The sequence below is a fragment of the Dermacentor albipictus genome, chromosome 1 (assembly GCF_038994185.2).
Source record: "Dermacentor albipictus isolate Rhodes 1998 colony chromosome 1, USDA_Dalb.pri_finalv2, whole genome shotgun sequence".
Lineage (NCBI taxonomy): Eukaryota > Metazoa > Arthropoda > Arachnida > Ixodida > Ixodidae > Dermacentor > Dermacentor albipictus.
This window is the reverse complement of record NC_091821.1, coordinates 183,244,077-183,503,758: the sequence shown is the minus strand read 5'-3', so window position 1 is coordinate 183,503,758 and position 259,682 is coordinate 183,244,077. Positions and strand designations below refer to the sequence as shown.

Genomic DNA, 259,682 nt, shown 5'->3' with positions numbered 1-259,682 from the left:
CGTCATGTTACCTTGCCCGACTGCCACGCAATCTAATGGGGACGCTCCCGAGTAAGCCGCGGTGATTTTTACGTCACCGCTTTCGTCACGCCAGGTTTGGAAATAAACATTTCCGTCCAAATAACATGATTTCATTACGCAGGGGACATGCCCGCTATCTATAGGAGGCGCTGGTTTAGCGCGGTGGGTGCGACACTCGGTTTTTGAGTGCCCCGATTTTGATCGGCAAAATCTGCTTAGAAAGATGACTGCGGAACATGAACGAATATCTACGAGTGGCTATAGGTTACTTATGTACCTCTATAAGAAAAAATGTTGAATCACAACGGAAAAAAAAAACACTCACTACTACCAACGTTTTTGCTTTCGAATTTATTCTGATTTTTTTTGTACATTAATTTCTTTATAGCGATTACTGAGGCCAAGTTAGAACGCAGGCTTGCGCGGACAAGGAAAGCGCGGATAACACAGGCTTCCGAGAGCGATGGCGACGTCGCGGCGATGCCCTCTATATGCCTGCTTCAACACCTGGCGATGCAGCTGTTCCCTTTCGCCCGTTTCGCTCTGTCGAGGCGCGCGCGTGACGTGGCGTCGCAGCCAAATGACAACTTGGGTGCCGTTTCGCTGCTACATACACCAGCTTTTTCGATCAATGGGCCATTTGATGCCTTCGCATAAAAAAAAAATGTCGTCTATTAACGCATTCGGAAGAAAGGGTTGGCGTGGATATGCATCACGTGTGCATTGTTGTCATTCGATTGATCGTAGAGAGATAATGTCCGAAAGACGAGGCACGCCCGTGACCCGCCCCAGAATGTTGTGGCAAGCGGCTTACGCCTAGTGTGTAGATATCGAATGTATAGATATCGCAATTTCGTGATACAGTGACTGTCCTGTCTGGTCGGACAGTCACTGTATCGCAATATTGCATTCATAACAATTTCTGTTTGAAACGAGGAAGCGGCTTGCGTAAGGTGTGTTCATGTTGACATATGTGGCTTTATCTTGACATCTTATTGTCAGCTGCTTTCGCGCGTTCCGCGCTATTGTTGTTCACTGACTGCCGTTGAGCAACCTCAGGCGAGCAAGTAACCCGGAGCATCTTGCATAGCGAATAGATGGTTTTACGATAGTGCTAAGGACAGCTCGCCTCAGTTCGAAGCCAGGGTCCGTGTTCGCAAACATTTTGGTTCGTACACTCTTAAAAAAGCTCGCACCCTTTGGGTTTTATCTTGTCCCACAACAATAACCGTCATCTGCCGTGTTTGCGTTTCCTTTCTTGAAAACTCATCGCTCCCTACTTTCTTGTCGAGAATGCTATGTCACGCTGATAACGCGCATGCCGTTCGTGAACTGGAAGTATACCGGGTGCGCAGCGTTAATGAAAGGAAACGCAAACAAGGCAGATGACGATTATTGTCGTGGGACAAGCCCCAGAGGTGCAAGCTTTTAAGAATGTATTATATCCAGCTTTAGCATTGGCTGCAATTTTCTCTTACGTAGAATTGCAACGTAACAGCTTTTCGCGATTACTTTTCGTAGTATACGCTTTTCTCGGTACTCGGTATGATTACTATTTTCATTAAGTATGCTCTCAAAAAAGTTTGCAGCCTTTGGGCCTTAACTTGTCCCACAAGGATAATCATCATCTGCCTTGCTTGCGTTTCCTTTCTTGAAAACTCAGCGCTCTCTACTTTTTTGTTGAGAATGCTGCCTTACGCTGATAATGTACAATTCGTTCGTAACTTGGAAGTACCGAGCTCGCAGCGTTAGAGAAAGTAAATGCGGGAAAGATGATTATTGTTGTGGGACAAAGGGTGTAACTTTAAGATTGTAGCCCAAAATGTAAAGAATTTGGTATGTGTCTTCCTTTTTTAATACAGGGAATATTGTGTATATCAGGCACGTACCCAGGATTCTTTTTCGGGGGGGGGGGGCCACCACCTCCATCATCATCATAATCATCATCAAGTTTTATGTCCACTGCAGGATGAAGGCCTCTCCCTGCAATGCGATCTCCAATTACCCCTGTCCTGCGCCAACCGATTCCAACTAGCGCCCGCGAATTTCCTCATTTCATCGCTCCGTCTAGTCTTTTGTCGTCCTCGATTGCCTTTTCCTTCTCTTGGTAACCATTCTGTAATCCTAATGGTCCAACGGCTTGCTCTCAAGTCTCTTCCCCATATGTCAGCACTGGCAAAATGCACTGAATGCTCACCTTACTTTTCAATAATAATGGTAAGCTTCCAGTCAGGAGCTGGCAATGTCTGCCGTATGCGATCCAACCTATTTTTATTCTTCTGTGAATTTCCTTCTCATGATCAGGGTTGCCTGTGATTAATTGACCTAGGTAAACGTGCTCCTTCACAGTCTCTAGTGGCCGACTGGCGATCCTGATCTCTTGTTCCTTTGTTGTTGTTGTTGTTGTAGCCTGTGGCACGTGTGGCTCCTACCCACGATGGGGGATTGGCCAAGAAATGGGTGGATTATTCCAAAATAATATAGTGCATAAATTTCCTAATATATATGCGAATAGCATTGAATAGGGTTGAATTACCTGCTAAAATAAAATCAGGAAGGTGCTGTTGAATGAGGAATAATTAATTTAAAAGTAATAAAAAAATAGAATTTAGCAGGGCATTCGTTTAGATTCTGTAAGGAATGTTTGGACAGCGAATCATGCATCCCTGTGGCTGAATCCCAAAGTGGACGCCCCGAACGAAAGAATTGCGGGTTCTGTCAAGTCCAGGCCAATTCTTCGAAAAGGTATCTCCAACAATCTTTTTCTTTACGCAGCAAAGCGGCGGCAAGATAGAAGAAAGTGCTGTATCGTCTCCTCCTCCTCACAAAAAGAACAGAGGGGAGAGGGAACCAAACCCGACCTGTGTAAATAGAAATTTATGGAGGGAATGCGGCAGCGTAATTTGGTGAGACAGACCTCAAGCATCTTTGTGTAACAAGATTCGCTATGCCAGGGAAATGCCAGGTGTTTATACTCTGGAGAAGCTGTCAAATGTGGGTTTCTGTGTTTCTGTGGGTTTCAAATGTGGTTTCTGTCAAATAGGAGTTTCTGTATCCTGTTCATTACTGTTTCTAAGTGAGGTATCGTGACTCCTCTTGGTACTGTATACAGGTCAGCTTAGAATTTTTGCGCTGCTTTTACTATATCTTCGAGATTGCTGATGATATTCCCCTTTTTATCTTTTAGTGCATACATCATGGTTTGTCCTATTCCAGGTTTTCTTTTTACTGATTTCAGGCTGCGTTCATTTTTTCCGGCTTCTTCAGTGTTTCTCATGTTATAGTTTCGAATATCAGTTATTTTCGCCCTGTTGATCAGTTTTGACAGTTCCGCGAATTGAGTAACGCTGTGCGGCCGCCAGTCCCATACAACCGCGTAGAGCGCAGGACTCTGCGATTCTAGACGTACTGCGCTCACCGCGAAAGGTTAGAAAAACACCCACATAAGCACAGCAGAGAAGTGGCTACGTGAGGCGGTTCGACCGATAACTGTAGAAACGTCATTCAAAACAAGTAATTGTTCTCCACTTACGGCGGGGTTTTCTCTACTTCCTTTTTAAATAAAAAGATGTTGATCCATAAATAGTCTCATAAACAACGCTTAACTTTTTTATTATTCGCTTTGCTTGCAGTTTGGTTGTTGCCTTGGCTCTCTCCCTTAGTATATCGCTTAATTTCTCAACTCCTTGCAATTTTTGTTTCCAGTTGCCAATTTTGCACGAAAAGTGCTATACGGTTAGGGAAAAACAGACGAGGTAACGGGCGACAGTCATCTTGCTTATGGGTTTAAGGGTTATTGCAGGGTTTCATGATGGACGCTCTTTCACATGATTATATTTCCCACCTTATCTAACCCATATCACGTGTATATGGTTCCGGGCACCTGCCAGGGTCGCGGCGAGCCGTAACTCAAGAAAATAATGAAGCAAAGGGAAAAGTTAAACGCAATTGGCGTTTTCTCCGGCCGCAACTCGTTCCATGAGAGTACAGACCAGCTGAGTAACAGCCGCATCCCTCTCCTGGTCCCAGGATCAGCCTAAACAAAGAAGGTTGAACTAACAAAAGCAACAGCTATGCACGTGACGGTTGAATAGATGGTGACAACTGAACGCATCTCGAGTTAATCGCACGGGTGCGGAATCTATGAGAAACCTGTCCTTCACATTACAAGAGGTGCCGATAACTACCGCCGTCTAAAAGGCGTGAAAAAGGCAGCATAATGCTGACCGATGAACAGCTGTCAAGTCTCAACATTGATCTGGTGGCGCTTTGGGAATGTGTGAGGAGTGGTGGCGTGGGTGGGGAGGGGGGGGGGGGGGGTATGCCACTTGATTTCGGGGGGGGGGGGCCCGGGCCACCCCGGGCCCCCCCCTGGGTACGTGCCTGGTGTATATTTATGTGTTACTATATGCATTTACTGGTGCGTATGCGAATTCATATATATGCATATTGCGTACACGTGCGTGTGTATCTATGCGTATATTTTGTACTAATCGGCTGCATATTCAGGCACTAATTTGGTGTACAGCGCTCATACTTGCTTTCAAACACCACTATTGTCGGCATTTTCTTTCCGTTTCTTCTCGCTTTTTAATTTGCACCCGTCGAGACCCGCAACTGCCACTGCCTCTCAAACGCATTGTGGCTGTGGGCCCGCAATCGTATTTTGCTCAAGCACAAACGGTAGAGGTGACTATTACTATTATTACTACTACTATCATTAAACATAATAATCTCGGCAAAGCTGTAGATATTTGTCCAATTTTCTTATTAGCAGCAGCATTTCAGTAATAGCACTAAGCTGACGACGCTTGCACCAGGCGGCTAGCGGATATGACGTAATTCGCAGCACGCAGCCTCTGATCTTTCAGCGCGCCGGGCAGCCGCGGGCGCTGCTTAATTTCAGAGCTCACGCCGGCACCGCGCTATAGTTCTGTTTTGGGTCATGCATCAATTTCGCTGGCAACTGGTAATAGCGGCGTTGTTTTTCAGTTTGGGTGCCGAAAACGTATATTTTTGCGAGCTTTTCGTGACACATCAGCTCATATTCGAAACGTATAAAAGTTTGCACGGTTACTGCTCTAATCTGCACTACCTGAAAATATAGTTTTTTTACGCGGTCCAAAATTTCGTTGCAGCAGGCCTTTGGTATGCTATTTGACCAATTTCAGTGAATTGTGAACAATAGAATTTCAAACTTTGTTCCTGCGAAATGTGTAATGCGTAGTCCGCATCATTAATGGTTCACCAGAGAAATAATTACCGGTGTCCGAATAATAGTTTTTGAGACCGAATCGACTAAGAACCGAATAGTGCCAGAAGCGAATCGAGTCGAATACGAATCGAATAGTGCCAGAAAAGAATCGAGTCGTACATTAAGTACTCTTCGACTAGGCTGCGAATAATGTGCACTCTTCCCATCATTATTATGAATCAATTTTAACGTCGACATTCGCAACATTAGAAATGTTCTGCTTAAAAGCAGACGTTAAAGCATTGAAGAATTATAGGGTCATTAGCTTGCTTTCAGTATTGTATGAAATATTCACCAAAATAATTTACGATAGAATTTGGTCAACACTTCAATCAACCAAGAGAATAGGCTGGCTTCAGGAAGGGATATTCTACAATGGTTCCCATCCATGTCATCAATCATGCAATCGAGAAATCTGCGGAGTACAATCAGCCTCTCTATATGGCTTCCACATATTGCGAAAAAAATTTTGATTCAGTAGAGATACCAGCATTCATAGAGGCATTCCGTAATCAAGGAGTACAGGAGACATACGTGAATATCTTGGGAAATATCTACAAATATCCCACAGCTGCATTGGCTCTCTACAATAAATCACATTGGAAAGATACAATCTTTTCAATGCTATACACTGCATGCTTAGAAGCATTCTAGCTATAAGACTGGTAAGACTTAGGAGTGAAGATCGGCGGCGATTATCTCAGCAACCTTTGCTTTGCAGATGACATTCTCCTGTTCAGTAACCACGGGTATGGTATGGTATGAGGAACTTTATTTGGTCCTGAAGGTCAACCATAGGTTGACGCGGGCCGCTCCCACGTTGGGACTGTCAGGCCGAGCCCTTCAGCCACATCGCGGGCCTTCTGGACTGCCCGTAATTGGTCAGAGAGTGATTCGCTGTGTAGCATTTGCCGCCACCATTCTTCTTCCTTGTCACAGTCTGTGAAGACCGCGGGGCACTGCCAAAGCATGTGGTCAAGAGTAATGATGCCATTGCACTTATTACAGTTGATTTGAGTTTCCCTCTCAGGATAGATCCTGTTAATAAAATATGGACTTGGGTATGTTCTAGTCTGTAGCAAACGTAATGTGACCGCTTGGGCTCTGCAAAGCTTACCGTGTGGCAATGGGTACTCCCTTCTGCTTAAATAATAATGCTTCGTGATTTCGTTATATGTTAATAATCGATCCCTGTGTTCCCCGGGTGAAGTGTAAGTTGCTCGGTCTTGAAGAGCACGGCTAGAAAGTCCTCGTGCTGCTTCATTTGCCACCTCATTGAGGTTTCTCCGAGCTCCGTCCACTACCCCCAGATGTGCAGGAAACCAGCGGATTTCAATCCTCTCACTGTTGACCTTCTCTAGTAATTTTGTTGCTATCCGTGTCACATATCCGTTGGTAAAGTTGCGTATGGCTGTTCTGGAGTCGCTGTAAATATGTGTCCACCGATTAGCCCGAATGGCTAAGGCGATTGCTACTTGTTCTGCTACTGTTGGGTCCTTGGTATAGACGGTGATGGCATCCCGTATGTTACCTTGAGTGTCTACAACAACGGAGGTATACGCATCCTTATTTTTAACCCAGGCAGCGTCAACGAACACCGCCTGCTGCTTATGTTGATCTATGTCTTGAAGGAGTGCCTTCGCCCTTGCCTTTCGTCTCTCGAGGTTATGTGTCGGGTGCATGTTCCTAGGGAACGGGGTCGTCTTTATTGTTTCTCGTAGTCCCGCTTGCAATTGTGTTAGTAATTCTCCTTCGTTGGTGTGGTTGTTAATTTCTACGCCAATTTCTTCAAGTAGCGCCCTCCCAGGTTGTGTCCCCATTAGTCTCTCCTGGTGGGCCACCTGCTGAGCCTCAGCTATCTCTTCTATTGTGTTATGCAGCCCTAGGCGCAATAAGCTATCGTTAGCCGTGCTGATGGGAAGTCCTAGTGCAGTCTTTATAAGTCGTCTGATTAAAGCGTTTAGCTTGTTCTTGTCAGCCTGTGTCCACTGTAGCATGCCAGCCACGTACGAGAAGTGGCAAAAGGCGAATGCATGTACCAATCTTATGGCACTGTGTTCTCCTAGCCCCTTATGCCTGTTGGTAACTCTACGCAGAAGCCTAATGACTTCTTCTGACTTGTTAGAGATGTGTTGTATCATCCTGCAATTAGATCCATTCGCTTGCAGGAGAAGTCCTAGCACTCTAATAGTCTCCACCTGCCTAATTGGTTCTCCATTCTTCGCGTATATGTCAATGCGGGGTTCTTCCTCTGGGATATATCCGTTCGGTTTGCGCCCACGCTTACTGTTCCGTAGTACCAATAGTTCAGATTTCTTAGCAGAGCAGATCAGTCCCATACCCTCAAGTGTTGTTTCCACCACATAAATGCTTTCCTGTAGTTTGGTCTCTGTTTGTCCCATATTACCTTCGGCACTCCAGATTGTTACATCATCTGCATATATAGCAAAGTGGATACCCTCTATCTGCGCGAGACCTCGAGCCACTTTTGACATTGCCAAATTAAATAACATGGGAGATAGGACGGACCCTTGTGGTGTCCCACGATTCCCAAGTTCCAGAGTTGTCGATTGGAGTTCGCCTAACCTGAGACAAGCAGAACGGCCACCGAGAAAGGCTTTAACTATATTGTGCAATCGTTTACCCAATCCCATCTCCGAGAGGATATTCAATATGGCCCTGTGCTTGATGCGATCAAAGGCCTTTTCTACATCTAGGCCTAGAAGAGCTCTCGTATGCAGCGGGCTAGCAAGAATAAGGTGATGTTTGATTAAAAGCATTGCATCTTGAGTCGAAAGTCCAGGACGGAAACCGATCAGGTTATGCGGAAGAAGATTTCTGTTTTCTACATACTTAGTAAGTCTATTGAGTATGACATGCTCCATGGTTTTGCCCAGACATGATGTTAACGATATGGGTCTTAGGTTATCTAGATTTAGTTGCTTGCCTGGTTTGGGAATAAGAATTGTGTTAGCAATTCTCAATTCCTTTGGATAATCACCATTTTTCCAGAGTTCGTTGAAATACTCTGTTAAATATGTTATAGATTCATCGTCCAAATTTTTCAACAGCCTATTGGAAATGCCATCTGGACCGGCAGCAGATCTACTGTTGAGGTCGTACAGGGCTGCGCGAACTTCGCTTTCTGTGAAGTCTTGATCCATAGGCTCACAGTCTTCCCCTGTATATTCAGGCGGGTCTGTACTCTCATTGCTATCCTTAAGCGGTAAATACTTAGCTGCAAGCCGATCCAGAATGGCCTCCTCCGTTGTGTCCTGACTCTCACGATGGACGAGTCGTGCTACTGCTGTTCTCCTATTAGATTTCGTGTCGTTCTCATGAAGCAAATGTGTAAGTAAATTCCAATTTCCACCACGTCTGATTCGACCATCTATGGAATTGCAAAGCTCATCCCATTGTTGTTTCTGTAAATTTCTGGAGTGTTCTTCAATCTCCCTATTCAACAATGATATGCGCTTCCTGAGTCTCCTGTTCAGACGTTGCGTTTTCCATCTTTTTAACATAGATTGTTTGGCTTCAATCCACGGGTATGAATTACGACAAATGATCGAGGACCTTAACCGGAAAAGGGTAAGAGTGCGGTCGAATATTAGTGTGCAGAAGACAAAGGTAATGTTCAATAGCCAGGCAAGGGAGCAAGAATTCAGAATCACCAGTCTTTCAATTCAGAATTCGTCTTTGAAGAAAATGGTGAGGGACCGGTCGACTCATCGAGAAGCAGCTGCTGACGTCAGGCGACGTAGTTCTCGTCGCAGACGCTCATCAAGGAATTCTGCTCTCCGCACACAAAATACACGTGCAGCAAAGCCTCTTGCTGTCGAAGAAAGGAAAGGTGGTTCCAGTCCCAAAATCAGGCAATGCGCATGCTCCCGAGAACTACCGTCCCATTTCATTGACAAGCATCTCATGCAAACTTTTGGAACACATCATTTACTCTCATCTCGTTGAATTTTTGGAAACCAATTCATTTTTTCATTCCTGTCAACATGGCTTCAGAAAAATGTACTCGTGCGAAACCCAACTAACTTGCTTTACTAATGATCTTTTTGCTGCATCTGACAATAACTTTGACGTTGACTGTATTTTCTTGGACTATGCTAAGGCCTTTGATACCGCAACACACGATCTACTAAACCTTAAACTCGATCAGCTTAACATTGATCCTTTAGTATTAGCCTGGATTAAGGACTTCCTTTCCAATCGAACTCAGTACGTAACTGCCAATAACGCCTCCTCTGCTTTTTCATCAGTTACATCAGGGGTCCCGCAGGGATCCGTCCTCGGGCCTCTGCTCTTTCTAATTTATATTAACGATCTCCCCGATTGCGTGAAATCGTCTTCAATTAACCTATTTGCTGATGACTGCGTAATATATCATAGGATTAGTGACCCCGCCGATTCCACTAAACTACAAGAAGACCTTAACAATTTATCTAAATGGTGCAATGCGTGGAACATGAAACTAAACGTAAATAAATGTAAATATATGCGCATATCACGCCGCTCTAACAATACTGACACACGCATGTACTTTCTGAATAGCGCTCCTCTCAGTCAAGTTAATTTTTACAAGTATCTCGGCCTTTACATCACTCACGATCTATCATGGCACAAGCATGTTGAATTTATAACTTCTAACGCTAATCGCACACTAGGCTACCTACGCAGAAACTTTTACGCGGTTCCTTCATCTTTAAAACTGACGCTTTACAAAACACTCGTTCGATCAAAATTAGAGTATGCCTCGGCCATCTGGGATCCCCCTCAAATATCACTAACCCTCTCCCTCGAAGCCATTCAGAACCGCGCGTGCCGCTTTATTCTATCTGATTACTCTCGTCATGCTAGCGTAACACTCATGAAGCAAACCCTTAACATACCGGAACTTTCAGTACGTCGTGCATACAGTCGCCTCTGCCTTTTCCACAAGATTTACCACAACCCGGTATTAAAAGCAAAACTTCTTATTCGTCCTTCCTACTTTTCATCCCGCAGTGATCACCTTTATAAAGTTTTCGTGCCATCTTGTCGCACGAACGCGTACTATTACTCTTTTTTACCTCGCACCTGCAATGACTGGAACCACCTTCCCGCATCGGTCGCTACTATTATAGACTCATCGGGGTTCAAGACTGCTGTTCTCCAAGCCATCTAACAAATGTTTTATTCATTCATCTGCATTTTTTCTATGTATATGTACCACTCCTTTCTGTAGCGCCTACGGGCCTTGAAAGTATTTAAAATAAATAAATAAATAAATAAATAAATCCGCTCCACCACTCCTGCAGAATGTGTCCAAACCATGTAGCAGCTGCATAGGCGGAGCGTTTTCATTTTTCCGAAGGGGGGAGGGGGAGGGGGGAGGAGAGGCAACCAGCTTTCACATAAGCACGCTCTTTCACATAACTCCAAAGAAAGAAAACGAGTGGAGAGAGGTCAGGTGACCTAGCCGGCCAATTTACCGGCCCGTGCCTTCCAATCTATTGCGCGCCCAGCCAGTTTCGTGCTCGGCGGCTGCTGTGTGCGGGTGCCCCATCTTGCTGATACCACAGCAAGATGGATGGACGGGCAAGGTGGATGAGATTCTCATCAGGACTTCACTGAGAAACTCTTATACCACTCCAAGGATTTCGTTCACCTAACGCTGTCCAGTCACTGTGTGATCGTAGAAGATTGGACCGATTATAGCACCGGCGTAAATTCCACACCTTACATCGAACTACCACTGGTACCGGTGCCGATTGCACTTTACCCAGTGTGCATTGTAATCGCTACAATAGTGTTTATTATGCAAATTTACCTGGGCGTTTCTGTGAAAATTGGCTTCATCTGTGCACATGATGTTGCTCAAAAAGACGGGTGACTCATCGGCGTTTGTGAGGACCCAATTCGAGAGATCCAGACGATTCTACAGGTCCCTGGATACCTGGGCGGCCACGTCCCGCACGCTAGCATGGGCGTTTGAGGCAATAGATGATAGAACGTCCGTGCGTATGGGCTACGACTCAAAGATCGATTCCTCCGCCGCTGCTTCTTGAAGCTGCCGGAGGACTCCATTATGACAACCTCAAACTCAAACTCAAACTGATATGACAAATTTAAAGTGCTTTACTTGTAACCACGTCTATGTGCTTTGCACCGTCATGAAAGAGGAGTGGCTTCTTTTGAGTTATGTGCATAAAGACGTTTTCTTTTTTTTTCAAAATCAATAGTCATCTGCCACTTCTCAGACCACGATACGATTTCTTGGAGGTTCTAATTTAACCTGACTTGATCCTCAATTGAACTAACTGTGTCATAAATCACGCAGTCGTCCGCATATAGTTTAATATTAACAATAATGTAAGTAATGATGCTATTTATAAAAATCAGAAACAACAGAGGCCCAAGCACAGACCCCTGGGAAATACTAGAATCAACACCGACTCGATTTGAGGAAGAGCCGTTTAGGGAAACATAGCGATAGCGGTTCGAAACGTAAACTCTAATCCATGCTAGCAGTTTGTGATTTGTTATTCCAAAACCTAATTTATTATTTAATTTAATTTAATTTATAGTTTATTGTGAGAGACTTTGTCAAATGCCTTACTAAAATCCATGTATAACGTCTGTTTGTTTTTCTTTGTTTTTCCTGAGACGCTACGAAATCATGCGTAATTCCAATTAATTGTGTGCCAGTTGCGTAACCTCCTCTAAAGCCGTGTTGAGCATTTCGTAGCACTTTGGGTTGTTCAAGAAAATCAACTATATGTTTATAAATTATGTGCTCGAAAATTTTACAAGAAGTCGGTGTTAATGAAATGGGACATTTGATTTGTCACCGGATTTGTGCAATGGTTTCATTCTGGCAATACACCATACTAGAGCTCAGTAAAGTTTTCACTCACTCACTCACTCACTCACTCACTCACTCACTCACTCACTCACTCACTCACTCACTCACTCACTCACTCACTCACTCACTCACTCACTCACTCACTCACTCACTCACTCACTCACTCACTCACTCACTCACTCACTCACTCACCATCGTTTAGAGACTTATTAAACAATACAAACAAGCACTTAGGACACCATTCTGCATAACTTTTTAAAAAGCATTTGGGATATCATTTGGGCCGGGAGATTTTCTAACACCTAGTTTTAGCAAAAGGTTCAAAATGCCGTGCTCAGAAATTTCCACATCCGGCATGCGTGGTAAGGACATATTGAACATTACAAGGTTATCTGTCGTAGAAACAGATGATTTGAAGTGGTTATTGAAAGCTGTACAAACCGTAGGGTCATCACTCAGAAAGTGGCCATTAAATTAAAACGAAATGTTAGGGCATGAACTCGGCTTAATAGACCTCCAGAATTTTTCTTTTTTTTCTTTTTTAGTCGTCTATGGTTGCGCTGTAGCTGCAGTGTTTCTCGAGTAATCCAAGCATTGGCATACCTGTAGATTTTTTAGTTATTGCCACAAAGCCTACTATACATTCCTGAATAATATTCTTGTATAGCTAGCCATAGGTCATGTATACAAGTGCTATCTATAAAATAAGAATCCAGCCAATCAATGACTGATTCATCGTCGGCGCGTTTAAAGTTTGGGAACTGACTATTTTTAATGCGCTGATCATCAGTTAGGAGATGTTGAGAAACATCAGCTAAGGCTTCGTGATCAGATATACCAGGTGTGACGTAACACAAGATGGTTTTTCACAGTACCACTCACGAGAAACAGATCTAAGATTGAAATGGCGTTCTGAAGTCTGGTGGGCTCAGAACCAACCTGTAACAAATCGAAATTAAAAACAATGTTACATTTGATTTGTGACCAGTTTGTGCAATGGTTTCATTCTGGCAATACACCATCTTTCAGAGACTTACTAAACAACACAAACAAGCACTTCGGACACCATTCTACGAATGACATTTTAATGTCATTCATATCTGAGAACTGCGCGGAGAAAGAGTTCCAATTTATATTCGACAAATTAAAATCGTCAGCTAAAATTGATACATTGTCACGTGGTAGTGACGGTTGAGGACACAGCAAGAAAACTGTGAATGGCGAAACTAACTTTATTGGGCGAACCTGTGCCCAGAAAAACAGGCTGCAATCAAAGAACGGCGACAATGGCGAACACAGTCGGCGATCGTCGAAAATCTGATCAGCAGTCAAGCGCGTCGGCTTTTATAGATCAGTCGTCGAATGTGCCAGAGTAATCGCTGGGACCCGCGTGCCTTCCACAAAGTTCTACGCCATTCGCGTCGCGCATGCATGCAATCAGATTTTCGGCGACAACAGACAGCGGATAGAAGCATCGATAACATTCTAGAAACTGCCGATACATGTAGAGCGTCCTGCGCTGAGCGATAACATTTTTTAGACGGTTTAAGCGCTCACCCGTAAAAGATAAACGAGTTCACATGTCAATATCGTCGGGCTTTATATGAGAGATCATGTAATTCTCAAGACTTTCGAGGACAGAGGAGTTTCTGCATGCAGTACAAAAAATGCTTTCAATGTCTGAAGTGTCGGGCATTCAACACGCCTTGAATAGAATAGCAAACCCGTAAAGTTCCGTAAAGATCGAGACTTCTATCTCGATCTTTACGGAAGCACATGTAATTTTTTTGAACGAATTCGCTTATATATCCTTACATAGCCAAGTCTCTGTGAGCACAGCATTTTTTGGTTCATGAGTCAGAAACAAAGCTTCAAGCTGCACTGCGTTATTTACTACGCTACGGCAATTATTGTTTAAAATAGATAGTTTCTGGTTATTTGCTTTTGTTTTGGGGCGCCATTTGTTACCTTTAGAAATTCTACATCGCTTGCCCTTGGCCTCGTCCCAACCATACAAAACGCCGCCCACGCTGAGCTTATCAAATACAAGCTTGACTTTGCAAAAAAATTACGAACTTGAAAACCGCGGTTTTCTCTTGTGTTGCACTTTTCTACAGTGTTTTTTTCCAGTTTCCTTAATACTGGCAGAAAAATCCTCTGAAACTGAAGACCCCTTAAGCTTGACACACGCCTTCAGTTTAGAACTGTCTTCACGAAAGTCACAGGAGGACTTTTAGTTGCTTGTTTAGTCTATGGCATCGTTCTATGCCGTTAATTGTTACTCCTAGTTTTTTTTCTTTTTTTTTGTAGCAACAAGTCATCTTTAATGGCACTGGTAAGGCTTTCAAAGGTGCCCTCTCCAATGCAACAAATTTCTTCTGCTACGGCTTTCAAGTTTGTCATTTTTTTGCAAAGTAAGATTAAGCATGGTTTTTTTTTTCAAGCTGAGCCACTTAATTTTATTTCATCGACTTCCTTTTTAGTGACAGTAAGGAGGCTAGCTGATGGTCTAAACTTCCAAAACGCTCGTTCAAATTTATTATATCGCTTTCGATTTCTCCTTGCTTACTTAAAATATTTTTGATTGATACGGTCATGTCTGTCGGTCCTAAAAGTAAATGCGTCAGCATTTCCTGTCAAAAGGCTAACTTTGAAGGCACAAATATTGTCACAAAATTTCGAGCAATCAATGCGCATGGCGGCAGCAGCAACAACCGATTATCGCTTCTATAATAACTAGTAGGCAAGTATTTACTGACCTGTACGATAAAGCAGAAAGGGCTTAGCATCGTACTAGACGCGCCAGATGCGCTGCTGCCATGCACACTGATCGTCACCTGCGGCACTGGTCTTCTTATAGTGTCAGGCTTGTCCACGTGATAGCTGTTCCTGAGGAAGGAGCATGCGCCGATGCTAGTATGGGTGGTGAGATGATTTCACGGAAAGTGCGTAAAGTCGTGCTGAATGATGATCATGGTGCTGCCGCCGTGAAGTTGTTCGAAGGTCCATTTTGCTGTTGCGAAGCCGGACGGCACTGGCTAGCCACCACCTGTACTATCGTGAGCAATATGAGCGGGAACACTGGAAAGCGTGGCAAATAGCCTGGAAATCGACTTGGAGCGGTACGCGGATGGCGCTGCCGGAAACAGAGGGGAAAAAAATTATGGGGTTTTACGTGCCAAAACCACTTTCTGATTATGAGGCACGCCGTAGTGGAGGACTCCGGAAATTTTGACCACCTAGGGTTCTTTAACGTGCACCTAAATCTAAGTACACGGGTGTTTTCGCATTTCGCCCCCATCGAAATGCGGCCGCCATGGCTGGGATTAAAAAAAAAAAACAGAGGGGAAAGGGGGACGCTTTTCCGCTAACTGTTGGCACTCCCACCGCGCCTGCGTTCGTCGAAAACGGCAGCTTATGGTTTGTGTAAGCGAGCGAGCTGGCGAGCATTTAGCCGCTTACACCTTCTCTTGGGGATGAATGGGATATAGAGGCCTGTTTAAGCCCATATTTAAATCTACGAGACAAGAACGAATGACATTGCATTTATAGCATTATCTCTTTCTAAAAGTGAAATCAATATTAAAAAAATGAAAACGCAGTTCCCTTCCACATACACATCGAAGCTGTGTATGTGGGCCCCTTAATGGCGAACTGCATCACCGCCGTGGGTCGGCCCGGCATCACACAATCTTGGGTATCGGCCCACGTATAGGCTTAACGCCTGCTTCACCTCCACCATGGGTTGGCCCGGCATTACACTATCTTGGGTATCGGCCCACGTATGGGGAGTGCTTATAACGCCTGCGTAATCTTCTCCGTGGGTCGGTCCGGCACTGCACTATCTTCGGGATTTTGTTCTACACGCGGACACGATAGTGGGCAAAGTAGCCCTAAATGTCATCGCTGTAAAAAAAAAAGAAAGAAAAGAAAAAAAAACCCCTGCCTAAGCCATCAATATCGCCACCCCAGAACTCATCACAATGGCACCGTCCCCATCGGCACGGCTCCGTGAGCAGCTACCAAGCCAAGTTGTTTTCCTCGGCGGCAGCACACTGTCTTGATGCCAGCGACGTGCTAAATTTGCAGCACCATTGCATCATGAATCGCTTCTGCGACCAAGCAGGCGGCACACGTTCACTACTGTACTGACACTAAAACTATAAACTGCTTGCCTTCGAAAAAACAGCGTGAATAAAAATCGAAAGCGGACTGGCCACAAGGAACATGCTCACGGGGCCATACTATTGATGACAGCATCACAGAAGGCTAGGTGCGGTCAGGTTGACTGACGGGCTAGTTGGTTCATTAGTTAGTTAGTTTGGGTTTAATGGCACAAAGGCAACTGAGGCTATGCTGCGCCAGTCACAAGACAAAATAAAACGGAACGTTAGGGCAGGTAAACCTGCATTACATTATAGTTGGTGTAAACAACCAGTTTTTTCTAAAAAGTCGAAGAGGTTAGCAAATGGCACTAGGGGGTCATCTGCTAGTAATAGGGCAGGGTGTAATGGAATGTGCAAATTATACAGGCTGTGTAAAAACCTTCGTCTGAGTGTTTCGATGTGTGGACATGTTATTAGGATGTGCATGACTGTAAGAGCTTCATTGCATTTTTCGCAAGTTGGCGGGTTTTCTTTTCGGAGAAGGAAATTGTGCGTCAGATGTGTGTGTCCAATTCGAAGTCGACACAAGATCACCTCGTAGAATCGTTGCTGGTGACTGCATGATTTCCACTCGCCAATTACAGGTTGAATTAGATGAAGCTTGTTGCTTAAACAATTGTTCCAATCGCGTTGCCATTTTGACGTCAAGGCCTTCCGAATCGCATTGACACTGTCTTTATATGGAAGTGCTGTATTTTGAATGTTTTTGTACGCTGCCATTGATGCGCATCTACCCGCTGCTTCGTTACCCAATATTCCAACATGGCTTGGTACCCAGCAATACCTAATTGATCTGCCATATTTGTTTGGCGATAATGCGTTCAAAATATTGCCTAACAAGGGTTCACTTTGGGATTTCATGTGTAGAGCCTTCAGTACGCTTAATGAATCTGTGTATATGACAGTGTTTTCAAGTTTGTCAGCAATGATCTTTTGAACTACCGTCCATATTGCGTACACTTCGGCTGTGTAGACAGAGGCATGCTGAGGTAGTCGAATACTTGTTTCCCAATTTTCTGTTACGGCCACCACACCCACGTGTATTTTCGTTTTAGAGCCATCAGTATAAAATTCCATGTAGTTTATATACTTGTCTTGAAGAGCGCGGAATTCTTGTATAATGTGTTCATGTGGTGTGTCTCTTTTCTTTAAATGTGTTAGTGTCCAATCACATAACGCTAGGAAATCACACCACGGGGGTAAACGTTCTGGCTTTCTGGCAACCTGGAGGACTTTCCGAGGGATGTCATAATCCCGACAGTATTCCTCGTATCGCAGGATAAGCGGCCTAATCATGTTTGGTTTATTTGTATAATGTAAGCGTGAGCTGCATTGTGTGAGGATGTTGTAGCATATGTGTTGTGGTGAGGATCGGATTCTGATGATGTAGGAAAAAGTTAGTAGCGTTCTGCGCTGCTGTAAAGGAGGCTCATTACATTCATCATGTAAGCTCTGTATAGGTGATGTTCTGTAAGCACCGCATGCCAGTTGTAGTCCTAGGTTATGGACTGGATCAAGTCGTCGGACGTAAGATAGTCTGGCTGAACCATATGTAATGCTACGTAAGTCTAATATGCTACGTACCAAAGTGCGGTAGGTGCGTAGCAGGCATTTACGGTCAGAACCCCACCGTTTCCGGGAGAGGATATTTAAGATGTTAAGTGCATTGTTCGCCTTGATTTTAATACTATTTATGTGCGCGAGAAAGTTCAATTTTTTATCAAACAGAACAGCCAGAAACTTGAGTTCTTGTTTTACGGGTAGTGTGGCACCCTGTAGTTTAAGGATGGGATCTGGTTGTAGGCCTCTTTTTTGTGCAAAGACAACACTAATAGTTTTTTTTACTTGAGAAGCGAAAGCCGTTTTCAGATGCCCATTGCGTTAGTTTGTTTAACGTAATTTGAATTTGACGTTCACAGGTTGCCATGTTCGATGCACGACATGCAATTTGTAGATCATCCACATATAATGAATGCATAACGGAGGATGGAATTACACTATTGAGCGAGTTCATTTTCACGACAAACAATGTTGTGCTTAATACGCATCTCTGAAGTACTCCGTTTTCTTGAATAAATACATGGGACAGCACCGTTCCTAAACGCACTTCGAATGTTCGATCGGACATGAAATCAACTAGACATTTCAGCATTCTGCCGCGGATCCCTAAATCCGCCAAGTCCCTTAAAATTCCAAACCTCCATGTTGTGTCGTACGCCTTTTCTAGATCAAAGAAAACTGTGAGACAGTATTGCTATAGTGTAGAAAGGCCGCACGTATCTCGTGTTCTAGCCGAACTAGATGATATGTTGTAGAGGAGCCTTTCTTGTACCCACACTGATGATTATCGAGCAAGTTCTCAGTTTCGAGGACGTATGTCAATCTGATGTTTATAATGGAATCATAGGACTTGGCAAGACAGCTTGTGAGTGCTATCGGACGGTAGCTTGTAGCTGTTGTAGGATGCTTTGCAGCTTTCAAGAAAGAGATTATAATGGCCTTTTTCCACTCATTCGGCATTTTTCCTGTTTCCCAGATTATGTTGAAAAAGCGGAGCAATGTCTTAACTGCTTTTGGAGATAGGTGTGCAAGCATTTTGTAATGTATACTCTGTCCGGACCTGGCGCTGTTTTTTTGCCAGTAGTGAGTACTCTGCTGATTTCCGGAAGTGTTATGGGGGCATTATATGTTATTTCGGAACTTCCTGTTGTCGGAAGCTTTTGTTTTTCTGCTGATTGTTTATATTTTTGAAATTCAGTGGAATAGTTTATTGAGCTTGATATGTTATGGAAATGCTGCCCTAATATGTCTGCTTGTTCTTTTAAATTCGTTTGCGTACCTGGAGGTGAGAGTATGGGGATCGTATAAGAAGCGTACTCGCTTCTAAACTTACGAAGCTTATCCCACATTCTTTTGGATGTTATTGAGCTATTGATGTAGGATACATACGTTTGCCAAGACTGTCTGTCGGTTTGCCTACGTGTGTACCTGGCTTTCGCCTTTGCTTTTTTGAAATACAGGAGGTTATCTTGTGTTGGGGTATCGCCGAAAGATACCCCACGCTTTGTTTTGTGCTTTTTAAGTTTGAGTACATTCATTCGTCCACCAGGGTTTCAGTTTTTTCCTTAAGAAGCCGGAGGATTGCGGGATCGTCTCTTCTGCTGCAGCAAGTATGGAGGCAATACCCTTTTCATTCATTTCGTCTATCGTTTGATCATCTGATATGTCATCCAGACTGGCCTTCTCGCTGAAGAGAGGCCAGTCTGCTAGATGGAATTTCCAACGGGGTGGTCTTAATGGCACTGTAGGGAAAGGAGATGATGTTTTAATAATGCCGGGCATATGATCACTGCCATAGGGATTGTTAATAACACTCCGTTTAAAATCGATCAAGAGAGTTGGAGTGCACACTACCAGGTCTAGACAGCTCATAGCTCCTGTGCTTGGGGAGCAGTAGGTTGCAGCACCAGTGTTTAAAAGGCATATTTCGTTTGTCAGGATAAAATCTTCAAGTGTTTGTCCCCTGGTGTCAGTTGTTTTGCTACACCATAATATGTTATGAGCGTTAAAATCACCTGTTAATAAAAAAGGTTTAGGTAGCTGGCTTAAAATTAACTCCAAATGTCTTACAGTAAAATGTGAATGTGGTGTATTGTACATTGAACAAATGGTAATGGTTTTATGTGCTAAAACCATGACAGCAACGGCTTCTAAGTGAGTATTAATGGCAACTTCTTTAGCTGCAATGCCGCTCTGTAGAACAATAGCTACACCACCCGAAAGCCGGTTCGCCTGAGTACGGTCGCGCCGTACAACAGTGAAGACTCTTAAAATATTTTGTGCTTTCGCCTAAGTTTGTTTCTTGTAAGCACAAGGCCACAGGAGAGAAGTTACTTATAAGATGTCTTTGATGTCACCTAAGTTGTGTAAAAGCCCTCTACAATTCCAATGGATAAGAAAAGCCATCTTGAAATTGAAAGGTAAGAAATGGCACTACGGAAAGAATAAGAGGTGAGATGTTAGGTGACATGGATTTAAAAAGGCTAATACAAATGAGCGATAACCTTTAGGTGATCGCCGTCTTGTTTTGAGTAGTTATTGGGATTTTGTCCCTTTTATAGCTTTCTAGAGAGCTCTTGTCCTTCGGTGTCAATGACATTGGAGTTTTTGTGTCGACCTCCATCGCTCTCTCTGAGGCGCTGGAGGACCGAGAGTTAGGCGCCGAGACACGTGCCTCGGGCCTTGGAGTTCGCTTGATCTTAGGGCCCTGCGGGACTGTTGTTTGCAGGGCCTTGGAAGAGGATGGAGCAGCGTCGGCTGCTTCCATCACGGGGACGTGAGGAGTCACTACGGCACCACTGCTCGTGGGCTCGGAGGACTCCGGAGGCCTCTGTGACGCTGCCCCCGACTGCGTCACATCGGCGTAACTTCTTCGCGGAAGATACGATAGCTGCTTTCTGGCTTCAAAGAACGATACTTTTTCTTTCACAGTTGGAAACCCTCAAGGAGTTCCTCATCGCTCAGGCCAATGAAGTCTTCTTCTGATATCACACCCCGGCTTGTGTTCAGTGTTCTATGCGGTGAAATTGTCACTGTCGCGCCGCCAATACTGGTAAGTTCCGATAGCTTCTGCGCTTGATCTTTATCATTTAGTTCTAAGAGTAGGTTCCCGCTAGACATTTTTGAAGCTTTATATGTAGTTCCGATTTTGTCTTTGAGACACATGGCCACCAGAAAGGGAGATAGCTTTCTTATTGGTATGTTATTTTCACTGTGGACGACATAGTATTCGGGAAATGACGGGGCGTTGCTCCGAAAGGAGAACTGGAACGGTGCTTCGGTGCGGCATCTTTTCAGACGCCGATCATAGACAGAAGTTCGCGCTGCCATAAGAAAATTTGTTTGTTCGGCAACAGCGCCGACCGCCCACCACGGAGCCCAACGAGGGGACGTGGCAGAGCTTGTATACAAGCCTGCTAGACGCCAGCCGTACGCCATCACTATAACCAAATATGGTGTACCCAAGGTAGGATAGCCACACAAGGTTAACCCTTGCCGCCAAGGAGAAAGGAAGTAAACAGAAGAGAGAAGAAGATAGGAAAGACCATAAAGTGAGAGAGAAAGACGAAGATTCGAAGAGAAAGAGACGGGAAAAGGCGATTGCCGATTTCCCCCGGGTGGGTCAGTCCGGGGGTGCCGTCTACGTGAAGCAGAGGCCAAAGAGGTATGTTGCCTCCGCCGGGGGGCCTTAAAGGTCCAAACACCCAGCATCGGCTCAACCCCCAGGATCACCCTTTCCCCGGACACGGCTAAGCCGCGCACGGCTACACACGGGAGGGGCCAGCCCTCGTGTGCTCGGGTACGTGGTGTCGCAACACATTAAACGCCTGCTGACGCAGACGCCCCTGCGTGGGCTAGTTGGTTCATTATCACAGAAATAACAGCGCTTCAAGTTATTAGCGCAGTGTCTGTGTGGTTCCTCCTTTGTGTCCCGTCTTGAAGCGCTCTTCTGTGACTTTACAGATGTTCTTTTTCTGCTGCAGTTACGCTTTCCAAGAGCGTTTAATTGGAAAGTTTTAGTTCGCATACCTCTTGTATGTTTAATCAAGCATGTTTAATCAAAATCTCTTCAGTCGGCTAGATAATCTCGAGGACAAGCTCCAAACTGCTCATTTATTTAGTCACCTAAGATCAATTACTGAAAATTCAATTTCCGTAGCTTTGTTGATGGCGTACACAACTTCTCAACTTATTCCGCAGCCAGAGGCTACCATACTGATGGTGCTGTAAGCAAGTGTGAAAGCTTGGACAGGTTTTCTTGGCGCAAATCAAGTTCATGAGCTTAAGGACATGTGCCCAACCGTGCACTTCTGCCTTTATAACCGATTCTCCTACACTATACAGGAAGCACCTCAGCGATACATCACACAAGGAAGGTGTGCAAGTATATTTTGCGCGCTCCCGATTAGATTTCTGAGCGTTAGTGGCATCAGGCTCAGTTTCCTGGCATCATCAGGAATAAAAACAGTTGCCTGGGGAAAGGCAGTGGATACATTTTCGGTACTTTGTACATGGATCAGCGCGGACATCTACGGTAGAACGAAAAATACTGAAATATTAACATGAGGGTTTTGCTGCATATATTTTGGCTGTCTAATGTTAAGAGCTAAAGAAAAATACTGTGATTTTGTGACAATTAATGCTGACATACGTGAAATATGAGCTCCGACATAGTAGCCGTGATCGAACTGGTCCCTGGACTCTAGGGCTACATTAAACCACGAAATTCTGGTTTGATAAATACCAGTAGTTGGAAAGTATTTAGCTCTTGAATTTTTTGGTATGTCGGCGCCGCTATGCAGCCTTTTTATCACGAGCACTATGTTTCAGCTGATATTCAAAGCAACTGTACACTACTTTTCTTGGGGGGGGGGGGGAGATGAGCTTTCTTAAGCGTCTAACCACTGTTCCAAAGTTATTGGTTAGCTCAGGACGCGCCTGCATGTGTTTCTAATATGTTTCTAAGTGTTTTGTCACGGATTCAATAGCGAAAGAGCGCTAACTTATCACATTGCGCGCGTGAAGCGAATACTGGCGTACATTCTCCATCACATTTGAGTACCCGAGATTGCGTTGCAATGTACGAGCATTCCAATTTGATGAACCGCCGCCTTAATCCGTAGATCAGATTCAGAGGAAGCACTACTTTGCGCGCAGTCACCATTGTGCCTTGAGTGTCATTTTCTTTTCCAGCGCAAGCTCGCCTTTATAATTTGTTGTATTCGTGACTCACTCTTTTGGAACTGCCTTGTTCTTCACATCACTACAACGTGACAGTATGGACGTGCTGCGTCTGAACTAAGACTTTCTTTGCGTGTGCCTTTACACATTTAACGCAACAATTTATTTTTCATAACTTACTTTTTAATTTAGGAGGTTGTAAAAGACAGCAACCTTATATTAACAGGAGGTCTTAATAATACAGAAAATTTAAATGCTTATTAGTCGGCTTTCACCTCATGATAAGGAATTTCAATAAAGATATCCTTATGATAATTATTAAAAGCCTATGCGCTTGACAACGTTTCATCTGAGTTCCCCCTTTGCAAGCTGATACCGATTCGATGGTGGTTCGTATCGTGGGCCCTAGACATATGTCCAACCGACAAGCAAAGGGTTATTCCGAATGTTTCATTGCAGGAAGGCGTTTTCCATTCTACCTTTCACTCCCGTTCGCAAACATGCATAAGACGAAAGTGCTGCGTGAAGAGCGTCGTTAGTCCAAACCCACGAGCTACCGTAACTCATCTCGCCTGTAATCGCTGTGATTCAAGCTTAGATAACACATGTGTATTTTAAATCGACGCATCACGAATCCGAAAAGAGCTGCCCGCGACCAGCCCAGCTAGGTTTCTTTCATTCCGTACTTCGTCCTAGTGGCTAATAGTAGCTAACGGAGCAGAGTGCTTAGTGTGGAAGTGCCAGAGATGGTGCTCTATATATACTGTCTCGTCACCCACCGAACATTGCACGCCACGCTGCTGGCCATTTCTAGAAAACTGTATAAGCGACCCCCAGTCATTTGCAACACAACATTGTTTCGCGATGGGAGAGTCCAGGTGAGAGACAGGCTGGCTATGGAGATGAAGACACGCTGTTTTCTGCAGCACTTTAGGAATGAATGAATGAATGAATGTCTTCATTTATTGAGAAAAAGGAGGAGCAAACACCGGTGGATGCACGTCTAAGCACATTGGGAAAGGAGCGGGGGACAAAAAGAGGAAAAGCTGGAGTCCGGGTGGCTGGCGAAGTCGTAGTTTAGGGTCGAGAGAAAGTAAGCGACGTTTGGTGAAACCGGTTGAATTGTAGTGTAGGTGTGTGGTGTGGCGAGAAAATGATTGGAGTCACCGCCACGCATCCGTCCTTTGCGGTAGTGTAAGCACCCGCCGTTCTTGACAATAAACGTTTACTGAAAACCAATCTTGGCAATTAATTATTCATCGGCCATACCTCGCCGCGTATTCATTTGTGGTAGGGTCTGTGGATTACGTCTGCGCTGTCGCGAAAAGTTACGACCACACAGTGACGCTTGCGGTTACGGTTGCCATGCTCGTCACGCTTCCTATTGCGGGAATACTATAAACATGGGTTTACTGCACAAATTAGAGAACAGACAGTTTATAACAGCGTTCCTCGCCTTACATACGCTCAACGTAAGCACCATTGCAGCATGTTACGGTGCGCGTCCCTTCAAGACAGAGACGCGAACGCAAACATACGAACGCGTTAGAAGACAGGGTGCCCTCTTAGGCCTCGTGCCAAACATATCCAAGCCAACAATATGTAACGGGGATGTTGCGAGTATAGAAAGACTGTATTTACAATATATACACAAGCAGAGTCAGTGTACCTAAAAATGTCTGACCAGCAACAACACGCAGCAGCCAGCGTCCTCGCGATCTTCTTCCTTCCTCTTCTTTTATCCGTACGTAACAGGACCCCCGGGTGCTGAACCGCCGTCTCGGCGCATGATAGGCGAAGAATTGCGAACGAAGTATGGATTCATCCGCGAAACGTGCACGATGTCATCGGGCGTCGTACTTGAGAATGGATCAAAGCTTCTGGGAGAGGCCGACCCCACGACATGGTGACCAAAGGAGCACCCAAGCACCTGGGGCGAACTTAACGCGATGGCACCGTTCATATAACGCTCTTTTTGTATATGCTGCGAGGCTAATAAACGCAATCGGGCGACTTGAGGCGCCATGCGAGCGCGATCGATGATTTCATGAGCGTACTCAGTTGCAATAAGTGGCACAGAAGGGAAGATGGTGTCAGACGGCACTGTGGGGTCGCGATCATACAAAAGATAAAAGGGTGAATATCGTACGGTGTCATATCGGGACTAGTTATACGCGAATGTCACGTAGGCCAGCGTGTACATCGACAGCATCTCTGTGAGTGTTCGGTTGAGATGTTCCGTAAGACCATTCGTTTGTGGATGGTAGATGGTGGACAGCTTGTGCTCAGTGACACCAGCGCGGAGGAGTTCGTCGACAACCCGAGACAAGAACGAGCGGCCGTGATCTGTAAGTAACTGTCGCACCGTGGTAGAGAATGACGTATTGAAGGAGAAAATCGGCGACGTCTGCTGTGCAACTGGTAGGCAACGCCTTTGTGATCGCGTAGCGTATCCCCCATCCCTCACCTCCGGGCCTATCGATGTCGACTCCAAACTGAAAGACCTCTCCGACCACTTCGACAAAAAACTCAAAGATACTGAGGTTCAGCTCGAAAGCAAATTCAATGCCCTCATATCTGACCTCACTACGAAAGTAGAGGTGCACATGGAACGCTGCATGGAATCTATACGCCAGAAAATGGTCGACCTCCTCGAAGCACGCTTCACACAGCTCCCCCCGCTCTCTACCCGCCTTCTCCCCACAGCACAACTAACCGCCATGGAACCCCACATCCCAATAGACGCGAGACTAACTCCTCTTATCCATCCCTCTACGCTCCAATATGGCGGGACGGGGCGACAATAACTCCCTTCACATCATAACCTGGAACTGCTGCGGCTTCCGGGGCAAGCGCGTGCCCTTGCAGCTTCTACTTCCTACACTTACCCCAACGCCCCAAGTCCTTCTTCTCCAAGATACCGCCAATCAGGCCACACTCCCCAGTTACAACTCCACACACTCTGAAACCACAAACAGACACAGGGCGTCCACACTTGTGCACCGCACTCTAACACATAAGACACATTACATCACATCAGAGACGCCCTGCGTGATCACCGAAATTATCCCTCATACACATACACTCCCATCCATCTTTATTGCCAATATCTACCGCCCCCCCCCCCTCCCAACCGATGGCCTCGTTGGACTCCCTCCTCCGAGAGTTGTACCGCCTAGCAGGGAAGCACCCCTTACTAATCGGTGGGGATTTCAACAGCCAGCACACACTTACTGGGGATGTAAAACAACCACACGCAGAGGTCGCAGGCTCTGGCTGCTCATGCAGAACCTCCAACTTTCCGTCCACAACTTTCAGATGCTTACGCGAATCGGCAACAGTGTCAGCATGGACACTAGTCCGGATCTGGTGATCAGCCGCTCCCTCCGTGATGTGACCTGGACGAGAACACAACACACACTTGGCAGTGATCATTACATGATACAAGTCACTGTCCCATTCAAACCACCCCGCCACAACTACATGATACACAAACTCATTAACTGGGATGCTCTCCGCTCCGCGCGGACTGCCCTCCCTGACAATCCGATCGCCGACATCACCGACTGTGTAGACTCTCTTCAGACTGACATCCAACAACATACGCAGCAGACTTAAATGACCACAGACGCCCCAACACTAGACATCCGACTCGCCCACCTTTGGGAGGCCTACCACAGCCTCCTAGAAAGGTAGAAATGGGGTAAACAGCATAACAGTAAAAAAACGCTTAGCCTCTTTACAATCCCAAATTCAACTACATTCGGAGAAGCTCTGCTGCTCAAATTGGGGCAAGTATGCGACGGCATCGCCGGCAAACTGACCACCAAACGGGCGTGGCACCTCCTCCGACACCTCATCGATCCATCGAAAACAAAAAACACCACCCAGCTCCACGTCACCCGGCTCATACACACACACATGGATAACCCCGATTCTCTCTTGGGTACACTCCGCGACACATACACCTCGCCTGGCATACCATCTCCTTTCTCCTCATACACAGGACAGCCGAACCCCGAACTCGACACCGACATAACAGAGGCGGAGATCAGAGCAGCCCTCATGACTCTCCGCACCAATTCCGCGCCCGGCCCCGACCAGGTCACCAACACAACGCTTCGTCATCTGGACAATCAATCGATTACTCGCATCACGGAGTACATCAAACAGTGCTGGAAAGAGGGCACCCTCCCCCAGTCCTGGCGACGCGCAAAGGTAATCTTCATTCCGAGGCCCAGCAAACCACTTACATTCCAAAACCTTCGCCCAATCTCGCTAACCTCGTGTCTCGGAAAGTTTTTCGAGCATGTGGTATCAGCGAGGCTCACACAGCACATGACAGACATGACTTGTACCCTCACAGCATGGTGGGATTCCGCCCCCATTTGTCCACACAAGACGCCATGTTCCAAATCACCCGTGACATCTTCGATCCGCTTATTCCAAGCCACACCAAGGCAGTCCTGGCTTAGGATTTATCCAAAGCCTTTGATCGCGTCGAACATCACGCGATCATGACTGCACTCTCCCCACTGAATGTGGGCGCACGTACGTACACCTACCTTCAGGCATTTCTCACGGCACGCACGGCTGAGCTTCACTTCGGCCCGCTCACCTACCACACGTACTCTAAAAAGCGTAGGCACCGCGCAAGGCTCCGTCCTCTCACCTTTCTTACCTAATATCACTCTCATCCCCTTAGCACGACAATTGGCAACCGTTCCTCACCTGAAACATACTCTCAATGCTGACGACATTACGCTATGGACTACCCATGGCAGTGATGGCGTCATACAGGACACCATACAAGCAGCCACCAATCTGACCCAAAACTATGCATGCAGTTAGCGTAGGACTTTCTCGTTCCCTTCTGCAGAAAACTCCGAGCTGCTGTGCATTCGTCCCAAGAACCGCAACTCGCCCTGCTCCCCCATCGTCATCGAGCTGGACGGTAGACCGACACCAGAGGTCGAAACACTCAGGATACTTGTTATGCATATCCAGAGTGATGGGAAGCACACGACTACACTCCGGAGACTCAAGCAGATAGTAGGGACGATCTCGCACCTCATCCGCCGGATATCGGGCCACCACAAAGGCATGAGGGAGCGTGATATATGCCGCCTTGCTCACGCCTTTGTACTCAGCCGTGTACTAGACTACTCCACCCCCTATCTCAAGCTTCTCGCCGTGAAACTGACGCCATGGACGCTCTCATTCGCTGGGCATGCAAAGTCGCCCTCCACCTTCCCATAAGTACACCTACCGACCGACTCTTACAATTAGGCCTCCACAGCACAATCGGGGAAATTGTAGACGCGCACCGCCAAGAATACATTCGTCTCACACAAACCAACACTGGCCGGTACATCCTGCATTCCCTTGGAATCCTGACACCAGCCAACGATCCGACATTACGCCCCATATTAAAACCCTTACACCGCGAACTGCTCATTAAGCCACTCCCCCGTAACATGCACCCCGACCACCACGATAAGCGCCGCAGAGCTCCAGCTACAGCACTCCACCGTTATTATGGCTCCAGGGGCGTAGCCAGGGGGGGGGGGGCTTATGGGGCTTCAGCCCCCCCCGAAATTTTTTCGTGCTGTCCATGCACCGCCGACCAAAGCGACCACCGGCGCTGGAAATCACTCTGGATTTTGTCTAGAATGTCTTTTTGACGCTCGAAAAGACATTTAACCGCGAAGATTGCAAACTCGGGCTGGATTTCGTGGCAACGCCCATACACCGGGAGTCACATAACGCCAAGCAGGCCCATCCGAGCATAAAGTTTCAAGGGCGCTTTGATGGTGAGCGGGCTCGCCGCGGCATCTCACTGAGGCCACGGAATCTATGAAGCGCATGGATATCAATTGCGAAAATTTATGGGTGTAAATCTCATAAGCTCTTGATGTGAAAGGTGCATTGACACTTCCAAAGTTGTGCTTTAGATTTTCAATTGCGGAACTTTGTGGGTTTATTGTTGTTATAAACATTTGACGCCAAAGGTCTATTGACTTTTCCAAAGTCTTACATCGGAACATACAACGAGACAAGCCAAATCAACACACTAGCAGACGAGTTGACAAAGCAGGCAGCGAGGTCCAATGAGACAAAGCGTTGGGGTGGTTCATTTGTGCCGTCATGTCACATAAAAAAATATCAACATTTTTTTTAACCTACGCCAAAACATCCATGTCAAGACACTAAAGCCAGCCAAAGTAAATACGTTCTTATGTATTTTTTCTACTTTGACTTTTATTCGCGAGGACACATTGAGCCTCTTCAATTTTTTTTTTTTGTTCTCGCTACCCTACCCGCGGGCTGCCAGAGCCAACCAGAGCGCATACGTTTTTCTCGTATGGCCCCGACCACCGTGCGGTACACTTCGGTGCGCGTTCGGTTTGCTCTGGCCGAGTGTATTTTCACCGGACAGAGTTTTGGACGCTTTCTGGCTAGCAGACGAGAAGAAAAAAAAAACAATGGTCGCTCGCCGCCATCACTGTGGGGACTCGAAGGATTGCACCGCATTCCTTGAGCGGAACCTTTCCGGAAAGTCTTCTTTCGCCGCTGTAGGGTACTGAGCAGTATGCGTATGGTTCTCAGTGGACCAAGCGTCTCATGTTTTCTTCGGTATTCCTTCCGTAGCCCCATTAGGTGCCCGAAGTAGGAATTAGATTCTGGCCAAGATACTTTCCTATGCGTTTTTTTTTTCATTTCGGTGCCTCCACCTCACAGAAAAAAAATACATTGTTGCGGCGCAGCGAATTGTCGCATGGTGAAAGTTCGATTTTGATACTTCTTTTGCGGAAAGTGACGGGCGACGGGACGCTTCAGTTGCCGGATACGTTTATTATATTATTGCGAAAGCAATTATATGGACACTCCAGGCGCATTCCTGCCATCGCCCTCATGTTTCGTATAAAGTCCAAGGGTGATAACATCGTGACCACGCGCTGCATGCTGTATGTCCGAGTGAAAGCGTAGGAGGGGAGGTGGAATGGGTGAGCCGACGATGGTGGCTCAGTCTTGTGTGCGCAAAGGAGAAAAGCGGGGAGCAAGCGCGCCGCCTTCCGTCCCGCGCAATACATCGGGGGGAGTGGATGGAATGGGGGCGGAATCTAGGATTCTGTGAATCTATGATTGTGCAACATGTTTATTTGCCTTGTTTGACGCATTATATACAGTTACTTCTTTATTTTACAGTATTATATACGCATTATACAGTTATACAGTTATACATTGCATATATACAAGAATGTAAGCACGGGTCTTGAATGACAATGTTTCATTAAGATAGTTGTGCTCAACTTGTTCAGTTCATTGCCTTTTAATTTTTCATATTAGCGGCATGCACTGCTTTCCTGGTTTCGAACTGATTTAGTTCTAAAGTTCGTGTGATATTTTCTTTACTTAATAAATAGACAAAAAACATGGAAGCATTGACGTCAGTTATGTTGGGCACAATTTTTGGCACATACGAGTATAATATTTTATGAAAAAAATACATATTTTACTTGCGTTTACAGAGCGTAGCTTTCAAGAATTCGTTTGCAGCATCTATGGCAATGACAATGCAGTTATTATTCATGTATTTGATCTCTCGATAAATTGTTTAAGAGGAAGCTTTAGCTCGGGCCCAATCCGACGCGGCCTATTCAAATACTTGTAAAACGCAGAAACGCTTTTCTGAGATAATCCTGCTGATCACTTTTATTGAAATTGGTTGCATTTGAAAGATAAAGTTAAGTCCTAGTGTCTGTTGGAAACAGAACTTCGATTTAGGGCCTGAATTTTGATTAATATATTTTGAAAAATTCGAAAGTTTGAAAAAATAGAAGCACGGCGTTTACAAACTAATAGCTATGCATGAAGAACAGATATTGTGGTTCTGTAAACGGCATTTATTATAACAGTCAAAGCGGAGAAGCTTGCTGTGTCAATTTGTATCTTACGTGAATTGGTTACGTTGTGTACAAGGGTTCTGCAAAAGCCATATTTCTACAATACTAAATTTTTTTGAGATTCATGTGTAACATATCTATTTTGTCCGCTGTAGATGTATTATTATATGCAATTCACAGAATTGTGATATCATTTTTCATTGTTGAGTCACAGAGTTTTAAACTTGATAGTTTCGTTTCCTGCAAATTTTCAATTTCGGCCAATTTTTAATAAATAATTGACCTCCTAAATGAAAAATTTGAAGCCAGTAGTCACTAGAATTAAACTTTTTCTTTTAAATGCCACAAACCTCCTCAAATTTGGTGAAGTGGCTCCAGGGAAAAACGAATTCCCCTTCTACATGTACTTAAATAGGAGCACCCGAGCTAAAGCTTCCTCTTAAGGAGGAGGCTGAGCTGCAACGTGCAGCTACGCATATATATATATATATATATATATATATATATATATATATATATATATATATATATATATATATATTCTATACTTTCTTGGGTATTTATGTGTACTGGTAGAACCAGTTATATATATATATATATATATATATATATATATATATATATATATATATATATATATATATTGGGCCAGTGGTGTAGCCCCCCCCCGAACAAAATTTCTGGCTACGCCACTGTATGGCTCGGAACCGGACGCCGTATGAGTAGACGCAGCCTGCAAGGGTGATGAAGCAGTCGCTGCCGTGGTGGATCACACTCTCTCTCCGATCGGAACGCACACACTCCCCCCAGACATATCTGCCGAAGCTGCAGAGGAAGCCGCCATTGCCTTAGCTATCATCAACACAGCGCGGTATGTTTTATCAGACTCCAAAACTACAATCCTAAATTTCGCACGAGGCCAAGTCCACGTCCCTGCTTTTTGCATACTCGACTCGCCCGTTGCACCCCCGCCCCGTCATGTGGAGCTGATTTGGGTGCCCGCGCACTGCGGAAATCCTGGAAACGAGGCCGCCAACCTCGTAGCCCGAAGTTCTTTAAACGGGGCTCTTGCGGCCTCCCATCCTGGATTCACGAAGGAGCGCGCGCACACTTTCAACGAGCCGACGAATGCCTTCAAGGCGGCGCGTCAGCTGTACCCCGCACCGCACAAATCCCTTAGCAATAGACAAGCAACCCTTTGGCGCCAATTACAAACACACACTCTCCCATCATCACTATCACCCACTTTTCCTCACATCAGCCTGTACTCTCTGTCCCGAACCTCGCGTTTCTGCTCTCCACCTCCTTTCTCATTGCTCGGCGGATCCTCCCCCGTGGGGCCTAGAGCCCCTGAAGACCCGGGAGGACTGGGGGACCCTGCTGCGCTCTGGAGACCCGGTCGTGCAGACCATGGCTACTGATCGGGCTGCCACCATTATGGACAGAAGTAACATAAACGCTTAAGTGCAGTGGATCGTGCGGGGGCTCGGGAGTCTGCGTGCCCCTAACTCCTCAGTCTGTTCAATAAAGTTTTTATGATGATGATGATGGTGTCGGCCCATATTGGCAGCGACATGACCTCGAAATATAGCATCTTTATGCCATTTCTTAAATACCACTACTTGTGTAAATGAGCGTTCAAGTAGCTGATGACGAAGCTGTTGCTGCTTTCAAGTTAATGTTAGGAATGAGCGTTTTTGGTTTAAATCTAGAAAACTATATATATATATATATATATATATATATATATATATATATATATATATATATATATATATATATATATATATATATATATATATATATATATATATATATATATACAACAGCCTAAAATCAGTGAAGAAAATAGTCAAGAATCATATGTATGCGCTAAGAGACAAAGCCGGCAATATCATTATTAATATGGATAAGATAGTTCAAGTGGCTGCGGAGTTCTATAGATATTTATACAGTACCAGTGGCACTCACGACTATAATGGAAGAGGCAATAGTCTAGAGGAATTTGACATCCCACAAGTAACGCCGGAAGAAGTAAAGAAAGCCTTGGGAGCTACGCAAAGGGGAAGGTAGCTGTGGAGGATCAGGTTACTGCAGATTTGCTGAAGGATGGTGGGCAGATTGTTCTAGAAAAACTGGCCACCCTGTATACGCAATGCCTCATGACCTCGAGCGTACCGGAATCTTGGAAGAACGCCAGCATAATCTTAATCCATAAGAAAGGGGACGCCAAAAAATTGAAAAATTAGACCGATCAGCTTATTCAACTTAGCTCAGCAGTCATGCAGGCATTACGGAATCAGGGTGTAGACGAGCCGTGTGTAAAAATACTGAAAGGTATCTATAGCGGCTCCACAGCCACCATAGTCCTCCATAAAGAAAGCAACAAAATCCCAATAAAGAAGGGCGTCAGGCAGGGCGATACAATCTCTCCAATGCTATTCACAGCGTGTTTACAGGAGGTATTCAGAGACCTGGATTGGAAATAATTGGGGATGAGAGTTAATGTAGAATACTTTAGTAACTTGCGATTTGCTGATGATATTGCCTTGCTTAGTAACTCGGGGGACCGATTGCGATGCATGCTCACTGACCTAAACAGGCAAAACAGAAGGGTGGGTCTAAAACTTGATCTGCAGAAAACTAAAGTAATGTTTAACAGTCTCGGAAGAGAACAGCAGTTTACGATAGGTAGTGAGGCACTGGAAGTGGTAAGGGAATACATCTACTTAGGGCAGGTAGTGACCGCGGATCCGGATCATGATACTGAAATAATCAGAAGAATAAAAATGGGCTGGGGTGCGTTTGGCAGGCATTCTCAGATCATGAACAGCAGGTTGCCATTATCCCTCAAGAGAAAAGTGTATAACAACTGTGTCTTACCACTACTCACCTACGAGGCAGAAACCTGGAGGTTTACGAAAAGGGTTCTACTTAAATTGAGGACGACGCAACGAGCTATGGAAAGAATGATGGGTGTAACGTTAAGGGGGGAGGAGGAAGGGGGGGATAAGAAGAGAGCAGACGGAGTGAGGGAACAAACGCGCGTTACTGACATCTATAGTTGAAATCAAGAAAACGAAAAGGGCATGGGCAGGGCATGTAATGAGGAGGGAATATAACCGATGGTCATAAGGGTTACGGACTGGATTCCAAGAGAAGGGAAGCGTAGCAGGGGGTGGCAGAAAGTTAGGTGGGCGGATGAGATTAAGAAGTTTGCAAGGACAACATGGCCACAATTAGCACATGATCGTGGTAGTTGGAGAAGTATGGGAAGGCCTTTGCCCTGCAGTGGGCGTAACCAGGCTGATGATTATGATGATGATTACCCAATTGGTACAAACACCTGTCTACCCTACATATGAGGGATTGCAGCTAAAATAATCGTAATGAACAATGCCCATTCGACATGACTGCGAAATTGTTTGTGTGCATTACGTAACGCCCGTCAATACTGTTTCTGTATTGTAGGCTTACTTCATAAAATGAGACTTCAAAATTCTCTGAGACGCTGCATTTGAAAAGTCATCCAATTTTTCCTATGGATACTACGTGATCCTACCATTACCAATATTTGTATAGTGCCATTTTTTCTGCTGTGTACTTGTTATCTGCTTCTATGTGAAACCTGCAAGTGCACCCGAGATTTTTATATTTATATTGTTATATTTTCAGTTATCTGTTATATGATGTCAAACTGCACAGGGGAGCCGAGGCCTTCGTCAGGGGAGCCGAGGCCTTCAGCCCCGGCTTCCTCCTTTGCAACAAAAAGGAAAATAAGCTTCACTTCACTTCACAAATGATTCGAGAATTAAATATTGATTATATCTCTCTATTCTGTCTCTTCCTGTCTCCTTTTCATGTTCATTATTCACTCATTTGGCGTCATTCGTATGGTATTTCACGCGCAATTACATCGACCTTGTTCACTTTACGCCGACACCTGGTTGACCCTTTATTTTTTTAATTTATTATTTTATAATTTTCCGTTATTTTTATTATTTTATTTTTTTATCCTTTCTTACCGAGAGGTCAGGTGGGCTGATCCAGGAGATCGTGCAGCTTATGATGCAATGTGGTTGATTTTCGAGTACAGGGGCGCGAACAACGCCCGCACCGTTGATTTTACCTACTCTGCGACTCATTCTTGCTTCTTGTGGGCACAATCGAAGCTACCTTCCAGACACCATTGGCTCGCGCGAGCCCCGCTTAGTCCAAGCGAACTCGCCCCATTTCCCAGAAGAGTGCGGTAGGGCGGCTTTGCCTCAACATGTCTATATCAACGGCGGTGCACGCGTTACAGGGGTATAGTGCAAGGTGGTCAATTTTCGACTACATTGGCGCTAATTACGCCCGCACCGTTAATTTTACCTACTCTGTGACTAATTATCGCTTCTTTTATTGTTGAGCCTTCCATTTTGATGACTTTTGCAGTTTTCTACGATGCTGTGTAGGCGCGAAAGCGCTGTTTTTTATGCAAAGCATATTACGAGAGCTCAACCCAGCTCCTCAGGCGCGGCGGTGTCACCTTCAATACCACGTGACACCGTGACGTCACGACAGAGGCGAAACGGGGCTCCAACTCGCGCCGTCGCTCGCGGCGTCGCGGCGGTATATAAGCAGCTGCGCTTGCCTCTGCTAGACACTCACGAGGTGAGATGCCTCCTGGAGACAGAGCTGCTCGTTGGAATGAGAAGCGAAGGTTGCGGCGTGCTACAGATACTCATTTTCTAGGTGGCTTTGGCTCAACTCTTGCAAGATGGGCTGGGTGGGAATCGAACCAGGGTCTCCGGAGTGTGAGACGGAGACGCTACCACTGAGCCACGAGTACGATGCTTCACAGCGGTACAAAAGCGCCTCTAGTGAATGCGGTGTTGCCTTAGAAACGAGCTGTTTCTAAGGCTCAGGCGTGCGTCGCTTGCTCAGGCGCACATTTCGTTGCCGCGCCGAACGCTGCATTGCTCGACGCTCACCGCGTCCAATGCGGGGCGCGTAGTCGCTGCGCCGTAGCCCATTGTCTTACACCCCTTGGCGGGTCGACGGGAACGCTGTCGCGTTCCACTCTTGAAGGCGAAGCAGAGTAACGCATGAGTTGTTTCTTCGTCTAGCCGAACCAAATATAGCCAAGCAACAGCAGTTCACCAAACTAAACAGTGGTTCAACAACTAAAATAAAGGCTAGTATGCTTCGCATCCTGGGCTTAACCTTAGCTAAGCCACAGCAATTTTTTTTTCTGAAAGTGATTACAACATACTCAAATAAGCCAAACCCGGGAGAAGTCAGCTAAGATCCTGCCTTCAAAACTGCCTTTGGAAGTCTCTCAGATGTCTTGTATAGTCTGTCCGTGGACATCTGGGTCAGGCACTCAGAACACAATTTGCCGTTGCTTTAATCTAGTGCACGTGAGCTAAGAGATCAGCAACTCTGCAGCATTTAGTAGCAGCACTGCACTTGCATTTATTTGCGTCAAAGAAAGCGCACCAACGCATAGTAGTTCCATCTGAGTCCTCACCATGGTTGCACAAAAGCACATCCATTCCTTTCCCTTCCCGTTTGGTATTTCTAGAAATTATTCCACCAGTAGCTGTTTTCTGCAAAACAGCTTGGCTTGGATTTCTGTCTCATTCTAGCAAGGAAAGCCTCCACAGAAGTTCCTGCTGTCTTTTGACTCTCACTTTCAATTCAAGCATTTATGCTGTCATCTTCCAAGGTGGCAGGCTGTCTGGGTGCACAAACTCGAACTGACGCACTTCTTGAGCAAGATTTTGAAGATATTGCTTCTGACAAATAATTTCATTTTTCGTTTACGATATTTTATATCCTTCGGACAATTTTTACTTTTGAACTTACACTAAAGAAAATATTAAATTAAGCATTATTAGTATATTATGTTACATAAATGACAACAAATCCCCTTTTACCGTGAGAAGGCAGCTGGTTAAGGTAGAAAAGACACAAAACTAAAATAAAAATAAAAATGGCTCGTGAAACTGGTGAAGCTGACGCCCCATTTGGCGACCGCCCTGTCGGCCAGACTGTCTCGCACCTGCGGCGCTCGTGCTAAGTCAGTCGTGCCAGATCATAGCTTTCTCGCGCCTTTCGGTGATGTACCTTGAAGATAACATCAGAGCTGTTTCCGTGAGAGCAGTAGGGACCGTAGTATAGAGGCCGGGCAGCATATATTTGAAAATATAGAAGTCAGAGCGCCTTAGCAACCGCGGTTGAACGCAAGTGGCTGAAAGGCCGCCGGCGACGCTCGACGCCCCTGCAACCGCTATGAGAATACGTCCCGCTACCCTAACACCTCTTACGCTAGCCTAACCTAATCTAACGTTAACCTAAGCAACCGTGGCCGAGACGAAAAGACAAAATTCCGCACGGCGTAATTAACTGGTGTGAGAATACGCCGCGCCACCCTAACGCCTTTTACGTTAACCTAAGGTAAGCTAAACCTAACGTAAACCTAAGCTAACCTAACTTAACGTGGGCGAGACGCAAAGCCAATAATCCTCACGGCGTGACATCAGGCAGTGGCGTTCAACCGCAGTTCACTCAAAGGGTACCACTCAAAAATGCTCCTGAAGAGTCGCGGACAGCAGCATACGAAAAGCCTGCCAAGAGCGAAGATACTGCACCAGGAGAGCAGGCCAGACCTCTACTACGGCCCCTACCACTTCCCCGGAAAAAAATCAGTGATGTTTTTTTGAAGGTACAGCGCCGTAATGGGGCCAGAAAGGTTTAATCCGGCATGAGTGACTCAGCACCAGCGCCGCAGGCGCGAGAAAGTCTGCCCGACGTACCTTCAGACACAGCGATCACTAAATGGGGCGTCCATACCCACTGCCTCACCACGCGGGCAGCCAGCGTCGGAACGTAAACTCGACCCCACTCCGCAATGCCGGCATGCCTAGAGGACAAATGCATGCAACACGAGCACAGAAACTTCTCCTACGTAGTGCTTAGACAAAGACAGATATTCAAGGAGCGAAAGCCCCTAGATTTTCTCTCTCGCACCCGCTCGTACTCGCGCTTGCGCACAAACGTCGGGCGATTGCTCAAATGACCGTCTCGTCGGTTAGAGTGGCTATTATGGTTACCGGTGGTAACTGCCATATTAATTCTCAGTATACGACGTGCATGCGCAAAGATCCTAACATGTCACGTATCGCTGTACCGTATCATGTAGCGAACAAAAAAAAACACACTCTTTAGTGTAGCCAATAATCAGCCAGTTACGCCCGGAACTATACTGCTGCCCAAGGATATTGCCTGTGTACGCCTCGTACCTTCGGCAGTGCTGTGACCAGCTTGTGAGATGGAGTATACCACAACCGCCGCCGGCGCAAAGCCACGCGGCGAAGCCGGACTACAAGAGGCGCGAGCCATGTGGGGGAAATAATATCGAGGGACGCGTGAAAGTCGAGCGTCCCGACACGTACCCTTTATAAATTAGGTTCATATCCTGCTTTTTCGCCAAATACCTGGTATTTGTTTCTCCTGTATGATTTTTCCAGTGTCTTTTCTAGTGCGTCTTTGCTTTTTGCACCCAGTTTACTGATTAGCCTCAGCAGTATTCCATCTAGTCCTGTTGCCGTACAGCTTGGTATTTTGTCTTCCGCATTTAGAGTGCAGCTCTTAAGCGCCCGTCCCTGCGGCGGGCGTCGGCGGCGTAAACGAGATACCGAGCACAGCGAAAGATGAAACAGCGAACCCGGAGCGGGATATGAAAGACGCGCGCCGCGAACGGCGGAGACCAATGAGAGCGGCCCCTACGTGCGCGCGGGAAACTGGTGTCATGCGAACCCGCCCAACGGCTCGATGCGTACTCGCAACTGGTCTCAACTGGACCAACTGGACGGCTCATTTCATACTATCGTCTGCTCGCGTCAGCTCTCGCTAACGCTTCTTTGGTTTGCTTTCATTCGTCTCGTTAGCGCTTGTTTCGATTTTCATGGTTTGCGATTGTTTTGTAATCTGATTGTATGCGCGACGCAAATTGTGTAGTCCTTTCTGGAAGCAACGCGGCACCAGTGATTACACTGGAGCCTTTAACGAGTCGTGCATAAAAACCGACGCGCGCTTGACCAGCAGATGGTCGGTGAATATTTTCTTTCCAGTCGAGGTTGTTCTAAACCAATTTCCTTTTTGCATCAGCCTCTCTACTATGCGGATCCTGGTCTGCATTTCGTTACGACTCGCTACTTCAATAAAAGCAAAGTGTTGTGCGTGATTTACGTCTGGTATGTTTGGGCATGGCATATGGTGCTTGCCTGTCGACGCCAACTGCCACATCCTCATGTGTTTAGGCTCGTCCGAGAGAAAAAACTTCTGTCAAGCCACCGACAAGAGGATGCTCTCTGTGCAGTGATGTGATGTGGTGCCTGCTGACGGGCAAATGCTACACATTGTAGGTGCGTTTCCTGTGGTGCGAAATAATGCATATCTCACCTCGGGGAAGAAACCCTCTCGCCCACCAGAGACGCCTTACCTACCCGGAAAAAATGGGTGGCCCATTGGCCACAGACAAAGTATCCAATGAAAACACTTCAGCCCTAGGACATCCAAACCATGTCCCAACGTCCGTGCACCGTTTCGGAGACAAGACGTTCGCAGGACGTCCAATTTCGAATTTCCTTCCACGAACGTTCCAACAGCACCATACCCATGGGCGCCGCCAAATTTGCTCATATGACAGCGCCCGCCATTGAGCCCCTTCTGATCGGCGTTTGCTAGCTTGTTCACAATAGCCATGGCGGCCGCAGGCATGGCTCAGACAGCCGCTATTTCGGTCACAACGGTGAACAGTGAGTGAGTAGACATGGCCAAAGCTGCAGAGGCAGTGTAAATATACATTTAATTTACCCATTCTGTCTCCCCTGCAATCTCAATAGCTACAGTGAGCAAACTTACCGCCTGAAGGCGACGAATTCGTCATCCTAATGCTTGATATTACCCTTCATATTCTAGTCCTTACAGCGGTAAATTTGTAGGGCTGTAATTGCCTTGCGCCTACCATCGTCGATAACTGTATGTGCAACAACTTCGTTCGGGAACATGCGTTTGTGCGTGTGCAGAAAATGCCCGTTTGCGACCTGCTCCGACCACGGTGGTTGCTTCCGATCGCGTAATTCTTTTCGCCAACGCTGATAAAATAACTCGGGAGTAGTTCGCTGATTACTCACAGCGCAAACGGAAATGTATTCGCGTAGGCGTAGACAAAAATGTTGCAAGTGGCCGAGAGATCACTCGCCTGCTGTTTGATTCTCGATGCTGAAAAAAAAAAGAATAACAACCCCGCACTGCTCGTCCATTATTCCACGTTAACTTCGCCTTTGTGGAAAGCGAAGGTGCTCGAGTATGTCAGTCGCGCTTGCGTGGGGAGGACTTAGTGATGAGTTGCATGCTTATCGAAGTTCAAAATTCTGTGATATTTTGTACCAGCGGTGGCGGTAACGATTTGTCGTGCACGCCCTGCGGGAAGGCGTGCATGATGAATGGTCGTAAATACGGGCACTCCTTGTGCAGCTGAGGCGGATGAAGATCGCACATGTACGGTCTCGTCCCACACATTCAAGTCTCAGTCACAGTTCTTGACGTTGACGACGGAGCAAGTCCCCCCCCCCCCCCCCCCCCTTCTTCTTCTTCTCTTCAGATTTTAAATAAATAGTACTAAGAGATGCCCGCCCTCCCGGCGGTACGTTGCTGGAGCGGCGCGGCTGATGCCTGCTTGCTCTCGATTCAGAATGCGTTCAATGACGACGCGCCTGTGGCAGCATAGAGTTTCGTGGCAGCCCCTGGTGCGCGGCGCGCGTACTGCTCGCTGTAAAAGGTCTATAGCAAACACTATGCAAGTGCAAAAGTTTCTTACCTTATAATGGCAGCGCAGATGGGACGGCGACACATAGATGGTGATGCGCACCTACAGGACAAGCGCTGAACTGCAGAATTGGAAAAGCCGTTTACGCTGCCCTTATAGTGAACATCAACCGACTCTCCCACATTCACGTCCCACTGCAATTAATTTCTTGTTCAATGGGCTCTTTTGTTTGTCCAAACCACGACCTTTCCAGCTGTGTAGTTCACCGCTTGTCCTGTGTGCTTCTCTTCTCTGTGCCTCCGTCCCATTTGCCCTGCCGTTATAACAAACGTAAACCAATTACTGACGATTACGATACTCCCTAATGCGAAATTTGAGCGCAGCTCTATACGTGTTTTCATCTCGCGTGTCACTGTTTTGTGTTGATTATATAGGTACACGGTTTATATTAGGAAGAGAACACTGTGAGTAGCGTAGCTGGCGCGGACAAAATTTGTCTCGTGCTGCACATTGCAAGCGGAGCGAAGTGTGGCGCGAGTGCCTCGCTAATCGGGAGATCGCGAGAGGCAGCGCGTGGATGACGCATGGCCGCGATTCACAGCAGCGGCCACAGACAGACCACCGCTCATGCAGCGCTTCGTTTCCATACAGACGACGCGCGCTACTCTCGAGCCAAATCGTAGCCATCGTCGCCGCACAGCCCGTCTTGAGCGACACTACGCTTTTCTTCTCACGCTTTCGTTTCAACAACGACGGGAGCGGCCCTTAATTCGTCGCGGGGAAATCGTGCCACCATTGTCAACGGCGACAACACCCAAGGGAGCTTCACATCAAGTTTTACACGTAGCCGCTCGTCATCGCCCCTTGCAGGAGCAGTGAACCTCGATACGCACGCTGGTACGGACTGGCCTGCCTGGACTGGACTGGACTGACTGGACTGCCTCAGCAGCTGATGCCGCAGACGAGAGTAGCCCTTCCCACATCACGCTATCCTGGCCCCCCGTCGGAAGCGCAGATGAGATCGCCCTGCACAGGCCGTCTCCCCTCTGCTCCTCTTCCGCTTTCCGCCTCATGCTTTCACTGTAGCCTCTTCCTCCGCTTTCCTTCTCACGTTGTTCCGCGATAGCGAAGAGAGCTCTCGCGGAGGCGAGAGGTTACTTTTCCACGCCCCCGCTGCGCTCCGCCTTCGCTCTTTCATCTTTCGCTCTGCTCGTTCGCTCGGTTACGCTCACGACGCAGGAATGGGCTCTAAAACAGCTTGCACCGACGAGGTTGCTGCGCTACGCGTTTGCCAGAGATGGCGAGATGCTATTTTACGCAGGTGCTTTTTCGTGCAACTCCGATTCCCTTCTCAAACTGCTTGTATAGAAGAGTGCATAAAATAACTTATATGCCCCATTTTTCTTTGTTGAAGTGCATGTAACGGCATATTTGAGCTGATAACTAAATAATGGACACATTGGAATTATACTCTGTCAAACTGCAGCAAGTACTTTTTCTCAAAGACAAACAAAATGCGCTATTACAGCGTGCAAACAAACGCACAAGCGGCGTGGAATTGGCGGAAAGAAGATGCGGTGAAAAAGCTGCCGATTTAGGAGCTTCCTAGTTGCCTCACAAAACATAAGTATGGCAATGCATTAAGGTTTCCAGTCCCGGCGCACGCGGATTATTTTCGTCTTACACCTGCTTATACCGTAGTGCAAATTCAACTGATTTGTTTTACTAAAACATTTCCGACAACCGAGCGGCACGGCAGCTCATCACAGACAGCAGGAGCCCTCAAAAAGCGTGGCCGTTTGGGGCGGCGCGTTCAGGACGGAGGCTCCCCATGCCGCGCGTGCCAACGCGTATGCACGCAGCGGCAGCAGAAATGGCCTCGGGGAAATTTTTTTTCGTTACGGCTGATTTTCGGCACTTTTAAGTTCTAACATTTTATTACAAGACGTAGTAGTCGCATTGTATACTGCGATGCATAAAACTGTACTCAGATAGATCATTGGTGTTCTGAGTGGATATGTATAGCAGTATTAATTGTTCGGACCATTTTTGAGAATTCTTGTGTGAAACTTCAAAGGAACACATCAAGGAACATGAATAATTTGCTATTTTTAGTATAAGTACTGAGAGTTAAAGATCTGAAATATACAAAATATGCACCTGCTTCCTTGGTTCCCGAACTCTATGTCTGATCACGAAAAAATATTCACCCACGATTGCGACACTCCCTAATGCGAAATTTGAGCGCAGCTTCATACGTGTTTTCATTTCGCAATATATTTGCTGGCGCAGACAGTCTCGTGCGGCACGTTGCAAACGGAGCGAAGCGTCGCGCGGCTGCCTCTCTAGTCTGGAGATCGCAAGAGGGTGACGTGGGTGACGCGTGGGCGCGATTCAGAGCAGCCGCCGCAGACAAACCTCCCAGACGACGCGCACTACTCTGGTGCCAACTCGTAGCCATCATCGCCGCACTACGCTTTTCTTCTCAAGCTTTCGCCATACCCTCCCCGCGTCTTTCATCCTCGGCTGCGCTCCGCATCGCTCTTCCATCCTTCGGTGCGCTCGTTCGCTCGATTACGCCGACGCCGCTCAAGAATTTATTATGACGATTTGTTGGCGCCAACAATGGCCATAGTGCTGCCCAAGTTATGCGGAAAAACGGTAGCCTCGCAAATGTGAAAACGGTAAGTTCCATTGTACAGGGAGAATTTTTTACTCATTGCAGCAGGCACCTGGCATATTTGCCACTGCATTTATTAATCGCGCGAAGCAATGGTTGCCAAGTCGGGGAGCATGCAGAATCATTTCCATACTTAGATTAGCTTTTTCTGTGCAAGCAAGGTGGTCTAGCGTGCGTTCAGTTGGCGCTGGAGCCTCCAAATGCTTTGTTCAGTTCTTTACAGTGCTGTGCAGAAATGTGCGAGTGTTGCACAATATTGTACAGTAATGAATAAGGACCCTTGTACAGGTGGTGCTCAATATGCAAGAAACTAGGCAGCTAGTGAAGCTTTGGTTGAAGGCCGGTCTTAAATCAACTCTGTTCTCTAGTGCGACTGAAAAACCCACACGACGGGAAGGATTTCTCGTAATAATCTGTACATATTACGCGATACGCTGTAGAAATACTGATGGATAAAAGCAAGCCACGATGGCGAAATGAACTTGCACTTGATATTAGTCAAACACAATTATCAAAATAATGTGCACTCATGAGCATTCGATACATTGTTAAAACAGCGCATACGTCGGATCGGAAAAGTAACAACCCGAGAGAAGCTTGTGTCTTTGATCACTGCTGCTGTCATTAAAAAATTATGTTGCCGAATTCACCAAAGCTCAAATTTTGCGTCTTTTTATTGAAGAAGTGCTAGAACTAGTGGAGGCTAGTTACGACGATACCTCCAGTCGAATGTTTTATTCCAGACTCCCCAATTAGCCAAAAATTGTCAAATCTAACAAATAGTTAAAGTTCAGTCGTCATTTCAGACTTTGCATGATGTTACTAGCAGAATTCCAACGGAAATGCTTAACAATGCATCGAAGAAAACTGTCTAGCAAATTGATCCAATTCCAATAATTGCGTGGCAGCAATAGAGTTATTAAAGTACGCGCTTTCATTCTAACAAAAGAGAAAAATCAAACGTGTGCGTTGTCACACGACGGCGACAGACCAAAAGGAAGGAGGAGAGAGATAAAATAGAGGCGCGGGGACAGCAAAGTTCTAAGTGTGGCGCTATATTGTTCAATTAGGGAAATTAGGGGCCCACCCAAGAGCGCAGCTGGGAACACTATCTAGTCGCGCTCATCCGCCATAGCGAGTGTCAACACCTAACTGTTCTTACACCGTGGTTGCAAGAAATGCTGGAGTGGAAGCTCCCGCAGCTTCTAATTACTAGCAGAGGTAAAGCCAGCGTTTGCCCCTACTTCACCTCTGAAATACAGCCTTGTCGGGTGGTGTCCGCTTATCGAAGTGATTTGGCTCTGTTAATGTAAATTCTAGGCTTATTATAAAACAAAATCTGGTTGTTCATGAGAGTATCACCTTCGGCTGATTATTGATGGACATTATTTGAAACAAAATTTGTCAATAGGTTAAAGGCTCCATACTGAAACCAGTAGCACAAAGATACACATCGACCAGTATCTGTGCAGCAAAATAACCCATATTCAACTGGTAGGGAGTGTGAAGGACTTGTTTTCCTTCCCTAAAAGCCGCTTTATGCAGAAGCCACAACAGCCTTTTTTTTTTTTTATTCATATACCCTAAAGGCCCATTTCGGCATTACATAGGGGGTGGGGGGTGGGGGGGGGGGGGGTGAGGCTCCTAAGTTGGCGCATGGTTGGCGGCGGTCCGGCTTCACATTCGGGACATACGTACATTCCACTCCATCAAAACTGTCTTTAAACCTCCTTAGAGGTCGCCATCAGTCTAATTTTTATGCATCTTCTCTGGCTTATAGATCATGCCTCTTCGCACAGCAAGAGTGACTTTTTAGGCCGTGTAGAAGGCTAATCTACTGATACAGCTAAAACAGGGTTTCGACCAAGGTGACATTTCCAAATTCCCCTAGATTTCCAGGTTTTCCCTGAGTGCATTTGCAAAATTCCCTGAGTGACGCAGAACTGTGTTTTATCTCAAGACAGGCTGAAAACATATCGCCGATGCTGTCACCCTTTAGTAAGCATGTGAAAAAAAAAATGACTTAATCCAGTTTGAATACTAAGGAGTAGTGTTTACTTTATTCAAAAAGAGAATAGAAGGGAGGGGTTAGTAAAATGCACATCAAATAAAATGCCTTCGAAAAAAAATGCAAATCGAGTCGGACATTTTCAAATACGAATAAAAAAGGGGATTCATACAAAAGCAAATATTTTCGAATATGAGCTATTTCTATCAACTGATAGCAAGCTCAGTGGTATGAGGCCCGAACTTTGTCTCTCAACAGCTCGTAAGTCAACCTCAACTGTCCCGACATACTCTCAGCCCGCGCACGACGCCTCCGTGTTGTGTTTCACTGCTTTAAAGAGTTTATTTTGATTTGTATGCGGGACACTTGTATCTTGGAATCAGCCAACACTTTGTTTTTTGAGCTCGAGCTCCTTCAAAACTGCGGCCGCACGCATTCCTTTACCGTTCATTCCTCAATGCGCAGGTCTCTTCTGCTCTCGTCCTCCTTCCACCGCTCGTTCACCCCACGGACCATTTTAAGCATCTTCTTGGTCACTTGTACACTCAACGTCTGATTTTTCGAACTGCCTAGGGTTGCGAAAACGTCCGAAAAATCGCCCAGTTGTAAAAAAACGAATGCATGTTTTTACTGCCCTTCAGGGCTCAAACCGCCACAGGCACATTAGAAAAAGCTTTGAAGGCCTGTCGGTACACGTATTAGGCATATCGGTGCTTGTACTGCGACAGGAGATACCGGGTGCACGCATGTATAATTAAGGAATACATACTGTGTCCCGCGGCAATAGCCCCTTCTCACGCTTGTTATGCTTCAACAACATTTCTGTACAGAGGCGAAGCTGACTTTCGGGAACCGGCATTATGCAACGCGTTGTGCTTTCCGAGCTTCGAAGCCAATCGCGAGGACCACAAAGGCAGAGGCGGCGAATTCTTTAAATGAAGAACGAAGCAGCTAGGCCTAGTGTTGCCGCAGTGGTGGCTACCATGGCGGCTACTGCTGCCAGCGAATCTGCGTGCGAGAGCACCGGTTCGAGGCGGCGAGGTAATCAAAACAGCAGCGGTGGTGGCTTTGATTAATGCAGTTTCGGACCTGCGGTCACGGCAAAAAGTCCGGAAAATCGGACGGCGAAAAGCTCTTGCGTCCCAAATTTCAGACGTTCTGATATATTGACTCTTTGGGGTGGTGGTGCCGCGAAGCCGTCCGAATTATCGGGCATCCGGAAAGCCGGTTGTTGACTGCACACACTGGCAACTCCTCCAGCCGACGACAGGGCGTGAAATACAATTCGTTAAGATTCCGGTCTGTTACTCGAACCAGCATTACCGCGACTTTCGTTCCCTTTTAATAAAATTACAACTAATTTTCCCCAATAGAAGCACAAGTTCCCCGAGTTTTTTCAAACTACTCAATATCTCTGAATATCCCCGAGTCCTATTTGACATGCTCGGTGGTAGAAAAGTCAAAAGGATCCCTTTTTTCTTTTAGCAGCTCTTATAGCATGTATTTTGGCCTTTGTAGCAGGGCATTTAGGATGTGCAAACGACACAAAAACATTACAATGCAAGCTCTACATTTGAATCATTTTACAAAGCTATCCAGACGAGCTGTGGAAACTTCCATTTCAAAATAATTATAAAACATCATGCAATGAGTCACGAAGTTATGAAATGCACCATGTGGCTAACTGCAATAGCAAAATGACTGGAGGAGGAAGGTGGAATCTCATCCTGTATGCAATATTGTAGTTCTACTAACTTCAGACTCCGAACTTGCAAGTGCTTCAGAAATACTCTTCTGGCCCTCTTTCAGCAGTGTCTCATGTCAGTATATGGATATCAGAGAAAAATGTTGCCGTCAACCCTTTGCAAATTATAAGTTCAGCAATATTCAGCATCTTTTCTAGCTGATTTGATTTCATTCAGGAGAGTCTCTTCATTTACATTTTTTCTGCTCAGCATCTTTTCTTACCGACTTGAATTTATCCTGGTGATACTCTTCGGTTGCCTTTCTTCCAGGTACATCAGGATTGCCTAATTTTGTTTTAGTATTGCGCTTCCCACCAATCCCTCCACTTCTAGTTGCTGCTGTTGGTGCTTGCAATAGCAACGTTTATGGCTCTGAGCAGTAAAGATTGCCGCTGCAAGCAACAACAGCTTATAGTGGGATTGTAGCACTTACGAGGCCAGGGACAACACACCCTGCTTTGTTGCTCTCATGACTCAAGATCAGAGGCAGATTCATAACCAGAAACGCTGAATCGCCACCACACATGCAAAGCAGAAGTGCAAGTTCTGGTTTTGGTTTCAAAAAGACAGTTTCACCAGAAAGGCAGAGCACTGATTGCGATAGCAAATTCGCAAACAGCCATGCAAAGTAAGGATAGCACTTTTATCAGCAGTATGAACTTGTGAACATTTGCTTGCTAACTAAACAAGCGTGGTGTCAGTGTGCACTGCAAACGTGAACACATCATACTCGATGACAGTGGACACTCTCTGTCGGAATGATGGTATGAGCAAGTGTGGCAGCAGCAGCGAGCTAAGTGATCTTCATGCTGTCTCTTGCTCCAACGCAAGCTGAGCACCGAGAACACACAGCATGCACAAAGCTACGAGCCGTAGAGACCTATCCTCTGCCCCCACACAGATCACTCAAGATTAGACCACGCAGCCACGGGCAGCTGCCATACGCAGTTGCAGCTGAAGTACAACGCTGCCCCAACTCCGTCTGCTCCCCCCGGTCCCTTGCAACGTTGGGTGCCTCGCGCATGACGGAAGATGGTGCGCTTCCTCCCCGCTCCCCTCCCTTTTCGCGGGCTAGATTAAGCCACCGATCGTCGGCTCTTCTCGCACGCTTGCACTCGCACATACAGAGTAGGGTGCGCGGCGACGGTGTTATCGCCCTTGGGCGACTTTATACGGAACACCATGGCGATGCCGACAGGAGAAATTTTGTGGCAAAATGAGCCTTTTGTAGCAGCTTGCACAAATGTAGCAGCAATTCTACCTCTGCCCACTACTCCAAAGCCAGGAAAATGAATCATTGGACTGTTAAATAACAGTTTTTATTACTGCAGCACTAGCAGTTGCAGTACTCCTTTACAAAAGCTAAAGAAAAATGAAGTCGGACCAAGTCGCAGCTGCAATCTTTTATTTCATAAATAACGGCTTAATAAAAAACGCTTTTTTTTTTTCAATGAAGGGAGCAGAGTGAGAGGAGAGTGAAGGAGAAAGAGAGAGAGAGAGCGAAAGAGAGAAGAGTTGGGGCTTAAAATGATGCCTGTATATGTTGTGCCATGGGTGGTTGTAAATCAAATGTATATAACATGGGTAGTCCCCTTCATGGGGTGGAATGAGTCCCCCTGCTGAAATGCAGGGCAAAGGGGTAGGAAGAGAAGGCAGAGGGCGCCTACTATCGGACCAGCCTGAGGCACTTCTTGAGATTGTCGATGGTCACCTGTTGCTGTTGGCGCTCCTCGTCCAAACACTTCTTGCTCTGGTACAGCTCCTGCAGCAAGCACCATTGGCTATGATTAGTGACAGTGATAGCACTTGCACCAGCATGCCACATAATGGTGCCGACTTCAAAATTTGAGCAATTAAACATTCAGTGCAGAAAAATTATGTTGCCAAGATGGTACTATAGTCAGTATGTATCTGCAGTAGCAGCCAGAAGCTTTGCACTTGGGTAGACATACTACACAGCGTAACGAATAACTGTCTACTTTGCATAAAAACTTAATGCACTGTTATGGTCTTAGGAATTCTTTCCTATGCATTGGACACACACACTGTGCACATCAATGCATGTTGCACACACACAGGCAAGGTCAAAGTGTTCACAACACTTATATCAATTTGTAGTTTGTGTGCATTACCCATCTTACTGGTAGACACTGCAATGTCACTTGTTTGATTCATTCAACAACTCTACAGAAATTTTAGTTTATCCAAGGGATGCCCGGAAGATGCGAAACTTATATAAGAGGAATGAAAGGTAAATGAAACAAAGGACAGCAGCAACATCTTAACAAGAGGACTTACCCTTGTCAACACCATTACAAGACAAGTCCTCTCATTGAAATGTTAGTGCTTGACTGTCCTCCTTTTTAGTTCCCCAATTTGCATCAATTTCAGTGCAAATGTGGTTACAACATTTATCGTACTGAGACCGCTGCAAAAACCATACTGAGATGGACTTAAGAGGTTATGTGTATTGCAGGATGTACTCATGGTCTTGTGTAAAATTTTCTCAATGATGCATGCTGTGCAGGAGAGAATCACAATTGGCTTGTAGTTATAGCAGTCCTGCTATTTTGAAATGCGATCACGCATTTCAGCGACGTACGCTGCAAGCTTAGCCTACAGCTCCGGAAAGTGCCCAGACTTCAGCACGAGGGAAATTTCTCACGTGCTGTCACAGGGTGAAAATTTCGCTTCGCTGCAATCGCCGCTCTCGCACCACCCGTTTAGAAACGTCGAAATTGCGGCCCGCTGCGCAGTGATTTGTTTCTTCGGCGTAAAGGATGGCAGCCCTCTTGAACGCTGCTGTGAATGAGTGCCGAACGATTAGTAGGCCTGGAGCATGACGACTGGGGAAGCATAGAAGTAGCACGTAGCCGGCAGTCAAGTGGAACGTGTCAAAAAGTTGGTCAAACCAATACCATTGCCTTTAAAAGAGAAACCCGCGAGCGGTGTCTGCTCTTCCATGAACTACCGATACTCCCCGCAAGCGCCGCCGTTCTGAGGGTGCCGCCGCAAATGGGAACAGCGGCGCTTCCATCAACTATCGACACCCCCCCTCATGAGTGTTGCATGCACTCTAAGACTCTCAAAAATGTTAAAAAACCCTTCCGAAAAGCGAACAAACACGCGGTATAGTGAAAAGATACGGGAAGGGCCATAGAGCAAACATAAAATTGTAACTACCTTGTAGCTCCCGTTGGTATCGCTTTTTTTTTTGGCGGGGCCATGTTTTGGTTTCGATTGTAAGTTGACCCCCCAACTTCAGACTTTCAAATTTAAAAAAAGGGGTCGACTTACAATCGTGTAAATACGTTATATCCAATTAGAAAAAGAAGCCTTAGCTCTTGTGTTCGGCGTTAAAAAATTCCATTACTACGTGTATGCAAGGCATTTTGTTTTGATCACGGTCCACAAGCCTTTGGCTACAATTTTTGGTCCCAAGACTGGCATACCAGCAATTGCCGCCGCAAGACTACAACGATGGGCAGTTGGTTTGTCGGCCTATTCTTTTTCATTAAACTTCCGGCCTGCACAGAACGCTGATGCAGACTGCTTGTCTAGGCTGCCAATAAACAGCCGACGGTCGAAGAGCAGGAAAAATCTTTTTATGACCTACGTTTCGACACTATGCTGATGAACAGCAATGATATTGTTCGTGAAACTTGACGTGATGCTACTTTGTGTACTGTGAGGCATCATATGCTGTCAGGCTGGCCGCGTAGCGTCCCGGATGAAATCAAACAGTTCTTTCATAGAAGACTAGAACTGTCCGTACATTGAGGATGAATTATGCTGGGAATGCGCATACTTGTTCCCAAAAAAATTTTGCATGCTCATTTTTGATGAGTTGCACCAAGGTCATCCAGGTGTTGTTCGCACCAAAGAACTAGCAAGGAGCTACGTTTGGTGGCCTACAATCGATAGTGACATAAAGCGTTTCACTGCGTCTTGTACCACTTGCGTCTAATTGCAATATGCCGCCTAAAGCGCCCTTGCATCCTTGGCAACGTTTGCATGTCGATTTTGCTGGCCTGATAAACGGAGTGACGTACCTCGTGGTGGTTGATGCACATTCGAAATGGCCAGAAGTGTTTCCAATGCGGACAACCACCACTTAAGCAACCATTTCATGCCTACATGAACTGTTTTGCAGATTCGGATTTCCCGAGACTTTAGTGTCTGACAACGGCACTCAGTTCACTTCTGCAGATTTCCAGGAGTACCTGCAGCGAGTACGAACCAGACACATGAGAACAGCTCCATATCATCCCAGCAGCAACGGTCTGGCAGAACATTTCATCCAGACGCTGAAGGGTGCACTTCGGAAGTCCAGGCGACCCACATCACCGTCGGAGCTCGCAGACTTCTTTTCGTACCGCAACACTCCACAAGCAACTACTGTAGAGGCACCCTCTCTTTTGCTGTTGGGGAGGTGCCTCACGACTAGGCTAGACCTCGTCAGGGCCTCCGTTGAGGAGCGGGTCGCCCGCAAACAGTTTCAGAACACCAGTCGCCACAGTGAAGGAGACTTCGTGCTTGTCCACAATTTTCGTCGAGAACCAAGGTGGTTCAGTGCTACCGTTCTCGCTTGCACCGGTCCAGCGTCGTATCGTGTTAGTGTTCCTCTGGGGTGTGTGTGAGTGGGTTCGTCACCATAACCACATCGTACGTGCTCCGGACTGTGACGACACAGTGATCACAGCCACCGACTTCCACAATGAAGACTACGTCAAAGCTGGCACTAGCACTAGCAGCCCCACCGAGCCTGTGGAACAGCCGTCAACACATAGGGAAGCCGCCGAACGGGGTTGCCGCTACCCACTACGTCAGCACGGACCTACCAACCGCTACGGCACCTAATCCTACTACGGGACAGTAAATAAGTGCGGGGGAGATGATATGTTGCGCGCCTAGGCGACAAGGTGTCACAGCTAGGCATGCGCCGTGGTAGCAGCGCAAACGTTATCACTCTGTGGTTATGCTTAAAAGCGCCGGCATTCAAGCTGGCGCGCGCTTTCATTCCTGTAACACAGAAACGGGCAGTTTGCCCACCGTTGTTAAGTTGATGGCTAAATAAAGCCGTATTGTTTTCACTCCACCGTTGCGCTGTCCTTCTGTCAGACACGACACAACTATTTGACAACATCCATCCATGACAGTTTACATTTATTGCCTCGGTATTCCATCGCAGTGGCAGTGAAATTTCGTTACATTGAAATGGTGCATAAACACACTTTGTTATATTGAGGTTCAAAATACATGGTGTTCTATGGACAAGAAGTTAGTTATTACTTCTTTATATAAAGAATTTTGTTATGCTGAAGTTTTATTATATCCAGAATTAAAAGCAGTTATTTTTTACTTGTAAACGGGCCACACTCAAGAAGTTCAAAGTTAAATTGAAGAAGTGTGGCCTAACACAAGATCATAGGGTATAAAATTTTAATGTTTTTCACTGTTGGCAACATTGAATGCAATAAAATTTTGCTTTCCAGCAAAACTTTTTTTTTTGCTACTCCGATTGGTATTCGGATATTTTTGTAATCGCTCTTTAAATAGGTGTGCAATTGTATCAAAGTTCCAATACAGCAAGCTTAACCCCAATAGCAGCACTGAATAGCACATAAGTAATCATTGTTACTGTCCAACATTAGGAAAAGAAAGGGCCAACCAGTCGTCGACTTCAAAGACGAGAGAATCGACGTACACGGTGGTTCAAATGATTCAATCATTACATGTTGATTATATTTCTCTATTCTGTCTCTCTTTCGTGTTCATTATTCACTCATTTTATATGTTATTCGTATTGTATTTAATGCACAATTTCGTCGACCTTGTGTTCTTTAATCTAGACACTTGATCAATCTTTTTCTGTTTTGACCAAGAGGCCAGGCGGGCCAATCCTGGAGGTTGTGTCACCTATGGTACAATGTTGTAAATTTTTTTACTGTAGTGGGGATAGCCTGTACTGTTCATTTTATCTGCTCTACAACTGATTTTTGCTTGCCTCGTTGAGGCCTACATTTTTATATATGTTGTGACTGGCAACAATGCTCTGGAAGCATGAAAGGGTAGTTGTTTTTCTCGAATTGGTTACAAGGTACCCAGTTATGCAAAGCCCATGGCAGTCAGCAAAGAAGACCTTGTCTTCAAAAAAGAAAAAAATGTGGCAGGCGACTGTGATGAAGCCTCTGTTGGAATTGCTGCAAAGACTTACTGCCATTCGAATGCGCAGCCGCTGGGCCTCCTCTTGAAGCTGCTGCTGCTCAGCACGCAACTGCTGCTCTCTTTCAGTAAGTAGCACCCGTTCCATGTGGCGCTCTGCATTAAGGACCAGAGAGAGAATCATTACTATTTGCCGCCAGTGAATTCACATAAGAAATGTTATGGAAAAAAAAAAAAAACTAAGTGACCATAGAATGGAGCACACATTATAATCGACGAGACCACCGTAGAGAAATGAGTTGTTGTCTATTACAATCCATGCTATGCTGTGGAGCTTGTGTCTGAAGTTCATACACAAAAGGAAATAGGAAAAGAATTGAACATAGTGAAAGAAACAAAGCTAATATTTCGTTCCGGAAGCTCAGTCAAAACTGGCTGAATCTGTGCCAGCCTGATGTAGCATCACAAACCAGGCGACTTTAGCTGTTAAAGTTCCAACAATTTCGAATAAGGAAGAAATGAACCAGGCAGTAGAGTTAATAAGTCAATGAACTGCAAAGCAGGCAGTCAGACAATTTTCCAGCATGTTTACAAAAGCTCATTGGGAAGGCAAACTGTAATGCTTGCGTTTATATGCAGCACATCTTCATTAGCATTATTTCCTTCATTCTATTAGGAAAATATGCTAACCTGCAGGAGCTTCCACATAAAATATCACACAGAAGTTACAGTGAGTGTCCAACATATTCATCATTTAAAAAAGAAGGAAGAATCCAGTTTCGGAACAAGTTATATTAAATTTACAATTGGTAAATAGAGAAAAAATAGTGCTCCTTTGGCATTCGACTTGTGAAGAATGCGAAGCATGCATGCTGCATCCACGCAAGTCCATCACTCAGTGCTCTGTATGTGCTATTTTTTAATGCTTGTCATTGCACATGAACATCTTTTTCATCCATAAGCTTTTTTTTTTCTTAGCCCTTTTTCCCTATTTGGCACACCACTTTTACACCCTCTTTTGCACTCTTCTTGTGGCTGGAGTAGCAGCAATGTGCAGAAAAAATTTTTGTGCCAGAAGTACTTGCCTTAGGAAAGTTCAGGATAATGGGCTGTTTTATGAAGGATATATAAATGACATTTGGAAGGAAATTTGCATGTTCTCATGTAACAATATGTAATGAGCAATCTCACCCTGGTTGTAACGTGAGTAAGACTCCATTATGGCTTCAACACCAGGCCACTGAAAGAGGGCTGGCAAGGGCTCAGCAGGGTCCACGCCACCTTCTTCTCCAGGCTCCATTACCGCAGACTCTTGGACTGGGTTTGGTGCAGCCACTGGAGGCGCCCTTGTGTGGAATATCGAGTAACTCGGCCGATTACGGCGCTTCTCTGTTTCCCCAATAAAAAACAAAAGAGGTTGTTAGAGCATGATGTTTCAGTCTTGCAAGAGGCAACTCAAGACATATCAAAAGTCAGGACAGCTCACAATGAACAGAAGTAAAACATGAAAAGCGTGTGTGTGTGCATGCGCACACATGTGGGTGGGTGTGTAACTAGGCTATTTTTAACAGGTAGTGCCATTCTTATCCTTGTTCAAGTGTTCCCTAATGTTGGTGAATTTAAAATGAAATCTAAGCACTTGTCCTGCCTTGCCTTTTGAGCAGTTTCCCTCTAAGTTTACCTTTTAGGTCTTAATTGTCAACAAGAAATGCATGAAATGCTTATAAATCCAAGAAAGCAACCTACTGGTCCATGGCTTCATCTAACTAAGCGACAAACTGGAATAGCATTTCCTATGCCTCGTGTACAGTCCACTAAGGGCTTGCAACAATTTGTTAAGAGTGTAACATTTTGGAAGAATGGCCTTCTAGTTGAGAAAGTTCCTGTAGCTTAGAAGCTTACACACACAGAAGTTTATCTGCTTATGATCAAGTTAAAGGGGCACTAAAGAAGAGTGTACGAGCTGGATCTGTTCACACTGCTTGTACTGCTTCGACCTTTAAGGATAAGCTGAGACTGTCCACACCAAGAAAGCAATTACTGCTCACCTAAAGGTCATTGATTTCGTCACTGAAATTGTTTTGGTTTGCTTTGATAATTTGTCCACAGATGTTACAACCAAAGATAGCTACAGTAGACTCCCATTAAAACTTACTTGAAGGAACTGTGAAAATCTGTTCATCCAATTAAAAGTTCACCTTAGCAGAGGTGACCAACAAAACTAAAAATCCACTACAGTCGAACCCACTTATAAAAACATTCTGAAATGGAATTAACAATGAAAATTCCATTGTTATAACCAATAATTGTTATAACCGGGTTGCATGAAAAAAAAAATCAAAATGGGGGATGGCGTAGCTGTTCCGAGAAAACTATAATGGCGGGGAGGCCAGTCCTCCCCACCATCTTCCTCCATCTGGCTTCTGATTGTGTTGATGACTCGTTTACCTGCCGAATTTACTCGAATCTAGGCCGACTCCGATTCTAAGCCGACCCCCTAAAGTCCGAAGAAAAAAAAAAAAATACCTTGAATGTAGGCCGAACAAAAAAAGTGAGGACAGCGTTCACAAAATGCAAACAGCATTTATTGAATCTGAACGTGCTGAGCTCATTCAACGTCGTCGTCGCTGCTAGACTTGTCGCTGTTCCTTGTCACTGTCACCTTCAATCAGTGCACTATCTTCAGTACCATCAAGCGCATTAGATATGCTGAACTTTTTAAAGGCACGCACGATCAAAGTACCTGGGATGTCGTCCCACACAGCAGCTACCCAGTCCACCAGCTGCGATAGCGACGCAGGTTTGATGCGGCCCGTTGCCGTTAGCATGTGGTCTTTGTCAGTCAACCAGTCGGCGTAATACAGTGCAGTCCACTTATAACGATATCGAGAAAGACGAAAAATATGATCGTTATAACCGATGATCGCTATATCTGGACTGCAGTTATTAAAAAAAACTTTTTTTTTAAGTAAACGCGTGGAACATACTTTTGCAGCTCTGAACTCGAATTCGCTACTTGCTCTAAAGAATAGATGATGTAGAAAGTAGGCTGTGAAAAACAAACTTTATTTCTAGCATCCATGACCATGTCAAGGGTTAGGCGCGCCGAAATAGTCCGAAATCTGCACTTGCTTTTCTGGCAGCTTCAGCTTCACAACCGCGGTGTGCATGGATTCCAGCTGTGGCGCGAACGCAGGCGGCAATCCCTTAGCATGCATAAAATCAATTAAGGAGTCGATCGACGACAGTGCACTTTGCGTGGACATCGAGGTCGGGATCAAGGAGCCACTGTCAATCTCTTTGTCACTGTCGCTGCTGCCGTCGCCACCGTCGCCCAACTTTGCCATCTGCCAAGACAGCACATCTTCGGCGATCGCCTCGTCAGTGACCTCATCGCAGAATGACGTAGCACTGTCTGCAGTCAAAAACTCCTCCATCGACGCAACACCTGTGTCACCAGTAGGAACGAGCTCCCAGAGCTCAGTTATGTCAGCGGCTTCCACCGTGTTGGTCTCAGTGGGCTGGGGAAGTTCATCCTGACGCACAAAGCCTGCCTTTCTGAAGCAATTGTATATGGTTGACTGCTTTACTTCATACCATGCACCATAAACGAAGCGCACTGCTTTCAAAAGGCTGATTTTCAGGTCAGGGGGCCTGTCTGCATGACCCGACGTGCCAGGAGCTGCACGGCCAATGGCTAAAATTAGCCACTCCAGCATGCACCGCCTATACAGGACTTTAAAGTTGGCGATCATGCCGGCGTCCAACAGCTGCAGGCCTGCCGCAGTATTCAGAGGCAGAAACATCTATTCGACAGATGTTAGCTTCGGGTTAACACTGTGTGCGCTACAGTTGTCGAGTGAAGTAGAAACACTATATTTCTTCCTTGGCCTTCAATTATACTGTCGAACTCGAGCAGCCATTCTTCGAACAGGTCGCAGGTCACCCACGCCTTCTTATTGCTGCGATAGCGAACCGGGATGTGCTGATTCTTAAAGCACGTTGGCTTCTTTGATTGCCCGATCATGAAAGGCTTGAGACGATGGCTCCCGTCCATGCTAACGCACAGCAACACGGTCACCCTAATACCCGTGTCACACGGGCGTTTGGAAGGCCTTCCAACTGATAGTCAGTTGACTCAAAGGTCAAGTTCGAGCTGCCACACGGGCCGTTTCGAAGGCCGCCGAGTCAAAGGTCTATCGAGTCAACGGAGCACCTTACAACTCTATCGAAATCTCGGTGGCCTTTGAGCAACGGAAGCGGAAACAGAGCGAACATGCCTTCTCGTTCACATGGTGCTCGTACTCACGGTTAGAAAGAACAAATCAAACCAAATGCTCTTAAAATACTATATATGATTGTTATTCATTATTCAATAAACTGTTTTTGCCACTTTACATGTGCGAACACACACCAGAACGGCAGCCGCATCGAGCGGCGCAGACGTTGCCGCAGTTTCGCTACTCAACAACTTAAAAACTAAACATGTATGTATGGCAATGAATAAACAAATTTTTTTAAATGTATAAACAAATCTAAAAGAAAGTATAGTGCTTTTAAATGGTTTTAATGTTGTTTAACTTTTCGTGACATGAAAACGAAAATAAAGATCCGCAGCGAGAAACGCGAGAAACGCCTGAACCACTCAACGGCATTTCAAAAGTGCCGTGTAGCAGCGTGACAACTCCTTTGAGTCGATAGAGTTGTGGCGTTTCAAAGGCCGTTGACTGGAAGGCCTTCCAAAAGTGCCCATGTGACACAGGTATAAGTTTTGGTGCTTCCTGCCGGGGCATCGCTCTCCTTTAAGAGTGCGAGCCTTTGACGGCAAAATTTGAATAAACAGAGTAGTTTCATCGCGGTTACATATGTCCTTCTCCGCGTAGCACTCCAACACGCCGGGCAGATTTGTGTGCAGCCACTGCTGCTTTGCCTGCGTGTCCAAAGACGCCGCTTCCCCTACCACGTTTTTGTAAACGATTCCGTGCCACTCTTTAAAGCGCTGAATCCAGCCTCCCCCAGGCTCAAAATTTGGGCGTCCCAGAAGAAAAGCGAAGTTTTTCGCTTTGGTGGCAAGTATTGGCCCACTAATAGGCACATTATGCACGCGGATTGTGATGAACCACTGGTAAAGCGCCTTTTCAACATTGGCGTACAAAGGGTCTCTAACCCTTTTCCGCTGATTGGTATGGCCGCTGATAGCTCCTGCCTTCACAATCGCGGTGCTCCCGGTTTTCAAGATGGTTGATATCGTCGACTGGGCGAGCTCATACTTCTTCAGGAGGGTGCTCACCTTGAAGCTGCGTCGAGAGTCCTGAAAAATATCCATCTTCGTGTCAAGCAACACAGCTTTGCACTTTGTCGGCGCCATCTTCGAACTGAGTTGTACCGTTGGTTGCACACTGCTTTGGCGGCGTCAGCCTGCTATCGCGAGAGAGAGAGACTGAGGGTGGGACAGGCGCCACCGCGCCGCTTTGCTTGTCGCTTTTTTTTTCTTTCTCTCTCTTTCGGAGCGACTGTGGGTGATGCGCATGAAGCAACTAGCTCCATCTTGTGGCGCGCTGCGCCTACTCAGGTACTCTCCGGGGTGCGGGCGAAGCGGGACGCGCTGCGCGGTAATGGCGGCAGATACGAACTTACGGAGGTAAACATCGCCTCGTCTCGACATCGTTCGTTTCAGAGAACTAAGCAACGCAAATGTTACGATTATTTGGCACGGAAAACGCCGTCCAGACCGGGAAAATTTTGATCGTTATATCCGATATGCGGTGAATAACCTATTGTTATAAATGGTTTTTTCCCCCATAGACCTAATGCATAAAATGACACTCTCATGTCGACCCATCGTTAAAACCGATATATCGTTATATGTGGTATCATTATAAGTAGACTGCTCTGTATTTCCGCAGACGATCCTTGAAAGGTTTGTTGATGCAGACATCAAGTGCCTGCAACTGGCCTGTCATGCCGCCTGCTATGACAGCGAGGTCCGTGTTCGCTTCGGTGTGCGCAGCCTTCACATTGTCGGTCAAGCAGTGCTGAAAAGCTATCAGCTTTTCTTCTAAATCGCTTGGCAGCTTCTGGGTGATTGAAGTGCGACGTCGGAGGCTGAAGCCAAAGCGCTTCATGAATTTCTGAAGCCAGCCCCGGCTGGCTTTGAAACCCTTTGGCGTTAAGCTTCGCTCCCTCGAAAGTTCCCTAGCTTTCGCATGGAGCACTTCTGTTGTCATTGGAAGGGCAGCTGCTCTCTGTGTCCGAACAAAGTCGGCCGAAACTGTCTCCACTTCGTGGTGACGGCCTTTCTTTGGCCCGCTAAATGCCACCCTCGTTGCGGCGCATGCAAAAAGCTGCTGTCATTGTTCCCTCCAATGACGGACGTTTTTCTCGTCGATGCCGAAATCTCGTACGGCTTGAAGGTTCGGCGATACTTCTGCGGCTATCACAACTTTTCGCTTGAAAGCGGCACTGTAGTGGCATCTCCTGCTTGGTGCCATCGCGATAACACCACGCCGCACACCGATATGGCCGACAGGACACAGGTCAAAATGGCGACCTCGCTTGTGTAAGGTTGGATACTGGTACGGCTAGTAGCGGCTGCGATACTGACTTTTCTAGGTGGCGCTAGCTATGCACCATATTTAGCAGTTTCAAAGAAAAACTGGCACGTTTTTTAAAATCCTTGAATTAAGCTGACCCTAGGGTTTGGAATATGATTATTTGAAAAAAAAAAAAAAAGCTATCGGCCTAGATTCGAATAAATACGTACGGTGTTTACTTTGCTTCCTGTGCGCTCCGATCGCGTTTTATTAATAAACCGCGGCTGTTGGCGTTCAAGGATGGCAGTGCCATAACAACTGCAAAGAGGGGTCACGGGCGGCAAGTGACATAGGAGCTACGCCAAACAGCTTAGGTTGCCCCAAAAGGCGCCTGTAAGAAATGGGGGAAGGTTTCTGCGGCAGCATCTCAGCTTGAGAAAGCCAGATGTTATCACTACAAGCATCTCGTCAGGTACTTCTCACTGGCTTGCACGAGAAAACCACGTGTCTGTCAGCCTTGCTTGTTTTATACAGACCTTGCGGACATCTATCTCCATTGCATCCAGGTGCTCCACATAGTAAAGTGGATGGTCCTTCGCAAAAACAAGTCCATGAGGGACTGAATCATCTAATGGACCTCCCGCGGGGACAATGTTGAGGCAGCCTGCCCTACCGCATTAGCGTTGCCGTCGTGGCCGTCACTGTTGCTATCCGTTGCAAGCTCGTTTGCCATGATCACCTCATCGGTTAGAAGCATTTCGTTTCCAAATCTACAGCAGTACGTTTTCTTTTCACCGGTAACATCATGCATTGGCGATCATTAGTGGGCGAGTCAGCCAACTTCCGTTTCGGCAGCGAGTCAAACGAAGCTGAGAAACAACGTGGCCAGGAATGACTTCGGCGCAACAAACAAAGACAAGCACAAGCAACTTAATTAATCCGTTAGTAGAATTGCGCAGAATGAGGGCCATAGCATAGTGAAAGACACTGGCCATAGAATAAAGGCCCAACTATGAGGGCCGAGTGAGCAATGTGGGAACCGCACTGGCAGCGTTGTCAGTACAGTTGGCAGGGGACATTTGTGTTTTGGAGGGTGGTGCGGCGCAGAGCTATGCGCACAGCTCATTCATGTTTGGAAAGATGGAAGGGCAACGGGAGAGATGCACACGAGGCTGGCGGGCGATCGTGCAGCAGCTCGGTTTTTTTTTTCACTTTTTCTTTTTGCTTTTCAAGGATTTCGCATTTTATTAGTTTTCGGCACGGACACACAGCAGCCAGAATCCACTGTTATAACCGATAATGTGGCATGGGGACACTGTATTAAGCGGGTTATTTCCCTATATAAAACATACAAAAGTTGATGGTGCAGCAGCTTTTCATTGTTATAACCAATATATTGTTAAAACTGGTATCGTAATAAGTGGTTTCGACTGTATTTCTAGTGAATCCAAATATGAATCAGCAGCTGTATGCCAAGGAGGTCGCCAAAAGCCAGGTGGTTGCCCCAAGTCACTCACCAGCAAAGATATATTTTATTTTACAGCGAAGCTGTATATATATGGTTAGGATCCCGAGATTCTATCGCGTCTATTGACAGAAAACTATCATCATCAATCGCTCATACCCCGGTAAGTAAGCAGGCTACAAGCACTCAGCAAATTGAAGCGAGCAGTGCATACATTCTTTGGAATCGTGCCTACAACACACAGAACAGCATACGTATCAATAAAGAACAAGCTCAAAACAAGTATTCGAACTACATATATGATGATAAGCACTGGTGATAGCAATGCGAAGCATGTAGCACTCCCCACATATGTTTCCTGGTAAAGATTGCTGTTGTGCAAGCTGCTGTGGTGACGCCAGCTTGAGAAATAGGGTGTGATGTCCCAAGCTTTTGGTATATAAAATTACCAGCCAAGCAACTTATTTCTATGTAGTTGCAGCACCGCTATGGGTGGCGGTGTGCTGTAAAAATAACCATTACTCTAAAGCCATAAAGCAATGCATACCCCCTCAGCAGTTGTAGGGGAGGTTTTCAACAGCGGAATCCATTTTTACAGGGCCAGGATGGCGAGTTTTTTACAGAATTTAAAAAAAAAAAGAAGCCACTCACTGAGCTGGTGCAGGTGCTCCTGTTCTTGTTGCTGCTGGCTGTGCTGCAGCACCGATTCATGGAACTCATAGGCAAAGTCCCGGCCATATGGCTTGCCCTGGGAGGCTGTAGAATGGTGGAGAAAAACAGAGATGACCTTCTTTTCAGCTAGCCCTACTGTATACTTACATGTCTTGCATCACTTAGCTTAACACCGTTACACTGAGACTAAATCAAAGTTTTCATTTTTGCATCAAACTGCAAGCTTCGGTTGCCGACAAGCTGCTTAAACTTGTAAGGCCCAGATGAAGTGGTGTAAATGACACAGTCATAATAGAAGTCGAAAATGTCCCGTCTTACAATGAAGATATGTGGGTGACAAAGTTTGACATTGTGGGCCGCACTTTGCACTGCTTGTCCTAAAGTTAATGTTCAAGCATAATGAGCCAACAAAGGTTGTGTGAAGGCACGCATGCCAACTGTGACATCGTGGTCTAATTTTGGTGCTACGGCAGTCATCAGTTATCCAGCAGCGGCGTGACATAGCAGATGTGGTATGTGGGTCCACAAGTGATCAACTCGCAACAGGCACGAGTACCTATTCTCCACTAGTCTTGGTGAGCTTACTGGATGGCTTAAGATTGCATGCAGGCAGACATCTCCAGATACGATCATACTGAACTCATAAAACTTGATCTAAACTGCCACAGGTATTTGTTCAAGTTGCATGAATGACAAAGTGCGATGTCTTGGTGCACATCAGATTGCATGCTGGGCTTATATAAACATGCAAGAATTACCAAATTTCAAGTAGGTATTACCGCACCAAGGCACAATCTTTCTTTACCACTGACAAGTATACTTGTCACCGAAATTTGTATCAATACAACTGATGACACATATAGTCTTCATAAGGCCATGTTTCTAGAAATCTCTGGGAAATTCAGTCATTTTTTGCGGTATAGAATGGGCTAATAAGCTTCCAGGTGCCTAGCACTGCTAAAGACAATATATAAAATGTGTTTCATAAAAATTCATTTTTTCTGTTGCCTGATAATTTGTCTACATTATTGCCTAGTTCTCCAGCCTTTAAAGCAATCATATAAAATGATAATCAGTCAATGCAAATGCTAAACGAAGCAAACAATGTCAAAATTTGTTTGCATGCTGTAGTCAACTTCTTTAATTTGACCAAATTTTATTATCACCATGGTTCTAAAGTCTCAAAGAGCACCTAGACCCGTCCTTAAATTTGAATCAATTCTTAAGTGTGGCGAAGTTGCATTAATGCAATTCAAATGCACTACATTTAGCAGTGTTATATGATAATTCTTTAGTTTCCAGTGTGAGGAGCATTTGCAGTCATTCACCAGCCGGAAGCAAGCATTAATTTTTCATGTCACCTGAGATGAAGAAATGTCGGCTATCAACCAAACTTTTGCGCAAATATCCAAAACATTTCCAGTTAACTTGCAGCTTGTTTGATTATGCAGCAGTGTAATAGCCATTTTGACCTTTTGGCAATGACCTAGGCACAGGCAAAAGGTTGATTTGGTACAGCGATATATACGCTTCTTATGATTAGGTGCAGCGTTCACACACTTCTTCGGCGTGCGCTGGGCGCAATTTTCCACTCAAGTGAGGTTTTTGAGTAAGATAACAGGGAGGAATGCTCTAGACACACTTCGGCACAACTGGCGCAGCTATTCCAGCCTGAATATGTACATAAATACTCGTCATTTTTTCACAACTGCAGCGTGGCGTAGATGACTGCTTTCAGGTAAAAAACGTAATACAATAGCACTCTTAAAACCTTAAAAAACACGGGGAAAAGGTTTCTTTCATAGAAGTAGCAAATGTGCTATATTTCTGGATGCACAAGACACAAAAAAGATTGCAAAGACTACAATGCCAAATCATGCCACCTTGAATAGAAGGCGGCTTGCGGCTCGGCGATCCTTCAGCAGTTGCACAGACACCATTCTGGTGCGACTCCATGCTAGCAGCCAGCTGTCGCTTCAGCGCACGCCGCTGTAGGTACCCCGCTGATGTGATGGCTGGCAAAACACAAAGATAAAAATGAGCACTGTGAATCAAAAATAGACTTCGTTTTAGTGGCGACTTTGCACATTAGTTATAAAGACATGAAGAGAAAAATTATTTCTCGTGTACCAGTAACTTACTCTTCCACAATATCAAAACACCATTCTTGCTACGAGCTTATGCTTGGAAAGCCAGAAAGAAATGAACAACACAAAAGAAAGGTGGTGACTTCGCCTTAAAATTTCCGCATCTGCTCACCATGACATAATGGATTTTGACAGCGTCTGCTAGGGCCCAGTTAATTCTTTAATGGTAAAGATTGACTACATTGTGTTCTAAAGGAGCCAAAGGCTGAGGAGGAGGAGGAATAGACTTTATTTGTGCACAGCAGATTAGAGACCTAGGCCTCTACCTAAATGACGGCCTCGAGCCCTTGGGCCCTGGCGGCATCTTCGGCCTGCTGGATTGCCTTGCGTTGGTCTTCCGGTGCACAGCTGAGCAACGCGGTCTCCCACTGCTCTCTGGTTTTAATTATTTTATTCTGTATGGGTGTACGAGGACAAGCCCATACCATGTGTTGTAGGTCCGCCCTTTCTTCACAGAATCTACATCTATCCGTGTAAAGGTCCGGGTAGTAGCGGTGGTAGGCCACCGGGTTCGGATATGTATCTGTTTGTAAGAGGCGCCATGCCGTCGCTTGCCGTCTATTTAACGAGGAGTGTGCCGGGGGGAAGTGGGCCCTTCCCAATTTATAGTGTTTGGTGATCTCGTTAAAGCTGGTCATCCGGTCTCTCTCCGTTCCCAGTATTTGTTGCGTGTCACCTGCTCGGCCTGTCAGTTCTCGAGCCAGGTTGTGCGCTATTTCGTTCCCGGGAAGGGAGGAGTGTGCGGGTGCCCATATAATGTGAATGTCGCAATCTTCACGAAAGTTGTTTAAAATTCTGAGTGCTTCCGGCGAGATTCTTCCTTTTGCATAGTTCTTGACTGCTGTCTTGCAGTCGCTTACTACGATGTTGGCTTCCGTGGAGGCTATTGCCAGTGCTAAGGCAGCTTCCTCCGCCACCTCTGCCTTCCATGTTTTCACCGTCCCACTAACTCTGCAGTCACCCTCTAGACTCGTAGCAACTATCGACATACTCTGTCCATTTGCGTACTCCGCCGCGTCCACATAGACCACGTCCCTGGCATAACGGAATCTTTTGTGGAGAGCTCTCGCTCGTGCGTTTCTTCGATCTTGGTGAAACTCCGGGTGCATGTTTCTGGGGAGTGGGGCTGAATATGGAAAGTTTCGCGAACATTTACTGAGCCAACAGGGCCAAAATATGAAAAAATACTTAGAAATTCGTGATGTCACACTGACATACTGGCACTGGGGTTTCAGCGTGAAATTCAAAAATGAAGCTTTGAGCTTCATTTTCTCTTCTAATAATCAACTTATTATTGTGTAATTAATGACAACAGAGTTTTCTAAGAATAATTTATCGGTCTAAATTGATTTATTGTTTCGCTTTTGTGTCTCTTTAAGATATCATTGTTTTTCTCTCAAGCAATCATAGATGTGTTCGAATTGCCATAGACGTAATTAATCTGTCTAGGGGCCTAAATCTTCACCAACCCCTCCACCACCTATCTAGTACATTTATTCCAGGGTATTAGCATCCATTTGGACACAGGTGATGTTGTGCTCATTAACGGACGTCGACAACACTTGTCATCAACTGATGTTCGGCCGTGTTTGAAGCATATACAGTCGCCGACCGTTTATTCGGACCTCACAGGGACTGCGGAAATGTCCGAACAAACAGGTGTTCAAAAAAGCAGATTAAGAAAAAAAAATCCTTTATTTCCACGCACTTATTCGGGCTCGGCAGTAGGCTTGAAGAAATCGTGAATGCGCCGTTCTACGCTGTTCCGTTTACGCGCTATCAGATAAGCCTGAATCTCGGAGAGCGTTGTACGGTCACTATAGGCGGCTGAAAGCACATTCACTGGTTATACTATGATGAGCAATATGAAAGGAAACAGAGGAATGCGTAGAAAACACCCTCAGACCCAGCTATGGGTGATGCGCAGCGGCCGCCGTTGGAAACAAAGTGGAAAGGGGGACGCTGTTCTAACAATTGTTTGCACTCCCGTCGCGCGTCTGCAAAGTGCGGAACTTCGCATTGCCAGCAGACAGTGATAACACTGCTATATATTGTGTCACTGATAACATTATTGCGCCGAATCGTTACAAAAGCTAGCAATGTTCCTTACTTCGAGATTAATTTATGGTAAATCTGGTAAATCCGGAATGAATGGGCTGTAAGGCCGAGTTCAAAATATGTTTATTGGCACTTGCCCAAATGAAATAAGCAAATGAAATAAGGCAATAGCATCATCCCAGCTTATGATCGTCATTTGTTTTGTTCGCTGGTAGCCTAATAACGCGTCATGCCACCGCCGACACAAACAACAGCCTACATCTTTGCGGCAGAGACGCGTAGAGAGCCTCGATGAATGCGGTATCACGCTGAAGGCACTTCCACTCATGTTCTGTTGCTTCCCATAGTGGGTCGGAGTTCGCAAATTCTAGGGACCTCTTCGAAAGGTTCACTTTCATACGGCCCCAAACGTGCTCTATAATGTTCATATTGGCGCCCTTCGCATACCACTGAAGTTGCATTTCCCCTCGCTCTTCCAAAAGGCGCACCATGTTCTTCGATGTGTGAACAAAAAAAAGACAAGTCCTGCTGGAAGAAATCACACCAATCCAGGTGCGGCCCGTTCAACACATAGGGGATCATCTGGTGCTCGAGCAGAGTGCAATACGCAGCACTGGTGAACCTCCCATCAATTCTCAGCAGTGGGCCTAGGCCTTCGTGGGAAATCGCCCCCAAGACGTTCACAGACACGTGTCCTCTGGCGGCCACCTCCTGGATATTCTGCGGACTAAAGCGTGTGTTTTGGTCCACCACACTCTCTTTCGTTGGTCCAAGCGGCTCCATAACGTGGACTCAGAGAAAACCACATGCTTCCACTCGCTCTCACTTCAGCTGCGGTGTTCAGTAGCAAACCTGAGGCGAGCTGCTTTGTTGGATGCGGTGGGCAGAAGTTTCTGTGCGGCGATGCGACTTCGCAGTCCTGCTTCTCTAAGCCTTCGTAGTACCGTGCTGTCGCTCAAGTTGTCCAGGCCAAGAGCGCCTCGAACGTCCTTTGCACTTTGAAATGGTTTGTCGCCGACGGCAGCCACGATGCCGAGGTCCTGGTCGTTTATTGTTAATCGGGGTCATCTGCGGTGCCGCACATCGCTTATACGTCCTTCGTCTCAGTAAGCCTGGATAATCCAGTCGACCGTTTTCAATGGGCGGCCTGTCACGAGATCAATATTGCGCAACGTATAACTTCTTTTAGACATTTCTATTATATCTTCCTGCTGTTTAAGAGGCACTCGAGGCATCTTGAGGCTACAAAATCACAGTTGACTGCTCTGCGTGGGCCACTGCAGTGTGCTACGTGAATTTTTCCTAACGAACTTAGTGGAACAAAGTCGCATGAAAGACAGTTTAGCAATGTTTTTTTTTTCATTTTTTTTATTCTATTCAACTGTCGTCATTGGTTCAAGCACCGTCGCTGCTCGAGGTGCCACTGAAAACCAGGTGCGTCGATTGAAGTAAAGAATTGGTTTGAAATACAGATCAAGCTTGGTCTAAGAGTACTATCAAGCGGTTGCGCGAAGAAACGAAAATGAAAGAAAAGAAAATGAATTGGTGTAAGTTGCTGCGACGATTACCATCTTATCGGCTGTCGGACGATACCATATTATCGGCGAGATGACGTAAGCTGCTGCTTTGCAGAAATGCCAGCGTGGTGGGAGGGCCAACAGTTAGTGGAGGAGTGCCCTCCTTTCCCCCTTTGCTTTTCACAGCGCCATGCGCATATCGCTCCGAGTCTGTTTCGAGGCTGTATGCCACGCATTCCTGTGTTCCCTTTCATATTGCTCATGATAGTACATGCTCCGCATGTGACGGCAGCGTAGCACATGGTGCGTCATCTTTCGACTCTGAGTCATTGTCCGGCGGTACAGCAGAAACCTGACAAATGATCTCGCCATCGTCGAGTTCCGCGCATGTCAGTACAGCAGTGTCAGCACCTATGAAACTGTCAAATGGGACGGTGTCCGAAATCGCAATGCAACCACTGCGGAGGTCTCAGCAGAATATTTTCGGCGTCAGCAGGGAGCACATCGGAAGGTGACAAATCCTAGGCCTCCCGGCACCTGCTTGCCGGCATTCCCCAGTGCAGTCTGCACGGGCACAGTCGGTGCCATTAGACACTTGACGCTATGTTTCCGCATGCCGCGTTGGATCACCACAACCTCGACACAGCACACAAAGCAAACATCACCGCACCGACACCAGTCGCACAAACGAAAAACATCGCCTCCCGCAGCTCTGATGGTCACAATGTTTTGAGTCAGCTTGGGACATCCGCAGCTGTTCACCAGCGAGTTTCACTTACAGCCTTGAGCGGCCTCCTTACTTGTACGTGCTTATCTGCCAATATTATTGCACTACTTGAGAGCTGTACTGATTATCTTCAGCGTGCATACTTCGCTTGGTCATGATGTGCTGCCATCAGCATCAAAGAAACTTCCATTCACGCCAAGAAGGCCGTCCCGTAGTACACTCGGCCTAGCACTACGGAGCAGCGCAAGACAATTTACAACAGCATGGGACTTCTTCCTACTCTTCTTTACCGCAGAGGTGATAAAGACAATCTGCAAAAATGCAAACAGATATGCTTGGATGCATAATTCTGTAGTTGCCCAACTACGCTGAGAATGATCAGTCCTGGAAAGAGGTGCATGACTCCAGACAAACTGGTGAAGCACTGTGTTTACTCAATCGTACACAACTTTTTTTCATGATTTTCGTTGCCTCAACTCTACCTTTGCGTTACATTCAAATAACAGCAAAATTTATTATTTTAAAACAAGTATTCTAAATTCTGTGGATTTCAACGTTAGGTTGACAACCCCTAGGTTAAAATCTCAACTCAATCAATAAATTAAGTCGACTGAAATCAAAACCTTTTCGTTAGAATCGACTCAATTTTCGCTATGCTTGCGACTGGTATTATGGTTACGGTGCTGCATTACGCTGTGGCCTTTCGCGCTCTGACTACATTCATTCACAATGTTGTGGCGACGCAGAGCCTTCGGTATGACGGCCGCTTCGAGAGACGAGTAAATTTGATGGCCGAGGAGCTGGGAAACTCCGCCGTGGCTCGGCGGCTCGATGTCAATGGGTTGACGATTCTCGGATGATAGCATCAATGGGAGGCCGTTTGTAAATGTGGGGCCGATCGGAAGGGCCTCGTAGTGGCCTGGTACTGTCCCCGAATGAAATGGTTTTGTGGTCTTTTAAGAAGTACTTAATATCAAGCGAGCTCGACGGCACAGATAACTCGATTCTCAGGCAATAACTTTCAGAAATAGTTTCGCTCTCGCGAGACTTCACTAGTTTTTCCAACGAACCCCACGGTGTATATGGCAGACAGCACTCTTGGCACTGATAACGTGCTTGGCACAGTGCTAGAAACACTTGTCGGGGACGCTTTCGGTGCCGAGTCACATAAATTTTCGTGAAAGTGAGACTGTTTCCCAATGTGGTCACCCAAGAATACCACCCAAGGAAAGCTTCGTCTCCTTCTCAAACGACGATGACAAGTGAACTCGTGTCCAAATTGATTCTTTGAGAAAAAGGTACCATTTGTCTTTCCGTTCATCTCGCATTACATTTGCAGTTCTATTTTTTTCTATTTTGCGGACTGAAAAGTCGACCCTGGCATTACCCTAGTGGTGGCACTTCATTCGAGTAAATACAGTACATTCCTTGGACTTCCCATCGGACCATCCCTGGAAGATGCCGAAAAAGAGGAACTGCAAAATGTGTCTCGAGGACCACAAAGTTGAACAAAAACCAGGTGTTCTGTGGGAAAAGTGTGGAGTGCACCTATGCTTCACAAACCCCAGAAACTGCTTCACCGCCTGGCACAAGTGCTGAAGCTGTTCCTGGTCTTCATTTATTTTTTGTATGCGAAGAACAGCGGTATACTGAGCATTCATTTGTTCACACACTATTCTTGGGTTAGTTACCTTTGATATGTATATTCTTATTTCCTTTGATGTTAATGTTGTTCTAGATATCATTTTTATTGTTGTTTTTATCAACTGGCAGCAAAAATGGCACTTTTTAGAATTTTTATGTTACCTAAAAACTTTTTTGTTTTGCAACTTATCTTTTTGGAAAGAGCATTTCATTATGTACAATTTGGTATGCTGCAATGTGTGCTGGAATATTATTTGTAGTGGTAAATAATTTTTTTCCGAGGTCTATAAAAGACTATCATTTTCTTGCGGTAACGAAAGAGTTAAGAGGAGTGGAGTGATGGACACACACACACACACACACACACACACACACACACACACACACAAACAAAGCGTCAAGAACGAAGTTGGTGGATAATTATGGACACAGAGAGAGCATCTCGTCACTGCCCGATCACTTAACACCAGACAGCCGTGGCCAGTCACCTAGCTGAGGCTCACCTACCACGCAGTAACACGTGCTGCTTGCTGCGGAGAGCCCATTCTAACTACACGTCTCGGCAATTTTCAGAATACATGGGTGTCAGGAGACACAATGCTTTCAGATCTCTCGGAGCTACTGGCCTCTATTTTACTGCTAATAACGGATGCCGTAATTTTCACACAGGCTTTTAAACAGGAAGCAGCCCTGCTTTGAACTGTCTGCCTCATCAGTTCCCGAGTGTGATCAAATAAAAATATGCCTCGCGTGATGACTACAATACTATGATGACAAGTTACTTCCAAACATCTCTTCAAACAAGTCGGACAGCAGGTCACCAAAAGTGACTGCCCCCCACCATGCACCATATGATACCATCGAACTTCTAGCACAAAGATCCATTCCTTTATTTTTAAATCTAGAATAATATAGCATGCCCACAATGCCGAAAGTGCGATTGAGTAATAGGAAACTTGCAAAATAGTGCCCGCCCTCTCCTGTACGTAGCCATGGCCATATCGCTCACAGGAAGGTTTGGCTGGAAAACAAGGTTGATCTCCACTGTTACCTGGGCTGCAACAAGTCTGCCCCCTTAGCGCTGCTCGTTTATCCAAGTCATGTACCAGCTAGGTCATCAACATACATTATATATACATGCATCAATTTGTCAACAATTTTTTTTTAAGTTCATCATTTTTAAAAACAGCATAAGGATGATAGCATAATTTGATGTGAAAAAATGTGCATCCTCATTGTTAAAGCATTCTTGTCCGGGGAGTCTGTCATTGTCACAACCTCTCCCGCTCTCTCTAACACACACGCACGCACGCGCACACACACACACACACGCACGCACGCACGCACACGCACACACACACACACACACACACACATGGTCCTGAATATTTCACTGCAACTGTTCGAAACAAGATTTTGTGCTCCTCACTGCACTGTTCTTGGTAAAAATTTGCAGAACGATTGCATTTTGGCATCTACTTACTGTATTTACACGATTGTAAGTCAACCTCTTTAAAATTTGAAAATCTGAAGTGGGGGGGGGGGGTCGACTTACAATCAAAACCAAAACACTGTACCGAAAAAAAAAAAAAGCGAGACCAATGGGATATCAGGAGAGTTACAACATAGTTCCAATTTTATGTTAGCTCTACGGCCCCACCTGTAGCTTTTCGCTATCCCGCTGGTTTGTTTGCTTTTCGGAAGGGTTTACAACATTTTTGAGAGTTTTACAGCGCACACAGCACTCATGTGGGGGTGTCGATAGTTCATGGAAGTGCCGCTGTTCCATTTGCGGCAGCACCCTCAGAACAGTGGCGCTTGCGGGGAGTGTCGATAGTTCATGGAAGAGCAGACACCGATCGCGGCTCACGTGTTGCTCTTTCCCTGTAGCTCTTTGACTTTGATTTGACTGCTGGCCACGTGCGACTTCTGTGCTTCCTCAGTCATCATGAGTGCTCCGAGTCCACTAAACATTCGGCGCTCGTTCACAGTGGCATTGAAGAGGGCTGCCATCCTTTACGCTGAAGAAACAATAACTGCGTAGTGGGCCACAAGTTTGATGTTTCTTCTTAATAGGAGGTGAGAGAGTGGCGATGGCAGTGAAGCAAAATTTTCACTAGTGATGCCAAGCGAAGAGGTTTCCGTGGGCCGAAGTTGGGACGCTTTCTGGAGCTGAAGGCCAAGCTTGCGGCGTACGTCGCTGAAATGCGTGATCGGTCCCTGCCAGTGACGTGCGACATGGTCATGAGACAAGCCTGGATCTTTGCCTTTTAAGGACCTACTCCGCCGTGAGTACGAGTGGTTGGTGGCAGAAGACCGCGAACTTACGCCAACTGGACATTTCAAAAGAGCCTTCCTGACGGCTCTGTGAGGTTGGGTGCTTTCGCCGTGGACTTATGTATGTATGCAAATGCGGAATTTCGCTAGAGGGCAACGTACTTTGGGACTGTAGCAGCAATGACGATGGCAGCTCTAGTGACAAGGAGTAGTTCAGTGACTATGCCAGCTACTAATAAATTTTCGTTATGGAATGCGCCCGCGGGTATGCTCTCTCTTTTTTTTTTTTCCCTGTCACACGCGATATAGAGGGGTCGACTTACATTCGAGTCGACTTACAATCGTGTAACTATGGTACTTTAGTATAACGCTTGGCACAGTTAACTGCCTGGTTTTAAAGCAAAAAGTGCCAATTTGCCTGCGCTTATAGGGATGCGAGCTGCTGTCACAACGGTACAAGCATAAACTTGTGTCGCCGTGTGCAGTCAGCTGCAGAAAGCAGTGTTTCAGGGAGGGCTGCCGCCTGTTCTAGGAACGGGAAACACATATTCAAAATAGCTCAAGGTCATTCGGGTGTCATCGATGGCTTCTTTCACAGTGATTGGCATCCTGCAGAGGCTATTTGCAACACGTGGAGTGCCAGACACAGTCATCTCAGATAACAGAGCACAATTCACGTCCCTTAAAATGAAGAGTTTTCCGAGTGAAAATCTTATCCATCAGGTTACATCGGCACCATTCCACCCCACCACGAATGGACAGGCTGAACGAATGGTGCGAACAACCAAAGAAGCCCATCTTGAATCATCCACGGGAACTGGAAAAGGCGACTGGCTGATTTCATGCTACAGAAGCACGTAACCCCGCACATAGTCACATTGAGGCCGTTGGTTGTCAATTATGCTGGACCGGCTGCATCCGGACAGGGCTCCGGACAGGTCATCCTGGCTGACAGCACCTCAGCCCAACCTACAGATATTCGAGCCAGAAGATAATGTTTTCACACCTAGTATAGTGGGGGCCTGCCATGGAATGTAGCAGTCACCGTATTTTAGCAGTCACCGTAATATTCGTATCAACCGATGCGGGTCGAAAATTGATTCGTAATAACCGTTCTCTAGCACGTTGGAAAGTAATGGGGCTCGACCGGGACCACAGAAAAATTCTTATCATCCAGAAATTCGTATTAGCCGTGATCGTATCATCGAAATTCCACTGTATGCTCTTTTTTTTTTTTTTCCCCTGTCACGCGATATGGGGGGGTCGACTTACAGTCGTGTAAATATGGTATCTCGAGAGCCATGGGGCCGCTGTCATATGAGGTCCTGATATTGATTGGCCGAGTACTTCACCGCGATATGAACCAGCTCCGGCGTCAGATTCGCACGGCTACCACGACACCGGAACCAGCGAAGAATGGCAACTAGAGAGCGAGCCTGCCAAGTTCCCCGCAATCAATGGGCAGAGCAGTGGAACTTCCAAAAACGGTGAAGTTGTACAGCAGCAAGCAACCTGCAGAAGTTCAACTTCCACACGGCGCGTCTGCATATCAACCTGTGTTAACCGAAGACGTCGGGAAACCGGTCACGGAATCGAGGGAGCCATCGTGCACCATCGATCAGCCGTGCTTGTGTCGTTTACGGTGAGTTCGTAACGTTCCGCAGAATTTGAGAGACTATGTTTTAGCAATAGCGGATTGTTAATAATGTTCTGTCTAAGGGGGTAAGGGTTGTTATGTTTGCATGCTACAGCCACTTGCATCCCGTGACTGTAGTTGTATAATGTTGGCAACTTTGCAGGACTCTGACGATGACGCCAGAACAGTGAATAAAAGAGCGGCTGCAGCAAGCGGCTGCGCCTTCTTCAGTTGAATCGAACTACGTGTCAGAATGTCGTCGCTTCCGCAATACAACATCAGCATTCAGAAATTGTACTTAGTTCTTCAAAGGCCCCTGACTGGGCTTTATTGGAAATTTGGTTATATACAGAAGACACCAGAGGCCCCAAACTAGACGATATGAACCACCTCAAACAAAAAGTATAACTTGCTATTGCAAGTAACTACAATGCATACCTGGCCTATGACTAGTGTTGCCGAGGCAGCTCTCCTTGCAGACTGCACCATTGCGTTGGGATCGCTCCATTACTATAGCACGCCAGATTGTTTCTCGATCTGGAACAAAAGACAAGGCATTTTCATCAGCGGTTTTTTTAGAACTCTCATGTGAAACCTCAAGGTGTACCTCAAAAAGCATGAATGAAAGTAATAATTTGTTATTTTTAATATAAGTAGTGAGATTAAAATAAAAAAATCTGAGACAGAACCGCATGCGCCTTCCTCCCAATTCCCACACTTCTGTAAGTTAGACCACACAAGAAAATTCATATGCAGATTGGGTGGCTTGAATATTAGGCATAGTGATGTTCATACTATGCGAGTGAGCAGTGGCTTCACATATGTGGCAAAGGACCTTTGGTGCAGGGAACAATTGATTAGAAATGACTAAAAATGCTTAGTAATGACCAGTAATGACTAATAATGACTGAAATGATTTGTAATGACTACAATATGACCAATATGTCTAATGCAGAATTGTAACGACTACAACTGATTAGAAATGACTAAAAATGATTAGTAGTGAAGTGAAGTTTATTCTTTTCAAGGAACAGAGGGAACCGGGACAAAAGGCGGTAAGGCCTGACGAGGCACAGGTACCCATACAGTTGGCAGTAATAATATAAAGGCAAAAAATTATGTGCATAGAAGGCGCGACAAATATGTCAAAACAACGCTACAATGTGCACAGTGAAACTTAATTAGGGAAAAAGGCAAACATGTGCAAGGTAATATGCAAGCACTGAAAGTCATACACACACAAATACAATGCATACATGACTAGTGAATTAAGACACGAAAAAATTCAACTACAGTACTTGTCCGCAACAAAGATAGATGGAGAGAAACATATGTATAAACGAATGGTAGATTACATTTGTTGTATATTTGAATTTCACCTTGTCTAACATCGTTTCATGTTTTTCTTGAACATATTTATAGATAAAAAGAAATCATCAGTAAAGGGAAATATGTTGAGGGCGTTGGGTACTTGAAAATTTAGCTTTTTTCTACCATAATTCGTGCACGTTCATGGAACTCGTAGTTTTACCTCATGAAGGTTGTAATTTATAGTACTGTCAGTAACAGAGTACAAACGGTTTCGATGAATGTATTGCAACAGCCCTAGATAATACACTTGGTCAGCTTGTAGTATGCCATGTTCAACAAACAAGGGTTGCGTACGTAATTTTTGTGGTGCACCATAATAGCCCTCAATAGCATGCAAGGCTCTTTTTTTGTAGCAGTAGTAGTTTATGGTAATTTGAAGACGTAGTCGTACCCCATACAAGACTACAACATGACAGTTTTGAGAAAAACAGTGCGGTATACATTGACACTTAAAGGGACACAAAATGTTACTATGAAGTCAAGTTAAAGTAATAAAACAATGCTCTAGAATGTCTAAGGCGTCAATATAATCGTGAACAGAGCTTTAATAACCGAGAAATTGAGGTAAATGCATGACACGATTTGAGACCCCCCAGCGACATTCCGGTACTAGCCCAATGACGAAGGCACTCCTCATCATAATTTATGTCACTAGAACTCAACTACTCGTATTAAAAAGATAATTTCGTTAGGTTATAAGACGGAAGAAAATGCTACTTGTCTACTTCTGTTCGATTCTAAGAAAAAAATAACATTTTGACGTTACCCTTCAGTAGTATGGGTGGTCGAAAGGTTTCGTTTTCGCTCGACTCTGCGCCACGCGCAGTTTGGAATTTCAGTTGTTTCGTTATCGCGTCATGCTATGCTGGTTTTGCTGGCTTGCGAAACTTGTATTTGGAACAAGCAGCGAGAATGGCACGTCCATGTGATGTCGTGGGATGCGCGAATGGTACGCAGAACTTGGCCAAGGGCAGTTGCAGCGGCGAATCCAACGTTAGTTATCACTGTGTGCCAACGAGTGAACCTCTCCGTTCGAAGTGGTTAAGTGCCATACCTCTGCCACATCGCGTTAGCAAAGAGCCGAAAAATCGCATAGTGTGCTCGCTGCCCTTTCGTCCAGAGGATTACGAGTTCAACGCCGACTTACTGAAATCGTGTGGAGTGCCTTTCAAAGCAATGCTTTCCCGTAGTGCTGTTCCATCGGCCTTGCCTGCATTCTCCAAAGCGCAAGAACAACTGCAGGTCGAAGACGGGGCGTGAGTGCAGCATTTGGTTTTCACGAAGGAAAAGCTACAAATGTGCTAATATGTACAGCCATGACATACAGTTCCGTCGTAGTAGTACACAACGACGCCGGCAGCGCGAGCCCTCAGCAGCAGGTCACGTTCATCAGTGCTTAAATCGCTAAAGTCGAGCCCAGCATCGCGAGCCAATGTGTCGTCAGGGTCGTCCATTGCAATGAGCGTCAAAGTTGGCATCATAAAATAAAGAACCAGCTTATCATCGCGCGCCTTCCCTTCCGCTAGCCCCTATAGTTCCGCTTTCGCGCTGCTGTCGGCTCTGTCTTGGCTGTATGGATGTACGCAATCAAAGGCCTTGCGAAAGTCTAAAAATAGGCCAAGCGTATATTTTTTACAATCAATGCTAACTATTATTTTGTCTTTAACAACAGCTCTTGTTTCGTGGACCTATTTTTTATAAACCCATACTGTGAATCAGCAATGACATTGTATTTATGCAGAAAATTGGCTATCCTAGAATTAATAACGCTTTAAAAAATTTTTGATAGAACAGGTAATACCGAAATAGGTCGGTAATTAGACAGCTTATTTATGTCACCACCTTTGTATATTGGAACCACTCGAGCCAATTTTATTTTGTCCAGAAAAACACCTGTTGACAACATAAGGCTTGTAATGTATGACAGGACATCACATATAACGGTGCATACATACTTTAGGGGAATTACTTTTATATCATCATATCCAGCGGATACATCATTCTTTAAAGAGTAACGACCTGTAATGCCTAATAATGACTAAAATGACTTGTAATGACTACTGATGACTATGATATGACCAACATGTTTAACAACGGCTTTTAATGACTACAATTGATTACAAATGACTAAAAATGCTTAGTAGTGAGCAGTAATGACTAAAAGAAAGAAGATAAAAGAAAAAGAGGCGAATGATAAGAGGAGGAAGAGCAGGCTTTTGCCATTCACCTCTTCAGAGAGATCTTAAGAGATCCTGTAATTTTTTACTCATAATAGCAAGCCCATCGTCTCTTTTTTACTGCATTATTTATGGTCTCGAAGCAATGGTTGTCATTTTCGGGAGCATGCACAAGCCTACTCATACTTGACTATTGAGTTCAATCAGCTTTTCTGTACAAACAAGCTGGTCTAGTCATGTGCCACTTTGCTGAGCGCTTTACAGTACTGTACAGTATTGAACGAGGGCATTTGCACAGGCAGTGTTCAAAAAGTAAGAGATTATACTGCTAGTCAAGCTTCTGCTGAAGGTTGATGTGAAATCAATTGCGTGCTCTTGTGTGAGTGAAAACTCCACATGAGGGGATGGATTGCTTGCAATAAAGCTACACATTCAGTGTCAGAGCGCTGATGGTTAAAAGCAATCCATGGTGGGAAACAACAAAGTTGTACTTGAAACTAGTCGAATACAATCATCAAACCAACACGCAGTCTCGAGCATGACTGATGTTTGACACATCATTAAAACAGAGTAAATGTCACAATGGTACTGAGCACGTGCTGGTGGGCGAGTTGGTTATACATGATTACAACGAGGGCACCAAATAAAACAATGAACGAAGGAAGCACAGAAAAATAGCGCCTACGTGGTTGTCTCATGTCACCTTCGTTGGTCCGTTGTTCTATTTGGTGCCTTCATTGTAGTCGGAATGGTAACCCAACAGAAGCTCCTGAGTCTTCACTGCTGAATGTCCTTTAAAAATAATGTTGCCAATTGACGAAAGTGCAAATTTTGTGCTGTTTGTTTGGGAAAGTGCTAAGCACTGGCAACTAGTTTCGACGATACTTCCTGTCGAAGTTTTCTTTTTCCAGACTCCTCAATGTGCCAACTGTCAATATGATCAACAGTGAAAGTGAAGTGATTTTAAAAGGTGCATGGCATTGCTCGTTAAAAGAATGCCAATGGTGTTGTTTAACAATACATTAAAAAACTGTCAATCAAATTGATTGATTTCTTTGGGCCCCGTAAGGAAAGAGCGTCTCGGAGATCTGTGGTCGTTATTGACAGTTGTTTAGATGAATTCATGCAATATAGAGTTCATTCTATTTTCGAATGCGATATTGGTTTTCCAATATATTATCTGGCTATTTTTCTGTGCTTCCTATAGGTGGGAAAAGTAGGGTCTCTTGTGCGAGATTTGGGCTTCATACCAGGATTAGGAGATCATGTTAAAGTAGCCTGTATTGCTCCTTCTAAATAAGTAATCGCAAATAGGCTCAAAAATTATTCTCTGTTAGCTTTATTATTTAAAGAAAAAAGAAATGTCATCAAGACTACAGTTATCAAGAACATATATGATTGGTTTCTTAAGAAACATGACCATAAGTTTGGAAAGTGAAATAAAACCTAGATACTTGCATTCCACACATCCTTGCGCATGTGCATGCAAAATTTGGCCAAGACTGAGTCACATTAAGTACAAGAATTTTCGCACGCAAGAAGTAAGCACAGCATAAGATTGAAAAGAGAAAAACGAAGTTGAAAGCTTCTAAACATACTCATTACTGTTGCATGCAATCAATTTGCGTGAAATTTTGCCAGAATGCAGTACAATTTTTCTAGAAGTTGTGAAAAACTTTATTGGTTCTCTACCATAGCCCAGACCTATGCTTAAGTGTAGTCAACTGCCTCGATAACAAAGTACCCAGGACATACAAAATTATTGCTTATACAAGTCACTTTGTCCAGCCTCCTCAATTACTCTGCTGTTTTTGCAGCAGAGAAGTGGTTCTTCATCCTCCTGCTGCGTAGGTGGTACTCTCAGAACCCTTTGCAAGTTTCCTCCTCCAGCTGGGCTTTCTTGGCTACACTGCAGTGACAAGATTTAACTTCAGCTGTCTGTGTTCCAGAAATTATTTCAATTCTTCTCTGGTCAGTTGGGTTGCTCAATGCAATCAGCCCCCCAGTTGAAAGGATGCCAACCCTCCTTTTGTGGCCTCTGTTCAAGCACAGTTTGACTACAGGAGTGGCCAAATCCACGACAGTGCATCAAGTGGATCTTGTTTTGGGGTACAGCAAGCAAATCTTGAATACAGTGAAACAACAGTTTGTTACTTGTCAGCCTCTGATTTGCACAAAGCTTAGCCTTTGCCTGAGCACTGGTGAATGAGCTGGCGCCAATTCAGCCAGGGCTAGTGCTCGCTTGTTATTGCACTACGAAAGCTCACCGTCTGGGCAAAACTTGTAATTGAGAGTTCATCACAAGAGAGCATGAATGGAAAAATGAAACCGCTGCAGCTACCATGTTTGGATTAGAATCATTTTTTGCAGCCTTTTGGTTGGCAACACATCTTGGTCTTTTTGCATTATAAAAATAGAATGGTGAAGCCTAGTCTTGCAATAATAAAAAAAATATATTTTTTTATCCAATTTTTCAATCCAATCCAATTCAATTTTTATCCAATTATCCAATGTAGATTCAGTAATACTCATTTTGTTCTTACTGTCATGTAGTACACCTCCTATTACTATGTGATCCAGTCCGCACATTAATTGAAAGGCCGTGTTCATGTATGCAGGGAGGGAGCTATAAAGACCCCTCAGCAAAACGTTGATGGAGGTTTTAAAAGGCCAAATAAATTTGCAGTTTCTACCTCAGAAATTACAGAACTCTTGTCTTTGTGGCACATGATGTGAATTCAGTAGGGTGTGCAAATATAAAAAATGTTGAATACGTACAAATTGAATATGAATAACTTCAAATATTAAATCAAATATAGTGCCGTTACTGGCCCACGTCACTTTGGAGTAGCTTTTTAAGCAACCAAAAGTGCATTCCAGAGCAGGTTCATGAAAGTAATTGCAAATGGAGCTTTTAGAATAGGCAGGCCATGTGAAAGCAATAAGTAGTCACTAGTTCATAGCTTCAATTTAAATGTTAAAAACCACCGCTTCATCACTCCTCACTATGGTAGACGACAAAACAGTGGTGCCCAATGATGTGTTAGAAAAGTATTAAGTGGTTTAGAAAAATATGAAAACAGCTGAACGGGCAACATGCACATTTTGGAAGCGTTTGAGAGAGATCTTGTTGCTAAATAAATATAACCAATATCATGAAATACTCTGTGAAACGAAAAGAGATATTGGTTATACAGAAGAGGTTCGTGTAAGAGGCATAGTGTCCCCCCTTCACCTCCCTTAATGAAATTAAATGAAATTGGTCATTCTTTTTTTTCCCTTGTCATATGATCATCCCAACATTCTCACCTCAATATTACAGAAGTCTTTTAAAGATAAATTATCCATAATTTTGATAGAACTAATTTTAGCTATGCAGATAGTTGCTTGCATAGGTGATTTATGTGCTTTGGCAGATGCAGTTTTGGAAAAAATGTAGTCGGCATATAATAAAAATGATTTTTTTTTAATTTCCCGATTTACACTACATGGTGACATTGAAAATGAGTGATAATATTAAAAACATTTCTTGGCCAATCTTTCTATTGTGGGTATCTGCCATATCATGAAAATCATCATCATCAACATGCGGCAATCGCCTCAGAGGTAGTTGGCGTTGGCACGATATAAATATACATGCCATTGTGGCCTAATGGATAGAGCATCTGGCTGCTGAACTGGGGGCCAAGGTTCGATCTCGGCATCAAAGACGCAATTTTTAAAATTTTTTTTTGTGCGAGCTATTCGGCACGACAGCAGCAGCAGCCATAGGCCACAGTAAAAAAAGTCCAGGAGAATTTGCAAAGAAAGCTTCACTTTAATAAGTGCTCCGTACTTTTCTACATTTTATTGCGATAGCAATTAAATGGACACTCCAGGCGCATTTCTGCTGTTGCTGTCAGTGTCGCCGTAAGGTTCAATATAAAGTCCAAGGGCGATAAAATTGTTGCCGCGCGCTGTATGCCGCTGTATGTGCGAGTGAAAGCGTCCGAGGGTGAGCTGGCGATCGCGGCTCAATCTCGTGCACACAAGCAAGGAAAGCGAGGACGAAGCGTGCCGTCTTCCATCGCACGCAAGGATCTCGGGGGAGGGTATGGAGAGGAGCAGGGGGTTTCTACTCCGAGCAGCTCAGGCGCGCATGGGCACCCGAGCCGCTGTATTTTGAAAGCCATCTGCGATGGGAATAGAGTCTGCCGCACCCTGTGTTTTCGGAGCTTAGTTCATGCTGATGCGATATGTAGCACAAAGGTGAACTCACTAGCTTCTGCTGCCATGCTTCCTCACTCCAGCGTTGTGACTGCGAGTTTCTGCAGTCATCGAGTGAGATCTGTTCACGTTTGCTTGCGCACGCATGATGCCATGCTTGTTAATTTAGTTAGTATGCCTATGGTTACAAGTTTATATGGTCGATGAAACTACTATCCTTACTTCGAATAGCTAGCTGTCCACTAATTTGCTATGGCAATCGATGCTTCGCCTGTCAAGCAAAACTGCATCTTTTATTTCCTCAAAGCCACACGGTGGACACATTGCAATTCCACTCATGCTTGTAGCCTTCAGTGTGAAAGTTGCCAGCTCAGTACATGCACTAATGGTAAAAGCACACATCTGCCTGCACTTTCCTCCGGCAAATTTGCTCCCTTAATTCTGAACTGCTGTAACCAGCAACTTGAGACACAGGGAGATGAGCAGATGTGCTATACATGTAGCTGCTTTGCGCTTCGGAGAAAAGCGGAACGAAAGAAATGCAGAATAATGATGACAAGGAGGGAAGGAGGGGATACATATACAAATTGCACAATGGCCATACTAAAGCCATTTGACCAGTCCTGTGGCATGAAAAAATTCCAATAGAGCTCTTATTGTCTGCTTTGCAGTTGTAACATCAAGCCATGGGCCCAAAACAGTATCCCTTGACAGTGGCTGCCTGCTGATGTTGGGTGAGATGTCATACAGTGTCCATTGCTCCGATCTGCATGCTGGGCAACCAGGCAACAGTTACAAAAAAAAAAAAGTGCATGGCCTTGGTGGCTACAACCAGAGTCATGGCTGCCAATACTAACACCACAGAAAGAAGAGAGATGTGCTCCTTGCCTTCATTGGTCCCAGTGGATGAGAGCCCCAACAGAAGGAGGAACTGACGCTTAAGTTGCTGGTCCGGCTCCCGCATATTTTTGCGTGGTGACAGCTGATCAAACAGCCGCTGCTGCTGCTGCTGCAGCTGCTGCTGCAGCTGCTCACTGGATAGTGCTGGTGGCTCCTCCTGATCCACACACTTCAGAAGTGGGGGTGGTGTTGCACACAGTCGCTCCTCTCTCCCATAAAGACGGGTCCAATGCCGAATAAATTGTTCCAGTTCTAGTTCTAAAAAGAAAGGTGATCAGGAACAACTAAACAACACTGCCATAACAAAGCATGTCAAAAGGATGTACAATCATATCTTGCAATATATGACAGCAAAATACAAATACTTTTGTCACATGCAGTACTTTCCTTGCATTAAATGCACCTTGCGCTGCCGTGCGCACCAGTTCGTATCGCTGCAGCGCTGTCATTTGTTTGTACTGGCCGGATCATAACATTGATAATGACAGCGGGCTGTGTGGAGATGAGCAAATGGCACAATGCTTACGCATACTTGGACAACTCCCAGAGAAGTTCCTGCATGAATTTTTTTTCTTCATTCCGCCAGTGTGTTTGCAGTCATGGTGTTCAATGGTCTTTGCTGCGGCATGTCGTGTTTATGTTATCGAGAAGTCAACATTGTTATGTCCACGGAGCTCTCGGAGAGTGACATTGTTGCCGCAGACACACCTTGGCCATCTTCAAGCCAAAAGTGATGACGACGATGATGTGGAAGTGGTCCGTTGATTATCTGACACGGCATGTGCTTTGAGCATCACGCGAGGTTTCACAAAGAAGTGGGGCCTCGTGGACAAACTTGCTCACGGCATTAAAGACTTCGAAGATGTCGCGGCAAGGCCACCACAGCGGCAAGTGAAGATCACAGATTTTTTGCTGGCTAACCACAAATAAAGCCCGCCTGAATGTGTGTGTTTGAGAGCATCGTGACATAGTTCTTTTCCGGCTGGTAAGCAGCTTCTAAACTGGTACTGGCTGTTAATTCGTACATTGCTTAGCGCATACCTAAATGTCGTTCCCGGCCGACTACGTATTAACGAGGCCCGACTGTACAGAACACTGTGTGCCTATCTAATGTGTCACTGGATGGACGAGAATAAATACTCAACATTTCCGAATATTCGATTGAATACAGTCGACTCTCGTTACAACAGACCTTGATAATCCAACAAAAGACGTCCGTTTTATCTGAAGTCCATAGTATCCGAAACACCTAACTTCCGTAACTTTGGTTGCGAGGTCTAACAACGTTATTGCAAAGAGTTAGTGACTATCGTCCAAAGTAAAAGGCTAAAAAAAAAAGTTGCAATTTCGCCCGATTGGCGAAGCGTCGATTATGATAGCAAATTAAGCAAGATAAGTGTGGCAGCCGCAGCGAGTGAATTGACCTTTGTGCTGAAGCTCGCTTCAACGCGACCTAAACGTCAAAAGCAGAGCGCATATGTAGCCACCGGCACAGGGTGCACTTTGTCCACATCGCAGATCGCTTTCGAGATACGATGGACGACGATCGCGGCTCAATATTGCACTTGAGAGAGAAAGGAAGGCAGGGCGGAAATGCGTCATACAGTAAAACCTCGTTAAACCGTCCCCGCTTAAACAGTAGTTTTGTTTTAAAAGATGTAAGGTCAAATCCCCGACTCAGCAGCCACTTGAATTTGTTTTGTATCCACATTAACTGTACCAGCTTATTGCGTACGCATCGGTTAAAACGTAGCGTTTCCACTTTTCGTCGCGCAAACATCTCCATCCGGCGGCCCGGCAGAACAACAAGCCTCAGAGATCGGAAAAACGGCATCCAAGTGCCCTGTGCGTTTGTGCGTGAAGCCACATCAACATCAACATCATTTCGACGCCGTGCCAGAGAGCGTTGTGGTGTCGTTCAAGCGAGAACTCGCGTCATACCGAAGCTCGGATAAAAAAGATGCCGGGTGCTCAGCATAGAAGAAAATTAGACATCGTCCGTGCTATCAAACGTGACACGAAGAAGTCGGCGCTGGCATGCAACAGGGATCTGCTGTTGACTACAGTGTGTGGCATTTGGAATGCGAAGAAGTTGCTCGGCAGCGCTGCTGCGACCGCGAAGAGATGTTGGCTACAAGGTTCGACTTTTCGCCGTCGTTGCCTCTGTTGTTGCCGAAGTTTCGACTAGCAACAGTGATGAGGACGACACGGAAAGCGACAGTACGGGCAATCAGGCCCGACAGTGGCAGAAGCTGCGTGTTACGTCAGCCTCATGAATGCAATCGTCGCGACGAGAACAGGGGCGCGATAACGTAACTATTCCAAACGAAAAGTATTCCGAACTCCAGTAACCGGCAAAGAAAAAGGCGCCCCAGGACTTCTGCAGCAGTACTGCACGCGAGCACGGAGAATACGTAACGCCAATGAGGAATCTGCCATGCAAGTGTTTGCTGAGAAGAGGGGGCTGGCTGAAAAGCTGCAACGCAGCTTCAGTAAGTTTGAGGCCGCTGTCGTCGTGCTAGGCCGCCGCGGCATCAAACGAAAATAACACGTTTGTCGCGCAAAGTGAATAAATACTGCATGTTCTTTTCCCCTTTCAACGCAGTCTCTCCGAGTTCCGTTTTCGACACGTAAGTGGGCGAGCTCATGCTATTTCGGTTAAACAGTACTACTGTTTAGTACGTACTTTTTCCGAGCTCCGGCCAACTACGGTTTAACGAGGTTTCACTGTACACGCGTTTCCGCGCCTCCTTCCTCTCTCGCCCTCGCAGGCAATATAGAGGCGTGATCGTCGACTGACTCTCGCAAGTTAGTTGTCAGCCCGTGTCGACACGGCAAAAGTATGTTTTATACGTACATTCTGGGGGAAAAAAAAAGAAGAAAGATGCCTTTAATTACACTCGCTATAGCCAATAGTCCATTGTAGCGCGGTCCGTCAAAAGCAAACTTTGTTGCATTAGTAAAATCTGTATAAAAAAATACGTTAGAAATATGGTTCGTTATATTCTAAAGTCTGTTGTACTGGGTTCGTTGTAACGAGGGTAGACTGTATCATGGTATTTGATACGTGCTCCAGCTCACATTTCAGTACTCGAGTTTTCAAAGTATTCGAAATAAATGAATATACGCACGTTTTCGTGTATTAGTCGGAGCCAATTACAATAAACCTGGGGGAAAAAGACTGCACGCAAAACTCGCAGGAATAACCACAGACACATTCAGCAGATGCATGAATAGTCCACGTCGCATCTTCGGCCAGCAGCTCTATTCACCAATTCATCGGTAACACTGATGGCGGAGACCCTTTCCGTGAAGGTAATTTGCAGCACGTGCCACATAGCCGTGAAACTACACCTCGAGGTGAAATGTGTGCTGCTATGAAGCCACAAACAATTCCAAATTCGCATATAACTCACACCTAAACTTTAGGGTTAAATTCTTTTTTAATTTTCAACACGGCACTATGCAGTAACTTCAGTGGCCCACATCTGGCAAAACTGCGCTGATTAGACCTAACAGCCAAGGCAGGGAGAGGCGGACGTTAAACTGTCACAGGAAGCTTGCCGCCCATCAGTGAGTGGGCCGAAGATATGTGCAGGCAAGACTAAACACCGCAAAAGCAGCAAATGTGCCTACCAAGTTGGTATATGCGCTTACTAAAAGGAACGGGTTAAGCTCGCATGTTGACAGAAAGCCTCAAGCTGAATTTGTGCAACAAAGTCTGCATCATGTAGCCAAAGTCACACTTCACAGCATTGCGACGTAGGATGGGCAAACACAAAACGCTCCCTCATATACTCAACCACCACAAAATGTTAAGTAGACTTGAGCACAACAGTGAGCAAGAGCATGTAAACAAGTCTTCTGTGGAGTTGGAATTGTAACAAATGTTGAACTGATATTTTTGCATGAAAATCTCTGAATAATGGCAGTTCATGTATAAAATGACTTTCATAGATGAACCTGTTTACCTTCTGGCAAGAACACATTTTTTTTAGGATTTGTCAGCATCTAGCATTTGTGTCAATATCTAATGCAAATCGTACAACTATTAGACTACTATAAGCTTCCACTTTGCTTCGAACCAAAAAATTGATATTCGCACAAGCCTAGTAACAAAAGGTGTGCAGTGCACATTATACGCAGAAAACAATGAATAGATGAAGCATTTAGGTTTATGATTGATGCTTCTGTGTGCAACGTACTGCCATCATCACACCTGACACAGTGAGAAGCATGTGCTGAATGCTGGCCTGCATGTTCATGCACACTTCACACATGCACTCAATTGCCCTTCAAAACTTCATGGTTTCCAAGCCCCAGATGCAATAATTTTCAAAGCTACAGTCTACTAAAGCTGTAAATCATCGGAGATAGGTGGAGGCCTCAGTTAGCAGCTACAGTGACATAATTTTGTCCCAAATTATTGATGTGCCATGTTATCTCATTAGAATTCAATAGTATACCTAAGCTTGAGTGCAACTGGAGCTCTCAGCACCACTACTGCGATCACATTTACCCAAGACGTAAAACTCCCGGGATATGCAATACTTATCTTTGCACAGACACTTGCAATTTGCCTAATCAAGGAACTCCTCCTCAGCACTTCACAATAAAACCAAAGTATTCCTTTAGGATATCAATATCTTTACACTGACCCATCAGAAGCACTTTTAAGCTAAATTAGTTGAGCAACATAACTTGCTGCTTAAAACAATCTTCCGTCATTTAATTTAAACTTACCTCTTTTTTTCTGGTGACTTGTGAGCTCGAAATTGCTAAAAAACTGTAACTTCTGAAAATAATAATAATAAAAATAAATCAGTCACATTTCTAAACAACAGTAAACCATAAAAAAAATATGCAAAGAATGGATTGTATACGAACAGTTCAAGCTACTCCAATATCCCTGTAGTACAGATTTGATACACACTACAATATATGCCAATGCAGAGAAATAATAGTTTCAGCCTGTCTGCATTTATGAAATATCAGGTCAAGAGAGACATAGAAATAAGCAGCCAGGTTGGTGGTGCCATCTCGTGGTGTAGAGTGTAACCAGAGGGGCCATGGAGGTATTATTTCAATGCCCAATTGTAGTCTACTTAGCTTCTGATGTAAAGCAGTGGCAGCAACATAACCATTAACATGCAGTGCTTTTACAGGGTGTCTACCAAGTTGACATTCCCAAATTCCCTGAGTTTTCCAGGATTTCCTTAAGTGTTTTTGCAATATTCCCTGAGTGACAGAGAACTTTGTTTTATGTCAACACGGGCTCCCTACATCATGTCGCCCAATGGCGTGGCTCTCTAGTAAGCATGTTAGAAAATTTAAAAAAACACCTTAATCCACTTTGAATAGTAAGGGGTAGTGTTTATTTTATTCAATAAGAAAACAGAAGGGAGGGGCTAGTAAAATGCACAGCAATTAAATATCTCCGAAAGAAATAGTAAAACCCATTGCAAATTGAGTCAAACATTCTCAAATATGAATTCAAAGGAATGCATACACAATATTTTCGAATATGAGCTATTTCTATGAACTGATAGCAAGCTAATTGGTATGAAGCCTGAACTTTATCACAAGCGAGATTCTCTCGTAACAGCTGGTAAGTCAACCTCAACTGTCCTGACATACTCTCAGCCCGCGCACAACGCCTCAGTGTTGCGGTTCACTGTTTTAATGAGTTTTTTTGCTTGGATGAGGGACACCTGCTTCTCGGTGTCAGCCAACACTGCTTTTAGAGTTAAAGCGCCTTCAAAATAGCAGCGGCATGCTTCCATTCCCGTTCATTTCTCAATGCATATAGGTCCTTTGTCTTCTTGTTCTCCTTCGGCTGCACGTTCGCCACACTGACTATTTGAAGCATCCTCTTCGACAGTTGTGCAGTTAGCGTCCGATTTTTCAGACTCCCTAGGGGCTGCAAAAACGTCCAAAAAAATGAATGCATGTCTTTTACAGCCCTTAAAGGCTCAACTCGCCACAGGCACGCCTGAAAAAGCTCTGAAGGCCTGCCAGTATACTTATTAGGCATATCGGTGCTCGTGCTATGACAGGAGATGGAGGGTGCACGCGTGTATAATTAGTGTGTCCCGTGATAGTTGCTCCTTCCCACACTCGTTATGCTTCACAGCATAACATTTCTGTAGTGAGGTGAAGCTGACTTTCGGGAACCGGCATTGTGCAACGTGCCGTGCTTTCTGAACTTCGAAGCCAATTGCAATGACCACAAAGGCGGTGTAGGTGCCATTGCTGACAGGGGCGAATTCTTTCAATGAAAAACACGGTACAGAATGGCAAGAAGCTTAATACCGAACCTCGAAGCAGCCACACCTAGCACTGCCGCGATGGTGGCTACGGCTGCCAGCGGATCTGCACGCGAGTGGGCCGGTTCGAGACGGCGAGATTATCAAAATTGAGACTTGCGGTCATGGCAAAAAGTCCGGCAAATCGGATGGCAAAGGGTTCTTGCGTCCGAAAGTTCAGACGTTCTTATACATTGACCCTATCGGGTACATATGGTGCTGCGAAGCCGTCCGAATTATCTGGCGCCCGGAAAGTCGCTCGTTGACTTTACTCTGGCAACTCCTCCAGCCGACTACGCGGTGTCAAAGATAATTCGTTACAATTCCTCTCTGTTACTCGGGACAACATTACCCTGACTTTGGGTTCCCTTTCAATAAAATTACAGCTAATTTTCCCTGATAGAAGCACAAATTCCCCGAGTTTTCCCTGAGTTTTTCCAGACTACTGAAAATCCCTGAGAATTCCCTGTTTTCCCAGTTGGTAGACGCCCCGTTTTATCATTTTCCTTCGACAAGGTCCCTTCATGAAACAAAAAACCTTTTAGACTTGCACACAAAGATAGATACAGAAAAGGCACCCAGGTTCATAAATCAAGGCATCTAGGAAATCTCATTGAACATATTCCATGGCTTTTCCAGGTTTTGCATGACTTTTGCAGTGAAAAGGCAATGCCTATGCGTACATTAAAGGGACATTAAAGGCAAATACTAAGTCGACGTGGACTGTTGAAATGCCATTCCAGGAACCTCGCAACGCTTGTTTCGTGCCAAGAAAAGACTAAGCTTATGAGAAGATTGTATCTGAAGGGTCCGAATAGCTTTTTTGAAATTAAAATCTCCCGCCACCCAATCGGGGGAGTGATGACGTTGCATACGCCATCACCACCCTTTGCTGCAGTCGGCAAGTAAAGCGGCGCTTGACAGACGGCAGCACCGAGCCAAGACAGAGCGCCGGATTCACTGCTGCAGCTTCTTTTTGGTCAAGTGCCGTAGATCGTTCGGGTATCCCGCGTTATCACATGGAAGTTGAATTCTTTGCTACTTGCAGTTTGTGCGAATTTCGCGAGCCAGCAAAACTAGCGGAGCACTACGCGATCTGGAAACGACTGAAATGCGAAAGCGTGGGCAGCGCAGAATCGAGTGAAAATGAAACCTTTCGACCGCCCATGTTATTGTCAACGGTAATTTCAATTAGTTCTTTTTTCTAAACATGAAATGGAACTGGACAAGTAGCATTTTATTTCATCTTATGATACGAGAATTTTTTTGCAATGCAATGAGTAGTTGAGTACTAGTGACAGAATTTAACTGAGGAGTGCTTTCGTCATCGGGCAAGTGCTTCACGTCCCAAGGGAGTCTCTAATCATGTCCTGCATTTACCTCGATTTCTTGATTATTAAGGGCCTGTTCGCGATAATACAGTAAAACCTCGTTAATTCGAACTCGGTTTATTCAAAATCCCGCGTAATTCGAAGGTTTTCGGTGGTCCCAACAGTTTGCATGCAAATTTTGCCGGATAATTTGAACAGCCAGTGTGCCCATATTTGGATAATACGTCAATTTAAACCATGGCCTCCGCGATCCGCAACAAAAAAGTAAGTGTGCCAGTCTCTGAGGCCAGTATAGTTGCCGGAGTGGCAGCCAGGTGGCACTTTAAATCACCTTTCTGTGGTGCCTGTGCGTGACAGTCACGTACAAAGAGCCGTAATGGCTGCCAATGAGGCAATATGGAAAATGAGCCGAGAGAAAGGCTTCGAGGTTGTCGAAGTAAACAGGGAAGTGAGAAGTTGTGGTGGTTTTAAACGAGATGGGATCCACTTCAATTACAGGCTAGCACGAGAAGTGGGCTGGCGACTTGGGGGTCGCGCTGTTGCTTTTTTAGGGGGCCCGCGGGCGCTCAGGAGGTCAGAGTAGGTAGTAATAAAGAAGGTCCCCTAGGGGAACAGCAGAAGAGCATCGCCGTCGATAAGAGAAAAAGGAGGAAAGCAAGAACAAGAGCTCGCCATGCAATAGGCTACATAAACATGCAGGGCGGCAGAAGAAAGGAAAAGTGGGCAGAGATTGAGGAGCAGTTACATAGAGAACAAATAGGGGTGTATGCGGTTACAGAAACGCACCTTAGAGACTCAGAAGAGCCGCCAGTTATTGAGAATTATGTATGGGAAGGGTGCAACAGAACTAAGTCGGAAAGAAAGGGAGGGGGAGTCGGAATGCTCATCCATCAGGGAGCCAAATGGAAAAGAGTAAATTCACAATGTCAAGAGCATCTTTGGTTATCAGGTACATTGAGTGGGAAAGAAACTTGGCTTGGAGTTACGTATTTGTGGACCGGAATAAATTGCACAGAGAAGAATAAAGAGTTAGTGGAATGCATAAGCGCTGATATTAGGGGTTTCGGGAATGGTGCTGAGATAGTCCTATTAGGTGACATGAATGCCCACATACAGGATTTAGATGGCTATACCGACAATAACGGGAAGTCAATGCTAGACCTTTGCGAGCAACATAACCTCGTGACCGTGAATACAGGGCCTAAGTGTGAAGGACAGATCACGTGGGAAGTGGGAAACCGGCAATCGACCATTGATTACTGTCTGATGACAGAAGGAATTCATGATAAGTTGAGAGAAATGGTCATCGATGAGGAAGGGTTTAGCAGCATAGGGAGTGACCATAAACGCATCATTTTGAAAATGGGATATGTAGTTGGGAAAGAGAGCAACGAAAGCAAAATGGCCAGTCCAAATTTGAACGCTGAACAAATAGCAAATATAGTCACTAGAGTGGAGGAAGAAATTGGCAAGTCGCCAAGTAAGGGGTGGGAATATGGTGAGCTTCTAAGTGTAGTAACGACAGAAATACGGAAAGAGAAACAACATGTTCATTGGAAAGGAAAAAAGAAACCGAAAAGCTGGTGGAACAAGGAGATACGAGAAGCGATCGCCGAACGACAGAAAGCATCTCGAGAGCACAGGCAGGCAAAGAAGGCGCAGTTGCCACAGGATGAAGTAACCAGTAAATGGGAAATATACCGGGAGAAAAAGTCTATGGTTCAAATACTGGTGCCAGCAAAATTAAAAGGTGAAAGTGAAAGTTGGTTGTCAGAAATACGTGAGAAAAAGAAGGCCGCACCTAGAATATTTTGGAATCACATAAAATTATTAGGCAGGAAGTCAACAACAATACAACAACATATCCTAGACGAAGATGAAAACAGACTGGAAGGAGAAGCAGCAATAAATTACATCCAAAAAGTAACAGCCGAATCTTTCCAAGGCAAGGACGAGGTTGTATTTGCAGAAAAAAAGAGCATGAAAGAGACCCAAGGGGGAAAGGAGCTAGTGCTTACAAATTTAAACTGGAAGAAAGCGGAAGAAAGAATTCCTAAGCGCACAGCCACAGGGCTAGACGAGGTTCCCGTTAGGCTGATAAATGAACTGGGACCAAAAAGTAAGGAAGCTCTCGTGAAAGCAGTTGAAAAAACTTTAAAAGATAGACGAATACCAGACAGTTGGCGACAAAGTAGAATGAATTTAATTTATAAAGGTAAGGGGGAGAAAGACAGAATTCACTCATATAGACCGTTGACCATTACATCGGTAATATACAGGCTAGCAATGCAGGCAATCAAATTAAAGCTTCAAGCATGGGCAGAAAATAATGGCATTTTGGGAGAGCTTCAGAATGGCTTTAGAATAGGTAGGCGTTTGGATGATAACTTGTTTGTTCTTACTCAGTGTATTGAAATATCAAAAGCAGAAAGGAGACCGTTGTATGTGGCCTTTTTGGACATTACAGGAGCATACGACAACGTAGACCGCAGCATTTTGTGGGATATTCTGGAAGGGGAAGGCTTAGGTAACGATTGTATACAGCTTTTGAGAGAGATTTACCTAGAAAATACTGCTTGCGTTGAATGGGAAGGGATGAGGAGCGCGGAGAAAGTTCATATCAACAAGGGACTGAGGCAGGGGTGCCCGTTATCCCCGCTGCTGTTTATGATGTACATGGTGAGGATGGAGAGGGCGCTAGAAGGATCTGGATCGGGTTTGATCTCTCATACAAACAGGCAGGTACAGTAATAGAGCAGCAACTCCCAGGTTTATTTTATGCGGACGACATTGTGTTGCTCGCAAACAAGCAAAGTGATTCGCAACATCTGGCTAATATCTGTGGACAGGAAGGCAACAATTTAGGTTTGAAATTTAGTGTTAGAAAATCAGGTGTTATTGTATTCAATGAAAACAGTGAACAGACAGTGGAGATACAGGGCCAAGAAATACCTCGGGTAACAGAATATAAATACCTCGGTATATGGATAAACGAAGGCAACGGATATATGGAAACACAGGAAAAAAACATAACAGTCAAGGGGAAGAGAAATGCAGCCATAATGAAGCACAGAGCGCTATGGGGATACAATAGGTACGAGGTCCTCCGAGGTATGTGGAAAGGGGTAATGGTTCCAGGACTTACTTTTGGAAATGCGGTTGTTTGCTTTAAATCAGGGGTACAATCAGGACTCGACGGGAACCAAAGGTCAGTGGGTCGCCTCGCATTGGGCGCTCACGGGAAGACTACAAATGAAGCTGTGCAAGGGGATATGGGCTGGACTAGTTTTGAAGTGAGGGAAGCTCGCAGTAAAATTGAGTATGAAGAACGGCTGAGGAATATGGAGGAAAGTAAATGGGCTGGGAGAGTGTTCAGGTATCTGTACAGGCAAAACATTGATTCACAGTGGAGGAAAAGAACTAGGAAGCTTACCAGCAAGTATGCGGCCTGTGGGGTGGGCAACACAGCAACAAAGAAGGTCAAGCGGAAAGTCAGAGAGGCTGAATTAATCTCATGGGTGACGGCAATGGAAAAGAAACCTGCCATGAGTAACTACTTAAGGGGAAAAAACGAAATTAGGAAAGAAACCATTTATGATAACTCAAAGGGAAGCTCATTACTTTTCGAAGCGAGATCGGGATGCCTTAGAACACGCACCTATAAAGCGAGATATAAGAAGGAAGAAGAAGCATGTGCTTGCTGCGGTAAAGCTAGGGAAACGACGGAGCATATTTTATTAGAATGTGAAGACGTCTATCCAGCAGTTGATTTAGGCACCACTGGCCTCCTTGAAGCCCTTGGGTTCAGCGGGAGCAGTGGTAAAGCAAACAGGTCCGCAATAGACATCAGTAAGAGGCGATTGGAGGATTGGTGGAAGAAAAGTAGGGAAACGACAAAGGACGGAGACGTACAAAAGCACAGTTCGCAATAGGGTATCAGAAAATTTGGACGTGGTAGTTCATAGTGTTTTTTTTTTTTCATTGGTTAACCTAGGTAGGATATTAGACAGCATAGTAGCAAGAGCTTGGTGGCGCTAGCCACCGCCCCGTTCCAAAGGGGACGCTCATAACATCCATCCATCCATCCTGTTTCCGGCGAACGTTGTGCGCAGTTTTGTGGAACGTAGCTGCGGTAACAGTGAATTGCTGCGCACTGTCAATGGCTCCTTTACTAGATGCCTGCCGCGTTGTTCGGTAAACTCGGTTCTGTGCCCTCTCCCTTTTCTCGTCTCCGCGAAAAGGCAACGAGCGCCTCTCATGGCGAACTGCAACTCATATCACGTGCTGCGGCAAATTACCATGGCATCTGTCACCATCTCAGAGGCCCGTGATAACACTCGCTACGTTTACGTTATCGGCGTGCGGGCGAGTGTCGTTCGCGGTCAATCCCGCTACGTCGGTTGCGCTGCGCCAGCCGAGATGCTATCCCCTCATACTTGAACGCGCGCGCCTTTGGCTGCTATCTTCGGAGCATGCGCAGAACGTTCGCCAAGTCGCGCGCCGTCCGCAAAAGCCGCCTGCGGAGTTGTGTTGGCGCCTTTTTCTTCGCGCACAATGCATTGTGGTGCGAGAGTTCCGCCGACTCCGACGCGCGAATGGCTCAGGAGCTATATCGGCGCCGGGCCCGTCGGGGCGCGTCGGAATCCGCCGGTGCGCCCGACTACAGAGGTGACGTTTTCGCTGACGTGACGTAGCGTGCGTGCGCGCGAGCGTTACGTCGGACTATAAACGGCTCTTTAACAGACGCTCATGCACATAACGCGCCGGCGGAAGCATTCAGCAGCCACTGCCACATCCACCGGAAATTGAAAAGGCAACGAGCGCCGCCTCAGGGAATTGATGCTGACTAAGGGAAATGGCGCTACATTGGGAAAGCGAGCAACGCGGCGGGCATCTAGTAAGGGAGGCATCGGCACTGTAAACAGACTGGAGGACGCAGCCGACGGTGCGGCTAACTACCGCGCCAAGCAGTCACGCATAGATGACGTACTTAAAGTGACCGTTTTTCAGGCGAAATAAGAGTGCAGTGTTGATATAGCCACATTTTGTACGTTTATTTTTCGTTTTTATTCCATTTTTGATAATTCGAAAACCCGGTTAATTCGATAATTTTTCGCGGTCCGACGGACTTCGAATTAACGAGGTTCTACTGTATTGTTGCCTTAGAAATTCTCAAGCACTAATCTATCACTTTATTTTCACTTAGTATGTCCCTTTAGTGTCCCTTTAAAATTTGTATTCAGTTTAACATATCAGGTCATATTTACTTCAACAGCAACCACATGTAAAAATAAGGGGGGGGGGTAGGGGGGGGTCCAATTTGTTTTTGTTTTTTCTGAGTGGTGATGCTTTATTTTGACAAAAAGTGAACTATGCAGATAAGATTTCTTTTTTTTTATGCAAATGCCTTTCTGCATTTCATAGTAACCTATAAGTCATGGGGAAATAAGTCGGAATGTGTTACTTCTATATGAAGTTTGAGGGCTGGATCAATAAAAAAGACTTTAGAAAAGTTATGCCAGAGAGTTATCCCCTCATTCAGAAATGTGCCTTAACTTCAAACGCATATGTGACTTGGACAAAATAATGTCCGATAAGAACGCTTCAAGAGAAACACAATGAGCGTCTTGGCCACGTTCACTCCAGGCATCATACAGGTCAAGTCATGCCTGTGCTTCAATTGGAGATTAATTTCTGAGTACGGCGGTAAGTGCAGTGTTCGGTGCATCAGCAACTTACTACACTTCGTGCATATTGGAGTATTTTGCTTTAATACTTCACAGCAGTCTAAAGAAACTGCTAAGGATAATTTGCCATGCCTCTTTGCCTCCTTCTCCAACCCAAACACAGCTACAATGTACCTGACATGGAAGCCTATGATTTATCTTTTTTTTTTATTTCCGCAATGCATTACTTAGACTTTACAAAAGCATTGATAAAAAAACTTTAGCACTGCTTCTTGCTTGCAAGACTTCACACATAGAGGCAGTTACTATTAACTAGTTAATATTCTCCTAATACACTCATAAAAGGGATGGCTGCCCTCAATTTCTAAAATGTTTAAAATCAGGTGTGGTGTGCTAAGACCAAATACAAAAAGATGGAAGTCTCTCTCACTTTAGGGTTGAGATCAAGACACAACGGGGGACCAGACCAAATGATAGGCTTCTGCAGAGTGAGTTCCCAGTCATCATCTGCAAAAAAAAGCATGAACTTTTCATCATGGCCTTTCACACAAAACTACAAAGAGATGTTGCACACATTAACATAAAGCAGCTAGGTTAAGAAAGTCATAATAAAGTACCCTAAGAACCTTATACATCAAACCTGATAATTTCAACCTGAGAAAGCTAGCTGCTTTCTACTGTTCACATCAAGTACATATAACATTTCTAAATGGTGCTATAGAACCCTTAAGATAACAAGGTTCGTAGCACTTCTTGTGGAAAAAAAAACTTTCAAGGAAGTGACAAAATATTTTCAAGGATTAGAGCCGCCGATGCCTGGCAAGTCGAAAACACAGTTTTCACTGCATTCTATAAAAACCGAATGAGAAACAATTTTTTATTGCACATGAAACAAAAAAGTGCTCGCTAAGTCTTTTCCCCATAATTACAGTAGCTTAATATAAACCACCACCAGCCACCACAAACTAGGTGGCTTCCTACCACAATAAACATTGGCTTGACTCTGCTTGCAAAACCTCGTAGATAAATACACAAATAAAAGCCAGTAAGCTTAACCAAAAGGAACTTCAAGAACTTTTAAGCAATCCATGAAATGCGTGAGCTTTCAGGGCTATGAACAAGGCCATTTTACTTTGAATGGTTTTTCAATGGTTTCAAGGGCCATTACAAAACCCTGGTACAATCAGTAAGCTTACACTACAAAAGACAAGTACAAGCCGCACAAATGGTATGCTTGAAATTTTAAGTGCCAGCCACCAGATGTGCTGATCCTTTTTATTTTCATTGTGCATCAGATTCCTTTTTAGGCAATTAAGGGGCCGCAGGCCAATGCTTACAGCAAATACATTGCAAAACAGTACTTTCATGCATTCAAGTAGCGACAAAGGGTCTCTGATTTGTTATATTGAAGTTCAATTACATTTTCTTTGAGTATAGGCACCATATCCAACTCTACTCATCATGGATTCGCAATGTGCCTAACTATAAGAAAATGTGGTACAGTCAAACCCACTTATATTGATCCCAGATATAACAATCTCTCAGTTATAATGACAAAAGGATAGAAAGTTGGGCGAGTTCATACGATAACATACTTTTGGATTGCAGCATGAAGTGACACACACACAGATTAGAAGAAGACAGGACGAGCGTTACCTGTCAACAAAATCTTTCTTTACCTAAACTATCAACATATGTACCACAAAAACCCGCATATAAAATGAGGTTTTTTCCTATTATTAGCATCCCAAATTTTCGCCTCATACTATATGCGGATGCGAAAAACATTTCAGTCAGAAATTTGGGCTAGAAGTTTTGGTTTCGTTATTAATGCGAGGCTATGGCTTGACTTCGTTATAGCCGCATGGCTACGGCTTGGCTTCCTTATTACTGAGTGGCTACAGCATGGTATTGTTATTGCTGCGCGATTACAGCATCGTTTCTTTATTGTTGAGTGCGCACCTTGGCAGCACATGTGCAACCCATGCTTTGCGAAGTGCATCTTTCTTATTCCGCATTGAAGGACCAAGATGTCTGGACCACAAAAACAAAACAGCACTCAGCTGCTTTCAAGAGAAAGGTTATTTTAGCTGCACAGGGCATCGGTAACAGTGCGGCCGGGAGGCACTTTGGCATCAACGAGGGAAGCATTCGTAGATGGCATCGCAGGGTGTCTACCAAGTTGACATTTCCAAATTCCCTGAATTTTCCAGGTTTTCCCTGAGTGCCTTTGTGAAATTGCCTGAGTCATGCAGAACATATTCCATGTCAAGACAAGCTGAAACGATATCGCCTGATGCTGTCACTCTCTAGTAAGTATATGAAAAAGATTTTAAACAATGACTTAATCTAATTTGAATACTAAGGAGTAGCGTTTATTTTATTCAAAAAGTGAATAGAAGGGAGGGGTTAATAAAATGCACAGCAAATAAAATGTCTTCGAAAAAAATTGCAAATCGAGTCAGACATTTTCAAATACGAATAAAAAAGGGGATGCGTAAAAAAGCAAATATTTTCGAATATGAGCTATTTCTATCAACTGATAGCAAGCTCAGTGGTATAAGGCCCGAACTTTGTCACAATTGAGATTCTCTCTCAACAGCTCGTAAGTCAACCTCAACTGTCCTGACATACTCTCAGTCCGCGCACGACGCCTCAGTGTTGTGTTTCACTGCTTTAAAGAGTTTATTTTGGTTTGGAAGAGAGACACTTGCATCTCGACATCAGCCAACACTTCGTTTTCTTAGCTCAAGCTCCTTCAAAACGGCGGCAGCACGCTTCCTTTCCCCTCTCATCCCTCAACACGTAGGTCCTTTCTGTTCTTGTACTCTTTCCGCCACTCGTTTGCCCCACGGACCATTTGAAGCATCTTCTTGGTCAGTTGCACAGTCCACGTCTGAGTTTTCAAACTAAATAGGGGCCGCGAAAACGTTCGAAAAATTGGCCAGCTGGAAAAAATAAATGCATGTCATTTACTGCCCTTAAGGGCTTAAACCGCTACAGGCACATTCGAAAACGCTGTGAAGGCCTTTCGGTACAAGTATTAGGCATATCAGTGCTCGTACTGTGACAGGAAATACCGGGTGCATGCGTGTATCATTAAGGAATACATACTGTGTCCTGTGGGAATGGTCCCTTTCCACGCTTGTTATGCTTCACTGCAATACTTTTGCGTATGCTTCACCAAGTAACATTTCTGTACAGAGGCGAAGCTGACTTTCGGGAACTGGTATTATACATCGCATCATGCTTTCCAAGCTTTTAAGCCAATCGCGAGGACCACAAAGGCCGAGTCCGTACCACTGCTGACAGCAGCGAATGCTTTCAATAAAAACACGGCACCCGACGACAAGATGCTTCATAGCGAACGTCAAAGCAGCTAGGCCTAGCGTTGCCGCAGTGGTGGCTACAGCTGCCAGCGAAGTGGATCTGCGTGCGAGAGAGCGCCGGTTTGAGGTGGGGATGTAATCAAAATGGCAGCAGTGGTGGCTTTGATTCATGCCATTTGGGACCTGCAGTCACAACAAAACGTCCGGAAAATTGGACGGCGAAGAGTTCTTGCGTCTTAAATTTCAGGTGTTTTGATACATTGACTCTATGGGGTACGTGGTGGTGCCGCGAAGCAGTCCAAATTATTCGGAATCCGGAAAGTCGGTCGTTGAATGTGCACTGGCAACTCCTCCAGCCGACGACAGGACGTCAAAGACGATTCATTACGATTCCTGTCTGTTACTCGAGCCAGCATTACCGCGACTTTTGACCCTTTCAATAAAATTACAGCTCATTTTCCCTGATAGAGGCACAAATTTCCTGAGTTTTCCCTGAGTTTTTCCAGACTACTCAAAATCCCTGTGGAATACCAGTTTTCCCAGTGGGTAGACACCCTGCATCGACAAAAGGAAGCCCTTTTCGCGTGCAGTGGCGCGCGAATGAGCTTTTGTGGCCCAAGAGAAGAGGGGGACATTCCCGCAAATCGAACTCACCATGACGGAGTTCTTACGCCAACAGCGAGCTGCGCATATAGCTGTGAGCATGGAGCTTATGCAGGCAAAAGCTAAGGCGCTTGCAAGAGAAAAAGGGCTATCGAGCGCCGCCTTCAAAGCAAGCAAGCATTGGATTTATCGCTACATGTGCCGTGCTGGATTTTCCTTACGCCGCCGAACTTCGATTTCGCAAAAGCTGCCCGAATCGTTTCAAGAGCTGCTTGTGGCTTTCCAATGCCACATTATTTTGTTGCGAAATTGCAGGAACTTCCAGTTAAGGCAAATCAGCAAAGCTGACCCAACGCCAGTTTATCTGGACATGCCATCGCCCCTCACCGTGCACGAAAAGGGCTCTCAACAAGTTTACGTCTGGTCCACTGGCAATGAGAAAACGGGAGTTACCGTCATGTTATTGTGCAGGGCAGATGGACGCAAGCTCCCGCCGTGTGTTGCCGTCAAGCACAAGACAGTGCCTAGAGATAAGGAGCTGCCAAAAAATGTGGTCGTGCGATGCTATGATAAAGGCTGGATGAACGAAAATCTTGTGCTTGACTGGATAAAGTCCGTCTGGTGTAGGCGGCCCGGCGCACTGTTGTCGTTCCCGTCCATCCACGTCCTGAACGCATTTCGTTGCCATTTGGCCGACTGGCTGACTCAGTGAAGAGGCTGTTGCGTAAATCCGGCACTAAACTCGTTATCCTGGGTGGGATGACGTCTCAGCTGCAGCCTTTAAATGTTTACGTGAACAAGCCATTCAAGGACGTGGTCAAGCGGTGTTACACAAATTGGATGCGCTCAGGTGAGCGTGCAGTGACACCAACCAGGCGGCTGAGGCGGGCTTCACCAGCCACGCTATGCAAGTGAATTGTGGATGCATGGGCCAGCATACCAGAGAACCTTGTGCGTCGTGCATTCAAGAAGTGCGGAGTCTCAAACGCGCTCAATGGCACAGAGGATGAGTACCTCTGGAAAGATATGTCGGACAAGGAACTATCTTAAGAGAGCCCAGCTCAGGAAGACAGTGATTGAAGTGCGGAGTGCAATTTAAATTAATGTTTTCATCGAGTTTTCGCAATTCGTATTATACGCGGAAAAAGCTTTTTTTTCATTTCGCGACCTAAAAATTTTACCTCGTATTACAGTGCAGTCCACTTATAACGATACCACATATAATGATATATCGGTTATAACGATGGGTCGACATGAGAGTGTCATTTTATGCATTAGGTCTATGGGGGAAAAAACCATTTAAAACGATAGGTTATTCACCGCATATCTGATATAACGATCAAAGGCGTTTTCCGTGCCAAATAGTCATAACATTTGCGTTGCTTAGTTTCCTGAAATGAACGATGTCGAGACGGGGCAATGTTTACCTCCGTAAGTTCGTATCTGCCGCCATTACCGTGCAGCACGTCCTGCCCGCGCACCGGTAGGCGCAGCGCGCCACAAGATGGCGCTAGCTGCTTCATGCGCGTCGGCCACAGTCGCTCCGAAAGAGAGAGAGAAAAAAAAAGCGACAAGCAAAGCGGCGCGGTGGCGCGCGTCCCGCGTGTCTCTCTCTCGCGATAGCAGGCTGACGCCACCGAAGCAGCGTGCAACCAACGGTTCAACCCAGTTTGAAGATGGTGCCGACAAAGCGCAAAGCTGTGTCGCTTGACACGAAGATAGATATTTTGCAGGACTCTCGATGCGGCTTCAAGGTGAGCGCCCTTGTGAAGAAGTATGAGCTCGCCCAGTAAACGATATCAACCACCTTGAAAACAGGGAGCGCCGCGATTGTGAAGGCAGGAGCTACCAGCGGCCATGCCGATCAGCGGAAAAGGGTTAGAGACCCTTTGTACGCCGATGTTGAAAAGGCGTTTACCAGTGGTTCATCACCAATTGCTTCAAAAAGGCGGGCTTTGTGCGTAAGGACGAACTTCCCCAACCCACCGAGACCAATACGGTGGAAGCCACCGACATAACCGAGCTCTAGGAGCTCGTTCCTACTGGTGACACAGGTGGTGCGTCGAAGGAGGAGTTTTTGACTGCAGACAGTGCTGCCTCGTTCTGCGATGAGGTCACCGACGAGGTGATCGCCGAAGATGTGCTGTCTCAACAGACGGCAAAGTTGCGCGACGGTGGCGACGGCAGCAGTGACAGTGACAACGGGATTGACAGTGGCTCTTTGACCTCGACCTCGATGCCCACGCAAAGAGCGCAGTCGTCGATCGACTCCTTAATTGATTTTATGCATGCTAAAGGATTGCCACCAGTGTTCGCGCAGCAGCTGAAATCCATGCACACTACGGTTGTGAAGCTGAAGCTGCCGCAAAAGCAAGTGCAGATTTCGGACTATTTCGGCGCGCCTAACCCTTGACACGGTTAGTGGCGCTAGAAATTAAGTTTGTTTTTCACGGCCTACTTTCTACATCATCTATTCTTTAGAGCGAGTAGAGAATTTGAGTACGGAGCTGCAAAAGTAGATTTCGCGCTTTTTATTTAATTTTAATTTTTTAAACTGCAGTCCAGATATAGCGATCATCGGTTATAACGATCATATTTTTCATCTTTCTCGATATCGTTTGTGGGGATGCGCGACCCTCGCACCTCCCCTGATGTTTTTCCCGCATAGCGCGTCTCCTGTAATTCCGCTTCGCCGCGTGGCCTGTGTGACGTCCGCGCGGTCAATGTGGTTGAAGCGCAGTCCAAGAGATGGCGCTAGTGTTGCGCTGCTGCGGGGTTACTTGGGTGCGGGAGAGACAAGGCGCTCGCTCTTGGGTTCGAGACAGCAAGCGGGACGGACGTGCCGTGCCGCACGTGCAGCGACGCTCTTTCCCGGCAGGTCGGCGCACGGCGGGGACGTCTCCCGCGTGCGTGCCGACCCATGCTTCTGCGAGACCGCCTCGCGTGGCCGCCCTCGAACGCGCCACGATTCGCGTGACCATACACACGAACGACCAGGCGTTGGGATCCAGCATGGGGCGAACATATTCGCTCGCTTCCGGTCGCGGTGAGTCGAACTTCTAGATTTGTCGCGCGCCCATCAGCAGGTTGTGTGGATAGCAACTCGGCTAGCAGGCATTGATCTAAGAAAGGTGCAATAAATGCCCTTGTGATTGTTTGCACTACTGTGTTGTCGTTCCTTTGTCCCAAGAGTACGGTGTGAGAATCCCACATCAGACCCCACACGTTATAAGTGGACTGCACTGTGTATACAGATTCGTATTAAACGAGGGTTTTTGCGGTATAAGTAATTGCAAATACCGCAGCATACGAACATCACAAGGTCTAAGCAATATAACATAAACATATCAAGAGCTAGGAAAGGAACAAAAAAACAAGCAAGAAAAGGCACTACTTGGGTTTAACACATGTGCTGAGAAGATAGTGAAATTCGCTTTCTAACAGGGATATTGATGCGTGAAAGTCTCTCCTAATCTTTTAATGTGAAGTGGCTCAATTATTTCCTGTGCGGTTTGGCATTTCTGTCTTGAAAGGACTTTTGTGTCTTCAAACAGAGGCTTACAATGGCTATCGAAACAATGCGACGATAGATGTGAAGTATTAGGGTGGTCAAGTGATTGTTTATGTTCTCTTAGTCTCATATTGATACACCTGCCACTCTGCCCAATGTAAGCTTTCCCGCACTTGTGTGGAATCTGATAAACCTATACTTGTGTTACAAGGCACTAAAGAGGACACATGCCTAATGCCGCTATCATTTTTTCTTCTTCTGCCCCCTGTTCAGTTTCCTATTTATCATAGGGCACATCATAGACAATTTGTGGGGGGAGGGGGGGGGTCGAGAAAACTGTATTGACGCCATATCTACTGTCCACATTCCACAAACTGTGTGACAATTTATGTACATAGGGCACCACAGCAAACCTTTTTTCTTTTATCTGTCTTTCTTGTTTCTTAGCAGCACTTTTTACCCATTTCAACAGCGTTTCACAGGTTAGTGAGAACAAACCTATTATCCTGTTCATTTGTTATATATGTCAAGAGTTGATATTGTTGCTGTCAATAATCATGGAATCTGGGAACGCTGCTGCACCATGTCCACCACCACGTAATGTTGCAAAGGGTCAGCGGTTGCTACGCCATTATCAGAAGATTACAATTCGTCGACACTTCGTTCTACTGCCAGGTAGAATGCTTCGCTCTCGTGTGCAGACTATAGCCATGTCCCATTGGTAGTAAAATATCTCACACGCTCTCAAACAAAACATGGTGGCTGCACTCGCAGTTTCGAAATGACAAGGGATCAGAACCAGGTGCCATTTTGGAAGAGCCATATGATGCCACATTTCATTCTTTAGATAAGGCGTTTGTAACAGAAATTTGCTATTAGATACGGGAACACACTGGGAACTAAAAATTACTCTGAGAATGTGCTTTTCGGATAAAAGTGCTGTAGAATCGTAACTGCCAGCCAGCTTCAGTGCCGCTCATTTCAGGGTGTTTTCATGGGCAAGTCCATATAGAATGAACCACTGATGTAATGACCACTTTTCAAGAAAACTATCGAATTTGTTATAAATGGGTCCAGCTCTAACACTAATAACACAACATCGATATGTCAGGAGGCCTATCCTTGGTCAGTCACTTTTGAGATCATTTTTAGTGCACATCCGCTGTATAAGCCAGCAGACGGGGTGCGTATACAGCCGCAATAAAGACCTCAGCTGCTCGACACAAACTGTGCCTTCAGCAACACAACTACTAATAAGTAAGACAAAAATGTTGCATCCTGAAACACAGACCTCCCAAACCTAAAATACAGACCTTCCTCAGAGTCACTTTCAGCTGAGCCTCTTGCCCGTGCTTCCTTCCTGCGCTGCTCAGCCACATCTAGCCGGCTCAGCACCACTGGGTGTTGCTCTATATGCCGGTGCTCAGATGTTGAGACATCAAGCCGAACAGGTGATTGCTGAACTGGAACAGGACTCGATGTGGAAGACCGTGGTGGAGACTGCGCTAGCGGAAGACTTGGCTTCAGAGAGGCTGCTGCTGGCTGCCGTATAGTGGCCGGGGCCATGGCAGATGTGAAAGACGCTGGCAGTGATTGAAAGTTCTCCTTTGTTACCTGTGTGTCACCCAAACAAACCATACCATTAATAGAGAACATGGTGCACAGCATCAGACCAAAACAACTAAAGAATCTTTGGGCAAGCGTGAATTGAATGCAGTCATTTGATTGACGAATGTAGCTTTATGTAAAAGTAATTACATGTTTTGCGATTCATGTAATAAGTACCTAAATGTACGAGAGCACAAGCATTATTTTTATATATTGCTATAATAGGCAATTTCAAAAAACATAATTTAAAAAGATGTAAAATTTTTAGATGGTGTGCAAGATGTCTGTCCATAGGAGGTTTCAATGAGATGCTGAACTGCTACAGTACCAGTAATGTAACAGTGTTCGTGAGTTCAGGCTTTGAAGGCCTCAGTCTATAAAAAAATCTCTTCCTCCCTGACTAGTAACACTTCACAAAGCCTAACTGTTGCATGACATTTATGAGATATAAAATTAATAAATGGCAAATATAACAGACTAACATTTTTTTAAACACACAAAGCCAAAAAAAAAGAATTACTATATTTGCATGAATGCCACACAACCATGAAGAAAAGAGGGGGTACTTTTTTTTATGACCTAGAAAATAGTAAGAACAATACTGATTTATATAGAAACTACAGCCATGGATAGAATGTGTCAGTACAGTGCAATGTGTGATCCATTATGGAATTGTATGCTTTCAGGGGTGGTACCACATGGGGAAGCACTACAATAATGTATCAGCTATTGCAATATGCAGGGTGTCTACCAAGTTGACATTTCCAAATTCCCTGAGTTTTCCAGGTTTTCCCTGACCACCTTTGCGAAATTCCCTGAATGAGCCAGAACTTTGTTTTATGTCAAGACAGGCTGACACCACATTGCCCGATGCTGTCACTCTCTAGTAAGCATGCTGAAACAAAAAAAAATGACTTAATCCAGTTTGAATAGTAAGGAGTAATATCTATTTTATTTAAAAAGAAAACAGAAGGAAGGTGTTAGTAAAATGCACAGCGAAAGAAATGGTAAAGCTCATTCCAAATTGAGTCGAACATTTTCAAATACGAATGAAAAGGAGATGCATACATAAGTAAATATTTTTTTAATATCAGCTATTTCTATCAACTGATAGCAAGTTCATCTGTATGAGGACCTGAACTTTGTCACAACTAAGGTTCTCTCTCAGCAGCTGGGAAGTCAACCTGAACTGTCCTGACATACTCTCAGCCTGTACACAACATCTCAGTGTTGGGTTTCACTGCTTAAACAATTTATTTTGGTTTGGATGAGGGATACCTGTGTCTCAGCGTCAGCCAACACTTAGTTTTTTTTAGCTCAAGCTCCTTCAAAAAGGCGGCGGCACCCTTCCTTTCCCGTTAATTCCTCAGTGCATCGGTCCTTTCTGTTCTCATCCTCCTACTACCACGCTTTCACCACATGGATCATCTGAAGCATCCCCTTGGTCAGTTGTACAGTCAATATTTCATTTTTCGAAATTCCGAGGGGCCGCAAAAAAAAACGAAAAAAAAAAGGGCAGTCTGAAAAAAATTAATGCATGTCTTTAACTGCCTTTAAGGGCTAAAATTACCACAGGCACGTCTGAAAAAGCTCTGAAGGCCTGCCAGTACGCTTATTAGGCATATCAGGTCTTGTACTGTGACAGGAGACGGGGTGCACGCATGTGTAATTAAGGAATACATACTGTGTCTCGTGACAATTGCCCCCTTCCCACGCTTGTTATGCTTCACCGCCTAACACTAGTTTACTGAGGCGAAGCTAACTTTCGGAGACTGGCATTACGCAACACGCTGTGCTCTGCGAGCTTCAAAGCCAATCGCGAGGATGAAAAAGGCGGAGTCGGTGCCATTGGTGATAGCGGCGAATTATTTCAATGAAAAACACGGCACCGCTCGGCAAGAAGCTTAATAGCGAACATAGAAGCATCTAGGCCTAACGTTGCCGCGGTCGTGGTTACGGCTGCCAGCGGATCTGCCTGCGAGAGTGCCGGTTCGAGGCGGCGAGATAATCAAAATAGCGGCGGTGGCGGCTTTGATTAATGCCATTTCAGACCTGCAGTCAGGGCAATATACATTGACTATATGGAGTACGTGGTGGTGCCGCAAAACCGTGCAAATTATCGGGCATGTCCGAAAAATCGGGCGTCTAGAAAATCGGTCGTTAATTACTCTGGCAATACATCGTGCCGATGACACGGCGTCAATGACGATTCGTTGCGATTCCTCTGTTACTGGAGCCAGCATTAACACGACTTTCGTTCCCTTTCAATAAAGTTAGAGCTAATTTTCCCTGATAGAAGCACAAATTCCCTGAGTTTTCCCTGAGTTTTTCCAGACTGTTCAAATTCCCTGAGAATTCCCGGTTTTCCCGGTTTTCCCGGTTGGTAGACACCCTGAATATGCTAACAGGTTCTGGTGACATGCCACCCTGAGAAGTCAGATGTGTGTGACAGCACAGCAGCATTTGCACATATGACACCTCTCGAATATACAATGCATTTGTGGTCTGGGCCTTCAAACACTTCTGCACTTCCACACCCTATTCCCATTGTTCACCTTTCAGCTCCAATCTAACAAGCATCCTCCCGTGCATGTGCACCAGTATTCTCTCAAGATATGAAAAGGCTGGCTTTCCTCCATAGCTTAAGTATCCAGTGACTGAACTTTTTGTGTAGTGAAGGATGGAATAGGAATAAAATATTCTGTTATACAATGAGCATCGTTTCGAATATAATGCAAGGTACTTTCATGAGGTGGTACTTTCATAAAATCACCTTACATTGTATTCATGCAAATATTATATTTGTCACACAGTAAACGTGGAAAATGAATGCAAAAATCTACTGATACCTGTAAGTGGTGGAGGGGTGGCACATCATTGGCCAGTGGCCGCCAGGGCTCTGCACTAGCCGGATGGCCGAGATGCTCTGAAAAGGACTGTTGAGAGACAAGGGGTCCTTGGGGTTGGGGAGGAGGCCCTGAATGGCTTGTAGCCAGGTTCAGGGGAGTCAGAAGAGATGGGGGGCTTCGCAACGGTTCATGGCCTCCTCCAGAATGAGATGAGCCTACAAAACGCAAAAAAAAAGGCATCTACTTAGCCCTTTTGTCATGCCAATACCTACAGTGTTCAGGATGGACATCCTCTCTGCACCAACAAAAATGCAATAGAATGCATAGAAAGCAGAAGTACAAAGTGCAAAGAACTGGTTCTAGACAACAAAAAATTTTTTCGTTTTCAGCAGGCAATTCTGGCTACTGCTCACACATCAACAAAACGTGTGTCGACACAGTAAAGCCCATTAAACATATAGAGTTGTGCTTTCCTGGCTAATACATCATATCTGTACTATCTAGGCCCAAACTCCGCAATCTCCTCGCTTCTTAGCACTTATGGTCCCCCCTCTTCCAGGTTCCCACAAAAAATGTGTACATAGCGTTCTATTCATGTCACTCTATTTCTATGACTCAAGAACAAGTAAAATCAGAATGGCACAAAAAATTTCACCAACAATTATGATACTCCCTAATGCGAAATTTGAGCGCAGCTCTATACCATATCTACTCGCATAATGATCATACTTTGTCAAAAAAGCTGCCGCAAATTTAGGGGTGCGATCATTACGCGGGTTAAATTTCCCACGAAAAGAAAAAAACATTTTTTCGATCCCGCATTTGCTGCAGAGCAAGCCAAACGCGCCGAACGGGATTTTTTTTTTTTTTCGTGAGTACATTACGCGCATTGAAACAGTTTCTTTCGTACCAGTAATGAATAATATAGTTAATATCAGCAAGTATGTGGCAATAACATAGCCATGTCCACTTTGAGGGAACAGAAACAGAGATAGACGTGCTTAGCTGCCAGTGACATAGAAACACATGGCGGGTATGCTGCGGAAACTGCGGCATTTGTCTTCACTGCTATCCTAATACAGCACATTTCCGCTAAGGGTGGGTGAATATCTTAGCTATGTTACAACCGTCGGCGTATGAATAGGGTACACTTCTAACGTATCACTGTAAACGTGTCTACTATCGTTGCCGCTCGCAATTTGTTGCGTGCCCACGAGTGCAAATGAGAAGAATCGAAAGGCGCCTTTTTTGTTGTTGTTGATCACAACCATTATAAAGCCTATAAATAATAAAGCCAAGGCAAGTTCGGTTGTAACTTTTTTTTTCATGGAAGTGTGAAAAGTTATAAAAGGAATAAAATGGGGCATCTGCTTAAGAATGTTTGGTGCGTGCAGACCACTTGGTATGTCTTGAAGAGTAGTTCGCATAGCATTCGAGAGCATTCGACAGATGGTAAGCGCGATCACCATTAGCTAGACAAGACATATAGCTGCGGCAATTTCAAGGTGCGATCATTACATGGGAATGAAAAAAATAATCCCATTTTGACAACAAAATTCAGGGGTGCGATCATTACGCGAGTACGATCATTATGCGAGTAAATACAGTATGTGTTTTCATTTTGTGTGTCAATATTTTGTCTACAATAATTACATAGTTACAAGGTTTATACTAGGAAGAGAAGGCTGTGAGTAGCGTGCTTTGTTTCCTTACAGACAATGCGCGCTACTCTGGCGCCATATCAAAGCTATCATCGCCGCACAGCCCGTTTTGCGTGGCACTATGCTTTTCTCCTTGCGTTTTCATTCCACGAACGATGAGAGCAGCCCTTCGTCATGGGTAAATCATGCTACCAGTGTCAGCGGCGAAACACCCAAGGGAGCATCAAATCGAGCTGCTTGCCCTTGCCCCTTGAGGGAGCAGTGATACACGTCACACATGCTGGTACCGCAGAGTGACCTCAGCAGTGGACGCCGCGGACGAGTGTAGCTCTCCCCACCTCACACAACTATAACCCCCCCTTCCCTTGGAAGTGCAGATGAGATCGCCCACGTGGCAGTGGATGCCGTGGCCTTCAGCAACTCAACACATGCACAAGCTGTTTGCCCTCCGCTCCTCCTCCACTTTCTTCCTCGCACAATCTTCTTTCGTCTACCGCTGTGCTCCGCATTCACTTTGATCTTTCGCCTGTGGTCATTTGCTCGGTTATGAGGTATAACGCTGCTAAGGCACAGCAACACTCAACACAGGAATGGGTGCTTAAGAGCTGCACTTGACAAAAAATGAAATTGGTGTTTGTTTATTTCCCTTCAATATGTTCATGTAAAGATGTCTGTGTATCTGATATAGGTTTGCAGTGCCAAAGCTGATTGAACACTGAAGACTATCCATAACATGTAAATTTGTAAATGTGAACATGCTTGTAAAATTTACACCAATATTCACAAGTCAAATTCCTCAAATGCTTCCTATGCATTCTCTGGCTGTTATGTGCTTGCTCTCTTATGGAAGCGCCCTAGCTCACAGCAAGGTTACTTGTGATGAATTCAGCCTATGGCAGAGAATGCTTCAGTGGCGAATGTCATTCAGCGTTCGAAATCCTGGCTGAGATGATGCTGCTCCTAAAAAATGGAGTCAAAGCATGTGAAATCTAACAGCTTGTTTGCAAGTTTCCCTCCTTTATAATTTTTGTAACAAGATATCATGCAAGACCCATCTGAAATGGGTGGAGATGGGAAACTACATGGCACACCCTTCCAGTAAAGTTAGTGGAGGATGCAATACTGATCTGCATTCCAAAGTGTACAAGGGACACAAAACTCATTGAATGCGAAATTTAAGCGCAGCTGTAAACATGTTTTCATTTCACAATATATTGGCTGGTGCGAACAATGTCTCATGCGGCATGATGCAAATGGAGTGAAGTGGGGTACCACTGCCTCGCTAAACAAGGTATTGCGAGAAGAAGCGCGTGGGTAATGCGTGGGCGCAATTCACAGCAGCAGCCGCTGACAACCTCTGCTCATGCAGTGCTTTGTTTCCATATAGATAACAGGCACTACTCTGGCACTATCTCGTAGCCATCGTCGCCGCAAAGCCCCTCGTGCGGCACTACGCTCTTCTCACGCTTTCGTCACACTCTCCTTCTTGCCCTCTCTTCACTCTCACTGCTTTTTTCATTCCCCGTTGTGCTCCGTGTTCGCTCTTATCTTTTGCTGTGCTCGTTCGCTCTGTTACGAGGTAGGCCAGCCGATATTCATAGCAGGAACGGGCGTCTAAGAGCTGCGCTCTAAAAATAGAACTGGTATAATGATGTGATTCTTTTTACTCAATTCTATTCCTTTCACATCATCCACCGCTTTTGATCAGCCAATCACTGTGATACGTAGGCGGAGTGCTGCTCGGACCACTGACGAAGCATGGAAAAGAAGAAATTGGAATAGATGTGCTACATTATCCTGGCTTAGGTTTCTTGGCACAGAGAGACACAGCCCAAAAGCTGCCAGAGTTAGAGCCCAATGAATGCAGATTTAGTGGGTAAACAATAGCATGCCCTGAAGCACAATGATCAAACATCTTACAGGCCAAGCCCCTCACAAAAGCAACTGATTACACATGGCTATTGAGCTAGGCTGATGAGGTAGCACTTCGCCGAGCATGACAAGTCATGGAAGCAGAGGTCCAGTGCACAACACATAGAAGGCTCATGAAGAGCCTGCCTATTGTGTGAAAGTATTCATCAATTCAGAACTAATAAGTAAGGAACAGTCCCACAGGGCAGTCACGGAGAGAACAATCAGGGCTAGTTCTGATGTCATAAGCTAACACATGTGAGCCATGCCTGCAAGGCAGAAACATTTTTCAAGCGACAAAGAAGATTGGCTATTATGCACACCACAGAACACTTAATTATTGGTCAGCACTGCTGTCACATAAACATAAACATGAGCAGCCACACAACCTCAGCCTCTTAGAAGACTACTGTATGTATTCAATCATAAGGCGAGGTTATTTGACAGAACTCTTGGCCTTTGAAGTCACCCCCTACCTTATATGCGAGGCTGATAAATTCAGTTATTATTTCAATATGGCGGCATCAGCACCACATTTCCGGCAATACAGATTTTAGACGGCATTGCATATTGTAGCCACTAATAAGCCCTGGCAGGTGAGACAGTACAATATTTTTGAGCGTATAACATGCACGGACATTTCGAAAAATGTGACAGTAAAGGCAGGGTGGGATTACATACAAATTTTAACTTCATGGTAGCGGAAATTTTGCCTTTTAGTATGGCTTCACAGTAGCGTTGTTCGCGCTGCCATAAGAAAAGGTGAAATTTGCGCTGCCATGAAGTCACACCTCAAGGCAGAGTTTGTATATAGTTCCCATCCATTATTCCGGGGGCTCCCAATAATTCCGTATTTCAGGCAAACCCACCGAGTCTGAATAATCTGTCGGCTACTCTATATGGCCTTAAACTAGTATACAAACCTAAGTTCTTTTTGTTGAGTCCCCCAACTGCACCCTCGCCATATAATTGTGACTGCTTATAATCGAATAAATAGGGTATTTAAAAATTTGTGTCATCCGAGGATTCATGTCAACCATGACCATTTCATTCAGATTCCGCCACACAAACACAAGATAGCACACAACACTTTAAATACATCAGATGGAAAACCACTAACCAAGAGATGGCGATGAGGACTCGGAAGCTCTCTTAGCCGATGAAAGGAGCAAAAGTCGCGACTGTTCCTCCTTGGACTCATCCGTTCGTGGAGGTAGAGATGGCGGCGTAGTCTGCTGCCGCTGCTGTGGTTGCTGTTGCTGGGCTGGGGGCTGCTGTGGAGGTGCTTGCTGTTGCATAGGATACCGATAGAAGGGAGGGATGGCCGGGGCTGATACCATAGGTGGTCCAGGCCGCAACAGATTGTACTGATATAGTGGGTCTTCCAACCTGTTTACAGATAGCCAAATGGTACCACAGTTACCATGTCATTGTCACAGCAGAAACTGGTGATGACCTCCTAGTTCACTGCTTAGGCACTAGCTCACCTGTAAGCTGGATGTGCAAGATGTGGTGGAAGGAATGGTGTCGGGTGGTACGGGTAGGCGCCAGCATCAAAGGGTGACATGGGATGCAGTGTACCCAGGTTGGGATGCCGTAGCTCCTCGGCCGAACCGCGGTACGGCTGGAAGCCCCGGGGGCATTCTTCACCATTTCCTGAAGCACCCTTGTGTCCAGCGCCACTGGCACCACTCCTGAGATTGTGAATAGACAAAACGTGTGTTCCGAATGGCAGCTGTTCTGAGGCTCTTGATGAGCTGATCTAGTCATGTGTGTTTAATTGCTTTGTGTGCACCTTGAGAAGGGTTTGTACAGAACATTTGACTTCAAGGAGAATTCAAGGATTTCAAGGTTGCCAAAGGCCAAAATTCAAGCAGTGGAATGCAAACTTATTCGTACAAATACACTGAAATATAGTAAATCTCCTTCTAGCTGCGCTACTGAGTTGGACACATGCTTCAAGCTCTTCAGGTTGCTTATATAAGTTGACTTTCCCATTGTAATGATGTGAAATGCCTTCTGGCATGATGGTTAGTACTGTCCAACTACAGCCAAATATATTCATCATTTTAATGCCGAATGGCTGATGCTTACTATCTGCCAGGCATTTCTAGAGCCAAGGGCTCAAAAATGAAGCCATGATGGCTGCAGTGTGAACCACTAGCAAAACAACAAAATAATGGCATGGCTTGGTTGCTTGATCTGGCTTTGTCTAGTTACACGATGGCAATGGTGATTTAAACAGGCCTGTCGCTGGTGACTGGACATGCCACATTGCAATTGTTCAACGACACAATTAATAGAATATATCTAGGGTTCTCCCCTCCATGTGGAGTTTGTTGCTCTGAATGTTCAAAAGTCGCCCCAACCCCAGTTTTCAAGAAACCCAAGGAGCACATTTATTTTCAAGGAGTTCTAAGGGCCCTTGAATCTCTTTTACCCACTTCGCAGGTTTTCAAGGACTTCAAGAAGGCGTAAAAACCCTGTATGATGTCATACTGCAACTGACTTAAGTTTTCTTTGTATTTAGGTCAAACTTTCACAAAGGCCAAGCCTTTGCATAAAAAGTGGTCCAGCAAACAATCAACAAGATGAAAATTTCCAGGTGTGCAACCCTCAGTGTCATCCCTTCATAATTTAGTAACCTACTCTTTGACTATAACATGTTCAGGTAATCAATTTAAACAACTACTCTTCCAACTGCAATCAGATCACTTCGGAAGTTCCTCAAGGATCCATACTCTGTCCACTACTATTCCTAATTTAAGTCAATGATATTGCAACTAATGTTACTTCACAAGTACGAGGGCTAATCATAAAGTCTTTACCGCTATATTTTATTAGCCAAAATAACATGCACACAGGTAATTACAAATACACATAGTATTCTATGTACCACCTTGCACTATTTTTCCACATAGTCCTCACACCGGTTCAGACCCCCCCATTTGTCCCATCACAGCACTAAATTTGAGATGCCCTTGTGGTAGAATTCATCTGGCTGACTGTGGAACCACCGTTGGACTTCAGGGCCTTTTGCGAACTCACAACACCACCACCTCACTTCTCAAAGCGAGACACCTTTCCCCAAACGTGGGCTGCATTTCCCTGAAGACTTCAATGGGCGTTCGTCCCCTTGCTCCATAGAAAACGAATCACACTTCGTTGCTTGTATGCCATGGATGTGTGAAGCACAACCGCCATCTTCAATAACTAACAGCAGCGCCGTGCCGCCGAGCTACCGGCAGATAAGGCTGGGCCCGTCCAAGAAGGGTCCATTGCTGGGAATGGATATATTTTCGCAATTACAGCCCTAATTTGGCTAAAAAAAAATAAGGCCAAACAATTTCTAATTCGCCCTCGTACATATCTATTCAGATGACTGTGTTGTGTACAATGAAATAAGCTGTCCTCTCAACAACACTGCAATGCAGTCAACATTATAAAAACTAACTGAACGGCTTGACACATAGCAAATGGAAATTAACAAAGCAAAGACTAAATACGTAAAATTCTCTTATGTAGCTTGCTCTACCACTAACCAGTATGAAGTATGTGGTATTAGAACTGTTCATTCAGCATTCAGATAAATACCTGGGTGTTCTGCTTTCCTTCAATTCAAAGCTGGAATATTCATATTGAACACATTACCACAAGAGTATACAGTAAACTCTCACTTGTACAAACGTTGGTTTAACGAATACTCCAGACAAATTAACTTTTAGAGAATATCCCTGGCAGTTTTCCTATGCATTCTATGCAAAAATGGTTCAGGTAAATGAATTCCTGAATAGCAAATAGTTAAGTTGAACGAACTTAAGGGCCTTGGTGGAGAGTAACACCAGCTACAATTAGAAACTGCTGGCATAAATCCCGCTCTTGCCCCTTGTGCGGTTAAAGCGAACGTAACAGGAACAGCGCGATGAGGTGATCAACCCCAGGATGTGGACAAAGATCTGTCACCAGCTGTATGTTGACAGTAACACTTTGTTTGGAGACTATGGGCAGTGACAGTGAGCTCATTGCCTGTGCTGAACTATCAGATCTGGAAATGGTTTCCAGCGTTCGTTCCGCGGAAGAAGGGTGCGATGAGGAAGATGCAATGGCAGAGGCAGATTCAAATGCTGTAACTCTAGCCGAGGCTGCAGGATACCTTGGAAAGTTGCGAGACTTCATGTCTCAGCAACAAGCTGTGCCAGAAGAGGTGCACAATAACATAAACTCTGTGGGCAGCTTTGTTACTTCTTGCACTTTAAAAGCACCAATGCAAAAAAAAAAAAGATTTTTTTCTTTTTCTTTTTTCAAAATGAGACAAGCAGCAACGTAACTGTTACATACTTCGTATATATGGTTGTAAATAAATCCATAAATTGCATTTCCCAGTTTTGACTCAATGTCTGCTATGCCCTATGCTGTTCCATATTCTAGTGAATACAGTAAAACCTCGTTAAACCGTACCCGCTTAAACAGTAGTTTCGGTTTAAAAGTAGTAAAGTCAATTCCCCGACTCAGCGGCCATTGAACATAATGTATTTTGTATCTGCATAAACCGTACCAGCTTATTGCGTACGCATCGGTTAAAACGTAGCGTTTCCACTTTTCGTCGCGCAAACACGGCGGTCTCCATCGGGCGGCCCGGCAGAACAACAAGCCTCAGAGATCGGTACAACGGCCTCCAAGCGCCCTGTGCGTTTGCACGTGAAGCCGCATCAACATCAACATCATTTCGACGCCGCATGGACCATCGCTACTAGATAATCTAGTAACGTTGGCATGGACGCCGTGCCAAAGAGCGTTGTGGCGTTGTGCAAGCGAGGACTCGCGTCATGCCGAAGCTAGGATAAACAACATGCCGGGTGCTCAGCATAGAAGAAAAATTAGACATCGTCCGTGCTACCGAACGTGACACGAAGAAGTCGGCGCTGGCCCGCGACATGAATCTGCTGTTGACTACAGTGTGTGGCATTTGGAATGCGAAGTTGCTCGGCAGCGCTGCTGCGACCGCGAAGAGATGTCGGCTACGAGGTTCGACTTTTCACCATCGCTGCCGCTGTTGTTGCCGAAGTGTCAACTAGCGACAGCGATGAGGACGACACGGAAGGAGGCGACAGCACGGGCTATTCAGGCCCGACAGTGGCATAAGCTGCGCGTTACGTCAGCCTCCTGAAAGCGATCGTCGCAAGGAGAACAGGGGCGCGATAACGTAACTATTCCAAACGAAAAGTTTTCCGAACTCCGGCACCCGGCAATGAAAAAGGCGCCCCGGGACTTATGCAGCACTACTGCGCGTGTGCACGGAGAATACGTAAAGCCAACGAGGAATCTGCCGTGCTAGTGTTTGCCAAGAGGAGGGGGGCTGGCTGAGAAGCTGGCACGAAGCTTCAGTAAGTTTGAGGCCGCTGTCGTCGTGCTAGGCCGCCGCGACATTAAACGAAAATAACACTTACGTCCCGCGAAGTGAATAAATACTGCATGTTTTTTCCCCTTTCATCGCACTCTCTCTGAGTTCTGTTTTCGACAGGTAAGTGGGCGATCTCATGCTATTTCGCTTAAACAGTACTACCGTTTAGTACGTACTTCTTCCGAGCTCCGGCCGACTACGGTTTAACGAGGTTTCACTGTATTCAGTTTAGTGAACTTTCAGTTAAGTGAACTATTTCCTTGGGTCCCTTGAATTTAACTCAAGTGCGAGTTCACTCTATAAAAAGCTTGGTTACCTGAAACGCCATTTAGACCTGGTAAACGAAGATACCAGACATTGCTCATACAATTCTCTTACCAGGCCCTCTTTAGAATATGCAGCCATAATTTGGCACCCATATCAATACACTAATCTGTCTTATTCACTCAAAATAATGCTGCATCATTCATCTCGTCTTTATACCCTTGATATCAATTTATAGAAAATTTATCCAGTTGTTCTACCACATTATTTATTATAAAACATTCCATTCATTTGAGCCCATGTTCTTCTCACTCCTCACATCCCAACCCATGCAGATCACATTCATAAAGCAAATCCAACATTTGCCTGTGCCAACACTTATAAAAATGTGCCTCCAATTTTATCTATTGCCATACAGAACTCATTACGATGGGGTAACATATCCAAGAGAGCAGACTCTAGCACTCGCTGATGTGTTTGCTCAGTTCCCTTAACGATGCTGCCATAGAGTTTTATGGCACTGCAATCATTCAACTATCATGGGAATGATGGGAAGTACAGGCTATGAATTGGTATTCTGTTGACTGGCGAACTAGTCTACAGGTATTTTTTGGCAGTTTTGGTTTCGCTCCAAGCGCAATTGCCATAACCCGCAGTGGGATAATGCGATGCAAAGCTCGGTGCCTTTGTTCTGTTGCTTAAAGTGGCGATAGTGCGCTGGGTCAACGGCTGGGACGATATTTGTGTCTAGGTGTGGTGTCGAAGCCCTCACAAGAATGCGACGGCATCGTAAACATTGAAAGAACGTATTTTGACCGTTTCGACCTTGGTTTGTTAAGTGTGTTAGGTTGGCGCTGTAGCGTTACGTGCTTTATTACGTGCAAGAAAAGCCTCGCGTTCGCAGCGAGCAGGCGTCATAGTAGACGACACTTGAAGCATTCCTCTCAGAGGTGCAGCACTTTCTCACAACGAAAAATTTGTATTTCCATAAATACTTTATCAGCATTTTTATATAAGTACATGCACGGTTGTTATTGCTGTTGTAAAAATAAATAATTATTCTTTGGCACTAAATGAGGAACAGAATTGCAAAAGAATGCATACCCTGGTGTGCCCTGGTGGCAAACCGTCCTTCGATCTCAAAGTCATACAAAGCCTATGTAATGTGTTGTACATTATATAAGATACTGCAGAAATAAAATTGGATTTTACGCAAAAATGTTTTAGTATAACTTCGTCCAATGCACCGCAAGCGAACGCCGCTTGTCTAAAGATTGAAGTCAATCCGAAGCCTGTACTTATCGTTCCCATGTAGTTTGAGGCAACGCTCAGGAGAGCCTCCGTAGACACTAGCGTCACATTCCCTTCTAGGGTATTTATTTAGAAACTCTATGGATGCAGCGAGCCCACTTGCCCTCAGTGTGCACTGCATGCTGCCATGCTCTCTGCCTCAGGTGCTCACCCACACTCTCCGCAACAGGCCTTAACCAGTGCTTCTCCTCTCCTCTTCTCCAGGCTGCTAGCACAAAACAGCATGTCATGTGGCATAGAAATTTGATATTAAAATGACAGCCTCAGAAGAAGCTTTTACACGGCCAAAGGGAGCCACATAGCAGGCAATAAGCAGATGACAAGGATGAAGCTCTGTGTCAGTCTGATTGCAAAAACAAACTGCGCCTTGCTCAGTTGTTTGACAAACGTTGCTAACTTACATTGATAGCTTCAATTTAATAACAACTTGTCTGGAGTGGTTGTCATGCTACGCAGCTGTAGACATTTAGACATTTAGACAAGCGGCGTTCGCTTGCGGCGCATTGGACGAAGTTATACTAAAACATTTTTGCGCAAAATCCAATTTTATTTCTGCAGTATCTTATATAATGTACAACACATTACACTGTAATGTTTTAGTCATGGCTTGACTGGTGCATGATGGCGCATGTAATAGTAGTTTTAGGCTGTTAAACTCGTTCAATGATGGATTAGTGAGGTCATGAACAGTTTGTTCTCCGATTGCAGGTATGACAAAAGAAATGAAAAATTTCCTCTTCATGCACCTATGATTCAAGGGTTGCTGAGTGAGTCAAGCACGAATGTTCCTTCCTATGTTCCTAACACCAATAGCTGCAAAATAGCATGTAGATGAAGGTTTAGTTACCAGTCATAGCACTCTTGTAGTCTCTTTTCTTTACTCTTTTCACTGCTGTTCCTTGTGACATTAACCCTCCATTCTTTATTCAAACAATCACTGTGCCATGAAGATGCGGAAAATCTAACAAAAGTTTAGATATCCCCAATGGTTTGTTTGCTACTAATAGCACGAACAGGCTGTGGGGTGGACATAGAGCAACATGTGAATAGCTCGCACAAATGGAAATGCAACCAGCCTTCAAACCATTCAAATTTATTTAGAAGTTGTCGAGCAAGAACATTTATCCAGGATGATCGTGGCAAGTGAAAGTTAACACATGAGCGGCTGCAGCAAGAGCTGAAGCAGATGAGAAAGATTTATGCATACTGATATGCGTCAAGCAACATACAGCGCAAGCATCTTTAGTGGGAGCGGATGCAGACAAAAGACAGAGTAGACACAGTAACTGCAGTTGGTGACACAGCAGAGAAAGAAATGTGCCATATCTAGCAGCATGTGCAAAGTAACGCTGAGTGTTGCCACCTGTACAACCAGTGGTGAAACTGCCCCCTCGCAGCATCAAAAAGAGAACACTGTTATCAGAGCAGCTGGCTCACCTGTATCCTACGTCTGTGCTTTTTTGGAATTCGAATTTTAATTTGAACCATTGTCTCACTTACGGAATCATCCTTTCAAGCAGCACTACTAAACTTCTTTAAGTGTATCAAACTATCAATGTGTCATGACCTACCTCCATTACCTTAAAAGTGTTTTCGTATGCTTAGTGCAGCATACATTTTTGCTTTACTATTCTATTCTGCCTCGTATATGTATTTTTTGGCTGTTTCTTTATTATTATTATTATTATCATTATCATTATTATTATTATTATTATTATTATTATTATTGTTGTTGTTGTTGTTGTTGTTGTTGTTGTTGTATTCTGATGCAGACTCGTGATTACCGTGGTGTGAGCAATGCTACGAGATATTGTATAAATTCAGCTTTTTTTTTTAATATCCTATACCATTTATTTTTCTTCTCAATTTATTTTTCAATTTTTAGGCCATTTCTATTTATCTAACTTATCTCTTTCTATTTATTCATATTGTGCACATTGTACTTACACTTATTCTTTTAGGATCCCCTCCTCTTATTAATGCCCTAACGGGCCGCCCTTAGGGTACTCAAAGATATACAAATAAAATTTAAAAAAAAATAGGCGACCCTAATCTTTGACTAAGGCGTCTCTTGTGGCACTCGCACTTCACCATTTGTGTTTTTTAGGTTAACTTTAGGCAAATGCAATGCACAAACCGAACTCTGGGGCAACTGTTTTCCATTAATTATCCGTTTAAATATCATGCCACCTTCTAGCGCGTGACATCATTACTTCCCCTTTCTAATTCCGGGTTTCTAGGAATTCAGCCAAAGTCGTGCTCCCCACGTGGTGGGTCTCTAAAGTCTACAATTCTGTGCTTTGGTGTGCAGTAATCAGCTATTTATAATTAATTCTACTTATTCCAGACACTTCAGTAACTGAACTTGTAACTAAACCTGTGCTCTGATATCATATCTATAATGAAATCCATATTTTTTTCATTTTTTTCTGATTTATTTTGAATTTCGTCCTCGATCGTCTCAGTGATTTCTAATGAATTTTAATTATTCCACACACTTCAGTAACTCAGTTTGTAACTAAATTGATGCTCTAATATAATATCTATAATGAAACCTATAAATTTTGTACTGCACTATTGTTTTTATATTTTTTTCTGATTTATTTTGAATTTCGTCCCCAGTGGTCTCTGGAGGTGAACCAGAAGCTGCGCAAGAAACAAGAGTGTCACTCGATGCTGATGGCAGTAAAAATAAAGAAATTAATTAATTGATTATATTTTAGTGTTATTTATATCTACTGAAATTTAAGCATGAAATGAAACAGGAAATTGAACTTGCAAAAAATAAATAAATGCCGTTTACAGCACTGAGTATTGCTTTCATAACAACAGTACAAAATGGAGTTGACTAATCACAGGATTCGCTAATTGTTAAATAAACGTAGTCAACTGCTGTTTCACTATGAAAAATAGTAGTTTTATGATTAAATGAAATTAACTATACTATGCAGCTACTTTTACACAACTCACTACACTGCCTGTTCTTGTTTGAAATTACTGTCATCACTGCCCTTATAAGAACAATATGACAAACCGAACAGTTTGCTATCTAGCTGATTAAAGGCAAACGGTTAAGTTTGATACAGAAACAGGAAAGGTTTAATCTTGGTCCTAGCCATGGCTTCAAATGTGGAACTTCTGCAAATGGGGCAAATGCGAACCAATTGCTTTGAATGTACCAGTTGCAAAAAAGAAAAAAAGTGGTACTGTTTTTATACCTGGCTAGAAAATAGAAGTGATATATTTTAAAGAGAAATAAAAGCTAAGCTCTATTCTTTTGCCAACAACAGAACAGCCTGGAAGAGCACTAAAGCATAATATTAATTCTACTAAATTTCCTTGGGCACCGAATAATGCAAATACTCCCCACGGATGATATAAAGAAGACCCACAATTCACATCCAAGAAGCTAGTCAAATTTACCCTCTAAAATCCTGTTTCTTTTCTGGTGCTGTTATTTTAAGTGGACCAAGGTTACTCTTTTATTCAAAAGATGATCCAAGCTATAGGTTTTTGCCGTCCGAAGAATAGTAAAACAGAATGCAACCACAAATGAAAATCAGTTTGTGCGTGACACAAAAATCTGACAAGAGCAAGTTTATTTACCGAGGTCTCACTAACACTGGCCTATCACCAGAACATTTCCAGTGCAGACCTATATTGCATGCACCAGTCATACACAAGATCTAAATAAATAGCAGGAGCCCACCTGTACCCATGCAAATCACCAAATGCCAAGATGCAAGGTAGCACATGGAAAGCCCTTGCCACACCAGAGGAAAGGGAAATGAAAGCTCACGGAGGTCCAGTCAAGTGCTTGCTAGAGAGGTAGTCTAAGGAGGACAGGGAGGAGTCCATCTTGGTCGCATGGTCCAGGCGATGGCTATGCTGTGAGCTGAGGCTGCCCAAGTCCAGTGCCTGGGCAGACACAGTGTGCAACACTCAGTACAAAAGCCATCATCTCTGAGGAGCCACACCCGAGCAGCACACAGCATGCATGCCTCACATACCCTTTCATCAGCCTTCACAGCTAACATGTGCCCCAAAATTAAGGAAAGGACAACAGGTGGTGAAAGCCTCCTGCATAAAACAAAGGTCTTCCAGAATTCCTCATGCCAGCTAACAAGAAGTGCCGCCTTGCAATTGCCAAGTTTTTTTTTCCTTTTTTTTATTGAAGCTTTTACAGTGCTTTTTAGTTGTTAATTCAGAAGTGCACTGGCACAGCTAGGTACTTGGAAGAGAGGAATAATTTTATGTAACGTCATGCATAGGAGGGCTTGAATATGTAGAGGGTAGGACAAGGAGTGGGGGTTGGGCAGGAAGCAAAAAGGTGGACTTTGAGCTAAAGGGTTCAAAAAGCTTGACTCACTTTTCTGGTTTCTATAAGAAGACCAGAAGGAGCACCAGACATGACTGGGGGAGAACCACATGCCAATGGAGATGGCAACCCATAGGAAGAGCTTCGTTTTGGAGTTAGTGCTCTGGGGTTCCCTCCTGGAATGGAGGCCACTGGCCCAGAATCCTTTTCTGCAAGAAATAAAAATTTTGTACAATTCACTGACATAGAACAACACACAACTATTTTGGCTCAGAATCATTACAATGAAACAATACAGTGCTAGCAATAGCAACGCATCATTTCTAAAAAAAAAATGCAAAGCACATGTATAAAAATCCAGATTCCGGACTTTTGAGGAATGAATGATAATGCACAATGGTGTTGCAAGCACCTTCCGGCGCAGCCATTAAATGTCAGATTACAAACAAATGGTCTTTCACAGATTTGACACTCACCTTAAAAAGGTGCTATAAGATGAGGATATAGAGCCACATAAAGTTGACACACACATATTTATAAAGTAAGTATCAAACGTCAACAAACAAGCCCAAACAAAGTTTCTCTTAGGGTCTCACTAACCCCTAATTTTCCCACCAATGAGTCAGAAAATTAGAGGTCAGAGGGGCTCAATTATTTTGTTAGTTATAACTATATAAAGAAGATAAACAAAGCCAAAGAAAGCATAGGAGAAATTAACTGTCTTGCTTAACTGAAACGTAGGAGTAATAAAGAAAAGGGAAATGAAAGTGAATGAATAGACATATGTGCTGCAGGTAGCAGCTGAACCCACATCTTTAGCCTTACACTTTAGGTGCTTTATCAATTAAGCAACAATGGTGGCTATACTTCCATCGACTTCCTTGGGCATTTGTGTATGAGTACAAGATTAGCTTTGGGAGTGTTCGCCAATGTCCCTCACAGCCATGGTGGTAGATCTGAAACATCCTATCAACCACAGGAAGACAGCGCACACAATGCCATACCATCTCAGCTCGCCCAGTCTCTGCCCACACAGTAAATTGCCTCTAAGACAGGGTGCGTGGGTTGCGTATGCACTCAGTCACACTGAAAGCCATGCACAGTCACGGCTGTGCTAGAAAAGGAGACGTGCACCAACCTGCACCCCTGCTGTGCTACATAACCTGTTGTGCTATGGTTAGCTAAGATGGCAGAAGAAACGGTCGACTCCAGTTGTCTAGACAAGACACATCCTACGTGAGTGGCTGCAAGTGAAGCAGATTACGAAGCAACAAATTTATAAACAAAAAATTTAATTATGGGGTTTACCATGCCAAAACCACTTTCTGATTATGAGGCAATTTACAAACTAGCAAGTTGCGCGTATTCCTTTATTCCTATGATGTCAAATATCATGTAGAATTGTGCTTAGCCACATCCTGCGGTTTCTACGGAAGTTTCAGCAAGAAACAGGCTTTTCATTCTACCTATATATATATATATATATATATATTGTCACAAGCTGTCATGAACCACGCCTGCCGCGCAAACAACCAGATGAAAGAAGGAAGAGAACGACGTGAATCGCAGCCGAGGGGATGGTGATCGGGAGGCTCGGAAGGCTGGTGGTGACGTCAGAGTACGGTCGGAGGCAGGGGAGCGGTAGCGGTTCCGGGTTCTTTCTGCTCCAAAGTAGGTCTCCTTGGCGGTGCAGGTCCTCTCGAAAGTGGCTTCCTGAAGTGGAGTCTCCTGGCCACTGAGTGCGCAGTGTACGACCGCTAGACCGCATAGTCGGCGCTGACGATCCGTAGTTTGATGCTCGGCGTCGGCTACAGTACCTAGCTATATGGCCAGGCATGCCGCAGCAGTAACACACTGGCGAAGGGCGAACTTCAGAATGCGGATTGAAGTAATCTGCCGAAGACATCGGTTGAGGGTAACGAGGCTCTTCCCCTTGAAAGTCGTAGGTAGTGGCGAGTCTTCGTGGACGAAAGTTGCGTGGGCGTGGATCAAAACGCTGAGGGGGCAAATCATTGCGTGGTGGTTCGGTCGTAATGTAATGTGGTTCGTCTCTGGAGCCGGTAAGATCCGCGACGTTCACCGAGTGGTTCCAAGTAGCCAAAGGGGGTTCCCAAAGAGTGTCTCGGAAAACGGAGGAGCTGCAACGTGTTGCCGCATAACGTGCCTGTTCGTCATGTCGCTGGAGCTCCTCGCGGACTATCTGGCGGATGGCGGACGAAAGGTCTGGGAGTGGAGGACTCGTGTCAACACTTGCTACAGTCGTTACATTGGCCAGCCGTCCAAACTTTGGTGTAATTCGGCGAGTCTTCAGCGCCTTGAACGTACGGAAGTGCCGTATCAGTTCTGATACAGTGTGCAAGTTCTCTTTACCAATGAGGAAGTTGTATACGTCTTCCGCTATTCCTTTTACCACGTGCCCCATTTTATCTTCCTCTGTCATTTGAGAGTTGACGGTGCGGCACAGCTTCAAAATTTCTTCGATGTAGGTAGTGCAAGTCTCGCCGGGTACCTGAGCTCTCTGGGCTAATGTGAGTTCCGCACGTTTCCTCTTTGCGTCCGAGTCACCGAAACACTTTTTGATTTCCTCAACGAAGCGTGTCCAAGTAGTTAGCATGTCCGCGTGGTTGTCGTACCATACCAACGCCGTGCCGGCCAAGAAGAAAACAACGTTCCTAAGCTGACTGGCAGCGTTCCAGTTATTGTATTGGCTTACCCTTTCGTAATGGGTTAGCCACTCATCCACATCTTCCTCTGCCTTCGCCGAGAACGTGCGTGGCTCTCGGTAGTGCTGGATAGGGACTGGGCTCGCCGAGGCACTGCTGGTGAGGGTATTTTGCTCTGTGGCCATGACTGAGCGCGACGGCGAAAGTCCGGCGAGGCGACGGCTTCGGCGTAGCTCTTGTGCTGGTGGCTCTGTTGTAGGTCTTGGGAGTTACCCCGCACAGCTCCACCAAATGTTACACACGAGGTGTTTTAATGCACAACCAGATGAATCTGGTTGATAGGCGCGGTTGTTGAAGAGCGGTCTCGCGGCAGCTTGGCTCACGTCGTTCTCTTCCATCTTTCATCTGGGTGTTTGCGTGGCAGGCGTGGTTCATGACAGCTTGTGACATTCAAGCGCCACATTGCCTGCTTCAACCAGTTCCCCCTTCTAGCGTCCCCTTTGAGCAAGTTGGTATAGATCTTCTGGGCCCTTTCCCGCGATCCTCCAAGGGTGATCGTTGAGTTATCGTTTGCGTAGATCACCTTACCCGCTATTGTGAGACCGCCGCATTGGCATCGGCCACAGCTACAGAAGTTTCTATCTTCTTGCTGGCTAACATTATACTCCGACATGGACCTCCTCGCATAGTAATCAGCGATCGTGGGCGACAGTTTACCGCGGACGTGGTTGAAGAAACCCTTCGTCTGTGTTCATGTAGCTTCCGCCATTCTACGCCCTACCATCCACAAACTAATGGTCTGGTCGAGCGCACAAACAGAACGCTTGCCAACATGCTGTCCATGTACGTGGATTCAGCACACAAGCATTGGGACAGTATCTTGCCTTTCATTACCTATGCCTTCAATACCGCGAGACACGAGACCACTGGTTACTCACCATTTTTCCTTCTGTATGCTCGTCCGCCGCCCTACACCCTCGACACAATATTTCCCTACTTCGCTCATGACAACGAATCAATTGATGAGCTCCTATGTCGAGCAGAAGAAGCGCGACGCCTCGCTAGGCTACGCATTATAGCATCGCAGGACCGGTCCAAGATACGCTATGACGGGCGTCACCGCCACGTTTGCTTCGATCCTGGTGACCTTGTGTGGCTCTGGACGCCGTTGCGGAAGCGTGGCTTGTGCCAGAAGTTTCTCGCCCACTACGTCGGCCCTTACGTTATTCTGGAGCGCCTCAGCAACGTAAACTACCGCATTGCGCGTCTCACGAGCAGTGGATGACGCTCGGCCAAGGCTGAAGTGACACACGTCGCGCGTCTGAGGCGTTACAACCCACGAGATGACTGACTCGCCCGGCGGGCTTCGTCTGCCAGCGGGGAAATGTCACAAGCTGTCATGAACCATGCCTGCCGCGCAAACAACCAGATGACAGAAGGAAGAGAACGACGTGAGCCAAGCTGCCGCGAGACCGCTCTTCAACAACCACGCCTATCAACCAGATTCATCTGGTTCTGCATTAAAACACCTCGTGTGTAACAATATATATATATATATATATATATATATATATAATTCAATGAGAAGTTCTGTAGGTCCGGTGCATAGGTAGTTTTAGAAACGAAGGTGCACACTTCCGAAAATTGCATCTTTAATGTTTTTAACGTTTCGGCCGTGGCACGGCTTCGTCAGAATAAACGGCCTGGAACTGAAAAAAATTTTCCATGTCAAAAAGTCACGTGCGTTTATTCTGATGAAGGCCGTGCCACGGCCAAAACGTTAAAAACATTAAAGATGCACTTTTCGTAAGTGTGCACCTTCGTTTCTAATATATATATATATATATATATATATATATATATATACACACACACAAGCAAAACCACAAGCATGGGAGATGCAAAGAGCCACCTTTCAGCGAGAAAAAGCAACAAATTCAGCTCAGGTGTGTCTCACTATAGTCTGTTTTATATCTGGATGCATAGCATTTGTAAGTGCTACATTGTAAGTGCTACAAGTATCTCTGGTAGCATCATCTTGTCATGAAGAAGAGGTTAAGTTTCACATAAGCAAGCTTTCCCGAAATGTAGTTTGCCATGCTAGTAATGCTGAAGTAAGCTTTAAAATAATCTCTTATATCAGAACACTTGTGTTGTTTTCAGTCTTGTGCTGCAGAAGGCACCAGCATAACTCCTGTGATAAAATCGCATGCAACAGCAGAACACACAGTTCACACTTAATCTCTGAACTGTGACCTAAGCCATGCTTAATGGGACAGAAGTACAGCGTGGTGAAGCATGCTTGCAAATTTGAAAAGGGGTCTATTATTATATATTATTAGATGCACTTCAATTTCCTGTACAATATCTTGAAAAAAGAAATTAAGCTGCGGTTACTACAAGAGCTTATGGTCTTGCTATGGTCTTGCTATGGTCTGACATGCATTTAGTTCAGTGAGCATTGTCCTTGGGGAGGAATATCCTTGGTAGTGGATGATGAGGTAGTAGCGGTAACATTTCCCGCACATTGATTTACCTGCACTTCATGGACTACAAAGTAGATGGTGCTGATGTTTACTTCACAGCATGGTGATGCTTGTGGATTGCCATTTATTTCTGGAGAGCAGGGACTGAGAATAGCAAGACATCAGCATCCCCTACACTTGTAGCAGAGCACCATGCAGACACAGTCTGCAAAGCTTATGGTCTGACATGCATTAGGCTGAACTGTAGTTAATAAGGACGACTTGACAGAATGGGCCTGGAACTGAAAAAATTTTCCATGTCAAAAAGTCACATGCTTTTACTGCTTCTGGAAATTAGCATCACTTTCATTAAGCCTGTAACGATGTAGATGGCACGGAAGTGTCCCTTAAACTGCCGTTAAAAGATATACAGGATTGACATAACCTACCATGCTACTTGGGGGCCCTGCGATGCGAAATGGGCATGTAGTTCTTAATTGTTGTTAGCACCATGCAAGCCTTCCCAACACTCATGAAGTGCCAAAATCAGAGTGCTTATTTGATTTGCGAGCTCCAGAAATTTATATTACACGTTTGTTACAGTAGAGCATGGCAGTGATTTTGGTGACAGATGCTGGCACAATATGCTGTTCACTGAGATAGATTGGTTCGTTACTCAGAAAAGATGAAAATAAAAGCAATGCATTTTAGTTTTACAGGTTTTTCATTTAGAAGGCAAGCACAGAAATAAGTTGCACACTACCTAAAGGGTTACGGGGGACACTATGGGTGCCAGTTCACACAAAAAAATGTGCAACAATCTCTGTGCCTCCCCTTGCTAAGACTTTCTACGAATATCCCCTGTTGTGAACTAACAGCAGCATCACCTTTTCCACTTCCAGCAGCTGTCCAAGTTTTTTCGTACAGCCTGCCCAGTTCCCATTCGGTTCTACGGCGTGGCATGAACTCCAAAACAATGTTGTCAAATAGTGAAAGTGCTGGCTGGAGCAACAAGGCCACCTTGAAATGTAAACTTCCAGAAGAACAGTTTGGACTTGTTACAAGGCAAAAATAACTGAAGCTGTAGACAGATGAGGACAACGAAGGGAACACTACATGCTCTTGTGTACATCCCCTTCCATGTCCGCATCTGTTTACTTACTCAATTACCTTTCGGTACACATACATGAAAGCATTGCTCTCACTGGTTTACAACTTGTTTTGTCCATTCTCTTCCTCTCGCTGAGTAAGTATGAAAGTGTGTACTTCAAAGTTCAGCAACTTTAGTGTGTGCGTGCTATATATAAATGCAATTTTGCATTTAGCTTCGAACGCCAAGAAGAAAAATACTATGCAGCAAAATAATTTAGTAAAAAAATAAAAAAGGAAATCGCAGGAGCACCCTTTACCCCAGGGGTCTCCAAACTTTTCAACTGGAGTGCCGTGTTGGTGACCAGTGGTGGTGTGGAGGACCGGACGATAAAGAATGAGATAAAAATTTGGAAAAATAAATTAATAAACTTTAGCAACAGTACACGTCATAGACTAAACATTTTATTCCATTTAAGAAACATGCTTCTATCAAACTATTTATTCAATTGCATGCATTAACCTCCTGGTATAACTACCAGAAAAGGAGCAAAATGATGTTTATTTTTTCTTTACTCCCATGTCATCGTGCGTATATTGATTTGAAATATATAATATTACACATTAATGGTGGCCAAAAAAAACTTGTTCAGATTTCCTAGTTGAATGCCAGTTTTGTGCTTGTTCACAGTCATTTTATCTGCACTAAACCAATACCCACAAGTCATTGACAAGGTCTGAGAAGCATCATCACTCTTTACAAATGGCTTTCTGTTTTTTCAGTTTGTCGTTTACTGCAAGTTTGATATATCTACTAATCCGTGCTGAATTTGCAAATAGTGCTCACATTTCCGTACTGTGGAAGTGTAGGACAGTTGGTGCAGCCATGTCAAGAATAAATTAGTCCAACACACAGAAAATAGACCATTCATGTTATTTTGTCTTGCTTTCTGTCCGGTGTATTGTGCTATTTTATACTTGACAAATTCTACAGTTTAAAGCTTGCTGGAAAAGAGGACTTATGTAAGTTTGAGTACTGTTACTTAAAGGCAGGCATGTAAGCATGGACCAAAGAAGGAACAAAAAGGACCACATAAACGCTGAATATGAACTGAAAGGTCACGCAGTGGCAGAAAAGAAAAAACAAAAAACTTATCAGCACATGCTCAAGGAAAGGTAGCACCAACCTGTCAATCATGGGCAGGTGCACGTACTCGTGAAAGATAACTATTCAGACAGGACAATTACTTTTATTGCTATAGCAATTATATGAACACTCCAGGCGCATTTCTGCCGTCGCCGTGAAGTTCCGTATGAATGAAAGCATGTGAGGGTGAGCAGGTGAACACGGTTCAATCTTGCGTGCACGAGCGAGGAACGCGGCCCGGATGGGCGTGCCCTCTCCTGCTGCGCGCGAGGCAGGGGGGCGACGAGGGAGAAGGGGCGTTCTTCTCCGGCGGCGGCTAGAGTGCTTCGATGTCCTCCTAGCCCACCACTCCGTACAGAGTGGAGACAACCGCGGCGTCTACTACTGCGTTCACTGCACGAATCACGGACACCGTAGTAGATGCCCTTGGCGGACGCCGTAGGGACGCGTTGCCGGTGCTTGTGTGCCATGCCGGCGCAGGCCTTCTCTTCAAAGAGATCTGCGAAGTTTGCAGAGTGCGTGTAGCGCCAATAGCTTCGTATACGCTGTGCTTTCAACGCTTCATTCGTGTTGAAGTGACAGATGCACAGCGGTCAATGGGCTCACAGCTGCTGCCGCGTTTCTTAACTCCAGCGTTTTAACAGACAGTTTCCGCTGCCATCGAGCAAGATGTGTTCTTGTTTACCTGTGCACGTGTGATACTGTGCTGGTTAATTTAGTTGAAACAAGTTGACGAACTAGTTGGTTTGAATCCATGATAGAGCGGTTAAACACGGCTGAACAAGGACGCAGAAAGAAGCAGACACAAAAAGACAGCGCTATCTCTGTGTGTCTGTTTCTTTCTACGTCCTCATTGAATCACGCTTACACATTCTATCATTGTTAATTTAGTTAATAAGCAAATGTTTACAAGTTTATACGGCCAATAAAACTACTATTCTTACTTCGTAGAGCTATCTACTAATTTGCTATCGCAATCGGTGCTTCGCCTTTTGGGTGGAACTGCGAATTTTTCGTTTAAGCTTATGGACGGCTGACTTAAGCACACGCTACTGCAATTAATGATGTATCAAGCCTCAAGCACAATGCGAGTTCTTTTGCTCTTATGAGTAGACAAAATTACCTGCGAATTTTGCAGTGTACGTGCACACGCCACATTACGGTGTTCTATGGTTAATGAACGTTTATGCTCAATTATTATCCAATTCGCCTAGAGCGGAAAGTGCAGCGGTAGCGTAGAGGTAGAACATCTGCCTCGCGCAAGAGGACCGTGGTTCGAATGCTGGTGCCGCAAAGCTTTCCACCAGTTTAAAAAAAAAAATCCTCGTGTTGATAAAATTGCATAAACAGGCCTGGAGTGTGGCCTGATCCCAGTGACCAGAACCGGTAACGCACGCCCTCACCAGAGCAGGATTGGCCACCCTGGTGCAGTACTTGGCCACAACCTCCTATATGAACACAACTATCAAACCCCGGCCCTCTGTCCCCAGCAGCTGCGAAGCAACTGACCATGGCGGCGGTCAGACCTGCAACACAGCAGAGGGTGCTAAGCATCCCTGGTTCCGGACAGGCCGCCATTGGAATCTGAACCTGGCAACGTTTGACGCTAGACCAACCCAACGGTTCGTGCGTGCAACGTTTGCAACTACATTAACCCAGGCGCCGGACACACTTGTGTTCCGAAGTGCGCCCTGTGCGGAGGGGCCCATCTCACCGCCGCAACAGAGTGCAACAACAAGCTCAAACGCATTCCACCCAGATGGAAGCCTGCCTCCACCACCACACCCAAAACCCAACGACAGCCCCGCCCGGTCACTCACTCGACCAAGGCGGCTGACCTTCGCCCGCGATGGTTCAGCTCCGAGTGGGAAGGCTCCGCCTTCGACTACTCGGAGTCTCCGAGCATCTACGGATCCCGGTCCGGTTCCAACCCGAGGTCCAGGTCCCGCTCCTGCTCTCGCCCAGGGTCTCACTTTCGGTCGCCCAGATGGCGATCTCGGTCGACGCCCAAGCAAGGACAGCAGGCAGCACCAGCGATTGCGGTACTCAAAGACAAGGGGCCCCAGCAACACCACCGAAAGACCAAGGAAGCCTCAGTAAGGAAGCCTCAGTCAAGAGGACTACCACCAAAGAACACAAGGTAAGCTGGGCAGCAGTAGCCTCCCCCTCGTATAAAAAACCACAGATGCCACCATCGGTGAAATTGGAACAGGAACTCGCCACCATGCGCGCACAGATACAGACACTCACACAAGAAAACAGACTACTCAAACAACAAGTGACACAGCTCACACAAATACCACAAGAGGCGGCTCCACACAAGGACATCATTGACCTACAAAACCATGTCGATGCCATCCGCACCCAGATGCAAGCCTTTATGGACGCTACACGCGCCCAGTTGGAACAAATAACACAGACTGCAATACAACGGACAGATGCAGCAATAAAACATATGGAAGCCACTGTAGACAGCAAGCTTAAGAACCAGCTTCACTCCATAAAACTACGAAAGACACTACGACAGAACCTTTACAAGGCCACACCTGTAGTAGCACCAAACCAAATCGTAACATCACCGACCACAACGTCCAACAATGCCTAGACCATACAGGCAAGTCAAAGAAAACTTAGAAATTTGGCAATGGAACTGCCGTGGGTACCACAGGAAGAATGGGCTGCTGGCACAATTGATTGCTCATTCCTCAAAACCACCAGGGGTCATAGCCCTACAAGAGCCCGGTACCCGACCAACACTACATGGCTACGAAGAATACCACACAAGTCAAGACGACAAGTGGAAGGTAGCCACACTAGTAGACAGAAACATCACAACCATACAACACAAACCCATAGACGACGTGGACGTACTACATGTACTTCTCGAAATAATATACAAAGGCAACCAGAAACAGAGCGCCTTCGTACTCGACATTTATTGCCCCCCTAGCCAAAGGTGGGCAAACATAAGAAAACTCTTTGGGGACACCCTCCGCCTCGCTAAAGACAGTCCCCTGGTAATCATGGGCGACTTCAACGCTCAGAACACCCTGTGGGGGTACCAGAGGCAGGATTGGAAGGGTCTCCAGCTACAAACACTAATTGAACAGTGTCACCTCACACTCATCACAGACCCGAACATACCGACGAGGGAAGGGAACAGCGTAACACGCGACACCACTCCCGACCTCGCCTTCATCACTCAAACCACTCGAGCCGAATGGCTCAACACACTCGAAAACCTAGGCAGCGATCACTTCATATTAAACATAACACTACAGACTGGACGCCTACGCAGGCAGATCGGCACAGCTAAACTCAATGACTGGCGAAAAATCAGGGAAGCCCAAGAACAGGACGCCGACACAATCACGAATCTGGAAGATTGGTGCGACAACCTCCGTTGACATAAACAACGCCACACAAAGGAAATCGCCAGAACGGAAGAGACCCCAGAGGTGGATCCCCACTTACTACACCTGAGGGATGCGAAACGGGGCCTTACCCGCCGCTGGAAAAAACAGAAATATAACAGGAAACTGAAGACGCGCATAGCACAAATAACAGCGGAAGCAGAGGAATATGCCATGCAACTCGCTTCCGCGAACTGGTATAGATTCTGTGACTCCTTCGGTGGCACGCTGGACACGGCCAAGACCTGGCACATCCTCAAAGCCATCCTGGACCCCACCAAAACCAAAGGAGAAGGACACAGGGCTCTGGAACGGTTACTACACACCTACCCAGGCAGCCAACAAGACCTCATCGATGCCATCAAGACCAAGTGCTATGGAGATCCCACTCCCACACAACCATGTAGAACACCCTACACAGGACAACCCAACCCGCTAATGGACGAACCTATCACCGAAAATGAAATGAGAGCGGTCATCGCAGCCACCACCCGTAACACAGCAGCGGGCACAGACCAGATCACAAATTCGATGATCAGAAACCTGAGCGACAAGTCTATCTCCGTGCTCATGGCCTTTCTCAACAAACACTGGGAACAAGGTACGGTACCGGCGATGTGGAAACACGCACGAATAATCATGATCCCCAAACCGGGCAAGAAATTGGCAATTGAAAACCTCAGACCCATATTGCTCACGTCCTGCCTCGGCAAGGTGTACGAAAAAATTATAAACATGAGACTACAGAGACACTTGGAAGAAAACAAACACCTGCCGGACACCATGTTCGGTTTCCGCGCAGGCCTGTCCACACAAGATGTGCTACTCCAAATCAAGGAAGAAGTCCTCAGCAACGTTTCCCGCTGCGGCGAACACGTCCTCCTAGCAATCGACATCAAAGGGGCTTTTGATGACGTCAGCCACCAAGGAATCCTAGAAGGGCTGGCCAACACCAACTGCGGCGTGCGAACGTACAAGTATGTTCAGAGCTTCCCGAGCCACCGCACGGCGGAGCTGAAGATGGGAGACATCCAGACCCCAGTGTACCACCCTCCCAACAAGGGAACACCACAAGGTGCTGTCATCTCTCCCACGCTGTTCAACGTCGCCATGATCGGCCTCGCAAGCAAACTTCAGGAGGTAGCAGGTCTGCGGCACGCAATCTACGCAGACGATATAACACTCTGGACCCCAACAGGGTCCCTCGCTGAAAAAGAAGAACGCCTGCAAACTGCAGCAAATCTAATCCAAGAATACGTCAGCCAACGGGGACTACAATGCTCGCCCGAAAAATCTGAGCTCCTACGAGTCTGGCGAGGCCGGGGTAACAACGCAGTCCCCACAGACCCAACAAGAAGACTCGAGGTACGCCTCAACGGGGGCCTCATACCAGAGAAGCCATTGCTGAGGGTGCTGGGTATGTGGTTGCAGTCCAACCAGCGCGCTACACACACCCTTACACTCCTCAAAACCAGTGTCAAGGCGATATCACGCATGATCTCCCACGTAACATCCAAGAACAGAGGAATGAAGGAAAGGGACACCCTCCGACTGGTCAGTAGTCTGGTGGTGAGCAGAATCACATACAGCCTGCCTTACTACCACCTCACACAGTCCGAGACGAAGCAGGCCGACACACTTTTGAGGATAGCATTCAAGACCACTCTCCGCCTGCCGATGAGTACATCGACTGAAAAATTATTGGCGCTAGGGTTGCACAACACCCTCAGTGAACTGACAGAAGCCCATTACGTCTCGCAACAACAGAGACTAGCGCGGACTCACACGGGCCGGCAGGTCCTACAAACCTTGGGGTTCCCAGCAATAACAACACGAACCCAAGAAACCTGCTTAATACCTCGTCACGTCCAGGACAGGTTTCACGTTGCCCCGATACCACGCAACATGGACCCTAACCTACACTCCGGCAGGAGGAGAGCAAGGGCCCAGTACATGGAGAAAGCGTTCAGGTTCAATACCACGGCCCGTTTTACGGACGCCGCCATGTATGGGACGAACAACAAGGGCGCAGTGGAAGTGGCATGCGACCACCGAGGCCACGTTACCTCCGCTGCATCGACCCGCCCCTGCACGATCACGGAAGCCGAAGAGATGGCCATCGCGTTAGCCATCCGCGAGGGCCTACACGCAAACCAACCACTGACAATCCTCACGGATTCCCAGCAGGCCTGCCGCAACTTCCTACACGGAAGAATTGGAAGACCTGCTGCACAAATCCTAGCCCGAATACTTAAAAGGACACTACAGGTTACCAGAAACTCAAGTTAAAGTGGTAGAGCAATGTTCTAGAACGTCTAAGGCGTCAATTTAATCGCGAACAGAGCTTTAGTAACCGAGAAATTGAGGTAAATGCATGACACGATTTGAGACCCCCCAGCGACATTCCGGTACTAGCCCGATGACGAAAGGACTCCTCATAATTTGTGTTACTAATACTCAACTACTCGTATTAAAAATATCATTTCATTCGATTATAAGACGGGAAAAAATGCTGCTTGTCTACGTCTATTCGATTCTAAGAAAAAATAACATTTTGACGTTACCCTTCAGTAATATGGGTGTTCGAAAGGTTTCGTTTTCGCTCGACTCTGCGCGCTCGACTCTGCGCCGTGCATGCTTCGGAGTTTCAGTACTTTCGTTATCGCACTTTTTTATGCCCTGTTGCGAGTGCGAAAAGGCTCGTCACTTCTCACAGACCACGCCAACCACGCTGCGAGCTCGCCGCAGCCTATATTTTAACGAAAACGGACTCTCCGTGTGCCGTGGGACGTAATTCGCTTCTCCTTCCGCTAGCCACCATACTCCCGCTTTCGCTCTGCTGTCGGCTCTGTCTTGGCTCTGTTTCTGGCCGCGTGTTTGCGTTTTGCACAGAAAAGCCGTAGCACCGTCTGCGGACGCCGTTCTACTCACCGATGGCGCAACGTCACTATGAGACCATGATGTCAGCACTCCTCGATCGGAGGGCGGGCTATTTGAACTGCGCTAGAGGTACGCGGACGCTTCAGAACGCATTTTCTCTCAAAATAAGTCTCTCCTTGGCACGAAACAAGCGTTTCGAGGTTTCTGTGATGGTATTTCAACAGTCCACGTTGACTTAATAGTAACCTTTAGTGTCCCTTTAAGGAGGACCCTGAGGACTTCACCACCCAAACCATCATCTGGATACCGGGCCACACTGGCATCACGGGCAACCTGCAGGCCGACAGAGCAGCTCGAGAATTCATACATAACCAAGCACTCATCACGCCGGCTGCAGAAGACCCGGACCCTGTCGACCTCGAGTATTCAGCCATCGTTAACTACCACAGAGGGCGTCGCTTGCGATATCCACCACCCCATCAAAATCTAAAGACAGAAGATGCCGCTGCCTGGCGTAGGCTCCAGACAGGCACTTACACGAACCTACACATATTACATCGGATACACCCCACAGCCTACAGGGACGAATGCCCATGGTGTGGGGCCACGCCAACCCTATACCACATTACGTGGGAGTGCACACTACAAAACATAGAACACCTAGACACGAACACCACGAGGGAGCAATGGGAGGCACTGCTGTCCAGCTCGGCCCTCGACGACCAGCTCAAGCTAATAAAGAGAGCTGAGAAGATGGCAAGAGCCAGCGGAGCCCTGGACTAAGGGCCCCGACCATTAGCGGTTTTCTGATTATTCTTTTTATAAAGTTTATCTATCTATCTATCTATCTTGACGCTAGACCATTTATCTAGTGAGGCGAGTCTAGCACTGCTACTGGAGGAATTAGAGGGCAGTAAATGAGATATAATAGGGCTCAGTGAAGTTAGGAGGACGAAAGAAGCATATACAGTGCTGAAAAGCGGGCACGTCTTGTGCTACCGGGGCTTAGCGGAGAGACGAGAACTAGGAGTCGGATTCCTGATTAATAAGGATATAGCTGGTAACATACAGGAATTCTATAGTATTAAAGAGAGGGTGGCAGGTCTTGTTGTGAAACTTAATAAGAGGTACAAATTGAAGGTCATACAGGTCTACGCCCTTACATCCAGTCATGATGACCAGGAAGTCGAAAGCTTCTATGAAGACGTGGAATCGGCGATGGGTAAAGTCAAAACGAAATACAGCATACTGATGGCCGACTTCAATGCCAGGGTAGGCAAGAAGCAGGCTGGAGACAAGTCAGAGGGGGAATATGGCAGAGGCTCTAGGAATAGCAGGGGAGAATTATTACTAGAGTTTGCAGAACAGAATATTTTGCGGATAATGAATACCTTCTTCCGCAAGAGGGATAGCCGAAAGTGGACGTGGAGGAGCCCGAATGGCGAGACTAGAAATGAAATAGACTTTATACTCTGCGCTAACCCTGGCATCATACAAGATGTGTACATGCTCGGCAACGTGCGCTGCAGTGACCATAGGATAGTAAGAACTCGAACTAGCCTAGACTTGAGGATGGAACGGAAGAAACGGGTACATAAGAAGCCGATCAATGAGTTAGCGGTAAGAGGGAAAATGGAGAAATTCCGGATCAAGCTACAGAACAGGTATTCGGCCTTAACTCAGGAAGAGGGCCTTAGTGTTGAAGCTATGAACGACAATCTTGTGGGCATCATTAAGGAGTGTGCAATGGAAGTCGGTGGTAACTCCGTTAGGCAGGATACCAGTAAACTATCGCAGGAGACGAAAGATCTGATCATGAAACGCCAATATATGAAAGCCTCTAACCCTACAGCTAGAATAGAACTGGCAGAACTCTCGAAGTTAATCAACAAGCGTAAGACAGCTGACATAAGGAAGTATAATATGGATAGAATTGAACATGCTCTCAGGAACGGAGGAAGCCTAAAAACAGTGAAGAAGAAACTAGGAATTGGCAAGAATCAGATGTATGCGTTAAGAGACAAAGCCGGCAATATCATTACTAATATGGATGAGATCGTTCAAGTGGCTGAGGAGTTCTATAGAGATTTATACAGTACCAGTAGCACCCACGACGATAATGGAAAAGAGAATAGTCTAGAGGAATTTGAAGAAGAAGAAGTAAAGAAAGCCTTGGGAACTATGGAAAGGGGGAAGGTAGTTGGGGAGGATCAGGTAACAGCATATTTGTTGAAGGATGGTGGGCAGATTGTTCTAGAAAAACTGGCCACCCTGTATACGCAATGCCTTATGACTTCGAGCGTACCGGAATCTTGGAAGAACGCTAACATAATCCTAATCCATAAGAAAGGGGACGCCAAAGACTTGAAAAATTATAGACCGATCATCAGCTTACTGTCTGTTGCCTACAAACTATTTACTAAGGTAATTGCAAATATAATCAGGAACACCTTACACTTCTGTCAACCAAAGGACCAGGCAGGATTCCGTAAAGGCTACTCAACAATAGAGCATATTCACACTATCAATCAGGTGATAGAGAAATGTGCGGAATATAACCAACCCTTATATATACCGTATTTACTCGCATAATGATCGCACTCACGTAATGATCGCACCCCTAAATTTTGTCGTCAAAATTCGATTTTTTTTTATTTCCCGCGTAATGATCGTGCCCCGAACTTGTCGCAGCGATATGTCGTGTGCTAAGTCTAGCGAATAATGACCGTGCTTACCACCTGTCGAATGCTACGCGAACGACTCTTGTAAGACAAGCCAAGCGGCCTGCACGCACTAAACATTCTTAAGTAGATGCCTCATTTCATTACTTTCATCACTTTCCGCACTTCTATGACAACATGAGGTACAACCAAACTTGCCTTTATTATGGGTTGGCTTTATAATGGCTGATGTCAACAAAAACAATAAAGGCCCATTTCGATTCTTTTCATCTGCTTTTGCACTCGTGAGCACGCAACAAATCGCGCGCGGCAATGATATTAGCCACGTTTACTCTGATACGTTAAAAGTGTACCCTATTCATACGCCGACGCTTGTAACACAGCTAAGATATTCGCCCACCCTTAGCGGAAACGTGCCGTATTAGCATAGTAGTGAAGACAGATGCCGCAGTTTCCGCAGCATGCCCGTCATGTGTTTATATGTCACTGGCTGCTAAGCGCGCCCACCTGTTTCTGTCCCCTCAAAATGGACATGGCTACGTTATTGCCGCAAACTTGCCGATATTAACGATATTATTCATCACTGATACGGAAGAAAGTGTTTCAATGCACGTAATGTACTCACGAGAAGAAAAAAACATCGCGTTCGGCGCGTTCGGCTTGCTCCGCCAGCCACCATTTATGTTTTGGTGTCCCGCACCCGCAATCTCACATCTCGCAGCAAACGCGGTACGAAAAAAAATTTTTTTTTTTCGCGGGAAATTTAACCCGCGTAATGATCGCACCCCTGAATTTGCGTCAATTTTTCTGACAAAAAAAGTGCGATCATTATGCGAGTAAATACGGTAGCTTTCATTGATTACGAGAAAACGTTTGATTCAGTCAAAACCTCAGCAGTCATGGAGGCATTACGGAATCAGGGTGTAGACGAGCCGTATATAATATACTGAAAGATATCTATAGCGGCTTCACAGCCACCGTAGTCCTCCATAAAGAAAGCAACAAAATCCCAATAAAGAAAGGCGTCAGGCAGGGAAATACGATCTCTCCAATGCTATTCACAGCGTGTTTACAGGAGGTATTCAGAGACCTGGATTGGGAAGAATTGCGGATAAGAGTTAATGGAGAATACCTTAGTAACTTGCGATTCGCTGATGATATTGCCTTGCTTAGTAACTCAGGGGACCAATTGTAATGCATGCTCACTGACCTGGACAGGCAAAGCAGAAGGGTGGGTCTAAAAATTAATCTGCAGAAAACTAAAGTAATGTTTAACAGTCTCGGAAGAGAACAGCGGTTTACGATAGGTAGCGAGGCACTGGAAGTGGTAAAGGAATACAGCTACTTAATTAGGACAGGTAGTGACCGCAGATCCGAATCATACGAGACTGAAATATTCAGAAGAATAAGAATGGGCTGGGGTGCGTTTGGCTGGCATTCTCAGATCATGAACAGCAGGTTGCCATTATCCCACAAGAGAAAAGTGTATAACAACTGTGTCTTACCAGTACTCGCGTATGGGGCAGAAACCTGGATGCTTACGAAAAGGGTTCTACTTAAATTGAGGACAACGCAACAAGCTATGGAAAGAAGAATGATAGGTGTAACGTTAAGGGGTAAGAAAAGAGCAGATTGGGTGAGGGAACAAGCGCGAGTTAATGACATCTTAGCTGAAATCAAGAAAAAGAAATGGGCATGGGCAGGACATGTAAAGAGGAGGGAAGATAACCGATGGTCATTAAGGGTTACGGACTGGATTCCAAGGGAAGGGAAGCATAGCAGGGGGCGGCAGAAAGTTAGATGGGCGGATGAGATTAAGAAGTTTGCAGGGATAACATTGCCACAATTAGTACAGGACCGGGGTAATTGGAGAAATATGAGAGAAGCCTTTGCCCTGCAGTGGGCGTAACCAGGCTGATGATGATTATTATTATTATCCAAACGGTACAAACACCTGTTTAGCCTACATATGAGGGATTGCAGCTAAAATAATATTAATGAACAATGCCAATTCAATATGACTGCGAAATTGTTTGTGTGCATTACACAACACCCCTCACTACTGTTTCTGTGGTATAGGCTTACTTCATAAAATGAGACTTCAAAATGCTCTGAGACGCTTCATTTGAAAAGTCATCCCATTTTTCCTTTGGATACTTATGTGATTGCAGCCATGCAGGTTTAATTGCTATATTTCACTGGTATGCCTTTTTGTAAACAATAATCATTGATGTATTGGAGAACATTGCTATTTAAGACAAGTTGCACCATGCGACACCTTCAAGTGTGCACAAGCATTTTCACATGGCCCACAAAGCTAATTTTCTTGCGCAGTTGACCGGATTACCTTGGTATAAAAATTCATCACGACTGAGCTAGTTACAAACTGAGCCAAGTTTTCTTTTCAAGAATAGCAGTAACCTAACAGTCATGATTTGGCAGCTTACCGCCACATGTGAAACATGTATGCAGGAAGAAATGAGGACTATTGCTATATTTTTTAATCAGAAATAACCCCTGCAGCACATTTGGGTGTTTTGAATGACAGAAAATCTGTTCACAACTGATGAAAAATTATGTAGAAATCATCAAATATGAATGTCAAAGTAAACGATGCCACGAAAGCTTTGGTGCATGTTCTAGCATGGTGGCTGGGATCAGTCAATTGGTGCATCGGATGCTCCTCACGTAATGGTCACAGGAGGCTACTAATTCGTTAGCATTTTTCTTAAGGGGGGACGCGGGTTTTAAATCGCGAAAAATGGCCAAAAAATCGATTTTTTGAAAATCACATTTTCAGTTTCTATAACCCCTTTTCTATCTGATACCCAAATATCATCACTGTAAACCACTTAGAAGTGCTCTAAATGATTCGTTTTATCAGCCAAGGTGGCGAAAAATCTTGCGGAAATCAAGAAAGAACAGCGTTTTCCACGCTACGATATCTCCGGAACGGCGCGACCGAGCGCCGCCATCTTGGTCTCGTTGGAAAGCGCATTTCTCCGTCTTCAAATTTGCCGCTTCAGCGATCTCCTCCATACAGAAACAAGCGCACAAAAAGCAAATGATTGAAGGTCGTGCCGGAGTCTGCGATTGGCCGCGCCTGCCACGTGACTCCAGCGCGGTTCGCCATTGGTCCATCGCGGTTCGCCATTGGTCCGGCGCTCGCGTCGTCTGCTCGGCTCTTTGCACCTCGCGAGTTCGACGTCTCCACTCGCCGTAATCTCGACGTGTCAAAACGGGCGCTACGCGGACATCGCAGTAGCGTGGCCGATCCCTGCACTTGTAAACGTTTCAGACTCGCGGCTAAGCATTCCGAGCATCGGCGACGCGGACATCGCAACCAACATTCACGCGCGGAATCCTCGGACATGCGGCTAAGCCTTTCAGCACTCGGTGTTTCGAATTCGTGACAAATTCGTATCGCGCACGCAATCCTCGGAAACGCAGCTAAACATTTCGCGCATAGGGAGTCTCCGACTCGGCGATCATGCACATCGCGCGCGGACTTCTCGGACCGTCACCTAATCATTTTGTGCATCGGCGCCCCCGACTGCGCGAATAAGCGCATCGAGGGTCGACTCCTTGAGCCCGCGACTAGGCATTTCGCGGGTCGGCACCTCGGGCTGCCCGAATAAGCGCATCGAGGGTCGACTCCTCGAGCCTGCTACTAGGCATTCCGAGCGTCGGCACCTCGGGCTGCCCAAATAAGCGCGTCGAGGGTCGACTCCTCGAGCCCGCGACTAGGCATTTCGCGCGTCGGCACCTTGAACTGCGCGGCTACGCACATCGCGCGTCGGCTCCTTGTATCTGCGGCTGTGCATTTCGCACATCGGCACTTCGGACTCGCAACCAAACACATTGCGCGTTCACTCTATTATCATATTGTCACGATAGCTCGTAACAATATCTATCATACCACCCCTTCATAAAGAGAACCTCGTCATGAGCTCTGTTCACTAGGCCCCTTGGGCTGGCACACGCCTGGCTGCAAAAGTGATCGAGGCATCATACAAAAGTAAAATTCTGGAAAGCACCTAGCAGCTGCATATCTATCACTGCCTCTCTGATCCTAAGTTCCACTGTCAGGTGAAGATGACTTGGAAGGCTGCTTACACTCAGAGCCTTCATTCAGTAACATGGTCAATTATACCAAATGAAAAAATGCCTCACTGATTATAATGGAGACTGCTATCAATCAGACAGCCTGCATGTACAACACTGGAACTATATTCATGCCCACAGAGTTGTACACTTCGGTTTGAAACCCAGGCACCATGCTCTTTGTAGAGCATGGTGCCTAATAAAGTTTCTTGTGCTAGTTCAGTGGCCAGTATGCTATTATTTTGAGAGTGTGCAGTCACACATTTAGTATGGCCATTCTTAAAAAACATAGAGCTTCAATATGGTGCCATTTGTATTGCTGTAGATACACTTCAGCAAAAGCTACATTTGTTTGAAACTTCAAATGCGTTTATTTCAGTTCGATGTTTTTGCACACTGTACTCCGCCTTACGGGTGTTTTTTCTGGGTTGTCTTTGGCCAAAAATGACAAGGGTGGTATCATTTTATTCGAATTGAAATGATCTGCGGGGTGATGCTATTTTTATTACTCTTGCACCGTCATGAAAATTACATTCAGGTATAGTACTCGCTGCTAATTAGAAAAAAAATTTAATAATAAATGCAAGATTGTTTTCTTGTCCGCAAAATGCTTCCAAATGAATAAAAATAGCATCACCCCCTACAGTAGGTCTTTAGCAATGGTGTCATGCATTTAGTTTTTGGTTTGGCAAGACGGAATCATCAAAAAGCCCCGTAACGAGTTTGAAATTAATTTGACTTCAGACCTCAATATTTTTTGAACTGCTACAGCTATCAAAAATCTAATTACAGATCTGAAATCAGCACAAAAAATTACCCCAGACAGTGGAGTTTATTAAAGATTCACCCAAAAATAAGAAAAAAATTTTTAAGACCCACTTCCCCCCTTAATCAGGTGGTGTGATCTGGTAACTGCAATGAAACCAGATGCCAGACACCAATGCAACAATGTAAGCTTTTGGGGAGAAGGCCCACTCTAAGGTGAAGGAACAGCCTGTGGGCTAGCCATCATCAGAAGGACCTGCGCTGGCTGCAAGCCAGTTGCCAGGCCTCCACGAGTCGAATCCAGCTCGCGGGCTGTAATTTCGAGACCCCTACTTTAGACAATGAAGACACTGACAGGTTCTTTATTGAATAATGCTCTAAGCCTGAACTTCACACAAGCACAAAGATTTTTCACTTGGAAAAGAAGGTTGATATTGAAGAGACGAATTAATTAAAAATCCCGGCAGAAACCACTGAAGATGATTGCCTAAGTGAATAGCCGAGCCTGCTGTCGATGGGCGTTGACTACACTAATTTTCTGTAGGCAGAGAACTGCGACACATAGACAGCATGGACCAAGCATCTACACCTTCAGACTCCAAAAAGCTCTCCTGCAAGAGCATGTATATCTTAAAGAGCTATTAAGCATTCAGTGACAAATGCAGCTAGTAACACTCCTTTCCCATCACTAGCTTCTCCCTTCTATGATGCCAGTGCCTGCATCTCTGAGAGCGACAGAGGTGCTGGCGTAACCTATTGAGGAACCAAACAGTGAACACTTTGTCCTCTTCCGACCTCCGACGCTCATGCACTGCCCTTTCCCTCTGGGAAGGTAGCCAGCCGCTGGTGCCAAACCAAGCAAAACAGTAGCCAAAAAAAGCTATTCACTATAAAATGGCAAGGGGATGCAGCCCACACCCTGGCACTATTTTTGTCAAGCTGGCTAAGTTTAGCACCCAGTAATTAGCTCTGGATGTAAACATTACAGTGAACCCCAAAACAACAAATGAAATGAGAAGGAAGCAGGATGTTATAAGCCAAAACCTCACACATCTATTTCTACTTAAACTAATACTGAAACTGTAACGGAATGACAATGATGTGAATTTCAATCATTTTAAACATAATCATCAGTAAATAAATTCTCAAGCCCCTCAAGCAAGACTTATTTTCAAATGTTGTAAAACAATGTGAACAACATGAAGACTGACCCATAAAATAAGAGAATTTGAAAAATTGCCTTACCAAGGACAGGGTCAACTGCTTGTTTTGCCAGCTTGCGTAGTGCAGCTGCAAAACTTGAGGTGCGGGTAGCACTAAGTGCCAAGCTTGTGTGGCTCGGCTTTGTAGCAGCTGGTTGCAGGGGTGGTGGCTTCCCGCCTGGTGGTGGGAAACCTGCCAAGGAAAATATGCAATAAATGTGCAGATAAAACAGTGGACCATCGAAAAAGGATGCAAAAAGCATTTTCACACAGTAAACTAGCACTAATGCATGCACATGCCTGACAGCTTCAAATGTAAAAGCAATTCTTCAAGAAAAAATAAACTCACGCTATATACTAATGTAGTCCTGCATAACATTTTTAAATGGGTCAGTTGCTGTGTATGTAGTGATATAATCTGCCCCATGTATTGACATAATCACTGTAGTAGTTCTACTAATCTAGGTGGAAGATGAGCAATGTGTACATCATTCATGCATACTCTCCATCACACGCACTGCCTACTAACAGACAGTCTTACCCTGGCATTTTCATGGTTAGCATGCTACACTCCCCTAGGGCTGACACCAGTTTGTATTCTTATGCCAGACACTCAAGGAAGCAGCATGTCTCTGCAGCATTGATGCTGCAGAATGCATAAGTCCTGGTGTTTAGCTTTAAGAATTAAAAAAAGAATTCTGTGTGGAGGAAACCTCAGCATATAAACAAAAGAGGGAGAAAGCTGTTTAACACAGTCAATTAAATATACTGCTTCCTAAACACCAGACTGGTCAGCACAAAAGCACAAACAGCACAGTCAAGACTAAGCAGACTGTTTTTTGTGCCATTCCTGGGTGCAGTTTCACCCAGTAAAGTAGTTGCTTCCATCACATTTCACAAACACTTCCACAACAATCCAGTACTAGTCCAGCCAGTTTAGGATCTAGAGTAACTTTTAAATCATAAAAACAGAAATTCTGGAGCAGTTTAGGAACCACCATACCAGCCTTTTGGAGCAGTTTATGAGGAGCAAAATTGGCCTGCTTGTAACACTTGGAACTGTACAGCAGTTATGAGCTTGGTGCAGTCATTTGGTACACCTTGTTATTACTGCAGTACCATAAATGCTGCTCAACATAAAAGGAAGACAAAAGGCAAACAGTCAGCAGCAGCAAGTTAAGCTTGTTTTCCCACGCACCGTTTGTTGCAAATTGACTTTTATTTGGGTTTGTAAGAAACTTTTGCAAACAATCATATAACATTTTATAGACTAGCGAGAACAAGACCATGTGGCCAGACGTAATACCGACAAAAAATTACAACTGCGCTGAAATAATTTGCCATTTGCCATAACCAAAAAGTTATGGCAAATGTTTTATGTGCATTCAAAATTACACATGCACTTTGACATGCTTTACCAGAATACACAAAATGTGTGTTGCGTTTATTAATGATGCTTGAAGCTATGACACGAGAATAAGGTGTTTCTATGATTGGCGTCTAGAACAAGCTGCCACAATATTGTGGGTCACAAAGGTGGCGATGGCGGTTGTGAACAACGTTAGTACCATGCCATACACTCACTTCCATTGCAAGGTGGTTTGATGGTTTTCCAAGTGTAGCGTAGCCTCTGCGAACAGCTATGGGTCGGTGTGTAACTTTAGCTGCCGACGCCTGACCAACCTGACGAAGCAGCACCCATTAGGCCAAACAGTTTAGGCAATGTGTCCGTGGCGAAAATTTGACATTGGCCAATGTGCTAATGGCCGCAAACTATTGCAGAAAACTTGCTGCAAATATGCACGGATGAGTGGCTAATCGATGATCTGCTCCAAGATCACACATATAAGCTTTTGATGGCCATTGGAGCGCCATTTGTGTACGTAGACGGCCACACTACCACGAGCACATATAGAAGTTCATTTGTGAGCATGCTTAAGATTACTAGCTGAGAGAAAGATCCAGAGTTCATACAAAGCATTTGACTCAAAATTCAAGGATATTTCAAGGATCTCAAGGATGCTAAAGACCAAAATTCAAAAAGGTGGAAACAAACCTTATTCGTATGCATACACCGAAAAATGGCAAAATCTCCTTTTCAGCTGCAAAAAAATTGCAGCTAAGCCGCTGCAGAGTTGGACACACACTTCAAGCTTTTCAGGCCACTTTTTGAAATTGGCCTACGCATTGTAAGAATGTCAATCGCCTACTGGCATGATGGTTAATAGTGTATGACTTCAACCAAAGATACTTGTCACGTGAAAGCCACATGGGTGCAACTTCTAGCATATTTGGGTAATCGAAATTGGGCTCTCTAAGTAAATTTGGTAGGTATATTCAGATTGCTATCTTCTAGCAGGGAACGCCCCAAGCTGGTCTCACCTCCAGACAGGAGCGCGCACAAGATCTGGCAAAGATAGCTCACATGATACGACTGTCTTCCAGCGACAGGCAGCCGTCGCCGCATGTTTCGAGGTGGTGGTGGGTGACGGCGCCGCTGCACTCGTGCATTTGTGTAAGTCGCCTCTGTGTCCGGTTTTGACTTTCTTCGCCCTAAAAGTTGGCACGCATTCAGCTGGCACGCTCTCCCTCCCATGTGGATCAAGGTAGACTCCAGATGTGTATGCTCAAATTCTGAGAATGATGTGACCACCCAAATATTGCTATTACTTTCCACTACACATTTCTTGAGCCTAGAGCTCGGAAATGGAGCCATGATGGTCGCAGTGTGAACGAACTAGCAAAACAAGAAAATGGTGGCAGGCTTGGTCGCTTGATGTGGCGTTGCCTAGCTACACGATGGAAACAGTGATTTAAACAAGCCTGTCATTGGTGGCTGTGGACATGCCACATTGCTATTGTTTGAGATACTCTTAAAAAATATATAAAAATATCTAGGATTGCTTTTCAATGGGCTTTGCCCATGGCACAGCCCGCCCCTATGCAGTTTATTTTGAATGTTCAAAAGTCGCCCCGAAGACCATCAAGCAATTCAAGGAGCACATTTATTTTCAAGGAGTTTTAAGGGCTCTTGAATCTGTTTTCAACATTTTTCAGAGATCTCAAGGGGGTGCATGACCCCTGAAGTTCCAAAATCTGTATGCAAATACATGAATCTGTGTGCATGACCACACATATCAGCTACAATCTGCGTGCATTATTCCGGTGGCTAATCGGCCCTATCTTCATGTATGTTATGGTATTTTCTATGTATATATACACTGTGATCTCTTTTAATGGAAACATAATTTTTTAAAATATGATTTAACCAATGTAATGATGCTTCCTTCGCTATTAGTGCACACTAGTAGGCGTCACTGTCCGTTTATAATTAAGAAAGGTTAGTTAATTAACCTTTAAATTGCTGGTCTTATCGCTAACGTTGCAAAGACAGTATTGGGGTAGCCCGCCGCAGGCGGCAAACGCAATTTACGAGGTTTAACAAACGCCATCCGTTGGCGAGACATTCGTTAACGAAAAGTTCGTCTTTTGTCGAGAGATACCGACCTGGGCGTCCAAACAGCGCTAGGAGCACTGCCCGCATTTATTACTGACGCCGTCATAACCTAGCGCAGCTCGCAGCGATGACCTGCAAAAGCGTCCAATCCATAATCGCGCGTTGTTACCTCACGCTTCGGTAGGTCCCCGAGACACGACCTTCGCGAGATAAGACGGGCGCACCAGGCGCTCAACCCGTTCACATAAAAAAAAGGGAGGGGGGGGGGGGAACGAGGCTGGAAAATCACGTGTACATATCCTCGTGCGCCCGAGTTTCGGTATGACAGTGACAAAAGTTTCTTTTTTTTTTTTTTGATCGGCGAATATCTAATCATCGGATGGCGATTTTAAAAGCGCGTCATGCTTTTGTCTCCCCTGGCGTCTTCCTCCAATATTCCTATTGCAATACAGGCGTCAGAACAAGTACCAGTAACTCAGTTAATTCACGAATCTTTGTAAATTAGGAACGGACATTTACGGCTAGCAGGCCCACGAAGCGGCCGCCAGGTGCTCCCTGTAGGTCCGTACGTGGGGGACGCCCGCTAAAAGCGCTAAACGCGTCCTGCAGGACCACAATAAAGCAGGAACACAATCCAAGCCCAGCTTACGGCTACCAACCATTTAGTGTCCGCCATCTGAAAGGAATAGTGAAGAAATCATCATTGCATCGGTTAAATCCTTTATTTTTTTGTTTCCATTAAAAAAGATCACACGATATAGTGTGCTGCTTTAGACGCCGTTTCTTCTTTGTCCGACCCCGACGGACCTCGTACAAACGCAGACCAAGCGTCGCGGAAACGCTGCGTGCAAGGAACCAACCTCGCCCGAGTTTTTCACCAAATACTCGAAAAAGTTAACATCACAGACAATCGAATCGCGAATTGAATTATTTGAATGTTCACTACTGGACTCGTACATTTGACACAACTAGTAAAAATGTTCCACTACCGTGCAAGTAGGCGAAAATAGCAGACTTTGGCGCAGTTGGTGCGAACGGCACTTCAGATAGCGCAGTCAGACCAACTTTGGAAATTGAATAATTCAAGTGATTCAGGTATTTGCCTTCCTTCAGAGTTGACAACCTCTTGGGAACACAATTCAAACGCAAAGTGCGTTAAGGTAACTTGAGTGCTGCAGGTTGACTGACCATGTTTAATTGCAACGAAGCATATATTCTCTTCAACTACACAGGACAGTTGGGTATATTTTAGATTCCCCAGGGAAAAAAGAGCAACTTACCTTTCTTAAAGAAGTACTGATAAATATTTTTTAGTTTGTAGGAAGTCTACCGTACACGCTTCTCGCACATACAAATGACGACACATAGACAGATGTCTTAACCTGAAACAAAGTGTGTGTTCCATAGAAACTCTATGGTGTGTTCCAATGCAGTCTACGTAGACGTAGACAGCTTCGAGGCCAAGTAATGGAACGCGTTTCGAGCCGTCTGGAACCTGAAAGACGCTTCTGCGACATGACGCCACCTCGCGGCGATGAGTAAAAAAGTTCAGCAAAGCGCACATAATTTCTGTGTTTTAAGTATTTGCGCCTGCAAACCAATGAAAAACACGACGCAGCTTATATTAACGGCGTACGATAGCGTGTTTACGTTTTCTTGTGCGCGGAACCCCTTCCTGTAGGCTTTCCAAGCGACCTGCTCAGCCGCCACCTTGTTAGGTCAGGAAAGTAGCCTACATCGTTTTTTACTTCGATCATAGAGTTTCACATTAGTACACCTAGAGGGAAATCTGGCGCTGCGATCGTTCAACCATCACGGGAATGATGGGAAGTACAGGCTTCGGATTGGCATTGTATTGACTGGCGAACTAGTCTACAAGTATTTTTTTGGCAGTTTTGGTTTCGCTCCAAGCTCAATTGCTACAACTTATAGTGGGACAGTGCAACGCAAAGCTCTCTGCCCTTGTTATGTTGCTCAAAAAGGCAATAGCGCGCTGGGCCAGCGTCTGGGACAATATTTGTGTCGCGGTGTGGCGTCGAAGCCCTGACGAGGAAGCGACGGCATCGTAAACGTTGAAAGAACATGTTTTGAGCGTTTGGACCTTGGTTTGTTAAGTGTCTTAGGTTGGCGCAGTAGCGTTACGTGCTTTAAGAAACTTCAGAATAGGAAAAAGAAGGCACCACTGATACAAGACATATACAGTTGGACTTCTAGTGGCTTGACAATAAAATTTTATTGAGGGCTTCATTATGCATTGCTCGTTTATATGCTCATTGAAATGAGTGTTATAGGACTTTGAGACCACAGACTTGTGGTAGGAAAGGTTGCTGTTTCCTGACTGTAGTTTGCTGCTGCATAATGAGAAAGTGCAAAGCCACGCCATAACGCTTCGGAAGCGGTATGTCAATATAAAATATGATGAAGCATACTCGTAGGAGGCCACTAGAGTCCTAGCTAGCACTGTAGCAGATATACTTAAAAGTACTTGAAGACGTTCAGCAATCGTGACAGCCGACGCAGCCTTTCGAAAGAGCGAGAGATTTCGCAAGTGCCTGTCGTCTGCGAGAAAAGTCTCGCGTTTGCAGCAAGCAGGCGTCGTAGCAGACGACACTTGCAGCATTCCGCTCAAGGGCACAACACTTTCTCACAATACAACATTCTTATTTCCATAAATACTTGATGAGTATTTTTATATAAGTACATGCACCGTTGTTTTTGCAAAAATAAATAAATAATTATTCTTTGGCGTTAAATCGGGAACAGAATCGCAAAAGTATGCATACCGTGGTGTGTCCTGGTGACAAACCATAGTAAACCATGCTTCAATCTCAGTCATACAAAGTTTATGTAGCGTGTTGTACATTATAAAACATACATTTCCCTCTAGGGTATTTATTTAGAAACTCTATGACTTCGATGCTGTCTTCGCGAAGCTGTCTACTTTTGATGTCTTCGTGAGAAGTAGTGAGAGTACTACATCGCGATAGTGGGTCCAACGAAGGCTCCGAGCATAGAGTTTCATATTAATATACCTAGAGGCAAATCTGGCGCTGCGATCGTTCAACCATCATGGGAATCATAGAGTTTCCTACAAAAATTACTAGAGGGAACTCTGGCGCTGCAGTCGTTGTCCTACCATGGGAATGATGGGAAGTACATGGATTTGTCTGATCTTCGTGCTTATGGATTCAGACGTTCTTGTGGCTTTGTATATTACGCTATATAAATCTTATTGTCGTTTATTTCAGCGCAATCTTTATTCTTCGAAGTGCAGAAGACGCCGGGAACGCGTACAATTGCTATTAATTGCAACGATTGAGCTTGTCTATGTGCCCAAATCGAAACGCACCAAGCGTCTCAAAGCACTGGTATGCCCTCGATAAATTCATAAGTGCGTTTCATTCGCTTGTCGATACATGCATCCGTGGCTTAATGGTTTCAATATCAGGCTTCTGTACTTGAGTTCCTGTGTTCGAATCCTGCCGTCGGGCGATTTTAATGTTTATTTAATTATTTATTACGCAATAAACTGTTGAATATGACGCGTTTGCTAAGTCACAAAGCCGTTTGAAGTCAAAAAGGACGAAGTTTAGGCAAATCCATGTACTTCCCATGCTGGGACAACCGCTCCCATTGTAGCTCACGTAGAAACTAGCGCCAGAGTTCCTTCTAGTAATTTTGTAGGAAACTCTATGATGGGAATGATGGGAAGTACAGGCTTCGGATTGGCATTCTGACGACTGGCAAACTAGTGTAGACATTTTTTTGGCAGTTTTGGTTTCGCTCCAAGCGCAATTGCTATAACCTGCAGTGGGACAGTGCAACGCAAAGCTCTCTGCCTTTGTTATGTTGCTCGGAGTGGCAATAGCGCGTTGGGCCAGCGACTGGAACGATGCTTGTGTCGCCATGTGGCGTCGAAGCCCTGACGAGAGAGCGGAGGCATCGTAAACGTTGAAAGAACATGTTTTGATCGTTTGGACCTTTGTTTGTTAGGTTGGCACTGTACCGTTACGTGCTTTATGAAGCTTCAGAATAGGAAAAAGAAGGCACTACTGATACAAGACATATACAGTTGTACTTCTAGTGGCTTGACAATCAAATTTTATTGAGGACTTCATTATGCATTGCTCGTTTATGGGCTCATTGAAATGCGTGTTTTAGGTCTTTGAGAACACAAACTTACTTGTGGTAGGAAAGGTTGCTGCTTCCTGACTGTAGTCTAGTGTCGCAAAATGCGTAAGTGCAAAGCCACGCCATAACGCTTCGCAAGCGGTACGTCAATATAAAATATGATGAAGCATACTCATAGGAGGCCACTAGCGTCCTAGCTAGCACTGCAGCAGATGTGCTTAAAAGTATGTGAAGGCGTTAAGCAATCGTGACAGCCGACGCAGCCTTTCGAAAGAGCGAGAGAGAGTTAGCAAGTGCCTGTCGTCTGCGAGAAAAGACTCGCGTTTGCAGCGAGCAGGCGTCGTAGCAGACACTTGTAGCATTCCACTCAAGGGTGCAACACTTTCTCACAATAAAACATTTTAGAGCGCAGCTCTTTGGCGTCCGTTCCTGGGTTTCGCGTCGTCGTCGTCGTCGGCCTCGTAACCAGCTCCGCCCCCCTTTCATCCCCCCAGCGCTAGCAGCGACCGACTGATACCGCTGGATGCCGCTGACGCTGCTAGAGATTCAAGATAACGTGACTGCATAGAACACCGTCGCCGCCATGCAGAAAGAGGAGGAAAGGGTCCCCCCCCCCCCCTGTTCTTGTGTGGCGGATAGGGGTTGACTCACTATCGGCGTCAGCGGCATCAGTCAGTCGCTGCTATCTCTTCCCTCCTCCCTTTATCGTGTTGTCCGCTTGCTGCGCGCGCTTCTGCCCCCATCGTTTGCCGCTGGGTGTACACGCCGCCCCCCTCCCCCCTCTTCCTGCGAGTCTCGGGTTGTGGGAGAATGCGGGAGAACATCCCGTTCCTCTCGCTCGTAACGCGTCCCACGGCTGTGACAACCTCGCGAGGCACTTGTATAGATCTCGTCTTTGAGAATCAAGCATTGGTGTACCAAGTCGAACATATATCAGCCTATTTCTCCGACCACAAAGCTTCCTTCATGACTGTCAAGAACTGTTAGTGGAGTCTTTGTTAAAGGAATACGTGTGAAAAATAAAAAAAAATTCTGTGATAGCGCATACATGTGTTGCTCGATTTCTTTGCCTCAATCTATCGAAAAGGTGAAACAGCTTATTTGCTGCGCTCAAATTTCGCATTAGGAAGTAACGTAATCGTCGGTAATTTTTTTTATTTCCATAAATACTTGATGAGCATTTTTATATAAGTACATGCACGGTTGTTATTGCTGTTGCAAAAATAAATAAATTATTATTTTTTGGGGTTAAATCGGGAACAGGATCGCACAAGTATGCATACCCTGATGTGTCCTGGTGACAAACCATAGTAAACCATGCTTCCATCTTAAAGTCATACAAAGTTTATGTAGCGTCTTGTACATTATATAACATACTACAGAAATAAAATTAGATTTCACGCGATAATATTTCAGTATAGCTTTGTTTACTGCGCCGCAAGCAAACGCCACTAGTCTAAAGATCGAAGTCAATCCGAAGCCTGTACTTCCCATCATTCCCATGTAGGTTGAGGCAGCGCTCATGAGAACCCCCGTAGACACTAGCGCCACATTTCCCTCTAGATATTTATTTAGAAACTCTAATGGCTCCGAGCATAGAGTTTCTCACTACATTACCTAGAGGGAAATCTGGCGCTGCTGCGCTGTGGTATGCATGGGAATGCCGGTATATTGTGGATTCGGATTGGCATCGTTTTCGTAGAGACAGGACACCTTGAAGACGCGCTTAACAAGTACCGTTCCGTCTGTCACAATGATTCATTTTCTACTAGAACAACACGTGAAAAGCTGTTTTAGCTTTATTATTACGCGAAAACATGTTTTGTTTAACTATGAGAACTTGTTATTGTGTGTACTACGTAAAAAGTATCAGCGGGCCGCTAAAGTTGGAGGACAGACGACAAGGTTCGCGCTCGCTTTGAAACAGTTGGTCGTCTGTTCTTGCTTTTCTTCGCTTGGTCATGCATAGTGGGTGAGTAAAGATGTAATATGCGTGAATGGAAACATTTTATGAAGGTTTTACTTTGAGAACGCGTTATTTGCGTAGCCATATCCACGTTTTAGACGAAGCCTCTTACAACACCAGCCAACACGAGCCTCGCAGACACATATACCGTCATTCCCATGACGGCACGGTGCCCCCTTAAGAAACTCCCATAGACGGTGGCGCCAGATTACCCTCTAGGCGTTATAGTGAGAAACTCTATGGCTCCGAGCTGAGGCACTTTTTATTGAAAATCCAGGTGGCGTAACCGTCGCCTTCTCCTGAACTCCACGACCGCACGCGCCGGAGCCGCCGGCCGGCTGCATCGGAGTCCGAGCATGCCGAACAGAAGCACGGCCGCGCTCGAACGGAGCGCTGCAGTTGTGTTCGAGCATGACCGCAATCAGATGGATCGCATTTCTAGTTCGCTTTCCTTTTTAAATCTTATGTGTGTGTTTTCACTGTTTCGTGAGAAAACGAAATTTAGAGCTCATATATATATATATATATATATATATATATATATATATATATATATATATATATAGAGAGAGAGAGAGAGATCAGCTTGTTTGTTTGTGTGTGTTTGTTTATTTGTTACGACTATTACAATTAGTGAAAGAGCTTGGAAATGCGTTTGTCAGTTATCCTTATTTTTAACAGACAGACCCATTTATCAATCAGACGTGGTGAACTATGGGGGACCGAAAAAATATTCCAATTTCCTTTATTTCTTGCAACTATGTAAAATCTCAAGATAATACATGGACAAAAGGCAATGAGTGCCTCACAGAGGTCCTTGATCCCGCCCAGTAGTAGCAGTACAGCGCACATAAAAAATGCGCTTTTGCTACAATTTTAACCATTAAACAAAAAATTGCACTTGATGTTTAGTCTACATCATAAACGTACCGCTAGCTTACGTAAATTATTGTCAAGGTTATAGGCAGTGAATCAACATAAATTACTTGTAATAACCACGAAGAAAAAAAGGCAGCAGATGTGTGCGACCTTGTGAGAATTTACAACCCGATTTCCAGCGAAGTTGTCTCTTTCGAACAGTTGCAATAAAAGCAAGTTTCTTTCGACTATATCGCATACTTTAAGAAGTTGCCCGTATGTGTGCGTGTGCGTGGGTGCGTGCGTGGGCTTGCCCATCCAACCCTGCTTTGCTCCCTTACCGAACCCTACCCGGGAGGACTGGGAGGCTGCCTTGCTTGGCTGCTCAGACCTATGGGCCCGGAAGGGCCTAGTTGAGCGCGCTCAGGTGGCGGCTACCGCCACTGGAGTCCCTAAGGTGCCTCGATGCGCGCGCTCCCCTCCGCCGGCGTGAGGGCGCGCGCATCGAGGCACCCTAGGAGTCCCGTACTAGGGACTCCACCTAGTGTTTGTTAGGGGCGGCCCCTTCAGGGTCGTCCCGAGCATAGCTGCTAGTACATTTTGTACGACCACTAAATGTTTTTCACAACAACCACCGCAGCAATACTAAACAAAAGGATATAATCGCAATGACTCATCGCATTACCGTTGCCGAAGTCATGTTGGAATAAGTTCATAATGAACTTCGCAAACTGGGCCGTTAGGTCGAATCAGCTGCTTTTACCGGCCCTAATGAAAATAAACATGCCTTATCAGCCCGGCCAACTGAACTGTTCTCATCAACCACAGGTACCGGCCGCTGCCCAGTTCTTGTGTTTTTCAAGAAAGGTCACCTTTATCGCTCGCTTCTACTTGCTTTTCTCTGCTTGGGATTCCTGGTGCTCCGAGACGGACTTGCGAGCCAGACGTCTGGCGATACGAACAAAAGGTACGCATTCTCACTGCACTGCAAGAATGCACTGGAGAATGTACGTAACAACGACCCATTTGCGATCTATCTGGAGTTTATGGACACAAACACGTATTCGCGCTGTGGCTCTGGGAATCGTCGTATTTTATTGAACAAATTGCGGGTAGCCGCGCATCACTACCACAGCGCGCCGGCGAGGAGGCAAAATGTCATTTCTGCAACAGAAAGTGTACCTGGAAAAGCCCTAATGGTGTAACAAGAAATGAAATTCATTTCATACTTTCTTCCAATACCAGCATAGTGCAGGATGTAGAAGTGATAGGTAGAGTAAAGTGCAGTGATCATAGGTTAGTGAGGGCTAGGATTCACCTCAATTTGAACAGAGAAAGAGTAAAATTGGTCAAGAAAAAACAGGTCAACTTAGAGGCAGTAACGGTAAAAGCAGACAAATTTAGGCTGGTACTTGCAAACAAATATGCAGCCATAGAACAGCGAGATGACGATGATGACATAGAGGTAATGAATGAAACTGTAACGAGGCTGGCTTCAGAAGCAGCAATTTAAGTGGGACGTAACGCACCAAGGCAACCAGTAGGTAAGCTCTCCTAAGTAACAAAGGACCTAGTAAAAAATAGACAAAGAATAAAAGTGTCCAACTCAAGAGATCATATAGAATTCATGGAACTGTCAAAACTGACCAACAAGGCGAAAATAAGTGATATTTTAAATTATAATGTTAGAAAGATTGAGAAAGCAGTAAAAAATGGACGCAGCATGAAATCAGTGACGAGAAAACTTGGCATAGAACAAACCAAGGTGTATGCACTGAAAGATAAGCAGGGTAATATCCCCAGCAATCTCGAAGATATAGTAAAAGCTGCGGAAGAATTCTATACTGACCTGTACAGTACCCAGAGAAGTCAGGATACCTCAATTAGAAACAGTAATGAACAGGATACAGAAACTGCTCCTATAACTAGCGACGAGGTCAGAAGGGCCCTGCAAGACATGAAACGAGGAAGAGCGGCAGGAGAAGTTGGAATAACAGACGCTTTAATGAAAGATGGAGGAGACGTAATGCTTGGAAAACTGGCGCCTCTTTATACGAAGTGTCTATTGATTGCAAGGGTCCCAGAAAACTGGAAGAATGCAAACATTATACAAATCCACAAAAAGGGAGACGTTAAAGAATTGAAAAATTATGGCCCACTAGCTTACTCCCATTATTATATAAAATATTTACCAAAATAATCTCCAATAGAATAAGGGCAACACTGGAATTTAGTCAACCAAGGGAACAGGCTGGCTTTAGGAAGGGATACTCTACAATGGATCACATCCATGTCGTCAATCAGGTTATCGAGAAATCCGCATAGTACCATAAGCCTCTATATGGCTTTCATAGATTACGAAAAGGCATTAGATTCAGTAGAGATACCAGCAGTCATAGAGGCATTACGTAATCAAAGAGTACAGAACGCTTTCGTAAATACCTTGGAGAATATCTACAGAGGTTCTACAGCTACCTTAATTCTACACAAGAAAAGCAGGAAGATACCTATAAAGAAAGGGGTCAGACAGGGAGACAATCTCTCCAATGCTATTCACTGCGCGCTTAGAAGTATTCAAGCTATTAAACTGGGAAGGCTTAGGAGTAAAGAACGACGGCGAACATCTCAGCAACATTCCGTTTGCCAATGACATTGTTCTATTCAGTAACAATGCAGACGAGTTACAACAAATGATTGAAGACCTTAACAGAGAGAGTGTAAGAGTGTGGTTGAAGATTAATATGCAGAAGACAAAGATAATAAAAAATAGCCGGGCAAAGGAACAAGAGTTCAGGATCGCCAGTCGGCCTCTAGAGTCTGTGAAGGAGTACGTATTACTCACACGGAACCCTGATCATGAGAAGGAAGTTCACAGACGAATAAAAATGGGTTCGATCGCATACGGCAGACATTGCCAGCTCCTGACTGGAAGCTTACCATTATTATTGAAAAGTACGGTGTACAATCAGTACATTTTACCAGTGCTGACATATGGGGCGAAGACTTGGAGACTGATAAGGAAGCTTGAGAACAAGTTAAGGACCGCGCAATGAGCGATGGAACGAAGATTGCTAGGCATAACGTTAAGAGACAGAAAGAGAGCGGCTTGGAACATAGAGCACACGGGTATAGACGATATTCTAATTGACATCGAGAGGAAAACTTGGAGCTGGGCAGGTCATGTAATGTGCCGGTTAGATAACCGTTGAACCATTAGGGTGACAGAATGAATACAAAGAGAAGGGAAGCGCAGTAGAGGATGGCAGAAGACTAGGTGGTGCGACGGAATTAGGAAATTTGCTGGTGCTAGTTGGAGTCGGTTGCCGCAGGACAGGGGTAATTCGAGATCGCAGGGAGAGGCCTTCGTCCTGCAGTGGTCATAAAATAGGCTGCTGTTGCTGCTGCTGCTGATGATGATGATGACTGCGGCCTGAGAGGCCTTTTTCGCACGGTAAGTGAAGGTTCACGGAACCAAATATTTGCGACAGCCGGTGCACGGCGTAGAACAGTACGCGCGTAAAACTGGCCTACGTCCGACCATGGAACAGCCGTTTGATGTGTTCGCAGGCGTACGTTCTGTGGAACCTTGCTCACTCTTGCAGCGTCTCCCCGAACCTTCACTTCCCTGTGCCTCTCTCGCGCACAAATAAGATACGCCTGCGGAAGCGGGGACTCGTTCTTTAATAAGTCAAAGCAGCCGCTTCTTTCCTGTCTTCCTGGATGAAGCGTCGACTGGCCGTCGCACGGAGCCGAGGAAAGCAAGATGCCCATATTCTGGGTAACGCTTTATCAGCATGTGTATTGTGGTACACCTGTGCAGGTGTGTATGAACGTCGAACGCGCTCTGCTTAAGAGACAGGGAAGCTGAAGAGTCTGTCGAATTCAATAAGACGCTCATATACGGATGCGGGAACCTTATAAACCATGTAGGTAAAATTTTGGTTTTTTTTTTTTCAATTAGGAGCGACGTAGTCGTCGGTTGAAATTGCGCTGTAGCTCCGCCCCCCGTTGAGTGAGCGAGCGGAGCGGAGACCGGAAACCGCGGTGTTGTGACGTCAACTCTAGTGTTTCGTTCCTTCGCAGCGTCCGCGACCGTGCCTGACCGCGCTTGTTTCTGCGTGCGTGCCATCGTAATCTGCTTCGATCGACCCTGCATTCCTTTGTTGGTGCGTCTGCGTGTATGTAGAGTGGTAGTCAACGTGCGTGGTAGTCAACGTGAGTGGTAGTCAACGTGAGTGGTAGTCAACGTGAGTGGTAGTCAACAGATGAAGGTCACTACACGTACTGCATGAACCAGGAAGCTTTTCACGCGTTTAAACCGTCTTTGTAGATTGCCGACAGCTTTGGACAGCGCACAAATGCCGACGATCGCATCCCCGCTTACGTTCCACGAGGAGGCATGCAGGAACACAACACTACAGTTGTTTGACCTCAAACGAGCTCACTAGATCGGCGAAAGATCGGCGAGATCACTAGATCGCTTTGCAAAAAACATACCAAAGAGCATTTCCAACACGAGGAGATCCCAAGACTTTGCTTTCGTTCGCGTCGAAAGCACTGCTCGCACCAGCATCGTTTGCTTCTTCGAGAGGTCGGCTCTTCGTAATCGGCTCGTACATGTAGGGAGTAACGCCGAACTCCTCAGAAAAACGCAGTCTCTCTAAATTTTCCATTACCATCTCAGAAAAACAGCACCAAACTACCTGGCACCGCGCTTCATGTGTAGCGGCAGCGGTCGGTTACTAGAGTTGACGTCACGAGGCGCACCGACCAATCACAGGCGGAAACGAGACGCGCGAGCTGGGCGTGTCCGCTGCTGCACTTTTCGTCGAAATAAAATATATTTGCGCTTTATTTCGCTCAATTTCAATACGATATTCGAATTCGGAGGGTTGAAAACCATTATGTACAGATGTTCACTCATTTTTTCTGGAAAACCTTTCAGCTTCCCTTTAAGAGACGTCATGATGTCGTGAATAGTGTCAGAAACAAGCAACAGTTGAGCACCATGTGTTTTAATATGCACAAAAGCAAGTTGTCACTGAACACGAAGTTCTAAAACCAGGATTATGCATTCTTGAATAACGTATCTCTACGTGCCGCAAATGCACCAAGCGCTGTCAAAAGCAGGAATCACTGACCTGCAAGGCGTTCATAGATTCTGAAACGCATCGGTTTCGGCCTGCGATGGCACGTTAGCATCACTCCGCCGAAGAGGGCAAAATTTCCGAGCAGATATTCCTTCGTCCGTTGCCATTGCGTGGCTCGGTACATTGCGTAGAGCGCTGCGTGCGCGTTCATTTCACGAGCTTTAATTCCTCCTGTCCCATCTGGCCACAGCAACATCCGGGAGGGCAAGGTCCAGATAACACAGCGCAACAAAACACGGAGATTAACGCAAACCTGCGCACACGACGCCTTTGCCACGGTACAAAACCTACGGAGCAACACGTGCGAGCGCACAGAACCATAACAAAGCCGCCACTGTGGCCCGAAAGCATGGCCGCTACAACAAAAGAAAGAAAAAGAAAAGGAAGAAAAAAAAAGAACCTACCACGTCACTTCCTCCACAGTTTTCCCCTAGCGCCCGGAGGGGGTAGGACCTCTCCTCAGTTTTTTCCTTCCTTAAGATGGCCGCTATCCGCTAAGCAAGTGTCTTAGCCGTCTACTTTGCCACCTACGGCGAGTATTGGAACACAGCCTAAAGTTAGTTTTGAAATGCTGGACCAGTGCAGCCAACTAGAAATAAGGAATCCTGCTAGTCGAGACCCCAAAAAAATCTAGAACCCGCGATACGAGCAGTTAAATATCGCTAAAGAGGACAGTTAGAATCACGTTTAAAACATGTTTTATAGCGTCTACGTAAAAGCACAACAGAAAAAAGGTTACACTGGGCCGAAAAGTCATTTTTATGCGCTATAATGGTTGGCGTCGGGCATGAAATAGATGGTAGCTGGCCCATGCCGTCGTCCAACTTATCCACGCTGAGGACGTTGTTGAAGGGAGAGACTTGTCCTCATCGAGAACGAGGAATATGGGATTTATTTACAGTATGTACATGAGAACGTTACAGTTCATCAGTCCAACATGACTGAAAGAGAATGCACACTGAGGAGCCGCCAACGGCTCCTTAATACACTCTTGTCCTCCCTGGATCCCTAGGTGAGGGAAAACGGCATCTCACCGCCGACCAATTCGGAGCGTCCAAAGTCATCGTAGCCGACCCGCCTTTGAGGGGGAGGGTTTACGCACTCACTTCCGCACAGGTTGCACTGACCACGCCGAGGTGAGTGGATTCTCGCAGACACGGTGCTGCCCCGAGCAGGCGCCTCTTTATCCCAGAGTCGACCCTGCAGTCAGTGGCCGCCGCGTCTTTCCATTGACCGACGACCTCTTAAAAGCTGCGTGAGACGGCACCGCAAAGCATCTCCTTCCAGGAATTTCCCTGCTCCAAACAGACCTTGCCGGTGACGGCGTACACACTAACAATACTTGCTACGCCGACTGCGTCTAGCCACCGCGGCGCCCTTCCACTGGGGACGCGGCACATTGTCCTCCTTATAGTGGGATAAAATAGGGTGTATGCACGGAAGCTCGGCCGCGACGCGGCGCTGCTTCAGCGCAGGTTGCCACATTTGTGGTTGCTCCTCAGCAGACGACAACGTATTAACGAGTCGCAGAAAATCCGGCGTCAGACATCTTTTCGGCAAAACGATTTCCAAATCACACATACCCAGGCCTTCCATGTGACGCAAAGAATTGACTGAATTGAATTTATCAAGCTAAAATATGTGAAAAAAATCGTAAACTACGACTTACAACCTACAGACATTATAGCTATCGGATTGTAATTTGAATATACGAGAAAAGATAATTCCGTTACGCGAAAACCCAAACAACCCCCTTTTCCAGCGCTTCTACAATTCATTGCCGCCTTTCCGCCATTTGCGCACGCCGGCGCGTAAATATCTCGGAGTACACGAAGCGGCGCGCCCGCTTTCATGAAACATTTCCATATGGCGCTCGACTCCGCCGCATCGCGGCCCATGCAAGAGGCCGCATTTCCACCAGAAATGCCCGCCTTCGTGCATAGCGTTCGCCGCGAGCATTTCCCGGTAAACATTACGGTTACATATGCTGCAGTTGCCGGGAAGCGTGAGAAGTAGTCAGGGATCTCAGAACGCTATCGCGTTCCGCTCTTAAAGGCGAAGCTTAAACATCCTCCGAATTTTTCAGCCCGGTGTTGCTGTGCAAATGTATCTTGTTTTACGCGTGTCGTTCCGCTTCGACAACAAAACTAGTATTCAATGTTTCACTGAATGTGCTGTGTGAACGTGCGATATAGTGAGCTTGGTGTGAATTTCGCCTAAATATGTCAATCGATCTCGAGTATGCGCTTGTAGGTCCGGATGGATTAACAGAGCATGGTGTGGTTCACGCGTTTCTTATAACAGGGGCGCTATAACGTAAAGCTATTCCAAGCTTTTCCATTCCAATTCTGCAATCAGCCCTCCGCGATTGGTCAAAAACTTTTTGGACCACTCCGCTTCGCCTGTCTGTCACGCGACGTCACGAAAACCGTGATAGCTCCCCATCTGATATGACGTGTACACACTATTATGCATGATTGGACTGAACAAAAGACAAATATTTATTTCTGATTCGACGCCTTTTCGCCATTAGCCCTCGGCTATTGGTCAAAAGTTTTACGGCTGCACCCACTTCACCTGCCTGTCACTCGACGTCACAAAACTGCGAAAACTCACCGCGTCAAAATGACGTGTACGCGTTAAAGAGCCATTAATATGCCAAACAAAACTGAACTTTCTTTCGGAATAGCCGCAGGCTGCCCCGTTCCGAAAGGAATAAAAGATGGCTGCCGCCGATCGCTCAGGCACTGGCTACTCGCACCTGCCGGAGAGAATGGGTTTATTTGCGTACCATAAAACTTTTTGCGTTGCCATGTAACGTTTTCGAGTACTTTTGGCACGTTTAACTCTTCGCTCTGCCAACTCTTCTTTGCTGAGGATCCGTTTTAGCAGCATTCTTAACCTTCCGTTGCATGCAGCCGCGATTTTCGACCAGCCACCGCAAGCTAAGGGAAAGCGGACCGATCGCAGACGCCGACACCATCCTCTTCATCTGGTAATCGATTTTCAGTGGAGTTCTTCGGCCCCATCGAATCCCTTTCGACTTAAGCGTGCTCCTCGCCTCTTGTCAGCCAATTAGATAAGACAAGCCGCTCAGCGTAGGCAATGTTATTCGTTTTTCAAGCAAACAAAAGTGACCTCCTATGAATGAGGAGAGCGTTTGATTGGTCTGCTGAGAATCCTGCGGGTCACCGCCCGATGCGCTTGCGTCGGCAGTTACGCAAAATTTGACGTTAGGAGATTGGAATAAAAAAAATGTTGGAATAGTTTTACGTTATAGGGCCCCAGGTCATAAGCATTTTTTGGCTGGTTTTTCTTAAAGACGGATCCTTATTTGCACTGCCCCTGCCGCCTTTCTAAGTAGACCTTTTTCAGGCTACGCTATCCACTGGAGGAGACTCGGGTGTAAGCGTACCAGTGGTCATTCCACACAGAGGACGGAAAATTGCGCTCTGCGGTTCATCGCCACCGGCCTGCAGCTCCCAGAGGTCGGTCGGACGCGAAGCATTCATCGGAATGACCTAGATCTCTGCTGTCGACTCTGTCCACAAAGTTGTTCTCGCAACTACTGTGTTGACCGGTAGAAGGGCTGGGTCAGCTTTACCGTGACCTCCGCTTCAAAGTCAATGCCAAGGAGATATTTTCATGGTGAGATAGAATTCCCAATGCTATCGCCAGCGTGAATAGCTCGCACATGGCCGTTCAGCAATCAGAAGGGCTCAACCTAGGCTGGGTCAGCGCTTCCTTCGTTCGGCTGATCAAACTATACAGTCAGGATGGAAAGATTTTGTGGAAATCTCTTATTTGGCTGCCCTTTCTTCTCTAGTTCGGGAGTACCACACTTTGTCCCTCAATTTCACGGCACAGCGCGCACCGTCAGCACCACACTTTTCGATTTTACTTAGCGCAGGCAATGCAAGGCCCGTATATCGTAATGTTCGATTTCAAGTTCCATTGCTTCTATCACGCGACGCGCCGTGGGGCATATCGCAGGGATAGCGGCAGCGAGCGAGTCATGTCCAAGCCGATGACGAAGGGCGGAAAAAAAAAGGAAGATTGATATAGTGCGGCTAGTGAAGGTGCCCCTAAGCGCCAGTTCACGGTTTTGTCGCGCTCGCTACTTAAGAAGTGCTGGCAGTGCGTTCCTATCGCGTGCATCGTGCGAGCTCCTGATAGCAGACGACATAGCGCTGCGCTCTGCCAACTCATATACGCTTGCGATACCGCCTGTCGGCTGAGAATAAAAAAGAATGACATTAGTAAATTACTTCTGCATTGCGTAAACGCCCGGCACCACGCGTTTATACTTCAGAACTTGGCGCATAATATTTAATTTATATTTTACATTTATTTAGCAAGCAGACACATTCTCGAATTCTTCGATTAGCTCGTCATAATGACGTACACTACAGAGGTGGCACCCTCTCATCTATTTGTCGCGTCCTCCCAACAAGTTCTCTAGAGGGTGTTCGTCCTCCCCTTCTTCCACCACCGGCTTGGGAGTGGCACATTTAGTGACGTAAGCGGCGAAGTCGTATTCCGAACCGTTATAAAATTTGGCCCCTGAAAACGGTGATAGGTGAGCGCGATAGCGATTATACGACAGCATTAGTGGGAGGAAGACAAGTGCGGCCCTAGGTGTGAGAAAGTATTATTTTCTTTATCAAGTCGATGTTCCCGCGATTCATGTTTTCCGAAGTGTTAAAGTATTTCTGCTATAATAGCTACTTGGTTTCCTGTGCAACTGCTTGGTATTTAACCAGTCAAAACGAAACCAATCGAATCGAAAATGAAACAACGCTTTTACACGTGATACGCAGTTCGGCGTGTTGTTGTAGCCATGCGTGCGATTTTGATTTCCAAAATATATAATAAAGCGCAAGTGCAATTTTAAGCAATAATTATGTTGTACGTAATAACAGCCGACTTACTTACAGTAATCTCATACATTATATCTGAAGTGCCAAGATTTTACCGCCAGGCCTCCCCACTTACTGGTTTTTGATACTGTTTCCCTTCTAAAATTATAATTCCTACTTAAATTGCGAATAGTGTGCTGGAGTCATCACTATAAATCATGGACATTTAATTTCCATCCACGACAGGCAATAGATTCTGGCCAGTTGTCAGTCCCTTTAAATCGGGGTTTTATATGCATGAAGAAGTAGACGCAGCGCGAGGCGCGAGCCAATCACAGGCGTCCCCTCCCTCCGAGGAGTAAAAAAAGGGTGTGATCGCGTCTTCGCTCGCCTCGCGCCCACCCTTTCCCACCAGTCAGGAGGAGGAGATTTTAATGAAGAGAAAGGAGGAGAGGTCGGCCTGGAGAGCGTGTCTCTAGACTGCTACTCCTCACTGGCGAAATGGGAAGTGGGAATATAGGGAAAGGTACGTGGTGGGTGATTATGTTATGGTACAATGAGCTACTATATACACGTTGTCCAATATACGGATGCTCACTGTAGACACAATACACGCAAGAGTAATCTTGTCCACACAAAAAGTTATCGCGAAAAGACATTTCGCACTGTCTGCAAGTCTCACGTGTTCTAGAGGCGATCGTCTAAACCAGTCTGACGTACAAAGCACAAGAGTGACTTTATGGCGCGTTTGGCATAGTCAGCTCTTCTCCACGCAGCTAAAGTCTTTTCTTCCGGAAAGGGGCGGGAGTCCGAGCAGTCAGCACTAGGTTTAAGCGTTCTTCGTTCGGCCGCATATTGAGGGTACACGCAAAGTACTACGTGAGCTACTGTTTCGGGATTGTGACAGACGCTACAGTCAGAGTCCCGTGCTTGTCCAATCTTGTAAAGGTATCGGTTAGTATACGCCACACCCAGTTTAGGCCCGGCAGTCAGATGGGGAGGCCGCGTTTCGTTCGTACTGCCAAAGAGCAGGCTGCGTTGACGGAACGGCAGCGGGACGCGCGTTCGGCCGAAGAACAGGCGGCGCTTCATGAACGCCGCCGGGAACTCGCTCAAGAAAGGGCTCGTCGTCGACGTGCCGACCTAGCCGTGAGGAGCGCGAAGCCGAGGCGTTAGGACATTGAAGAACCGCGGATCCCGAGCTTCACTTGCACCCCTCTTCAATGTAGTGGATAGGCGGTCAAATTTTAAAATCAGAATACTGTCATACGAGTGATTACTTTGTTTGAAATATGTTTGGTATACTAAAACAACTGTTTTTTCTTTCTTTATCCTACGATGTATTACTTCATTCTAGGTGACTCTTACCGGCCAGTGATTCTGGCGCAAGAGATAGCTGGCCTGTGCAAGTTGGCTATCATGTCTTGCGGAATGGCACTGCTCACTTGAACGCGGTAGTTTCGTCCTAGTTTTTACAGCGAAGCTGTATATGGCTAGCCGATTCGCCCACCCGTCTATCGGTCGTCTATACGCCGAAAACTCATTCGGCGCAATCCCTGCGCATGCGCGGAAAAAAAAAAGAAAAGGGAGAGGCGCGCGATTAGCCAACACCACCTAGCCAGCAGAAAGCCTGTTTACTCCGATCCATGACACGACGCTAACTGGCCCGAAATTTCCATTAACGAGGCTGGCGTGATGAGAGCGGTGGCATCAAAATCAATGTTGCCTACTCGGCGTCATCCCCATTAGATTCTATGGCAGTCGGGCCAGGTAACATGCCGTCATGGGTCGGAATGAAAAAGCCTTGCGCTATCTCGGTGTTTATTAGCTGCGCAAGTAGCGACGTCATTGCTCTCCGTAGCAGCCGAGCGCGCGCATAGTCTCTTTTCAGCTCCGAAATGGGTAGTCCACGCGTCATTCGTACTCCTGAGGAGCAGGCAGATTTCGATAGGCAATGCCGCGAGCCGAACCTGGAACGAGCTCGTCTACGCCGTGCCGATGCAGGTTCGTGCAGCCGAGCGCAAGCAGCAACTGCGTACCGAGGATCCGGCAGCCTACCAAGCGTTCAATGAACGTTCAATTAACCGTCGGGATTAACCCAGTGATAAACACCAGGGCCGCACGTTTCAGCTTCGCTGGTTAACCATCTGTACGGAGTGCTTGGGCGGTGATTTCTTTAAAATTTTATTACGTCATTGTTCAAGGTATGATGTGCACTTCACTTCAAAATTTGCTTGAGCTAGCGCATGACATTTACTGGTGAAAAGTGTGGGTGCAGCCTTTTTCTTATCGTGCAAGTTCATGCTGCTATATCCCACGCGCTGTTCTCATCATGACGATGGATGCGGAGCGCTTCGTGAAGAAACGCCGCGCTATGTTCGTTCACTCTCTGTAACACAGGCTCTGAGTGTCATACAGGCAGCAAAATTAGTACGTCGAATGTTTTTTTTTTTTAATGAACGTTGTGCAATGCCTTCGTTTCTGATAACTGTTGAATATGAATACATGGTGTCGCACTGAATTGCGAATGATTCTGTGAAAAGGTTTCGCATAAGCAGCTTTTTATTACGACTGAATGAGTGAAAAAACTTTGATACCTTTATAAGGGCTGGCACGCAAGCCTACGTGGGAAAAGAGGTTAATATCCGCCCTGAAAGTCCGCAGCTTTCACAAACTCCCAAAGAGAGCCGATCCAGGCAACTGGAAGCTTAGACAAGCGTTAATCGTTTTCTTTGAATCGTCCAGATTACCGGGCCAATTGCTAGTTTCCCAACCCAAAAAACGACCAGCTGTTTCATTGGATTAACTACATCAGCTTCAAGACTGCCACCATGGTAGCTACTACCGACTGCGCATGCATCATAGAATTGCGCTGTGATCGTGAAGTCGTGGAAGCTCCCACCCATCAGCTATAAAGGGGCTGTAACAAGTGTGAACTTCGTCAGTACGGAGCGGTCCAGGCAACTGAAAGCATAGGCAAGCGTTAATCGTTTTCTTCGGATCGTGCAGATTCCCGGGCCAGTTGCTGCTAGCTTCCCTTATCAAAAAAATCTCAGTACCCTTCCACTCTGAAGAAGGATGAGCAGCGAAGCTGTGTATGTGTGTATCCTTAACGGTGAACTGCACCTCCGCCGCGGGTCGGCCCGGCAATGCACAATGCTCGGGATCAGCCCACATATGGGGAGTATTTAACGCCTGCTTTACCTCCGCCGCGGGTCGGGCCGGTATTGCACTATCTTCGGGATCGGCCCACGTATGGGGAGTGCTTAACGCCTGCTTCACCCCCGCCGCGGTTCGGGACGGTATTGCACTACTTCCGGAATCAGCCCACATATGGGGATATTTTGTGTATACGACACGAAAATTTCCTAGGATGGTAGAGGTGTACAGCTTCCCTGTAAAAACGGCCAGCTGTTTCATCGGATCAACTATATCCGCCTTCATGGCTACCACCATGGTAGCCACCGACTGCGCCTGCGTCATGGAATGACGCTGTGATCAAGTCGTGAAAGCCCCCTCCCATCAGCCATAAAGGGGCTGTAACATGTGCGAAATCCGTCAGTACGGAGCGGTCCAGGCAACTGGAAGCATAGGCAAGCGTTAATCGCTTTTTTCGAATCGTCCAGACTCCCGGGCCAATTGCTGCTAGTTTCCCAACCAAAACACGACCAACGGTTTCATTGTATAAACTATATCCGCGTTCATGGCTACCACCATGGTAGCCACCGACTGCGCCTGCGTCATGGAATGACGCTGTGATCGTCAAGTCATGAAAGCCCCCTCCCATCAGCCATAAAGGGGCTGTAACAAGTGCTAACTTCGTCAGCACGGAGCGGTCCAGGCAACTGTAAGCACCGGCAAGCGTTAACCGTTTTCTTCGGATCGTACAGGTAAACCAACTTGCCTCTTTTCACAATAACCTGCCAGAAGCGCCTGGATCGCTCCGTGACCTCTCCTGTAGTGCATTATTTGACTGTTTGAACACTGCGAATAGCCTTATATCATGACAAGCCACCTAGCACAATTTAGGAATTGGCAAAGTAGCTTATTGGTCTATCAGGCAAGATTGACTCACATGGATCTACTGACAGATGAGATCCAAGAAATTAGGCAATCCCTTCATTTCCTGAACTCTCAATTTGAAAGTTTCAAGGCAACGATTGATGATATGAAGAACAAGTGTTGCTAAAAAAATATGCAGATCCCACGCACTGTGGGAATCGATGTAAGCGATGCATTCCATGCTGGATGCTTTGATTGACAATTAGCGGTGATGTTGCGGCTAAAGCTTAATTCCTTTAACGTTAAGTCGAACAAGAGAGTAGTGAGTTGATTTTAAATGTTTCCTTGCGTGCACCATTGCTGTTTGTTCGCGTAGTACACAGAACACACAAGGAGAGGTGTTTGCTTGAGGCGTTGTTGTGCGCCACATTTCATAACCTCTGAGAGGGTTGAGCATAGTCATTGCCTCACATGACACATCACATTGCGGCACAAGTATTAAACTTGAATTGGATTATGGGGCTGTACGTGCCAAAACTACAATCAGATTATGAGGCACGCCGTAGTGGCGGACTCCGGATTAAGTTTGACACTATTATGTTCTTTAACGTGTCCCAAAATCTCAGTGCACGTGCGATTTCTATTTCGCCCCGGTCGAAATGCGGCTGCCGCGGTTGCGATCAAATCCACGGCCTCTAGCAATGCCATAGCCGCAAAGCTAACGCGGCGGGCACATAAATGTTGATTTGACGGTCGGCCGCTTCCGTAGTGTCGCCTGGACCCTGCGGTGCGCTTTCATTAATGCGGCTCTACAGTGCCTCGATGTAGCTCGCCGCCGTACAGGGTGGTGACACCTTTTGGCCTGCGCCGCGCCACCGTTTTGCTCCGCGGTCGCCATATTGGGGAGTTTGCGAAGCTGCTGTGTTGTGAGCCAGGTGCTGGGCGATTGAACTGTGTTCAGTCGCAAAAACCAGCCTGCCAGGGTGTTGTGTACCGCTGTGTGCCGGCTCGACAATGAAAGGCATGCGCTGTTTTCGCTTTCCACGGGATAAGAAACGAGAAAAGTATGGGAGGCGAAAGTGAGACGTAAAGACTGGAATGCGGATGATAACTCGAAGATGTGCGAGGTAAGCCATAACACCTATGCTGCTTCTTATAAGAGTATTGCACCTGTCCGCTTTTAGGTATACCATCACCGTGTGGTTAGGATAATGCCGCGGAGCTTGCTTTTGTTTGTTTGATCATTCTTAAAGCGGCCAACACGCCACATTATAAGTTTTTCTGTGACCAGATTTATCTCGATTGATCCGAGCCACGCGCGACTATATGTCGGGTTCCAGAATTTTGTCGTTGTCTTCAGCATGTTATCACGAAGTTTCCTTACCGAGCTCGGCCGAGAGCGGCGAGCATCCTGTTCAGCGATGACAGCCGAGCGCGTTTGCTGCTATCGCCGCCGCGACTGGCGCATCTTTCTTGAAGTGAAAACGGCTTATGTGAATAAGCATTCATGGTTCCAAAGTATATTTTTGTAAGTCAGCCTTCCTGTAATTCTCCAGCTATTCCTTACGCGATCATATGTAATTAGCGTATTGCTTATGCACCTTATAAACTTTCATGCCTGACAGCACCGAAAGGCGTTCCTTTATCAAGCAGTCAATCTAGTAAATTCATCCGTTTGAGCATCCCAATTGGCCAACGCGGACCTAGCTGCACAGTAGTCATTTCCTCTGAGATCTATGCATGCAAGCATAGGCTATTTTATTTCTGTGTGCAAGAAGCGCTTAGGATTGCGAGTAAATGTGCAAGACCTTTATACACCTGAATTTGCTGGCGCAAGCGCATGCTAAACAAGAATATCGGCCGACGCACCATCGCCCACCGTATCTGCGCTCGCCTCAATATGGCGGTCACGAAGGCAGTGTCCACCCTATGTACGGCGGCGCGCTACATCGGGGCACCCTATGCGGCTCAGCTTCTGCACGCCCTGCGTAGTTTGTCCATTTGACATATTTGCATGGTGTTTATTTTCCAGAAATAGCAGCAACGTACTGTAACGTACCTTGAAGTTAAGCTTATCCAGTTTCCACGCAACCGCCATCGCATAGTAGCAGGGTCTGCTTGCATTCTCAAGTCGCCTCCTCCCCTTTCTTTTGTATGGGAACTGCCTCTTCTCCCTACAGTTCCATCTCTGTCCCCTCAGGACTCGCACCTTAGTAGAAGGGGTAGCGCTGCAGTTTATGCAATGCTTCTGAGGGGAGTCGCGGATAATTATAGCTGTCAAGAGGCTAATGTGGCGACGGCCAGGGAGCTCAGGAGGGCATTGTGCACACTCGACGCGGTGGGGTGAAAACGAGTTTCTAGCGTCGCCTTTCCTCTCTGACTCGCTCCTGTCATGTATGCATGACGCGGTGTGCCTGACAGCAGAATCCACAGCAGCAGCAGTGGGAAAGTCGAAGGAAGAGGCAAAGAAAGCTTCGCTCTAGAAAAGAAAATAATGAACTAAGTAAGCTTGAAAGCGCCTATTGTGAAATAATTGCACTGAAGCAATATACAGGACAGCGAAATTTCCGTTAGTGAAACAGACATTCATGTCATTCATCGTGTTCCTAGTGAAAAGAAAGATCGGCCAGATGTTGTAGTTAAGTGCATGTCTCGTTCTATTCGAGAACGCATAATTAAAGTATTCAAGAAGCAAAAACTATGTCCTCAGGATTTTGGATACGATGGTTCAGCGAATGTATACATTAACGAGCATCTTTGTCCTGAAACGAAAACACTATTAGGAAAAGCTATCACCATGAAAAAGACAAACTGGAAATTTGTCTTGGTTTCAAACGGAAAAATTCTTGCTCGAAAAGCTGAGAATGCAAGGGTTGTCAATATTCGTAATTAAAATGGCCTAGCACTTATTTGTTAGTTTTTTTATTACATTAACATGGCTACCATAGTTCAGTCTGCTAATGATTTCGTGAGCAGTTCTCCTGTTACCCTTTAGTTCATTGTAGTGCTCGCAGCTTGCTCAAAAATATTGACAATCTTTGCTCTCTTCTGTCATTGCATACTTTCCCGTTTGATGTTATTGCTACCTCAGAAACATGGCTACATTAAGACGAATTATACCATATACACGGATATTCATTCTGTTACACTCCTCAAAGTACGGTAAATAAGAGAGGTGGCGTTGCACTATCTGTGAGGTCTTCTATATCGTACTCAGTCATTAAGAAGTACTCTTACTCATACGCGAATGAATTTGATATGCTTGTTGTGAATTCTCAATGCTTCGCTGCAGCGGTAATTTATCGTGCTAACAAGAACAAATCAATTTTATGCAAGATTTCGAACATTAGTTTATTTAATCTATTTAAATAAACGAATAATAATATGTGGAGATATTAATATTGATGCTATAAAGGAACATGACAATGTCAATATTTTAATGTGGTGAGATCATATGGACTACATAGTCATTAAAACCTTAACACATATGACTTATTGACATCCACACTGATCGATCATATCTTGTGCAACTTTAACACCAATTCAAGCTGGTGTAACGTTTACGGTTCGCCAGCAACGTGTCATTCTGCTACCGCTTTTTCCATCGATCATATCATTCTCAGGGCCATTCTCATATTTCTCATCGAGTTAAATATGCAGTATTACGCGAGTGACTCTGCTCTTTAACTATAGATCCGCAGAAAAATGCAAATCAGCAATTTTACAGTTTCAGCAAAGCGTTGTGTGATGCATTAGCGCAATCGTCAAACACCTTAGAAAAAAGATATTACAGTACTCCTATCTGTCCTTGGATGACGAAAGGACTGCTAAAATTAAAGATAAAGACTTTTGGCACACTAAAGTAAAATCACATAGGGGTAACAAATACTATGAACAAGCATTTCGTATGGATCGAAACATAGTAACTAGCGCTATACGTATTCGTAAAAAAAAAAAGAGTATTACACAACTTTAATAGTCCGTAATTCCGGTAATTCAAAAGGCTACATGGCGCATTATCCACTCAGTAGTCAAGCCAACAGTTAGAGAATATACAATGCCAGACATGAAAATCTTAGGAATATCTATGGAATCCTTAGTAACGTCTTTTAACTCATACTTCTGTATGATTGGTCAAGCAATATCTAATAATGTACCTCTTCTTCCGTCTATTACTTACCCGGAAAGGACGACAAAGTCATTTGGTTTTGTGGACATTACAGCGGAGGAGATAGTGGCCGTAGTTAACGGTATGCCATTAAAACATTCTACTGGGCACGGTGAAATATCCACAGTGACCTCAAAGCATTGTATTGGTATACTGTACAAGCCATTAGAAAAAAATATGGAATCTCTCTTTCTATACTGCTACCTATCCAGACTTATTAAAAATCGCTAAGGTTATTCCTATTTACAAAAATGGGGACCATAATTTGTTAGACAACTACCGTCCTTTATCTGTCTCAAGTTGCCTAAACACCGTCTTACAAAAACTTATCGCCCAACGAATCGCTTAATTTCTTGAACGTGAATCCATTTGGTCTTATTGCCAGCATGGTGCTCGATCTAAAAGATCGACAAATACAGCAGTATTAGCTTTGTGTGACTACACCAATTCTCACTTGCACAACAAAAGTGTCATTATGCAAAATAGAAGTTTTTGCATAATGCAAAACTCTATTTTGCATAATGAATCCTTACCAACTAGCTCAGCTTTCTGTGGTTCTTAGCTACAAAAGTGTCCTAGGCATATTTCAAGTTGTGCGAAAAGCGTTTCACACTGTGGATCATGACATACTGCTAAATAAGTTAGAATGCTGTGGTTTTCGAGGTATAACTCTTGAATTTTTCCGCAGCTATCTCAATAACAGAAAACAACTAGTTGCGATTGCAGATACCAAATCCGACGTTTCTGACATTATTACAGGTGTCCCACAAGGCTCAGTACTGGGGCCAATATTTCCTTTATTTGTGAACGATCTTCCTAATGCCTTAGAAAACTTCTCTGCTGCAATGTATGCAGACGACACTATTTTACTTTGTACGCTAGATTCCTTGGACAAAACATTCCAAGAGGCTAATAGTGAACTTTGAAGTGTTAACCAGTGGTTCGCGTCAAATAAGGTAACTCTGAATACCAAAAAAAAAGCTAAATATATTCTATTTACTTCTTCGTGGAAAGCACCTCTAAGACAATGTAATTCGCTTTCTCTAAAGCATGATATGCTTGAGCTGGTGACTTAAATACTTGTGTGTCACATTAGATGAGCATCTTCATTGGAAGCCTCACATTGCACTGATGTGTAAAAAGTTACGCAAAGCTTGTTTTATTCTGTACAAATGCCGTTATTACTTCGACACTGCCACTCTGAGAGCAATCTACTTGAGCATATTCCATAGCCATCTATCCTACTGTATTGCATCTTGAGATACCACATATATTTCATATGTAGAACCTACTGTGCAACTTCAGAAAAGGGCCTTGCGATTTATGACTTTTTCAGACTGCATTGCTAAATCAATGCCGCTGTATCAAAGTTTAAATGTGCTACCTCTTAAATTTTTTTACTGAGCTTTAAAACAATATTAAATACTCATAATAGCATAACCACTAACTGCCCTTCGAGTTTATCAAACATTTTATACTCCAGAAGAAATACACGCCGCGCACTTAAGTGGAAGTTTCTCTTGCCAAAAATGCATAATGTATATGGAGGGAGGAGGTTAAACAGCACTGGAGCCATCGTGCTGTAGCACTGAACCATCGGAAGAAGTAAAACAAGCCAATTGTTTTTTTTTCAATATCATTAAAGTCCCATTGTCACTCACTGCTATTATCTGCATAGAGTTTTCATCTAGTTGGTGTATTTATCTGGTTTATTTTTATTTTATTTTTCCCTTGCAATGTGTAGTTACTACGTTCAAATTCCTTTCTGTAGGTTTCTCGTAGCTATTAGAAGTACTCTGCTTTTTGTTTATAAATGAATATTTATGTATATATGATTTATTTATATTCTGTCGTATTGACGTTGTGACTGTGCCTAATAACTAGCATGCATCCCAACCAGCCTTGAGCTAGGGATTCAGATGTCCTATACAATATTTCCTGTGTACTTTTACTATTTTGAATAATGTTTCCTATAATAGCCTGAACTGTGTGCTGGCCGTAGTATTTTCAACACTGACGCATGTTTTGTTTGGTCAATTATGTTGACTGCTTTATTCTAGACAAATGTGAAGTGCCTGTTGATACCTCTCTGGCACTGTCATTCATTCTCATTCTATTCTTTCACCTTCCTAAGGAACGTACAGAAGCAATTGCCGTCAATGACAGCCCAATCATGTTCACCTAAAAACATACGCCACTCCTACAGTTTATTCACACGTTGGCGCGTCAGCTGAGGCGAGTCGCAAGCTGAGAGAAGCAAAAAAATTGACGATTACATTACTTCCTAATGCGAAATTTGAGCGCAGCTCTTCAGCTGTTTCGGCTTTTCGATATATTGAGGCAAAGAATTCGAGCAAGACATGTATGTACAGTTACATACAACTTCTTATTCTTCACATATATTCCTTCAAGAAACACTGCACTCCCAGTTCTTGATTGTCATGAAGGAAGCTTTGTGGTCGGCGAAATAGATGGACATATGCTCGACATGCTGCACTAATGCCTGGTTCGGCGTAGCGCACCTCTGGATTTCGGCGGCGACGGCGCTGGGCCTCTGCTCGGGCAGCTCGTTTAACAGCAGCGGCAGACGAAGGACTTACACCGGTTGCCTCGCTCATGGCTCAGAAAGAAGTGGCTGAGAATATTCATATAAGCAGACGGATTATATTATAAACCGTCTGTGAGCCTCGGACAATCCGTCTCGTGCGGAACATTTCGCACCAGCCGCCGCAAACGGAGCGTGGCTTGGCGCAACTGCCTCGCTTATCGGAAGGTCGCGAGGCAGCGCGTAGGCGCATAGAAACGTTGCGCGGCGAAGAGATGGCAGCGACTGACTGACGCCGCTGACGTTGCTAGCGAGTCAACTGAAGGTGGTTTTGCGTTTCGGCTTGGGAAGCGCGCACCGTGATCCGCTGATACCGAGCCGGCGCTTCGGCAACCGGAGAACACCGCACGGCCGCCGCCACGGAGGAGGGGGTACTCGCCGTGGCGAACGGCGGCGGCTGTGCGCTTCGTCTCGGGCAGCAGCACATCATCGAGATCAGCCACCACCGAGCCGGCGCTCTGGGGCCGAATCTTATAACGGTTCGGAATACGAACTGTTCGCTTCGCCGCTTACGTCACTAGATGTGCCACTCCCAAGCCGGCGGTGGAAGAAGGGGAGGACGCGACCAATAGATGAGAGGGTGCCACCTCTGAAGTGTACGTCATTATATGACGAGCTAATCGACGAATTGCAGAATGTTTCCGCTTGCTAAATAAATGTAAAATATAAATTTAATATTATACGCCAAGTTCTGAAGTATAAACGTGTGGTGCCGGGCGTTTACGCAATGCAGAAGTAATTTACTAATGTCATTCTTTTTTATTCTCAGCCGACAGGCGGTATCGCAAGCGTAAATGAGTTGGCAGAGCGCAGCGCTATGTCGTCTGCTACCAGGAGCTCGCAGGATGCACGAAACAGGAACGCACTGCCGGCACTTCTCAAGTAGCGAGCGCGACAAAACCGCGAACTGGTTCTTAGGGACACCTTTACTAGCCGACTATATCAATTTTCCATCTTTTTTCGCCCTTCGTCATCCGCTCGGACATGACTCGCTCACCGCCGTGCTGCCGCTGTCCCTGCGATAAGCCCCACGGCGCGTCGCGTGATAAAAGCAATGGAACTTGAAATCGAACATTACGATACACGGGCCCTGCATTGCCTGCGCGAAGTCAAATCGAATAGTGTGGTGCTGACGGTGCGCGCTGTGCCGTAAAATTGAGTAACAAAGTGCGGCACTCCCGAACCAGAGAAAAAAAAGACAACCAAATAAGAGATCTCCACAATATCTTCCCGTCCTGACTGTATAGTTTTATCAGCCGAACGATGGAAGTGCTGAACCAGTCTAGGTTGAACCCTTCTGACTGCTGAACGGCGATCTGCAAGCTATATTCACGCTGGCGATAGCACTGATAATTCGATCTCACCATGCAAATATCTCCTTAATTGGCATTGGCTTTGAAGCTGAGGTCACGGGAAAGCTGACTCAGCCCTTCAACCGGCCAACACAGTAATTGCGAGAGCAACTTTGTGGACGGTGTCGGCAGCAGAGATCTAGGTCATTCCGATGAATGCTTCACGTCCGACCGACCTCTGGGAGCTGCAGGCCAGTGGCGATGAACCGCAGCGCGCAATATTAGAGAGTTTTAGCCCAGCGGGTTTACGGCCAGCGGAGCGGAGCGGTCTCCACCGTTGCGCCAGCGGAGCGGCTCGCGAAAAAAGAATTTTAGCCCAGCGGATCACCCGCTCGAGCGGGGTAAAGAGCGGGGAGCTCTGCTGCCCCACCTAGTGGTTCGAATAGGAGTTACTGAGAAATGAAATTGAATTACGCTTGCTTTTATTATGCAAGAAATGTTGAATAAAGATATATTACATGTTCTCAGTGCATTATTTGTTAATAATGTACTGAGTATTAATGTACGGGTCAGCGCGGCAGTCGCCGTCTTCGATGCAGAACTGCCGGCGTTCATGTTCGCGGCTGCCGTCTTGCATTTCCCATACACGCCCGCGCGCCCTTACGCACGCTCGCGCGCTGCGTATACGCTCCGCTGGGGAGTGCTTTCCAGCGGGCGTAAACGCTGCTCCGTAAAACCGCTGGCCGCCTCAGCGTGGTGCGCATGCGCAGTCGCGTCTCCGCTCGCCCGCTCCGCTCCGCTGGCCGTAAACCCGCTGGGCTAAAACTCTCTATTCCTTCCTCCGCGTGGAATGGCCACTCGTACGCTTGCACCTGAGTCCCCTACATTTGATAGCGTAGCCTGCAAAAGGTTTAGAAAGCCAGCAAGGGCGGTGCAACTCATTATCCGTCACTTCTTCGAACGCGTATCGCGCTTCCAGCCGTGGTCGACACAGAAAGAGGAACGCCAAGCAGACGACGAAGGCAAGTAATAGCCTCCGAAGAAACCAACGCACGCGCGCGCGACGCCCGCGTGTCTCCGGGGTCGCGCGACCGGCGCGCGCGGCCAGGGTCACAAGCCAAAGCCAAGCTACAGCAGCGGAACCCAAAGCGGACTACCCCTTCGCCGGTTCCTACGACCGGTTCGCTTTGAAGATGATTGACAGATGCGTGACGTATTCGAAAATTGCGATACCGCCCCGCTGCCTCTGACGACCTGTGACGTAATAAAAATTTTGGCCAATCAGGTGAGGCCAAAGAAACGGTTCCCCAACCGAACCGTTATAAGATTCGGCCCCTGATTGCCGCCGCACAGGGGTAACATTGAAGGAGGAGCGAAGAGAGCAAGGCTCGCGCCATACGCGAGAGATGGCGCCAGGAGCGCGCGAAGCTAGAGCAGCGCGCTGGCCCCGGCTACGGAGCTGGTTACGGTGAGGCACAACGGCGAGGCGCACCGGCGACGCGAAACGCAGGAAGGGGCGCCAAAGAGCTGCGCTCTAAAAATTCACCGGTGATTAGGATACTCCCTAATGCGAAATTTCAGCGCAGCTGTATACGTGTTTTCATTTCGCGATATATAGACTGGCGCAGACAATCTGTCTCGTGCGGCATGTTGCAAACGGAGCGAAGTGTGGTGCGACTGCCTCTCTATTCGGCAGATCGCGAGAGGCACCGCGTCGGTGACGCATGGGCGCGATTCACAGCAGCCGCCGCAGACAACCTCCACTCATGCAGCGCTTTGTTTCTATACAGACGACGCGCGTTACTCTGGCGCCATCTCATAGCAATCATCGCGGCAAAGCCCCTCGTGCGTGGCACTACGCTTGTTAATATCACCAAAGTTAATATCGCAAAGAGACAGCAATTTAATTTGAAGCAAAAATCGTAAACAGGGAGGATTTCACAGTATTCGTCACATTTGACATTTTTCTTAAGCATCTATGTACGTTGAGTTTCCGAAACTTAGCCAGCGTGCTGGCCTGCAAGTCGTCTAAATTTATGCTAAATATTTTGCCTAGCAGGTAAGCTTTCACCCTTCTGCTGCAATACAACACCCTGCGATTTCACTTGCACAGTGCAAAATGTGTCAGTGGCAACTGGTTGCTTGATCAAGTCAATAGAATAGCTGCTCTGAAAATACGGCAGATGCCCATCGGCAGTCGAAGCAGCACAGTCTTACTAATAATCAAAATGACGGCATTGTTACGACGCGCGGTGTAGCCGGCACAGATGCAACGGACGCCGAGGCTTCGTTCAAAGCGGCGGACATTTTGGCCCGTTCGGAGCGGCCGCGACGCATCCCCGCCGAGCGCGTCCCGGCATGTTCAGTGCCACGTGTCTTTGTGTGTGCGTGTGTGTGTATGTGCCCACGCTTGTCAAAGCGCGGCAGCCGGGGAGGAGAGCTCCCCAAGTGTGAAGCGAGGAGGTCTGACCGGCGCCGGCCCGGCTGATGCGTCACTACACTCGTCTCTACATGTCTCTCAGTCCGTCCGTGCCTCGCTGTCACGTGGTGTCATCCCGTGACCTTCCTTCTTGCCCGCGACGCCAAGAGTATAAAAGCAGCTGCTCCCGGACGCCAAGTCAGAGGCTCCGATTTCTTCTGTTGAGTAACGTGCTCCCGCTTCCTGCAGCTCTTCTCCGTAGGATTGCTAGTCTTTTTAATCTCCCAGGCATTCCTTATCAGACAGTCCGATTTTTGCACCCTTTGCCTAATCAGGCGGTCAACCAGTTCGTGCTTCTCCTCGCTGAGTGCTCCTACCAAGTTTGGTTGGCACGCCGCGATGCAGTTTTCGGGGGGAGGGCGCCGGGCCTTCACGAAGTGCTTGCGAAAGCACGGAAGGAGGTCTGGTTCCATCTCACCCGGGAGCGGCACCGCTTGGGCGAGAAGTTTCTCGAAGTGTGGGCCCGTCCTGCGGTAATTTTTGATGAGTCAGGCGGAAAGCTTTCCATTAAGTTATGATGCATGCTCCTAAAGTCGCTCGACTCGGCCGTGTGCGCCAGTCGATCTACGGGGTTTTGTTTGGTTCAGTGGAACCCAGAGCTAGAACCGGTGGCGGCGCACCCTTGGTTGGTCGCGCTGCTCCGTGGACGGCTTTGGTGCTCAGCATGGTTGTATGCCTTGGCCTCTTTTGCGCCGAGGCAGTCCGAAGGTCAGTCAGGCTCGAGTCCTGTACGACCAGCACGGCTGTTTGTGTGTTGCGTGCGGTAACTTTGTGTTGCTGCACCACAACAGCCCCCTTGTCCGGGAAGGACCGTTGGCCCGAACCAAGTCCCCCCACCCAGTCAACCCGGGTTGTGGAGGAGAACCGGGGTCAATGTATCGGATGATGATGGGTTGATGAGATATGTATGCTCATGGACGCGGTGCCTTCAAAGGTGCCAAGTCCTCTTCCCATCTGACAACGGTTCCCGTCTCGCCACTTCGGTCGACCTGACCGGCCGCTCTTTTGCGATGCTAGAATAAACAAGTTGTTCTGTTAGCAGTCGACTCATGCTTTGCCGGGACCTTCGGATGCTTCCAGTGTGCCCCAGGCCGCCAGGCCAACGCTACCCTTGGGGCTTGCGACCCATTTGCAACAACTCGTGCCAGCGGTGCGACTGCAATAACGGGTGTCAGCACTGAGGTTCCAACAGCATCAATTTCAGACATAAGCAAAGGAATATTGGCAAGAGTGAAATGATGGTACCCTTGACACACCAATTTTGGCACTCAATCGCAGGAATGCAAGACTAATAAGAAAGCAAGTAATTAGTAATCACATAGTAATGCACGGATTCGTCCCTCCAGCTCAGTGAGTCTATAGTGCTGCTTTGGAGCATAAGCATCCATATTCTACTGTGCTGTTATTGCTATTACTGGGCCAATGTAACGTGAAACTATTCCAATCTGTTTTTATAAATCCGCCAGTGGCCCTCCGTGATAGGTCAGAATGGTTCGGGTCCAGCCCATGTGGGCGGGTGCCAAGCTAAGATGGGCGGAGTCCCAGCCATTTTGACCTATCATGGAGGGCTAATGACCAATTTGGAATAAAAACATATAGGAATAGTTTTACGTTATACCGGCCCTGTTGCTGCAGCTGCTGCAGCGTATAAGACTAAGAAAGAGAAACAAAACTATCAGGATACACTGTGCGACGTTGGTTCAAATACTGAATAATTAAAACACGGTGCTTTTTTTTTCGCTTGAATTACATGTCTTGATCGGCCACAATGTGCAGTGCCGTTCAAGGTAACATTGCAGGCCGCGACATGTCGTGGCACTAAATATGCACCTGCCCTCACCTCACTCGGCAAATTGCGGGACCTTGTGGGCAAAACGGGCGATGTGTCCTCAATTAACTTGCGTATGCTATGCGGTGGAGGACGAGTCACCTGTGGACCGTGTCAGAGAGACCGCGTCAGCCTGCCAGGTTAGCTCCTAGAAGTTTTCGTAATAGGGAATCCGAGAAAAAGGCACTTTGTTGCAGCCAACACACTCGCACACGATTCGAAGGTTCATATACTTTCCCGTCCAACCACCAAATTAATTACCGATATCTCTGACAAAGTAGCTAAATCACGTGGGACTTGAATTTGTCGTCCTGAAAAGTTTCGTGGTCCGCTGTACCCACAGACCTGCATGCTCTCCGTAAAGGGCCCAACGAGATTCACGCAAGGAGCACAAAGTGCGGGCCCTTCAACGATAGCTCACCCGCTGAATACCAAGCCACTGCGCCCTGGTCGAATGTTCATTTTCTCTATCTGGCGCGCTTCGAAAGAAGCTCGCGGCCGCATCACGACCGCACTGCGAGCTTGCAGTGACCCGTAAAAAATGCATCAGCGTGCTGCGTCATGTCGAACCAACGTTGCGTCAGGTTGGAGAGAAATCGATTGAGAAGGGAAAAAAACGAGAGACCATAGGAAGAGAGGCAAAGTTCAAATAAAGCTAATTCATTCCTCAGCGGCACGGAAGATTTACTCTGGCTTGAGCGATCGCCGTGTGCGTTTTCAGACACCGGGCAATGGCATCACGGCGAGCGTCTCGCCGAACAGGAGTCGTACTGGTCGTACTAGCCGAACGGATGGCACACGATCGCGGAGTCCGGCCGACTCGGGTAGCAGCCGAGACACAGGTGCGCAGGCGGCTTCACATCCGGCGCCGTCCAGCACCGCGGTTGCGCAAGGCTGGCGGCAGCTGGAGAGGCCGACCTGCGACTGCCGCCGCAGTGGGGTCGCGCGCAAAATGGAAGAGGGCAGTCGGCGTATCGGCTTCCGCAGCTCGCGTGCAGGCACAGCATCCCGTGTCCGCCGCAAACCTAAACGAGCGCTGCCAAGCACCGCCCTGTAAGGCGCACGCACCGAAATGAACTCGGGGGTTTTGCTTGCCAAATCCACAATTATGCGGTACGCCGCAGTGGGGAACTCCGGATTAATATTGACCACCAGAGAGGGCGCACGCACGAGCACTACACTGTAACTGCTTCAACTATCCGCCAAAATTACTCGATTTTTGTTTAATGAGGGGGGAGACAAAACGGTGGCGTCCTTCCAATATCATCATGCGGTGTGCTGACAAATATCCCAGTAAAGGTTCAAGAAATAATAAATCCAACCAAAAGTAATCGAATGGCTGTTCGGTGGTATAACTGCACTCGGGGGGGGGGGGGGGGCTGTGTTCGAGAAAAAAGCCGTAGTACTGGTACGGCGTCGCACTGGCAGATAACGCAATTCGGCAAGATCCGACGACAGTGCATATTGATTTTTTTAAATGTTCCATGATTTTGGTGAAGCAGCGCACTTGGAAAGAAAACAAGTTTCATGCATACATGAATGAGGAGGACATTCATAACATGAGTCACCAACTAGCCCGTCAGGACATATTAAGTAAAATATTCCGTTAAATTTTCCCCTTGCATAAGTATCGCACTTGTAGAAGCAAAGCCCTTCTAGTTGGCGAAATGAAGCATATGAACTGCTTTTGTGAGTCGGCAATACACATGGTCAAGCAGGCCTGCCGATGGAAGGCCTGCCAGTCGCTACGACACTGCACTGGCTGCGCGATTTTTTCCCGACGCCTTTCCCGACGTCATTCCTTTTGGCGCTTCGTCCGCAGTTGGAGCGGCGCTCCGCCCAAGTGACCAACGGGATCGGCCGGCCGCAAATGCTGGATGATAAGAGTGGCATAAAATTCGCCAGAAGGAACCGCTAAATTATACCGGCCCATGGCCGCGATTCAGTAGCGAAGCCTTCCATTTGAGTCTGTGCACACTATTCCATGAGACAGCCCACTACGTGACTCGCGCTTCGCCATGTCTCAAACACCATCACAAACGAAATGAAGACTGAACCGCCATATTACCGAGACAAGAGCTGTGAGGGTAGCAGCATGGCGGCTGTCAACCAGCACAAGCAGGCGCTCCACGCGAGCGGTACACCGGACCCAGACCCACTTCCCGCAAGTCTCCTCGGGCCGCGGCAAATGCTGCTGCTATATAGTGAGCTACACTGCGACACCTCTTTCTTGTACCGGGTGAAAACACCTCTTTCCTTCATCCCCAACTCACTCCCGTCGCAAAAATCCGGCCTCTCAACAGCCCTCCATGACGGGACGCGCCATAGGAGCTGCGAAAGTGCCACGACCATGGCCAGGCCACGCAGCCGACCACGGTCCATCTCTTTGGGAGTGCCAGCGCCACTCCCAGCACCGAGACAACGGCCCGAGGGCGGTGCGAGTCTCGTCCTACAAGGCATAGGTCAAACGGCGGACAAATTCCAACACTGCCATTCGTCGACCAAGAATGCGGTCCCTGCACTCGCTCTTTCGCCAAGGACGCTCGGAAAACCTTCCCAGCTAACCTACACTCTTAAAACTGTTGCACCCTTTGGGGTGTAAATTTGTCCCACAACAACAATCGTCATCTGCCTTGCTTGCGTTTCCTTTCCTGAGAACTCGGCGCTCGCTGCTTTCCTGTCGAGAATGCTGCGTCACACTGATAAGGCGCATGCCGTTCGTGACTGGAAAGTACCGGGCTCGCCGCGTTAGAGAAACGAAACGCGGGCAAGACGGATGGCGATTATTGTTGTGGGACAAGATAAGCCCCAAAGGGTGTAAATTTTTCTAAGAGTGTACACTCTTAAAACGGTTGCACCCTCTGGGGTGTATATTTGTCCCACAACAATAATCGTCATCTGCCAGGCTTGCGTTTCCTTTGTTGAAAACTAGGCGCTGGCTACTTTCCTGTCGAGAATGCTGCGTCACACTGATAACGCGCATGCCGTTCGTGACGGAAGTACTGGACTCACACCGTTAAAGAAAGGAAACGCGGGCAAGACAGATGACGATTATTCACTCTAAAAAAAGTTTGCACCATTTGGGGTGTATATCTGCCACACAACAATAATCATTCGCCTTGATGCGTTTCCTTTCTTTAACGCTGCGAGCCCGGTACTTTCCAGTAACGAACGGCATGCGTGTTATCAGCATGACATAGCATTCCCAACAGGAAAGTAGCGGGCGCGGCGTTTTCAAGAAGGAAACGCATCAAGGCAGATGACGATTATCGTTGTGTGGCAGATATACACCCCAAAGGGTGCAAACATTTTTTAGAGAGTGGTTGTGAGATAAGATAAGCCCAAAAGCGTGTAAATTTTTCCAAGAGTGCTGTAGGCAATCCCGAGTAAAGTCTTACCCTTCAAAGGGTGCAACTGTTTTTAGAGTATACACTCTAGAAAACGTTTACACCCTTTGGGTTGTATTTTGTCCCCAAACAATAATCGCCATCTGTCTTGCCCGCACTTCCTTTCTTTAACGCTGCGAGACCGGTACTTCCTAGTCGCGAACGGCTTGCGCGTTATCAACTTGACACAGTATTCGCGATTGCAATGTAGCAAGCGCTGGGCTTTCAAGGGAGGAAACGCAAGCAATGCAGATGAGAATTATTGTTTGGGCACAAGATAAGCTCCAAAGGGTGTAAACGTTTTTTAGAGTGCATTCTTAAAAATTTACACCCTTTCGGGCTTACCTGGTCCCACAACGATAATCGTCATCTGTCTTGCCCGCGTTTCCTTTCTTTAACGCTGCGAGCCCGGTACTTCCCAGTCGCGAACGGCATGCGCGTTATCAGTGTGACGCAGCATTCTCGACAAGAAAGTAGCCAGAGCCGAGTTTTCAAGAAAGGAAACGCCGGCAAGGCAGATGACGATTACTGTTGTGGGACAAATACACACCCCAAAGGGTGCAACCGTTTTAAGAGTGTATAATCACCATACGCCTTTCTTTAAATGCTGCGCTCCCTACTTTCCTGTCGAGAATGCTACGTCACGCTGATAACGCGCGTGCCGTTCATGACTGGGAAGTACCGGGATCGCAGCGTTAAAGAAAGGAAATGCGGGCAAGACAGATACGACAAGATGCGCCACAGAGGGTGTTTCCTTCCTTGGAAACTTTGTGCTCACTACTTTCTTGACCCGCACGCCATTCGTGACATGGAGGGGAAAAAAAATTACCGACGATTACGTTACTTCCTAATGCGAAATTTGAGCGCAGCAAATAAGCTGTTTCACCTTTTCGATAGATTGAGGCAAAGAAATCGAGCAACACATGTATGCGCTATCACAGAATTTTTTTTTTATTTTTCACACGTATTCCTTTAACAAAGACTCCACTAACAGTTCTTGACAGTCATGAAGGAAGCTTTGTGGTCGGAGAAATAGACTGATATATGTTCGACTTGGTACACCAATGCTTGATTCTCAAAGACGAGATCTATACAAGTGCCTCGCGAGGTTGTCACAGCCGTGGGACGCGTTACGAGCGAGAGGAACGGGATGTTCTCCCGCATAACTGTTAGGAAATTGCTGTTTGTCTTTATGTCAACATTAAAGTCCCCCACTACTAACATCGGTGTGGATCGATGGACGGTTAATGCGAGTTGCAGGAAGTGCACGACGTCTTTCGTGAGTGCGGTAGCGGACTCACGAAAGCGGTATCAGTCGGTCGCTGCTAGCGCTGGGGGGATGAAAGGGGGGCGGAGCTGGTTACGAGGCCGACGACAACGCCGACGCGAAACCCAGGAACGGACGCCAAAGAGCCATTTGTGTAGCCAGCCCTCCTCCACAGTCTCTCCTCCTCCCTTCCATCATCCTCCCTCGTCCGGAGAGCCGACAGCGCGCATGCGCGGCGGCGGAGCAGATTCGTCGGCGAGCTGGTTACGAGGCCGACGACAACGCCGACGACAACGCCGACGCGAAACCCAGGAACGGACGCCAAAGAGCTGCGCTCTAAAAAGATAGGAGGGAGCCTAACGCAACGCGATTGAAGCCAAACCTGGTGGCCCAACACGCGATCACACGTCAAAGTGCGCGGTTGGTTTTGGTGTTCCCGCTCTGCAGGCAGAGCCACGGCGTGGCAGCTGAACAAGCCCGCACCAAATAAAAATGACAACCATTCCACACTGTGAAGATCGAATGGCAGTGAAAGCTGACGACAGTCACACGCTCTCAGACAAAAAGCAAAATGCTTTTGCTGCCATTCCATCTTCACAGAGCGGAACGGTTTTCATTTTTTGCGTTGCGAGTCTGGCGCCGTTGCTCGTTCGGATGTGCCCGGGCTCAAGATTGTCGTTTTCGCTCAGCATCACGGGAACGTTCTTCGTCGGTGGTCGCTTCGCGCCGGCGCCGTTTACATGATCGTTGCTGTTCCCTCCGACGCTCCTCGTACGCATGTTGTTCTTCAGGTGTACGAACTATAGGTCCGCCCCACAGAAAACGCAGCTGTTTTGAGCGCCGATACCTCTCCTGTTTATATACTGCGATAACCTTGACGTCACGCTATTGTTCACGGAGAGCGTTCTAAACTGTTCCGCATTTTGACATCTGCGCCACCGCATTGCACCCGTATGAGTTTGTTAAAAATCGGGAAGTCCGTTTCTGTTGCCAGACGCCGAAAAAACTACGGAAGGTTAGTCATATGCAGCTTTCGCTGTAAAAGCTAATTGCACAGTTACTGGGAATCAAAAGTCTCAGCAAATATCGACTCTTGCTCTGTGATCTCGACGAAAGAGGTCACATGTTGGGCCACCACTGTGGCTTCACAGAGCGTTCGCTTGCAAAGGCTGGCTGCGTGACGTAATGCTCCGTTGTACATTTTCCCTTCCTACATGGTTCGTGACCTGGAAGTACCGGACGTGAAGCGTTATACTCCTGTCAAGCGGGCAAGTTAAGTGCACTTACGGCGAGTGTGCTCGGTTTTTAAGTGCGCTTTCCCAAATCTTAACGTCGCAGCGGAGTGTACTCTCAGATGAGTGCACTCAAGTCGGAGTACGTTCACGGAACGCACTTTGCTGGCCGAGTACGTAGCCTCGCCGCCAACGGTTTGAAGGAGTGGCTAGCCTCGCCGCCAACGCTTTCAACGACGCAAAATGTAATGCATAGAAAAAGAACACAGAAGTTCATTTCACTTAGTGAACAGCTTTTAACAATATAATTTGTGTTTAGCGAGAAGCGAAATAGCACAATGAAGAAACGAATTTATCATGTACGGAACTAACGGCGCCAGAATGATGCGGCACTGCGGCGCTGCCATGTTCATTCAGTCCGTGTTTATTTTGGTGTGAAAGCGTGCTGACCATGCCGGTCGTGCTTTGAGCCGTGTGCGTGGCATTTTGCAGTGTAGCTAAATATCGAACTCGCCGTCTTTGCTCATACATACTCGCCCATATTGTGTTCTAGCAGGATCAACTGCCGCCCCGCCGCACGCCGCCATGTTGTTTTGGATTTGCTAGGCATTCGTCTTGGCCAGCATTGACTTGCAACATATTTATAATAAAAACGTCTTCGTTTTTTGTTGAGACAAATAGATGAAGTTTGTTTTTATATATAATTCTACATAAACAATCGCTTTCTAGCAGCTTTCTCTTGTTAATTTACATCTTTAAAAACGTGCTCTTATAGTCTGTCGCCATTTTTTTTTTTTTTTACTGGGAGTGCACTCTGTTTTCCCGTTAAGAAGCGCGTTGCCTAAAGTGTGACTCAAGGTCCCGAAGTTCACTCCCAGTAAGTGCGCTTAACTTGCCCGCTTGACAGGGGCATTAAATAAAAGGTGCGCAAGACAGATAAATATTGTCGTTGTGTGACAAGATAAGGTCCAAAGGGTGGCACCATTTTTGAAGAGTGTACTGCAATATAAGCGCTTTAAATATAAAGCGAACGGTAGCATGCAAATGCCCGTGCAGTGTACCCGCAATTTCGCGAATATGTGGTGGCGGTCCAAGACAGGCGCCAGGTCAGCTTGATTGGCTGGAGGAATATCACACGAGGAGCGTCACAGGAAGGGCCGTCTTGTAAAAGTCAATTTGACTGGGCCGTCATTGCAGAGATTTTCCGCCATAATCTTTGGCACGCGAGCAGCGCGAATTATGCTAACGACCGGCCATATGCAATGGCGGCCGAGAGGCGTGCGTGTCGCCGCATTTTTCCCGTCGTTTGAGGCCATGAAAAATTTCGTGCTCAGCATGTGCATCGCTCTCGCGCAGGGTTGGCATTTGTATTTTGAGCCATCATTTTCTAAAAAGACGCGTTTTTATGGAATATTCGTTGAACATGACAAGTTTTCTGCGACTTTTGCACTTTTCACTATTGCATTCCCTATTGTAATGAATATTAATAACTTTTCACATCATCAGTGGTTATGACAACTTTGTAAAAATAATGCAAAAAAATGAAAAAAACGTGCGCAAGGTGGCGCCTTTCATCACGCGTTGTGGGAAACGAAAAGTAGGGAAGCGACAAACAACGGAGGCGTACAAAAACAAAGTTGACAATTGGAGTTCAGAAACTTTGATGATATATGGGAATTAAGCATGGGAGGGTTTTTTTTTCGTTTTTCTTTTTTTCTTTAACATAGGCAGGACATCAGGCAATAAAATAACAAGGGCTTGGTGGAGCGACCCCCCGCTCCAAAAGGGACGCTCATAACATCCATCCATGTGAGTAAGCAGCGAAGTGAAAGGGGGGGGGGGGTGGCAGAGCCGGCGATTGCGTCGTACAAGCGGCCACCTGTAGCGGCAGCATCGCTATGGGTGATATTCGACCGCTTCTCAGCCAGCCGAGCCGGGCTGAGTCACTTGCGCTTCACGAGATAGCGATAACGAGGGCGGGAGCGTGCGATCATCACCACTGGTCGGTCGCGTATGCTGTCTCAAGGTAGAAAACGCGCGTTGGCGACAATGCACGATGACTCATGCTGTTTTTCGGAGACGCGCATCCTGGCGAATGAAACAATCGACGGCTTGTACGCCGCAGACGATAGAAGCGAGAGAAGTTTGCGACGGAATACTCGTACGCTTTGAGCTAGATATCTTTTCTTTTTTTTTTACCGGCCACGGCGGCCGCATTTCGATGGGGGCGAAACGCGAAAACACCCGTGTACTTAGATTTAGGTGCACGTTAAAGAACCCCAGGTGGTCAAATTTCCGGAGTCCCCAACTACGGCGTGCCTCATAATCAGAAAGTGGTTTTGGCACGTAAAGCCCCATAATTCTTTTTTTTTTACCGAGGAAGACTGTTTCGCTTTATCAAGAACGTTAGGTTTGTTGCCTTCATTTCAGTTTCTTAAAAAAACGTTATTACATCTTGCCGTTGAGTACGGGAGTTGGCCGACGTTGAGGAGGATTTTGAGAACTGAAGGTTTATTTACATTATTTACAGTAATAACAAAGTAATGAACAGTCATAAAGTCATCGACGGCCGGACGCTGCGGCCCGTGACAAAAAGAACAAAAAGAACTCTTCTCCCTGTCTCTCGCTTTTAACCCCTTCGGTCTCTCGGGGTCACGTCATTTTCGGCCAATTGTCGAGCAGGCTCAGGTGTCGTCATATTCCTCCAATGGTAGGCGCCCGTGCAAGTGCCGTGACATTCGGCCAATGGGGACGCTCCAAGGGCTCCATTGTCCGAGGGCTGACTTGCCTCCGGCGTCGCCTCCTTGTCTGGAAGCGCTCAGCTGGAAGAGACGGGTTGTTCTCGAACGACCTTCCAGAGCCGCAAAACAGCTTTGCTCGGGACCAAGATCAACTACCTGGAACCGTGCCAGCCTCCCGTTGCACTTTCGGGAAGAGTCGAGCAGGGGAGGGGGGGGGGGGGAGACAATAGCTCGACGTGCGGCGCATGAGGTGGGGGTCGCCAACTTGTCTGACGGGTCCGGTGACGTGGTAGACGCGCCCCGGCGCACCATAATTGGAATGCGACGGCGATTGGATGTGGTCGGGGAACTTGAGTGATGCCAGGTAAAGGGTCCGTATCCAACAACGTCAAGATTGCGTCACGTAACGAAAGCAAATCGGGGCCGTCAGCGTCATTTTGTACGCATCGCGCCTACGTCACGCCTCGAAGAAAATAGCGGAATGTCGAGAAAAAGAGCCTACACTCCAAAAAAATGTTTACACCCATTGGGGTGCATATCTGCCACGCAACAATAACAATAATATGCCTTGCTTGCGTTTCCTTTCTTGAAAACGCCGCGCCCGCTACTTTCCGGTCGGCAATGATATATGTCATGCCGATAACGCGCATGCCGTTCGTTACTGGGAAGTACCGGGCTCGCAGCGTTAAAGAAAGGAAACGCATCAAGGCAGATGACGATTATCGTTGTGTGGCAGAGGGGGCATGCCAAAGGGTGTAAACTGTTCTTAGAGTGTATACATCCTTTGAGTCATATCTTAGGACACAACGATAATCGCCATCTGTCTTGCTTGCGTTGCCTTTCTTGAAAACGCGGCGCTCGCTACTATCGAAAATGCCATGTCACGCTGATAACGCGCATGCCGTTCGTCACTTGGAAGCACCGGCCTCGCAGCGTTAAATAAAGGAAATTCTTCAGGCTACCTTTCAAACGTAAAGAACTTCAGCGTTGCTACAAGGTAAACAGAACAAGTATTTAATTTCAACAGTTTCGATCGGTGGACCGATCTTCTTCAGGATTTCAAAAAAAAAAAAATGGCAGTACGGCCCTGGTAGTGAAGACACCAGACCGGGTGCCCGGTCGTTCTCAGATACATCAAACCGAGAGGGACAGTTGTGACAGTGATTGATTTTCGGCGCTTTGGCAGATTCACAGCTGCCTTTGGCAGCTATGCAGGGCAAGAGGAAGGCGGAGTCCCATGTATGTAGAGCAAGGAGGTCAGTGAGAAAAAAAAAGAATAAAACAAATAAAGAGAAGAAAAAGAGAAAGAAGAAAGCACACAGGAGGAGGGACACGTATGTCGCAGAGTGAGGGGGGGGGGGGAAGTAGCGGCAGCTAGGTTCCCGTTCACCCGAGCCAAGGAGGGAGAAAGCGGTCGCTGCACAGCACCAGTGCGCGTGCTGCCGTTGTAGCGGGAGAGAGGGCAAGTTGAATCGGGCGGCGAGGGGGAGGGCAATAGAGAAGGGGCCCAGAAGGAAGACAGAAGAGCGGCAACTTGTGGAAAGAAACACAGTGTCACAGTACACATATACAAGGCACGGCCCGTTCCGGCAGCTCTGTGGTCCAGCTACGGTGCGAAAAGAAAAAAAATATAGTTACAAAAGAATATATGCGTGGGATTCGCAAAGCAAGTGCGCCCCTGGGTGTCTATATATATATATATATATATATATATATATATATATATATATATATATATATATATATATATATATATATATATATATATATATATATATATATATATATATATATATATATGGGTTCGGCTCCCACCGGCGGCAAGTTGTTTTTTCATCCACTTTAATTTCCATTGTTTATCGTTTCATTACTTAACTTATTGAGCACAAGTTTTTTCCCCTGTGTTGTCCTTGGTGTCAGTGTTTGTTGGCTCCTTATGATATGACTATATATATATTATGCCGAGGAAAGTCTAAGTCGCCTTGAGGAAAAACAAGTGCACTTGTCGAAACGTTGGCTCCCGGTTTTACTTTGTTCTCGCTTTGCTCATGATGCTGAATTTGTGAAATTTAGCAGTTATGAAGTCATGCATGCTTAGCCGATATCCTAAGAGCAGAACCACATTTGACATCTGCATGTTAAAAATGTGGTACGAAATATATTGGCCTTCCTGTTAACAGTTTCACAAGATTGAGCCTCTCTCTAAGAGTTATGAACGATAATGACTGCAACGCCAATGCATATTATAGCAAATTTTTGGTATGGACAGGTATCTCGAAAGTTACGCTATAGTCTCAAGCTTTCCGCAAGGCAGATTTGATTTCACTACGTCTCGGTTTCAATTTCGCAATCTCGCAAGTGATTAAACGAGAAAATAAAAGCTTATTAGTGCATCCTTTTATATTAGCTACATGGTCATTTCAACTTGTCGAGAAAGTTATGTCCGCATCCTAATATAATCCACCTGAGCAGCGGCCTTGGAAAACTCTGATCCAACAACAAAGAAAGAAAGAAAAAATACGGGCAGTACCGCTGGCAGCCAAATGGAAATATCACGCGATAACATGCATGCGCACGTACAATCACTCGTCTAGAATCCGCGCGATCGCTTGAGTGAGACGATGTTGACTGCTGTTTTGCAGACAACGTACAGTCAACCACAATATTTTACGGAACACTATATGTGAGAAAAAGCTGAATATCTGAGCGGTCTCACAACGCAGCCTATAATTCGTGTTTGCAGCCTCTACTAGCACATGTCAACAACACCGTGATATATGGTTTTACTGACTACTGTTACAGGCTGCTCGGAAATTGAACGTTTTCAGAGATCCCGCAGTCCGCAAACTTTTGTGGTTGATTCTACAACACGAATACATCTGAATGCTTTTTTTTTTTTTCACGCAATCTCGGAGGCCGTGCCTCATACAACGTGAGCAGCGCGCTCCCGGATGACGACGCTACCGTGTGCTACCTCTACCGCTACCTCGCGGCCATTGACCTCCTTGTCCCTGTACTCAGTCGAATATAATTTCTTGCGCGCACCTCTTCGGTAACTGGCTCTGGTGTGACATGCGTATTTTTATTTGCGTGCGCATGCGCGGTCAAGTGGTTAAGGGCACATGTACGCAGTGTCGTAAGAAGAATAAAGCAGTTGTTAGCCCCAGTGCTTGTCTCTTTTTTGTGGGTTGTCCTGGGTGCTTGCGCTGAATTTTTTCACCTTAAAAATACTATGCACCAACAAGCCCCAGCCGAAGTTTCATTCACGTAGAGACAGCTGCACCCGAAGCCCTAACCAAGAAGTGACGACAGCCAAATTAACGCTACCGAAACTAGGGGTGATATAACCTTGATCACACGGATGGCCTCGAAAACCGCGAGAGAGGAAGAGACAATGGACAGAGGGCAAGTGAGAAAGCAACCATGCAAAGACGAGGCAACAGCGAACAAACAAAAAAGTGCCTCCTTGTGCGCAACGTGTTGCCACACTTGTGCAGGTGTGTACCACAGGAATGATGATCAATCATTATTTACTAGGGATGTATCGTAAGCAAAGTACCCCCGATGAATCTCACATACTAGTCCAGTAAACTAAAACTGTCCGGTATATACTTACGCCGTATAGAGGAGGTACGTACTGCTGCTGTCCCGAATGTTATAACGGGCAGTACAATTATCCCAACTTGTACGGAATTAATAAAAGGACACGAATCAGCAAGACATCGGTCTGTTATGAAAAAAACGCGCGCCATCTTGACGGGCCGGCGCGCGAAGGCGCGTTGGCATGCCAAGGCAACCATGAATTACACGACCTCTGGAATGCAAGTGGCTGAAAACGAAGGCGGAAATTACAACAGTGACGGGGAAGCGCGCGTGCCCCTGACGAACGAGACCACGCTTTCAGCTTCACCTCCTATGACGCTCGCATAACCGCGAGTTATCCAAACACCGCACGTTTGGATGTTGCTCAATATGAGGCAGGCGGTAACGTAAGCTACCCAACCGCATGCGGTCGCCACAGCCAGCAATCGAGGCCGCGACCCTGAGCTTAGCCGCAGATGGCGTAGAAACACGAAGCCCAGCATGCTGCACTGGGTTGATAAAAAAAGACAAAAGCATTGAAGCGCACAAGAGACAGAGCTCTATACGGATTGTGCCCTGTCAGCAACAAAATACACCCCATAAAACTAGAGAGGCATGCTACAAATTTGATCGCCAACCGAACGTATTGGCACGGTGCCTGCAGCACCGACCAAGGCCGAAACGGTCTATAAATAGTCAGCATGGGGGCCCGAACAGAGTGTAACAGTAGATAAAAATCAATAAGTCCTTGTCGCACACGTGACACGTGTACGTGAAATGAAACTCTGAAAAAAAAAAACTCTATCATAGCGTTGCTTTGCGGCTCAGGTTCGCCTATTTTCGGAAGCCTCCTACGCTCTTTTGCTGCACTTTATTTATTTATTTTTTTTACTGCTCTACGATTGTTAAGCAGATCGCTCGTATCACTACTCCTTGAATGCTTATGTGCGCATATTCTCGCGAACTGCACATTGTTGTTGTTGTTGTTTAGAAAATGGTCCGGGGAAGCAGCGAAGTACACTTCGACCTCCTTTCTCGAGCACTGATGCCAGGACAGAGACAGACGCGGGCACTGCAGTACTGTGCGCAAGGAGGTCGACCAGCGCCAGTCTATTCGGCTATGATGGCGTGATTCGCAGTACGAAGCGCCGAACTGCTTAAAGAAACTAACGAAGGGGTTAGCGAAAGAAGGACACGAGCGACCCTTGTCTGTCCTTTCGCTAACCCCCTGTTATTTTCTGTCTGCACTTGGGCGCTTCACGCTGCAAATCATGTCATGAACTTTGACCAACTCGCCTAAATCGCTATTCTTATCCAATGCTATTCCACTACCCCTGCCCACCTATGCAAAAGTATGAGCGACAGCAGCCAGCGGGGCTAGCGTTGGAAAATTTCAGCTGCCCGCACTGTCCGCGTGCACTGCTATACTAACCGGACCAATGCATTTCAATCGCGTTGGAGCGGCCGGCACGTCATCAATGGTTTCAGGCTTCGGTCATTCGGCGACACCGCTTTCGGTGCGCGCCGGAAAGCCCGGAAGCAGAGACGCGAGGGCCGACGGGACACGCACAACTTCCCGTCACCGCGACCTTCAAAGACAGATGCGTAGCTTTGTTGAGTGCATCGAGAGTGCAGGCAAACGCCATGATGTCAACGAGTGTCAGACGCTGCAGACATCACGCCGGAAGTGGTCGGACAAGAATACGGACCTCGCTTACTGAAAGGTAGGCGTGCAAACAAGGACACACGCCTGTTGGCACGCCTGCCTTTCAGTAGCACGAATCCTCGCCAACTTGTTCAACACTCGGTCGTCCTGGCCCCCAGTGACCTAAATGCAGTTAAATGTACGCGAAAGACCAACGTTTAACCAGTTTACATTGGCATAGTAGACTTTCAAAAACCCCATTTTCATTTATTTCGAGAGAGAGAGAGAGAGAAAGATATCAACTTTATTTACAAACGGCTCTTTAAAAGAGCTAAATTATTGGAAAACAGAAGTTAACTGTATTGAATTCCGCGCTGACCTTACGGAGGCAGATCAGAGTGAGGATACCTATTTCAAACTTCGTATCATCGCGTCATGTAATGGGCCAATTTTTTCTGGCATATGTTTTATCACCGAAAACATTTTTTTACAGCGAAGCTGTTTCTCTGACGGACGTATATGAATGAGTCGTATTTATGGTCTCGCGGGGGGGAGGGGGGGGGGTATATGGGCTGGCTAACGTCCGTGAAGTGAACAGAAAAGATGGCGGCGCGAGCGCCGAATAGGGGAGAACGAACGATAGTACGGCGGTGAAGAAAGAACGGACACGTGATTTCACCGCGCGCCGCACCAGCGGAGTGGGGGAGTGCACTGGCCCGCGCTGGCCGCCGCTGCTGAAAGCTGCGGCTGCTATCGTCTGCTGCCGTCGGCCCTCAATACAACGGCGTGGCAGCTGTGGCGGGAAAACACGGGGATGTGCGCCGCGGTCGCCGCCGCGGTGTGTAAAGGGCCGTTTATAGTCCGACGTAACGCACGCGCGCGCGCGCACGCTACGTCAAGTCGGCGAAAACGACCCCTCTATAGTCGGGCGCACCGGCGCAGCCAACGTAACCGGCGGCTTCCAACGCGCCCCGACGGGCCCGGCGCCGATTTGGCTCCGGAGCCATTCGCGCGTCGAAGTCGGCGGAACTCTCGCACCACAATGCATTGCGCGCGAAGAAAAAGGCGCCAACACAACTCCGCAGGCGGCTTTTGCGGACGGCGCGCGACTTGGCGAACCTTCTGCGCATGCTCCGAAGATAGCAGCCTACGGCGCGCACGTTGAAGTATAGAGGGGATGGCATCTCGGCTGGCGCAGCGCAACCGACGTAGCCTGACTGACCGCGAACGACGCTCGCCCGCGCGCCGATAACGTCGGACTATAAACGGGCCTTAAGGAACCGCATTGTGCATTGCAGAGGTAGACCACTGCAACTGCTGCAACTCCAACAAAAATGGGAAAAGTGAGAAGAGCACACAGTGCGCACGGCTGAAGAACAAGCCGAGTACGAGGAGAGGCGTCGACAGCAGAGACGCGACTATGACCGACGATAACGTGCCCGTGCGGAAGCGGAGAATGCGGCCTGTGATTTTGACTCCAAAGAACGCCGGCGAGGGCAGATGCGAGAGTCTAATCGTCGAGCGCAAGCTACCGATGAAGATCGCGCACTGGAGGCCGCTTGTAAGCGTCAAGCTAGGTAGAGTCTGCAGTGTCCAAGAGGAAGAAGCGCGAGTTGCCACCTGCTCCGAGTTTCACCGGGGCGAATTCGAAATTGAAGACAATGTTTCTGGACACGGAGTTTGGCCATATTTGCTCGGTCTGCGATCGACAGCTTCACTGGCTAATCCGCCACCATATAAATGGTTCGGCCCGATTTTTTTTTTTTTCCTTACAGGCATCTCCACCCCAGAGCGAAGCGGGGACACGCGACGTCAAATGTACAGACATCGACACTTGTGTGAAGAACGCTCGAGCGTTCGAGGTAATGCTGCATAATCTGCGAGGTTACGGGATCTCTAAGACAAGCGAAGTACTTCGCTTGTCTACTCGGTACAGCCGACGTCTGTACGAGTGAAATGACCAAGAATCGGGTCGCGAATGCAGCCACGGAAACAAAGAGAGGACACTTGGCCTTTTTTCCAACTTCCTCTCTTTCGCACACGTGGTCGCACGTTCTCATTTTACTCGTTAAACGTGGCACGCGCTCTTGCGCACACACGATTTGGGTGTACAGCAACATCTTCTTTCAGTTCGAGTTAACTTCGTCGCCGGAAGTAAGCGCGCCTTGCCCCAATTTCAGTCTTGCTGAAGTCCCGTGTGCGCAAGCACGCCATTCAGGCGTACTTACGGCCGGGGGCCACCAGCAAAGCTTCAGCCGAACTAATGACATCCAAAACGAGACTTGGTTTTGTTGTGGACTGAAACGTCGAGAGTACCACAGCAACTAACAGGGACCACGCTCGTTTGACTTGGCATAATCGCCCTGCGAGGCGGCGCGCAGCTCCCCAGTTCGTATTCAGCAGGACGGATATGTCTGCACAACACGCCTAGACAAGTACAGGTGCTCCCAGAATAATTCGGAACGCTGGACACGCAGCTGCTCGTCGGCGGAGCGCGCCGGCGGATAAATACAGGCAAGATTTGCGCATGCGCGGTCTCCCTAGCGAGCAAGTTTCGCTCCCTAGTGCATCTAGATTGGCGTTGCCTTGCTCCAAGAAGGGCGCTAGGTGCCCTTTGGCATTGTGCAATGGGGGCTGGGCGAATGAATGTCTGTAGCACAGCAGGCATGCACCGAAATCTGCATATAAAGGCTCCCGCATTCCTTGCAGCGTATTCTCGCCATGGTCTGCATCCCGTCTGGGAGATAGCAATGCTTTGCGTGATTACGTGCTAGTGGGGCGGCTTGGCTACAATGGCAACGCTGCCTTATTTTTCTACCGTGTTAGCCTGTCCTTGCGAAGTATTAGCTCTTAGCAAAATATCTCCCTATCCATGTTACTACTAGCTTCGTAATACGAGGACTATTTCCACTAATACATGACCCCTCTTAACGGGTGGGTCTGCGATAGTGGCAATAAAAGAGTTCACAAAATGAAATAACGCGGCACGTTCAGCAAGGCCAATTTCCCGCACATAACTTCATGCAAAGGGCACTCTAATGAACTCTTCACCACTCTAGAGTTGTCATTTATTGGCGCACCCCGTTACGTGGTTCGCATATACTGTGCGCCAATCAATCACAGAATCTGGACCATTGGTAGCGAGTATCCTTACGTATTGATCGCGAGTCGGCGTTTGTTGGCGAAGATACTCATTTTACTTTGCTCAGAGGAAATATACAATGATAATCACGGGTAGGCTGTGTGAGCTGAATGCAAAAAAAAATAGTAAGGAGAACACAGTAAATCGAAATAACAGGAAGAACACGGGGTTTATTTTTTCCTCAGTAAAAAAAAAAAGAATCGAAACGTAACTGTTTTGTCTAAAGCGATTGGTGTGTTCCGATATCAGTATCTCGCGAATGCGCCGTCCACGCGAAGCGCAGCTTCTACGCGGCGTGGAATTTACTCGTAGAGCGCATCGACGAAGTCCCTCCTCTCACCAAGGCGCTTCCACTCGCGCGTTATGGTGAGCCAGAGTTCGTCGGCACTGGCCCCTCCCAGATTCAGCTTGGATAAGCTTTCCTTCGGTTGAATTCGGTTGACCGCACTTATAGACTTTCCTGTGAGGCGGAATATCTCGCATTGAGGTATACCTTGTGAACTGAGCTTAACTATATTTCTCCGCCCATTCATCGGCACTCTTTTCGGCATGTTGCCTCGATTGGAATAGGGCGAAATTCGCGTAACTGTCGCTGTTTAAATATGTTCGTTTCCCTTCATCAATCGAGCCGCCGATATCGTCACGGTTGCATCAGACGAAGACGCCGCCCTTTGCCAGCGCTAGTCACGGTCACCTACCATAAATATCTTTAGCAAGTGATAAATACGGCCCACACGAAAAATGAAAAAAAAAAAGGCCCAAGGACGCGAACATGCAGACACGAGCGCTTACGCTCCAACGCGAGTGCATGCGCAGACACAGCTTGTCCCAGACACCATCGGCACAGGCCCCCTTGACAAAACGTCAAGGGGCACCTAGGGCTACCGTTTTGGAGCTGCGCAACACAAACTAGATGCGCTAGGGAGCCAACCTTGCTCGCTAGGGAGACCGCGCACGCGCAGACCATGGTACTACTACTTCCGCGGGTGCGCTCCGCCGGCGAGCGGCCGCGTGTGTGGCGTTCCGAATTATTCTGGGAGCGCCTGTACATCTGAATATCGAGCAGGAACAATGCGCCCACGCGGGTCTTGAAGGTACCGTGTCTCTAGCAATAGCTTTATAAGGGACAGTAAGGGTGAGAAGAATAAAAAAAAATTACGAGCTGCTGTTCGGAGAATTATACCCTGACATTATACATTTAGGCGTCAAAAGAAAACGAATTACAAAGAAAGGCGCATTCAGTAGAGTTGCTGCGGTTAGATAAACTGTGTGTATGTGTATAAGCGGCCGTGGAATGTCCGTGACAAGCAGATAAGTCAATTTCTTCTATGCCTTCTGAATGTCCCTACAGGCAGCAGTTTCAAAACGTTCCAGTGCATTTCGCAGATGTTGCTGGTAATAACTTATCGTGCCTTTCTTTCTCGCTTCTTTTTTTTTTCGGTTAGAAATGTTTCCATGACAGCAAAACTGTACACCCATACAGTTCAAAATACGCCGACTTATGTTACCTGTTCATATTTGTGGCGTATTTCATACATACGTTCTAAATAAATAAAATGTATCACAGACCTCAACCAAGGCACACCAACGAAAGTTCACATGTGCTATGAAAAATCAGCCAAATCGCAGTTTGAGCCTAGTTCCTGCTGTACATACTCTTCCTTCTTTCATTGTCCGTGGGTGTGTTGCAACACATTTCAAGAATAACGTAAGGTTTTTTATAATTCATTTCTTAAACTTAACTATAAATGCAATAATAAATTCAATTAAATGTAAATTGCAATTACATTCAAATGCAACTCCGCTGTACATTCCCAAGGATCAAGCTAATTCGCTGCGCTCTATACAAAAGTGGTATGCCTACTACTGCCTGCAAAAACTAACATTACACGTTGCTTTAGGCAACACACATAAAAAAGAACCTATTGTGCGAAAAGGGGCGACAATCCTGTAAAACGTAAAACAAACAGTACAATCATCAGCGGCGCCTTATCGATACACTGGAAAAAAGTGCAAAATCAAGCAGCCATATCAGTAAGTAATACCTGTAATTCGTTTTCCAAATATTTCTAAAATATAAAGGACATTAGCACGGGGGCCATTAACAATAAGAAGGCAGAAAGTAAGGCTTAAATTTTTTATTGTGTTCATTATAATAAGAATGTCGTTAATTTACACGAATACGTCTCAGACCCGACGTGCGTCTCGCTTCATCGAGATTAATTAAGATTAAGAAGACTATAAGTGTAGAAACTAATACATAAGAAAATAAACTAATATATAAGAATGAAAAACAATAATGAACTCCTCTTCCGCTCCCTATGATAACGTCAACACCAATAGAATTATTCTCCCGAAGTGTCCCTATTATTTAGAATGTATGTTTCTGGTAATTTTTGCGCATTGTTTAATTTCATTATTTGCGTGTTTTTGTTCTTTTTTATTCTGTTTCTTGTACAACAATTTATTGCTATTTGTGTTATGTTGTGATCCATGCCCCCCTCCCCCCTCCCACGCAATGTCTTGTCGCGATGCAGGTAAAGTGAAAATAAAGTTGATCATCATGTTCCTTACGCAGCCGATTGAACAGAGCAATATGCTCTAAAAGCGAGGTTCCTGAAAATGCACATTCTCGTGAAAAACCATATGACACCGTACGCTTTCACCCGAATTTACAACACGATATTGAAGATCGTCAAAGAATATGAAGAAAAAATATTATATATATTATAATGAAGAACGCCTGGACGTACGCAGCAGACCTTTAATATATATATATATATATATATATATATATATATATATATATATATATATATATATATATATATATATATATATATTCCATACAACCTGCTCTGAAAAAAAAACTGACTTTCTGGCATTCGAATGCGCTGAGACTACAAGTCGCGAAGAAGGCACGCTCAACTGTTTAAAAAGCAACTAAACCGCAACACGAATGCAGGAAGCTTGACACGTAAAACTTCGCCAAATGTCATAATAAAGCAGTCCCCCAGCCTGATGTTTCAATCCCTGTAAGGAAACCCGCCGTGGTTGCTCAGTGGCTATGGTGTCGGGCTGCTGAGCACGAGGTCGCGGGATCGAATCACGGCCACGGCGGCCGCATTTCGATGGGGGCAGAATGCGAAAACACCCGTGTACTTATATTTAGGTGCACGTTAAAGAACCCCAGTTGGTCGAAATTTCCGGAGCCCTCCAATACGGCGTGCCTCATAATCAGAAAGTTGTTTTGGCACGTGAAATCCCACAAATAAAAAAAAATATTCCTTTCCCCACAAAAATCAGTGCCTAACGTAAATTTAATTGCACAACGTTTACTGCTACAACATGTCAATCACTAAACACGTGCTGAATGAATCCGCCACGTGGAGCGAAGTGCAGCATGTGTGCGCATCACGCGGAGATCTCAAGACAACGACGGGTGGCAACAAAGCCCGGCAGACGCTCACCGCGAGAGGCACAGCGCGCGCGCGGACGCCAGCGCAAGGGTGGGCGTGGGGGGCGTGTCAGAGCCAAGCGATAGGAGCTGAAGCCGCGTGCTGGCCCGCAAGAGGCGCCGCAACCGCCGGCCGCAGGTTCACACGCGCGGCCCACGGAGTGCGTGGGAGCCGAGGGGGGGGGGGGGGGGCGGTAGCTGCAACCAGCGCCGGCAGCGTTGCGCCGAGGCGACCGCAAGGCTGCGCCGCGCAGGCACGAGCCAGCCAGCGACCACGTTAGGCAAAAGACACAAGCATGCAGTGTGCGCCGGACAAAAACAAAGCCATCGAGAAAGCGAAAGAGGGAAGGCCAGAGAGGACACCGAGCTCCGGCGCCGACGGGGTTTGCCCTCTCCCCAATATCGATCCCGACCGCTCGCCCTACGACCTGCGTCCGGGTCGCGGCCGCCCATTACTCAAACCGAGCCCACAGCAGGGGGCGACTGCAAAGGAAGTGCCGGCCAGCGCCGCCGGCGTTCAGCGGTTCGGCGCCATGCAATGATGCGCGAAACAAAGCGCGCCCGCTCGGCCCATCGGTGTGCACAGCCGCCGACTCTACACAGCCAGCCAGCGTTATACGCCCCGCGAGCTCCGAAAGTACTCGCTCCTTGAAAGTGATCAGACGCATGTGCCTATACGGGGCACAGATTTGTGTAGGGGCACAGAAGGTTCGATAAACACATGCGGGTTTAGCAAAACTTCATAATCGGCAGCTTCACGATGTTTGTCATTAGGCAACCCCCATGTCAGAGGCATGTTACTCCGTGCAGTGGCCGAAGAGAAGCAACCATTCAAAGAAAGGCACACGGTTCTTACACTGGAGATGCGCTCACGTTGAGTCACTTCTCGAGTTGCAAGATTGCGCGCGCACATATGCGATCAAGTCCATGCGACACTCTCGCTTCATTTCCGAGCGATGCGCGCAATACACGTACATGAGACTATATACAGAAATGCAGCGCGTGCGTTAAGGGACGTCACGATGTAGTCACGCAAGGAGCGGCGATGCCATAGCACGACAGCAGGGATCTTCGAATGATAGTTGCGAGAAATCACTGAAACAAACCAATCACAATGGGCGACTCCTGTTCCCTCGTGAGCAGCAAGACGGGGGCCAGCGCGCAATCATCACAAGAGCGTCGCGACATGTCCACGCCAAGCAGCGGTGAAGGCCACTGTAAACATGGGCGATGGACATGCCTGGCCGTGTTTACAGCGTGCTGCATCGCGCGTCGCGCAGCGATAGCAGGAGCCGCGAGAGAAGCCATGCATCGAAGCGGAGGAGGCGAAGGGTGCGCGCCGTGGCTCACCTTGGAATGCCAGGTAGTCCCCGAATCCCAGCGGGGCCCGCATGTACAGCCCATTGGGGCAGCCGTAAAGGTTGTGCACCGACATTCAACCAAGCGGCGAGCGACCCGCGATCAGCGCCATGGCTCCCCGTGCGCCGTACCACGTCGCCATCGCTTTCCGCATTCACTAAGCAGCACGACGACGCTGTTTAGCAGGAGCGGGGGAAAAAAAATACTGGGGAGACGCAACCGGGGTGGGGAGGGTGGGAGGCAGAGTCAACGCCGACGCACAACACTTTCTGGCTTCGCTGTCGGCGTTGAGAGCACACGGGAGAAGCCGAACCGACGAGTGAAAGGCGGCGCAAGCGTCGCAACTTCCTTTCTCCGGCCGGGGCTAAGTGGGCACCCGAACCATTTGTTTGTGTGTGCGCCTACAACCGCAGCTCCACCTCCCCTCGATACGCGAGGTTTTCGGAAACAAGCGCGAGTGCTCGAAAGGTCCGGCAGATGGCGGTTCCCGCGCGAGTGGAAAGAGAGAAATGGGGAAATCTGCGCAGATCTCTGCTCGCCACTGCGCTCCCTCGAGTCCCCATTCTCCGTCGCGGTATTCCCTAAATTCTGATTTACGAAAAACGGCTGCACGGCTCCGGATCCATCGAATAAACATCGGCAAAGAGCCGCTGTAATCTCGGAGAAGAAACGTTGATGAACCACTGGAGCCAGGAAAAAAAATTTTTTTTAAGTGTTTTCGCAACCTAAGGGGGTGCGCTGTAGAAGGAAGGCGCAAGTTACAGAGTGCACCAGTGCATACGAAGCTTTTGTGCTGCGGTGCCAGTAGTTGATTAGCTTCCTGAACACGTTAGCACTTGTACTCTTTCATTTTGCACAATACACTTCTGTATATGCGGCACCATAGCTGTAAAAATTACCTCTAGAAGAAAATAATAGAATACAGAAAAGCAAAAAGTGTCAAATCTTACGTCGTACAGATGCAACTGAGCATGTGTTGGTGGGCTAGTTGGTTAAGCATGATTACAAAAACGGCGCCGAATAAAACAACACACGAAGAAGGGAAACACGAGACAGCACGTAGGCGCACTAACAACTGAGTGTTTTATTTCTTGACATAGTAATATATAGCTGCTGTCAAAAAACAACAAGAACTAAACAGGGCAGTCATCTGCATCGCACAAGGAAGCGAAGATACAGAATAACATTTTAAGAGTCACTCTCAAGATATGCCAGTTCCTTTGTCGAAAGCGACACTGAGGCTTCACTGATACATTCAAGACCGCGCTTTTTTATCTCAAGCGCTTCCAATATCTCCCTTGTGAGTTGATGGTCAGCTCTGTACAGAACACTGGTTCTATCGAAATCTGGGATGCACTTGTGAGCCTTACAATGCGCACTTATATGACCGGAGAGCTGGTTTTCCATCTTATATCTATGCTCATGTAATCTGTCATTCAGACATCTGCCCGTTTGGCCTACATATGATGAACCGCACGACAAGGGAACCGAGTAAACTACTTTCTGTACACATCCGACATTTTTCTGCCCATGTTTTTTTGCGCACACCTGTTTGTTTTCCCGATTTCCTGCGTTCACTTTGGCACACATCAACCCAAGACGTTTCGGAGCGGAAAATATAACACGAACACCAGATCGTGTACCTACTTTTTTGAGATTGTGCGATATGCCGTGAACATATTGAATAATGGCAATCCTGGTTTCAGAAGGGCCTGCTCGACTCTGGTTTACAGCGCTAGGATGCTGAGCTGTTTGAGCATTTTTTTCCGCAACAGATACGATCACATGGTGAGGATAACTTGCCCCATTGAGGGCATGTCAGATGTGTACAGAAAGTAGTTTATTCGGTTCCCTTGTCGTGCGGTTCAACATATGTAGGCCAAACGGGCAGATGTCTGAATGACAGATTACATGAGCATCGATAAGATGGAAAACGAGCTCTCCGGTCATATAAGTGCGCATTGTAAGGCGCACAAGTGCATGCCAGATTTCGATAGAACCAGTGTTCTGTACAGAGCTGACCATCAACTCACAAGGGAGATATTGGAAGCGCTCGAGATAAAAAAGCGCGGTCTTGAATGTATAAGTGAAGCCTCAGTGTCGCTTTCGACAAAGGAACTGGCATATCTTGAGAGTGACTCTTAAAATGTTATTCTGTATCTTCGCTTCCTTGTGCGATGCAGATGACTGCCCTGTTTAGTTCTTGTTGTTTTTTGACAGCAGCTATATATTACTATGTCAAGAAATAAAACACTCAGTTGTTAGTGCGCCTACGTGCTGTCTCGTGTTTCCCTTCTTCGTGTGTTGTTTTATTCGGCGCCGTTTTTGTAATCGTACAGATGCGCTATATTGCTGCGCATGCGGCGCACGTACGCGGTCGGTTTCCCGAAAGGTGTCGGATATGTGTATCACAAGTCCTCTGCACAGCCACATTACGCGAAGTTCTAGACAACTGTGTCCGTACAACGCACGAATCCACTCAAACCTTACCCAACGGAACAAGGTTTCAAGTCAACGTGACATAACCCAAACACTCTAGCGATACGAAGCTTATTCAATTAAGGAGTTTTAGCCATGCCATATTACCGAACGGTAAATCATTCCTCCCGACAAAACGCACTTACCAGGCAGAGGACAAGAGTACACCGATTGCTCCAACGACGACCGTCTCCGATTATTTAAAAATATATATATAGGAGGCTACATACAAAATGATGATAATTCCCGGCAGACTAAGATTGACAGCAGTCACGAAGATCAGAACTTAAGGTACTAATCGTCAAGACGTTCACTAGTGAACTAGTTCCCATTAATTTTGTTTATTAAAGTTATAAGTCATACAATTGTATAACTAAAACCAGCCAGTAGGCAAACACAACACACGGTGTAGAAACATGTTTAAAGCAAACTGCAACATTTCATATGACTTTTTAAATTGGTTATAAATGAGCATTGTATACTATCGATGCCATATCGACGAAGCTGCAGGACTGGTAACTGTCTCCTCTTTTCGTTATTATTAACGGTCTTTAAATAGTAAATAGTACTTTAGTAGATAGTACTTCAAATTGTACTTTAAATAGCACTTTAGCAGACGATGCAGCACCTGGTGGTAAGCGGATATGACGAAAATCCCTGAACATGGCGTCCGAGACCTTAAATACGCTGTAGGCCCCATCAGATCTCGGAGGTGATGCCAAGAAGCTGTGCTGGCTCTCAAAGACTTAGGTTCAGTGTCACTTCATTTCAGACGAGCGGCAATGGCTTTCTTTTTTTTTTTAACGAAACTTGCGCTCGGCACCATACGGTTGCGTACTGGTTGATTTCAACTGTTCCGACATGACGACGTTTCAAGTGCATAAACGCCTGCATTGCTGTCATCATGGTGACAGTAGTACTCGCCGCTTACCCCCTGACCTGCTTGGCGAAGCCGTGCTCTGGAATCTGACACGTCGTAGCCATGCGTCTTACCAGAACACGGATTCGGAGGCAAAGCCGGGTTACCTTTCGCTTGCTATTTCCAGGACGGCAGAGCCGATTACCATCCACCTGACTACCACCTGGACGCCCCAGGCATCACCAGCGCAGCCATTCTCTCAGACGCAAGAAATGGGCGAGTTGGTTAAGATTCATTTCGAATATGGCACACAACGCGAACAAAACAAGGGCCAAAACTTGGCCCTTGTTCGATGTGTATACCACGTTTGAAATAAATCCTCTCATACTCCAGAGCGGCCCCCCCATAGGATCCAACGGTCGGATCAATGCCTATCGCCCAGGCATTGAAAGCTATGCCGCAGACCCCTCCCTGAGGAAAGTGCGACACCTGCTTCCAGTAGATCCCGTCTCAAGTCGGCCTTTCTGCCGAGGAAAAAGGCGGAAACCCTAGCCGAAGCGACCATAACTACGTGCTTTGCTGGGCTTCTCGGCGCCTCTGGGCCAGAATTCCGAACGCTTTCTATCCGATCCCCTTCACCATGGCACGATTGAGGTCGAAAAGGCGTAGGTACAGTGTTCTAGAAGGAGGTAGTGCGCTCACATGGTGGCGGCGCTTGATGCACTTCGTGTCGCCGCCGAAAGGTGGCGCGGTTCGCAGCGTCACCTTAAAGCCCCTCAATTTTCCAAAAGTAGCGCCATTCTTAGATCTTTCCGCCACCCCGCTCACCCAGGCGCTTCCTCCTCCACTCCTCCTGTCGCCCCAGCCTCCTCCGCTCCCCCATTGGCCAATCTGTGTCACGTGAAAGCGGGCCCCGCGCTTTTGTATATTTTTTTCTGTCCGGCGCAGAGCAGGCGCCGCGCTTTTGTATATCTTTTCTTTTCAGCGCGCTGCGACCCCCAATCTTGGGCCTGCGACCCCCATTCTTGGGCCTGCGCGACGAAGTACGGCAGGCGGTTTGAAGGAGCGCTGTAGTTTTATGCAATGTGTTAGGGCCGAGTGCTTAATTGCGATGCCGTGCTGCTGCGCCTACGGTTGCCACAACAGACCCAGTGACGGCAAAAAGCTTTTTTTTTTTACCATCCGCCGGGCGCAACGCAAAACGAAGAAAAGTGTGGATTCACAAGATCGGGCGGGCTGACTTCGAGCAAGTGGCAAAGAACGCGCGGCTTTGTGAAGTGACACGGCTCCTCCATCCTCTTCTTTTGACGCCCGTGTCAAAACGGGCCCGTGTCCAGTGCATTGGGGGTGCGTTAAAGAACCCCAGCTGCAAAAAAAATTAATCCAGAGCCCCCATTATGGCGTGCCTTATGAGATCGTGATGTTGGGATGTAAAACCCAAGAATCAACTTTTCTTCTGTCTTGTGTGCCTTGACTGTTCCAGTTAACGCAACACTGCTTCCTTGTGAAAACTTACAACGCAAAAGAATACAGACGCACGTAGTATACAGAGATAAAGTTAGCACTTCAACAAAAGTGTTGCTGGTGCCAATGAGGGAGGGGGATAATTATTTTCTGAACCTCTTTCCAGTTGTCCCATCAAGTTCCTTCTTTCTTTTCTATCAAATTCTAACCATTTGCACTGTAATAAATAAATAACGATTTCATATGCTGGTACGTTGTTAAAATTATCTATACCGACTATGTGTGAAAACGTTGCTCATGGCCACCACAACCTGTGCATGAGCTACGTACATCTGTAAAAGGCGCGGAACAGAAACAGCCCTGCTGCCAGGCATTGCTGACCGCAGACAGTCGGAATCTCTCACGCGCCGGCCGAACAAAAGCATCCTGCAGGTACGTAAATTAACCTACGAAACCACGTGCACATACTTTCCCGCTGTCAAAACCTGAAACTCTGGTAATTACTCGCGTATCTGAGCACACCGCGTGCTTGTGTCGTGTTTCAGCAACACGAACTTTCAACGTGCGCGCGCTTTACGCCTTAAATACACCTTGAATAATGGTGCTTTTCTCTATTTCTTCCGCAAATCCGACACGACATTCTTAAGGCCAGTTACCGACTGACAAAGCAAGATCTAGATTGAAAAAACTGCTCCGCAGGACTCGAACGAACTTTTCCGCGGATTTCCTCCCGTAGCGTGTTAGCCGTCGTCTGCTACGGCAGGCCCACCCCCAGCGGCGCCACCGTCGAGGCCGCGCCGAGCGGAGGAGGAGGGAAGTGAATGGCGCTACTTTGGGAGATTGAGGGGCTTTACGTCACCTGAAACTCGCTGCCATGTCGAAGTAGAACGGGTACCGCGCATTGCTGCAGTTCCCGAAAGAAATGCAACACTCACGATGTGCAATGCACGATACTTGTTCTGGTGCGTCTTATCAGTGTACAGAGAAAAGAATTACCGCCGCTGTGGCTGATCTACGGAGCGTAGGCGATGTCTTGTACCGGAAGCGCGGATGAACGCGCCTGGCTATTAACGCATATACAGGGCGCGAAGCAACGGGCGATCCTCTTTTATTTCCCGCTATTAAAATGTGCAATGTGGCTTCGCTAATGCAGCAGTCACATTGCACAGAATTTTAGCATTGCCCTTTTTTTTTTCGTAATCGCTGGCCTGCAGCGGGAATGCGCGCTACAAAGCAAAATTTTTTCCACGACACTTAACATTAGATAATCGCTTTTTCGAGTGTTAAGCTCATGATTTATATGCATGACATCGTTCGCACTGTTAACACGTCACAGCATATAGAAAGGAAATATAAAATCCAGGTACATTTATGCAATGTTTATTTACAAAGAAACGAGGAAGGAATGTGGACCAGGAAAATCAGGCTCAAGAAGGCTGAACGTTTATAAGTGGAGATGTTTACAAATTGATATAAACATACACCTTGTCAGGATTGGGGGCTCAATCCCATCGCTCGTGGTCCTTTGCCAAGATCGGAATACGGCATGAATTCGAAGGTAGCTGGCCCATGCCGTCGTCGAACTTATTTACGCTGAGGTCGTTGATGAAGTGAAGAACAGTTTCTCATCGAGAACGAGGAAAATGGGTTTATTTACAGAAATTAAATCAGTCTAACATGACTGCTTGAGAAAAAGAGTATCAGTCCAACATGACTGCTCAAGAGAAGTGACTCAGTCTAACATGACTGCTCTAGAGAAGTGTCCCCAGCATTCGCACAACAACAGTTTTTATACACTCGGTCCGCCGGCCACACGAGGCGGCGACTGTTCGTTTACTCATCACCAACTCGCCGCTGCTCCACAGATCAGTTTACGTACACAAAGGCAACCGCGTTCTGATGCCCGACGCCGGCGTTGGAGGGGTGCCGTTCCGGGAAGTATCGGCGCCCATCGTGAGTAGCTCGTTGTCTTGCGTCTGGACGAGCATGAGAAGCACCAAAATACGGCTTCCCCACGGCAGCTTGTCCATGCGTGTCATATCAGGTCCACGTTGGGGAACTCCGAAACCATTGTTCACACACCGAACTCGTCCCGTCACAATGTCGATGGGGCTGGTGGAAGGCGGCGGTTTTCAGCACAAAGGCCGCTTCTTCGAACGCCTCCTAGCTGCAGTGACGGAGAGGGTGCGGAATGCGCGTCTTACCCCCCTTGTCGTAATCGGGTGGCAATTTTGCCTTGTAGCTCGCCATTCTTAACAACCTACAGACTCGCCTCAGGAAGTTTTTGCGATCTTCCTGTGCATGACTGTTTTCCTTCTCTCGTATTTTTCCGAGTTAATGCCCTTTGTAAAAAATGGAGCCGCGTTGTAATATAAAAGCTTATTACATTCTTGGTGAGTTCGGCTGAATGCTCACTGCAACCAGTTTTGTGCGAGCACTGCTTTCACCAGACTAAGCACATCCAAGATGCTATCAGCATGTAGTTGTTTTTTTGCTGAAGCATTCAGTAAACATGTCTTCAAGCATTTTTACAAACGAAAAAAGTGTTCCACGTGAGTAGAGAAGCCCGCCTCTATTCCTGTTCAGTGTCAACGCAGCAAGCCCAGGATTCTCATCTTCGGACGACACGGTTAGCGCATTCATGCAATCCTGGCAGTTGGATTTCATTACGCACTTTCGTGCGACATATCCAGACACATAGTAAGTTATCCGAGAGTCGCTCCTCTCCATGTGCTGGTCGTGATCGACCGGTGTCTTCTTCGTAAGGTACTGCGGCAAATTCGGAAGAATCGTGGGGACGGCATCCTTCGACAGCAGCGGCTTGTCACGAGGAATGCGCAGCTCTTCGCCGTCTATTATGTGCACGAAGTCCCTGATTACAAAACGGGGTTCAAAATGGAGCTCGCAGACTGCACAAGACTCATATAGCTTCTTATCTGCCCGGTGGAGATTCCTCTCCCACTCCTTTCGCCGTTCATCATGTGGGACGCTGAACAAAGACGCCTTTGGTGCATCCTTCGCACGACTGTATCCAGTCCGGCACCCGTGCGCGAAACAGTAATTTCGACGGCGGCCAGGCATTCTCACGCACACATACTGTACATTGAGCCAAGCACCATGCACAGCACAGGCACAGAGATATTGCCACGCATACAACGCCGGCGGTATTTGCAGTCGAGCGCCGACAACGCCGAACTAACCGAGCTGTACCGAGCGCACCACCGCAACCGCAACACGAGGCAAGAGAAGTTTTTCAGGTGAAACATGCGTCAGCGCCCCTGGCGGGCATGCGGGAAGTCGACGCTGAGTGCGCCGCGGCGGAGCGGCGCAGGGATACGACAGTGAGCACACTGCCCCCTTCTAGAACACTGTAGGCGTAGGTGAAGGTGTCCCAACGCCACCTAGATCACCTCTAGGTGTGCCCTCTAGAAATTCCTCTAGGTGGCGTTGGGTGTCCACCTTGAGTAGGGTGCTTCGATGCCCAGCGCCGCTTTGCATCGAGGCACCCTATTCAAGGTGAACACCCTCAAGGTAGCAGAGCTGCACCACGGTTTTCCCTGCGCCTCTCGCGATGGTGACGTTTATTGGCATCCCGTTTGAAACGGGGCGGGGACACATAATCACCTAGCCTGCTTGATTTAACCAGGTTTTACTATTTTACTAACCAGGTTATCTAGCCTATTGCCAATCTGATCCCGATCTTAACTTTCGTATTTAAAACATCTATAAATATATTGTACCGTTACGCTTGCAATGACCTGTTCTATCAATCTCTTCCCTGCTTTCTTTTTTTTTCACCAGTATTCTAATGATCTTTTTACTTACCTCGGCTGCTGATCAATTAACCCTTCCATTCTCTTTGAATCGGCACGCTTCAGGAAGGTGGACACGGGTCTCGGTGGGTGAATATCTTGGCATTCCATTACGATGTGCCGAGTCGCTCCCCCGGTTTTTTTTTTTTTTTTTCTCCCAGCAGACCTGTTTTCTCCTCCGGCGCATATTTGCTTGAGTATTGAATGCTGGGGTTTTATGTTCCAAAACCACGATTTGATTTTGGGTATTCGATGCCGCGACCTCGTGCTTAGCAGCGCAACACCATAACCGCTAAGCCACCGCGGCGGGTTTGCTCCAGTATGTTTATGTCCTCAGGCAACCAACTCGGGCCTCAAATAGCAAGGTTACCTTTAAGTTATCATACAGATTTTTCTTTCCCGATTTCTTTCTTGCCATTTTTGTAAATCGCCATGGTCATTTTTTTTTCTTCCTTTGCATCCAATTTACCGTCTCAGTTTCTATAAGTTTCCTTTTTTGACTCCTGCTTGTCCATTTACACTTTACCATGTACTTCCTCCATTCCGTGTCCACGCTTTTCAGTCACAGATATTTGTGCACTTTAGTTGTGCATTTCTTTTCATCCCTAGACCTTAGTCTTTCGTCAAATCTAATCTTGCTCTTCACTTCTTGCTCTGCACTTATCTGGCTTCAAAAGAAGCCCAACTCATATCACCTTGCACTGCCTCATTTGTGGTTTTGCGGCGAGCTCCTAAAGCCAGTCGGCCCACCACCCTCTTGTTCTTTTAACTACTACAACATTTCTTTTACGAAAGTAAGCGCTGGTGCCATTACACTTTCACAAATTCCTCGCACCACCTCGTATTTATTGTATTGTGACTACCACCAGAGGTGTTAGTCACGTGGTATCCCAACCCACTCGCGCGCGCGCCATGCAATTAGCGCGGCGAAGTGTTTGAAGCCCGCACAACACAGCACTTTAGCAAAGCGCTACCGCTCTGCCATTCATGCTACCACTTCCTAGAAATGAACGCACTGCTAGAAAAATTGGAAAATACAGACGAGAAACCAAAAACCACAAAGCTTTTGTAGGAAAATTTTGAAAATTATTTTATTACTTAACATCTTGACTTTATTTAAAGATTCGCAGACCTTGTTGAGTTTAACTGCTGCAATCAAGTACTCTGCTTATATCTCCAGCTAGGATCATCTGCGCCACGGACAGCCAGAAATACTCATTAAGTTGAAGTTTACTCAAGAAACGGCGACCGAAATTTCTGTTGACGTCACACAATGGTTCTATGATGCGGGTGGCGGTGCTGCGCGTATATCCGAATAATCGAGAGGGTCCGAAAAATCAAGCTGTGAAAAATCGCCTATTAGCGCGAAAGCATGGGCTAGTTGGTAATCCATTTCCAGGTGGAAATGACGAGGGCAATGACGCTAAGGATAACGACGAAGTAAAAGCAAACAAACAAACAAAATTACTACGAGACATCTGTGTTCTCTTGAAATCAATTTTAGCCTGAACTGTAAGAAAATAAGAGAGAAAATGTGCCTCAGCTATGATAGTTGTAGCCGTGTCACGTGTCCGCATTCGCCATGGAACAGTCGGTGACCATCTGCCTACGTACCCACTCCGTGACGCTGGAGGGGAAGGTTTATCATACGGTCAGGCGCTTATCCCTGTGGTGATGCGGCATGGCTGAACTTTTCTAATGGCTGGTTCCCTGTCGCCACTAGGACGCGCGAGTTATTGAGAAACCTAGCACCAACAACTGCAACACGGTCGCTATGCATCGCTCAAGAGGATCGGCGATCAACTGGTCATGTATAGCGTATCTCGTGACTCTTCGCAACACCATTGCGAACAGGAGGCGTGCACTCTTTGTAAAATGTACATGGACGAAAATAACTCTCGCACTCATCATACAGAGGTGAGGAGTTTCTGGAGCACCACAGGAACCGCACCACACAGCCGAACGACGTGTATGGTGAAGGTGTTGGGTAGTCTGTATACTTTTGCCAAAAGCTGCAAATGTTATCATAGTGCCGCGCGGTCGTCGAGCACGAAATGAAACACTTGCTCTCACCTTTTTTTGACCAAAGCAGTGTTAAGACCACTTCAAATATCGTCTTGGCCCGCTGAATATGCAGCGTCTTACGCACAGCGTTCTTTCTTTTTTTCTTTTTTTGTCAGAAAACAAATGCGTTTGTTAATGGCAGTGTTTACCCAAAAAAAATTTAAGAACGATTTTGGTGACGTAACTCTGACAAAATTGAGCCTGACATGAAATTGTGCCTGTACATCCTACGCAACTTGACATGAAAGATGTTGAAATTACCAGATATACGTCGGTCATACCCACACAAAAGAACAACCGGATCTGTCTAATGCAGACCTAACAAATTTTAAAGGGTACATCGGACGAATCTTAAGTCTCAGCCCGAAAATAAAGGGGATTTCTTACTCCACACGAGAAGACATGAAAGCTCATCCGCAGTTACCGCCCCTCGCGGTAATCACGGCGCACTTATTTCGTCTGCTCGCCACAAGAAGGTACCCATTCGGAAGAAAATATTCAAAGCAACCACTGCATTGTTCCTCCGTTTGGCGGGAAAGATCGATTGCGGATCAAAGCGCGCTACGGACAAGGGCAGGACGACAAACGAAATTATAGCTAACGCCCATTATACTGTGCTTGTCGCTCTCGTAGTGACTCCGATGAACGCAAGGTCTTTAGAAGTGAGCCTATATAAGGAAGTACCGTGGCGTTACTACCCACCACGTTGTTCTGCTCAGCGCGAGGTTCGAGCTTCGATTCAAGGCTGCGGCATCCGAATACCAATGGGGCGAAAATTCCCACGCACTGAGATGTCAGCGCACGCTGAAGAACTTGTCTACATTCGGAGTACTCAGACTACGACGTCTCTCAGGTCCCAGATGTAAAGTTGTAAACCTAGCGACTTATTTTCGCAGGTTTCCGACGCGTCGGCACACGGAGCGAACGCAAAACGCCAACCAAGAGCAGCGACATAACCGACACCGGCGAAGTGCACGGTGGCCACACTGATCTGCATGGGCGGGAATCGCGCACACAATACCAGAGAAGCTTTCAGACTACCAAAGTACCCGAAAAGGACGAACCTGAAAATGGGGGAAGTCGGCGTGCAGGCCTCGGTTGCCGCCGAGATAAGGAGAAACGAAGTGAAACAAATCTCCCTATCGATCCGAGGAAAATGGTCACGCAGCATGATGTCATAGCCCCAAAACAAGCCAGTAACTCGAGGAGTTGGCCCAAAGGGGAAGAAATTAGTTATCTAGATGCCACCCTTGAACTGCGTATACACACAAACCACGGGCGGCGCTCCTGCGAGGCGCCGGTTCGACGTATCTTCGTCCCGCTTTACTGTATTGTCCTCGCCAACGACTACACACGGCGGCAACTCCCCCTGTCGCCGAGGATTGGCCTTGACGCCTATAAAATGAAAGACAACGGCCGATGCTTTTTGGAGTATTAGACGTGCGCAGAAACGGAACCAACGCAGACCTCGCGAAGTGTTGTCGAATTTCGCGCGGCGCGACATTACCGATGGAAATACGACCCGCGCTCTCGCACAACGCCATGCCGTCCTGGCTTTCGCTGTTCCAATAACTCTGATTAACGAATTACACGACACCACAGCAGTGCGCGGAATACAAACGAGGTAGGCGTCGGCATTCAATGCAGGCTTCCAGCGATGCACGCATTACCGCTACCCCCCACCACAGCCCAGGGTGCAAGAAAGGCCGCTCGATAGAGGTGCTTAGCATGCTGCAGCGGCAACCATCGTCCCATGACGAAGCGGCGCGACACGGAGTCAACGTAAGGGCTTCAAAATAACGCCCCGCCGGTGCAGCGGCTCCGCGCTGGGAAGGATCACCAGACGCGGGAGAGTGAAGGGGGAGGAGACCATATGCGGCTGCGAAAGAGATAACGAACGTAGATCGACAACTACCCGTTGCCGTAATGTTGCAATGGGCTGTCACTACAACAGCTAACTGCACCAGGTTAACTATAGTAAACGCAGCCGCTGTCAGACTTGCTGGACACTGCACCGCAACGATTTTTTTTTTTAAATCCTATTAAGAGCCGAGCTTGTTCAAGACGACGGCGCCGATCGACCGAAAATTAAGAGGTTCGAGGCGGAGAACAGCCTCTGTAGAACAGCGGTAATGCGAGAAACCCGCCACGGCATAGCATGCATGCGCACATCGGCTTCGCGCAGCTTGAGCACTAAGGTCATGGGTTTGATACCCGACCGCGGCATTCCGAAGGGAAACGAAACCCACGACGCACCCGGGCACCAAGGTTTATCCCAAGTAGCCCTGCTCCATACGACTCCCCTCATAACCGTATAGTGTCGCCCAGGAACGTTAAAGCTCCGCCGATTATGAATGATATGAAAAGACACGACTATGGATTCCCAAATTTACAACTGTCTTTTTAGGCCAACCGGTTTCGTTCGCAGAACGCTGTTTACGCGCGTATCCACAATAACAAGAAAGTGAAATAAAAAAATTCCGTAGGAAAGAGACGAGCTGGCGAAATAAAAACGAAGTTGTCCAGATCGCCTATCTGCTCAAAACCACCAATCGCTCTACCCACAGTACACCACCGAGGAGTGCCATCTCGCAGTGGCTTCGAAAAAATCCAAGACGTTGCTCAACATTGTGGCCCTTCTGTATACGTGGAAAGGCAACGACGCCTCTGCGCCGCAATTATGCGAGAAATCCGCTTGGCGACAAGCGCCAGCCAGGGGAAAAGCGTCTCCTGTACCGTTTCAACCGGTTTGTCCCCTGGCGACGAGCCATTCTGTTGACGGGTCGGGAGAACATTTTACCCCCGGAGGGCATTCGTATAAGCGCCACCCCTAACAAGCGAAAGGACACGCACGGTGCCCGCCACTGTTTTCTCAAATCCAAGCAAGAGATGGATCAACGCTCAGATATCGAACACAGCGCGCTGCTTGCGCGCGGTCGCTCCACATAAGCCGGTGCAGCGCACGCTGTCCGAACGGGCAACGTCTTCAATCGAACGCCATCCTGGAGGGGCACTACAGAGAAACGCTAAATCAACTTAGACCGATGAAGTACTCTTTCGGGACTCTTTATTTTCGTTAATTTCGCGGCGAAAGATCGATTATTAGAACAGAAAATGAGAACCAAACTTCGTTTCGAGCTCAAAACACAACGTACGTCAGCGTGACGTCACAAATTCCGAAGGCTTTCTCTTTTTTGTGTGTGTGTATTTGGGCTGCTGTGGCCCAGTAATAATATTTTCCATACTTGCTAAGTTCAGTGTTTGACTACTTTATTATGCAACATAGTACATCTGTACCGATAAGAAATTAACTACCCCATTGAAATGTATGACTATATGGCGAACTGGTGCGGGAAGGTGGCGTCGCCATGAGTCCTTAGCATTTGTGTCATTTCAGGAGCCTCCTCCCACGGTAAGAGTGGCTCATTTAGTATTGTAGAAGGGCAATTTACTAATGAAACCAAAACACTTTTTTTTTCTTTTCTCCTTAGTACTCCTTGAAGTCGTCCTCATGAGCTGCGATGTCCCAACTGTTGCAGGCCGGTCGGTACTGCGGCACACCTCTTCATCGCTTGAACCCGGTGCCTCAAGAAACAGCGGGATGAACGTCCTAACACCGCCGCCCCAAGCAAAACGCAGTTTCTGGATGTGCTTTACAGTAGCTGACCATGAAGTAAACGAGACCATTAAACACAATACGTTTATACCAACTCAATGGCCGGCGAAAACCCCGCAGCGGACGCAAGGCTAAACTATGAGCAGCTCAAATTGTAGTAACAGAACAAAATTATTCGTGCTCCAGCAATGTGTTTCTTAACCTTTGAAACAAAACAAAAACGTCGATTTTAATCCGCCATGACGAAAAGAATTAAAGAGGAAGCATGCAGCTGCTGGTAAAGAATGACCTCATTTATTACTAAACGGGAGGACCGAAGGTGGCTGCTGGGGAAAGAGGGAGGTAGGCATCAAACATATCACGCGCGCCAGCCCGCAGCCAAAATGGTTTAACGTATTAGTTGATTTGGGTGTTCGAATAAAAGCTTTACTATCAGGATGTAGAAGCATACTGCGGTCGTGGGATAAGGATCGAAGGTGGAGCAGTGCAGATCTGTCCGTCTGGTAAATGCGCGGCTAAGTCGCACAAGCACGCCAATTACTTACTCACAGGCGGCAACAGTTGCGAAGTAGCCACTATAAACCAATTATATCCCATTCCCAGCACTGATCATTAGAGAACCGCTGGACCTAATCCTCCGTTGACACATTTCCAAAACTTCCTGTTAATCATGCCAGGAACGCCATTTGTTTTATAACAACATGGCGTCGCTTTAAAGGCCCACAGCAACGAAAACTTCCCTTTGGCAAAATTGTTTAAAAATGATAAGTACGGTATACTGTATTGAAGCAATTTTGGCAAAGCTGCAGGGCTCGTAATTGTCGAATTTCATTAGCGGGCTCGGGACCTCGTACTGTATGTGAATTTTGTAAATATTTCATGCAATCTACTCAACAAAGTCTAAAATCTGGGAAAAAAAAGAAAAGGAAAAAGATGCAGTCGTAGGGGTCGCCTAGTGGTTAGCGGATATGACGCAGATCCGAGGACGTGGCCTCGAAGACCCTCAGCGAGTCGCGCGGGCAATGAGGTCATGCATGCCCTGGCGCCACGCCGGTTCTAACCGTACCAGGTTCCGATTAATTTCCACAAAGTGGTAATAGCGGCGTATTCTTTTATTTATAAACTCCGTTTCAAAAGCGTCTACTTCTGCGAGCATTTTTGTGACACACACACTCGCATTTTAAAGGTAAAGTTATGCACGAAGGCTGCTCTATATCTACGCTATCTGAAACTGAACTTCTTATGCGGCCCAAGATATGGTTGCAGAGTTGGCCTTCCTAATCGCGTTTTCTCCTCAGTCGTCAGTACCTGACTTACCTGACTTACCTGCCTGTAACACAAACGTGTAAATCTGTTTTGACAGATTATGTGAAAACTTTCTCGCGCGTGATCCATCATACAGGGCTCCGCATTTCACGTTAAAAACGTTATGTAAAAATTATGCCAAAGTTTCCAACTAGAGCTTGAACAACCGACCAGGCGTTATTGCGGGGCCTCGAGAGGTACATATTACTGCTGCAATTTTCCGCCCAGACAACTCATTTACAAATAGTTGCGCCTGCCTGATCCGCAATTAAGTCAAATAAGCGACTGGACTTACCGGCGGATGAGCTCTTTTTTTCCAGGAGTCCAAATGACCACTGTGCCTACCAAGCTGCTTACCTTTCATTACCAGACTACAGACACTTTCTCTTCAACCCAATTAAACACACCTTCAGCAGTAAAACAGAGAACATGGTAAGCACCATTCAAGCGAGTCCGCTCACGACAGAAAGGACTAATCTCCCCAACAAAGCTCTCAGTATTTTTTGCACAAGCCGTCTTTATTTTCGTCTAGGTTTGCCCGAAAGCTTTGTCTAGAAATTAGTCATTGCTATGTTGAACAAAGGCAACTGGCACGCGAAAGACGAGGCTCTTCATATACGCAAGTTATAGTAGTCAACGCTCAATGTAACAACTAGCCGACCCCGTTTGACCGCCGACGCGCTTCATCATATCAGCACTTCTGCGCTGCCAAAGATGCGTGACGAGGCTGCTGGACGTAGTACGTCGCTCGGTGCCAGTACCAAGACATTCAGTGTGTAATTTACAACTGGGCGACGCGCGATCCCCTACACCGCGACGCGCAGCCTCGAAAGAACACGTGCGCATGCGCGAAGCGTGTGGGCAGGTGGCGCTTTACTGGCATAGGGGTTTCAACTTGGTAGCGGTTCGGCGCGCCGCACTACGTGCTTAGAGCGCTGCCATGATACCTGTGCGCGTCACAAACTAAAACAACCTAACAGCACACATTGTACCACGCTAAATTTGACCGACAAAAATTGGAGGACGCTTAAGCTTCGCCTTCAAGAGTGCAACGCGATAGCGTTCCCGTCGACCCGCCAATGGGTGTAAGACAATGGGCTACAGAGCAGCCATCACTTACGAGGCGCCCCGCATCAGACGCGGTGAGCGTCGAGCCATATGGTCGAGCAACGCGGCGTTCGACGCAGCAATGAAACGTGCGCCTCAGCAAGCGGAGCGAACCAAAGAACTCGGTATCCCGGAGGGGGAAATGATGCACGCCAGCCAAACGCCGTGATCGGCACGGGCAGAGAGATAGAGAGATAGTGATCTAAGGAAAGGAAGGACGCTTGATTCTGCGGAGGGAGCGAGGCGAAGCGTTGTCAGGGGAGAGAGTCCGAACCGCGACAGCTCCAATGCGCGCGTGGCGCGCCATCTGTCGGGGCAGCGCCGTACATGGAGAGGAGGGGCTCTTCTGTGTTTGCCGCAAGATGGCTCTCCGTGTGCGGAAAGCGCAGAAGAAATGCAGCGAAACGCACTTCGCTACTCGTGTAATTGCGACTTCTGTAAGTTACATGTTCATAATTACCTATATACACCACAGTATAACTTTCCACGGCTCGTTTCGAAGGCAACACCGCATTCACTAGAGGCGCGTTTGTACCTTTCGGAAGCATCGAAATCGTGGCTGAGTGGTAGCGTCTCCGTCTCACACTCCGGAGACCCTGGTTCGATTCCCACCCAGACCATCTTGGAAGTTGCTTTTTATTTATGGAGTGCCTGCCGTGATTTATGGCTCACGGTCAACGCCGCAAAAACGCTGACGCCGACACCCGACGCCGACACCGACGCCGACGACACCGGCTTTTCTGCGACACGAGCTCCTTAACGCTATCGCGTTAAAATGCACAAACGGCGTTGCAGCCGGACGACTGTCACCGACAGCGGAAGCTTGGCACGGCAGGGAGGCGACGCCACCTGGAAACCCCCGCGCCACCTCTCCGTGGCGACGTAGACTGTGCGTCCCACTAAAGCCAGTGTGTTGTTAAAGGAGTACTGAAATGAAATTTCGAAACATTTAGTTTTCGCGTTTAGTGACAGTCCTAAACCACCGAAACCCCCGGGAAAAAATACTGGCGAGCCACGGAGCGCCCTAAATAATTTACTGTAATAGCTTTCTAATAACCAGTCTCAGTATCGTTTTCTTGGAGGTGCACGTGTCGTAACGTCATGACATAGGTGGGTCAGAGAGCAGAACGTCGGGACGTTTTGGCGCCCGCTCCGGATTGCTCGGTGATCTGTAATGCTGCTACGTCGGGCCGCTCAACGAGTAGCAACAGACCATCGAGCAGGCCGAAGTGACACAAAACTGCTGTCATGACAGCACGCTTGCTTTTTTTTTTTTCTCAAAAGAATAGCCTACCAAACGGCAGGGAACTGGCGCTCGCACCGCAATTCACAATCGCCCGGAAGGCATACCACATGATATAGCCGTGCTGTTGTCGACTGTGCTATATTCAACGTCTTCAAGACCTAGCCATATCGTAACATATCATTGTTAGGGACCATATTTGCGAACAACCTATGTAGTGGAAAAGGAGGGGGGGGGGACTACAATATTGGCAATGCGCTTTACAACCATCAGATTGCACAGTAGTTCGAACTAGTTGGACACCGATTCCGGATTCGCATTTGCCGCCTACAGTGCACATGTCATTGCAGCTGAAGTGCAAGCATGTTATCCAAGGCAGAAAAACAAGTTCGAAAATGTTTGCTCATCTTGTGTCGTAGCATCGAATGGCTGGCGAGAAGCGATTCAACACATTGTTATCCTGCTTCTGCCCGCCTACAGAGAAGAAAAAAAATGCTCACGCGAAGGTCATGCTTGCTATTGACGTACTGTTATCACGATACGTCACCACTAGGTGTCGAGACGCTGAGAATCGCGTTGCAAAAGCAGTGACGTTTCATCGCTCCTGTTTTGTAGTCGAGGCAAGATGAGATAAATCGAAGTACCACCCACAAATTCATATATTCTGCCCGCGACCCGCGGCATCGAACCAATGTGACGGGACAACAGGTGTCCTTGCGTGCGCGCAATTTTCTCTGCGCTATGCTTTCGGTGTGACTCAAACATGAACAGTAACGTACCATCTTTCCACAAATGATTTTTAAAAAAATTATGGGGTTTTACGTGGCAAAACCACTTTCTGATTATGAGGCACGCCGTAGTGGAGGACTCCGGAAATTTCGACCACCTGGGGTTCTTTAACGTGCACCTAAATCTAAGTACACGGGTGTTTTCGCATTTCGCCCCCATCGAAACGCGGCCGCCGTGGCCGGGATTCGATCCCACGACCTCGTGCTCAGTATTTCCACAAATGATTAAAATATAACAATGTTATAGTGTTCATTTACAGCTCTAAAGGCGCGACAATGTTTGGTGATAAAAATTCAGCAGAGAGGTCGCACCTATGAGCTTCGGTCTTCCAGCGTTGGTTGCATTGCCACAAAGAGTTGTGCGCGAGTAAAGGTTACCGAACGTTGGAAGATTCGCAGTGGATTCATGACAAATAGTTGCGTAAGCATTTTTCTAAAACAGAAAACAAAAGAGACCTCATAATTAAATGACTAGTGCTACCGCAAACGCACGGGTGTCCACAGAACAGGAAAAGCAACCACAGAAGATGGGGATTTCGTCCCAGCTAGGTAACGGTGGGTGCGTTCGGCTGTTGTGCACAGTGCCGTTTGTACGCACTCTGTTCCAGGCAGACTGCAAAAGCGAGAGAAAATTCCGCTCATTTTTCGTGGTTTCCGCCTTTCGAAAACTTCTGTGGGCCCGACTCCATAATTCTAGGGTGGACACGGGTCAGACTTTGAACGGATGCTTGCTGCTGGGATTGGCAACGTTTTAGCGAACAGACAGAGCTGTATCATCCGCCTCGGTGCCGAGTGACGTGCGTTTGTCTTATCACGACACGCAGGCGTAATTGCGCATCAGCCGCATCTGCACGACAATGCGACCAACCTCCCCGTCGCAGCTACTCGGTTTCCTCCGGACGGAAAGATTTCCTGTATATGGCCAACTGGTTTTCCATACGGTAAAATGACATATCTAATAAAACTCTGCAACAACGCTACCGCGACATAAATTCGCAGAACGGAAACGCCTTCGGCTAGCCGATCGCATGAACATCAGCCAGCAGGGGGATAGAATAACGGGGTAAAAAGTGGACAGAACATCGTACAGAGAAAAAAAAAACTGCAGCGAGTAGAGGAGAGAAGGAGGGTCATTTACAAGGTTAACGGTATTGACAACATTACAAGAGCTGCTGAAATGTCCGCGTTCGCCAAATACGCACGTGCGCACCATTGCGCAAGTCCCGTATGAACGAGGCAAAATCAGGGCGACACCAACTCACCGGCACTGCGTAAGCGATAGTAAGTGTACAATATCCATCATCACCGCCGCGGCACTCGAGGGTGAGTGAGCATGAATTGGCGCATTCGCTCCCGAGTATACCGAGCTGCGCTGACGAGCTGCTGTACCGTAGCTGCTGTCACGCAACGTCACGCAACGCTCCCGACACCTGCTTGCGTGCGCGCAGGAGGCCGCCGAGCGCACGTGCAGCCGCGCCGGGAGCGAGACGCAACTATGGCGGCTGGAACCTTCGAGCCGCCATAGCGCAACTAGCCGAACAGCAGTTAAAACTTAGAACCGCCAAGCACAGTCGCCACAGCAAAACGCTTGCCGCAACCTGGACGGCAAGGCCCACATACGCACGCGCGTGTCGTTGACACACCACCTCGACGTCGCAACCTGCACCGCCCGCCAGGAAATGGCGCGCGCGCATCGCGTGCTACACTCCGATGGTACATGTGCTGCAACGAGACGTGCACAAAATCGCAGAGCATACACGCGTAGTTGTCACGCCGTTACTCGGTACGGACTTCCACATACTAAACTGATTCGAACTGCCTGAAAGTATAAATGACGAACACTTAACGTGCACGCACCGACTCCTTAATGAAGTATTCAAGACAATCGAATTTAGCGATGTCGAATTAAGATATACTACTCGGGCCCGCCATATGTATACGTTCGCCGCGATTAGTGGAGCCGCTTCTGTATCTAACCTAGGTCCTTAGCTTTTTCCCGCCATAGTTTAACGAAGTAAAGCGGGAAGCATACAGAGTGTACTAATGACATTTTCAACATGCCGTCGGCGCGTCATTTTACGGCACGCGATTACCACGCTGTTAACGCGGCCAAAGTGCGTGCCACGCTTTATATAATCGGTAACTTTAGGAAACAAACTCCGACCGTAATTGCAGCGCGCTCATGTCGAAGCGTATAGTGGATGCACCGCCGCTGGGATCGGCCATGCCAAAAATGCGGCTCCACTTGAGGCGATCCTACCCAGAGGAAAAAATTGTGTTTTCGGATAGTCTCAGACTCTCAGTCAATGACACGCCAAGAAATATATTTTAGACTCCATTGCAAAGCATTAAAATACAGCTAGAGAAATTCTCTTTACAACGATGACGGTGTAAAGAAACTTTTTTTTTAATTGAAGTGGGCAAAGATGAGCTTGATTTCAAGAAACATTTCCCAAAAATATACGGACGGCTAGCAAAGGAAGACATGCAGCCACAAAGCAGAAAGCAGCAAGAGAATTTTTCAACATACATTTTGTATACCAATAGGTAGGAATGTATAGAAATGCAATATATAGGTATGGGGTCTTCTATTGAGAAGCTCCTAACTGTACCAAAAAGTTATATTTTCCATTACGAAGAGAAGCGTTAGTCGCTGTGATGAGGGAGCTACTTACGAAGTAGAATATATGGTACACCGAAAAATAATCACAGTTTCGCCCGAAAGGCGAAGCATCGATTGCGATAGCAAATTAGTGGACAGCTATACGAAGTAAGGATAGTGGTTTTATCGGCCGTATAAAGTTGCAAATATGGGCGGCGTACTAACAAAATTAACAAGCGTGCTGTCACGCGCGCACAAGCAAACATCTCACTCTATGATCGCAGAAGCTCGCAGTCAAAACGCTGGAGTGACAAAGCGCGGCAGCAGCCGCGAGCGAACTGACCTTCCCGCTGCATCTCGCATCAACGCAAAACTAAGCCACGAAAATACAGCGCGCGCCGGACTGTGCCCCCGTCGCAGATGATTTTCAAAATACAGCGACCAGGGTGGGCGCAATCCAGCAATTGCAAAAACGCGCCCGGGGGCCCACTCGGAGTAGAATGCCCCCCTCCCCCCTAAGAGCCTGGCGCGCTACGGAAGACGGCACGCTTACCCCCCCCCCTTTTAACGCGACAGCATTAAGGAGCTCGTGTGGCAGAAAAGCCAGTGTCGTCGGTGTCGGCGGCGTTGGCCGTGAGCGATAAATCACGGCAGGCACTTCGTGAATAAAAAACAACTTGCAAGATGGGCTGGGTGGGAATCGAACCAGGGTCTCCGGAGTGTGAGACGGAGAGGCTACCACTCAGCCACGAGTTCGATGCTTCAAAGCGGTGCAAAAGCGCCTCTAGTGAATGCGGCGTTGCCTTAGAAACGAGCTGTTTCTAAGGCTCAGGCGTGCGTCGCTTGCTCAGGCGCGCATTTCGTTGCCGCGCCGAACGCGGCGTTGCTCGCCGCTCAACGCGTCCGATGCGGGGCGCGTAGTCGCTGCGCCGTAGCCCATTGTCTTACACCCCTTGGCGGGTCGACGGGAACGCTATCGCGTTCCACTCTTGAAGGCGAAGCTTAAGCGTCCTCCAATTTTTTTCCACTTTTGTGCGCGAGATTGTCGGCTCACCATCGCACGCTTTCACTCGTACACACAGCATACGGCGCGTAGCGGTGATTTTATCGCCCTAGGACTCTGTACGGAACCTCACGCCGACGCCAACGGCAGAAATGCGCTTGGAGGAATAAAACGGGCGTACAGAAAAATGCATGATTTACCTGCCTTTTGTATTTTTCATACATTTTCAGCGCAACACATTTTGCGCATTCTGCAAAGCCTGCCATCGAACTATACACTTTAGTTTGTGCTGCCGAAGTCTGCAGCTGTCTTCCTCAGAGCCAGTGCTGCAAAAGAAGCTATGTGCAACTGCACTGTAATAATAACTGGTCAATGGACCTTTCAGAGACGCATTGCCATGTAATGAGAATCAGAATCTTAGCGGAACGTTAGCTATATACCAAATGCAATGCTTGACTCAGTTGGCAAATAACAAGGTAAAAAAGTGTGAGCAGCCTGCCAACAATACTGTGATTCCAAAAAAATATAAGGAACTTTCTGTCAAAAGCCTATTTTAGCTCAAGCATGAATTCCATGCTATTTTAATGTATACATTCCCAAAACTACTTCAGTACTGTAGCCATGGGGCAGAGTAATAAGCCAGCTATGCAGCACAAACGGAAACAAATGCTACATTACTGGTTCTTGCCTGGTTCAGTTACCACACCAGTAAAACATTTGGCTTTCAGTATTAGCATGAAAAACATCTTGCATTTAAGTTAACACCTCTGTGCACACCTCTGAAATACAGTGACACCATTCATTACATGAGTTGTTCATATTAAAGCTGAGCGTCTGTTGAACCACTTGTGAAGGAGCACAGGCACAATTTTTTTTCTTGCTTTCTTCATTTAATGGATAGCCATTGACCCATTAACTATGGCATAAAGCCTAAATTTCTCAAGTGTGCCACAAGTTCAGAATGAGCACAAGGTGTAGCACAGCTTTAGACGTGTAACAGGTGCTACAATGAGTCACGAAAAATGGTAACATGAGGATGCCTTACATTGCATTCAGTGACACAGTTGCAGCACCACTTTCATGCTACATTTACACTACCAGCGTTTGCAGCCTCAAGAGGATACAAGCTTGTGGATGTGTTTATGAAATGTAATTACCCATTGAACTTTCACATGGGAGTTAATGCATCGAGATTATCCAATAATAAGGACAAAATAAAAGAGTGCAATGGAGCATAGGCGAAAGGGGAATAAAGACAGGCTAGTTCTGCACATAGTACAAACATTAAGAAAATAACCACACAGGCCTATGAAAAAGAAACCTGCACCAGACAGTGCTGTCTTAGCTCTTATGTAATATATAGTCAGAAACAGCACCCAATGCAGATCGAAACTAAGACATGAAAACGGATTTCAGGTTTTATAAGGAACTCTGTCAAAAGCCTATTTGAGCTCAAGCATGAATTCCATACTAAATTAATGTATACATTCTCAAAAATACTTCAGTACTGTAGCTCTGGGGCAGAGTAATAAGCCAGCTATGCAGCACAAACAGAAATAAATACTACATTACTGGTTCTTGCCTGCCTGAACATAAAGGGTCTGAAATTTCGTTCCTTGTTTACTCATGTCTTATTAGGGCTGCCGCGGCCATTATGCTTATGCATCTTGAAACAAGGAAAATGATGGATTAATATGGGTCTCTCTCCTTTCAAGTGTCCATTACCATACCGGTTTTACACACTTAGGTAGCACATTCATATTATATGACACAAAATTATGTATGGCAATACATATACTACCTCTCTGTCCATTAATGAAAAGAAGGAGAGCCAAGGGTCCCGGTTTTCTTACGTCACAACCAAATGAAGCCAACAGACAATGACAACAAGAAAGCATAGGGGAAATCAACTGCTTGTTTATAAGAAATGTAGATATTGAAAATAAAACAACTGGCTGCAGGTGAGATACAAACTGACATTCTCACATTATGCATGCAATGCTCTTGTTTTTCAATATCAAAAGAAAAGTAGATGCGGCCCCCCAAGATGCAAGCTTCCCCATCTTGGCTCAATACTACTGTCACTATTCTTACTTTAATAATGCACTTATGGAAAACTCACCAGTGTCAGACAAGGCTTGTTCCTGGCCTGATGGAGATGATCCTCCACTCTGAAAGTAAGACCGCACACATCTTGAATTTGAACACACCGTCAAGGAACAAATGAACCTGCTTTGTCTTCTAGTTCAGCTTACAAATGACTGTGAACAACACAAATCGGGAAAAAAAAAGCTGCCACTGAATTTCAACGCATTAAAGCTCTACCAACAGCGCACAAAAACATTAAAACTCAATGCAGCATCTCTATCAATGTGGAGAATATTGGTTCATCTGCTAGCTTGTCATGTTTCCTCTTAAGATTAGGTATTACTAATAATTATGACATAACTTTATCTAAAGAAAGGGGGCTCACGCCAAGCTCAGGAAAATTAATGTGTAATACACCATTCAGAAAACAAACTTCGATGATAATTTAATTGAATTCTGGGGTTTAATGTGCCAAAACCATAATTTGATTATGAGGTGAGCAGTAGTGGGGGACTCCGGATTAATTTTGACCACCAGGGGTCTTTAACGTGCCCCCAATGCACAGGACACGGGTGTTTTTGCATTTCACACCCATCTTTATAAATTTTTTAATTACGGGGCTCTACTTGCCAAAACTACTTTCTGATTATGAGGCACGCTGTAGTGGAGGACTCCAGAAATTTTGACCACCTGGGGTTCTTTTAACGTGCATGTAAATCTAAGTACGCGGGTGTTTTCGCATTTCACCCCCATTGAAATGCAGCTGCCGTGGCTGGGATTCAATCCCGCGACCTCATGCTCAGCAGCCCAACACCATAGCCACTGAGCAACCACGGCGGGTCAAGTTCAATGACACTAAACACACTAGGCATGTTGGTTCTGGGCAATGCAAAAACACTAAAATTTCAGCAATATTCCTCAAGTGCCAATTTATGATTGTAAGCTGCTGATAAAATATGTTTCTTTTTTGTTGATTGAGTGATCGATTCAGTGGATTTTATATCACAAAGCAACAAAGAGGCTATGAGATACATTGTAGAAGAAGGCAATAGATAATTTTGACCACGTGGAGTAATTTAATATACACCCAAACCACAGCACACAAGCATTTTTTGCATTCTGCCTTATCGGTGCATAGCTGCCGCAGGTAGCGGGAAACAAAGTCACAAACTTGTGCTAGGCAACAAAATGCCATAGCCAAGCCACCAGGCCCCCTGACTTTTTTCTCTCTTTGTGTCAACCATGCTTTGCAGTGAACCTGTTGATGACTACACATTCTTCTTCAATATGCTGCTAAGGCTTCAGTTACAACAACCTCATCGAGATCTGATGTCAGGAGCCTGCCCTTCTCCCTACCACACGCATCACTGTTGCCTTCAGTTACCACACCAGTAAAACATTCAGCTTCAGTATTAGCATGAAATGCATCTTGCATTTCAGTTGACACCTACCTCTCTGCACACCTCTGAAATACAGTGGCACCATTCGTTACATGAGTTGTTCATATTAAAGCCAAGCGTCTGTTGAAGCACTTGTGAAGGAGCACAGGCACAATTTTTTTTCTTGCTTTCTTTATTTAATGGATGGCCATTGACCCATTAATTATGGCACAAAGCCTCGATTTCTCATGTGTGCCACAAGTTCCCAATGAGCACTAGGTGCAGCAAAGCTTTAGATGTGTAACAGGTGCTAGGATAAGTCGCGAAAGCCAAAGGTTGTGGCAACAGTGGTACCACACATCATTGATGAGAAGTGCAGACTAAAGGACAGAAGTGACTATTTTGGAAGCACACTGCCAGCTTTCAGCCACAAGGGTGATTGTGCGGCCTTGAACCACTGCACTGGGTGAATGATGTGCACATGAGTTATTTGAGATACCAAATAACCACAACCTCAAGTTTCCATGAAGTAACCAGCCTCATGCATCATGTCCAAACCTGCTCTGCCCTTGGCATGCATTTTGATCTGGTCACAGGCTGATGAAATTATTTGTCGCACTCTCTAGCAATTGAGGCTTCATACCATAACTAGTCTACAGCAAGATGCTAAAGAAAAGAAAAAGCAAGACAAGGCTTTATTGTCAGAACTCCTTAACCTCACCAAGTAAAGCGTATATTTTTTTTTCATACAGAGTTTGGTACCTCAATATTGCGATTTAAGTACAGGAAACTTAAACACGAAGCTCATGATAGTGTTCTTGCTACGCTGGTGCCAAAACTCACATGTGGATAGCTCAGCAAACTAATTACTAAATAACTAACTACAACACTAAGTATTTTACCGCAAGTATCAATTCATCAATCTTTCTTTTTTCATGGTATGTATTCTTCATGGCCAGAAATAAAGGTTAAAATAGCAATAAAGCACCCCTGAGACGTTTATCCCACATAAGAGAAGAGGTACATGGAAGGTACCACTCATGCAATTCTTGGAAAGGGTCCCTCTTATGCAAAATTCTCACAAAAGTTTCATCACAGTGTGTTACATGAAACAAGCTGTACATGATCAAAAAGTTACTCATTCTACATAATTGTGCTAAGTACCACCAAATGAAGCACCATGTATGTGATGGGACGAGTTGTCTACTTCTGGTTGCTTGAACCACCATAAATAAACAATAAATAACACCATAAATAAGCACAAGTGATTTCCCTTATGTTGTCCTTGGTGTCAGTGTTTGTTGATTCCTTATGAAACGAATAATAAAAATCGGGCCCCTCGGCAAACCCCCTTTCTTCTCGTTTATTACACACGAGGGTCTCGAATCCGGCAACATTGATGCCTTCAGGTGGCATGTGTGGGTTTATTGAACGGTTGCCTTCACCCAAAAAGATCCCGTTCCTGTGATGCCTGCGGCAGAAAAGATGTTCCACATCCCCAGCCAAGGTCTGCAAGTGGTGGCGCTGGCTAACACTCCCAGGGTTCTACTAGGAAACATAAATACCCAAGAAAGTGTACGGGGAAACGGTGCCACGGTAGCTCAATTGGTAGAGCATCGCATGTGAAATGCGAAGGTTGTGGGATCGTTCCCCACCTGCAGCAAGTTGCTTTTTCATCCATTTTCATTTCCAATAATTTATCATTTCTTTATTTCATTTATTCAGCACAAGTAATTTCCCCTCTGTTGTCTTTGGTGTCAGTGTTTGTTGGCTTCTTATGATATGATTAATACAAATTGGGCCCCTCGGTGAACTTCCTTTCTTCTCGTTCATAAATAAACAATGTCTTACATCATCTATTTCATTTTGATAGATTCTTTTTAGTCCCTTTAAGTGGTCACATTCAGTATTCATGCAATCAATAGAATGAATTCCCTACAGTGCATTCCTTGCAGACACCTGCTGCACAATGAGACATGGCACTGATCCACAAACACCCTTGAAGTGCAGATAAAGTACAGTACTAGAGAGCCACATCATGGCAGCTGCATGCAAGGATTAGGCATTTGCCTCTTTCATGCTAGAAAACAACACTCCACCTAATCTTTTTATTAACGAAAATAAACCGTAGTGACCATCTATACATAAATTTCATGAAACAAAAAAAAAGGACTCTTCTGAAGGCATCCCAAGGGCAAATAAATATTCAGTAAAGCTAGACTGACTATACTATACTTTCGAAATGCCAAATGATTGCTTGTCATAAAAGCAGAGATTCGGTTAACTAGTGAGATGGCATAGGACTCAAACACAAAATGATCATCAAATTCTTTGAACAGTTATGTGTGCTGTCATCAATAGTAGCAGCAGCTGGAGAAAAAGAAAGCAGATAGGAGACTAGTGCCTGATGGCACATGTCTCCATCTTTAAGCAGATGCTAATAGCTGTCTTGCGGTGCACTCTTTACCGAACATGTCATTTCGTGACCAAATCGTATGACAGCAAAAACCAATGCATTTCAGCTCGTGAACATGTGCCACTTATCTGACAATTGTGACAAAGAGCAGTGACAACTGCCATATGCTTAAGCCAAGAGTTCTAATCTTATACTGGCAGACTTGCTGAGGCGACAACATGCCACGATCTCACAGGCCATGCAAAACGGTTGTGTTTGCTGTAATGCTGCAGTGGTGTTAGCATAAATAATAAAAAATAAAATTGTTAGGTTTTAAATACCAAAAACATGATATGATTATGGGGCACACCTTAATAGGGCGCTCTAGATTATTTTGGACAAATGGTGTTCTTTAACATGCACCTAAGCACGTGAGTGCTATTGCATACTCCCCGCTCCCCCCTGATGTAGCTACCACAGCCAGGATCAGAGCTGTCACCTCAAGCTCAGAAGCACAATGCCATAGCCAGTAAGCTACCATGGCAGGCACTGTTAGGAACGTAGATTGATTCTGCTACCATAAGCACATCATGTCATAGCTGAGCAACGAACCTACATTTATTATCAATTCTTTCTCTGCTATGAGCCGTAGGTTTGCATCTTATAAGGATTTGGATGCTTCTCAGTCGATGTAGCTTGGAGATGGCTCATTATATTGTGTTTCAAAGCAAACAACAAGTAAAAAGTCCGAAAATACCACATTGATATCACTGACATCCCCTGTGAATCAATGACATCACTGGTCCAGGTTGGAAGACAGAAATAATTATTTATTCAGTTGCGATGTGCTCACTATTATGTCATCCCTTTCTGCCAAACAAATGCTGAGTGGGCTGTTAAAGATCACTACATCAGTTGAGCATGATTAATTAGTAATATCTCAATGATACACATCTCTGAGAGCCATGAAAAATATTCGGATCAATCAAAACTAATATAAGCCATATGTTACAACAATCACGGCACTAAAGTAAAGGTCAGATGTTCTTGTTTATTAATGGTGGTTACTTTCAGTTGAAGATGTCTATGATGGGTTTTCTGGACCTTCATTTCCTCAATATTGTCAAGTAAACACTTATGAAGTCTGCAAAACTTTGCAATCATTCCTTCATCTACCTTGCCGGCATTCATTCTGCACTGCACTGAGTGCTTTTGAAGAATGCAGGCCTCCACCAGGATTAGGAACAAGCAAGATATCATATACCGACTCTGCAACTGTGTCCCGGAGCTCAAAGGGGTCTAACAACAGCTCAAAAGTTTGTGTATTCTATGAGGCTCCAATACAGTGTCCAAGTAATCTTAAAACAGAACCCATTGTATTTAACGCATTTTGGCTGATAATATTTCAAGATTATTAGTATTCTCAGTCAGATCAACTGTTATCATAATTTGTTTTCAAGCAGACTCTCTCTATAATGAAACAACTGTGTTTTAATTTTAAGCATAGCAATAAAATCAATTCTCAATTCATGTGGCACAATCACGACAACTGAACAGCATGCTCATTAGTATTCTCTAAATTATCAGCCTCTAACCCTCATCAACCATTCATTACAAGCAATGATGAACAAGTGCATCTAGTTAGGATGTTTTCGTTACATGATTCACCATTGAATAAAAAGATATCCTTGTTTTCTTGCGTTTTTTACAATACTTCGCACTGGTTTCTACATTAGAATAAACAGTAGTGAATAATAAAGAGGATAGCAAATGTTACTCAAATATTTCCCCAATAATTAGGCAGATAAAGGATTTATTATATTTCACGAGATAATCAGACCTGGCTAGCAAACCGTGCTTTGCCATTGCACCTATGGACGTGCAGCTCCATGCCTTTTTGCAAAATAAAATTAAGGACTCAGCAAAAAATAAAAGAATACTGACCACATGCCGTATAATTGGTGATACAGCATGTGGTCAGTATTCAGCTGTATTATTCATACCTTTTAACAAAACAAACGGTAGCTAAGCGCACTGACAACAAATAAAAACAAAACATCAAATGAAAATGCCAGCCTGTGATGTCATGTTCCTTCACACAGATGAAAAACATCATCAGTGTTCACTTTTAGCTGTCAAGTAGGTAGGTACAACAAAACAACATGGAAAGGCTTGCTTGCACAAAACCAAGACAGCACAGGAAGCATTCTGATTTCTGAAGAAGCTTAGACAACACTTTGTAGCAAAAATTCCATTTTTGCTGCTGCCCTTGCTGACCAGGCATGATTTAATAATGAAATCCAAAGACTAAAAACTAATATAAATTACCTAGCATTCACCATTACTTTGAATCACATATCTTATTGCAAAGTAGGTTCACATATCGGAGTTAAGGCAACCACTAATTAAGGCCAATTTACTTTCTTGCTAACAAGTGCACAATTTTATCGCTCACTAAATATCCATGTAGAAATGGCTAAAAAAGTTTGCAGCAGGGGCCATCTTCACTATAGCCCCTTCAGTCACAAATTACAGTCAACTGTCGATAAATGTGTGAAATTTACATAATTTTATGCCAAGGTGCTGGAGACTCCATAGAAAGCAAGTCAAGGTGGGAGAATGACTGCGCATTTTATATAGTGACTCATAATAATTACATAGTAAATAACTATTAACTTATTGTACAGTCAGTCATGCTACGCTTCATTAAAAATATTTAATCGCCCGCTCGAATCACATGCACAGGTTAATTAGGGTGCAAGCATTACAAGGGAAAAAATATATCTCTCGCAATAACTAGTGAAATGCCCGACTTCAATCGTCCGTCAAATAGTGCAGTCCCTTCACCAAAGCAGTCGTCTGACTGTGATAAAGTTCATAGAGAAGTGAAATGGTTGCTCTTTAGGAAAGCAGAATTTTCAATTTACTCAAAGCTTAATGTTCATTGTCTTCCTTGCAACCGCTGCACAGAAATGGCAAAAATAAGTCATATCCACAAACGTGTATGCCATGACTGAAGGGGGTAAGAATGTGTGTGAAAACCATATCAGTTTTACTGTCATTCTACAGATCAAGAAGATAAACTGCACTCAGTGTCGGCACATAATGGGTGCGATCTTGTATGCGTTCCAAAATAGAACATAGGCAGTCCGTTCCACCGAGCAGCAAATTACTCCCCTTATGCCCATTCATAATATTTACGTTAATAACTGATATATCCTACTCAGACCCTAAGACAGCTAAGGAATAGGGAGTTACAGGCTTTGCACAGCCAAAGTTAAAGGATGCGAACTGCCACATATACAAAACAACACAAAAGGAATACAAAAGAACGTAAACAGGGCATTAGGCTTTGGGTACACAAAGACAAATAGGGTGCACTATTTCTAAAACTCCCTAATATAACCACTTTTCAAGTCTGTACTTATTATACATTGCTTGTTATGACCGTGAAAACCTTTTCTTTTTCTTCTTAAATATCATGGTTAGATGCTGAAAGCAGCACCTCTGTGTATAAAAAGAAACTAACTACTTCCTCATTTTTTTTTAATGGTAAAAAACGCTTTTCTTTGCCTAAATACAGATATGAAAGTGTAAAATGTTGTGGATTGCAGTGTTGGCAGCGCAATTTGGATTTTCAAAATGCACTTCGCAAGTGATTTTTGTAGTCTGTGACAGCACGTGGTATAGATCAAATTTGTTTCATTTTTCACAACAGTTGGTAGCAAGGATATGACTTCACTACTTCCATACAGCTCCAGATGCACCTGACTTTATATACAGGATTAATATCATATGTAATCACTCCAAAGTTACTTTTGAAAGAGACTGAAGGCAATGTACAGGGTAGTTCAAAATATGTGCGAACGCAGCGAAGCGTGGCCGCGCTCCGCGGAGCGTCAGCGCATCCGGCGCGGTCGCGCATCGAAACAATGTGGCGCAGGCGCACAGGAGTCTGGAGGCGGTGCTTCGTGTCGTCTGCTACAGTGCTGAAGCACACCTAGCTTGCTTTGCTGGGAAGCGCGCCTAACTCTGCGCTGGCAGCGTCCAGACGTGGTGCCGAGATGGAACTGTCGCATTTTACTGATTGCAGGGCGTTGTTCAGTCCTATGGAAGGGTATCAACTGGCAGAGGGAGCTAGCTTGGGCACGGCAATCTCTTATCCGCTGGCACGGCTGATAATCTGCTGCTGCAAATAAGTGCCAAGCTAAGCGACTGCTCTGTACTAGTGAATGATTCTCGGATGATTCTCGGATCTACAATAGAGCCGAGAAATTTGAAACAACGCCTGCATTTAACCGAGAACGCTGCATTGCAAACACACGCTGCTGAGTTGCCGTATGTGGAACCAACAACAATGCGCTGAAGTCAGTAAAATGCGACAATGCCATCTCGGCACGTCAGGGCACTGCCAGCACACAGGTGCGCTTCCCAGCAAAGCAAGCATGGTGCGCTTCCGCGCTGTAGCAGACGACACGATGCACCGCCTCCAGACTCCTGTGCGCCTGCGCCCCATTGTTTTGATGCGCGACCGCTCCGGATGCGCTGACGCTCCGCGGAGCACAGCCACGCTTCGCCGTGTTCCCACATATTTTGAACGACCCTGTACATTGTAGGGGTCTTGGTCTTCCAAGAATATACGTCCAGGCCGAATCAAAGGGTATCAAAGGTTGCTGTCATGGAGGGCTCCAGAATAACTGTAATCTCCCAGGCCTCCTTAACGAACAGCAAAATTTATGCAAGTGGGCATTTTTCAAATTTTCTCAACCTTAATATATGCTTCGGCCCAATCAAAATGCAAGGGGAATCAGCAAAATGGAACCAACTAAACTTCTAATTTTACCTCATGTGAAGAACTACTACCAGAAAAGACCTGATGATTTATTCTCGCCAGTAACCCTATGTAAGCTGCATTTTAACCCATGATGATCCGTTAGTCAACAGTTGAATAAGCACAACTTGTAATGACTAGGACATGTCTGCAGAACAGCGAGTGAGAATATATAAAAAAAAGAAAAAAGGTAGGTTAAACAGAGCCGTGATGTTGGCGGCCCTACATGAAAAAGAAAGAAAAAAAGGCAACAGAACAAGTAGTTCATGCACACACAGTAGGAGAGAGAGCAATAAGTAGCCTCTCAGGTTCATTGAATTTAAAATGTTTTTGAAGTGCATGTAGTATTCTGCAATCATCAAGAGTGAAGCCATGAATTAACAAAATAATAGTGGCAACAGACAGAGGCACTATGCCTGGGGTGGTATTCTTGAATTATCCTTTCTGGAGATACGTTCAATTTTACAAGATTTCACATGACTTCCACCAGATGTGCCAGCGTCGACAGGCAACAGCATTCCTGGCACTTTGATAAGACAGCATGCTTGGCACTGTGCAAAGAATGCTGTCACTAGACTCTGAGGCATCTGGTGCTGGTCATGTGAAATCTTGCGAAAACTAAAATGCATCCTTGAAAGTGATCATCCCAGAATACAGTCCCTGATGTGCCCTCAATGTAAAAATGGCTAAAGTTAAGAGCGGTCAGCTTAAGTCGGTTACAATTCCCTACAAGTCCATGCCATTATAAACTTCAGTATGCTCCTTTCATGGGCAGTGAAACGTCCCACTGACTCTCAGCCTGCCTTAACCCTCACTGCAGACAATCTGTTGGGTGCATTCAGATAAGATCAGCCCAGCATGTCTGGTGAGCATATTTATTTTGATCAACAAAATATATTTTGCTGCCGGAATGCCAAGAAAAATAAAAATAAATCTGTGTTGCGAGAAAAAAGTCTTTTCGCAAAAAAAATTTGGAAGCACACGTCAGTCAGAAGCATTTTTGCCAAGTTTGCCGAATGCACATTTTCGCTAGCTACCAAAGAAAGTGTTGTTACAGCTCTAAACATATTGAGTGATAGAGTACGGGTCAATAGCATAGATTCTAAGTAGTTATTACAGAGTATGACAGCTATGATGAGGAGAAACAAAAACTGTGAAAACAAGATTGAACAGTAATGGGCGAAGCTGACATTTTTTCTCTCCGTATCCAAGGTCGATCCAAATATGCCGCGAAGCTTCGGCCGAAAAGCGGTTCAGTACAGACTGTCACCGACATCAGCAAGGGGGGTTATGGGTGCAGTGATTGAAGCGCGACTATGTTTGGAGGGAACAAACATTAGGAAAGAAAAAAGCGTTTTTTCATTCAAGCGAGACACAGATTCTTTCAACGAAAATAAAATTCCTGGTCAATTTGACCTATTCGTGACGAGTTAAGAAAATACAGTTTATTCAATTTTATTATTATTAATAAATGCATTTATTTTCGGCGCCCATCGTTACAGGGGGCGCTGACGCCACTATTACTCGCAATGCAATGCATGCCTTGAAATGGCCAGAAAGGCGCACTCATACTGTTCACCTGTTGAAATATGCCCCCTCACAATTTGTGCTTTCTTGCTTGTCGAAGTTTGTCTGAATTTGGTGACACGGGTAGCTTTATCGCTTCTTAATCCGTTCAGTCAAAAGTAGTGAGTTACGACCGCCAGATAATTGTGTAGTTGTTTTCGTGCGACTGCGCTGGCAGACGAGCTTGGCATCCGACGACAGGATCAGCACTCTACACCTAAAGCTTTCGTCGGCCTCCAAAGAAAGTATGTTCTGTACAGGGGTGCGATTTCGACAACCGTACGGCTGGCTTTTCCTGCATCACTTTCCGCACTGAAAGCTCGAAACGCCCATCAAGTCGAATGGCGGGGCATTTGAATATATAGCTCCAAAAGCAGGCCAACAAAACAAATTTCGCGCCTTCAGAAACAAAATGACGTCACTTATGCTTTTAACGGATATGGCGTTACATTATTTTTTCTTCCGCCGGAAGTGTTCTTACCACATACAGATGACACTAAGCCCCATGAACCGCCGATGGACCGCCATGTTTTGAACGTATGGGCTCCTACGGAAGCTTCGCTACCAGGTATATTTACCTTGCTGTATCTGTGAAAAGCATGGGTTTTCAAATTTTGTCAGCCTGTTGCCTTGAAAGTCATTCAAATTTGATACATATATATTTGCTCTAAGAAGCACTAAAAATTCAGATAAGCGCTCAAGATTATACCTATTGCTAAATGAGCGGTATTTTAAGAATATTTTTTCAAAAAAGGCCATCCTCGATATTCCTCAAAATTTCCAAAAATAAGTCTCCTGAATTGAACTACAGTAGTCTAGAAAAACATGCTGCATCATTCATTTCATTTCAGAATTAAAAAGCAAGAAATGTGACTGCATAAATAGTACCACCACTGTGACACACCTGTGTGTGCTCACGGTTGCAAGTTCCTTTATTTTACAACACGAAAGTGCATCAGAATGGTTCGTAAACCAAGGATTGACAAAACAGAACATTTTGAGGTGAAAATAGTCGCAAAATCTGTGCATGGGCGCAGTGACCAAATGGTGGGGCATTGTCACATGGTTTGGAGCACTTGCTCTTGATATCAGCAATTTAAGAGCATGTACTGCATCCAATTCATTAGAGACAGAATGTATACAGGGTAGTGACCTGATCAATGAGGGAGCACACAGTGGAACTTGCAGTGAGCCAACACCACACTGAGGCACACATCGCAAACAACTATAAGCAATAGTCTATGCACTGTCGTTCACACAATGTAATTTTTAAGGATAGGCACTTTCCAAAAGTTCAGCAGCAGTTGTTCATCTTGTTTCACCTTGTTTGTCTGTCATAGACTGAAGGGCAATTCTTGTATTCAGTTTGTTTCCCTAGACTGTTGCTTTAGATGTGGTTATACATCTGCGTTCAATTTCAGATCTTCTGATAACATGTGCAACAGTTATATGGCAATTTTCAGGCAGTATTAAATTATTATAGTGTCAATATTACAATGGTATTAAACAAGTAGTATATATCACTCAAGCAACCCTAGCAAAGCTGCAGGTCTGGTAAATGTCTAATTCCTTATTAGTAGCAGCCTTTAAATAGCAACTAAGCAGATGACGCGTGCACCTGCTGGTTAGTGGATATGACACAAGTGCCAGAATATTACATCCAATATTTTTGAGCGCACTGCAGGCAGCACACAATCTCAGAGGTCATGCTGAGAAGTCTTGCATTCTCAGCAAGCGTCACTTCCAGTGAAAAGTAACAGTGGCATTTGTTTGTTTTCATGTTTTTTTTGTTTTTTAATGACAATGTCTTCCTTGACGAGTCACCACCACTTTTCCATATGGGATGCGCCTGTTTCCAACTTCTAGCCTGCTTCCTGATCCAATCCTGAGAGTATGGCAGTCTAAAGTTCGACACTGTTCCTACTTTCCTTAAAGGGACACTAAAGGGAAACAATAAATCAGTGTAGACTAATAAAGCATTGTTTGAGAACCCTGCAGGCAGTCATTTCAAGAAAATAGTTTGAATATTAGATGAGAAAATGAAGGTCCAAGTATCAGTATTTGAATTTCGCGCCGAAACGCCAGCGCCGGTACGTCAGCGTGACGTCAGGGATTCCAAAGTTTGTTTTCGCATTTGGGCCGCGTTGGCTGAATAAAGGTTCCCGAAACTTGGCGTGTTTAATATTTGGTTCCTTTAGAACACAATGTAGTCAATCTGTACCGTTATATATAATTAGTAGGCCCTAGAAGATGCCATCAAAATCCATGACGTCACAGCCCCCAGGTGCGGGAACTTAAGCAGGCGTCGCCACCCGTATTTCGTTCTTGCGCTTTTTCTCGCTTACCAAACGTCCTATCGTTGTAAGGGTGGTGTTTTTGGTGTTGTAGAACGGTGATTTACTGATGCAGAAGAAATCACTTTTCACTTTAGTGTCCCTTTAAGCAATAGAGTGCCATGCCAAGTCACTCAGATAAAATTTAATAATAATCTAATAATCTTCAGCTTGAGGATGAGCCCTACATCGTGCCAGAGAAATTTCAGTACATCAAGGGAGCGGTATGGAATGAGACTAGCACTCACTTCTCACCTTTGCATTGCCATGCTAAGCCCATAAGAATTGCTGACCGAAGCAAAATTCGAAGGGAGGAAGAACTGTGCAGAATGTACCAGACACTGCTATGCATGCACTCAAGAAATTTTGAAGACAATTCAACCTCTATGACGTTGATCAAACATTGTCGCTAAAGCATGGCTCTCACAATGAATTATACGGTTCATTCTCACTCCCAATTCACCAAGGAAACATTGCTTTTCATCAAGTTCAACTAGGGGCTGAATTACCTTTCAGCATTTCTTCCCCCGAATTTTGGTGTAAAAAACCTCATTTTGCAGGCGTGTCATGACTCATCTGGTCGTATTTCAAACATAAAATTTTGCACTGAGGCTGCTCTTTAAATACACAATTTAAAGGATGCTTTTTTACTTGGCCCAACGTTTCATTCCAGTTGGCCTTTAATGTGAACTCTGCTCGAAATTTGTGACCATCACATCACTCGTGTACCATCCAGCTAAATGCACCAAGCCGAGCAGTGGGTTGCTAAACACAGACCTGCCGCTTAGCAAGTTTACATGAAAACCCTTCCAAGTCTATGTCTGCTCTGATCACTGATTAACATCAATTTCTGGAGTTTGAATATGACAGAAGAAGAACAAAAACTCTGCTCTGGGACTTTTCTGGCAAAGGGTATATATTTTTTGCAGCAAGCTAACACCATCGAAGAAAGAGACCAATGGGAAGGGGCAGATAGATTCACTTGGACAAGTGCCACAAGGCAATCTCTTCAAAGGGCCCTGCAGCACATTTTTCGGGCCACCATACTAGCTCTAGGTCTATTCTCAGCATGTCAAAGAACAATGAGCAAGATGAATTATAACAATTAATGCAAACACAAGTTATTGGTCAGAGAAATCTTGAAATACAAGAAAAATTAGCATTTCCCTCAACTTGAATTTTCACGGCTTGAGCTGCCACATTTCACTCTCCTATGACATGACAGTGTGGCATTAACCGCAGCAGGGCATTAGCACAAGTCAGCGCACTATGGCTGCCAAACCTGCTCAGCTTGTTGATAGCCTTCCTATAACCTCAGCGTTCGAGCGAGGTGTGGTCCAATCTTGAAGGCCATGGCATCACCGTTATAGTTAAAACAGCTTCTACGAAGCAGCTGTTGGCGCAGCATGTGCTTCGCATGTTCATGCATCGTTCCCATAACTGCAACATCTTGCTCGTGGCTGTATGGTAATTAGGCAATATTTAAAATTGTTGTAGAACATAATGCAGTAAGTAGTTCTTGCGCAGTACTCACCATATTGTGCAAACATAAATCATACATTACATTTTTAACCGATGATCATTGTGCCACTCACTGATGTCACGTCTGTCGCATGAAGTGCACGAATTGCCGAATTGCGATGCTGATATTGATGCTACCCAACAAGCTTTCTCGGGAGCGTTGCAGGGCACCTTTAAAGGGCAACTCCAGCGTTTTTTCAATGTCCCCTGACCTTAATAAAAATTTGAATCTATGTTCTCTATACCCTGATTATTTTTGCCAAACGATGCGACTGCAAGTAATTTAGTTTTCCTGAAAATTAATTTTGAAGATTGGTTGCGTGTTCCTGCCTCATGCCCACAAACGTATGACATTTTACTGGCCACCCTATGTCTTTGTGACGTCAGAGACTATAATGCCACTTCGCCCAGAAACAGACATAATAACCGGTGCTTCCCTTACTTAGTCTTGCCGCAGCACGTGCGTTGAATTGGGCACGTCAGCTGCTTTGCGTGGCGGCAGCGGGTCAAAAGCAAACGGCAATCCTTCAGCACTCATATCGTCGCTGAAATTGCCATTGTCTAGTTTAAAAGAGCTGGAAAAGCTCCCAGTGTCATCAGAATACATCGTCAGCTTCCCTTTCTTTAGCATTAGCACCGTGCAAAGTGCATGTTTAGCACGGGTTCTGCGTTTTTACATCCCAGTAGTGTAGGATCTGACGTCATTAACTCATTGTGACGTCACACGAAGCAGCTACCCGTTTCGGTTTCGGTACTTCGTTTACTGGTTATTTAAAATTAATTAATAGCTTCTAAGCAAAGTGAACCACACTTCTAGTGGCGGGACTGTGAATGCCATGTGAAAATGACGATATCCTCATATGGTTAAAAAAAAAATGCTGGGAGTTGCCCTTTAACCACACCAGGGATCATCACTGGTCCCATCAGAGAGCAAAGCGATCATCTGACGACTGCAGCAACAGAAACACTGGCCACAGTAAGGACATGCCAACATTGGTGCACCTGGATGCAAGAGGCTTTCAACATGCTTTTCTCGCTAGTGTGGCTGTACCTTTACACAATGAAAGCCTTAAAGCACCTGAATCAACAATTAAGGGTTTTCATTAGAAATCTGCTTCGGCCACCCTTAGCACAGAAAGAGGTAAGCTACATTTCTGTTACCACTCAATCACTTTACCTATGTTAATTATCATGTTCCAAGCAATCAACAAGTAAACAAAATCTAGCCAAGCTCACAGTTAGAGAGTGTCAAAAGAACACTAAATGCTCCTTTGTGAATTTTGCTCAAATGTGTATCACAAGGGGGCAGTGCCATGGCATTGGGCTTCAACACCAGGAGAAAAATCAGTAATGTGGCTGTTTGGGCTTGGTGAATTGGATATTGATATTGGTGAATTACAAGTATAAAACATCTTGTTACTGGTAACCACATCGGTGAGCAATAGTAGCGAGAAATGATTGAAAAACAAGACATCAGAGGTGGATCTCTAAAGCAAGCTATAGCAAATTGCTAGCGAAAATGAAACATGTCATGCCCACAAAAGACATTCCCACATTTGCTCAATATTGTTTACATTGCTTTAGTAAAAGCACTTGAATTATGGTAAGGCATATCTTTCTTTAAAAAAAAGGACATTCCTCCCCATTTACCACTAAAAAAAAAAGAAGAATAGCAGCCAGTATTTACCTTTCCTGTGTTGAAAAAATAAAACAAAAACAAAGTATGCTACAAACTGAAGCTCAAAACAGTTTGCCTTTGATCCTGCAGTGGCCAGTATAGATGACAGAACGAATTCCATGACACAAATTAATGTCTTTCAACGCATTGTCACTTTGGATTTATCGTTCAATATGTAATGAACTGACGAATTAGTGAACTCCCAATGTCCACTGATTTCAATATCTTTAGAACGCACAGGTCAGACCAACGTGGCGGCGGCATCATGACTGCCATAAAAAATAATTTTCAGGCACAACTTTCAGACACCAACATACATTTAGAACTTTTGTGGATTATACTACAATTGTCACCAGGCGCAACTTGTATCGTTGGGGTTTGCTATCGTCCACCAGATACTTCTACTGAATTTGTCAATTTGAATGAGTCACTTAATTTTGTTCAGCACAAACTTCCAACATTACCAACAATATTAGCCAGGAATTTTAACAATCCAAGAATAGACTGGCATGTACACCTGTGGGCAGTACAAGAGGAAACGAGTGCAATGAATTCCTTGATAGAATTTCATTGTTCAACTTGATGCAAATGGTTTCTCTCCCTACATGCAGAAGTCCTACTCTTGATTTAGTGCTCACTACCAATCCAGACAATATGCGCATTCATGTACTGGAATGTATTAGTGATCACAATGTTTTGCATTGCGGAGCCACAATAAAAGTAAAAAAGCCAGAAAAAAATATATATTATACAACTACAAACGAGCGGACTTGGAGCACCTTCTACCAGACTTATGTTTCTCAGATCATTTTTTTTTTCCAGCTTCCATAATCAATATACAAAAACTAGTGAATGGTTCATGAGAAACTTTTACAACTAAAATATCAGTACATTCCTACAATCACAATCACGTCTTCCAGTCACAGCCCATGGTTCACCTCGCATGCAAACGAGAGCATCAACAAGAAAAAGCGCTTGTATTCAAAAGCAAGGTTCTCAGACTCTGATGGCAATAGGGAAAATTATAGAAAGCAAGCAACTTTATGCAATAAAGAAATAGCAACAGCTAAATACAAATTTTTTAATTGTGATTTACATGCGTTGCTAACGAACAATACTAATAAATTTTGGAATGTGGTTAACCCTGGGATTTCCTCTGTAAATTCCATTCATTTAACTAAGAATGGTGAGATTTTGTCTCCATCAGAGGCTGCAGAAGAGTTTAACTTAATCTTTGGTTCCGTTTTCACTGAGGAGGAGCCCATTTCTGTGGATCTAAAATTTTGCTCCATTAACGCCACTGTGAATGACATCATGATCACTCATGAAGAAATCGAATTAGGTATTGAATGTCTCAAAAATGACTCATCACCTGGCCCAGACAGTATATGCCCTAAATTACTTAAAATTATTATGCCGATCATATCATGCATTTTGGCAGCTATATTCCAACAATCTATTGACACAGGATCTGTGCCTGAAGCATGGAAAATTGCTCGTGTGACTCCGATATTGAAATCAGGTGATCCCTCAATGCCATCAAGTTACAGGTCAATTTCACTAACTAGCATACCTTGCAAATTACTATAACACATCATCTCATCCGCAATAATGAAGTATTTAACCGAGCATAATTATTTTATTTCTAACCAACATGGTTTCGAGCGCGGTCGTTCATGTGAAACACAATTATTCAAATTAGATACTGACCTCCATCACGCTGTTCACGAGTCCATATTATTTGATGCCATATTTATTGATTTTGCTACAGCATTTGACAAGGTCCCACACAGTCGTATGATAATGAAACTTGACCACCTTAATATTAACAGAAACATTACTAACTGGATAACCAGTTTTTTATGTAACTGTTATCAGTTCGTTACTGTGAATGATTGTTCGTCTTCATTGATTCAAGTTAAATCCGGTGTACCACAAAGCTCAGTACTTGGACAAATACTCTTCATCTACAATAAAGACATTATTAAGAACTGGACATCTACTACTTGTTTATTTGCAGATGACAGCATGATTTATAGACAGATTACTAACCGTGATGGCAGCACTGCTTTACAAAAAGACCTTGACAGCATTTCCACTCTGGCAAATGAAAATTAACGTTTCTAAAACCGAAGTTATAACTTTTACAACTGCTACTAACGCCCCACGGAATCCCTATGTGAATAACACAATGCCTATTGATAACGTTTCTTCATTTAAGTACTTAGGCGTGCACCTATCTGCCAATCTAACACGGAATACTCACATTGACATAATAACTTCTAAAGCATCCGAAACACTCGGATTTATCAGACGTCACTTACATCAAGCTAACCCAAAAGCAAAACTAATGGCATACACCTCTCTGGTTCAATCTAAATTAGAATATATGTCATTCATTTGGAACCCACATCAAATATACTTAATAAACTAGAGTCTGTCCAGAATAAAGCTGCCCGATTCATAACAAGAAATTATTTGTCATTCCAGCATAACTAAACCTTCCATCACTAGAGAAAAGAAGACTGCTGGCACTATTACCTCACTTTCATAAGCTTTATCACAATCAATTGTCACTTGCAGCTTCTTACATACAGCCTGCCCATTGCATTTTCCCGCGCCTCAATCACCCTTTCAAGGTTGTAATGCAGCATGCACATGCAAATCTCTTAAATAACTCACCACTATTTCATGCCATCCATAACTCTACCACACAATGTCATGTCTATAATAAACCACGATACATTGGTACATATGCTGAATAGTTCGCTTAGCATTGATCAATACTTGTGCCTGAATCCTACAACCTTGCACTATTTTTTGTATATGCGAGTGTCATTTATTGTCTGTTCCATTAATGTTGCTGTTAATGACTGTTCACCTGTTTCACTGTACCCCCCTATGTTTACCGTAACCCCCCCCCCCCCATGCAATGCCCAGAAGGGTTTTTAAGGTCGTCATCATCATCATCCTATTTTATGTCCATTGCAGGAAGAAGTCCTGTGATGTCCCTACAGTCTCCAATTATCCTTGTTTTGCACCAAGTGATTCAAACTAGCACCTGCAAATTTCTTCATTTCATCACCCCACCTAGCCTTCTGCCATCCTCGACTGCACTTCCCTTACCTTGACAACCATCTTGAAACCCCAATGGTCCACCGATTATCTAACCTATGCATTACATGGCCTGCCTAGCTCCATTTTTTTTTTCTATTAATGTCAATTAGAATATCATCTATACCCATTTGCTCTCTGATCCAAACCGCTCTCTTTCTGTCTCTTAACGTTATGCCTAGAAATCTTCATTCCATCACTCTTTGCACAGTCCTTAACGTGTTCTCAAGCTTCTTTGTCAGTCTCCAAGTCTCTGCCCCATATGTCAGCACTGGTAAAATGCATTGATTGTACACCTTTCTTTTTAATGATAATGGTAAGCTTCCAGTCAGGATCTGACAATGTCTGCCGAATGCACTCCTACCCATTTTTATTCTTCTGTGAATTTCGTACTCATGATCAGGGTCCCCCGAGTAATTGACCTAGGTAAACGTACTCCTTCACAGACTCTCGAGGCTGACTGGCATTCCCTTGCCCAGCTATTGATCATCATCTTGGTCTTCAACCCCCCTCTTACACTCTCTCTGTTAAGGTCCTCAATCATTTGTTGTAACTCGTCTCCAGTGTTGCTGAACAGAACAATGTCATATGCAAACTGAAGGTTGCTGAGATATTCGCCGTCAATCCTTATTCCTAAGCTTTCCCAGTTTAGTAGCTTGAATACTTCTTCCAAGCATGCAGTGAATTGAGAGATTGTCTCCATGTTTGACCCCTTTCTTTTCTTGTGGAGAATAAAGGTAGCTGTGGGGTTTCTGTAGATATTTTCCAAGATATTTACGCAGGTGTCCTGTACTCCTTGATCACGTAATGCTTCTATGACTGCTGGTATCTCTACTGAATCAAATGCCTTTTTGTAATCAATGAAAGCCATATAGAGAGGCTGATTGTACTCTGCAGATTTCTCTATTACCTGACTGATTACATGGATGTGATCCATTGTAGAGTACCCCTTCCTGAAACCAGCCTGTTCTCTTGGTTGACTGAAATCCAGCGTTGCCCTTATTCTATTGGAGATTATCTTGGTGAATATATTATATAATACTGGAGGTAAGCTAATAGGCCTATAACTTTTCAATTCTTTAACATCTCCCTTTTTGTGTAAAAGTATAATGTTGGCATTCTTCCAGTTCTCTGGGGCCCTTGAAGTCAATAGACAGTTCGTATATAGGGCTGCCAGTTTTCCAGGCATTGCCTCCTCCATCTTTGATTAAATCTACTGTTATTCCATCTTCTCCTGCCGCTTTTCCTTGTTTCATGTCTTAAAGACCCTAGTCGTTAGTTATAGAAGGAGTCTCTGTAACCTGTTCATTATGGAGGTATTATGGCTCCTCTGGGTACTCTACAGGTCAGTATAGAATTTTTCCGCTGCTTTAACTATATCTTCGAGATTGATGGGGATATTACCCTGCTTATTTTTCAGTGCATACACCTTGGTTCGTTCTATGCCAAGTTTTCTCCTCACTGATTTCATGCTGCATCCATTTTTTACTGCTTTCTCAGTTTTCTCACATAATTTAAAATATCACTTATTTTCGCCTTCCTTGTTGGTCAGTTTTGACAGTTCCATGAATTCTATATGATCTCTTGAGTTGGACACTTTTATTCTTTGTCTATTTTTTATTAAGTCCTTTGTTACTTGGGAGAGCTTACTTACTGGTTGCCTTGGTGCGTTACGTCCCACTTAAATTGCTGCTTCTGAAGCCAGCCAAGTTACGGTTTCATTCATTATCTCTACGTCATCTTCATCTCTCTATTCTAACGCTGCATATTTGTTTTAGGGTACCAGCCTGAATTGGTCTGTTTTTCCCTTACAGTGTCTAGGTTGGCCTGTTTCTGCTTGACCAATTTTACTCTTCCTCTCTACAAACTGAGGTGAATTCTAGCCCTCACTAACCTATGATCACTGCACTTTACCCTACGTATCACTTCTACATCCTGCATATGCTGGGATCAACAGAAAGTGTGTGTGTGTGTGTGTGTTTTTTTTTTTTTAATCTGAAGATGGGAAGCTCGAATTCACCTCCAGTATACATCTCCAGGCTTGGAGTGGCACCTGACACCGGTAAAAATGCAGAGAGCCAGTGGGGTTATTCTAATTCAGTTACAACCAAATTAGGAAGACCCACTAAGCTTCAAAAGAGATACTCCCTCACTAGGACAGGAATTGGCCTCCCTGGTGCAGAATTCGGCCATTCCCTCTCAAATGACTGCTTCTTTAGGGTACGACAATAAAAAAAATCCAAAATACATGCACCTGCACTTTAATTTGGGCAAACTAGGGCAGACTTAGCATTTAATGTGGAGTTTGCCCTATGCAGATGAAAAAAAAAATTCTAATAATGGGCACCGTGAACTATTCAATGGAGAAAAAGAAAACATTTCATTTGTACCCAGCTCCCTTCATGCTAGAACAATAACTTTTTTTCACATCAGACGTGGCACAATATTTCTGGCTTATAAAGCTAAAGCAGATACACCGTTTCACTGATGGCGCCCATATAAACAGCCTACAAAAAGACTGCGAAACCAAGAAACCTACACTAAAGCAACACATGCACTTCTAATAGTGATGCCATCATCCACAGAATCAACGGGTGCTCTGCAGCCTGCTGCTACGTCTTTTTAGATACGTTGGACCACACTCCAATTCCCATCATAAACATATTGCACTGTATGCTGCCATCCTTTACTCGCCATACAAAACAGTCTTCCATTGCACATCCCTTGAAGAATGTGCAACACATTTTATTAATTTATTTCAGGCGCCAATACTGCGACTGCCTGTGGTTTTTAGGCCCAAGTGAGCGCAACAATATTTTCAGAAGGGATGCACTCACTAACAAATTTTCACCTGCTGCAATATTCTCCCTTTTTTTTTCAGATTAATATGTTTTTCTAACAGTGACAGATGTCCCAAAAATAAAAAGTTCATGCCCTAAAGCAAATTAACACTGTAATATGCAATATCTCCATCAAATGCTACAATACCTAGAAGGCCAACTGAACAAGTTACCATAAAGTGTTTCCTCATAACCATGTAGTCAATGTCGGTGTGACCGCCACCCACACAAGTGAAATCCTGTTCGCACATTACAACCAGCGCAGAATGCCAACCCATTTAACTGGAAGCCCAAAATTTCTGTACCAGCCACCTCACCAATGCTATGACGCAAGTGGCAATACCAACAGCACATCACTGTGATCAGAATAGCCAGTACTCATTTGAAAATAGGTGTCATCTGACTGATTACGGCTATGGCAGCTTTCATTGTTCCACCTCTCTAAGAGCAACCATCATTATATTGACATCACACAAATATAGAAATTAACTACAGCTGCTTGCTATTTCCTGTGCTCCCAGAATTCTACTACTACGAGCTATTTGCACACTGTAACAATACCACTCATGCAAATTATACCTAGAATACAGATTATCTACTCTGTAATAGGCCAGGTTTATAAGCTAGCTGGTAGTCTGAAGTTAAATGGAAACATGAAGATGATGGTCAAGTAAATGGTTAAATACTACTGTTTTGTATAAATGCTTCTGCTGCGCCCAAGGTCATATCAACTTTGTTGTCCAACATGTTCATTAGCAATGCTATCGAACACTTGTTAATATTTGCAGAAAAATAATATGTGCCACTGAAATAATAAACAAGTGTTATTTCAATGGACCATGTCTCTAGAATAAGTAGCCACAACTTCTGGAGAATACAGTGATAAAAAATACCTTCCCACTACAATCAATTTTCTCTTTGGACAAGTCAGTACCTTCCAGATTGATTTCCCAACATGTAAACACAGATGTAATCATGCGATATTGTGATCACAGTGAAAATGCTGACAGTATAATCCACTGACCTTGCAGGTCTATGGGGTCCCAAAAGGCTATGGAATGTTCCAATCTGGTTTTTGTCAAATGCATACTGTCCATATTTCCCTCCTCTGGTAACACTTATTCGTGGAACAGCTACATAACGCACACCCTGTTATTGCCAAACACCCATGCTTAATTATCTGGAACTTAGGTATGCTCAATATGGACACCATAAGAATTGTAATAAAATGATGCTATTCACAGAAATAAATGCACTAACATGGAATAGTATCAGTGCAATCAAGCAACAAAGTGCAGGCAAAAAACTAGCAATGCTGTGTGGTGCACTCTTCTATTAACCAAACACTCACCATTAAACACACAGATTGAGACACTTCATTCAATGGCACTAAACACCTAGTAACGTATGTGATACATCGGGGATTCAGCGAAACAACATAAAGCATTGAGTTAGCTGTGATTATACCAATAGAAGTTTTAACAGTTCGTACATCTATGCCCCTTGCCCGAAAAAGCAATGTAATCTCGTAAAGAGAGTGAGCAAACAGGCAAGTATCTCTGCCACTTAAGCACACTTTTTGCATCTAACTCGTGCTTTTCCTTCCACAACATACAAGCACACATCATGCTGAAATGAGAACTCACCCAAGGTGAAAAACATGTCGGCGGAACCTTAAATTGAACAATGTCCACTGGAATATGTTTTATGAGCATAAAGCACGATCAAAGCAGGCAGACGATTCCATATGGACCTCAGCTGAAAGTATATGCAAGCATTTAGTTTTTTGTTAGCTGAGTATGAGCGCTTTACTATTCATTAGTAGCAAACGGAAAAAAGATGCTTTTAGCTATTTTTTCACATTTCCCAGAGACGTCCAGTGCTAAAGTGCCACTGTGACCAGTAGCTGGCACTTTAACAAGCAGTCCAGAGTAGAAAAAAAAACTTTCTGAAAAATCTGCAATGGCTCTAAGTTGAGTGAAGATCACAGCATTTGCTAAAACCTACTCCTTCCTGTGATTCGTGCCTCAGACAGGAATCATAGGAACTCGCAGATTTTCAATGGATGAAAAGAATATATACCAACCCTGGTTTCCTCAGGTGGTGGAGGCAGGACAATCCAGTTATACTTTCGCATTTCAACGGGAACTCGCATGCGTTCATAGTCCTTCCACTGGGAGCTTAGGGATTCGAAGCAGGTGAGGCATGAGACTACTCCATCACGTAAAGTTAATGCACCAGCTGGCCTTGGATGCTCCCTCAGAAATGGGAAATCACGCACTGTGAGTGTCCGGACCCGTCGCCGGTATGTGGTTATACCACAGATGTAGCATACATAGTGATGCGTATTGTATCGACGCACCGCCCTGGCTGCATCCTCGGGATGTGGCGAGCTCTCATAGGCGAGCCACTGCGCCATCAGAGAGTGGAAGCAGAAGGTGCACACACGTGCTGTGCCCGTGCTATCAAGTGAACCTTGGCCTGCGTGCGACTCAAGGAAGGGAAAGAATGGTCCAGGGCCCTCACGGCTTCCCACAGGAAAGGTCTCACTCGTTGGCTCAGTGCAGACAAAGCAAGCCCCTTGCGAGGCTGATGGCGGCGATGTCAAAAGAGCTGTATGATAGCGCCGCTGAGTCAATGGAAGCCCAGCACTTTCAAATGAGTCCCATTGGAGCTGCAGTTCAGCACAGCACTCAGCGCAGAGCAACACACGACCCTGGTTGTCCATGGGCCGCGCAGCAATAGGCCGGGCCACATCACGCAGAAATGGGAAATGTGGACCTGCACCTGGTTTAGTGTCGCAAGCAACGAGGCTTTCCATTGGTCCAATCTTTTCGCAGAGGTAGCAGCCAAGATACTTGGTCTGGGGGGACAGTAGCTGCTTACGCAGAACACTCGCAGGCGACGGTGAAACAGTCGCAGGTGCCGTAGTCCCCTCATGCAGGATCTTGAAGTGCCGCTTTGACTCCGGCACATTGGAGATCTCAAAAACACGCAGCTGGCGCTGTAAAGACTTATAGCACATGGAGCAAACCACAGCCCGGCCTGCAGATGAGAGTGGCTGAGCACCTGGTGGCGGGGCCACGGTGCGTAAGAAGGGAAATCCAGGTTGCTGGTCCGGTCCGGGAATAGCACTGACCACGCGCTGGACACTTACCGGGAACTCGAGACCACACGTAAAGCAGGTGAAAGATCGAGACGGTAGTCGGTAACGTCGCTCAGAGTGGGGCACCGTGTAACGCTGGTAATTGTCCCACTGTTCTAACAGCATTTGATGACAGGGTTCACAAGCTTGAACACGACCTGACGAGTCCATGGGCTTGGCACCTGGTGGCTGCGGATGCGAGGCCAGGGTGGGAAAGAAGGGGCAGTTGGCGATGGGCTTAGCATAAACATTAGCTAATGGTCCGTTTCGGTTGCAGTTGCCACATATAAAACACGCCTCGTTGCTTGTTGATGCAGTCACTACCCCCGAAGAAGCGGTCCCCCCTGGTGCAGGTAGACTCAGGTCTAAAGCAGCAGACGCAGCTGCGGGAGAATGGCGAGAACTGCGTTCAGGACTCTCTTCTTGGGTCTGCATACTCGGTTCCATACCCGCATAGGGTCCGTTGTCAGTGCGCTTCAGCCAGTACATACGCTTGTGTCGAGGTGTGCCATTTTGTTCGTGAGCTTCCCACTGCTGAGTAAGAAATGAGTAGCATACAGGGCACGCAAGAACGATACCTTCGGACGACGGCCGCTCTGCGCCTAAGGGAGGGATGTGTGTTTCGAGAAACGGGAAGTAGGGGCCACGTTCTCGAGGCCGCGAATTGAGCGGATATTCGGCCCCATGACTGCTGCAGACGTAACAGACCCCCTCAGACGAGCTCTGGCCAGAGGAACCAGGCTCCTCTTTGACGCGGACGCCGAAAGCAGTGACAGACATCGCGAACTGTGCCCAATTGGCGCCCGGCCACTAGAGCACTTCACTTTCGTTCAAGACTGAGAAAACACGTTCAAATCAACAGACAGCACAAGGTCAGAGTTGTCGCGTGGGGCCAACGACCGCCGCAAGATGACAAAGAGACTAAGAAAAAATTCTCCAGCGTAGAAGCGACGTAAACACGGTCCGATTTCAAGGGCGCTCAGTAGCTTTCATTGTCAAGAGCCGCACACAGAGAGCCCAACGAACCCCGTGACTATCTTGCCTTGGACATGGCGCGGCAACTTCTCCGTATGTGGCAGCATTGGTCAGCGTCGCCAGTGAAGTCTTAGAAAGTCTGGAAAACATCCCAAGCGTCGGTACACAGCCCCAGGGTCCCGTCTGCCGCTGTAAAGTTCGGTTCAACTGCCCGCGCCATGCTCTGCGTACAAAAGTCGGCGGCCATCTTGAACGAGCCGTCCCGGCAAACACTGCGGCCGCGCACGTAAGCCCACAGACCGTGCCTGCAGCAGCGGACGAGACATCTGTCCGTCTGTGGTCCGTCCGTACACCCCTCCTTTCTCCGCTCCTCCCCTCCGCCCTCCGGAAGTTTCAAGTCTTGGCTTTGCTGGTTTTTAGATTTTTCCTTTATGGCATCTCCTGCGCTTCCTCTCGGCAGCCTCTCCTCCCCGTATATCTTGTCTTTACTTCAGCCGTGGCCATTCGTAAATAACGCCGCGATAGGCGCGGAGGAAAACCGGAGTCGCCCGGTTTGTCGAAAGCACAGCCGACCGCTACCCTTTTGAGCTGATATCCAGGCCGCGGTGGAGAATTTGGCGAGGAACGCCGCTCCTACGTTATCGGCGACGTTTGATAGTCCCATACGCGCGCGCACATACAAATGCAGTAACATAGCTCTGTTGTGTTGCCGTTATCCTAGTCCTCTGATCTTAACGACGGTGTTTATGAGCTCAATACAAGGCAAAACCACAAATATTTATTCCATAAAAAAATAAAAATACACAAAAACTTGCGCCGCCCGGGAATCGAACCCGGGTCGCAAGAATGGGAATCTTGCATGATACCACTACACCAGCGGCGCACACGGAATACTCGTGCTTAACTGCACGTATTTATAGTGATAAAGGTATAGTTATGTTTATTTTCAAATTGTTTGTTTGTTTTATTACTTTAGTTTATGAGATTTGTTTTAGCATGTTAGCGTTTAATATAACAGAGCTTAAGAATAAATTAAAAGTGAGGCTCACTTGCAGCGTCACTTCACCTTTTCGTCAGCCAGCGAGCCAGCTGCGTCAGGTGTTCTGTGGCTGCGTCTTGTGTAACATCTGTAGCGGTTGGTTCTTTATTCTATGATTGCACGGTAGGGCAAGCAGGATAACAAAGTTGTTTCTTTATTCTATGAGGATAAGTTAATGTGGTGTTCATTGGTAGGGCCGTCGTTGTTCTGTAGTATTGTTTGGGTTTGGCATCATGCTATCATGGTTTTGTATTTGGACTGTTGTTTTACCTTAGGAGTTCGTGGTGTCTGGGGTTACACACTTTTTGTGACTATTCTCCTTTTCCGATCTACCTCCGCTCTGTTTAACCGGGTAGAGCTATGAATCAGAGTGAAGAGAGTATAGTTACCGTAATTACTGAACGACTGAACACGGCCACTGGCTTTTGCTTATTTTATCGCGCCAACAGTGATTTATTCCAATAATAGTTTATTTGTTAGCGTCAGAGCGAAAGATTTCATGCGGCAACTTATTCTGCCCTCTTGATATGAAAATATGCATGCGTTTGTTGGTGCCGCGTCAGCACATAGTTTTCTCTCTGCGTTATTTAGTATCTAAGTGCTCGGCAGTCAGTCAATTTGCTTGCGTACACCAGCAAGAGAATGTGCGTACCCGTGTCCAGCAGAGCTGGTTGCACGCTAGTGTGTGTGTGTGTGTGAGAGAGAGGGGGGGGGGGGCATGCGTGACCGACAGCTCCTGCTGATACCCGAGTTGCACTGCCGTCAGATCCGGTAACAGAAGGAGAGTGGTGCTGGCTGCTAAAACTTCGAAGGTTTTACGTGCCAAACTCGTGATGTGATTATGAGGCACGCTGTAGTGAGGGGCTCCGTATTCATATTGTCCACCTCTACGTGCTGGCCGCCTCAGTGCAGCCCTCCCATAGAAGCCGATTAACGTTTCTCTCAGTAAATGAAAGACAGAAAAACGGAATGCAAGCTTCGTGTCAATATGGATGGACTTGGCGATTGTGCTGTTCTTGTCATTTCGATGAAGTGAAATCGGGATCACTCGAGTGTATGTGTCACGTAAAGGGCGCTCGTTAATTTCCTTTCAAGAAAGGTTTGTGCATGCGGAGAGACATTGCCTTTACTTTGCACAAATACTCGCCCTGTTTTATTTCTAAAAGCGCAATGGAAAGAGTACAGCGCTGTAAGTTGTGCAAATGAGGGCGATGGTGCCAGTGCCGCGGCGGGAACTGCGCGCGAAGCAGGGCCCGAAGGCTTGTGACACCTCCCGAATAAATCTCTGAGGCGATATATACAGCCTATCATGTTGACCGCTACTAAAGGCGAAGACAGGGGAATACAGAACGACGACACGTGCGGTCGTTTTGTATTCCCCTGTCTCCGTCTTTAATAGCGGTCAACGTGATATGCAGTAAACACCAACTAGGCCAAATTCAAGCTCCTATTTTTGTAATTATTCGTATTTGTGAAAATATATCTTATGTTTATACTAGTATATGACAACTATGTGCTTGGTTTGCGTGAAGTGAATATTTCCTAATAAGTAGAGACCGGATGTATATAAGCACTAAAGTGTGCTGTCTTAGGCGCTTGTTCTGTGAAATTTATTTTGTCAATAAAAAGAAATAAGGCAAGTTGCGTAGGTTGCAAGATGCATCTGAAATTTAGTGCGACTTGACACCGTGAAAAAATTGAAAGCAGTGACAAACCAGCACGTACAATCGGTAGACCTGGATATTTTTCTCCGAATCGGATTGCAGGATTGCAGTGTCGAGCTGACTCAGGTCAGCGATATGTTCATTGAGGCTGGTGGCGAACATTGCCTCGACGTTCAAAACGAGCCCCGTTTTCCGAGTCGGAGTTGCGCCCTAGTATTCAAGTTTATCGAAAATCTCGGCAAAAAACGTGGAGTGAGCGCAGAAGCACGCAAACTCGCCTTCAAGTACATCATCGCGTAGCGCCGTTTGAGCCCTTTTCGCAGCGATGCTCTCGTCTGCTGCAAAGATGTTAGTAAAAGCTTTGCAGCAGTGTTTGCGGTAATACTCTGCTGCCTTGAGCCAAGTTCCCCAGCGGGTGAAAACATAATAAACAAAACATGGGGATTTTTTTTTTTTTTTTAAGGCTGAAAGAATTCAATATATGGGCACCAACCTGGAATTGGGCATCTGTATGCACATAGACACTATAAAAGCGCCTCTAAAATGTTTCTAGGCCGGTAGTTCGTGCTTATGTGTTAAGCGACGTCGACACGATGATAATCGTCGTTCGTCGACGTCCAACATGAACAGCCTCTCTGTTCCTCCAAAGTGGCATCGCTTTGCTTCAATCAATCTTTTAAGCCCCAAGATAAACTGACATTAATTGAAAAAGAAAGCAACGCGTTTATCGGGGGTTCTTACACATATATAAGGGCGATGTGTCGAGCGGCTGGGAGATCCTATACAGCACAGCAGGCGCGGCATCGCAACGCCGCCAGTTGCTTCCTAGTGCCGGCCTGCTTGACGACTATGTGCCAAAGACAAGTGCCTTCGAACCTGCGACCAGCGACAACAAGACCGTCTTTGTGCTTCAGTCTCTTACTATGCGAAATAATTGCTACCGTGACACGGCCCCAGCACTTCGCTGTTGTGGTGGCGACTCCAAAACCGGTATCGCTTGCAGTAATTCTGCAACCAGCGGTAATACCATCCCCGTTTGTTAGGTATAATTGTCGCCAAGTGAGAGACGGTCTCAGCACTTACGTTCCCAAGGTAGCAAGTCCGCATACCAGAAACGCTTGCGGCCAGTGTTAAAAAAAAAAAGAACTTTTTGTTTGGCGTTTTCCAGCGCGGAAGGAAGCGGCCGTGATCAAGCAGAGAATATAGAGATACCATGATCGAACTGGGCGCGCGTACTCCATCGAGTATTTACCTAACTTCCACGAGAACGCGCCGTTGATTGGTCACTACAGCACGCGGGACCCGGTTTAAGCCCGTGCAGGTCAAATTTGAGAGACTCCAAAAATGACCAACTTCTAAATATGATTTACTAAATATTTCTTTTCCCTTTTCGTCATTTTAAGACTAAATTAAATTATGGGGTTTTACGTGCCAAAACCACGATCTGATTATGAGGCACACCGTAGGGGGGTACTCCGGAATAATTTGGACCACCATGGGTCCTTTAACGTGCACCTAAATCTATGTGCCACGGGTGTTTTCGCATTTCGCCCCCATCGAAATGCGGCCGCCGTGGCTGGGATTCGATCCCGCGCCCTCCTGCTTAGCAGCCTAACACCATAGCCACTGAACAACCACGGCGGGTCCATATGCATATTACGGAAAGGAATGCGTACAAAACACGGAAACAAACAAAACGAGAAGGACAATATAGTTTTAGAATTTGGGACCCAATACTCTGGGTCACAAACCCTGCGTCACATTTACCCTGCGGTGAAGCTCGTCACGCTCAGCCTTATCACATCAAACGGTGTCCACTGCGGAAAAATGGCTGTCAACGCCTAGCTGGCAGCGGCGCGGTCTCTTCGAATTGTATCAGTCGAATGAAAAAAATAATAATCATTATGCTCTAAGAGGCGGCGATTCTCAGGATCCTTTTAATAAAGTTATTTGTATCCGTATCATTACTATGTTAATAAAGGCGTACGCATGCAGTGATTAAAAGTGCTCCCGTGCATGCATGGGCTGCTTTTCGTGTGTGTGTGTGGGGGGGGAGGGGGGGGGGGGGCAATTTTAAAATATTGTCAGTTCGTAGTAGCAGTCCCCAATTGGAATGCGTACAGCAAATTGGGAATAACAAGCATTCCAGTTGGGAGACCACATGGAAAATTTTGCACCAATTGTCAAATCCAATTGGACTATCCCATTGAAGTGTAACTTTACAATTGGTTTCCAGTTGAACCCATTGAGGTGTTTTTCTTTGTTTTTTTTTTTTAATCTGGTGTTTCAGAAGCAAAGGATTCCGCCACGGCAGCTTAATGGCATTGCCCTGCCGAGCTCGATGTCGCAGGTTTCATCACGGTAGCGGTGGCCGCATTACGATGCAGCATGCGATGGAGGCGGAATGTAAACACGCTTGTTTACTTAGACTTGGGTGCCCGTTAGGGGTCCCCGGCTGGTCAAAATTAATCCGCAGTATCCCACTATGGCATATGCCTTAGAATCAGATCCTGGTTTTGGCACGTAGAACTCCAGAATTGTAACGCACTTCTCATGCGGAGACATTTCATCCGAGGACGTTTTTTTCCCGCGACATTTTTTTTCCCGAACCCCCCGTGCTGCAGTTTGCTCGAAAACAAGAAGTGTTTCCTTGTGCGTGCGTGCGTGTGTCACTCGGCTATGGCATTCCCTTTTCATTTTTCAAGAAATGCAGAGCTGTGTGAGGAAGTAAGGCCGCCAGATTCCAAAATTTTTGCGAATTGTCCATTGCAATTTAAATTGTTATTGTTGGGTTCAACGTCTCGAAACTGCGGTGGGCGGCCACAAGGGACACCGTATGAAGAGCTCCGGATGAATTTTGGCGCGTTGAGTTTCTTCAATGTGCACCTTAATTTAAGTGCACCAGCATTCTTGCATCTTTCCGCCTCCGAAATGCGGTCGCCGCGACCGGTGATCGAACTCGTGACCTCGTGCTCAGCA

The 259,682-nt window shown here is 45.9% G+C and overlaps 2 protein-coding genes and 1 non-coding gene across 3 annotated transcripts; all 3 read right to left on the bottom strand.

Annotated features, from left to right (window-relative positions):
- Positions 1-48,583: 48,583 nt before the first annotated feature.
- LOC139053490 (uncharacterized) lies at positions 48,584-254,590 on the bottom strand. The gene is made up of 18 exons (XM_070530476.1): positions 251,967-254,590; positions 228,258-228,306; positions 145,232-145,381; positions 122,831-122,988; positions 122,261-122,379; positions 112,973-113,179; positions 112,606-112,874; positions 107,914-108,128; positions 104,770-105,070; positions 96,444-96,520; positions 87,434-87,485; positions 82,679-82,948; positions 74,475-74,573; positions 63,914-64,045; positions 62,010-62,114; positions 54,552-54,749; positions 53,413-53,516; positions 48,584-48,957 (listed from the first exon to the last, which is right to left on the bottom strand). Exons 1-18 carry the CDS (start codon positions 253,803-253,805, stop codon positions 48,862-48,864), a joined length of 4,440 nt encoding a protein of 1,479 aa, XP_070386577.1. The 5' UTR covers positions 253,806-254,590; the 3' UTR covers positions 48,584-48,861.
- Positions 56,450-58,728, bottom strand: LOC139054930 (tigger transposable element-derived protein 4-like). The gene is made up of 3 exons (XM_070532663.1): positions 58,131-58,728; positions 57,395-57,449; positions 56,450-56,780 (listed from the first exon to the last, which is right to left on the bottom strand). Exons 1-3 carry the CDS (start codon positions 58,726-58,728, stop codon positions 56,450-56,452), a joined length of 984 nt encoding a protein of 327 aa, XP_070388764.1.
- Positions 254,591-254,812: 222 nt separating the features above from the next.
- Positions 254,813-254,883, bottom strand: TRNAG-CCC (transfer RNA glycine (anticodon CCC)). Its single transcript has one exon. It is a non-coding gene; the product is annotated as a tRNA-Gly (tRNA).
- Positions 254,884-259,682: the final 4,799 nt, after the last annotated feature.

What these genes read in the sequence shown, in the direction of transcription:
- LOC139054930 (XM_070532663.1), bottom strand. Translation starts at nt 58,728, where the DNA reads ATGGCGCCGACAAAGTGCAAAGCTGTGTTGCTTGACACGAAGATGGAT. An exon ending in CCCCGGCAGGAAGCACCAAA is followed by an intron (nt 57,450 to 58,130) that starts ACTTATACCTGT and finishes CGTGTGACACGG; the next exon opens with GTATTAGGGTGACCGTGTTG. An exon ending in GACGGGAGCCATCGTCTCAA is followed by an intron (nt 56,781 to 57,394) that starts GCCTTTCATGAT and finishes GGAGTTTTTGAC; the next exon opens with TGCAGACAGTGCTACGTCAT.
- LOC139053490 (XM_070530476.1), bottom strand. Translation starts at nt 253,805, where the DNA reads ATGTCTGTCACTGCTTTCGGCGTCCGCGTCAAAGAGGAGCCTGGTTCC. An exon ending in TTCTTATAGAAACCAGAAAA is followed by an intron (nt 122,380 to 122,830) that starts GTGAGTCAAGCT and finishes GTGTCTGCCCAG; the next exon opens with GCACTGGACTTGGGCAGCCT. An exon ending in GGAGCACCTGCACCAGCTCA is followed by an intron (nt 54,750 to 62,009) that starts GTGAGTGGCTTC and finishes TTGGGGAAACAG; the next exon opens with AGAAGCGCCGTAATCGGCCG.